Genomic DNA, 282,194 nt, shown 5'->3' on the forward strand with positions numbered 1-282,194 from the left:
CCTCCCTCCCAGGGGAGCATTTCTTCCTGATTCAAGCTGAAAGAAACTTTGAAGTGAGGCAGGAGTTGTGATAATAGCTGGTCACAACATTTGACATAATTTGCCTTTAAAAGTCTGAGGTTATTTTTGCCAGAGTACTTGAGGTGATTGTGGTGTTGCATGTAGGGGTATTTATCACCTTGATATTTTTATCACAGTGGAAAGAAGAGCAAACAAAGCTTTTGACAAAATATAAAAGACCTTAATACCCATGCTGTGGGTTTGAACAAGCCACACTTTCCATTGGAGTTATGTTCTGTAGTTGATGGGGATGAGGGAAGGAAGGAGGGGGACAAGACTGAGAAAAGCACATGTGGAGCTTGTCACAAGCCCAGGTTCAACACTGAAATCCAGAACACTACTTTTCTCTTGTGGTTAAATTGTGTGAAATGAATCCGTGGTCTCAGTGTTACTGGCAGAGAAGTTTGTCACTCTTGGAGCTGTAAAGAATGCCTTGAAGGCACGAATGACGTTTGATTGGTGCAACAATGACGCTGCAGTCAGCGAGCCACGGTCGCGGCACAGGTACAGCTCAGAGATGGGAAGAGCCCTTCAGCTGGGAGCAGCAGGAGCACGTCCTGATCACCCGGAGCTCCCGACACCTCTGCAGCCCCAGCAGTGCTTGGAGCAGGGTGAGAGCACCGCCTGTCCCACCCACCGGAGCTGCAGCGGCGCTGGGCCCGGCTCTGCTCTGCCCCTCCCGGCTCTGCTCTGCCCCTCCGTCCTGGTTCCAGGGGCTCCTATGGCCGGCTCAGGTTTCTGTTGCGGCAATCAAACCCACAAGTAGCTCTGAGCACCAGCACACATGGAGAGAATGCAAATACAGCTGTGCTCCTGTTTATGGAAACAGCACAGGGCGTATTTGTACTTGGTTTGAAGAGTTAGCACAAATAGCTGCATTAATGCTGTGAAATATGCAGTGTTCTCATTTCGGTTGCCCCAGTAGCGTCAAGACCTACTTCTGTGATTGCAGTTACAGTTCAGAGATCACCCATGGCCTCACAGAAATCTTTTGTTCCTGTGTTCATTGATTCTGGTGATCCACTCTGGGACCACCGGTCAGGAAAAGCTCTTAGCTGGGAGCTCCTGATCTGTTACTCCACGTTTGGTGTTCATTGTGTGTGTGAGCCAAGAGCAGCAAGTTACAATACAAGGACTTGAGCTAGGCAGGGCTTTGGCAGCTTCAGTCTGGATCCAGAGACGGAGACAGCTCATTCCACCTTGGCTCATCTCCAGCATCATCCCACCAATCCCAGTGACATGTCACCATTTTAACAAAGGAGAATTCTGACCACTTTGCCCTCCTGCCACTCCAGTCCATGCTGTCTTGTCCTAATCCCTCTCCTAGAAGCTGAGGTCCAGCCCTCATGGGTGCTGCTGAGATTGGAGCTTGGAGGGGTGGGGGCCACCATGTCTTATGAGCTGGCATTCCCAGAGTCTCTGTTCTTGGGTCAAGGCCTCCCCTCCTTCAGGTTGTCTGGCCATGGCAGCTACCCTGGAGAAACCTGTGTGGAGGGTGACCCTCACAGGGAACACTGGGTACCTGATCCATGAGAAGAGCTCCTCCAGTAGGTACTGTGCTGATGATGACAGAGCAGTGCTCCGTCCTCCAGTGGGGACATGGGATTGATGTGCCAGCTGCACAAACCCTCCCTGTGATTGGACACTGGAACTCTCAGACCCGAGGTGGTTCCACTCAGACCCTGCTACTCTCACTGTGACTTTTGGAGCCACCTTGAGCCAGAGTGACAAATGGGCTCTAGGCTGTTCCGTTCTTCAGAAATTCATCCTGAAGCAACTGCTTGAAAACTTCACCATTCAAAAGTTTCACTTCCCAAATAGTGCTGTGCTATAAATACCCTGTGCAGTGGGATATGACATTTACTCCCACACAAGACACAGCAGGCTTTGTAACTTGCAAACTCCTTAACCCTTGAGTGAACACAAGGTAAGGAGTTTGTGGGACAGACTCGTGCTGCAGCCTGTGAGCTGCTGTGGCCTGCTGGAAAGGAAACAGGAGGGGGATTGCACACAGAGTTACTGCACTTAGACTAGAAAAACTCACTTCTTCCAGCTGTTTGGAACATCTGTTCCAAACAACATCCAGCTGTTGTGAAACATCTTCACACCACAGAGTGAAGATGTTTCTTTAGGAATATTAGTGCTTTATTCCACTCTTATCAGCTGATCCCAGAGCACTTTCCTGTCCAAACCAAAGAAGTACTTAAGTTAGTTTGCTTTAATTTCCGATTCTGCAACTTTTTTATTATTCTTGACAAATTTCTTAGTTCCTTGGTTTCATTTCCATATAAAACAAATGGTAACTGCTTCTCTCTTGTTCTTTACATGTTGTGTATATAAATCACAGAATCATGGAATAGTCTGGGATGGAAACCCAAAATGAGATGGAAAGCCCATCCACTCCCACCCCTTGCCGTAGACAGTGACACCTTCCACTATCCCAAGGTGCTCCAGGCCTTGTCCAGCCTGGCCTTGGACACTTCCAGGGATCCAGGGGCAGCCACAGCTTCTCTGAGCATCCTGTGCCAGGCCCTTCCCACAGGGAACAATTTCTTCCTTATCATAGAATCAGAGAATGGTTTGGCTTGGAAGGGACCTTAAAGGTCATATATGAGATAGATAGATGGGATAGATAGATAGATAGATAGATAGATAGATAGATAGATAGATAGATAAAATAAAGACATATACTAGAAATTCAACCATTAGGCTCTGTCTCTGTCAGGTGCACTGACTGAAGTGATGGGGTGCTGATGTTTCATAAATATACTATAAAAATATATAAATATCCTCTCTCTCTATACATATGTCTCAATGGGCGTAGGTTTGAAATGTTTGTATCTTTCCTATTGAGAAAGAGCTGAAGTCACCTAGATGGGTAGATTTTAAAATGAGTGGGTCATCTTATCTCATCCCCTTGCATAACCTCACCTCAAGCAAGGTGTGTGTCAGGGCAAGTCAAGAGCATGATTATCAGAGCACCCCAGTGCTGCTACTGCTCCTCTGCAGGTAATGCAGCCCAAGGTTTTAAAAGTGTGTGATGTTGGCATGTGAGTGTTTGCTGCTTAAAAGACTTTGCAGAGAGGGTTAATGTGAAGCTGTGTCTGGGAGGTTTAGGTTGAGATCAGGAAAAACCTTTTCCCCTCAGAGGGTGCTGGGCATTGCCCAGGCTCCTCAGAAAATGGGCACAGCCCCAAGGCTGCCAGAGCTCCAGGAGTGTTTGGACAATGCTCCCAGGGATGCACAGGGTGGAATTTCTGGAGTGTCTGTGGAGGGCCAGGGGTTGGACTGGATGATCCTTGGTGGTCCCTTCCAACTTGGGATATTCCATGATTCTATGAGAGAATGTCTTGGGATATTCATGGCTCTATAAGAGAAGTGGATCCTAGAATTGGAAATGGGCTGCTTTCATCTCCCTGAGGTGGGGGATATGAAAACAAACAAATTCAGGTGTTTGTAGAATGGGTTTGGTTCCGATTCTAATCTCAGTTCCATGACATAGATGTGATCCCTTCCAAAGTGCTTGTGCCAGTGAATATACCTCAATGGCTTCCCAAAGTTTTTAATCAGCTCTTCTAAATGCCAAGCAGTTCCAATTAATCAGAGATTGGCCCTGCAGGGAATACGCTGCTGCACAGCTTCCTCTTGTCTTTGCCAAAACACGATCCAGCCGCTTGTATTTCTGAGCAAGTTCTGCTTTCAGCTCTCAGTGCCGGGCTATCGCCAGGAAACACACGGCAGGCAGAGCTCTCCTGCTGCGTGTCCTGTCGGGAGCAACAGCAGGCACAGGGAGCAGGGCCAGAGCTCCTCGTGGCTGCTCATTTATGGGCAGGAGGATCAAGTAAACATCAATTTTCCCTCTCTGCTGTGAGCTCAGCTGGGGATTTCAGTGCTCCTCTGACTGACTTACATGGAGCTGAGTCTTGATCACATTCTGCTGCAGAGTTACTGGCCCTTCCTTTATCAAAAAGGAAATGAGCACTGGGAAGACAAAGCTGAGATTACTAAAAGTAGCCTCTGATATTGGGTCATGGGTGCCTAGTTTAAGGAAATTTGAGCGTTCTTTTTCTTGTAGATTGCAGGATTTCTCTGATTGTGATGATTCCTTAATGGCTTTCCAAACTCAGCTCCCTAAAAATCACTTTTCTGGGAGTCACAGGTTGCACCAGAAACAGATATCACTCACCTCAGATACTTAGGAGTGTATTAGAGAATAAGGCCCAAATCTTTGTCAGAATATCACAATAGGCATTTGGTGGTTTTCTTTTTAAACCCCAATTCTGATAATTAAGCAGTAAATGAAAAATTCAAATACTGCTTTTTGAAAAGGAATTGTTAATATATAGTTTGTAGAGATCAGGTTCATGAATTGTGAGAAGCTGAGAAGTTGATATTTCTATCTGATTGAATACTTTTTTTAACTAGTGACTCTTAATCCAAAATGGGCAATACTTTCCTCCCAGGGAGCTGGTTCTAATTCAACTCTTTGTACCCATTTGTCAAAAACATGTCCCAAGTACAACCTTTACTCATTAGCACTTTGATCTATGTATACGTCCTTTTGGGAGGGAAAAGTGTGCTGGATTTTGTGACCAGCATCTCAAGGGACTTCATCTTTGCTGATGTGTAGAGCTCAGGGATGGGAAGTCAATGGAGATGCCTGTGCACAGAATTTATGGAGTTTTCATACTCCATGGAGTATTTCAGCAGCAGGAGGGGCCAGTGCTGGCATTCCCTGCAGGTTTTGCTCTGTGTACAAGGAGGACTTTGTCCCTAGATAGCTGCTCTGGTCACATCCCACTGTGGTTTCACTATGAGCAGATAAAAAGTTTGTTGTTAATGTCACACGCAGCTGAGCTGAGAAGTGCCAGGCAGGGTCCAAAAGCCACCCTGGCTTGCTGGGATTCCAAGCTGAGGTGTGCAGGTCATTCCAAAATAACCCAAGGCTTGTTGCATGCAAGACACCTGGAAAAAGGAATTTGGCTTTATGTTTCAGCTGAGCAAGCTGGTGACTGAGCTTCCACTGCAGGGTTATGGCAGCACTTCACAAAATCACAGAATCATTCATGTCAGAAAAGACCTTTAGGATCATCAAGAACAACCATCAACCCTGCACCACTACCATGGTCACCACTAAAGCATGGCATGAAGTGCCACAGCCACATGTCCTGGGCAGGCTGTGCCAAGGCTAGACAACCTTTTCTGGGAATACCTTTTCCCTAATATCCAACCTAAACCTCCCCTGGTACAACATTCCCCTTATCCCATCACTTGTTACCTGGGAGAAGAGACTGATCCTTACCTGGCTGCAGGCTCCCAGCTTTGCAGGGCTCTCGTGTTGGACAGCACTGGCTTTATTCCCTACATCTGGTTTGTTCCTTCCACAGCAGAACATGGCACTCACTGGGCAGGCTGGGTACAGGCAGGTTTTATTACAAGAATTAATCCAGATAGCAATTTTTAAAGGCCACAGGATGAGGACACAACTTGAGTGGTTTACTTGGGTTTCAAAGTCTCCTCTTCCCCAAATTGCAGTACTCTGTAAATCATAGAACCATGGAATGGTTTGTGTTGGAAGGGACTTTAAAAACCATCTCATTCCATCCCCCTGCCATGGGCAGAGACACCTCCCACTATCCCATGTTGCTGCAAGCCCTATCCAACCTTCCAGAGAACTATAATATATGAATAAATGGTCATTTATATACATGAATGGTAATTCATATATATGTCCAAATATGACCATTTATATAAATACATATGACCAATAATGACACAATGTATTAATAAATTACCATTTTCATGTCCATTTCTCTCCTTCCTCAGTCCAGAGGGAGGGCAGGAAGGTGAACAACATCACATCTGTGCTCCTGCATCTTAGACAAGACTTTGTCATCATACTGGGACTGATTCTTGCTGGACAATGAAGCTAAGGGCTGGAACACTTCTCCTGTGAGAACAGGCTGAGAGAGCTGTGGTTCAGCCTGGAGAGGAGAAGGCTCCAGGGAGACCTCAGAGCCCCTTCCAGTCCCTAAAGGGGCTCCAGGAGAGTTAGAGAGGGACTTAGGACAAGGGATGGAGGGACAGGACAAGGGGGAATGGCTTCCCACAGCCAGAGGGCAAGGATAGATGGCATATTGGGAAGGAATGCCTCCCTGTGAGGGTGGGCAGGCCCTGGACAAGGTTGCCCAGAGAAGCTGTGGCTGCTCCTGGATCCCTGGCAGTGCCCAAGGCCAGGCTGGGTGGGGCTTAGAGCCACCTGGGATAGTGGAAGGTGTCCCTGCCATGGCAGGGCATGGGACTGGGTGGCGTTTTAGGTCCCTTCCCACGTAAACCATTCTGGGATTCCGTGGTTTACAGGACCCCAGGGATAGGTGTGCAGGGCTGGCATTACCTGGAGCAAAGCCCCAGCACAGGGGCTGAGGGAGGCAGCTTTGGGCAGTGTGGGGTGACCTGGGTGTCAGACCCGGCTGCGTCTGCGGGCAGGGCCGGGGGGCTGCCCTGGGCTGGGGCTTTAGGCACTGTGACCAGAGCCCACTGTCCCTCTCACTGCTGGTCCCTTCCTGGTCAGGCTGAGCTCAGCCCTCATCCCCTGCTCACACTGTGGTGAAGCAGCAGGGCTGGCTCCAGGATAAGGTGTTGGGAACCCCTCTGCTCCCAGCACTGCAGATGTGGGCTTTGGAAGGAATCTCAGATGGACAAACAGCGTGGGACGGAGCCCACACAGCTCCAGGCATTTCAGCTCTGCAGTCGCTGTCCAGTGCCAGAATGTGGGATCTTGCTGCAAAACATCCCGAGTTCTGTGTCTGCCAGGTGTGCGGGATCCCCTGCTTGTGCACAGCCTCTCACCGTGTCGGGAAAACCTGCTCCAGCTTCCTGGAATCCTGCTAGGCTGGGATGCTCCGAGCCCTCACACAGGGTGGGCAGCAGGACACGCTCCCTGCGCATGTTCATTCATTCAATGAAAGGGATGGGATAATTCCCATTATTCCCATTAACAGCCACGGCGTAATTCCCACAATTCCCACTAGAATGAACAGTTTATTCCCATTAACAGGGATGGGGTAATTCCCACCCAGCGGAGTGGAACAAGAGCAGAGGAAATCCCGAGAGTGCCGGCACAGGCAGCCCTGCGGCGGATCAGCTGTCGGCGGCTGTTGAGCAGTTTTCCCTTCTGGAATGTCTCCTTTCATCCTAGCCTCTGGCCTCCACCTGAGCAGTCTGAAATCCTGAGCAGCTGAGCAGCTCTTTGCTCTTACAGGCATTCAGATGGTCTCAGCTGAACCCCAGCAGCTGCTGACTGTGTGAGGCACTTCTCCGCCGGTTCTGCCCAGTGCTCATCCCCTGCCTTGCGAGGAGGTTGGCACAGCTCCATGTTCCCATGTCCCCACCTCCTCCGAGCCGCTCCCGGAGCTGCTGAAGGGACATGGAACTGCCATGCTCGGTATCCTCTGAGCAGATTTCTTTACCTGGCTGCTACATCCCGTTCCCAGGTTCCTGTCCCACTCCAGGCTGCCTGAACACCTCTGCCACCACCTGGGACCTCACTGGCACTGTTTACAGTTCTAATGCCAGTCACTAATTTTCTCTGATTGGAAATATGAGATAATGTTGGAAATGCTCACAAATTTTCTCCTGTTTCTCATCTGTGGTGGGAAGGGCTAATGAGAAACAGAAAAACAGAAAAGCAAAGGCTTTTCCCTTCCTCCCACCTATAGTCCTGCTAGAGACATTCCAGCTCCAGAGGTTTAGACACTGGGTATCCTGTCTCTCTCCTGATGTCCCCAGCCTCCCACACAGCTCCTTAGTTCAGTGAAACCTCCCTTGATGCTCTCTCCCTCAACTCTGTTGATCTCCTGCTGTTAAAGTCGTAGGTCCATCCATCATCCATTCACCATCCATCCACCATCCATCCCTCCCTTTATTTCCCAGTGACTCCCCTGCCCATAGACAGAAATCCCTTACAAACCTCAGAGCTTTAACTCCCTCTTTGTGATTCATTTTTAACTTCCCAGGAGAAGGATGATCTTGGTGGAAAGAGCCCAGCTTGGCGTGGTCTTCATTCTGCTGTCATGTGCAAGAGAGATGGAGAAAAATACATCCAGAGGTCCAGAGATAGTCATGGAACACGGGCAGCATGTCCAAAGTAATCCCATCTGCAGGAGCCTACAAGAAGCCATTCCTTCTCCTGGAGCCTAAAAAGGAGAACAATTTCCTTCACCAGGTTTGACAGCAAGATGTGGGGTCACTGGGGAGATAGCCACAGATAGATCCATCAGGGCCGAAGGCAGGAGAACCACAATTAATATTAGGTTGCAAAACCTAACACCTGGACTATCTTTGCTTTTCTAATACCAAAACCGTCCCTTTGCCGAAGAGGCTGAGAGCTCACAGGCAGCATTGTCTGGGCTGAGAAATGCAGGGCCTGTGAGGCACCTTCAGCTGCTGTGACAGTAAATCCTGGTAAGAACAATTCAGCAGAAGCCTGGTCAGCCAGAGCCCAGGATGGAGCAGGGGCATGGCACAAAGTCAGTTTTACACAGACCCCTAAAGCAGCAGTTCTCCAGCAATAGCAGCTGGCTCAGCCTTGGCTACGGAAGTTTATTAAGATAAATCAGAGACTGGAATTTCTAATGAAATTAAACTAGACTGTAAAAAAAATATGTAAAAATGGAAATGGACTAAAAATTCCATCAGACATTTGATATTAATCCAACACAAAAATGCTTGTGATGCTTTAAAAGGAATTATGTAATAATCTGGTCAAAATAACAAAGCCTTTAAATGCAGATTCCACCTGGAGGTGGGATCCATAGGGAGATAAAGAGGACTTTCATCTAAATGGCAAAGGCAACATGGAGCCACCTCCCTGTGATTGCTCCTCTGGGACTGGCAGCCTACACTGGGCTCCCACAGCCCCACAGCTGGGCTCCTGCAGCACTGGCACAGGTTGCCCAGAGAAGCTGTGTCTTGGTTTGAAAAGACAGGTGTCTGCTAAGGAAGGCAACAGCCTCTCTTGAAATGGAAAATGTAAACCACCTCCCTCCAAATTAATATACTTTTGAAATTAAGAGGCTCTCGGGCAATGATATGGGAATAGGAATAACAGTTCTTTATTAGGAAAATTAAAAATAAAAATGCAATAGTACAAAAAAAGGAAACAAACCACTGCCAGAGTCAGAGCAGGCCCTGGCAGCCTGTGTGTCAGGGTGGTGGCAGCAGTGCCATTCCATGGGGGCTCAGCCCTCCTGCAGTGCCAGCTGTGCTTCTGCTGGAGCAGGATCCTGGACAAGGCTGGAGTTTTCCTCTGGAGCTCCAGGGCTGCTGGAGATGGGCCTGGGCTCCCTCTGGGAATGCAGTGGGGCAGAAAGCTGCTCCTCTGGGAATGCAGTGGGGAAGAAAGCTGCTCCTCTGGGAATGCAGTGGGGCAGAAAGCTGCTCCTCTGGGAATGCAATGGCCAAAGGCTGCTGTGCTGTTCCAAGGTTAGATTGGATCCAGGTAGGAATGCTTGGCTCCTCCCCCTGGGCAGAGCCTTTCCCCATGGGATGATGGAATTTTCTCAGCCATGCAGGGACACTGACTGGACAGCTCCTGGAGGGAGGATTGGGTCTGGAAGAGATAAAGAAAACTGCCCCACCTGGTTTTAACCAGTGGCCCAATTAACAGAAGGTAACTGCCCCACTTCTAACAGATGGCAATGGAATACACACCCTCAGCCACATCTTGCAACCTAAGACAAGCTGTGGCTGCTCCATCCCTGGAAGTATCCAAGGCCAGGCTGGACTGGGCTTGGAGCACCCTGGGATAGTGGAAAGTGTCCCTGCCCATGGCAGAGGGTGGAACTGGATGGTGTTTATGGTCCCTTCCCACCCAAACCATTCCATGATTCTGTTCTTCAATTCTCATGCAATTGAAGTTGTCCCTGCTCCTTTCAGGGGTTGGGTCCTGCCTGTGGTGGGTAGGCCCTGGCTGGACACTGGGTGTCCCTAAAGCCACTCTGTCATTCCCCTCAGCTGGACAGGAGAGAGAAAATAGAGCTAAAGGCTCATGGCCAGAGATAAGGACAGGGAGGTGTCACTCAGCAAGGACCATCATGGGCGAAACAGACTCCACTTGGGGAAATGAGATAATTTGTTACAAATCAGATCAGAAATAAAACCAAATCATAAAGCACCTTCCCACCACCTCTCCCTTCTTGGGCTCAACTTCACTCCTCAATTCTCCAACTCCTCCCCTCCAGCAGTGCAGGGGGATGAGGAATGGGGGTTACAGTCAGGTCATCACACTTTTTTTCTGCTGCTCCCTCCTCCTCAGGGGCAAGATTCCTCACACTCTTACCCTGCTTCAGTGTGAGTCCCTCCCACAGGAGACAATCCTACAGGAACTTCTTCAGCATGAGTCTTTCCCACAGGCTGCAGTTCTTCACAAACTGCTCCAATGAAGTTCCCTTTCCACAGGGTGAGTCCTTCAGGAACCAGCCGCTCCAGTGTGGGTCCCCCAAAGGTCACACGTCCTGCCAGGAAAGCTGCTCCAGTGTGGGCTCTGCTCTCCACAGGGCCCTGCCAGAGCCCTGCATGGGCTTCACACAAGGCCTTTCCTGGGCATCCCCCTGCTCCAGCCTGGGCTCCTCCAGGAGCTGCAGGTACATCTCTGCACCCCATGGCCTCAATGGGCTGCAGGGGCACAGCTGCCTCACCACAGTCTTCACCATGGGCTGCAGAGGAATCTCAGATCTGGAGCATGGAGCAATGCCTGCTTCTCCTTCTCCTCTGACCTGGGGGTCTGTCGAGCTCTTCCTCTCACTGTTCCCACTCCTCTCTAGCTGCTGTTCTGCAGGTGGATATTTTTCCCTGCTTCTTATCTCTGTTTTCCCAGAGGTGCTGCCACTGTCATTATTTGGCTCAGCCTTGGCCACGAGCAGACCTCTGGCACTGGCTGTGCTGGACATGGGGGAAGCTTCCAGCAGCTTCTCACAGAAGCCACCCCTGTAGCCCCTCACTACCAAAACCTGTCCATGCAAAGCCTGTGCCATGACCTGCAGAGGTCCCTTCCAACCCAAATCTTTCTGTGATTCCATGGCACATTTCAGCACAGTCAGTACCTGCTAAGTGGCTGTGATACCTCAGCCTTTGGAACATTTTGATTCCTCCACTTGCCCTCTGGAGCTCACATGTGACATTCTGCCACTGACAGTGGTAGCACAGATGAGAGCTGGTGGTGGGAGCAGCGTGTGTAGCTGAGAGGTGATTCCATTACCTGTCCTGCTTCCAGGGAAAGCTCAGGGCTGCGTGTGCCTGTGGAGAATCACGGAATCACAGAATGGTTTGGCTTGGAAAGGACCATAAAGGTCACCCAGTTCCATGCCCCTGATGGGTTAAAGCTGCACCATTCCTGCCCAAAATTCCAGGCCAGCCCAGCTGAGCTTTACCCAGAGTACAGCTGTTGATTTCCCACGGAACAGTCAGGTGAAGTCTCACCTTTCCCTCTGTTCCCAGCTTTGGAAAGCCGAGATGTTTGTGTTCACAGGCTGTGCTGCTCACCCGAGGAACTCAGTAGCAAGAGCAACAAAACAGTAATGGGCTGGAAAAACACAGCAAGGACCCCCGTGGTGAATCTGCTGGGTCTCCAGACAAGCAAATTCACACTCTGCAGAGGACACAGCATTGGCTCCAGGGCTAAACCAGCCCATTCCCACAGGGCTTCTGCTGTCCTAAACCCATGTCCTGCTGGTTAGACACTCCTCCCCTCCGTGGGGAGTTCTTGGTCAGAAAAATATTTCCATCTGTCATCAGGAGGTTGCCTGAATTGTTGGTAACTTAATAAATGGAGGAAAGAGTTAGCTCAGACTGAAGTCTTCAGGTGTGGAGCCAGGCTGGCAGAGCTGGGGGTGTTCAGCCTGGAGATGAGGAGGCTCCGGGGAGACCTTAGAGCCCCTTCCAGTGCTTAAAGAATCTCCAGGAGAGCTGGAGAGGGACTTCGGTCAAGGGCCTGGATTGACAGGACAAGGGAGAATGGCTTCCCACTGTCAGGGTAGATGGGATATTGGGATGAAATTAGTGGGAGGCCCTGGCACAGGGTGCCCAGAGCAACCGTGGCTGCCCCTGGATCCCTGGAATTGCTCAAGGCAGGAGTGGAAGGTGTCACTGCCCATGGTGGGGAATGGGAACAAGATGATCTTTAAGGTCCCTTCCAGCCAAACCATCCTGTGATTCTAGACTGAGCATAACTAAGAAAAGGTTAAGCAGTGACTCGATTGTGTTCTCAGAGGAGATTCTTGTGTTAGCGGACATTTATTTTAACAACAGAAACACCAGGGCCAACAGCCAGGAGGAGGAAGGAGGCAAATCCAGGCTGGCACAAAAAGCAGGAAAGGTTCATTGAATCCACTTTAACTCCATCAAAATTAAGTGTCTGTCTCAGCTTGACCATCTCCCACAGTAATTTCTGCATTAAAATAAAAGGTGCCTGCCACAACATGGAATTGCAGCACAGGATAAGCTCCCGGTTGTGTCCCCTCCCCGCCCGTGTCATGTTACACTGGCACTGGTTTGACTCAGAGGCGAACTCTCCGGTTTGGCTCATGTAACGCCAGACACAAAAAGAGCTCATTCATCAACGGGATCCCAAGATGCTCTTGCAACATCACGGGGAAAAGCTGCTGCTTTGCCAAGTTTAGACGGGGACCTGATTCTCTTCTCTGTACACTGAGCTCAGACATGTCTTAACAGATCAAAGAATTGTCATAGATAAGAGCAGACACTCTTGTATTAGATAGAAGCAGTTCCTACCTTGTGAGGTTAAGGAAAAGGTTCTTCTTTTTTAATGTAAATGCACACTTTAAAAAGTCACTTCTAAAAAAATAAGAAATCAATGTCTTTCTTAAGATAAACAGGTCTGAGGAGAATCTTTCATCCTCTCCTGCTCACAGGACACTCATTCTCCTCCTCCCCTTCCAGAGGCATTCATAGACAGCTGGGTAAGGAGCCTGGATAGGGCTGTGTCACCTGGAGCCACGTGCATTGTCCCATGTTCCTTCAGCAGGAAGCAAAATTTTGCTGCCTGTCTCACCAAAGCTGCACAGGGGATTTTCAAAAATTCAAAGATCACTTTTGCCAGTGATACCATTTTTAGGACTGTGCCCTCAGCTCCTGGGCACTGGGAACAGCATCTGTTACCAGCTCTGTATTTGTCCAGTTAAGAGTAAAGGGTCCAGCAAATACCTGCAAACAGCTGCAGCCATTGGGATGGATCCTCTTCCCACCTTCCTGCAGCTCACCCACCAGGAGGTGTTTGATTCATGAGCTGGTCTGGGAGCCTGACCCTTGAATCACCTGTGCTGTGACCATTCCAACCTGCACATGGCACATGGACTTGTCCAAGGGATACCTTCAGTTTTCCTCAAAGAACTGTAGAGGGTTCACCTTCCTGGGAAAGCATTCCAGAGAAAGGAATGGAGCTGGGGAAGGGGCTGGAGCACCAGAAGCAGCTGAAGGAGCTGGAGGGGGGGGGGGGGGGGGCTCAGACTGGAGAAAAGGAGGCTCTGCACAACTCCTGACAGGAGGGGACAGCCGGGGGGGGGTCAGGCTCTACTCCCAGGGAACAGGGACAGGACAAAAAGAAACAGCCTCAGGTTGTACCAGGGAAGGATCAGGTTGGATGTTGGGGGAAATTTAATCATGGAAAAGTTGTCCAGCCCTGCTACAGCCTGCCCAGGGCAGGGGCAGAGTCACCATGCCTGGAGTGATTTAAAAGGTGTGTGAATGTGGCATATGGGGGCAGGGGTTGGTGGTGGGCTTGGCAGTGCTGGGGGAACAGTTGGACTCAATCTTAGAGGGCTTTTCCAAATGAAATGTTTCTATGATTCTGTGATCCTTAAGGAAGATTTGGGCAGGATGGTGCTGGAAAATCTGCCGAGCTTCTGAGATTGTGTCCACCCTAGCTCTTAACCACAGGTCAGCTGGAGCTGGCAGGGCTAATTCAGCTACTGCAGGTTCATTTGGTGGCTGGATATTGAATTTCTGGATACTGCAATGGCTCTGGCTCTGGGCCAGGGAGAGGTGAAGGATGGCAGGTGGCTGTCCTGGACATGCTTCCCTGTGTCACATCTCAAGCAGGTGAGGACAAATCCATCCAATATCCTGGGAGCTGTGGGCAGAGATGGATGGGAGCTGTGCCCTCGTTCATGTTCTTTGACATTAAAATGCTAATTAATGAGGCAGCTTGAATCAGACCCATTAATGGGGTAGATCAAAGATCATCTGGCAAAGCACCTTGGCAGCAACTGGCATCAGAGCAAGGACTCCCCAGCAGAACCTTCTGGAGCTGAAGCCACTCCCTGTGGCTGCTGCCCCTGCACTGCTGCTGCCCCCATGGCAGCTCCTGGTTTGGGGACAAATGCACAGGGGGACCTCAAAGGTCCCTCTGACCCCCATGGGGGAATCCCCCAGTGGCACTGCACCCAGCAGCCCCTCTCAGCCATCTCTGCAGGAATTATTGATGTTGCAAATGAGAATTTGGATACTTGCACCCAGCAGTGCCTGGGGGAGGCTGGGCTGGTCCTGGTCGCTCATGGCCCTGCCCCACATCCGGGTGTGCCTGACAAACCAGCAAACCCAACCAGCGCCCAGGTCTCTTCCAGAAACAATTACCTCATGTTGAAGCCATCGAGCATGTGATTTCCCAGCCCGACACTGAGAGCCTCCCTCCTCCAGAGGGAGAGGAGCTGTGCAGGAGCCAGCTGGGATTCAGCAGGAAAGGCTTTATGCTCTCTCCAAGGACATGGGGTCCAAGCAGGACTCTGCCCAGGAGATGGGATGCCAAGGCACCATACAGGAAGCAGACTGCACCCTTCAGAGAAGAAAAGCCCTTAAAGCTTTGGATCTGTCTGAATTTTTAGCACCTTAAAACTTCAGATCTGCCTGGATTTTGAGCTCATATCCTGGGAAATTGGCTTATTTCTCTCAGAGTTGTTAAAATATGGATGGATATTTCCAAAGAGGGAGTTTGAATTGAGGCAGAAGGGCTACACCTGCCTGCTTTGGCACATTGAGGTGAGGGAATGTGAGGAAATCTCCCCTTGGTGAGCCCCAAACTCCAGGCAGCACCTGGCACCTGGCTCTGATGGGGACAGACAGTATGGCTGAGCTCCATGGCAGCAGGATCAGGCTCTGTTCTGCTGCCAGGTTCTCGCCAGCACCTCATTCCTTGTCCCATTTTCCCTCAGCCTCGTGATTTGCAGAGGGAAGGGGAGAGCAGCTCTGCTCAGTCATTGAGCTCCTGGCCCCGCTCAGGTCCCACGTGGATGTCTCACAAGGATCCCCTTTGATCCCAGCACAGCCAGGAGGCTCCAGGAATGAGGACAGAGGCCACGAGCACTGCAGAATAATTAATCCAAGAGAGGAAACCTACTGGGAACTGCTGTCTGAGACAAATCCCATTCTTAGGAGACTCATGTGGGCTTCTCCAGCCGGGACAGACAAGTTTGTGACTCGCAGAGCCTGGCTGGGAGCAGAGTTTCCCTGAAACCCTCAAGCTTCTCTTTCCTGAAAGCTCCTCTCTGCAGATTAGCAGATGTCTTTGTTGGAGCCCTGGGTCCCTGCCAAGGATTACTGTAAACACTTGGCGAGGTGCAGCCTCTTGGCACCCGCTCCGTGTGGGGGGAGCGCAGGTCACCTCGCGAGTGGCACTTGAGTGTTCACACTCACCAGAAGCTGTTAACTGCAAACAGCCTGGGCAGGGCCAGCACAGCTTCAGCTTGCATCCCTGAAACAACACCGATATTTTGGTTTTGCCACCTTTCTTACCAAGGAAGAGTGAAGGGGTTAAGTAGGAGATGCTGTTCCCATACCTGTGAATTCCAAGTACATGATGGCCAGCGGTGTAAAGACAAAGTCTGCTGGTGCCAGGTGTAAGAAATGTGAAAGACCACAATAGAAATTGATGTCTGATCAAGGGTCAATCCAGGTCTGAGTGGCCAAGAGCTCCCGCTCTGGCACTGGGAACTGCTCACCCTGTGTGGGATCAGGAGAGTGAGGTGAGAGATAACCTAACCTGTTGTGGGATCTCAGAGCAGTCTGAGCGGGAAGTGGGCTTAAAGCACATCCAGTGCCACCCCTGCCATGGCAGGAACACCTTCCACTGTCCCAGGCTGCTCCAAGCCCCAATGTCCAACCTGGCCTTGGGCACTGCCAGGGATACAGGGGCAGCCACAGCTGCTCTGGGCACCCTGTGCCAGGGCCTGCCCACCCTCCCAGGGAACAATTCCTTCCCAATATCCCACATAACCCTGCCCTCTGGCACAGGTCCCTCCTGTTCTTCCATCCGTTTTCCAAACTCCCTTTCCAGCTCTCCTGGAGCCCCTTTAGGCAGTGGAAGGGGCTCTAAGGACTTCCTGGATGCTTCTTTTCTCCAGGCTGGACACCCCCAGCTCTCCCAGCCTGTTATGGGGTGAGGAATTGGTTGCAACCACACAGGGACTAAGTGAGAGCTCCAGAGGATTCCCACACTTAGAGATGGAGCAAAGACCTGTGTGACCTGTTTGCCCAGAAGCCATCACTGGAGGCTTCTCAGGTGTGACACCTGCAGGACCATCATGGTCAGCTCCAGCTCCCCAGTTCCTAAGGCCACACTTCAATGCAGTGTTCCAACGCAGCTCTGATTGTGAAGAAAACATTGCAGGACAGCACTGAAATGAATCATATTTGAAGAAAAACCTCTTATAGCAAAGGCCTGGAGCCCCAGTTCTGACTGTCAGTACTGAGCCTGCCAATGCCTTAATGAGCAGCTCCAACAATTAATTACCTCCCCTGTAAAGAATGTGCTGTTTCCCAGTTCCACACATCTCTGTTGGCCAACAGCTTTGGCGTGTGTTCTTCATCTTCCCTGCCAGATGGAAGAACCCTCCCTTGTCAAACTTTTGCTCCCCCATGGGAACTGCTAGGCTTCCAGTCTTTCCTGAGTTGTGGGTGGCACCACAGGTGTGGGATCCCAGTTTTGCTCCAGGTTTCCCAAGCTGCTGACGTGAGCTCCCAGGCTGGCTGTGGTCCCTCATCCCATCCTGTTGGATTAAGCCCTTTTCTGACCCAGAGATGGGGCAACTGAGAGGTGTTTTAAAAACTTTTATTCCATTTTAAGTCTCATGTGAAGGGTGAAACAATACAAATGCTATAATTCATGCTATTACAATCAGAGACAGATTTTTATAATTTTCTACAAATGCGTTTCCCACACCATCCTAAACCAGATTTATACAGTCTCTGATCCTATACATAGGAACTGTTTGCAGTTCTGGGTCCCAGCATTTGAGAAGGATGGGAAAACCCTGGAATGTGTCCAGAAGAGGAGAACCAAGCTGGTGATGGGCTGGAAGACATGGAGAGAAGGGGGCTGAGGGTTCTGTGCAGCTTCCTGAGGAGAGGACGTGGAGACAGAGGTGCTGAGCTCTTCTCCTGGGGATCCAGGCTGAGGATGCCTGGGAATGGCTCAAAGCTGCACAGGGAGAGGGTTAGACTGGACATTGGGAAGCATCTTTACCAAGAGGGTGGTCAGGCACTGGGATGGGCTTCCTGGAGAGGTGGTCAATGCCCCAAACCTGTCAGTGTTGAAGAGGCATTTGGACGGTGCCCTTAACAAGGTACTGTAACCTCTGGTCATCCCTGAAGTGGTCAGGCAATTGCAGTAGATGGTCACTGTAGGTTCCTTCAAATGCTCTCCCTCTCCCTCTCCCTCTCCCTCTCCCTCTCAGTTTCCCTCTCAGTTTCCCTCTCAGTTTCCCTCTCCTCTCCTCTCCTCTCCTCTCCTCTCCTCTCCTCTCCTCTCCTCTCCTCTCCTCTCCTCTCCTCTCCTCTCCTCTCCTCTCCTCTCCTCTCCTCTCCTCTCCTCTCCTCTCCTCTCCTCTCCTCTCCTCTCCTCTCCTCTCCTCTCCTCTCCTCTCCTCTCCTCCATAAACATTTGTGTAACCCTCTCCAATACTTTCTTTTCATTCACATCCAGCTGCCAAAGTGACAGCAGTCGCCCTGGTCTCATGGACAACCTCTGGCTGCCTCCTAGCATGGATCCAAACACAGCCCCAGGCATCCCCATGCTGCCCTGGGCTGCAGCCCCTTCACTGGGGAGATCCCATTCCCTGATGGAGCAGCTCCATCTCGTGCCATCCTTAGCCAGGTGGCACAGCCTGAACCCAGCCCTGCCCCAGTGCTGGTGTCGGGGTGGGGTGGCCAAGCCAAGGACCCGGGTCAGACCAGAACACATCCAGCAGCTCATCCCTTCAGAAGGTCCCACTAGCCATGATTTCTATCCCTGCAGACATCACAGGTGTCAGAGCGAGCTGGTGCCAAGGAAGAGGCTCCACAAGCCTCTCCTGACTCTTTTAGTGAGGATGAAGGCCACCAGCCATGCAGGATGCTCTCCAGGCCTCCCTGAGCATGGAAGAATGTAGGGAGGGGAGAAGAGAGTGCTGTGGAGCAGTGGTGGGGGGAGGGGGGGGGGGGTCTGAGCCTTATCTGGTCGTTACTGCCTGGTGGCACCAGGAGAAAGGGGACAGGAGGAGGAAATAACCTGAGGAGAAACTTTCTGTGTGTTTGTTTTGGGAGTCAATAACTTCCTGAGCTCTTTAGGTGGCCTTGAGGTGATCAGAGCAAGCCTGTAGGACAGGGCAGTAAGCAGGGATGAAGACACCAGGAAGAAGTCACTGGTGGCAGGGCACTGCAGTGTCAGCTGCCCATCCTGTCGCTCCTGCCATCACAGCTCGCAGATCCCAGCCCTGTAACCCCAAACACGCGTGGGAGCCGCAGGGAGGCTGCAGGAGCTGCTCAGCCGCAGTAGAAGTCACCCACCAAACACTTGGGTCTGGCTTTGTCTGGGGCCCAGCAAGTCAGTACCTGCTTCTTGACTCCTTCCACCTTCAGCATTTACCTGCTGCTCTTCCCCTGTGCTTCCTGCTGCGAATATCTCCTCATGAATGATCTGGAAATGGGACGCAGCCTTAACCACTGACACAATCTCGGCTGAGCCGCAGATGGAGCAGAGGGTTGTGCTGCCATCCAGAGGGGCCCGAGGAAATGAGCTGGCAGGAACTTCGTGCAGTTCAAGGTCTCTCATTTTCCTCTGGCCCTTGGGTTCTTCTAGCTCAGACTCCCTGCCCTCGTGTCTTTTCTGTGCCACACTGTCTTTGCTTTACCTTACTCCAGCAAACTCTGGCTGTCTCATGCACACAGAGACCAGGGGAGGCTAAGCCCAGCTTCCTCTCAAACAACTGCCCTCGATCACTTCACTTTAAACCCACAGAACTCTTCTCTGCCTGAGTCCATCAAATATTTGCTGTTCATGAATTCTGGTAGAAGTAAAGTCAGACAAGTCTTGGACTCCAGGGTCCAGGACAAAACTCTTTCCTGCCAAGTTGGTTGGAAACCACTCAAGTGGACATCCAGGTCCTCTCCTTGGCTGTTCTGTTTCTTTAGAATCTCTGCTGAGCTATGCCCACAGAATCCCAAAATGGTCTGAGCTGAAAGAGACCTTAAGGATCACCAGTGCCACCCCCTGCCATGGGCAGGGACACCTTCCACTAGACCAGATCAGTCAAAGGCCTGTCCAACCTGTCTTGGGCACTTCCAGGGGTGGGGCAGCCACAGCTGCTCTGGGCACCCTGTGCCAGGGCCTCACCACCCTAGATCTTGGGTTTGTTTTCTTTTTTGGCTCTTCTGCACAGCCATTGACAGTTTTCCCAGGAAAACTGGAGCACAGAGGAACTGAAGGTTGTTGCTCACAGTCTCTGGTGCACTTGGCCATGTTCAACTCCTGTCTGGGACTGTTGTCACACAGCCAGGAGAGCCTCAGGTCCTGGCTGCTGCACTGAGGTGGTTGGGAAGAAGCTTTTTAACATTTTTAAATGACTGATCGGGAAGGTTCATGCCCTCAGAAATCCTTTTGCTTGGATAACATGGTGTTGGGTGATGAATGGATGGTTGTCACACTGAGTTCTGCTGATACAAAACAGCTGAGCTCAGGGTGCCAGTTTGTGTTAGATCCAGGGATTTTGAAGATTTTGAGATAAAGAAAATGCCTATGTAGATTTCTGACATTCTTTCGGCATTGGGAGCCCAGGTGTCTGTGAAGCACCTTCCTAAGCATTTCACTGCATCTTAGATAGCTGGAAACCTGCCCCTTAAATTAGCATTCTCACTTGGAATGGCACATCATTGCAGCTGGCCTAACCTGGGATGGGATAGAACAGAATAAAATAGAAGAGAAATAGAGAAGAGTAAAATCGAAATGAATAGAATAGAATAGAATAGAATAGAATAGAATAGAATAGGACTTCCAGAGGGGAAAAAAATCAATACAAGGAGACTGTAATTATTCTTCAAAGAATTTTTACTTGTTTCTGATAGGTAAATTAGGAGCTTTTTTTTTTTTAATGGTCAGGATAAGTAGCAGCATATCCAGGGGCCATGGTGTGGTCTGGCATCTCCTCCCTTGGCCCAGGAAGGGCAGGGAATGTGGGGGCTGCTGCAGGTGAAGGTGCTCTGTGTTATTGCTTGAGGCATCTGCAGAAGCAAGAGAACTGATGGACAAGGAAGACCCAATAAATCACCTATTTTATGAAAACCACCAAGTTCAGGATCCTTTAGGTCACATTGGTAGGGATGAGGAATTCTGATGGAGCTGGATATTTATATGATGCAATATTCTTGGTTTCTGAAGCTTGGACAAAGGTGGTTGGTCCTTCCAGAACTGCTTTGCTGCCTTTGCTTCCCATCCTGTGCTTTTGCAACCTTCACACAATGCCAGGTGAGTTTGGAATTCCTCAGTATTTCCCACAGTAGATCCCACCTCCAAGGACTGGGAGGGGAACTTGCTCCTCCCTTCTTACAACATATCCTGAAAAACCTCCCTTGTTTTGCTAGCAGTGAGGATTAAAGGAAATCTAGAAAATGTGATCTCTGAGGGAGAAGTGAAAGAATTGGGTTGTTTGTAGCAGAGGAGCAGAGCCTGGGACAGCTGGGGATGAGCTGACCTCCGGCCTCCCCTTTGCAGCTGCACTTCCTGCCCTGCTGGGATAACCCTCCTCCAATAAATAAAAGGCTGCCATGGAAAAGCAGGGAATAAACTTCTCTATGTCTGCCTGGAGAGGATGAGGAATCACAGAGTGAGGCTGCAGTGAGAGCTTCAATCAGACTTTAGGGACTGGCTGTGTAAACACAGCCCTGTAAACATAACCCTCCTCCAATAAATAAAAGGCTGCCATGGAAAAGCAGGGAATAAACTTCTCTATGTCTGCCTGGAGAGGATGAGGAATCACAGAGTGAGGCTGCAGTGAGAGCTTCAATCAGACTTTAGGGACTGGCTGAGTGTAAACACAGCCCTGGGCCAGGACAGAGCCGCTGTGCCGGGGTTCCGTCAGCGGCAGTTTTAGGAGGGAAGAGCACAAATTAAACAAACATCCATCATGAGGGGTTTAAGCTGCACTTACCCTGCATTGCATCAGGGTGAGCAGCAATTGCTCCAGGCATCCCTCCAGCTCTGCTTGCTCTGCTTCTCTGCTGCTGTTCCCAAAAGTCTCATGGCTCCAGGCAGGTGAAAACTGCCCTCGGCCTGGAACCGGGTCCTCCTCTCCGAGAAGTGGATGTTTGGAGAAGGGGTTTGCTCCCATCCCTGTGACTTTCCAGCTGCCTGGATGCAGGAGCAGCACTGCTGGGCTGCCTCAGGCCCACTGCAGGTGGGGAAGGATGAAGAACCGTGCAGGGGACAGTGAGGAGGGACCATGGAGCTGGGTGAGTGTTGTCAAAGATCTTCCCACTATAAAAACTTCCTTTTTGTTTCTTTAAGGAATTTTAATGGATTTTATGCACTGGGGTAACAACTTCTCAACGCTGTGCTGTGAAGCCAGAGTACAGGAGCCTGAGATTTCAGTGTTCAGCCTGGGCTTCCATCTCTTGTCATAGAATCCCAGAATGGTGTGGGTTGAAAGGGACCTGAAAGATGATCCAGTGCCACCACCTGGAGGGGGTGGGCAGGGACACCTTCCACTGTCCCAGGCTGCTCCAAGCCCCGTCCAACCTGGCCTTGGACACTTCCGGGGATCCAGGGGCACCACAGCTTCCCTGGACACCCTGTGCCAGGGCCTGCCCACCCTCACAGGGAACAATTTATCCCAATATCCCACCTGACCCTGCCCTCTGGCAGGGGGATGCCCTTGTCCAAAGTCCCTTTCCAGTTTTCTTGGAGCCCCCTTAGGCACTGGAAGGAGCTTCTAAGGCCTGCCTGGAGCCCTTTTCTCCTGAGCAGCCTGTTTGTGCTGGTTTGAGCTGGCCATGGCTCAGCGCCACATCTCCAGGAGAGCGGGGATGGGTTTTTATCCAGGAAGCTGCAGAATCAGACCTGGTGAACATCTCAAGATGTCTCCCTTCTGTTCAACTGAGTCTGGTGGTTTTGGCTGGATTTCCAGCCCTCTTCAGCCTGGGGAATCACAGACCTGGATGTAAATAGAAGCAGCTTTCAGTGAAGTTTTGCCGTGGGGCAATTCCTTCCCGGAGAGGAAACGAAGCTGTTGGATGCTGCTGAGGGACAGGCCAGCCCCACAACCCTTCACGCTGCCCCGGGCTCCTCCACCCTCCTCTCCCGGGAAGAAAAACATCCTCAAGAGGATTCTCAGGAACAGCTTTGAGAAAGATTTCCCCTTATGAGAAGCAAAGGCCTTGAGGACTCTGCTTCATCTGTGTTCTTTTGCAGAGTGTCTGGCTCCACACACGCTGACCTTAGAGGGGATGTTAATGTTTTCCCACTATAAATGTTCGTGTGTTTGTGCAACAGTCACATTACAGGCTTGAGAAGTCTCATTTTGGTTTTCATAAAACTTCCTGGAAAACTCCATAAAAGAAAACACCATATCCACTTTAATTACAAAAAGCCTGGGAAGTGAATATTTAGTTTGTTTACAGTTTGACATCCTCCTCCTTGGCTTGAGACCATAACAGCAATGTGTGTGTGTTGGGCTGGAAATTTTGATGTGTTGTCTAATTTTCTTTATTACTTCCCTTTTTGAAAAAATAGAGAAGAGGGAAGGGCACAGTTACCCCCTCACAAACGGTTACTGCTGGGGCAGCCCACAGAGTCATTTACCAGCCGGGGAATTGTGGAAAGGAGGAAGAGGCCCTGCCTCATGAAATATAAAAAATACCAGAGGAAGCTGAGTAAGAAGAATCAATATAAGTTACCAAAAGCAAAATTCACATTTTTAAAGAGAGACCTGGCAGATGAGCAGTTAAAGCATCAGAGAGCAACCTGATAAAATCCCAGAATGGTTTGGGGTGGAAGGGATCTTAAAGCCCATCCAGTGGGCTTTCCCACCTTCCACTGTCCCAGGTTGCCCCAAGCCCTGTCCAACCTGGCCTTGGACACTTCCAGGGCTGGGGCAGCCACAGCTGCTCTGGCCTGGCTCAACAGCCTCATGTCTCCCAGCCTGCCTCCAGAGCAGAGGAGCTCCAGCCCTCAGAGCATTTTTCAGAGAAATCGCTGTGTTTATCTGTTTTGTCCTCATTTCCATCTTTCTATCCCAGGCAGAAGCTATGTCCCAGAGATGTCTGTGCAAGCCTCGGGTGTGATCCAGAGTTGTGTTAGAGGTGCCCAGACCCAGCAGGGTGGCCCTAGTGGCTGCTGTCCTGCCTGCACTCAGGCACACCCAGGCACAGAGCTGCCATCGTGTGCCCAGCCCTGGGCAGAGCTGCAGGGCCACACTCACTCCCACCAGCCCCTGAGCCTGGTCTGGGGGGATTTCAGCCATCAGAGGTGGGGAGATGCTGGAGCCCCCAGGGCCCCTCCTTTAGGCACCACGACAATGGGGATGGGGTGCCCTGGCTGAGCCAGGCTCTGATTTCTTTTGCCTGGGTATCAGCCATGTCCTTTTTGCTGTCCTCAGTGGCCTTCTGGCTCTGTGCCACACCTGGAGCTGGCCCATGGCCAGCACACACCTCCCACACTGACCTGCTCTGGGTCCCAGAGCAAACCCAGCCCCAACCCTGCCCCCCTGTTTTTTGGGATCAGATAAAACTCAGTCCAGTAACAGCAAATCCTCTGAAGATTTGGACACCTGGCTGGTGTCCTGCCCAGGCACAGGGATGCTCCCCACAGCCCATTTTCAGTTCATCACTGGCAGCACCCCAGGGAGAGGACACCTGCTCATCCCTCCTCACCCTTGGGACAAGAAGCAGCAGCTTTTATTGGGCTTTTCTCCCATTTTGCACAAAGCAGCTCCACTACTTGTTTTCCAAAAGCTTTTAGGATCATGTACTACAAAGTCTCCAGCCAAAGCTGTAAATCCCACAGCTGTGTCCTGAAGATGAAGACTTGGTTTGGGTTTGGATCCAAGTTTTGGAAAGGCCAACACCATCTTGAGCACAGGCAACAGGAATGGCACAAGTCCACCCTTGAGGACAGTGAACTGTGAGAGCCCTGGTCCTCCTCCGGGGCTCCCAAAGGAGAGAAGTCTTTGTTGGTTGATTCTGGATCCACAGACTGATAAAAGCACCATGTTTGTGTTTAACCCTCGCATTTCCTCAGCCTATCTGGGCTTCTGTCTTTTACTATCAACCGAGCTAAAAAAGATAATCAAATAAATGAACAACACAAAAAAATCATCCTGAAAGGCTCTTTCAGGTCCAGTTGCTTGTGGGTTCATCCTCCTGCTAAAGCTGCCTTTTGGGGTGACAGATGAAAGCAGTTTTTTGAAGGGTATCCACATGGTGTGTGCAGCCTCAACAGGCACTTCCCCTCTGGGAATAAATCATGACTTTCAGTCATAAGGAATTTGTGCTCCACCAACCCCACAGCAGCAGATTTCCCTCTTCCCCCAAACTGGACTCCAGAAAATCTGTTGAGAGGTCACTCGATTCATCTTGTGCTTCAGATCCCTATTTAGCAACATTGAGGTTGCAAAAGCCCTCTGAGATCATCAGGTCCAATCCTTCTCCATGGCACTGCCAAGGCCACCACTGACCCATGTCCCCAAGTGCCACATCCACAGGGCTTCCAAATCCTCCCAAGGATGGGGAGCCCTCCGCTGCCCTGGGAACAGGATGTTTCTTACACAAGAACTCTCAATTCCAAACTCAGCAGGACTATCAGGATAAAATAAAGGGGAGAGGTAGGGGTTATGTGGGGAAGGAAAGAAGATAAACAGGAAAAAAAGACCAAATAAAGATACTGAAGAATAGATTCCAGGGAGCTGAGGGTCCACTGAGTCAGTGGTGAGGCAAAGTAAGAACAGAGATGCACCTGAGAAACCACAGAACCCCAGCAGGGCTTGGGTTGGAAGGGCCTTTAAAGCCCACCCAGTGCCACCCCCTGCTATGGGCAGGGACATCTTCCACCATCCTGGGTTACTCCAAACCCTGTCCAACCTGGCCTTGGACACTTCCAGGGCTGGGGCAGCCACAGCTGCTCTGGGCAATCTGTGCCAGCCAATATTTTGCCTCTCTAGAGCCCAGTTAAGCTACAAGTTTTTGGGTAGGAAAGGTCCATTGATAACACCAAATCTCCTGCCCTGGTGATCTGTCCCAGCATCTCCTCTGCTCCAGCTGCTTCCCCTGAGAGCTGGTGATGGCACCAGGCTCAGTTTTTCTTCCAGGCAGTGATCCCACACACAAGTACTGCAGGGGTTAAGAAGCCAGACAGCCACACTGCACAAGAGCAGCTCCACATGTCACCCTCCCAGCAGCAGCTGGGGCTCCAAATACTGAAATAAAGAGGAGAGAAGGAAGAGGGCAACAGCTCCAGGCTGTCTGCAAGGACAAGACTGAATGAATGCTCTTCTTGGCTTTTCCTTACTTTAGCACAAAAGAAAACACCAACAGGATGATGAAGCTCCCAACCAGATGTATCAGAGGGTGTGGAACCTTCCCCTTCACCTCCCCAAGCTTTTGGGGCAGGTCAAGCAGACTCCAGCCGGGAATGCTGGAGGTAAAACCAGGCTTCACAGGAGCCTGGGTGAAGCCTCAAGTTCAGCTGCAGCTCTTATTTCTACAAAGGCTAGGACTTCCCTATGGGATTTGGCCCCAAATCCATAGATTTGAGCCAATCCTGATCAACCTAAAGAGTCAGGGCTGCCAGAATAGAGACTGAGCTGAAGCTCCTCTCAGGGGGTATGACAACAGGGCAGTGCAGGCAGCAGGGACATCAAAACTCAACCCTCAGTCCTTGGGCAGGACTTGCTCCTTGAGAGCAGCTGTTATCCTGATATTTACCAGGGAAACAGCCAAAGGGCACTGGTAAGTGACAGTCCAAGCACTGTACAGGTCTTGGGTACACCCAGGAGAGCAGAGAGGGCAAACAGGAACAGCTGGGGACTCAGCCAGAGCTACCAACAGCTGCAGCCAGGAGCTGCTTCCCACCAGTGACACCCACAGTACCTGTGTGGGTGTCACTGGAGTGCCCCTGTCCCAGATGTGTCACCACATAGGCAAGCCCCCCCAAAGCCCAGTGGTGCCCACCAAGGGAGGCAGCCTGCAGGGTGGGCAGAGGTGTCACCACCTCCCTCTGAAGAAACCTTCAGCTCATGCCAGCGTTACAAGGCCCAATCCCTGTGGAAGGATCCATCCCTTTCCCAGCCTCCCGCCCATATTCCTGGGAGGGCAAGCTCAGCAGCTGGAAAGGCTGCCCCAAGGGAGGGTGTCCCAGTGCTGCCAGGAACTGTTGGCACTTCATTGGGACTGAGAACCCTCTCTGGGAAGGCAGGCAGCTGGGCACTACCACGTACCCTGCCCATGCCAGGATTTGGAGCTGAAGGCAGGAAGCTGGAGAACCCAGAGACATCCCTAGGACTGGTATCTGCAGGGGCTCCATGGAGAGCCTGGAAACAAAATGGGTCATTCAGTGCCAGGTGCTGGCACAGCATCACCAGGAATGCTGCTGCCTCCAAGACTGGCATTCCCCCAGTGCTTAGAATAACATCCACCTTTCCTCCTTCTACCTTTCTTGGCCAAATAGGGTGCAAAGATGCACCCAGCTGCCCAACATCCCCCCCCCCGCCCAGGGCAGCCTGGGCTGACAGAGCCAGGAGGCTGCCCTGTGAGGGTTTCTTGAGGCAGGTGTGTGCACCCACCCCTGTCCTGCTCCCCTTCCCTTCCTGGGGCACGCAGGTACCCAGCCCAACACCTGCTGCTCTCAGTGCTGGCAGTGCCAGCCCAGGGAGGAGGCTCCATTAAACAATGCCAAAAAAATACTTTATTTACCAAAACCACCTTAAAATACTACAAAGACTGTCCCATCCTGCCTCAGCTCATGGCTCAAGATCCTGGAGGAGGCTTGTAGAGCTCACGCAGCAGCACCAGTTTCATGGCCAGCAGAACTTCACGGTGGCCAAGGTGGCTCCTTCTGCCATAGCGGGACAGCCGGGAGGCCTCCAGGGCCACATCCCCGAGGAGCTGGGGACTGCCTAGCCAGGCCAGCATGGAAGCCACCAGGCAAGAATCCCCCGTGGAACACGTCTGTGGGAAGAGCAACCAGCAGCATCAGCACAGCAGGTACAGCCCAGCCCCAGCTTCAGTTTGGGACCATGGAATCATTCCGGTTGGAAAAACCCATAAAGATCAAAACCAAACATTCCCCCAGCACTACCAAGACCATCATTAACCCACCTCATCCACACATCTTTTAAACCCCTCCAGGGATGGCAACACCATCCCTGAGCCCTGCTCAGCCACCACCCAGCCTGGGAGACACGGATGAGCAGGTGGAACTCAGGGAGCTGGAGCCTCAGCCCAGCCCAGCCAGGACTCACCCGGTTTAGGAGCTTGCAAATATGGGCTGAATAAGCCACTTTCTTCTTCTGCCTGTGGAGGCGGAGGCAGCGGAGGCTCTGCCAGGCACATCCCTCTGCTGCCTGCAGGGGCTCAGGGAGGGCAGAAGGAGCCAAGGGGCTGTGGAGGGCAGGGGGTCCTGGCTCCATCACTGCTGCCCACACTCAGGTCTGGGGTCACACACGCTTCCTGTGGCTACAACACCTCTGCTGAGAGAGAGCCAAGCAGGGGCTGAACACACTGCTGCCCTCACCCTGTCCTTGCCAGGGTGCTAATTAACATCAGGCAAATCAGACACTTAGAATAACACCAAAGCCATACAGCCCATTGCATAAACAAGGCCAAAAACCACCCACTCTGCAAAGCTAAACACACATAAGAAAAGCAAAGTACAAATAAAGTATTTTAGGCGATTTTTCTTCACAGCTCACCCCTGAGAGCTCCTCCAGGCTTGTCCTCCCCCAGGAGCAGAGAGGGAGCTGGGATCTGCTGCCTATAACCAGGGGGGATCATTGCCTGCAGCTGGGAGGGGTGGGGAGGGGGCCCACGCAGCTGCACGGGTGGGGATGGAGATGGAGACAGGGATGGAAACAAGGACAGGGATGGCCACAAACCTCACACCTGCACCCTGTCTCCTGCACTCAAACCAGCTATTCTTTCCCAAAATTCTTTTAGGTGAGGCTGTATTTGCTCCCAGGTCCCCTGACAGCCCCATTGCCCTAATTAGTATCATTAAGGAAATTAGCCCTCGGTGTTGGATCTGGGGGGACTTTTTGTGTGGTTTATTCTGCATTAATTTGAGGGAGTTCCAGGATTTCACCAAGCACCAGGGTGAGCAGGGTCTGGGGGGCACCTGGGGATGCTGGAGGCAGGGACCCTCCACAAACACCCTACCTTCTCCCCCCTGTCCTGGCAGGGGTCTCAGTGCAGAACCCTTTTCTGTGGTGTTTGTGGCACCGGGGTGCAGCAAAGGGGGGTCAGTGTGCTCTGGATGTGGCCCCATCCTCAGGGGGATGAGTTTTTGAGGGGGGGGGATCCCTTGGGTGCAGCCCCCCACCCTGCAGGGAGTTTGTGGAGAGTTCCTAGGGTGCAGCATCTTTTCCTGCAGGATGTGGGTGGAGCTGGGTGTCCCTGCAGGGGACACCTGGGGGTCCTGGGGTGCAGGATCTGTCCTGGAGGGAAGGAAAAGGTGTCCCCTGAGTGTAAGATCCAGCCCTACTCTGGGATGGAGATTCCATAGGGTGCACATCCAGTGCAGGGCCTGCCCCTGAGCCTCTCCAGATGAAGAATGTGACCCCTTAGCAGACTGTGTGAGGGGTCTGGGGGGCTGCCCTGGGTGCAGGATACACCCCAGGAAGGAAAATTCCTCCGGGGGGGACAGCATCCTGCAGCCCCTCATCCTGGGGGTCTTTTCAAGCACAGAATGCAGCCCTTTAGCACGCTGTGCTGTGGTGGAGGGGTCTCTCAGGTGCAGGATGTGACCCTTTCCCACGCTGTGTTGGAGAGAGGAGTCTCCTAGGTTCAGGATCCTCCTCAGGAAGGAATTGTTCCCCTCTCAATCACATCCTCCCTTCCCTGGACCACCCTGCAGCCTCTCACCCTGGGGCTCTCCCATGTGTGGAGCAATGGAAGCAGTCCAAGGCTGGTTCTGGTTCTGGGGTGCCCGGGTGTTGCAAAGGGATTTATTGTGTGGTTTATTCTGCTTTAATTTGGGCGGGTTCTGCGGTTTCGGTAAACACCGGTGTGAGCAGGGTCTGGGGGTGCGCCCAGGGGGATGGGAGCAGGACTGACCCTGCTGAGTGGGGTCATGGGGTGGGGTTTCCGTTGGGTGCAGGATCTGCTTTCTCCCCCCTATCCTGGCAGGGGGTAGAAAGAACCCAATATTTGGGGTGTGAGGGGAGCTCTTCTGGGTTCAGGACACCCCAGGCAGCACAGTCCCTGCTGCAGGGCTCACATCGCCCATCGCGGAGCTCCCGGTCCCGCTGTGCTGGGGATCCCCCGGCCCGGGCAGCACAGTCCCTGCTCCAGGGCTCACATCGCCCATCGCGGAGCTCCCGGTCCCGCTGTGCTGGGGATCCCCCGGCCCGGGCAGCACAGTCCCTGCTGCAGGGCTCACATCGCCCATCGCGGAGCTCCCGGTCCCGCTGTGCTGGGGATCCCCCGGCCCGGGCAGCACAGTCCCTGCTGCAGGGCTCACATCGCCCATCGCGGAGCTCCCGGTCCCGCTGTGCTGGGGATCCCCCGGCCCGGGCAGCACAGTCGCTGCTCCAGGGCTCACATCGCTCCCGGTCTCCCGGAGCTCCCGGTGCCCTTTCCCGGGGATCCCCGCCTGCAGCGCGCGGCTCCCGCCGCCAGGGGGCGCTCCCGCCCCGCCCCGCCCCGGGAGCGCCGTGCCCTCTGCGGCCGCCAGGGGGCGCCGCGCGGAGCCGCCTCACAGCCCCGGCCCCGCCCCGCCGCAGGTGACACCCCCACACCCCCCCGCCCGGGGAGCGGCGGGAGCGATCCCGAGCCCGATCCCGTCCCGGTCCCGCTCCTAGTTCGGCCCCCGTCTCGGTCCCGGCCGTCCCAGTGGCCGCCATGGCAGAGCAGGAGAGTTTGGAGTTCGGCAAAGCCGACTTCGTGCTGATGGACGCCGTCACCATGCCCGAGTTCATGGCGAACCTCCGGCTGCGGTGAGTGAGGGGCGGGCGGCGCGGCCCCACCGCCCCGGGGCTCGGCGGGTCTTCCCCTCACACACGGCCCGCTTGGGATGGAGTGTGAGGGAGCCGAAACCCTCCCTGAGCCTCCTCCGCCTGCTGCCCGTCCCTGACGGAGCAAACCCGCACAAAAGTGTGGATTTTTCTATTTAAGTGGAAGAGCCGTGTAAAGATGAGGGTGCTCGGGGTGCACCAAGCCCTGGGGGCTGCGGCGGCTCTCAGTCCCCCCTCTGGAAAATCTCCCTCCGGAGTCACCTGCCTCAGTGCCCACCTCCCTCATGGGACCATGGAACGGTTTAGGAGCGAAGGGACCTTAAGGACTTTTAAACAGTATGCTGTTCTTCCCCCTTCACAGAAACACAGGGTGGGGTGGGTTGGGAAGGGACCTTAAAGCCCATCCAGTGTCGCCCCTGCCATGGCAGCGACACCTTCCACTATCTCAGGTGGCTCCAAGCCCCGTCCAGCCTGGCCTTGGACACTTCCAGGGATCCAGGGGCAACCACAGCTGCTCTGGGCAGTCTGTCCCCACTCCCCTCTGCTGGGTTTCTCGCCTGTGCTGACATTCTGCAAAGTTGCTTTAGAGAGAAAGAAAAAGAGCAATAAAAGTCACCAAGTCCAAGGTTGCTCCATCCCACGGGGGCATTGCAGCCGCTCGCTGGTGTAGACTTGCTGCGCTAACATTTTGTGATCTTTATGGTTTTATTTCCCTTGTAGATGTGGTGGATGCTGGAAGGATCCACATTTTCCTGCCTGTTCCCTCTCAAGCACAACTAAATCCTGGGCAGCACTGATAGAGGACAGCCGGGAGACCCTAAGTCTGTGGCTGCTTTTCACTTTCCATTATAAAAAATTCATGGGATCTCCTCCTGATAAACTCTTATGCCCCTGCTTGTGCAAGGATTTGATAATTGCCAAAGAGAAGCTTTTGGGGTAAAGATGTGACTTGCTGGCTTGTGTCCCTCCCCTGTTCTGCTCAGGTTTTCCTGCCTGTTCCTGTCCTGCCGCTTGTGTTCCGGTGGGTTTTGGAATCAGTCACTTGTGATATCCCTGGTGTTGTTGGAGGCCCCTGAGAGTGGCTGTGGCAATAGATGGGAGGTAGGCTAAGCTCCCTCAGCAGGCTTCAGACTATTGAGGAGGGAGAATATTAAGCTTTTTCAGACAATTGTGTTGCCTCTTCTGGATGAAGTCTGTAGATTTTGCGATCTGGCTGCTTCAGCCACGATGTGCTTGGGAATTTCTGTACTACACAGCTGTCCCTGTGCCCTGAGATGCTGCAGGGTGAGGGCTCAGATCCTGTGGGGTGTAATAACAACCAACATACTTTATGCTTTTTTCCTTCTATATTTTGGATTTCTACTTGGGCAAAGAGGGATTTGTGTTTGAATATAAGAAAATCATAGTGAGAATCGTTGAGCTTTGAACATGATTTCAGATTTAAATGAATTTTGCAGTGCCTCTAAAAGTTTAAATTTGTTTCTCATTTGTACACTCCATGACATTGTAATTGTATTAGAAAGGGCTTGCACGCAATATCTTTATAATTAGCAGGAAACTTGTGTGTCATGGTTTGTTCTTGGGGTTTTATTCTTTGGTTAATGTGTACTAGAAATCTAAATGAAGTATTGGAAATGGATTTATAACTTAAAAATCAACGTGGCATGTTGGTTGCCTTTAGGAATCCATTGAGAGGTGCATTTCAGGGACAGACTTTGCTAATTTTGTACGGAGGCATGAGAAGAACAAGCCAGCAGTCCTGGATCCTTACAATAAATGTGCAACTTTGTTTATTTTTTTCTCTGTGCTGTTGCTGATGGTGCCTGAGGGTGTATCCAGGACATCCCTGCTGTGTGTGATATACCTTGGAGGCCCCGTTTACCTGCAGTGCCTTGGTCCCTGGCACTAGACCTGCCCAAACCCAGGCTTATCCTCTGACAACAGTTCAGACTTGAGTTCTTCTCGCCCAGCCGTAAGCTCTGCCTGAGCTTCAAGGTCATCTGGTGTCTGTGCTGTGGGCAGAACAAGCTTTTGTCAAAAGCTGATTGATACTGTTAATTTTTCTAACCTTGGTGCTGTCATCCCCTGCCTCCAGGCCTGTCTGCACTGGGACATTTGGGAAAGCTGATGTGATTTCCCAAAAGTGTGGCTTTTCCGTGAAGCTGCTGAGCTCTGCCGGGCATTGGGCGCTGTGTGGTGGCCCTGTGCTGCTGCCCTGACCCCGCTGCCGCTGCTTTACAACACTCAGGCAACACCTGCTGCTCACATTTTACTGCTCTGGAGAGGGCGATTGACTCTTGGTGCTGACACGTAGGACACTGTGTGAGACCCAGCTCAGGACCTGCTCAAGGGTTGGCTGTGTCACTGTGGCGATGGCAGTCCCCTTTGTGCTGGGTGTGTGCTGAGCAGAGGGAAGGAGTTGCTGCTGCTCCGTCACTGAGTGCCCATGGCGGGTTTGTTCAGTTTACACTTGGATGGGCTCCACCCTATTCCATAAATCCAGCTTTCTGCCAGAGCTATTTTTGTTCGGGGTCACTGGCTGACCCAAGACGGGCTGTGCTGGATTTAGTTCCCAAGTGAGCCCAGATGTGGGTGGAATTGAAATCATACCAGTTTTGGTGCATGCAAGGATATTTCCCCAAGGATGTCTCTAGTGGGAAAAAGACGAATGGTGAAGCTGCACTTTTCATTAGTGTAGTATTTGAATTCTGTGGTGTTGACATGGGCTGGATGAGTGTGCCTGGATAGGTGGGTGGATGCAGTGTGAATTTACTACCTCATTTCCCAGCCCCAGTACTCATGCCCAGTTATTTTTAAGTTTGAGTGGTGATTCAGCAGGGATATCACTGTGTCAGTACCTTTTCGTGGCTGTGTCTTACAGCTACTTAATGAATGTTTCTTTGGACACTCAGCAGTCACTGCATGTTACACTTTATTGTAAATAAAAGTCATCCTGTCCTTGAATTCCTTAGTCTTGAGTGTGCTTCATCCCAGTGTCTGGTTGTGATTCTTAGTCATCAGAATAATTTAAAAAAAAAAAAAAAAAAAAAACAGGACTATGGGAATGGTCTGTGTGGACTCAGTAGCTTTGTTTCTTTATAGCAACCTCCAAAGTTGTAACAGACAATTGTTTCTGGAATGCTCATAGATTGGAATTATTAAAACAGCTGTATTTGAGTGGTTTGTGTCAGCAATTGCCCATTATCCCTTCAGTGAGTGCCTGCTCATCTCTGCACTGCTGCAGGAGTAACTGACAATTCCAATCCCAGGACATCGGATTAATTGAAGGACTCCTTAAAATAGGGAATCTTTTTGTGTCTAGCAACTCTCGGGTCCTGCCACTGGCAGGCAAGTATTTATCTGTGGTCAAGTGTTACCTGCTGTAAGTGATGGGAGAATGCTTTGGACTTGGTAAAACTCTCTATTTCACTGCATTTGACTTAACATGACCATGGCTATTCCATGGCAGGTGGACTGAGATGGTGCTTGTGGAAAGGAAGTGTTGGTCTGGCCAGAGCTGCTCAGCTTTTGCAGAAATTGTGGCGTAGGTGAAACTATTGAGTAAGAGAAGCAAGAAAGTGTACCACCTCATTTTCTTAATGCCATAGTGAAAATTTCAAGTAGTAAAAGTTACCATTTTTAATTTACTTCCTTGTAAGGAAGCTTATTTTTCAGAATTATGAAATATTCTGGTTTATCAGGTGATTTCTTGTATTGCACTGCAAAGACCGCTCACTGTTCTGTACAGCTTGCATTTGTCTTGACAAACAGATCAAACCTCAGAACATTAAAAATGGGATGTGTGGAATGCCAAGAAGGAGTTCTTCAATTATCTGTTGTGCAGCCTTGGCGATGCCTTTGGGAGTCACTGCAGGGCAGTTCCTCCTCCCGGGGTCTCAGGTGTGTGCCAGGACAGTCAGATGTGACCCACACACTCTGTGCCAGGCAATAGGATCCTGTGGGGGCCCAGCTGGGGGCAAACCCAGCACCCCTGAACCACTGGGAGAGGGAAACCACATGGAAATGCAGGGAAAAGCAGAGAATTACACAGGGCAGCATCAGGGCAGTGTTTGGGGTGGTCTGATGTGAGCTGTGTGCTCGTGGTGTTTGTGTTCCCACATCTGCATTGTGAGCAGGTGCTACCTGACTCATCCTCTACTGATTTCTAGGGAGTTGCTCATTTATAATAAGCATTGTGCAAATCCCCCCTGGAACACAACAGATCTGTGTCACCGTTATTAAAGAATTCAAGGATGTGTGAAAGGAAGACAGTGAGAGCACCTGGTGATGTATAATGATTGTAAAATGAATTTGGGATTGTTTTGCTCTTCTTTTAAGTACTTCCAGCATAAAACCAGCTGTGGAAGGCTGTACTTGCTACTCAGATAGTTCTTGGTCATCCCAGGCCACCTGAGCCTGGAGTGGTACAAAGATCTATGGGTTAACAGTCCTTGCATTTGTCTCCCTGTGGATGTGGTGACTTCTGGCCTCTTAAAGCACCATTTCATAAGAACACAGCTCTGTGTTCACTTAAAAACACACAAAAGTGTTTTTCTAATGTTTCTCAACTATCTCACAAACCCCAGCATTTTCAGATTAAGGCAACAGGTCTAGATCTGTATTTATTGCAGGGCCATTTGAAACATAGATAAATTTGCTATAATTATTAATAGTTTTGGCATCAAGAATCTATACTGAAAATCTGGTCCTCCTGAGAATATGCTAGAAGTATTTGGTGCTGAAGGAAGTGTTTGCTTTGCAGGCAGGGCTGAGACATGGGCTGGAGTCCTAGAAAAATGTTGGAGCAAACTGAATGGGGAATTGGGCTTTAAATGCTGCAGAGGGATATCTCAAAGGGGTTTTCTTGAGGTTGTTGTGTGGAGGTTATACCTTTTGGGCCTCTGTCAAAAAAACCCCGTTGTTTTTCTGGATGATGTGGCGAGTTGAGACCATTCTTTAGAATTCTAAAATCACAGAATAGTTTGGGTTGGAAGGACCCTAAAGTTCCACCCCCACGTCTCTTCCACTGGAGGAGGTTCTTCAAGTCCCTGGTCTAGGACACTTCCAGGGAAGTACTTTAAGTTCTGAAAGGCCAAACTCATGTTCTGCCATTCAGTGTCCCCTAGATCTGCAGACTGGATTGTTTTCCTTTCCTTTTTCTGGTCTGGAAAAGCAAGCACAAGTTCTAGTGTTGAACAAATGCTTCAGTTTGTCTCCATCTTCAGGAAACGGGTATCCCTGTGATCCATTAGGAACAATTCCTAGCCCAGCTGTGGGTCCCATTTGTTCTTGCTCGGTACCATGCCCTTTCTGTTCTTCCCTTGATGAACCTCAGTTGCAGTTTTGGAGTGTGAAGGGTGCTGTCCGTATTACACTGATGTTTTTACACTGACTTCCTTATCTTTTTGAGCACCATCTTAAACATTCATATTTGGGGTTGAAATTGCGGTGGGAGAGGTTTGGTTTCCCATGAAGTAATAAACTGTATTTAATCCCAGCAGAGGAAATATTATGTGAATGCTTAGTTTCATTTGTGCTTTTGCTAATGAAATATTCATGCTTCATAAACAAGCTTTTCATGCCTTTAAGCCATTTTAATTTCCTCATTCTAAATAGTTATGAATATTTGAATTGTTCATGTGGTGTTGGATTAAAGAGCTGCTGGGAAGAGGCTGCTTTCTCCCTGGAGAGGGGCACCTGCCTCCGGGTGCTTCAGGACACTCCTTCCTCTACGCAGGCCAGCAGCAGTTGAGTCTCATCAGCCCTTCTTGGCTTCCTCAGAGTTACTCAACCTGTAGAAGCCATCTTGTGTCACAGTTTGGAATGAATGGAATGAAAATTCCCCTTAGTCCATCAAAATTTGACTTACCAGCTTGGCCTGGGGCCAGCCTGATCTTCAGAGGTAGAAAAGGCCATCGATCTCACGTAAAAAGCAAATCTCAACCAGAGGAGTAGCAAAGGGAGAATCCAGGCCAGCTTCCCCACTCCACAGGGACTCTTCAGCCCGTGGACACCTGGAGCTGCTGCAGGTGTGCTCTGGGATTCCTGACTGGAATTCCCATGAACCAGGCTTTGAATGAGGTGGTGTCCAGCCTGGGGTTTGTTTTGCCTCCATATGTGCTGAGTTTATCTGGTTTCACTGGGCCTTCCTTAGCACATCTGCCCTCCCTGCCTGATGAAAGCCTCCTTAGAGGGAAGTTTTACAGGAGTCTTTTTATAGCAGCTGGGTGGGGGAGTGTTTAATAATTTTAGCACCTGGGTGTTGAATAATATATGAGGTCAGATTTATGAATGAGATCAGTCTTTCAGGTGCCTTGTACTTGTAAACTCTGAGGCTGCTGATGCTGTGCCCCAGACCTGCTGGTCCTGCCCCCAGCTGCCTCTGGTCCTTGCCGGAGCACAGGTAACAACATTTAGTTGTGGTAGGTGCAGCAACTTGGGGAGTGACATCCATGGCATATGGCATCAGGTGTGAAACAAACAGAAAAACCTGACAGAATCAGTGAAGTAATCAGAACTATGGGGGATTAGCTCAATAGAAAATGCTCTTTCTTGCATTTTTAAAGTCTTTTTTTCCTGCTGTTTACACAAAGTATATCTACAAAAATCAGCTGGTAATTTAGGAATTCCTCAGCAGCCTTTTGGCTTTCATCCTTACTCTGCAATAATTTTGTAGATTCTGATGAAGTGCTGTGGGTCTTGAAGCTCCTCAGAGTAGCAGTGCATCTGTTTGGGATGCTGTCAAGTGGAATCCTGTTCTGGTCTTTGACTACTCCATGTTTGAGGTGGCTTGTGTAACCTGCATAATCTTAACTGATTTGTCATCACTTGCTGATTTTCACCAGCTGAAGGTTGACTCCAAGAGCTGCTAACTTCCTACAGTAAATATTTGCTAATACTTCCAATGAGTCTCATGGCCTCCTTTAGTTAAGAGTCCTTTGCATTGACTTCTGTTCAGAAATCTGCCTCTCCAGGTGCTTTACTGATCTAACACTCACTGAGCCCTTGCATTTCTTTGCCTCTTTGCATTTCTTCTGGCTGAGCAGGCTTTGACACCACCTGAAGTGATATTTACTTGAATTCCTTTAAAGATGCAGATCTCATGAGGTATTTGGAGTTACATCATCCCTCTCTGCATCCCTGGGTCACAATTGCATCTTTTTATGGAATGAAGGAGTTCTGAGAGGGGGAGAAGGAAACACATATCTGCACATAGTTTTGCCTGTAAGTGTGAAGTAGGGGAGCTGTGTGTCCCCTGGTCGCAAATGCTCATTTCCAGTTCTCTGAAGCAAATACACAATTTCTAATTTACAATTTGTAAAGAAGATTTGTTTCTTTAAGGGCTTTTTTGGTGAGATGTGATGAGATCTCAGCTCCTGATGCTGCTGTCACATGCTGATGTTCCTGTATTAGACCAGGTGTAAAAGTGTTCAGTTGTGGCTTTCAAGTTCTGAAAGAACAGCCTGGCTGTGAGGCTGTTCTGTCATTGGGAGTGAAAAAGGGACATTAGATAGACTCAACTTTTTTGAAAATACTTCATTTTTCTTCAAATCTAAGCCATTAAACTGTTCCTGAGATAACCTCTGTCTTTGGCTAGGAATGAGGTTTTACTGGTCTCTGAGTTGTGTGTGGCAACAACACCCAGGGCAGTTCTTTGGGTGGTGGTTTAGATGGACAGCAGATACTCTCCTGTCAGGGCCCAGCTGAGGCAGGAGGAGGAGGATATCTTGGAAAGGCCTTTTAAATAAAATAGTTGTTACTGATAAGCCAGAGGACCCAACCCTCTCATCACTGATTGTCTTGCAGGGCTCAACTTCTCAGGCTCAGCAGCAGAACTGACTGCAGCATAACAAGCCTGCTCTTGCTTTAATTCTCAGTGGTATTTTCCATTCTGCCTGCCCCTAATAGTTTCTGAGCATTTTTCTGTGCACACTTCAAAATTTCTTCTTGAGCAGTGCTGGAATATTTGTTCATCAGTTCTGTCCTGTTCTGCTGAAGCATTTTGCAGCCCACGTTTCCTGGCTGCTGGGATGCTGCTGACCTTCCCTTCTGGGTTTAAAAGTTGGCAGTGACCTGTCCTATGGCTGCCACTTGCCCAGCAACACTTCTGAGAACAGTTTCTGTGTGACTGTTGGGCTGGTCTGATCAGAGCTTTATTTCCAGAAAAACATACCACTGGGTGAAAATACGGCATGAAACCAGTTCTGTGTCCCTGGGCAGCCATCTGCCACAGTGTCATTTCTCAACCTTGGATGTTTTTTGCTCAACTCCAGCATGTCAGGCATTGACTCCCACTGTCCTCCAAGAAGTGTTGTCCCACCTGACCTTCCTTTCTCCTGCTGACTTCCCATATTTCTGTAACTGCAGTACTCTCCTGGTCATCATGGGTGACTCCTCTTTCCTCTTTCAGTACCTTCAGTGTGCAGCTGAGCACCTCTGCCTAGCTTTTCCCCTTGCTGTTTATGTCCCTTCAGCTCCCCAGTGTCATCTCTGATCTTGGGCTGATCTTCCCAGCCTTGCCCTGTCTGTCAGCTGGAATTTCCTGGGGCTGGAGCAAGTGAGCTCCTCTGGAGAGCAGTTCCCTTGTTCCACCTGCACTGTTGGACTCGATCCTTTCTAGGCCTTTGCATCCCAAGTCAGGTGTTGGTATTCCCCTGTGGTGTCAGGCCCAAGCCTGAGCCATACACAGAGCCCAGTCTTGCCCAGAGTCACCTCACACTGATTTTTGTGCTCGTTTCTTCTCTTGTGCACTGACAAACCCCCTTTCCCACAGAGCTTGTTCAGAGTTATCTACAAAGATTACTTTTGCTCTCAGTTCTATCTCCTTCACCTATCTCCTTGCCTCCCTCCTGTTCTACCTCAGAACACAGCTTATCTCCTCCCTGTGTTTATCAGTTTCTCCAGCAGGACTGATCTGTGCCATGTCTGTCTGAGAACTTTCTGACCAGCGTTCCTGTGCTTTTCCTGCAGTTGCTTCTTTTGGCATGCAAGGAACACCATATAACTTCCAGCAAAGACACTGCCTCCTCCTTCATGTGTAATTTATGGAGCACACACAAAGTGTGCCATGGCAGGAGGTTTGGAGTGCTGCAATCACTGATTATCATGTTCATCTGCTCAAGTTGTTTCCTGGCTCCACGCTGGGTCCCAACCTGTTGGAGCTCTTTTTCTCTTGGGTCTGGACAGAGTCTGCCCCGATGTTATCCTGCTTGAGGTTGTTCAGGTAGAAAATTATCTCATCAGAGTATCTTGATATGTTCCTGTTTAAGGTTGATGTAACTCAACTTGAGAAGCCTGAAGGCTCATTACATATTCCTGGGAAACAAAAACTGGAGATTTGTGGCAGGACTCTGCAATATGTGGAGTGTGATGTGCTGCTGGGGCTGGATGTGCTGTTTGGGGTGATGGGTTTAACTCCATCTCCAGACACAAAGGATTTTTGCCCTTGCCCCTGCATCTTTCTTCACATCAAGCCAACTCAAACCATGTTTCACTGGAAGTTCTGGCAGCCTTGGAATAAATCCCTTTGTTCTGGGGTCCCTAACAAGAAGTTTTTTTGTCCCATTCTCATGGAGAGCAGGTGTGCATGGCTGCTCCTTAAATGAACTATGCTTTGAGGCACCAGGTGAAATTTTTAGGAAAGGTTCCCTTTCATTATCTGTCTCCCATTACAGCATCAGTGCCTTCATCATTGCCCTGGGGTTTGTTTATGGTGCCCAGGACAAACTCACAGCAGGGGAACTAAAGGGAACTCCAGCACTTCACTGCAGCATCCTGCCCAGGGAGCTCAACAGCCGAGCAGGAATGAGAACCCATCTTTCAACAGCTACTGGATGGCAGCAAAGGCTGTCTCACTGTGAATAGCAAAGAAAAACAAACTGAAACAAAAATCCCCTTTCTCACTGTAGGAACTGTAGGCTTTCTTTGGGGAGAGCTCTTCCATGGCATTTGGAGGGGTAAAAACCACGGTGGCTGTGAAAGCCTTCACACCATGGCCATCAGGGCACAATGAAGCTTTCATTCTCCACATCACATCACTGAGATGTTTACACTAAAACTTTTGCTGCTATTCAGATTGCTATGCTGCAGCTAAATAGATTAAGTTACAAGAATGAATGATAAAGTAAATTTCATCTTCAAAAGAAAACTCCAGCTATGGTTCCTTGAAGGCCTCCCCTCCCCTGCAGTGTTTATAAAGGAACTGGATATGGAGTTTATAAACTTCCGAGGTGGAAAATGGTGCCTTCCACTGCTCCTTAATACCAGCTTCTTTGTGTGTTGTTGCTTCTTGATCCCGGGTGTAAAGACCAGGGGAGCAAATGAAAACAGGCTCAAAGAGCTGTAAATACATTTTGGGCCCCAGAAGAATCCTAAAACACCAAAGCTGGAGCACTGGAGTCTTCAAGTGAACTTGCTTAGAAAAAGTTTTGCCCATGCATCATGCAGAGAATGTCCTCCCTTGTTTGCTTCTCAGACTGACAGAAGGACACTGTGCTGCTTTTCTCTGTGCTTCCAGGGACAGAAGAACCCCCAGATTCTTTTAAAGCTGGATGTAAACACCTCCTTGGAACAGTAGCTGTTAAACTTTTGTTGAAAAGTGCTTAGCAATGACAAAAAAATGTTATTTCCGAAAGGATCTCTGTAGCACTGAGGGTTTTTTTTTTTGCAAATGAAAGTCCAAATTTACCGCAAAAATGTCCCTGTAACCTCTTATAATTCAAAACATATTCCTTGCTTTTCAAAAGCACAGGCAAATTACCAGGGAGCCTTTCTAAAATAAGCCTGAGGTTGGATGTTTGACTTTGCGGACAGTGCTGCTTGATAATCAGCATTTCCTTTTTTGAGTTTGCCTGTGTCGCAGTCAGAAAGGAGCTTTGCTTTGTGTGGTTTCTGACCTGTTCCAGGTGAGGAGGACACGAACAACGCCTGTGCTGCAGTACTGGGATAGAAACAGGAGTATCCCTTTCCTGATAAATGTAGCATTTATGTCTCCAGCAAAACAAACAATGGAAATCTTGTCTTTGTTCTTGTTTTTTGGGCCATGCTGCATCCTGGCTTTCAAGGATGCAGACATTCCTGAGCTAGACCTCTCAGTGTCTGGCAGCTGGTTCTCTGACTCCGTGTTGGTTACGGAACTTGAACCCCTCTGAGGAAACGCCAGGGAAAAGCAGATCTGTGTGAAGTGTAAAGCTTCTAAACCTGGTATGAAACCCTGAGAGCTGGGCTTCGTAGGAAACTGAAGGAAAGCTAAACAATTTTGAAATGATTGGGAATATTTGGCTTCATTTTCCCAATCAGTCGATAGAAAACATGTTTTCCATTAAGGGCTTAAATTTTTTGAGACTTAAAAGGGGGGCCGTTTATTGTCAAAACAAATCTTGTTTTTCACCAAATGTCTTGGCTGCCTGGTTTGATTTTTGGTGCTCTCCCTGCAGGCAGTGTGGGGGAAGCTGGTGCCAGGCTGTCACCGGGAATGCTGGAATCATGGGTGCTGTGGGGCTTGTATCTGAGTGCTTGTGCCCTGAGGAGCAGTGCCAGGCTCCAGCTGGCTGGCAGGAGTGGGAAAGCCAGGAACGAGTGACGGGGGACACCCATCTCCTAAAAGATGCCACGTATATCGTGTCCTGCCATGCAGGAAACCTCAAATCTTTCATAAACCTAAAGAATGCCTGATTGTTTCTGTCCTGCTTTTCTGCTGGGTTTCTGGATCTTGGATGCTCTCATGGAGGAGCCAAGGTGGCACCTGCTGCTTGCTGGATGAGCCATTGGAGCAGGAAGATGTTCACTGTTCCCAGGGCTGCTGTGAGGGGATAATGTGGGTTTGGGGCTCTGCTCTCACACCACAGGCTGTGATTGGCTTCAGGGCCAGCTCAGATGTGTTGCTACTGAATTTAGGGAGAAAACTTGTGTCAATCTTGGTCTTCTCCCAAGAGTTCTGTCTGTAACTGATTGGTAATTGGCTGCTCAGCTGCTTTCCTGAGAGGCTGTTTATCAAAGCTAGTGAGCACACCCAGTGCAGATGGACAGATCCCTCGTTCTAGCGGACAAACAAAAATGTGTTGTGTTGCAAACTTTATAGCTGAATCATGGGAACTGTAAAATTGGGGCATAGTATTTCAAAATGTTCAACTCCATCTGATACATTTTAACCTTTCCCATATTGTCTTTGTACCTAGGAAAGAATAACAGAAGTTAAATGCAGTAAACTTGGTGAATTTTGAAGACATTCTGTGGCACCTTGACCAAATGAAAGGAATCATTTGCTAGAGTTACATTTATTAATGTGCACTTAAACCACAATAAATCACAGGAGGGATAAGTGAACAGGTTCTTACAGAAAGACTGGCTTGGTCAGTGTCAAGTTGATGTTGTACAGGGGATGTGGGAAGCTCAAACAGTTAAGTAGTCATAGTCAGATATTTGTTGGGGTTTTTTATTAAGACACCTTTGCTGCCTTGTTTGAAGGCTCCTCTTTACCTGTCCCTGGTTATGTGACATAAATCTTGTGCTGGCTGTAATTCCCACAGCACCTTCCCATCCTTTGTGCCCTGACAAAGGATGTTTCACCTCAAGTGCCAAATTCTCTTGTGTCTTGATGAGCAGGGTAAGCCCCAGAACCAGTCTGGGAAAGCTTTCAGGGGAAAATATCCCTACCTCCTACCTTTCATATATAGATGTACTGGCTGGCCTTGTTCAAGGCAAACAAGCAGCCTCTGTTTATCCTAATGAGGTACTTGATGTGGAAACTGATAGCTCCAATGGCCAGATCCCAAATAATTTGCTGTACAGGAAAATTGCCCAATTGTGCCCACCCATATGCTCCTCCCTGGGTGTCACATGGAGAGTGGGAGCCTTTGATTAATTCCCTAAGTAACAGAGTGCAATGAATATTTTGCAAACTGAAAGTTTCTATCTCTGAAGACAGAGATTTCTTTGTGTTTTGACCTGGGTTTTGATACTCTTTGTACCCTCCACTGCTATCAGTGCCAAATAGTTTCTTTTTTTCATCAGGGGAGAAATCAACTTAGAAAACCATCCTATCCCATATCAGCTGCAAACCATGCATTTATCCATGAGGACAGGGGAGGAGCAGCACTGGCAAGTGCAAGCATTGCCTGGTCTTCTTCTGCTCTCTGATGTTTAAATCTTTCACATATTCTGTGGTTGTTTCCAACTTCACAGTGATGAAAGCTAAAACCCCCATAATAAGGGTGAGGGTGGTTGTATTCTTTTTACTCTAACAGGGTGTGTTTTAAGAAAAAACAATAGTTATTATGATACATGTGGAATAAACCACAAGTGGTGAAATTTATTTCTCAGACTTGTTTTTCCATCCCTTCTCAGTGTTGCTGCTGCTGCCACTGTCCCCTTGGGTTGTCTGCGATTAACTTCTCCTGCCATGGAGTATTCATGCCAAGGATTTTGACTTTGAAATTGCATCTTTCACTCAGAGAGGAAAAGTGGAGTAGTTTTCAGTTTCACAGAAATTTTGAATGAACACTGAGAAAGTAATGGCAGCAGATGGATTTTTATGGAGTGGGGAACGTCAGAACTGCCTTTCACAGGAACTGTATTGTCACACAAGAACTGAGGGGTTTCAGGAGGGATGTCCCTGCCCTTAGGTGCTTTCAGGTGCTGTTGTTAATGCCTGGGAACTGATTTGGCTGGAAAAAGGATCTTTTGCTTCTCTGCTCAAGATCCCCAAGTGCCTTCCAGGGTGGGAACTGGTGGCACAAGGTGACACTGGGAGGCCTGCTGGCACAGGGTGACAGACCTTCCTCAGCATTCAATTCCCACTGATCCCCTCCCTTCTCCTACCTGTCCCATTAGGGAGCTTACAGAAGGTCTCAATGGACACCTTTTCTGAGCTGTTTTATCATGGAATGTTAAGGGGTTGGAAGGGACCATTTAGTCCCATGACGGGCAGGAACACCTCCCACTAGACCAGGTTGCCCAAGGCCTCATCCAGCCTGGCCTTGAACATTTCCAGAGTTGGGGTATCCACAACCTCCCTGAGCAACCTGTTCCAGTGTCTCATTATCCTCAAATTAAAAAATTCTTCCCAATATCTAATCTGAACTTCCCTTTTTAAAATTTGTACCCATTCTGCCTTGTCCTGTGACCACAGTTCACGACAGAGTCCCTCTCCAGCTTCCCAGTAGCCCCTTCAGACACTGGAAGGTGCTGTGAGGTCTTCACAATCTTCCTTTCCCCAGGCTATGTTAATGTTAATTGTGTTAGAGTTTCCTTTCCAGCATGATTCTCTTGGTTCAGCCTTGGAGGGCTGGAGGGCCCTGCTCTCAGCCATCTCCTCTGGGAGCCACAGAGACCCAACAGTCTTACCCCAGTGCCAGTCCTTGCTGTGCTGTTCCATTCTATAATTATGCTCAGGATTAATCATTTCTGGTGCTTCTGGATGCCTCTGCAGTGTTTGCCACTCATTTGCTTTGGGGGTTTCACATTTGCAGAGTGAAACTGGCCTCTTTTTCTTGTTAGATTTGCCTTAAATTGCATCACAGAGAAGTTAAAATAGCAATAAAAACCACTTCCTATTAAGTGGATATTATCTTGTCTCGCTATGACTTGGTTTCTTACCAAGTGTATCGTGGGATCTCATGAAAACTCATTTGTTAGATCACACTTGTGAAGATACTTTAGGCACTTTGTTCCTCTAATTCCAAATATAACCATCCTGTGATCTTAATCAACATTTGCTTTAACATTTCCCAGCTGGAAATTAACTCCCTGGCAAATTTGGCCAACGCCAGTGGCAAGGTGAAGGTGGCTTTTTTTGGTTATGAACTTAGTTCCTTGTTTTCTGTGTACAGATATGACTGTGGTAGGGGAGCACTTTGGGATTTCCTCCAAAGGTGACTCATATTTGCCAGATCCACCTATAGCAAAAAATAAGCCAGGCTATTACAGTGTGTGTTATTTAGGCTACTGAATATTGTATCCAGTAGTCAGTGAACTTTCTCTGGTAGCCTCTATGGCTTTTAGTTTGTGTTTATTCCCCCATTTGTCCACTAAAGAGCAACAAAACCCTCAATTCACGGTTTTGCTGCTCTCCTGCCCTCCATGGTTTTGTAACTGGGAGTGGAAATTGCCCAAGGTCACCTTTGGGAAAGCAACACTGTTATTGCTGAGAGTCCTCTGCCTCCTGGCTGGTTTCTGTAGATCTCCTACAGAAGACAGACTCCTGCTGGCAGCAGCCTGTGGGAGTCCTGGTGGATAATGAATGTTAATTTCCTAGATAGTGCCGGCTTATCTCCACTCAAGTGAGAGTTTCGCCTTGCAAAACCTCAGCTGCAGCACGGACCTGGTTGTGGGTGGTAAACGGATGGTAGCTGCATTTCACAGGAGCTGTGGAGCTGATGGGATGGGCCTGAGAGAACCGGGGAAAACGCTCCCAGTCTGGAATCTGTGCGGTGTGGATTCCCCAGAGAGCAGAACTGGCCTGATCAGAGGCAGACGGCTGTCCCCCAGCTAATTAGCACTGCCACCTCCTCTGACAGCAGCATCTGCTGAAGCGTCCACAGGCAGAGGGGGGCAAAGTTCCTCATGCCTTACCCAAAGCAAGTTCTTCTTGTACAAACTTAATCACGGGTGGCAGCATCTGCAGTTGGGCCTGGGGTGGCAGCTGTCAAATACTGCTGTGATGAACTTCACACAACTGGAATAGAAGTTGAAACGATTTCTAGCTGCAACTTTTTTTTTTTTTTTTTCCCAGCTAAAGACACTCTTTCCCATTCATCTCTGTTCTCCAGCATTTTGTTGCTGACATCTTTGTCACCGGCCTCTGGTCCTTTTTAAAACACTTCGTGTGGAGCCAGGAGCAATTGCTTTGCCGTGTCTGTATCACGGGTGTTTATGGAATTCCTTTTGAAATAAATGACAGGTTAAATGGAAGACAGTTGTCTCCACTTATGGATTCTGTGGGTGAAGTTAAACACTTGGATCAAAACAAAAGTGTGAGCTATGCATTGTCCTGGTTACGGTGCTTCTTTTGCTTTAAACCACCCCACCCCTAATTTACAGAGGTACTTCCTAAATATTTATAGATACTACTTCCTAAAAGGAGATTGTTATCAATGCTTTAGTGCCCCCTCAGGGTTGCAGCAACAGGGTGACCTAACTGGGTTCATTCCTCCCAATTTAAATCCCTTCTGTCGAAACAGGAATAATTCCTTGGATAGGGAAACGTTTCTAGCAGAGTCCCACCTGCCCGGCGGTGGTCCGGCTTCCCTGGATTGCGGTGGTGGTGTCCCGGGGAGGGAGGAGCTCTGCAGCCCTGGGGTTGAGCTTCACTCCACCCTTGGAAGCTCCGGCTCCAGCCGCTGCCCTTCCCTGGCGCTGGCAGGGCCGGCTCGGTTGTATAACGTCCTGCAGGGGAACCGGCTCCGAGACACAGCTCCGCGGCAGTGATTAATCGGGGAAACATCTAACAACCTTAAATGGCAGCAAATTTATTTTGGCAGGTGGAGACTGAGAAAGTCCCTGCTGCCACGGAGGGAGTGCTGCTCCGGAGCGCTCAGATCACATTTTGTTTGCCCTCACACTTACTCCAGTCTCAAACTTTTACCACTGCACTGAAATATCCTTTTTACACATCTTTGTGCTGTGATTCCCACCCAGGTCAGAATATGGGATGACATTTTTTCAGGCTCTCACTGAACAGCAGAAGTGCCATTGCTTCTTGCCCCAGAGAATGCAGCACTTGTACCTGTGGGTGAGGGATGAAGGGTCCCTCTGCAGTGACGTGGTGACAGCCACAGCTGAGTGCTCGGGTTTGTCTTTCCAAGCCTTATGAACTGGCACTGCAGACAATCCCAGATGTCCTCTGGGAGACTGGGCAGGATGAGGTCATGTACCCAGCCTGCCAGACCAAATATTTCAAATATTCTTGTTATAGTCTTTCTGAAGGTGAATAGGTAACTGGGTTCATCTGAGAGAGTTCTTTAGATTAAGATTGGGTTTTAGATTTAGTGAGACAATAACTCACCTTTAAAAGATCCTTGATAAACCAGTGATAAGGAAGAATTGATTACTCTGAAAATTTTAATAACACTCAGTATGTGCATTACATTTTATTCAAAAGCTCCAAATTCTCAGCCTTTTTTTTTCCTATATATTTTGAATTGGAATTTAGTTTTGACTTGAGGAATAGTTTGCTGTAATTTTTCTTTTTTAATCTCCCTGCTGGCCAACACGAGTTTTGTTGGTGTATCCATAAATTTCATGGAAGTTTGTTTATTTTACTGAGGCTCTGTTCAGAGCAGAAAGTACATACCCAAACGTACATTTTATATGCTCTAGAAAACTTTCAACCTCTCTTTCAGATTGCAATGGCTAGGTAGGACTAAAAATGGCTGTTTCTATCATATTGCAATTGCTTAAGATGTCTGTGTCCTGCACTGGCTGTGGTTATGGGGGTGTTCTTAATTCTTCGATTAATTCTCTCTCTACCAGCAGGAGTGGTACTGGGTGTTGTGTGCCTCCAACCCTGTGCTAAAGCAAAGGCATCAGCAGGCAGGAACTGCACACCACCGAAAACCCTGAGCTGGTGTTTGCCTTTAAAAAACTCAACAGCACAGATTTGAGACAGTCAATCTCTCTGCACACAGACGAGCTGTTAGTCTGGCAGGATGTAATTCCATTTTCTTGAGTAGTTTGATTTCCTTTTGGCCTGTCTGTGCTTCAGCTCGTCATTGCTCTTGTGCTGAATAGATGTTGATGCTAAGGTAGTTTTCTGAGTAATTCAAGCAAAGGATATTTGTGAAAAGACTGTGATTTGCTTTTATCTATAGCAAATGCAGGCTATCAAGAGAACTTATAAATGCTAAACTTCTCGTCCCATCTGTACATAATTTTCCAAGTCACATTTTATGGCTGCACATGGTGGCTGCAGCTCCTAGTGCAGAGAACCAGCTGGCAGACATTGTTCCTTGCTTTTTAATAGAGTCTGAAGGCACAACACACGTCTGACACAGCCCAGAGACTGCCATGGCTTAAGAGTTCATTCAGTTTATTTAAAATCTTAAGGCAAGTCTAATTTCAGGCATGTTGATTTCCTCAGAAAGCTTTTGTTAGTTTGGCTAGTGGCCACATTATGTAAGATATAATTATTTGGCTGAAATCAAAGTAGTGATTTCAGCAAGGGAACAGTGTAAAGCTGGTTGTGAGCTGTGTTGTGGCAGCACCATTCCAAGTAACACAGGTGAGGTGTGGCCATAAAGGCTCTGGCTCCTTGGTGCCTGTATCCTATTCCCCTCTAGGTGCCTGTGACTGTCCTCAGTGCAGCCAGGGAAATCAGAAAACAACCAGGAAAACCTTCTCTTTTCATGTTTTCTGGAGGGCTGCAGCTGGTAACTCCCATGCAATTCTTCTTCTCTGAACATGCTCCAGGAGGTGCCACAGCCAGGGCTGACTCCAGAGCAGCCCCCGGGGAATGTCTTGGGTGGCTTTGCCACCCTTTTTGTCTGGATCTGACCAGAGCTGTGTTCAGAGAAAGAATCAAGCGCTCTGGTTCTGCTGGCACAGTAGACACAGCTGAGGTGTTTTTAAATCTGTTTTCCTGATATTGAAAAGAATTGTTAGGAACCTCCTTAAATTCCCTTTAACCAGCTACTTCATTTTCCTTGGGTTTTTTTTTTTTTTTCCTTTGCCCTAGATGGAGTCAGTTGAGGCAGTCTGGAATAATGTGTGTGGAATTGACAGGCCATGTTCTGTCACACACAGCTTTCCTTTGAGATGGCCTTTAAGCCTTTTATTAGTTGCATTTCCATTTAGGGAATCCTTGAGCTATTGGATATTATTGTGTGGGGGGGAAGGCTGAGATAGAATCAGAATTTTCAGTGTTTGTTTTCTGATAGTAAATTGCCTTCTTGCGTGTCATCCAAGAGTTCACACAACCAGTACTCCAAACTGGGCTGCTCTTGGAGGTGGCAGCAGCAGCAGCAGCAGCTCTTGGGCTGAGGAGCTGTGTGGGGCAGAGCAGGGACACTCTGAGCACAGTGACAGGGGACACAGGAATGGTGCCCTGCTCACGCCCTGCTCAGGCTCTAGAGGAGGCAGGTCCCTGTTGGGTCATTCTGTCCCTCTCCCTCAGACATGGAATTCTGGGACAGCACAGCTTGGCAGGAGCTTGATTTTATCAGGAGCTTTGGCCTGTGCTTGTCAGTGCGACTCTGAGTTTCACTTCAGAGTCTAATCCTGTTTTGGAAACTCATTTCCTTTTCCTCCTCTTGTACCATTTTATGATTTAGATGCACTGTTCTCTACTGTGTTCACTACTGTGTTGAGGATAAACTGTGGTTTCCTCTGAGTTCTCCAGCGTTCACATCCATAGCAGTGATCAGGGATGGTCCTGGGGCTCAGTGTGCTCTCCCTGCAGCTCCTCTCACACAACCCTTCCTGCTCCTGCACCTTCCTCCCTGGCTCTCCTGGCAGGAGCAATCCTGGGGGATGCTCTGGCACAAAGATCCCTCTGTCCTATCAACTAAGAGCAGTCCTGCATTCCAGTTCAATACCTGTGGGAATGTTTGAAACTTCTCAGTCCTAAGACAAAGCAGGGGATTTTACCAGCAGTGCAGGAATTAAATTGCTTTAAAGTTTTTTTTTCCTGTCTAAAGCTTTTATGACTCTGGGAGGTGGCATCAGCTCTCAGCTTGGGGAAACTCAGATTAGTATTATGTGGTCTAAATACTTGTCATGTATTTACTACTGATTTGTCAGGTACTGAAGGGATGAACCAAGCCAGTGACTGCTGACAGATCACCTTGGCCAAGGTGGCTGAGGGGTTAATTTTCAAAGTCACATCCGTTTACTGAAGGTACCAGCCTGAGACTTGTTTTGCAGTGGAGGAAGGTGCAGGTCTTTCTGCTGTAGGGTTTTGTGGTCACAAGTCATTGAACCTGGTTTATAGCTATTTTTATTGTTTTCATTACTTTCAGATCTATACAGGATGCTTGTGCTCTTAACGTCCTGGTTTTTGCTGTGATTCTGTGAGTGCCAGCTGTGAGGGAGGCACCGCTGTAATTGCAGCTCTGCCTGGGAGTGCCAGCACCTTGTGTCCTGCTGCTGTGTCAGTGTCAGACCTCTCTGTTTGGAACAGGCCCTTGTTTGGATGCCTCTCTGAATGACCTGTCAATAGCTGAAATAATACCTTGATCCCAGAGCAGCGGTGCTGCCAGAAATGCCTCTTGCTGGCCTGGCCGGCCCCTGTGTCACAGCTAATAAATAAACTGTCCTGGTGCTCCCAAACTGCCCTTCCCGTGCCTTCAGAGGGCCGGTGGTTCCCTCTGCTGGGGTGGGTACAAACCATGGCTTCATGATGGGAGCACCAGCACAGACAGCTGCCCAAATTCTGCCTGACTGTGGCTAAAATCATGGCCTAGCTGGACTTCTCCTCTCTTCATTGCTGTCAGCTGTGGTGTGAAGACAGTTGTCTCTAACCATTTTCCGTTTTTTTTTTTTTGGTTTTTTTGTTTTTTTTTTTTTTTTTTTTTTTTTTTTTTGTTTTTTTTTCCTTTAATTAAGCTTGGGTACAATGTGAGGGAGAGGCAGGAACATGAGGGGGCCACGAACCAATTCAGGGTTCAAGAAGCAGCAATAAAAGTGCTATTATGAATGAGCAATGGCTTGCAAAGGGCTCCAATGTGCTAATGTAGGTTAGTGGGTTGATACCATTACTTTAATAACGGTTCTTTAGTCTGGTTAGATGTTTTGACAGACCTTTCAGCTTGACTGTGAGGCGTTGGTCCCTTGTGAATTTTGGATTATTTCTTGAGGTCACTTTTCCAGTTGCAGAACCTGTGTAATAACACTGAGCTGCAGAGCACACTGCTGTTCTGATCAAATTGGGACAATCACAGGCTCAGTAATTGCAGTGGTGCTGATGTAATTATCACCCAACAAGCTGTAATTTGAAAATGGGCCCCACTGCTTGGCCAATGTGGTGCTGTAGTTTGGAAGCTTTTAAAATACTGATCCCTTTGTTTTGTTATGCGCGGCTTATATCTGATCAGCCTGTGATGAAAACCTCCCACGTGCCCTTTGCCTTGTAATTACACATTTACAATCGATGCTGTGGGGGAAGTGCAGCAGGAGGCTGTGTTTAAATAAGCAGTCCTGCACTCAGTGCAGTTTCTGCACGTGCCCTGTGCCGTGTGCTGGCTTGTGTCTCAGCAGCTGGGCAGTGTTTTATGAAGGGCTGTCCCAGCACTGGGGGGTTTTCCCTACGGAGGCTGGTGGGAGCAGGAAGAAGAACTGTCTGATACTTTGGAGACACAAATGTTGCACAGCCAGGGCACTGTCACCTTGCTGCTCATACCAGAGCATCTAGGTACCTGTTCTCCCAGGTCTCTTTGGAAACAGGGTTCAAACAGGTGATCAGGAAGGACTTTAGGTGCAAAACAATTTGAACCCATTCAGTTAAACCAGGGGCATGAATCCTGCCCTCATTTGGAAGCAGTGATCAGTATGTGAGGAGGCAATAGCTGATCAAAAAGGATCCCAAATTCCTGCAAGTCCCCATGGTTCATGGAGGTGATGGTTTGTGTGTGCCATTACACTGTTTGAATTGAAAGGGTGCTTCACATTCTCAGTAACACCTGGGTGTCAGCATCCTCTTCTTTCCTGACTTACTGAGGAAGATGAGGGGCTTAAAACAAGATAGTCCAGCAGCAGTGAGTTAATGTTTAGTTGTAGTAATAGCTGGTTTATTTCCTGTACATTTAATCCTCAGCTGCCATGGAGAGGGTGATCTGGTTGCAGATTAACCACAGTGCTGATAAAGGTGCACATGAGCTCCATTCAGAGGCAGCTGGGTCCTGGCAGGGCACAGCAGCCCAGGTGTGGAGCTGGGAAAACGTGCCCGTGCTGCTTCCTGGTGGGGAGCTGCTTCCTCAGCCTGTGGAGCTCCAGCTTGTGAGGCTGCTGAGCTGAGGGGGCTCTGTGCGGGAAGGTTTTGGCCTTTTGCCACCATATTCCCTGAGTGGGAGCCCTAGGGAAGACACTGCAGGGATCTGTCAGGAGGTGATCTCCACTTCTGCAGTGTGGGCACCATACAGGAGTTACTGGTGTTAAAATCTCTTTATCCAGTCAGTGGAAACCTGGTCAGTGCAGTTGATGAATCAGCCCCAAAACGTCAGTTGCCTCAATGCAGGTATCCCAGGAAAGGTTTGTAGCTGGTGAGCCAGGGGCAGGGCTGGCAGCTGGGAATGCAGGGTCTTGACAGTGGTTTGGTAAACCAGCTTTGGCCTGCAGGGCTACTCAAATGGAAGAGATGTAACCTGGCCTACACAGGTACCCTGTGGGAGCAGAGTGTGGGTCTTGGAGAGCTCTGGGACTGTGAACAGAGCTCTCCAACAGATCCCTGTCCAGCACTGCTGCAGGTGCTGGGCAGCAGCTGCTGAAACCTCTGTTTGGCAGGGGCTGCTGAGGACACTGGGCTTGTGGGGAAAGCAGGAACTTCCTGCACCGATCACGAAGTTGAGGCAGCTTTTGTAAAAACAAGGTTCACAACATCAGCGGTGCCAGGCGGGGGAGGTGGTGCCCCTGCCGAAGATACTGGATCCCAGTGGATGCAACCCAATTATCCAGAACGCTGAGTCATTCATTTCCAGCTGAGTAATGGGCTGTGAATGGCAGGGTCAGGGACCAGCGCGGAGGGTGATGAGAGGACACCGCAGGAACTCTGTGACATCAGGCACCAGCTCAGGGAGCTGCATGAGGTGCCTGGATGCTGTAGGAGGAGATGCAGTCAAAAAAGTGGAGGAAGTGATGGTATGACTTCATAATGTTAAAAACGGGACCACACTCCCGGTACTAAAAGTGATTGCAACATTTATTGTAATAAAAGAAAGGCCTAAAGCAAGGGGGCCCGCGGGCTGAGCAGGAGCGTTCCCATCGGGGATGCCGCAGCGCTGGCGCTGGCTCTTCTTGAGCAGCGTTGCCCCCGATGTTCCAGGTGGAGCGGCACAGGTTCAGTGGGTCAGAAGCCCCCTTTTTATCCTGTTTTTTGTCCCTTTGGATTGGTTTCTTTTTGGATCCTTCATTTGCATGAAGGTTTAAGGCTCTTGATTGGCCCGTGGCAGTTCTGTCCAGGCTGGCTCGTGTTGCTGGGGGTGGTGCATTTTACTTAGGTGTAATATGGTAGAGTACCGTATTTCTGATAACCACCCCTTTAAACCCCTTTTACCATAACCAAACTAACAGTACATGCTTAACGACTATCAACTATTTTACAATAGTTTCTAACCTATTTTTAACAATAAGATACATGCAGGTTTTGTTATAATAACTATAAATAGGTTTGTGTCTGTGTACTTAATACAGGATAAATGAGAAGAAATGGAGATGGTTAGTGGGGTGTACAGTTACAAGTGGTTTGTGGAGGACAGTAAATCAAGTCTGAATTAATAAACTAAAAGTGGAAGCAAACTCCCAAACCTGAGCTAATGGAATTACACTGTGTCTGTTATCTCCTCTCCCCCAGCCTTCCTTTTCTCCCTACTTCTGCTCCCTTCCCATATCCCCACCAGAAAAGGGAAGGAGAAAGAATTTTAGGCCTAACACTGGTGAAGCAGCACTGGGTGGGAGAAGGGAAATAGTGAGCTCTTCTTGCTGGCTGGGGGCACAGGTGGGTTCTTTATGTGGACAGGCTGACCCTGTGTCTTGGGGCTTCCACTCGGTGCTTGCAGAGGCCATGCAGGATTCCTCCATCCTTGGCTAGTGAGGATCTGGTGTTCTTTTCTCCAGAACGGGTGAGCCACAGCCCACATGAGGTATTTCCAGAGTCCTCTACAAGTGGTGTTAAACTGTTTTGGATCCCTGGTCTGTCTTGCTTGAGGTTACATCAACAGATCTGGACTAAGGGAAGGATTTTTCTTGTCTCAGGTTACTGGACAGTTTTGGAGGGTTTTTGCATGGCCCATTTCCTGGAACTGTTGGCATTTCCACTGCTGAACTCTGATTATTTTAGGACTGAGACAGACTTTTCACTCCTCAAGCAAATACCTTCAAAAGACAACTCATGCTTGCATGAGAGAGAAGGAGAAGGGACAATTAGCTGCGTTTTACCTCCTCTGACCTGGGACTTTGAAAGAAGTGTAGATAAGATGATAGTAACTGTCCTTATCAGCATAATGACCTGTGCAGCTTATCAAAGCTGCTGATTTTCTATATGTAGGAGCATTTCCTTAACTGTCAGTGCCACTCTGTACCCAGCTAAAGGCCAAAGAATGGTGTTTAAGATGAGTGTAGATATGAAGTGCCAAATTCCTTTGTTCTCCTGCTCAAAGGATAGAGATGTGAACAGGAAATAACTGAGCTTTATTTCTCTTCCTGTAAGTCTCTCTTGAATATATTTAGGAGGAAAAGAGTCATTTCATAAATACATTCCACTCTCCTTTTGACAAAACCAGGATTTGTAGTAATTTTATTGGCACTGCATGAAAGTGCCGTGACTGAAACACTTGAACCCTGTCTTTATCTGCAAGTCCATCAGGCCATGCCATTGGATCCAAAGCTGTAGATGCATTTTCTGACTAGATTGTTTAAGTGACCATTTTATTCCTCACATTCAGTCAGAAGGCTGTGGGAAGTAGTTTTTAGGAGGACCCTTGTGTAAATGTAAATCTTTAAAGTTAATTTTACATACAAATATCAAAGATAAAGAACTGTGGAATCACAGGATGGTTTGGGCTGGAAGGGACCTTAAAGCCCATCCAGTGCCACCCCTGCCATGGGCAGGGACACTTTCCACTACCCAAGGGTGCTCCAAAACCTGTCCAGCCTGGCCTTGGCCACTCCCAGGGATCCAGGGGCAGGGATCCCAGGGATCCCACAGCTTTTCTGGGCACCCTGTGCCAGGGCCTCCCCATCCTCACAAGGGAGGAAATTCCTCCTGATATCCCATCTAATCCTGCCCTTCTTTACCTCAAGGCCATGGCTACATTAAATAAAAAGAACATGAAAATACTGTAATCCTTGAGAGAGCTGTGTATTAGTGACTGTTGCATTACATTTTATACAATATCTAAAATGCAAGTAATAAGAGTTGTGTATATTGTGGGTTCAAATTCTTCCATTCGAAGCAGAATTTCTTAAGTTCACCAAAGGCTGCTTTGGGGTCAGGGTGGCAGCTTTGCTGCTCATGGATAATCATGGATTAGCTGATGTCATAATGTGGTGCTGATATATAATGATTGACACTTGTATTCCACTGTGGATTGCCCCCTAAATGTATGGATTGTCAGTGCTTTCCCACTGAAACAGCAAAATATTCTGAGAAACCTGAAGCACTCTGTTGTTTCCAGAAGTCCTTGGAAAACTGGCAGTAGAGCCATTCCCCTCATTTGCTATTGCTTGCTGGAGGCTGACCACTGAGTGTGTGAGGAGCTGATAGTGACCACTCCTATGTTTATAGTTATTGGTAATTCAAGAATATCTTGATTATTCCAATGACACGAGTATGGGTGAGATATCCATTCATCTTTTATGCAGCAGGGATGAGTGTGAGAAGGGCAACGCAAACCATTTAATTTTTAAAAAAATATAGAAAATAACGTAGAAAATATGTTTTCCATCTAATAGATTATTTTCTCTGTTTGTAAAAGGTGTAAAGAGATTAACAGTTTGTGACTGCCAGGCTTGTTGATGCCAAGTGCTTTTTTGTGTTTCATGCTGTTCTATTGAGGGCTCAGCAGCTGATTGTTTAGGGGAGGGAAGGAAAGAGGGAGGTAGCTGTGTTTGGAGGAGGATGTGTCAGCTCTGAACTGTTGCTTAAGCAATTTCTTTAAAAAAAAATCAAAATCTAAATAAAGCTGATAGCAAAATTAATTGGAAAACCTGTACTGCTCCTCCTGGAGGTCACAGTTGTGTTCAGCTGTCACCTGAAGCTGCCTGTGCGTGTCAGAGCTTGGCAGGGGCTGTTTGAGAGCCCCGGGGGAGGGTCCAGCGCCCCTGCCCTGAGCGGGGCCGGCTGCTCCGGGGCTGTGTGAACAGGGCTGAGATCGCCCTGCACAGGAGCAGCAGCTTCACTCCGTGCTGCTCTCAGTGTGTAATTGCATCTGCCAAAGCTGAGGGTCACTTCACCACCACCCCAGGCTAAATCAGTGCTTTCACTAAATAATTAGTGGCCAAAACCATCTTTATTAAACTTTTTGATAAACTCTGGCACTGATCTGACTTTTGGAGACTGTCATTAACTTGCTTATTACATAGCAATTGATATATCACGGAAGTAGAAGCCTACCTGAATCCTTGGACTGATTTGTCCTTCAGAAGATCCTGTTTTAAATAATTTCACGGGGCTCTGAATTCCACTGGCTAGGATTAAAAATTTGATGGTGTGGTCAAAGCCAGCTTGGCTTATGGCAGATAAATTGAAGATGCTTTCAGGTTATCTGCATGTTAATTCTGATTTGTGTGGTATTTGTACTGTCTCACATTATTATTACTTGAATAGTCTTTCAGCTTCTGAGTGGGAGCTGTCTTTGACAGAAAAAAAATATGTCAAATGTAAGGGAAGTAAAAGAACCCAGTCTTTCCGGTGATAATTTAAACCGATAAACCAAGCAGCATGTAAATCAAGTAATCTGTTTTACTAATCAAACCTTTTAAGTCCTTTTCCATCTTGCTAATGTTCCCCTGGGTTATCTGTGTATAGTTGCCATTTAGGAATTCACTCCTTTTGCAGTGGATGATGAATGCATAAATAGCAGTTCTGCTGCTCAGCTGCTTTTCCATTCAAAGAATGTAAAGTGGGGTACTTCAGGCCACTGTGCAAATTCATTTGCTTATCTTGCCAGTTCTGCCCTGCAGTTCCATACCCACAAGGGTGTTTGAAGCATTCCCTGTTTTGTTCCTTCTCCTTTTCCCTTTTTGAAGTTGACTTTCAGTGAGAGGGAGAAAGATCCTGATACTACATCTTCCAGCTCAGTCACACCCATGAATTTAAGCGAACCCACTGCACTTGGTTAAAAACCCCTTTGTTTCCCACCCAAACTTTCTGTGGAATATTAGTTGCTCTTTAATTGGAAGAGCAAACCTTGTGTGTTTACTGGGCCTTTTCACACTGGCATGATCTGGTCCCTTAAAGAGCCTGAGGTTTTGTCTTCCAGGGTACCTCCTGCTCCATTCTTGGTGATGGGAGAGACTGGGAGATGGAGAAGAGGTGTTTTGGTGCAGTTCTGTTCAGATCTCCATTAGGGACATGAAGCTTTTCCAGTAAAAAACAGCAAATGCTTGACAGAAAGCCCCAGGAATAAACCTGAGCCAAATCTATATCCAAACTGGGAGGCTTTTCCTGACTAGCCATGCTTTCAAGGGAGCATGTGGAAAAGTCCTTTCAGCCTGAGCAGTTCATGGACATGTTGAAACGTATTTGCTTTGTGATTTGCAAACTTAATTTTCCCCTCCACTGCTTGTGGTTCTTTGTCCACATGCTCTGGCTGAGGCTGTTGGTGTCTGAAAGGAGTTGGTGGCAATCTGGGGGTGGCCGAGGTCGCAGCTGTCCCTCATTGTCCCCGCAGCAGACATGGCAGAAGGCAGTCTTTGACTGAGGGGCAGGATGGGCAGCTGGAGGTGGAATGTCCTCATCTGCTGCTTGGAGACTCCGTGGTTTTGTCCGCCAGAGCCCTTGGCTGGCACTGGAAGGGCTGGGACGGCCCACAGGCCAGACCACGGAGCTGAGTCACCAGCACGTGCTATGAAAGCCAGCGTGCCAGGAGAAGCCCAGTGTCACAGTCAGTGTCACAGCCCGATATCCCAGCCCAGTGTCACTCTCAGCCCAGTGTCACTCACAGCCCAGTGTCACAGCCAGGCAACACATAGGCATGTGTAAGGACTGTCACTATTTGGTTTGGGTGCCATGGTGCAGATCACTGCAACAACTCCAAAGGAAGCCCTAACGATGCAGAAACACGAGTCATTTGCATGTTTTGCATTTTTATTTTTGCCTGGTTTATGTGGCCTGTATTTGTATAAATAAAGCACCTAATTTTATTTTATATGTAACGTTATCAGATCAGGGAGCCATTCTTTTGGAGTGCTGGCAGATGGGGCTCTGTATCTTAATGCTGCAAGATGATTCTTGGGTTTTCTGAGCCCTGTCCCAAACAATGCTGCATTCAGGGGCTCCAGTAGCATCCACAGATCAGCACTGGCCACGAGCTTAACAAATCAGAATATTCCTTCCCAGCAGAACAATGAAGCAGCTGAACATCAGCAGCTCCCAGCCAGCTGACTCCTAAAGGAGTCTCCAGGCATTTCCAATGAAAACCTGTGGAATCCTGGGACTGTACCTTGGCACTTGGGCTTGTGGGGTGAGGAGAGGTGTAGTTATCACAAGGATCTGTTAATTGAACAACACTCCAAAGGCTTAAGGGACAACAGAAGGAGAGGGGGCTGAAACTGTCCAGGGCTTCATGCAGGGCCCTCCCCACCACCCAAATCCATTCCTCCTTCTCCTGCCTACCATGGCTTGTCCCTTCCTTTCTCCACAGCTTGGTCCTTCCCACACCTGAATACCTGACAGGGTTTCCCCTTCATCCCTTCTAAACCAGATAGTTTAAAAGCAAACACTCCTTCCCCAGTTCAGCCAGAGTATGGACACAGTTGGGAAAGTGTCACACTAGGTGACACTTTGACTTAAAAAATAAGGTTGCAAATCATCAATGCGGGGGCTGATACCATTTCAGGTGATGTTATTTGTGAGTGGTTGTTGTTTCCTGAGTTACTGGAGAGCTGAGAGCAAGGAACAGGGGCTCAGTCATGGGCTTTGTTTTTCTGCATGTTTCTGGATCTTTCTGCTGAGTTGAAGGATTTTGTAGCCCTTCCAGCATCCCTTACAAGAAGGTTATTTAGAAGCATCAGCTTGCCTGGACACCACTGGGACAAAGCCACAGCTGCAGAATTCACACCCCACTGAACCAAGGTGAGGAAATGAGGCACAATCTTCCTCATGGTGCAAATCTGTCCATCCACAGGCAATGCCCTGGTGTTTGCAGTTTTGTCCCCTGAAATGTCTGAAGGCAGCAAATCCTTTAACACAGGAGTGTACAATCCAATGTGCAAAGCTGAATTCCCAAAACTGAAGGCTGGGGTAATCGTGATGTGGCAGCTTACAGTTAATATGGACACGGGATTTGGAAAGAGGAGGTGAATGAAGGTGAAATGTCCTTTTTAAGTACATGAGTGCTGTAACATCAGAGTGCAAGGAACATAATGGATCGTGAAGTCAGTTGTTGGTCAGTGCAGGGAAGCCAAGTCTTCTAAATACATACATAAAACAAACTCAGCCATATCCAGCAGGACTCCCTGGTCCTTGCAGCTGCCTCTGAACTGCTCTGCAGCTTTCCCTCTTCAGCCTTGTTGGCCGGGGTCCTCCATTCCCATTTTCCCTTTGTATGGGCCTGTGTGGTGTTCTGTTTAATATTTTCTTCCAGCTGCCTGGTAGGATGATTCTCATCTTCCCAGGTATTTACAGGTGATCACTTCCACCTTTTCCTCCTCTGTAGTAGTAGTTCTGTGAGTGTCAGGCATTTAAATGAGTTCCTCTGCATGACAAATTCAGTGCCTCAGGTGGCTCGGGGTGTGATGGGAGCAGAGAGGAGAACCTACCTGACTGCTGAGCTTTCTTTTGCTTTTTATTGTCCCTTTAGAGGGTATGTGGTTATGTGCTTTTATTTGGCAGATTAAAAGTTAGAGACTGTGGGCAGATGGCAGCCTCTTGTTTGCTGTTATGCCAAGCCTATTCTGCTCTTTCCTGGTTAGATCTGGGATCCCAGGATAATGCTCCCTCGGGACTGCACTCAGGACACCATCCTGCCCCCAGCACAATGTGGTTACTGCACTCAGATTTTACCATGTCCCAGGCTGATTTTCACATGGAAGCTGGGAGTGTTTTACTGCTGCACACACAGGGAGAAAACTACTTCCCTCTACCTGTGCTGGCAGCAACTTCCTCCTGTGCGTGTTGGAATAAACATTGTGCGGAGGCTTTTCAAAGAACTTCCCTTTAACTCCTTATCTATCTCAAGTCCGCTTGTGCCTTCAGCTTGTGCCTTCTGCTGTGCTCCAGAGCTGGAAAAGGAGTGTGCAGGGCTCCCCTGCTGCAGAGAGAGCTCGGCCGGTCTGACGCAAATAGAAATGAGAGTTCAGTGACTCCTGTGTTTACTGGTTTGGCATTTTTTCAGTGCAAGGTTCGTGCTTTACATTTAAGGAGAGGGATTTTGGTATTATTCCTGTTCCTACATCTCCCAGTTTTAGACTTTATTTAGTGTTCATTAGAGCTGGTTTAGCATCCATCTCCCATATTCCTTCCCCTGACCTTACCCAGTGGGTTTGCAGAGCTGGTGGATGACTCAAGGGTCAGCTGGGTTGGAGCTGAATCAGCCCCATCAAATTACAGACAATTTGCTTAAGCCTTGGTTTGTTGAGGAAGATGTGGCAGTGGTCACTGGAGTTTGCTAATTTTATTTAGAAAAAAGTGGCATAATTACAAAGAACTCTTTTAACCTAATTTCCAAGCTGGCTGGAAGCTGTGGATGAATGGAGTATTCCTCACCCTGCCCTGTCTGCTCCCTCCATACAGGAAAGGAGTGGTGCAGAACGTGCTCCAAATGGCATTTCCTATTTTGTTCAACTGGCAGCATCTGAATACCGAGTCCATGCAGGCCAGCTGCAGGCAAAAATCTCACCTGCACCCGACATGAATTTAATTGCAGTTTTCCTGGCCCTCAGGGTGGATCAGAACCTTGTAGACATGCATATTTTGAATATTGTAGACATGCATATTCATGATCAGGACAGACTTGGATCATTTTCCTGGTGCAGGGAGGTTATACTGACTGGACAGTTTTTTGGTCTGTTTTTCCAAGAGCAGCAGGAATATTTTAGCCATAGTTCTGCCAATGCAAATCCTGTTTATCTGAGTGCTCTTGTGGGAGGCTGATTCCCTGTGAGACAGTTTTTGAACAATTTACTGAAAGGCTTGAAGTCCTGCTTGACAGCTGAATTTACTTTGGGATTTACCTAAAATAAAGTCTTTAAGCAGCACTGAACTCTCAGTAGAGAGACCTGGTATCACATAGAAAAGGCCCAAGTACCTGAGGCACAGAGTGAACTTTGCTTTAGGAAAGTCACTCACTTCCCAAAGCACGAGGAGAATGGGGTTGTTCCCTTGGGTGAGTGCAGGTTACTAATTCTTGCACTTACAAACCAGGTAAATACGATTTCACTGCCAGAAGTCTGCTTACATTCCCTTCCTTCTGAACACATCCTAAAGGCCCATCCTTGGCTGTCCATGAACATCTCCTCATGAACACGAGTTCTAATTAAATGTCTCCACGCAGGTTTGCAAAGAGAATGGACTCTCAAAGATTGCATTCATGGACTTTTAATGTATAGTACTTTTAATGTATATGTATATGTATATGACTTTTAATGTTAATATTTAATGGAAAAAATAACTGAGGCTTGTTACCTCATTTAGGAGAATAACCCAAACCACGTGGGATGTTTACAACAGGAAAAGGAATTGTCCCTTCTCCACATAGTAGAGGTGTGCAGCTCCTGGATCATTCTTCCCATGCACAGAGGAGGAAGAAAAAGCTGTATGCCCATACTCAGTGTTTCACTTTGTGCTTTGGAGTTCAGAAATAAGCTGGAAATAGAGAATAGTTTGAAACCACCAGTTTTGATTATCTTAATCTTCAGTGGGACTGGGTTTGCTACTGACTAGCACAGCTGAGGGAGCTGTAGCACTCCAGATTCTGTCCTGAATTACTTGCTTTTCTTTAACATTTCCTTTCCTTTAAGGCACTGCTGCACAGCCAAACTGAAAGGGCATCTCAGTGGGTGTCTGTGCTGTGACTGACTGAGCAGGGTCTGTCCTGGGGGACCTGTGGAGCATCAGGAAGGGCTGAGCCCAAGGAGCTTCAGGGAGCACATGCTAATGGGTGAAGCTTTGGTGTACCTGTAAAGCAGAATGGGCTGCCAGTCTGTGAGCAGTGCTGAGAACAGAGCAGTTCAGGACCAGAGAAGGGCTTTTCCCAGTAGAATATTATCCAGAATACCAATACCTGCACTTCAGCTCTCCTAAAGGAACAGCAAACCAGTGACCTGCCCTGTTTCTCCAGCAGATGCTCTGTCCCTGGGTGGTTGGACAGATGGTGGTGGGGTTGCAAAGTGTGTTGTGAGGAGCCGTTTGCCTGGTGCTCAGGGCTGGCAGTGCTCCCCCAAGGGCTCTTTGGCTTCTGGAGCAGAGGAGTTACATGTCAATGATTAACTAGGAATGCCCTGTCTGATGTGAGGGCTCCAGCTTGGTGAGGCGTCCTTGTGCAACGGTCCTGTCCTGCAGATGTTGTTTGGGAGTGTGGGTTCCAAGTCTTGCCAACTAACTTTTCTTTATTTGTGCTGAGTGCATTTGAAGTTGCATCATTTCCTCGGTAAGAACAGTTTTATTTTTGACTGGAGTGTTTGTCAGGTGGAGGAAATCCTAAATGTGAGTGCTCTCTGGTGGTGGAGATCTCTGCTTCGGTGTTCCCATTTCTGCAGTGTATTTTCCAGGAGCAACTGCATGTGAATATACCTTGTCTAGATTTAAAGATCCTTTTTTTCCAACTCCTTTCCCTAAAAATAAAAACTACAAAACAAAGTGAAAATGTATTTCTTGCCTTAGTGGACTTCTATCCTAGAGAAGAATTTCTCTCCCTTAAAATTATTTATATTCTGTGATTCACTGGTTTTTATTTTCTCATTATCAATTGATGTTTTAATGAGGTAATAAAAACTTCTCATGGAAGAGCTCATGTTCCTCCTCAAAATAACCCACATGAATTAAATACTGTGAATTGCTTTTTGGCTGCTGAGCTGCTGGAGAGAGGGGACTGAAGGGAGACTCACTGGGGCTGCAGCTCCTCCCCAGGGGGCAGCTCCGATCTCTGCTCCCTGTGACAAGGACAGGATCCGGGGAATGGCTGGAGCTGTGTCAGGGGAGTTGGGATGGATTTTAGGGAAAGGTTCTCCCCCCAGAGGTGCTGGCACTGCCCAGGCTCCCCCGGGAATGGGCACAGCCCCGAGGCTGCCGGAGCTCCAGGAGGGTTTGGACAGCGCTGCCAGGGGTGCCCAGGGTGGGATGTTGGGGTGTCCGGGCAGGGCCAGGGGTGGGACTGGATGAGCCTTGGGGATACCTTCCCACTCAGGATATTCCAGGATTCTGTGACATTGATACAGAAATGATTCAAATGGAACTATTGCAGGGAAATGTTTTGTTGTAGCACAAGCTGATGTGACTTCCATGAGATACAAAACAAGGTTTGACAGCGGGGGTGTCACCCCAGGAGTGGATCCTGGGGTTCCTTTTATTAAGGAACTTTTTTTTTATCGAGGAACTGCACTGTTGTTGCTTTGAGTAACGAAACTCCATTTCTTTACACCTCAGCACTAAAATGCCTGTGCTGCTTGTGAAAAGCACCAAATGGATTCATGGTCTTGTTTTGTGACCTTGCCCTGCAGAGGAATCATAGGTTTAACACACCTCAAAGCTCTCCATTTGCACTGCCCTCGTGGGTTGTTTTCTTAAGCTTTTCTGAGCTCTCCACGGGCAAGGCAAACCCGGCTCTCCCACTGGAGCCGTGCAGCCAGGAAAAGAGGCCCTGCTGTTCTTGGCCTGCTGCTGTGCTGAGCCATGCTCAGGGATGAAAAGGGGCTTTATCAGCAACGAGGGGCAAGGAGCTGGAGCTCCTGGTGGGAACATCTGAGCACAGCTCTGCAATTTTAACTCTGGTGCTAGGAAAGAAAGAGAAATGAACTGAGATGTAAATGGAGGCGTCACTTGTTCATAAAGTCTTTATCCCCAAAGCCAGGCTGCAGAGGTGCCTGTTTGTCAAGCCTGGAGACAGATCCTTCTTCCCCCCCCATCTCCATCTGCCTTTTGCCACAGAGCTGAAGACACAACTCAGCAGAACCCAGTAAAACCTTTTAGAACTTGGCTTGGAGGCCCAATGTGGGATCTGCTCTGAGCTGAGCTGTGGGGAAGTGGCAGGCAGGATGGGAGCCCGCTGCCTGTGCCAGCATCCCAGCTGGAACTCCTCTGGAGTGGGGGCTCTGCAGGGACAGGCTGCAGGGCCAGATCTGGAGGTTCTGCTTAGAGGCAGAGGGTGCTGGCACTGCCCAGGCTTCCCAGGGAATGGTCCTGGCCCCGAGGCTGCCAGAGCTCCAGGATCCTTAGGACACCACACACAGGGATGGGATTGCTCCCAGGGCTGGGATTGTTGAATGTCTGGGCAAGCCAGGGGTGGGACTGGATGATCCTTGGGGGTCCCTTCCCACTCAGCACATTCCCTGATTCTATGATTCACTCAGGGATGATGAACTCTCATGGGAGGAAACTTAAACTGGGCTCTGGCAATGCAAGTTTACATAATTCATTACTTAAGGAAGAGGTCAGAGTATTGGGTGCTGTGATGGTGGCTTGGCACGACACTGCAGCAGGAATGGCCTTTCTTTCTTTATTTCTCCTCAGGTAAAACAACCTCCCTCACCCTCTCTGTGGCCATGAACCCTCCAGCTGCTTGTGGGGCTTAAAACCTCATCCACGATCTGCTGGATCTTTATTTTCAGCATCAGCAGTGCCTCGAGCAGCAGTTCTGTGCTGCTGGGCAGGGACTTAGGAGAGCAGGCTTGGTGATCTCCTTTGGGTAACTCACCTTTTTTGGGTGTCCATCTCCAGGAGGTGGAATGATTCTGCTCATTGTGATGTCCTTGTAGTTTCCAGTACATATTGATGTCCCAGTGTGACTTGATCCCCTTAATACCAGCAGTGTTGTGTGGGTTTGGTTTTTCAAGTTCGCCTCCGTGTATGCAGAGTCCCTCATGGGCTCCCAGCCTGGTATCCGATCCCTTTGCACTTCTACCTGTTCAGGATCTTCCAAAAAATGAAAATTAGGGGTATTGGTATTGCTAATTATGTTGACTTTATCTTTTCTAAAACATTACTGGTACCTTTCAAACAGCATATATCTCAAAAATGTAAAATAGCTTCGCATTTTAAGCTCATTATTATTTTGGGAAATGCGTATCAGGACACCTTCAGTTAAAAGTGATGTAGGAACAAGAGGATGTTTTGCAATTCTCTGTCTTCCCAGTGCAGTGTTCCAGGAGGAAGCTGGAGTGGGAGGCACCAGCACCTCTGGAAAGTGAATGCTGGTTGCTGGATGATATTTCTTGAGTTTTATTACACCTGCTAAAAACTGACACTGCCAAGATGCTGCTGAAAATTCTCAAATGAACAATAGAAAATGTCAGGGCTGTCACCACATGGGGGTGGTAATAAATTTCAATAAAGTAATGCTGGAATTTGTGCTGGAGTCCATCAGGATTCGAGGCTCCCGGCTCTGTGGAGGGGTTCTGGTGCCATCTAATGTCCCGAGGTTTAAATACAGCTGCAGACAGGGATTGGCGCTGGAAATCCAGGGTTTGTGTGTTAATCCCTAAACCTGTTTTCCTTTCTCCTCCTGAGGAACAAATGCTTTTTGTAAACTCAGCTGTTAATCTGGAATTATTCTGAGTTCTCCTCATAGGTAACTTTCAATAAAATGGGAGTTTGTTTGGAAACATAACTTAAGCTTTTTTTTTTTTAACTAACATCAAGTTATTTTCTGTCTTGTTTGCAGAAAGAATCGAAGAACCAGGTAGGGATAGAAATGGTGTCGTTTAGGGTTGTTTGCACACGGTCTTAGAAATTTTTCCTCTCTGGTGTAGCAGCGGTGATGATACCAAAATGCCTGCCAGCAAAAAAGACTCATTGCTAGAGCTGAGAGGCTGCAATTCCCTCCTGGGCTTCTGTCTTTGTTTACTTTCAGGTGTGATTAGACCTCTCAGTGAGGGCTTCAGAACTTCTGCTCCTCTGGCCTTAGCTGGGCCATGGACAACTACAGAATATGAAAAAAGAATTTGCCTGTAAATCCCCTTTATGTAGCAGACTAAATTTGCTCCTCGCACTCATGTTCACTTCTAGTCAGTTGTAGAAACTGTAAATTCCACATCATGTATCTGGAAGTGAAGCAGAGGTAGAAATGTCCTTTGGAGGTGGTGGAACTCCAAATCAGCCCTGGGTTGTTGTCCTTGTATCCTCGGGTGTCTGCTGCTGTGCCATCCCTGCTCGGGGAGTGTCCAGAGCCAGGGTTTTATTGTCGTGTTTCCATAGGGTGGTGGATGGAAGAGTTCACCCGATGGCCCGGGCAGCCACCTGCCCTGAACCTCTGCGTTTGTCTGATTCCTGATTTTTGTCTCCTGTGGGCAGCTTCGAGAAGGGCCGGATTTACACCTTTATCGGGGAGGTGGTTGTTTCCATGAACCCTTACAAGAACCTGAACATCTACGGGCGGGACACGATCGAGCAGTACAAGGGCAGGGAGCTCTACGAGAGGCCTCCCCACCTCTTTGCCATCGCTGATGCTGCTTACAAAGCCATGAAGAGACGATCCAAAGACACCTGCATTGTCATCTCAGGTAGGCTGGGAGGGCTCTGCATGGTGATGAGCATCTGATCTGTGTGAAATTCCAGGCGGAAGGAGAATAATGGTTTGGCTAATGACAGCGTTTTATAAAAGAAACTTCATTAAGCTTAAAGCTGCTCATTTGCATTTGAATCCGTGTGTGGAGATCGGCACAATTATTTCTTATCTCATTCAAGAGCTGGTGCCAGCCAGGAGCTGGATCTGTGCCTGCAGAGGGATAATGTGAGCAGGAGCCCTGTGTCTGCTCCGGAGAGTGACCTGGGATCAGCGGAGCTGGAATCAGCAGAACTGGGCTTGTCTCTCCTCAGGAGCTGCTGATTTTTGTCGCTGCCCTTTTTGGCCACTGAGGCTCCATTGGAAAGGCCGTGGCTCCAGCAGTGGGAGCAGGGCTGGTACCAGAGTGATCCCTGTCTGGATCCTGGCACTTCGTTTCCTTGATGTCCCCGTGCTCAGGCAGCTCTGAAAGGAGAGAGCGTCGGGCTGGGGTGCTGAACAGTGGCCCCTTGTACTGCTGCAGGCCAGGCTTTCTCCTCTAACAATATTCCTTTGATCCTCTGTGTGCCAGCCCTTTTCCCGACCTGTGGAATCTCACAGAACAATTGCTCAAAGTCAGCCCAGCAGCAGCAGCAGCCAGGCAGGGTTATGGCTATGTTTAGAAAATGTCCCAAGTGCACACAAAGATTGCTTTAAAAAGAAAAAAACCAAACCGCCCCGGCAACTGTTGGGGTAGAACGGAGGTCTTCTGTCCAATGATTTGGTTTGCTTTTTTTCATCTGTTTGGTCACCGTGGTGTTTCTGCCCCCAGGTGAAAGCGGGGCTGGGAAAACTGAGGCCAGTAAATACATAATGCAGTACATAGCAGCCATCACCAACCCCGGGCAGAGGGCTGAGGTGGAGAGGTAAGGCCTGGGCTGGAAATGAAGGGAAATTCTCCTGCTTGTAGATCTCTTTCTGTGGGCTGTGTAGCACTACATTATCAGATGGTCTCTTTTACATGCTGATTTATACTTAACTTTTTCAGGTACTGCTTTTACTCTGGGGATTTTGCAGTATTAATTGCTGAAATCACATTTAAAAGTTTATTTTGAAAGTTCAAACTTTCAAAATCAAAACAGCATCTAGAAATACCATCCAGCCAATGTCAACCATCTAATGGCAGGACTCAATGATCTTAGAGGTCTTTGCCAACTGAAATGATTCTAAATCACTTTTTCTGGGGCAAATTGCCTGAAATTTGGGTGGGCTGGAACACCATGTGGAGTGCAAGAGTGTATTCCGTGACCTTCCAGGCTCATGTGATTCTGAATTGCAAAATGTCCCTCTCTGTCCTGGAGTAAAAGCTTTGGAGCAAAGAATGTGGCTTTCTGCAGAAACAGACTTAAACCTACCCTGAATGAACTTTGGAAAATGACTTGAAAAAGAGTTCAGAAAATTGGTTTCAGAATTCAAATGTGTATAGAAGCTGAATTTCTGGTGCTGATTTCAGGGTGGGGGTCTGGTCTTTGAACCAAAGAGCATTTGCTTCCTCTAAGGAGCTTTGCTGACAGCTCCCAGCTGATTTCCCATGGGATTGCTGATGTCATCCACACCTGCCCAAATCTGCCATCAAAGAGCACCACTGCTGTCATTGAATTCTTCTGGAGAAATGGCTGTGAAAAAAAAATCCCGTGGTGTGAGTGTTGAAATCTTACCCTTTTCCATCCCTCCATCCCTGCTGCAGAGTGAAGAACATCCTGCTGAAATCCAACTGTGTGTTGGAGGCCTTTGGCAATGCCAAAACAAACCGCAACGACAATTCCAGCCGGTTTGGAAAGTACATGGACATCAACTTTGATTTCAAGGGAGACCCCATAGGTGGGCACATCAATAATTACCTGCTAGAAAAGGTAAGGCACTCCCTTCCAGGGTTACAACCTTTGCTGGAGTTACTTTTGCAATCTGGGCTTTGTCAGTAGAAAGTTTTCCATTCAAACATGTACAGCAGGTGAGGTATGAGGGCACGGAAAATAAATCCAGGGCTTAAGTTTTCCTCAGGAGTCAGGAAAGCCACTGCAGTGCTGGCAGTGCCCTGTTCTTGGAGCACCATGACTTCCAGAGCTCAGCAGCAACGTGGCTGTGTTACCCAAAGGATTTTGTGTGTGTGGGTGTGTGAAGTTTAATCTCAGTTTTTCTTTTGGATACAATTTACTCTCTGCACAGCTCGTGCTTTGTAATTCCTGCACTGAGCTCTCCCTGGAGAAGGAGATCTTCAGCGCTGTAGGGAACAAGTGTGCTTGGGAAGTGTTATTTTGGAATAACACCACAGCCTTGGGTGAGCTGTTAGCAGTGTTGTTTTTATATATTCCAAGTGATCCTGAGCATAATTATTTTTCTCGTGTCATTAAGTGGTGTCTGAAAACATTGCAATATGCAAAACTGGAGAGCTCAGGCGTGAGCCGTTAACAGTTCTTGCTGTGTGAGACACGTCTGGCTTTGATTATGTGTTTGACCACATCTGCCAACACCCTTTTTTGTTTGTGTTTCTTTTTTACTTCTCCCCTTATTTCCCTGAAGTCTATTTTCAGAATAAAAACTTTATTTTAAAAAACAAAACAACAAACCCAAACATTTAACTTGGGTTACTTTGATGTAAAAAGAGGGCTGGGACTACAGCTGCAGTGACTTAAATCCTGATAATTTATTTATCCTGATTGTTTATTTCATATCCTTAACTTCTCCCAAGTTAAATTTGTTTCCATTTGAAAGCAGTGGAGGCTCTGGCCCAAATACAAGCAGTAACAGACAGTGGCTTTGCAGCAGGAAGACATCAAATAATGGAATATCCTGGGTTGGAAGAGACCTGCCAGGATCATCCAGTCCCACCCCTGGTCCTGCACAGACCCCCCAACAATTCCACCCTGGGCATCCCTGGGAGTGGTGTCCAAACACTCCTGGAGCTCTGGCAGCCTTGGGGCCGGGACCATTCCCTGGGGAGCCTGGGCAGTGCCAGCACCCTCTGGGGGAGGAACCCTTCCCTGAGATCCAACCTAAACCTCCCCAACACAGCTTTGTTCCTCATCACTCTTCATAGTTCAAATTTGTAGCAGAAAATAAGGACACATTGCTTGTTGACTGAAAGTCTGCTGCTTTTAACCCTTTTTTGTGCTGTTTTACTCTGGTCTGGCACGAGGATTCTGGAATGGAGCTATGGCTCCCTAAAACAAGGCCCTTGTGTCAGAGCAGAGCATTCCCTTGTGCAGCTGGCTGATGTGGGCAGCCTGTCCTGGGGGTGTAGGAGTGGTGACCACCAGGCCCTGAGCTTTTGTCTGTAGTCACAGAGTCCTGGTTTTCTTTTCCAGTGATTAAATAATTCTAAAACTAAAATGATGGTTTTTATTTGACTCTTCCATGAAAGCAACCCCATGGTTCCCACATGGGATTCCTGGGTGGAAGTAGGACATTGCAGCTGTTACACAAGCTGGTGCTTTTGGCTACAGATCTCAAGGTCCAGGGTCACATGTGTGTGATGGTGTTCCCAAGAGCCTGAGTGTGAGGTGGGATGGACTAGGGGTGTCCTGGTGATGTGGGTGCCTGAGGGGACACTAACACCCAGCTCTGTGCTTTGTTCCCCCAGTCCCGTGTGATCGTGCAGCAGCCCGGGGAACGAAGCTTCCACTCCTTCTACCAGGTTTGTGTTCCTTTGCTGAGCAGTGGCTTGTCCTCAGTTTCCCAGATACTTTGGGCAGAGCATTCAGGGTTTTCACCCTCATGTGTTTTGCAGAGGGTTCCCTTTTGCAGCATCTTGGGTGATCTTGGGTTCTTCAGTTCTCTGCAGGGGCCTGGGCTGGGAGGGAGCCTGGGAAGATGGATTGTTTTCTATCCTCCAGTCCCATATTAACACATTTCTAAACTTAAAAGGAGGCTGACTAAACAAATATGGTAGGACGTTGGACTTTGACTCACTGTTTTATGTGCAGTAAGCCTAATCCCTCTATTTTCTCTTGAGGCCTTTAGTCCATATGGAAGTAATTTGGTTTTTTGGATGTTCTTTAATGTCTTCCACATTGTGTGTTGGTTCCCTGTGTGTCCTTTAGGGGATATGGTCAGCCTATTAGTATAACCTTGATTCTGCACTGAGGGAAGGGGAGGTTTGTTTATTTTTTCCCCACTTTTTCAGTACTCCATGATGGCACGTTAGCACTTTCCTCACAGATGTGTCATTTCCAGAAGGAAAAGTCACTGTGTGGGGCAATGTGCTTGCCAAGGCACAGCTGTGGCATGTCACAGCTGTGAACAGGTCTGGGAGGGGTTCAGGCTGGTTTTTATACAGTTGTGACTCAAAAGGACAGACTTGTGGTGGCGCTGCACCAGTGCAGGCGCTGCATCTTGCACATTGTACTTCAGATATTGCAGCAGTATTTAATATTTTCATGATTTTGCTTGTCAAGCAGATGAATAAGAGAAAGAAAAAAGAAGGCATTTATATTTTTCATTCACTCTTTCTTAAAACTCCCTTCATGCAGCTCCTGCAGGGAGGTTCTGAGCAGCTCCTGCGTTCTCTGCACCTCCAGAAGGACACGTCAGCCTACAGCTACATCTGCCCTGGGGCACAGCTCAAGGTGAGGCCTCTGAGGGACCCAGGACAGCTTAACATTGGAAGTGCTGCTGGAAATGCTCAAAGCACTGCTGAGCTAGCAGAAGTTGAGATCAGTGGGGATGAATAGGGAAAGGTGACACTGGTGTGCTGTTTGTAATGAAGTTTCTGGTGCTACAAGAAAAAGCACGAGTGTACTTAGAATCATAGAAAATATATACCTCTATTCTTCTTAAAATATACAAATATACCTGTGCATGCTGCATGATATACAAACATATAAACAACATGATTAAAATTATAAAATGATATACAAATCATTATAAAATCATCATATAATCATTATTATTATATAATAATATAACATTATTATATGAATCATTATAAAATGATTTATTAATAAATGCGGGTGTGGATATTTGACCCATTACCAGTGGCAGACATTCCATGCTCCATAATGGGTACCTTAAACTGCCTTCTGGAGCAAAAAGCCAGAAGGACTTTTTTTTTTGCAGCAGGATCTTTGAGTTACTGAAGCACTGAGTCTTCATGTCTGACTTGTCCTCAAGGGGGAACTCTGAGCAGGAAAGAAGGGAACAAGCCCATAAAGTCTTTAGACAAGATCCTGAACATTTCAGATAAATCTGGGGCTGTCCCTAATGTTGTCCCTTTGAAGCAGGGTCCAGGCCAAAGGCTCCCTGATTTCCTAGATGTTTTTGTGAGATGCACTTTGCTACAGAAACGCAGAGACCTTCTCCCATGCCACTTGATTCTCTTTAAAAATGTGTATGCTAATCTTGAGAGAAGTGGAGAACAGAGATTTCCTGCTGGTGCTCTGCATCCTCTGCTCAGAGGGTCTGTGAGTGCACAAATTGTCCCTGTTCTTCTGGGATTTTTAATGAACTCTTTCTCAGCAAATTCCACTGGGAAGTTTATTGTGCTGTGGTGGATTTCTGGGTCTCCTGCTGCCAGAATATGTGTGTGCAATGCAGGGTTCAGTGTCCAAGCACGCAAGATAGCATTGGAATAAGCTGGGAAACCTCATGACAATGTCTTGCCTCTGAGAAACATCAAAGTGCATCTTGTTTCCCATGGGCTTGTGAAATCCTTGCTTCCTCACAGCTGACTTCCATTAAATCCCCCATCCCAAACTTCTGTCTCCCCTCAGTGTTCCATCAATGACGGGGCCGAGTTCAAGGCAGTCGCTGATGCCATGAAGGTGATTGGCTTCAAGCAGGAGGAGATTCAGACTGTCTACAAAATCGTGGCAGCCATTCTGCACCTGGTAAGCTCCCTGCCCATGGATATCCATCCCTGAACCCATCCCTGGGCTGTTCCTCAGGAGGGCTTGTACTGCCAGCAGCTCTGATTTTCCTGCTGCAGAAGCCCTTGGAAGCTCTGGTGGCTGGGAAGGTGTCCAGTTCACAGCTCCAGTGGTGAGAGAAAGTCCTTGCTGGAGCAGGGCACTGCAGTGATGATCACATGTATTCCTGTATGTTCCAGATCCCAACCCAGGCATACCACTAAGTACTGGGAGCTGTTGTATGCTCTGAAAAAGGAACTGTTGGGGTTTGGCAGTGAGGGGATAGGGAGCTTCTGTCCCTTTGTGCCCTCACACTCACCTTCACCACAGTGATCCTGCTTCACTTCATGGTGAAGGTTGAGCACAGGAAACACAGGAGTCCTCTTAATTCTTTGTGTTCTGAGACTGAGGAGATCCTTCCTTCTCGTGGATCCTTCTGGGAGCCACAGAGCCTCCTCCCCTGCACAGTGTCCCCGTAGCTCAGTTCTCCTGTTTCCTGAGGAAAGAGGTGGGCAGGAGAAGAGTGGGAAAGAGCAACTTTATTCCAGTTCATTCTCCTCCTTGAGATGACAATGCTGGGAAGGAAGGGAGGCAGAGTAGAGTGGGGCCATGCAGGCAGGCTGGGGAACAACCCTCTGCTGTGGATCACCAAGGGGTGTCACTGCTTAGTCCTGGCACAGAAGGTACCCAGGAGCAGAGATCTGTGGTGGTGGGGTATTGCCAGTCCAGTTCCACTGACACTGACCTCTCAGCTTCCCCACACCATTCCCATTCCCTCTGTGGCAGGAGCACTACCAGGGGAATTGCAGCCAGTGGTTTCGTGGCGAGCTGCAGTGAAGGCAAATGCTACATCCAGTATTTGCATACATGGTGCAATTCCCTATCCCTGGACTCTGAATCTTGGGATGGTGTTTGATTAAATTTCGGGAAGTATTTGATGCAGTTTGTCCCAAAAGCTGAGCTGAGCACTGAACAGGAATGCTTTGCTTTGAGAAAGCCCTTGCTGCTCCCACTGACATTGGAGGTTTGAGGGTGTGGATGTGCAAGATCCACTTGCCAGTGTGGCAGGAGATTTCCAGCCTGGAATAGCAGGTGGAAAATGGATGGAGTGAGGGTGTGCTGATCCCTGTTAGTAAAGGGCAGATGGAGAAATGCTGCTGATTGCAGGGGAACCTGAAGTTCTGTGTGGATGGAGACACTCCCATCATCGAGAACAGCAAGGTGGTGTCAGTCATCGCTGACCTCCTGTCCACCAAGGCCGAGCTGGTGGAGAAGGCGCTGCTGTTCCGGACAGTGGCCACGGGCAGGGACGTCATCGACAAACAGCACACGGAGCAGGAGGCCACCTATGGCAGGGACGCCTTTGCAAAGGTGAGTGCAGTCCCCTTCCTCTGCACAGGTGTGTGACACTCAACCAGACACACCTCTGCTGCCTTTGCCCGTGGGTTGAGGTGTGCAGCAAGGAATGGTGGTGCCCAAGGGGGGCATTGCTGCCAGAACTGCACATTTTTCAGTGCTCAGTCCCAGGAAGATTCCTGGGTGGGTCAGTAAGCACAGGGCTTGCTGTACATCCTGCAGATTTCTCTCTGAACCTTGGTGCTCCTGAGTTCTGTAGGAGTCTGTGGCACCTCCCCATCCCTGCCTGTCCAGCAGGGATCCAGCTCCCACAGCCAGCAGAGTCAGGCACACCGAGGAGGGGACGGGCTGCAGGCCTGGCTGGCATACAGGGAGGAATTTGCTGTGAAATGGGATCCTCAACTTCATTTTGCAGTTAAATTCAAAGAGTAGAGAGTAGAATTGTATTGTCTAGAACTCATGTTGAAAATACAATGTGGTATTTTAAAAAATATTTTTAAAGAATTGTAGAATGGTTTGGTTTGAAGGGACCTTAAAGACCATCTTGTTTCAACCCCTTGCCATGGGCAGGGACACCTTCCACAGGCAAAGTGAGTACTAATGGCAGGAGTGACAATTGTTCCTCCTCCGCTAGAAATCAAATTATAAAGGAGGAATGGATGAAGTTATGAAGGTCATTGATAATTAACTTGACTTCTTTTCCTGAGATAATGTATTTACCCAGCTTCACAGCACATTTTCAACATGAAGACTTTGAAGACACCTCTGCCTACAGAACATTATCTTTGTGAAAGGTGAACAGGATTATTTTCCTGTCATTGTGTTCAGTTGTTGGGTTTCTGTGACTGACCTCTCTCTTGGTCTTCACTATTGTTAAATAATTCTCAGGAATGGTACTTATTAGGCAGCTGAAAAGCTGACTGGAATCAAAATAGGGAACTGCTGCACCCAGTGACCTCACTGGGATTTCAACTTGGTATAAATGAGTTTTGGAAGAAAGAAAATAAATACTTCCATAGAATATTTTCCTCAGTCTGTAGCTGCTCACTTGCAGCAGAGCATGACCTGCAGCTTTGATGGAGGCCTGGAATGAGCTGTGTTGAATTTCCTGGGAAGAGCTGCGGCAGGTGCAGGCAGGACCCTCAGTCTGTGTTTGCTGCAGGCCATTTACGAGCGTCTCTTCTGCTGGATTGTGACACACATCAACGATGTCATTGAGGTGAAGAACTACGACACCACAGTGCATGGCAAGAACACAGTCATTGGGGTCCTGGATATCTATGGCTTTGAGATATTTGACAATAACAGGTGAGCCACCTTCTAAAGCCCAGTGTTGTGCCCTTGCCTTTCCCAAAACACTCATCACCTTTTCTTCTCATGTTTTTGCAGTTTTGAACAATTCTGCATTAATTACTGCAATGAAAAGCTGCAGCAGCTCTTCATTCAGCTGGTTCTAAAGCAGGAGCAGGAGGAGTACCAGCGAGAGGGAATTCCCTGGAAGCATGTGAGTGCTTTGGCAGGGGAGGGAGAGGTTGGTGTGAGGTCAGTGTACCAGCACAAGTGCCAGACCTGAAGTTACTCCACATGCAGGCTCCAGTTGATGGGACATCTGTGTCCCTGCCAGCTGTCCTGCCAGGGATCAGGCCGGGGCAGGAGCTCCCCAGTCACCTCACCATGTGTCTCCTTGGGAAAATATGGGACTCCAGGTTTGAGATGAAGCCCATTGTGGCACCTCTGTGATGCCACACATGTAACTGTGGGTTTCTGTGCTGAGTGCTTATAGATTTTTATAGTTGTTGATGGTAATATGTAAAAATCTTGACTTTTCTTGTTCAAACTCGCTTCAGAATGCTAAGGACAGGATATGCAGTGTCACTGTGGTGACTGCACACAGCTGAATTGTAAAAGACATTTTAAAGAGCATTCTGCAGCAGAGGTCTTGAGATGGTATCAGCAGGGTTTGAAAAATCACTTTCTGTGCTGTTCAATGTAAGAGAGCAGCCTACTTTATCTGGAATCAGAGATCTGCACATTCAGAGCTGATTGCTCCTTGCTGTCACACTGGCTGCTATGGCCAGCACTGGTACCCTCCCATTTCTGCAGCCAAGGTCACCAACACCCCTGTCCTTTGTTTCCTGCAGATTGATTATTTCAACAACCAGGTTATTGTGGACCTGGTGGAACAGCAGCACAAAGGGATCATTGCCATTCTGGACGATGCCTGCATGAACGTGGGGAAAGTCACAGATGAGATGTTCCTCGAGGCCCTCAACAGCAAACTGGGGAAGCACGCACACTTCTCCAGCAGGAAGGTAACCCACAGGCCTTTTGTCCTCTGCCGTCCCTTCCCCATGTTCTGTGGTGAAATGGAATGAGGAAAAGGGGTTTAGGGGTGCCTGGACTGGAATCACTGCAACTGAGTGTGAGATGAGGAACCCGGAGCGGCTCCAGCTGCAGAAGAACCCGGCAGAGGGAGCTCCAGCACATCCAGTGGCTCATCCCTTTTATTCCGGGATAAAAGGAGCCTGAGCTCGTGCCTTGACATATCATGATGTCATCTGGAACCAATCGATATGCCGGCTCGGCCCACGTGTTGTTCTTCCCAGGCTGCTCTAATACATAGTGACAGTGAAATTATTCACACTCCTGCATTATTACAGCACTGTGATTTGGGCTTTTTTCATCGTCATTGGCTGCAGAACGTGCTCGTCTCCCACTGCACCTCAGAGCACCCAGGCCCCTCGCCTGGCTTTGTCTGGGCTACAATGGGCGAATTAAAAGGCTTCATTTATTCCTCACTTGGCAGCAGATTGCAAAATGGTCACCAGCCTGATTAATTTGAGAATCTTTCACACAGACTAATCAAATAAGGGCCTTTAGTTTGATGTCTCTCTACTCAGAAACATTGTGTAAAATGTATGGCTCAGAGTGCTGGTCCCCCCTGCTCCCTCCCACCCCAGCACAATATTTTATGTAGGTCAGAAGTACCAAATTAGCCTGGTTGTGTAAGATATGTGCTAAAAGCTGCCTCCGGCAGGCCCGGGATAAACAATGGATCTGGCTGGTGCTGTCTGAGGAGAGGCCAGGATGAAAGTAAACCAAAACCACTTTTTCCTCCCAGATAATAATTTTCCTTAAATGCCCTTTTGCTGCAGCACACCTGCTGCACACTTGCCAGGTGTATCTGAGCTCAGAGAGGGGGACAGGGAGCTTGATTCCAGTGTTGACCCAGACTTCACATGCCCGAGCAGTGACATGGAACATTCTGAGAAAACCCACCTGAAAACAAGTGTGGGGCCTGGCCTGGGTTCTCATTTGAATACAAACTGCTTCCTTCAGTGGTAGTACTGGTGGGATGAAGTCTGGGATCCTCTACAGTAGGGTGCTGGGGATTGGTCCAGTTTCTGGAGCTGTCTGGTCAGTGGATGTAGAGAGAGGAGTTTGGTTTCTGTTCTGTCCTTGCTCCCACATCTGCCCAGGGGAAGGGGCTCTGCCACAGAGGGAGCAGGTGGTCCTTTAGTGCAGTGGCAGAAGGGGATGAAATTTCAGGAGGTGCTATGGGAGGCTATAAAATGAACATTTAAAAATAAAATCTGCTCAAGTCCTTGCCTTGGGGAGTCCCCTCCCAGCAAGGAGACATTAAAAGGCAGCATTGCCAGCTGCAGCATTCCTCAGCAGGAGGTGGCGTTGTCAGAAACTGCCTGCACAGAATAAGAGGGAGACAAGGAATCTTTACTATAAATAATGTTTATGGAGGGGCTGATGGATCTGCCTGGCTTGCTAATTTCTAGTTAAATCAATAGAGCCTTGAAAACATTGACCCATAAACTTCTCAGCATAATTATTATTTTTTCTCCCCGTCGCATCTCTGCAGATGTCCCAGCACCTCAGAGCTCTTCTTCAGTACCACCCAGAACTGCTGTGGAAAGCCTGAGCCTTCTGGGCCAGGCTCTTCTAACTTGGATTAAAACAAAGGACTTGATTCCATCTCATGCCCTGCCTTTTCAGACTGCAGTGGTTCCATGCAGATCCTGTAAAGTTCCACACAGATGGGAGCTGTTCCCGAAGAGTTAAAGTGCATGTGTTGGGAACAGCTCCCATCCCTCAGCCCAGTTCATGCTCCACTGCTTCCTGCAGAGCATGCTGCACACAGGCTCCATGTGGAGAAGCTCTAGGGGGCTGTGGTGCCCTAAATAGTCGTGTCCTACTTTGTGCACCCGGCTGCTCCGCGCTGCCGGCGCCCTTGTCCTGGGGAAGGCCAAACAAGCCAGGACAATGCTGGTTGACACTTCCACCAGCAGAATTTGTGGCAGAATTTTGTGTTCCTGGATCATGGGCTGTCCTCCTCGGGTTTGTCTAATGCTACTCTGGATGTGCAGATGTGCCAGCTGTTCTAGTGGCTCTTCCCAGTGTCACCATTTGTATCCTAAACCTCTCCAAGTTCCATTTATTTTCTGTTGATATTTTACTTTGGAAGGATCAAGTGCAGTGACAGTCCATGAATGCCTCAATCTTCAAATTGTGGAGAGCATCAATCTCAACAAACTGGTTGTGAAGGGAAGAGTGCCAGAAGGTCCATTCTAGTCCACATTCAACATTCTGATGTTGTGTCTCCCAAGACACTGGACAGTGGTGAATGCCCAAGTGAGAGGCCAGTATAGGATAAATGTGTACTGATAACTTGACATGCTCCCATTCTTCAGGGACCTGCAGCCCAGGAACCTCCTGGTCTTCTTAATAGGGTTTTTTGTGTAGTCTTCTTGGTTTTTAAATCAACAAAGAAGTCCACAGCTCAGATACTCAAGTGAAGAGCTCCTTCCTCCCTGTTTCCCTCCTTCATCCTTTTCCATTTTAGATTACACCTCTCACCTCCTAGTTTTAAAATGGCAAAACACAGTTCTCTTTGTCTTCCACTACATCATCTCCACTTTTTTGCCATCATCTCTGGTATTTCTTTCCTAACCTGGGAAAGCTGAATTTGTTGGCCCATCCTCCCAGGGCAGTCAGTCAGCAAGGGATGGGTTTTGCCCTTTAAGCCTCCCCCAGTTCTCTGTGTCCTTTTTGAGATGAATGAGGGCAGTTAAGATCCCTGTTGAGTCAGGAAGGGATGGTTTGGGGCCCATCAGTTCCTGTGAACTTTGCCCTTTCTCAGTGGGAATCCCTGCCCTGCTGGGGAGTTCCATTTGCTCTGCTTTGCCCTCATTTAGCTCCGGGAGTCTCCCGCAGCTCTTCCCAGCCAGCCCTCAGTGATTAAGTGCCCCCACCCAGCCCTACGACCTTCCCATTGCCCTCAGATTATGGCTCATTTCAGATGCTGTGAAAGCACAGACTCAGGGCAGGCTCCCACAGGATTCCCATCTTTCCAACACCTTTCTCCTGTCTTTACTCGCCTTTGAATGCTGTGAGCTGTCAGTGAGGAGCCACAATGGAAGGGCTCCCACGAACCCAGGCAGGTGATCTACTCTATCAATGGACTTGCTGGGTTTTTTTCACTAATTTCAACTTCTTTGTCCAGGAAACACAAAGTTTGGAGAGAATCACTCCTTTGGAAAAAGCCAAACCAGCAAATGACAAAATCCCAGTTTGCTGTGTTATGGCTCCTTCCAGCCTCTCCAGAGCTGGATGAGCTTTCAGAGGAGCTTGTGCTGTCAGCTGTGCCCTGTCTGAGCACAGACACATTTCTGTTGCCATTTGTATTTACCCCTTTTATTGACCTGTTGGTTTGAGCTGTGTGTTTGGGTGGCTGAGAAAGGCACTTCCCAGCCCCCTGCTGGGAAAAAGCTGCAGCAAGAAAAATAGCTTTGTTTTCCTGGTGTTGCCTCCTTTCTTCCTTTTCCCTGTGTTCTGCTGCACCTTGGTCATCCATGCAGCTCCTGCTGCTCCCTGCTCCTGCCATGCTGGACTTCCCACACCTCTGGGACCTCCTGGGAACCTTGGTACTCACACTCTTTGGGCTCCTCCTTCTGATTAATTTTGTGTAAAATATATTCTGTTTTTTTCATCTTTTCTTACACTTTGAGCCAATCTATTTTGTGTTCTTGGACACAGGTAAATTTTTGGAGTGTATCTCCCTGCTCCTAATCATTCCTCCTGCCCTGCATTTCAACCATGCTAATTTCCTCTTTTATTTCTCCAAGACTTTTTGTGGGTAGCAGATATCTGCTTATAGCCCTTGGTGTTGTTAAATGCTGCCTGCAAAGACTTAATTCATCTCCTGCTCCTTTTGCCTATAACAAAATCCTCATTCTTATCTCATACTCCCTTTTTAATTAAGCCAATCCTGATGGATGTTTTGGCTCCTGCTATTCCTGAAGGGACGAATGTGTTACAGCCACTGCTGCTGAACAGCTGCCACATGGGCACTGGACATCTTGTGTTGTACAGGAGGAATGGGATGGGATGGGATGGGAATTTGAGCCTGGAGCAGTGGATCTGCAGGGGGTTCCCTGTTTGAGGGGTGTCAGATGACTAGGAGGGATCTGGGACTGAGCAAGCCTTGCTGTTGCCACAGCAGTTGGCCCATTTCTCTGCAATTACAGAGGAGTTACACTGCAATTGCAAAAAAAAAACGTAAAGGAAGACTTAAAAAAAGTAATAAATTAACTCGTGGGCGCAATGTTTCTCTACAGGCATGAGTGTTCTTTTTGCATAATGGTGTTTCTGAAATAGTATCAATTTCTTTGTAAAATTATAGGCTCTTGCAGCTTCATTTGTACAAGCACATGTTCTTACAGTGCATCCATGAAACCATTTTCCAGCAGTGGCTTTCACATCTGCACATGCACATAGAAAGTGGAATTCCTGTGATTCCCAGTGCTATTTTGAAGGCAGGTTGCTCTTCCATGGAGCTTGTAAATCCAGGGCTGGTGTTTTAATATCAGTCCATAGGTGGTATTTTAATGTATATGAATTTGTTTCAGCTTTGTGCCACGGACAAAACGCTGGAGTTCGACAGAGACTTCCGGATCAAGCACTACGCTGGGGATGTGATGTGAGTTTCCTTCAGAAATAAAGTTGCACATTTTATTTTTGTCTTCCCAGCAGCTCTGAAGTGGTACAATATTCTGATTTACTGCTGCTTCTGGTGCAAGCCAGAATAGCTGTCACACACAATTACAGAGTACAGCGCTTGCTTATCAATTAAATCTTCTGCTGGTGCCTTGCTCTACAGAGTGGGAATTTGTACTTGGAGTGAAACAAAAGGAGAGTGAGGGGTGGGGGGTGAGGGGAGAGCACTGCTTCAGGGGAAGAAAAAGGGAAAAAAGGCAGCAGTGTTTATGCAAGAAAGCTACACTGAGCTAATAAAGTCTGGTTTAGACATCTGTTTGGTATGATTATATAACTCTGGCTTTAAATTCTCCAATCAGTTGGAGCAAGCAGGAAGCCCAGGGGAGAGATAAGCTGCAGGAGGGATCAGGGCAGGAGGGTTGGGAAGTGCTTGCCTGGAGCCTGCAGGAACAAGTGCAGGACGTGACAGCGGTGGGAATGGAGAGTGAGTGGAAGTGAAGGATGCACATGATAGAAAGCATTTGCTGGGAAAGCTGTTGTGTGGAATATCACTGAAGTAATTTAATGGTTTAGGATTTGTGTAACTTCCCATGTCAGAAGAAAGGGAGTTACTGAAGGAAGAATTCGTGACTTCTTTTACCTTGCTATTAATTTTGCCTTTAATTTCCAAGGACAACCAGTGTGATCAGACTGGAGCCAATATAGCACAAGCAGGTTATCTTCTGGAGTCTTTGCTGAGCAATTCCTGACAGACATCCCTGATTTCAGGGGGTTTTGGAGGAGAAAATACAAGGTGCTGTCTTAGTGGTTGAACCTTCTGAACTGCTAGTTGCTGACAAATGGTGTAAAAGAAAACTGAAATGTGGAAGGAATCACAGGTAGTTCAGGCCCAGATCTTACATGAAGCCCTAAGACTTGAGGGTGGGCAGGCCCTGGCACAGGATGCCCAGAGCAGCTGTGGCTGCCACATCGTTGGAAGTGCCCAAGGCCAGGTTGGACAGGGCTTGGAGCAAGCTGGGACAGTGGAAGGTGTCCCTGCCATGGCAGGGGGTGGCACTGGATGCCTGTTAAAAGGTCCTGTTCCGTGACTCTGTGATTTGAGGATGGCTCCATACAAGGACTTGCAGGTTGTGGGTTGATCCCAGAGTCTGTAGTTTGGGTGCAGCTGCCCAGGGTGGGATCTGGAGCTCAGGAAACATCTGCATGGGAGTCACTGAATGGGGAGACTTTGGACCTTTTCCATGAGGACAGAGCACTGCCTGCCTTGAGACTTGGAGAAGAGATGAAACCCTAGAACAGCGACTTCCTCAAGTGGTGTTCCTGTGGAAATAGAGGAAGGAAGGAAGGAATCTAAAGGGTGTGTTTCTGTGTGCTTTGATTTCCAGGGCAGCTCCCTGTCACTACTCAGAGGCTGTTCAGGAATTCACATTTTCTCTACCAAGAGAGGGACAGACTGCACAGATTGAAAAACAAACTTGAATTTCTTTAGGATTTGACACAAACACACACACTCACTTTGGAGACAGAATCCTGAGTGTAACTCCTGAATTTGGGCCGTCTGCCCCCTGCCCAAGTGCTGTGAGGTCTCTCAGGCAGCACCTGCCCAGCTCCAGGAGCTCTCTGAAGCCAGGTGTGCTGTTCCTGTGCTGGAGGTGGGAGCTGGGCCCAAGGATCCAAGTCTCACACTCTGCTCCTGCAGCCATTAAGTGATAGGCTGGAAGCAGGGCTGGATTAGCCTCTGCTGTGTCTGTGGGAGTGCAGGGATGCTGATTCCACAGTTACCAGCAGCTCACAGAAGGACTTTGCTACTTTGCAATTAACTCTGCTTTTCCTTTATTTTTTAGTTACTCTGTCACTGGATTCATTGATAAAAACAAAGACACTTTATTTCAAGACTTCAAACGCCTTATGTACAACAGGTAAGAATATTAATGAGGTGAATTTTAATCTGTCAGAATCCTTTTTTGTGGAGTAATGCTATCAGAGACTCAGGTTTTCAGTGATTCTATCTTCAGTATGTGTGAATAAAGACATTGCTTTGGGATTTGATCTTTGTCATGTCCCGTGACCCAGAAGTTATTAGTTGGATTTTTCAGGTTAAAGTCCTTATTCTCTACATGTTTCTGTTCTGATGCAGCCTTTAATTGAACAGAATTTAAAGTGTTTTTTTGAAACCAACTGATTGTGCAATCAAGACAGTGCAGAGCTTGCTTGTGCTGCCTGATTTGTCATTAACCCATTGCAGATTTATCATCACTGCTCTGTCTGTAATCAGTGCTAAAGATGCTGGGGAGCTTTGGTCAACAACAGATATCCTTAGCCCCACCTAAAACACCCTGTTTCAAAAGAAATTGGGGATATAGGTTTGAATCCTTTCATGTCTGCAGTGATGAGAGAAGTGCAAACCATGAGGTCATGTGTTGGGCAAGCAAAAGTTGCCTTGAGAAGCAGATTTGAAATCCTATCAGAATGTGGGTGGAAGTCCCCATGGAGCTGCTTTTCTTCACCTGGCATTAAACGTGTCCTTATTTTGTAATCTGCAGCTTTCAGGGGCTCTGCTCAGAGGACAGTAGGCACAAACACCCTGCAGTGGTAGGCTCTGTTTACCTGTTCAGATGTTAAATTGGTCTGCAGCCCTTTGGGTTGACTGGCTGTGCTCCCCTGAGCAGTCCCAGTGTTCCTGTTTTCAACACTTCCCATTGACCAGGAACCTTGCAAAATATTTGCTGTGTGATTTTATCAAATTTAGCCTGTTTTCTGTGAAGTCTCTGGAAAATCCTGTTCCCAAACACCACTTCTAGCACATTAAAGCTTGCGACAGATTGGCCATTAGATTGCTGTAAATGTGCTCAGTTTTTGTCTGTTCCTGAACTCTTGCTATACATCAGGGCCAGTTTACCTCACGCTGAACTCTTCAAAAATGCAAGCTAAAAGTGTATAAATTACTTTATATATCAAGAGAGGTGCAGAAATGCAGCTTGAACACAGGTGACAGGTTCTAAGGGAGGGTAGTGTGGGTCTCGCTCTCCTTTGTGTTGATTAAATTCTTTCTATTGTGCCAGTGAGGCAGCCTCTGCCTTTGATGGATCACTCTGTGGGATTTTCTCTGTTCTATTCCTGCCCATCCTGATCTGAAGGGAGAATGTGCTGTTTGTTTTTCCGGATTGTTCACTTGTAAGCTTGAACTTGCTCTTAAGAGCATGAAATGTTGTGCCCAGGAGTCTCACCCTGGCTTGGGTGATGCCCTGTGAGCTGGAAGCAGCAGTGGGTGTGGGTAGAAATGAACTGTTGGATTGTCAGTGGAGTGGAAGTGCTGGGAGACTGCAATTAAAGAGACTCTCTCGTAGCTCCAACCCTGTGTTGAAGATGATGTGGCCTGAAGGGAAACTGAGCATCACTGAGGTCACCAAGAGACCTCTGACAGCTGCTACTCTGTTCAAGAACTCCATGATTGCACTGGTGGACAACCTGACACTGAAGGTAAAGATTCCTGTTTCAAAATTGACTCTGACTTCTGATGAGAAGAGTGTGGCTTCTCCCTGGAGAGATTCCCACCTTCCCCTCACTGCCATCCCTCAGGAGCTAAGCTGATCAAAGGCAGAGTAGCCTTGTCTGTGCCAAACGAGCTTTTGGCTGGGCAGGTCTGGAGGGAGGGTCACCTCCATCCCCCATGAAGAAGGTGGATTTTTGGTTCCTCCATGACGAGTGCATCTTTCACTCCTAGGAAAGCCAGTCTGTCTTAGGGTGGTGGTGGTGGTTGTTATTGTTGTTGTTATTATTATTATTATTATTATTATTATTATTATTATTGTATCAAATCACATTTAGCAAAGCTCTTTGGGCAGAGGGCCCAGAGGATGCTGTTCATGGTGGAGAGATTCTCTCTGGCTTCCCATGCCAGTGGGAATACAATACAGACAGACCTGTGTGAGTTCCTTCTTTCCTCCTTTTTGAAGAGGGTGAGGAGGGCAAGCTTTTATTTCAGCACATATTTCAGTTTTATGGTAGAAGGCATTGCTTGCGCAAGCACCACATGGTGTGATGGAAGCTGGGGAAGGGAATGCTCTGGGAAGGGGCTGTTGGAGCGACACAGTCGAGCAAGCACTGGGAGCTGAGCTGAGATCCCTGAGGAATACTGGGGTGTTACTGGAGCTGGGTGGCCTTGCTGGACTCCTGGCACTGGGGTACAGCCCACAAGAGATGAACAGAGAGCCCAGCATGCTGGGGTGTGTTCGCATTCAGAATAATTAAGCAATAAGTGCTCTGAGTGTCTTCTCGGGAGTGTGGGAGCAAAGGAAATGAGTCAGAGCACGGCCACCCAGTGCTGGCTGTGCACAGGAAGAGAGAGCTGCCCTCACTTCTTGTATCCAGAGTTAGGACATGAAATCACACCTGATTTATAGGGTCTCCCCAGAGGGTGCTGGCACTGCCCAGGCTCTCCAGGGAATGGTCCCAGCCCCAAGGCTGCCAGAGCTCCAGGAGCAGTTGGACAATGCTCCCAGAGATGCATAGGGTGGGATTGTTGGTGTGTCTGTGCAGAGCCAGGAGTTTGACTGGGTGATCTCTGGGGGTCCTCCCAACAAAGGATATTCTGTGATTCCATGATTCTGTACTTTTGTGTTCCTGTGCTGGAGTGGGTTTGATCTGAGCTCTGCAGGGGGGTCTGGGACCCACCAAAGCTGCCAGCTGGGCCCCAGTGGGGAGTGGAACCCTGTGGCTCCCCCCAGAATGTTTTGCTTCAGGGCTCCTGAGAAGATGCCCCTGTGAGCCCAGCCCAAGGCAGCCTTGCTAAAATAGGCACCACTAGTCAAAACTAGAGAGAGTGCCTGTGTAGGCAGAGAGGAGCTTTCCTGGATGGCAAATCATGAGCTGCCAGAGCTGGGAAGGTGGCTGTGACCCCGGTGGGGATGGGGACAGATTTTAGTCTGTTTCCCAAGGAGTCAAGACTGATCTGATCTGTCCATCTTCCAAATAATCTGCTGTCTGGCCCTGACCTGAATCTGGTAGAGGTGTCAGGAGCTGCCAGGAACACAGGGAGCCGCTTTGTGTTGTGAGAGGAGCACTTGTGGAAGGAAAAGTTTCTCCTTGGTGCTGCTGGCTGTTATTGCAGGTCTGGTCCTACAGAGTGGCCATGGTCCCTTGTGCCCAGCCCAGTGTGGGGAGCCTGAGGCAGCCCAGGAGGGGGTTCAAGACAGCAAAAATCACTGGGGGTATTGTGGGGAGGGCTGTGATCAGGACACAGCAGGGAGCTGGGAGCGGGCAAGTTCAGCAGGCATCCATGGAAAACTTCCTTTCCTTGTTCATTGGAAAAATTATTCCAGGGCACTGGTAAGTGTAAAAATAGAGTAGTCCAGAGAATGCTGTACCCTGTGCTGGTTTGAACAACCCCTGCAGCTCCCAGCAGAGCATGGAGAGTTTAAATCCCACCTTATCCATCTTGAATCAGTGGGTACCAGCATTTTGCACTGAAGGCTGCTTGGCTTGGTTGGAGTTAATTTGCTTCAGTCCATTTATCATCAGTATCTCCATCATAAATACCAGCCTTTCCAGGGGTAGGCACAAGCAGGAGCTGTTTCTAAGTAAAATTCAGTGGGAGGTTCCTGTGTGAGTCTCAGTGTAGTCCTTTCCCTTTCTCTACCTATCCTAAACTTTCATTGAGAGACTTGTACTGAAGCTGTTGGTGGTTGTGATTTTATGTTGAATAGCAATGGAGAAAAGAACATTTCATTAGTATTGAGATACCAGTGCTGATAAGCATAATTTAAACTCATGGTGCTCCAAGACCAGATTTTGGAGTCACAGAATTGTTCAGGCTGGAGAAGCCCTCTGAGACTGAATCCAACTTATCCCCAGCATGGCCAAGGCCACCACTGACCCCTGTCCTCAAGAGCCACATTCACACCTTTTTTGAACACTTGCAGGGATGGGGACTCCACCACTGCTCTGGGCAGCCTGTTCCAGGCTTGGCAAACCTTTTCATGAATAAATTTTCCCAATATCAACCCTGAGCCTCCCCTGGCCAGCCTGAGGCTGTTCCCTCTTATGCTGTCCCTGTTCCCTGAGAGCAGAGCTTGACCCCACCTGGCTGCCCCTCCTGTCAGGGATCTGTGTTGGTGAGACCCACCTGCAGCCAGGCTTGTGTCACTTCAAAGGGTCTAAATTTTGGGGAGGTTCCTTAGATAAGGCCCCTGAACACAACCTTTGTGTACTTCAAGCACTAGGTCAGAGTGCAGACAGCTTCTTTCTGGCTGCTCTGCCCTGAGCATCTCTGTGAGGTGGCTTTTGGGACAGTTAATGATATGTACATGTCATTAACAAGCCAATAATTGGGTATTCAGGCCATGCCAGCAAGATGCTGGTTATGCACAAAGAACTGGATGCTCTGCCTCAGGTCACTGCCAGTCTGGACACCTGGCTCTTCCTTCTGCTGGGCTGGAGCCACTGCTGGTGAAGGCACTCTCTGTTTTGGGTACACCATCCCTGCAGTTCCAGGTGCTCTCATCCTTCCCTGGGGCTGTTACTCATTTTTCCCATGCTGAATTTGGGAATGAAGTTGCACTAATGGGGAATTAACAGTGACACTCTCTGTGTGTCTTGACTGTGGCTTGGACCCTTCAGGACTGTTTTGGGAAGCCTGTGGTTACAGCTGATTGAAAGAGCTCTGAACACAGGGTTGCACAAACTGCTGAGGTCTAGGGATGTCAGAGGAATAAGGTTCCTTAGGGGAGGTAACACCAGTTCATGTTATTCTCAGCTGTTTCTCAAAAAAACAAGTTGCAGATAGGCTTGAGTTTTGTGCAGCTTGAGCTGATGGTTTATTGACATTTCCTGGAGTGCCCGGTGCATTCAGTGCTCCTTGTCTCACCTGGGCTGTTCTGCCTCAGTGCTTCTCTGCAAACTCCTTTAGACCACATTTATATGCTCAGTTTCTGTAGTCCTCAACAGGATGGCAGCCCAAGAGCTCCTCTTTATTGATATTCCTGTTTGGCCTCCCTGGAAAGCTGCAAGGTTTTTGGCTGTAGCAAGAGTATCTTTAAATCCTCCTTTGGGGGAATAGTCTCCAAAAGTGCCAATTTGAATAACAATAATCTTGGAATTTTAGAATTGTTAAGGCCGGAAAAGACATTTAATGAAGATCACTGAGTTCAACCATCAGCCCAGCACCACCAGAATATCAAAGTCTGTGGCTGCAGTAGCTGCAGCATTAGTGGTTATTTAACTTTTCTGCTATTTAAAATAACAACCTTTAAAATTCTCTTTTGTTGCTATTCTGGTTTAAACATGAATTTTGGTGGTGAAGCAGAGCTCTGCAGTCTCTGAGAGGATGTGCAGATTACTGGGATGTGTCAGGAGCTTCTCTGGGATCAGAGCCATGGCACTGGTGTCCTTAACAGTGCAGGGGCTGTTCTCAAATCTGGTTTTAATTTCAGCTTCTGCAAACACAAGTCCATATGGAGACACTGGAAATGTGGCTGGAAATGCCACACCTCCAATCCTGGGGGCAGTTTTGGGGTTCCCATTACAAGAAAGACACTGAGGGGCTGGAGCGTGTCCAGGGCAGGAAACGGATCTGGGAAGGGGCTGGAGCCCCAGGAGTGGCTGAGGGAGATGGGAAGGGGCTCAGCCTGGAGAAAAGGAGGTTCAGGGGGGCCCTTCTGGCTCTGCACAACTCCTGACAGGAGGGGACAGCCAGGGGGGTCGGGCTGTGCTGCCAGGGAACAGGGACAGGAGGAGAGGGAACGGCCTCAGGCTGGGCCAGGGGAGGCTCAGGGTGGATACTGGGAAAATTTATTCATGGAAAAGGTGGTCAGGCATTGGCACAGTTGCCCAGGGCAGTGATGGAGTCCCCATCCCTGAGAGATTTAAAAGCCATGTGGATGTGGCACTTGGGAAAGGGGTCAGGGGTCAGTGGTGGCCTCAGCAGTGCTGGGATCTGCTGGATTTGGTGATCTCAGAGGGCTTTTCCAGCCTGAACAATTCTGTGACTCCATGAAATGTGGTTTTGGAGCACCATGAGTTTACATTATGCTTATCAGCACTGGTATCTCAATGCTGCTGAAATCCTCCAGATTTCCAGAATCTTTTAGGCAAAAACTTCCCGTAGGTAGAAAAAAGTGCTGTGTTTTTTCCAAAACCAAACAACTCAAAACAAAAACTGGCTTTTCCAGTTGCTATGTGCCATTTCTCAAGAACATGTTTTACTGCCCAAGCCCTTTTCTCTGTGGTGGATTATTTTGGGTGACTGTTTTGTAAATCTTGACATCAGAAGCCTTGTGGCTGCCCCAGCTGTGACTGACGATCTTCTCTGGGGACTCTCTGGATGTGCATTTCCTCCTTGTTTCTTTTCTTTTCTTTTCTTTTCTTTTCTTTTCTTTTCTTTTCTTTTCTTTTCTTTTCTTTTCTTTTCTTTTCTTTTCTTTTCTTTTCTTTTCTTTTCTTTTCTTTTCTTTTCTTTTCTTTTCTTTTCTTTTCTTTTCTTTTCTTTTCTTTTCTTTTCTTTTCTTTTCTTTTCTTTTCTTTTCTTTTCTTTTCTTTTCTTTTCTTTTCTTTTCTTTTCTTTTCTTTTCTTTTCTTTTCTTTTCTTTTCTTTTCTTTTCTTTTCTTTTCTTTTCTTTTCTTTTCTTTTCTTTTCTTTTCTTTTCTTTTCTTTTCTTTTCTTTTCTTTTCTTTTCTTTTCTTTTCTTTTCTTTTCTTTTCTTTTCTTTCTCTCCTCGCCTCGCCTCGCCTCGCCTCGCCCCGCCCCGCCCCTCCCCTCCCCTCCCCTCCCTTCTCTTCTCTTCTCTTCTCTTCTTTTTTCCTTTCTTTTCTTTTCCTTTCTTTTCTTTTCTTTTTTTCCTCCTCCTCCTTTGTAACTCCTTTTGTCTGACTCTTCCTTCCATCTCTCCCCTCTCCTATCCAGGCTGACAGGCTTCACCTCTGCTAAGTTATAATGTCATCACTGTGACTGATTGGACACATCCAGCACAAATTTGTCTGTCCTGTCCCATCCCTCCTCTCACGTAAGGAGCTATAAAGTACAGAAAATAAATCCCTCAAGAAAGAGCTTGTTTAGGGTGCAATGGCTTAAAACTGGTTTGGTTTCTTTTTAACACTTAAAAAATCTAAAAGTCGCTCAGCTTGATTGAAAAAAATAAAATCAGCTGCAATTAGACATCTAAAGAGCTTTCAAAGCTGGGGCCTTTGTGTCTCTGCATTTCAGTTCTTCCCTTTACAAACTGCAGTTCTCTGACAGCAAGAATGGGAAATGCATAATTATCCCCCTGAAGAGCTGGGGCTTGGGGATTTGGAAGCATGGAATAATCTACTTTAGAATTTACTCCAGGAGCTGTCGTTTCTGAGAGGCTTTAATTACACTGTAATTGCACTGATAGATGATCTCCTGTCTGTGCAGGCACTTCCCATTCCTGTTTTCCAAAGGATTTCAGCCTTTTTATATCAAATCCAGGCACAGTCACTGCCCTTTGTGCTGGATCTGAAGTCACAGATTTGAGGGGTTTGAGGGGTTTTGCATTTGTGAGTGGCAGAACTGTGCCCCCAGCCTGTGCTGGGAGATGCTGTGGCAGCACTGAGGAACAGCTGAGAAGTGGCTGCTGCTGTGTCAGCAGTGAATGAGTGACACTTCTGGAATTCATGCTCCTAATGACATGTCCAGAGAAGCTGTGTCTGCCCCATCCCTGGAGGTGTCCAGGGCCAGGTTGGAGCCACCTGGGATTGTGGAAGGTGTTCCTGCCCATGGCAGGGGTGGCTCTGGGTGATCTTCACGGTCCCTTCCAACCCAGACCATTTCATGGTGCTTTAATTTGGATGCTCTGTTCCCAAGGCATTGCTGTTCTGTGGATTGAATGTGGAATATTTGTGGTATCAACCCCCTCAAGGGATTTAGATGATTTATATTCATCCTGCCACCAGATGCAGCACAGGGCAAGTCTGGCCTGGCCTGGCACCATCTGGTGTTTGTGACCCTGTTCCTGACACAGAGAGAGGTTTGTCCCTCGTGGTGTGGATGGGGAAGTGGCCCAGGGTGAAGATCAGCAGGAGGGGAAGGGGAAAAGTGCTGCCCATCCACCTTCACAGCTCTGGGCTCTTTCCCAGCATCCAAGTCCAGGTGTAATTCAGAGTTCTCTGTCTATCCCACATTTCCCTAATCAGCTCATTCCCAGTCAAATGGGAGTCAGGTTTTAGCAGATCAGGGCAGCCACACACACAGCAAGTTTTGAGAGCTGCCAGGAGACTTCTGAGTGAATGAAGAACCTTGGAAACCTTTTCACCTTCTGTGCAGAGAGGTGAAAAGAGAAAGCCAAAAAAGTGAATATGGAATTGTACCAACTTATTATGTGTCACCTCTGTTTCCTTTAGGAAAGGAGAGCAAGTGTCATTGGGATGGGCTGAGTTGATAAAAATTATGTCTATGACTCTCTGACAGGAGGGTGCAACCAGGTGGGGGCCAAGCTCTGCTCTCAGGGAACAAGTGACAAGAGGAAAGAGCCTCAAATTGTGCCAGGAGAGGTTTAGATTGGATATCAGGAAAACTTTTACTGAAAGGGTTGTCCAGCCCAGGCAGAGCTGCCCAGGGCAGTGGTGGAGTCCCTGGAAGTGTTCAAAACCATCCCTGGAAGTGTTCAAAACCATCCCTGGAATTGTTCAAAACCATCCCTGGAAGTGTTCAAAACCATCCCTGGAATTGTTCAAAACCATCCCTGGAAGTGTTCAAAAAAGGTGGGGATGTGAGACTTGAAGACATGGTTTTGTAGTGAACTGATGGTGGTGCTGGGTCAGCAGTTGAATTTTGTGGTCTTAAAGGTCTTTTCCAACCTTAATGATTCTGTGAATCTGTGGATTGCTGTGACAGAGGAAAGTGCTCAGTGGTGGTGACCTTGGAGACAACCTTGCACAGAATTGAGCTGTTGCTCATCTGCCTGGTGTCACATCATGGAATCATCATGAATGGTTTGGGTTGGAAGGGACCTCAAAGTTCATCTCAGAATCATGGAATATCCTGAATTGGAAGGGACTCCCAAGGATCATTGATCCAACTTCTGGCCCTGCACAGACACCCCAACAATCCCCTGCTGTGTATCCTTGAGAGCATTGTCCAAATGCTCCTGGAGCTCCTTTGGCCCTGACCATTCCCTGGGGAGGTGTTGCAGTGCTGATCATCTCATTGCACCCCCTGTCCTGGGCAGGGACACCTTCACTAGACCAGGCTGCTCCAAGCCTGTCCAGCATGGCCTCGGAGGAGCCGTGTCCGTGGTGCTCCCTCCTCATGAGCCCCTGCTCTGGGAAGAGCTGGCTGAGGAGCGCTGCCCTCGGGCTCAGCTGGGAGCTGGGCTGTGCTCCCCTGTGTGCAGGGACAGGAGCCAGGCCAGGCTGGCCACAGGCAGGTCCTGACGCACTTGGGGAGCGCTGGAGTCGCTGGAGAAGGGCGATGGTGTGGGAACGGGTGCTGCCCACACATCCTCCTGTTCCTCCTGCACTCCCATCCCTGCTTGTGGGCAGTGCCAGGATACTGCCAGCTCCTTGTGGGTGCCAGGGATGCCCAGGGTGGGAGTGTTGGGGTGTCTGTGCAGGAGTTGGACTGGATGATCCTTGAGGTCTAACTCAGAATGTTTTGTGATTCTCTGATTATTAATTGCTTTTCCACACACCAACAAAGTTAGCAGCAGGATAGCAAAGGCCAGCCATGAAGAGGAAGAAATTAATGAACTCCAAAAGCCAGTGGGATAAAAGTACATAAGTTTAAAGGCTTTGTGACCACCCCTCAAGGCTAGTGCTGGTTACAGATCACACTAGCCTAAACAAAAACTACCTTTAATCTCATAAAAATGAAAGCAAACATCAAAATGCTCCAACAGACCTGTGTGTGGTTTATCTCAGGGTGCAGGAGGGCTTGCAGGGAAAGGACTATGACCCTGTGGCACTCACCTGGACATCCAGGGTCAGCCCCAGCAGCACAGGGCAGGACTTCTGCAGGATGGAGTAAAGCCACCCGTCCTCATTCCACCCTCCCTGCCCCCTGCAAGTCCCAGATGGTGCAGAAAGAAGAACTCACGTGCTGGTGGCCTGTGTTTGTTCTGAGGAAGGGGTGGGCTGGAGGCAGCTGGGTTTGGGGCTCCATCATTTCCATCATTCAGCTGTGTTGGAGCTGGGGGTGTTTGACTTGGCTCAGCACAGATAAAAGTGATGGGGTGACCAGGCTGCTTTTGGAGGTGATACAGGCAAAGCCATATCCAACAGGGCAGTGAATTCCATGAATTCCATGGGTTTGATATCTTTTCTGAGGACTGATGTTGTTATCCTCATAGTAGGGGAGGAGGGGGATGTGGTGCTGGGCAGGTGCACAGCAAAGGCCAGTGGAGCTCCAGTGGGGAACATGTGGCTCCTGTAAGGGGTCATGGCAAGGTGTGAAGGAGGGGAACATTGACTCACAGAATTACAGAATCAGCCAGGGTGGAAAAGACCTTTGAGATCATTGAGTCCTTCCCATGACCTAACACCACCTTGTCACTCAGACCACGGCACTGAGTGCCACATCCAGGCTTTCCTTAAACACCGGTATTGTCACTTCTGTTTTAACTTTCTGATTGCTGCTGAGCAGCCAGACCTCGTGGGCTGGGCTCACAGCTGCTGCAGGAAGGGTTGTGTCTGCACACAGGGTCCTCTGCCAGGGTGACACTGCTGTCCTCTGTCCCCAGGAACCCTACTACGTGCGCTGCATCAAGCCCAACGACAAGAAGTCCCCGCAGCTCTTCGACGAGGAGCGGTGCCGGCACCAGGTCGAGTACCTGGGGCTGCTGGAGAACGTGCGGGTGCGCCGGGCCGGCTTCGCCTACCGCCAGACCTACGAGAAGTTCCTGCACAGGTGAGAGGCTGCCCAGTTCCTGTGCTTGGTTTAAATCAGCTTCTGGACAGGCTGAAACAGATCCCACAGGAGCCTGGCTGCTCTGGTTCAGCTGTGACCAAGGTGCTTGTGCTGCTCAGGCTCAACTCCTTGTCTGCTGAAACTCACTGGTTGTGTTAGTCTGCAGTGGGAATGTGTAATGAGGAGCTTCCCCTGAGTACCACCCTAAAACCTGAGCTAATTAACTGGTGTTTTCTCTCTGAATTGTCTAATTGTTGCAGCGAGAGGTGGTGTGTCTGGGGGAGCACATGATGGTGCATGGTGACATTATGTGGGAAAAACCCCTGAACTTTAAAACTGAAAGTCTGAAAAGGGGGATGGTATCATGACCCCATTAAATATGGTTTTGATTCTTCTTGCCCTCTTAATTCCTACCAGACATGTGACAAATTACATGTTTTAGATTGAAATTTGTCTTAAGGCTCCACTAAATTAATGTGGGCCCTGCAAGTTCAACCTGCTCTGATGGAACAGTGAATGGAGTTTTTGTTCTGTTATTGAATCAGGTGAGAAAAGGGCTGTGAGAATAGAAAAATATTAAACTATCCAAGCAGGTGAGATGTCATGAGTTAGAAATAAAGTGCTGGTGAAAGATCTTTTTCTGTTCACAGTGGAGATTTGCCTGGATATATCATAATACCCAAGGTGGAATGAAAGGCTCTGGCTTTCTAAATCCAGTCTGCAGCACTGGGGATCAGTTTGCTGAACCATTCTGCAGTGGATAGAATGTACTTTCACCTCACATGTGGAATTCATTACAATTTGCTCTTAAGATTTGTGTAATCACTATTACTATAAGCAGCTGCTTTGTTTTTAATAAATGTTTGATGAGTTCCTGTGAGCTCCAGGCCCGCAGTGTTTGCAGCCAGGGAACCAAATCAGCACATGGCAACTGCTTCAGCTTTTGGGCTGCTGGAATAGAAGTCCTGCCCAGCCCTGGAGAGGGATTTGACATCCAGAGTGAGGGATCAGACACTGTGTGTGTGGTGCTGCTCCAAGCCTTGTCTGCAATGGCTTTTCTAATTAAAAAAGGAGAAACATAAAACCAGAAAAATAACTTCTCTTTCTGTAGGAGAAGAGTTTGTTGATATTTAGCCCTAAATCCTGTAAGGTAGGTGATATCTCCTCTCTCTCAGTAGGGAATGAAGTGAAGCACAGTTAAGACCATTATAAATGTCCTTCTCAAGCTTTCCTTGGATAAAGAAAACCTTCCTTTGAGCTCTGTGCAAGCCAGGCTGCCCTTTCCAATTTGAAGTATTTTCTGTTGGACCAGGACAAGCTGTCCCTTGCTGTGATCATGGCATCATCCAGTTGGGTGACACACATGGCACTTACACAGATGGAGTGCGTTCTCTTGGTTTAATATATAAATTACCTTAAAAAAAAAAAAGCTGATTGTGTTTCAGGAAAGGGTTTGTGAATGTAATCCAAGCCTTTCCACACAGAGGCATCCATATGCCTACCCCAGGCCATGTCAAACATAGCTTGGAATCAACATTGAGAGCTGTGAACAGCAGGCTGGTAAGGGCCAGTGAGGCCCAGCTGCAGCTACTCACCATGTAGTGGCTTCTAGAAATCTTGGTTCTTAGGAGAGCTGGACTGGGAAATGTTAACTCCAGGAGCAGCCTCATCCCTATGGGTGTTTCCATAGGGAGGTACAGAGGAGAAGGAGAAACAAAGGTATTCGGAAGGGGGTGTTCCATGTCTGAGTGACCTTGCAAGCTGTGGGGATCCGCAGGCAGGAGAGGGGCAGGGCTGTGGTGTCAGGGAGCAGGTTTATTCCAGACTCTGTCTGGCTAGAATTAGCACCAGGTCAGGATTGTGAGTGGCTGTGGCATCCAGGCCGTGCCCCGTGCTGCAGGGAAGGAGTTGGTGGCGTTGTGTGGCACGCATTGGGGACAGCGGGAACAGAGGGACAGCTGGGATATTCCACCTACTGTGCCTGGGAGGGAGGGGGGGCATTGGCACTGGGGTGTCTTTAATGCCTGGGGGAAGGAGCAGGAGGATTTAACATCTGGGGCACATTTTCAGTGCTGTGACATCCCTTCTCTCCTGAGCTCCTTGATGGGGTAGGCCTAGCTCACAGCCTGGGTCTGAACCTGATCCATATCCTGGGTCCCAGCCTGATCCATATCCTGGGTCCCAGCCTGTTTCCCAGCCTTGTGCTTTGCTCTTTTATTTTTTCTTTTTCCTAACATAATTGTCTCGAGGTGAGAGATGTTTCCCAGTGAGTGAATTATTGCAGGAACATTTTCCTGATGAGAACAGGGTAGAGAATCCAGTGTGCAGCATTGATGTCTTGTGTGTGTGAGAGCAGGAATGCTTTTGCCAGCACGTGCTAAATCTTCTCCTGGGAGTCTGAAGGGAGGTTTTTAATCCTGTTTATTTATCAGTGAGATCCCTGTAACCCCCGGGGACGGTGTTCCCCGCTTAAGCAGGGTGCACCTCCATTTCCCCCCCTTCCAAAGGCTAATTTGATGAATGAATGGGCGCTGGGATGTGTTTCCATTCAGGCTCTTTGAGGCTGTTCCGAGCCTCCTGCCGTGCCGCTCCCAGGAAAAGGGTGATTGTGAGTGTAACTGAGAGCTGAGAGTGTCTGAAGCTTTGAGATTGATGCCTGCCTTGGCTGGGGGCTTTGAAGTGTGAAGTGGCTGAGCTCGCTTAGTGCTTGTTTTATTTAGAACACGGCTGCGAGTTCCATTCCAGGGAAAACGTCTATTACAGCTCTTATTATGTCCATAAATCTTATGCAGAAAATTCACTGTTGCTTTTTGCAAACGCCTGTTCCCCTAATCGGCATTTGCTGGGCTGGTAAATCTTACAGAGCTTGGGCTGATCCCAGTACTTCGGGTTTGATTTGTAGATGTCTTAGTTCCAGTCTGCATTTCTCTATACTGGAAAATGGAGTTTGGGGAGTGAGGATGGGAGGAATGGCTGACCCACCATTACAGGCAGTGTTTGCACAGACTGGGGCAGCCAGTGAGGGGGAAGTGACACAGTTTGTTAGAAACTACTCCCAAAGTGATGCACGAGAAAAAATGATTTGCAGGTTTTCTGCCAAAGCAATTGGTTACAGGTGGCTTCTCATGCAGAATGTGAACAAAACAAAGCTTTCCTTCCTTACAAAAAAGCTCCAAACTAAAACAAACAAACAAAACCTAAGCAAACAAAAATTAAAATTGAATACTGAAGGTGTGAAAAATGGAGCTTGTTGCCTTGCATCAGTTCAGTGCTGATGAATTGAGCTCCTCCCAATATTATTTTGCAGCATCTCACAAAATCATTCCTCTTCTGTAGTAATTTTCCTTGTATTTTGAGGATCATGATTCCTACAGAGGATATCTTCAGACTCTTCCATCTATACTCAGTTTTATTACAATTTCATTGATAATTTTTTCTAAAACCAGTTGAAACTTGGCCTTCTCTAGCACCTTGGTGGCAAGTTCACGTTTGTAAATTGTACCTTTTAATTCCAGGTACAAGATGATCTCTGAATTCACTTGGCCCAACCATGACCTCCCCTCAGACAAGGAGGCTGTGAGGAAGCTCATTGAGTGCCACGGCTTCCAGCACGACGTGGCCTACGGCAAGACCAAGCTCTTCATCCGCACGCCGCGGACTCTGTTCACCCTGGAGGAGCTGCACGCCAAGATGCTCGTCAGGATCGTCCTCTTCCTGCAGAAGGTAAAGCTTCCACTGCCTCAGAAACTCAGCTCAAGTTCCTTAAACCACCCTTGCTCTCCTTTCTGGCTCTGTTGCTGCACAGATTCCAGACTTCTGCACTTTGGTCACTGCTGGATGTTTTTAGGGCTCTTTCCATGGTGGTCTCTGGGGCCTTGGTGTGGTGGGAGCTGTAGCACCTAAAAGTTGTTCATCACTGTTTAAAAACTTGCTCTTTTCTCAGTGGAAGGAGGATGCTTGGGAGCTTGAGGAACTTTTATGGCTGAAATGTGAAATCACAGAATTCCAGGCTGGTTTGGATCAGGAGGGACCTTAAAGCTCAATCCCACCACGCCCTGGCACAGGCTGCTCAGAGAAGCTGTGGCTGCCCTATCCCTGGAAGTGTCCAAGGCCAGGCTGGATGGGACCAAGTGGAGAGGTCAAGTGGAAGGTGTCCCTGCCCCTGGCAGGGGATGGGGCTGAGGGAGCTTTCAGGTTCCTTTTAACACAAACCATCTTGTGTAAGAACTTGCTGAAAACTGTGTCTGTACAAGTGAGATCTGTCTGGCAAAGAGCAGAAATGGTGGGGCTGATTTTGCCCTGCCAGGCAAAGTGGATTAGTTCAAGACTTTTAGAAACTAATTTCTTAAAATGTGTATCTTCTGTGAAATTCTTGGAACCTGCGAAAGAACAGAACCTCTGAAGCCATTCCTGTCCCTCACAAATAGAAACTGCTGACAGATGGGTGTAAAAAATTGAAGAGCAAAAGCTCTGCAGGGAACACAGGTTTGCACAAACTCTCCAAACCTGGCAGACTGAATGGGGAAGAGCCTGAAGGAGAAGTTACCCCCTGGAGGCTCTGAGTTCTGTGGATCACTCACATTTGTGGTGTCTACAGTGCATTGCATGTGATTCTCTTCCTGTAAATCCAACCAGTTTGACCAGTATGGGAGCAGAAAGCATCAAGTCTAGGGTTAGTCTCTTGGTATTTGTTGTGCTGAATGGTTTATTTTGCACATTTTGTGTGCAGTGAGTTTTTCTGGAAAGGCCAAGCTCAGACTGTGGGGGATGCAGGCCCTGCCTTCCTCTGGGCTTTGTGGTTCAGAGTTTTGTTTCCTGTTCTGAGCACATACTGCTGCTGAGCCTCCTTGGACTCTCAACATCTTCTCCTACCTTCCTTCCCTGGAAAGGGGAGCACTTTTCCAGGAGCTCCATCTGGCCTGGGCTCTTGGGCTGGCCTGGGGCTGATCTCTGGGGCTCCCATGCCCCTGGGAGGTGTTCCTGGATCCTCAGCTGTGCTTCCCCTGTGCTCACCAGGGGTTCTAGGGAGGAATTTCCTGCCTGGAGCCACTTGGATGCTTTCAGGAAGGTCACAGGACCACAGCTCTAACCAGAGTCTCTTTCTTCCCAGGAATAGGGTGAGCTAATGAACTCCTTGTGGAATAAAGCTGCAGGGGGGACTGCTTGCTCCCAGGTGACTCCAGCTCTCATATTAAACCAGGGAGCAATTGAGGGGTGACCTTTTTGGAAATTGCAAGGTGCAGCTACTGGAGAATAATTTCAGAGCCCCAGGCTGTGTTGCTGTGGGAGCAGATCATGGCTCGGTGAGCTCCAAGCTCCTCCTTCAGATAAATCCAGTGAGAGGCACAGTTTTAACAACAGCTTGTCAGTTTTGTGAGTTTGCTGCCAGCTCCAGAATTACATTGTCTGGCCTGGGATCTGGAGTGGGCTCAGCATCAAGGACAGCAGGGCTGGAAGGTAGGGCTGGAAGGTAAATAACCTGCTTAGGTGTAATGGATCAACTCCTTTGCTCCACAGAGGGTTTTGCTGCAGTGGGTTTGTGTGGCATCAGGTGTAGAATAACTGTGGGGCTTCTGGGGGTTTCCTTGTTGCCATGGTCAGCAAAAGTGATAGAAATTAAACTGCTGGTGCACATCGTCCTGTGGCTTCACAAACCCTCCCTGCCCTGTGTTCTGCTCTCCCTGGGGTGGAGAGGGACCAACATGAGTCTACGTGAGGACTGAAGCAGGACATGGAGGCATCTTTTTGTTATTTTTCTGTGAGAAGTCTTCAGGAAGTTCTAACTTACCTCATAAAGGATTTGTGGGGAAGACAAACAGTGCTCAAGGTACTGAGGACTCTGGAGAAATCTGGAAGTCCTGGAGCTCCTTCCCTGTAGCTGAACCCTCTCTGCTGTCACTCACTGGAGGCTCTCAAATGGGGCTGGCAAGGGGATGCAGAGAAGCTTTTCAGAGTTCTGGAGCTTGCAGCTAAAAAAAGAAACACTCAATGAATCACTAAATGCTTATTGACCAGCCCATCAGCTAAAGAGAAAGTGTTGAGCTGGTATCTATAGGTATGGATTAGAGATCTTGTACAGTGTTAAATCTACCTGAAAAAAGCTTGACTTTGTCTCCATTTTCAGTGTTTCTCTTGTTTGCTGTTAACTCTGCTCCCAGGCCTGGCTGGGATCCCTCCCTGGCTCTGCTGCCGGCAGATGGGGCCGGTGGAGTCGGGCAGTGCTGGAAAAGGTACAGTCAACAATCAAAAATCAAAGAGGAGGGATCTGATGAGGCCTTCTCTGAGCTCTGAAAGCATCAAGGCAATTTTGCCTGTCATTTCTGTTCTCAACTTGCTTTCAATTGTTCATTAACAGCTCAGAGGGAAATTTAATTCTTGCTCTTTTTTCCTTCTGTAGTTTTGCCTGTGAGGATCAAAGGCTGAGGGAGGCAAACTGTGAGCACATCTAGAAGGATCTGATTTTCTTTTAAATAACTGAACCTTCTGTTGCATTGGAGTTCCTCAAATTTGAATTTAGGAAAAGGGAAAGACAAGAGAAGATGAAATGTGGTGCTGTGACAATGGGCACTTGTGTGACACAAGCTGAGGCAGATGTGAGGAGCAGCCTTAGAGCAGCTGATCCCAGCCTGGGGCTCAGGGGTGTTTTCCTCTGCACAGGAATGAGTGTAAGTGAAAGAATCCACATTTAGCAGCTCTTTTTCTAATGATGTGTATTCTGTGGCTTATGGCTGTCCTGTAAATCAGGAGGCTTCCAGAAGGGATTCAGTAATTATCTGGAGAGCTTCATCATCCAGTGACCCTTAACCCTCCAAACAGTGCTGCTGCCTTTGTATAATGGTGCTTAAGAGTTTGGTTAAATTGAATTAAAACTGACTTCTAGTTTAAATAGATAATTTTACTTTTTCTTGTTCTACATCTCTGGGATGTCTTCACCTTTAGATTTATCTTTCACGACTTTTTTTTTTCCGTGGTAGAATGTCAGTGAGATTCCAGGCTGTAATTTTCCTTCTGCCCCAACGCAGTCAGTGAGCAGATGTGATGTGATTTAACCGCGGCAACTTGCTGGCTCCAGGAGAATTCAGCAAGTGAGAGCTGTGTCCAGTGTCACAAACCCCATATGGCAGCAGGGACATCACACCAAAGGGTCACTCCAGGAGCCCCAGCTGAGGTTGCTTCATGTGGTGCTTTAGTGTTTATTTGCTCTACCTGTGCTCCTGCCAGCTCTGTGATTGTCATCCTGAATGCAAATGAAACAGCTCTAATGTTAATCATGCAAATAAAAAAAAAAAAAGCTGCCATGAAGCTCTGCTGCTTTTCCTGCCCTTGGAAAGGCTCCCACAGGCTCATTAGCTGTGCAGAGCAGAGCTTTGTTCGGGGAAGAAAGCCCGGGCAGGCGGCACGTGCAGGCTGTGCAGATGATGGCTCCTGTCACTATAATTTACTGCACTATTTCGGTGTCATTTTATCAGGCCGGCACAGCTGCGTATGGAAATCACTCCCAAAATCTTCCTGCCTGGCACAGAAGCAGCAGGAATGTCCTTGAGTGCAGCCCGGCCCCTCCTGGGACGCAGCCCAGCAACCGGGGCACTGGGGCTGGGAGGGGCAGTGCCGGCCCTGGGATGTGCCCTGGGCACCCCAAGGTGTCCTTGGGCATCCCAGCGTGGCCATGGAGCCAGATGGGCTCTGCAGAGGCTCGGGAGCTGCCATCACCATGGCAACATTCCCCAACCTGCGGGGAGAGCAGCGCAGAGCCTGGCTGACGTGTCACGTTCCGTGTTTCACCTTCCCGCTCCAGCCCTGCCAGCCCTGGGAGCTCGGGACACAGAGAAGCCTCAGCCACACAGGGAAGCTCCTCCATGGACACAGGAGGTGTTTCCTGACAGGTTATGGAGGGACAGAAGCAATCCAGTGGGGGCTTGGGCCAGTGACCCAGAAGAAAGGGATATAGTGGGTTCCATCCTGAGGCAGTGTTTGTGCATGCTGGCTATCAGCAGGAGCAGGTCTATAATGACATATGGATTTGTATCCTGGACCCAGGCTTTGATCTGGAGAGGCTCTGGCAGGGAGGAGCTGTGACAGGAGATGCTGTGGCTGCTTCCCGAGGAGCAGGGGCTGGGAGCTGCCAGGACCAGGTGGAGGGAAGGAGGAAGAGCTGGCTCCATCCACTGCACTAACACTGACTGATCCCACAGCTCCTCCCATGCTGCTCCCCTTCCCTGGGCTAGGAGCATCCCTGCCTGCTTCCAGTGAAGGCACTGAAGCAAAAAATCAATCACATTTTCTTTCCCTGGGAGGGGACGTGGTCACAGCCCCAAGGCTGCCAGAGCTCCAGGAGCGTTTGGACAATGCTCCAGGGATGCACAGGGTGGGTTTATTGCGGTATCTGATCCCTGTGGACTCCTTCAGGAGATTCTGTGATTCCTGGTGTTGCTAGAGGCAGGAAATCCTGCAAGGCACAGCCAGGATTAGCGAGGTGCCCTGTCAGGCCCATGGGACACCACAAAAGGCACCCAAGGACCAGCAGCTCCACGTGGGGGGATGGATGGGAGCTTTCCCAGGGCTGGGAATCTCATCTCTCTCCCAGAGCATTGAGGGTGTTTGCTGCAGCCGTAGCTGAGCTGCAGAAGGAGCTGCAAGAGGAACCTGGAGCTGAGATGTGCTGCATCCCACACCTGGGACCTGCTGAAGCATGGCTCCCTTGGTGATTTTTATGTTCATTATTGAACACACTCTTGTTAATGCCAGCTAATTAATCTCAGAGTGGCACCTTTCTCTCTTTCCAGCCTGTGGAATATTGTTGCTATTAAGCAAAGCAATAGAATAAACATTGTTCAGCTGACTTATGTGAAAAGAGAAAACAGCTCTCAGCAAATGCAGCAGCTCTTCCCCCTCACTGCTCTCTGAGGTGATCTGGGAGAACAGGGAGCCTTTGATTTAAACCCTTTGCCTCCAACCTTTATGGGATGCACACTTACTCAAACTAGGAAAAGGCAGATCACAAAGTGGGGCTCTGAGTGAGGTCTGAGCCACTCCATCACAGCCCTGCCCTGCGAGGAGGTGCCCCTATGGAGCAGTCGGGGCTGGGGTCACTGGAGATGGGAGCGTTTCTCCGAGGCCCCGTGGCGCCGCACATGCGGCTCCTCTGCGCTGGCACGTAAATATTTAATAACCTGCCCGTGTGAGAGCCTCCAGAGCTGAGCAGGGAGCTTGTGCCTGCCTGAATTACGGGGTTAGTTTGATTCTCACCAGTTGGGCTGCCTGGAGGGCAAACCATGGGTTGGGGCAGATGGAATATTGATCATGGAGCAGTCCGGGCTGGGCCGAAGGAGGGTGGTGGGAGAAGGTGTTTGTGGTGCAGCAGGAATGGAGGAGTTTTCCAAGGTTTGTTTCCTTGCAGAACTGCTCCAAAATACAACTCTGGGGTTTAATTTAGCCGAGCTGGGTTTGTTTGCTGAATCCTGGGCATTCGTTTGCTCACTCATGTGTTTGGATTGGGAGCTGTGTGGGTTTTCTTCTGCACTCCCAGGGATTGCAGCATCTAGGTCAAATCTAGATTATCCCTTTTTCCATGGGAGATGTACAGGCAAGGCTGCATCCTAGGCCTACCCTGGCTGTTCTGCTGGCTTTCCCTGTGCTCTGCAGGGCCCATTTAATTGTTTTCCTTTCTTTCTTCCCTTTTTTCTCTTTTTTTTTTTTTTTTTTTTGATGGCACATTCAGAGCATGGAACAGCCTGCAGACAAGGCTGTAATGCATAGATGGGTTTGGAGGATTTATGTTCTGCTGAGGTGATGGATGTGATCTTGGATGTGAGGTTTCTTTAATCTTAGAAACTGTTGGAAGCTCAGTGAGGTTTTTAAACTGATTCTAAAGGTATGTTCAGATCTCCCCTGCCATTCACCTGAATTTTAATTTATTAAATTTTAATCAAAAAACAAGTGAATTAAATATTCTTTAGGAAAAAAAAATCAGTGCTTCCCTTAAGCTGGGATGTGTCTCTTGCTTTGGCTGAATGCTTTTTGTGCAAGTCCCTGATTTAGAAGCTGCTAAAGCAGCTGCTGCACTGGGAGTAGTGGGATCATCCCTTGGAATACTGCTGGGCTCACTGAAGCCAGGGCTGTGCAAGATGAGATTCCCTTGCTCTGGAGCTTTTCGTGTCCCCAGGGATCACTTCCATCTCTGGGTTGGCCTTAACTGAGGGAATAAAAAATACTGGAGGAAAGCTGTGGCTGCCCCATCTCTGGGAGTGTCCAAGGCTGGGTTGGATGGGGCTTGGAACAGCCTGGGATAGTGGAATCTGCCCATGGCAGGGGTGGGACTGGATGGCCTTTAAGGTCCCTTCCAGCTGGGGTTTGGGATTCCATGGTTGATATTTCTATGAAATATCCAATTTTAAAAACTGTGGAATTGGTAGAGGTCTCTGGAGAGTGAAGAAAGAACAGCAAGGAACTTCCTCACTGGGAGCAGCTGTATAGAAATAAATATTCTTTGTAATGGTCAGGAGTTTGAGCTGTGTTCAGACTTTGTTTTTCCAACCTTTTCCTTTCTCTCTATTCCTCTCTTAGCCTTTTAGTCCTGATTTCCATTGCCCTCTTCATTTTTTTTCCCCTGAATTTTAGGAGGACAAATCATAGAGAAGGAAAAGGTATTGAAAGAGATGAGGAGAGACCATGGGTGGGAGCTGGATGGGGGAATGTTGTTTGGTTTATGGTGCTCTTTGGGGTTTTTTTAAGCCAAAAAAACTCCTTTTCTTTCCATTTTCAAGATAGTCATCATTGCCTCTGCTCTTGTGTCCATGGTTTGCTTGTGGGCCCTTCCCTGCCTGCTCACACTGAGGAATCAGCACATGCTGCTGGTTATTCCCCTCCCCTGCTGTGTCTCCTTGGACCTTCCTCCTAGGGACAATTCCCTCCATGTCCTGTCCCTCTGCTCCTGCTCAGTCCCTGGGCTGGGTCTGATCGATGGCACCGCCGACTGCCCTGGAGGCTGCTCCAGAGGGGTCACTTGGAAAACTGCCACCAGACCGGTTCTTTGGGAGCCATGGCGTCCTCCACCCCCTCCCTCGTGCCCCACACACATTTCCACCTCCTCATCCCTCTGGGATGCTGCCAGACCCTCCTGGGCTCCTCTGCCTGTGGTGCTTGGCTGGCAGTCGGTGGCTCCGTGTCTGCTGGTTGGGATTTGGGATCTGGGGAGGCAGATGGCTCTGGAACTGGAGCTGAAGCCGTTCCAGCAATGTCACTCTGATTTCAGGCTCCTTCTGCCCTGCAGCTGATTTTTCTTGAAAGATAAAGGGACTTTGCCTCGCGGAGGCTCCTGCTCCTCTGTCAGCTTGGCTGGGAGCTGGCTCGAGATTCAGGAGCTGTCAGGGCAATCTCAGGAGGTCAGGCAGGGACAGGGTGATCTTCAGTCTCATTCCCATGGGAAATCAGGTTAACCAGCAGGGAAAGCCACAGGAGGGGGGAAAGGGAAGTATGGATTTATTCTTGCCTGTGGGAGGGATAGCACAGGGCTCTGCCATCCCAGGCTGGTTTACAGTGGCTGTAAGGATGCATGTTCTGATGCCCCCAGCTGGCTGGGATGTGGCTGAATTGAAGTGGAAATTCTGAGACCTGTGGCTGTCAGGTCTCAGAGGGATGATCTACTGGATCCCTTTGGAACTAGGCATGAAAATCCCTTGGATCTTACCTTAGGTGCAGAGGCATAAAGGGGAGAAGCAGAGACCTGGATACACAAGTCATTCTGTTGGGGTTTGGCCCTCCTTGGCCCCCAACACACAACAGAGCAGTACGTTTGCAACAGGAGAATCTGTTACAGGCTGTGTAAACTTCCTTCTGGAAATTTGATGTGTTTAATTTTGTTTTACAGGGCTCAATGTTCTCGAGTTATGAACTGGAGGTGGGGGAGAATTGAAAAGGTGCATTGAGTAGAGCTCTCCCAATAATCAAACCTGAGGAAGGTGTGAGTTGGCAGGACCACTCCAGCCTCCTGGAACTGCTTGTTCTGGAAATGCATTGGCACAGGGTGCCCAGAGAAGCGGTGGCTGCCCCTGCATCCCTGGAAGTGTCCAAGGACAGGTTGGATGGGGCTCAGAGCCACCTGGGATAGTGGAAAGTTGCCCAAGGCAACCAAGGCAGAGGGTTGGAACTGGATCATTTTTAAGGTCCCTCCAACCCAAACCATCCTGTGATTCCAGGATTCTGTGATCCTTGTTTGTCTGGTCTATGTCCTGCTGCTCACAGCTACACAAAATACCTGTTCAACAGGGAGTTCTCTGCTTTGACACCTCCTCCTGTTCCCAGGATTGACCATTCCATGTTTCTGGAAGTCTCCATGGGACCATGGGGCAGCTCAGCGTTACTGAGGGGCTTCTTTGAGCTGCAGTGAGCTCTGCAGTGAAAAAAGAAAACCACCAAGCCAGAAAAGCAGTTCATTTAAAAAATATTTGTCCCCCATTCCCTTGGAGAAGTTTGTCCTTCCGTTTGACTGTTTCCTCACCTTTGAGGCACTGCCATGGTGCCATGGAAGGTCCTCACTGGCAGGAGGTTCTCCAGTTATGACAACTTGATTTGAGAACATGCTTTTCATTAGTAGTTTGCTGTGTGTGTAGCCAGAGGCATGCCTGAGCTGGATAATTGGATTTGGGAGGCCAGTGTTTGTACAATTGTGACACCTCTTGCTGTGAAGCCAATTTCTGCAGCGATGCAGCTGATACAACATTGGGGCAATCTGTTCCAGCCTTTGTTCCAGGGATGTCTGACTGGTGGAAGAAGTAACCACAGCGAGAGACTTCCCTCAACAACATGTCTGCTTCCAGCCCAAGGAAGCAAAACCAAGACCTTATTCTGTGTCTCAAATGGTCCAGGGAACAGCTGGCAGAAGTGAGGCTCCGCAAAGTCTTGAGCAGCTTACACAGATTTACTGTGTGTGTTCTTTTCTTGAGATCCTCTGTAACACCTAAGGACTGTTTCACTGCAGCCTGGAGCCCTTTGTTCCTCATTTCTGTTCTTACTAAATTCAAAAATGAGAAATTTGCAGTAGGGTTTTGCCCAGTTGATTTTGTTTGTTGTCCATACATCCCTTACAGGTACATTTTATGCCTCTTCAGTCTATGCTTAACTATCTCAAGCAATCCAAATCTTCTTTGCTTTTCTTTAAAAAAATTTCCCCAGTATTGTTTGGATGCTCAGTTTTTAGATCCTAGCTGGTGATTCTGTCAAATTGAGAGTTTCAGAGCCTGCTCTGCTCTCAGACAGGGAAATGCCAGCTTTAATCCAGCCTTACACAGTTTGGGTAAAATCCAGGCCTTGTGCAAGCCTGGTTTAGCCAGGAAGCTTTGAGCCTTGAGCTTCCCAGCAGCTCTGAGGGCCTTTGCATGGCTGAAGCTGCACCAGATCTGAGCTAAAACCACAGTGGTAACCAAGTGTGGTAGCAGTGACTGCTGAGCACAGCACGTGTGCAGGGGGTGCTGCCTCCTCTCTGTCTAATGGCCTCAAGGAATAAATAAGAAACATGTTGTTTATTATTTCATCTGCACACAGGGATGAGATTCTCAGTCCCAGCTCCCTGGGTTTGGTTGGTGTGCTCAGTCCAGCACTGCTGGTTTCTGCTGTGGCTTTTGTGCTTCCTGCTCTTGCCTCTTCACTGTCCCATGTCCTGCCTTGCGTCCCCAGCTCTTCCTTCAGCCACTGAAACACTCTCTTTTCCCACACCCTCCCTGGAGAGCAGCCCTGGCAAGGGCTCAGGCTGATGTGGAGCTCATTGCCTTCAGTCACCACGGGTGTGTTGGGCTGTTCTCAGAATCCCAGAGTGGTTCGGGTTGGAAGGGACTGTCAAAACCCTCCAGTCCCACCCCTTGCCATTGGCAAGGACACCTTCCACTAGAAGGGATGTTCAGCCTGGAGAAGGGGAGGTTCCAGGCAGAGCTCAGAGCCCCTTCCAGGCACTAAAGGGGCTCCAGGAGAGCAGGAGAGGGACTGGGGACGAGGCCTGGAGGGACAGGACCCAGGGTATGGCTCCCACTGCCAGAGGGCAGGAATGGATGGGATATTGGGAAGGAATTGTTCCCTGGGAGGATGGAGAGGCCCTGGCACAGGGTGCCCAGAGCAGCTGTGGCTGCCCCTGGATCCCTGGCAGTGCCCAAGGCCAGGTTGGAGCAATTTGGGACAGTGGAAGGTGTCCCTGCCCATGGCAGGGGGTGGAACTGGAGGATCTTCCAGGTCTTTTCCAACCCAGATCATTCTATAATGCTGTGATTCTATGTGGGCAGGATTGTGCAGGGTCTGGGCTCTGTTCTGCTGTGTGAGAGCAGAAATCCACTGATGAGTTTGATGCTCCATAAAGTGCTGGGTGCTCAAGAGCTGTCCAGGCTCAGCCAGAGCTCTATGGGCTGTGTCTGTAGGGAATGGGAGATGTCCCCCACGGGGACAGCGAGGCCAAAGGAAAATGAGGAGAGAGAACTCTGACAGAGGTTGAAAGAAGAGAGTTGTCTGCTTTTGAAGGGTTTGGAACCCAAAATCTCTGTTTTTCTCTTTAAACTTGGGATGTCTAGAGAGGAGCAGCCCCTCACAGCTCTGCACTAGTTGCTGCATGAGCTTTTCTCGGCTGCATGGCAGGATTGTCAGTGAAGCTGCCAGGAGAGCCTCTGACATCAGCTTTACAAAGCAACTATCGTGTTGAAAACAGCCTTAGGTAGTTAATTAATCCTTCTGTAAATGGAAGGCTTGATGTGCACCAGCAGTGCTGTGGGATCTTTCTCAGAGGGAAAGAAAGTCTGTGACAGGACTGTGGTGAGCAGGGAGGCTCATTATCCTTCCAGTTAAATTCTGAAAGGAAAAAAAATACAGTCTTCTACTTGGTGGGTTGTGTTGGAGGGTGAGTACAGGTGGGGAAGGATCTCTTGGGAATGCCAGTTCCTCTGCTTACAGGATGGCAGCAGCACCTGCCTCCTTCCCCTGCCTGAGGCTGCTCCTTGGGAGCTGGTGCTGTGCACTGTCACTGTCACACCCAGGTCAGCACTGGAGCAGCCTTCCAGAATCACTTCCCAGAGCGTCCTCTGGCAGGGGGTGCCAGGAGAAGCCCAGGAGCTGCTGTGTGTTCTGTTTGTGCTGCTCTCCAGGCAAAACACAACTCACAGTGACACTGGAGAAGCTGGACCCCATCCCAGAAGTTTGGGGAATATATTTTGGTTTGCGTATTTGTTTGTTTTTCCACACATGGACAGAATAGATATTCCCCAGGCTACCTTCAGAGCAATTTTTTCTTTAATCAGAGTTTAAATTGTTTCTCAATAATTGTTCTCAATTAGCACAGAATCATGGAATGACTTGGGTTGGAAGGGACTTTAAAGCCCATCCAGTTCCACCCTCTGCCACAGGCAGGGACACCTCCCACTGTCCCAGGCTGCTCCAAGCCCTGTCCAGCCTGGCCTGGGACACTTCCAGGGATCCAGGGGCAGCCACAGCTGCTCTGGGCACCCTGTGCCAGGGCCTGCCCACCCTCCCAGGGAACAATTCCTTCCCAATATCCCATCTATCCCTGCCCTCTGGCAGTGGGAGCCATTCCCTGTGTTCTGTCCCTCCATCCCTTGTCCCCAGTCCCTCTCCTGCTCTCCTGGAGCCCCTTTAGGCTGTGGAAGGGGCTCTGAGCTCTCCCTGGAGCCTTCTCCTCTCCAGCTGAGCACTCCCAGCTCTCCCAGCCTGGCCCCAGAGCAGAGGGGAGCCAGAGCAGCAGTTTAATAATTTCCGTGGCCTCCTCTGCTCCATGCCTTTCTCATGTGGAGATCTCAGTCGTAAACACGGTATTTTTCAGCCATGTTCTACCTAAATTTGGTTGGCACTGGGAAGTCCCTTTTCTTGAAATAAAATTATAAATCCATGCAGTACAGGAAGAGTCTGGAAAGCCAACAATTCTGCCGCAGTCCCTGCTGACCCTGCCGTGTGTCCCTGGCGCAGGTGTGGAGGGGCACGCTGGCCCGGCTGCGCTACCGGCGGACGAGGGCGGCGCTGACCATCGTGCGGCACTACCGGCGCCACAAGGTGCGCGCCTACCTGCGCGAGGTCCTGCGGCGCTTCCGCGACGTGCGGCTGCTGCCCGACCGCGGCCGCGGCGTCCCCTGGCCCACCCCGCCCAAGGTGCTGCTCCGCTTCGAGGAGGCTCTGCAGGACATCTACCACAGGTACGGCCCCTGCCCCCTGTCACGCCTGCTGCTTGTCCTGCTGCCGCCGGTTTTAGCTTTTGTATTTTTCAGGTTCTGTGCTGCTTTAGTGTGTGGGTCTGGGCTTCGTATCAGGGGATGGTGAGCTCTCTGCACAGAGCAGGGAGACAAAACAATTCCTTCTCCAGCTGGGCACCAAGGACAAATGATCCAGATCTCAGGCCCAAGAGCATAAACAACAGTAGAATGAAGAGAAAGAAGCGAGGATGGGACTTCATGGGTTGGAGCTGTAACTGGACAATGAACTCCAATATGCAAATGGAGCAGAGCTTATAAAAGTGAGAGACCCCGTGACCTGTGGGGCATTTTGTGACCATTTTGGTTCACCTGGGGTGCAGCCCTGGCTGGGCTCTGGTGCTGCCCAAAGTGGATCCATTGAGGCCTCCTAATAAATCCCTACTTTATTCTTTAGCTCCTGCAGTCTCTGTTCTAGGTCAGCCTTCACAAGGCATCAATCCCAGGGACATCTGGCTGAAGGACATGATTTGAGTGTCACTGGCTTCATGCCTTTGACCAGGCAGATAATTCTGATCCAAAGATTTATTGCTGAATCACAGAACCACAGGATGGTTAAGATGTTAAAGCCCACCCAGTTCCACCCTGTGCCATGGGCAGGGGCACCTTCCACCAGACCAGGTTGTTCCATTGTGATAAACATTGTGTTTCCTTCCTTAGCCCCCTCCTGGCCTTTCTGGTTGGTTTTGAAAAGAAAGAGCATCTGCTGTTGGATGAGGGGGAGGAGAAAAAGAATCTTCTGGATTTCCTCAAGATCTCTTGTAGTAACCTAGTGTTTTTCTGCAGTAGAATGAATGATGTTCCCCTTGTCACCCATGTTCTGTGTGCAGAACAGGTGTTTGTACCTTCATTAAACCTCCCAGTATCTAAAGGCTGGTGATTTTTTTCTCTGGGAAGCTGTAGGCAAACTAGTTACAATTCCAGTTTGAGAAATGATGACTTCTGAAAGTGGCTGAATAGGAGAAATGTTGGCTGGAGGGGCTTTCAGAGACCTCCTGTCTAGCCATCAGCTTGCAGGGCGGTTCCAGCAGCTCTAGATCAAGTCAAGCTTTGTTATTTTCTCCAGCTGTCTCTTTTAGGAGAGACATCCATCCACCCACAGCCTGTCTGGGGAGAGAGTCCTGCTTTCAGAATTAGCTCAGTTATCAGAACTACAGAATTTTAGCTGCTAAAAAGCCTTTTTATAGCATTAACCCTGGAGTTCTACTGCTGCTGCTGAAGGCTGGGGTGTGATGTGGGGCAATGCATGGGCTGCCCTGCCCTGTTCCATGGTGCAGTTGGAACTGAGGGGCCAAACTCAGCCTTTGAGGAGAATGGTGCTGTAAATGAGCCCAAAAATGGACTTGCAAACACTTGATTGCAAACAGATGCACCAGTGGTTAACTTGTGGGTGTGGAATGGGGAGTGTGGCACCCAGACCTGCCAGGGTTGGAGGTGAGAAGTGACTTTAAAACATCAGCTGACCTTTGCAGCTTTAGGAATGCCTGGGCAGGACTCTGGGGGTGTCCTTGTGGTGCTGCTCTGACAGCAGGACGAGGTCCAGGCTGGGGGGCTGACCCAGACCCTGCTTTGGTGGCAGGTGGAGAGCGGCCGAGCTCATCCGGAGCGTGCCCCCCGAAGCGCTACCTCAGCTGAGGGCCAAGGTCGCTGCCATGGAGCTGCTGAAGGGCCACAGGGCTGACATTGGCCTCCAGAGAGCCTGGCAGGGGAACTACATTGCATTGGTGAGTGAAGGGGACCTGGGCTCCGGGTGCTGGAAGGGCCAAATTTGGGAATGTGAGCGTTGGTTTCTTGGGAGGAGAAGTAGTTAGAAATTTCCTGTTTATATGGGTTCAAAGCCTTGACTTCCACTGCACTAGGAGTGATTTTTGTGAATCCTGAGCAGCACCAGCAGCACTAAAACAGTGCCATCAGCTGTCTCTGCAAACGGCAGAGACAGGCTTCACTGGGAGACTAAAATGCTGGATAGAATGGAAAACAGCAGGGACTGAAAGAAATTCTCTCCAGGCAGGTTTGATTGGTTTCCTTTACTCCATCCTTCCTTGGAGCATTTTGGTGTGTCAAGGTTTGGTTTCCTGAAGCACAGAAGGGTGGAGGGAGCTGTGTCCCAGCCGTGCCATTGCCAGCCCCTCTTCCTTCAGCCCAAGGAGGGTCCTGAGCTTCTCTCTGCTCTTCCAGAAACCAGACAGCCCCCAGAGCTCAGGCTCCTTCACCCCTGTGGCCAACGAGCTGAAGCGCAAGGACAAGTACATGAACATCCTCTTCTCCTGCCATGTGCGCAAGGTAACGGGGCTGTGGGGCCTGGGTGTCCAGGGAACCAGGAGGTGACCCTGGGGATGCTGGGACAGAAGTTCAGAGCAGTTCCAAGGAGCTGCATCAGGGATTTTTGGGTGGAGCAAGGTTGGGTGGCTGCTGGGGGCCTCATCACATCAGAGGCACAAATAAATTGTTGAGTCCCTGCCCATGCAGAGTGTTGGACCTGAACGGTCTTTAAGAACCCTTCAACCCAAACCATTCCATGATTTCATGAGAAAATCACTTCATTCTGCGTAACTGGTTTGGGTCTGACATTTTTTGTAGCAGAATTGAGTTTTTTGTTAACTTGGTTGGAAGGTTTAAATAGCTAATTAAAAAACCAAACTTGCTTAATTGTTGTGGGTAGCTCCTAATGATGCTGGTTTGAAATATCTGTCAGGAAAGGATATTTTTAATTTTACAAAGCCAACAGACAAACTCAATTTTAATGGCAGACCAGCACTGTGGATGTTCAGGTGTTTTTAAGAAGCTGTATATTCTTTTTATTTGTAAATACTGTAGTTGGTCCCCACGTGCACAGTTATTCCTTATGATTCTACAGATCTAGACAATTTATTCTGCAGCACAAAATCTCACTTTATAATAAAACTTTGCAAGTGGTAGTGAGTTGTATTATTTATTCAACAGTGATTCGTGTTCATAAAAATAGAAATCTCTAATTGCTTTCCGAGCAAAAATATCTCAGTGGAGTTTGGTGTTGCTGTGACCACGTTCTCCGTGAGGACAGGGTTCACAGGATTAAAGGAGAAGCAGGCCAGTCTGAATCCAAACTTCCTCTTTACAACCTCACAGCACTTGGGGTGACCCACCCTGAGGGACAGAGAAATGCAGAATTCCCCCTGGGTTTTTTCAGGTTAGGCTGAAAACAAAATAATTCCTCTTCTGACCCATTTAATGAACTGATTCCAGTTGCAGTTTCCGGCTAAACTGGGATAACTGTAGAAAGGACAATATTCATTTGTTAGAGATGTGATGATGGGAATCGTGGGTTTGGGTGGGAATGGAATGATGGTGAGGGACTCACTGGGGGTCTGTGTGTGATGGACACAGTGTGGGAGTTTTATTTTGTTCACTGTTATGCAGCTCTCCAGCCTTTAAGTCCTCATGCTTGTCTTGCTCCTGGTTCAGCTCTCAAGGACAATCTCCTGTGCAAGCACAGGGCAAAGCAGATTCCTGAAGCACAGATCCACACTTTATCCTGTTCCCTAACTGCCAGGACAGAGCTCCTGCCTTCAGACAAGTGTCAGAGCAGCATTTGTTGGTTTTGGTGTATGGAGGAATCCCTGAGCATTTCAACAGGCCGTGTTTCTGTACTGTGACTGTGCTGGAAAAATCCAGTTTTTGTGGGTTTGTTGCACTGAGATGCCAGCACTTTAACAGTAGAAGCAGAATGGGGATGGGATAGGTGTTAACCACTATAAAGTGTATTTCTCCTGAGCCTGAAAGGCTTTCAGTGCTCTCAGTGGCAAAGCTTTAGCTGGCTGTGGGTGCATTAAAAGGGCAGCTCAGCTGAAATCACAAATATTGCAGGGTTATAGACTTGCAGCCATGTGGGTTTTAAATTATCTTGTAACTTCTTTTAACTTTTGAAAGGTTAAATTGTTGTTGCTTTCTTCTCACAGAGAGGTAGGACTTGATCCCCTACTGGCCTGCTAAGTCAGGGATTCCTGGCATGGCTTTGGAGCCATCAGTGCTTCCCATCCCTGGCAGTGCCCAAAGCCAGGCTGGACAGGGCTTGGAGCACCCTGGGACAGTGGAAAGTGTCCCTGCCCTGGGGTGGCACTGGGTGATCTCTAAGGTCCCTCCAAACACAAACCACTCATGATTCCATGGTCTCAGACTGCAGCACTGTGCCATCCTCATGGATGTGTAAGCCTGGTGATTCCAGAGCATCTCCAGGTCACAAATGCAAACCCACGCTGGGATGTGGCTCCTCCCTCAGGGAACTAACTGTTTGTCTTCTGCTTGTCCAGACAGGAAATGTCCGAGTGAGCAGAGCAGGGAACACAAACAGCGCTGAAATGTGAAGGTTAACAGGACAAGGATTTGACATTTGAGAATTTAGCATTTCCGTTTCCAAGCAAGGCACTTCCTCAGGTCATGTTTCTGGCTTAAACACTGGATCTGCAGACTAAGCACCAGTGAGAGCTGTTGGACAGGAGTGACTCCGTGCTCCGGCTGCAGGAGCACAGGCTGCGAGCAGCCTTTGCCCTTCACAGGAAACAATTTCCATCCTAAGCTGTCTAAAGTGAAGGTGTTTCTCTTGTCAGAAATACAAGTTTTGGCATCCTGCCTCTTACCCCAGAGTAAGGGCAGTCCCTGGGTGACCCTCAAGGCTGGGACAGGGGAATCTCTCCTCATTGCTGCATTCTTCCCTTTGAAGTTTTAACAAATAAATTACCAGGTTTCTTCCCTTTAGCCTTGACTTCCCCATGTCCTACCTGTTGGATTATGGTTTTTTTTTTTTTGGTTTAGAGGCGGAGTAACTGAGAGGTGTTTTAAAAATTTTTATTTTATTTTTAGTTTTATGAAGGTGTATATATATATCTGTATATATATGTATGTGTATATATATACACCTTCATATATATATAATTTATATATTATATATATTATATATTGTGTACACAATATATACATATGAAGGTGTATATATATATACACCTTCATATGTATATATAAAAAAACCCCAAATATTACCTATAAATCCATTTCCCACATTACCAAACCTTATTGGCCCAGGGTGGCCCTTGGTGCTGGCACATGCGGCCTGGCCCAGTGCTCAGGGCAGATTTGTCTCATCTCTCATGTTAAACCTGATTCCTGTGGATTTGTAGGTTGTGTTTGTTCTCTGCTGAAAATTGGCTCAGGTGAAGCTTTAACAGGGGCCTGCAGAGTGAATCTTAGAAATGAAATTGTAATTATCAGGTGATTTCATTGCTTCCCTTAAATAATTCTCCTGAACAAAGCAGCAATTCACAAAAAAGGCTGCTCAAGTTCATCCGTGCTGTGTTTTCATGATTCAGCTTATCTGAGGATTCTTGAGCAAAAACTGCTCTTCCCTGAGGCGCGAAGGTGTTAGTGGGAAGGTGTTAAAGGGCATTTTGTTGAGCTGGGCTGAATGCTTTATTTCTGAAGCAGCATCAGCCTTCCTCTGTGGCTTCCTTCAGGTATTGAGTCACCAAACCACATGTGAAGTAGTTGTTAGCTGTCAACAGCAATGTCAGGTGTCAGCTCTTGGAAATGTTCCATCTAATGCACTTCTTTCTTTGCAGAGAAAACAGATTAAAAGCAAAAATACTGGACAACTTGAGCAGACACAGGTTGAGCCCAGAGCTCACCTATTTAAATACATTTATGAGTAGAGCACACCCTGTGACCTATCAGATATTGGTTCATTAAATTCGTTGAGACAGAATTTTTTTAGCTGATGACTGACATTGATATAATGAATTCTTCAGGATCTAATTCTTCTTCTGAATTCTTCATTGATCTAATGAATTCTTCTGAATTCTAGAAGATTCTAGATCAGGAAGAACTTCTTCCTGGAAAGGGTGGTCAGGCATTAGAAGAGGCTGCCCAGGGAGTGTTGGAGTCCCCATCCCTGCAGGTGCCCAAGGAGCACCTGGCCATGGCACTCAGTGCTCTGGGCTGGTGACAAGGTGGGGATTGGGCACAGGTTGGACTCAATAGGCTGGGAGGGCTTTTCCAATCTCAATAATTTTGTGTTTCTAAGTCTAAGAAGTCAGTTTATTCCAGGAACTGCTCTCCAAATTTTGAGCTGCTGGTAAAGTTTTCTTTGCCTGTGTGGGGGCCCGATTTCAGCAGCTTGAGCTGAATAATAATGGAGTGCTCTGTTTGGAGCAGTTTTTACAGGAGGGCTGTGAAGAGGCTTTGAAGCCTCGCTGGGGGAGGGGAATAGACTGTATGGTTGCTTCCCTGCAGTAGGTACAGGTAGAAGCAGGTCATTCCTGCCTATGGAAAAATCCATCTTTTCTGAGCATTGTGGTGCTCTTCACTTTTTCAAAGGAAATTTTCAAGATTTTTGCCTTAGGAGAAACCAAATGCATATTTCATGCAAACCTCCAGATTTTGTTGGATCACCTAGGAAACAACTCTCTCTCTTTATTTTCTTTAGAATAAGGCTTTTCTTCTCACTTTTCCCTTGTCACTTGTGGCACCAAGCTCCATTGACATGATCATCTCTTTCAAAGGCCGCTGCCCTGCGGTGTCCAGAGGCCACTGACAGACACCTGAAAAACTTCCATGAAGATTTTTCAGCTCTAGGCCAGATCTTCATTTCCCCCACAGGTTTGTCAGGAAGCTAAATTAGGACTGATTCACATTTGGATCAACAAGATATAAATACAGAATGCCCAGAAGGTGCAGAGAACACAGTGCTGGGAAGGGCTGTTCTCTGGGAGGGAATGAGCTGTAGCTGAGAACAGAAGGCCTGTCCTTACTCCTACAAGCCCAGTAGTGGTATTTGCACTGGTGTGCAAGTCCCTTCTGTGCCTGCTCCCCAGTGGGACAGTTTTTACTTTAACCCACAGCAGGTATTATTTACACAAATGCACTGTAGGTGTACGAAGCACCTCAAGCCTGTTTTGCATGGAAAAAGCTGGAATGACATGAGAATTTTCTCCTCAGGTGAGATGAGCTGCTGGGCCTCTTCTTTGGTACATTTCTGTAGCTGAATTTTAATACTAAAACCAGCGGGGAGCCATGAGAAAGTAGTGGGATTCAAAACATGCCTGTAGAATGCCCACAATATTCCACTGGCTTGGAATACACTTTTGGGGCGCTGGTCAGCAGGGGCTGAAGGTGAGTCCAGGTGTGCCAGAGGCCAAGGACCCTGGCTTGGATCAGCAATAGGGTGGCAGCAGGAGCAGAGCAGTGACTGTCCCCTGAGCTGGCACTGCTGGGCATGTCCAGTCCTGGGGTCAGTTCTGGGCACCTCATGATAAGAAGGAGCTGAGGGGCTGGAGCGTGTCCAGGGCAGGGAACAGAGGTGGGGAGGGGCTGGAGCCCCAGGAGTGGCTGAGGGAGCTGGGAAGGGGCTCAGCCTGGAGAAAAGGAGGCTCAGGGGGGCCCTTCTGGCTCTGCACAACTCCTGACAGGAGGGGACAGCCAGGGGGGGGGTCGGGCTGTGCTGCCAGGGAACAGGGACAGGAGGAGAGGGAACGGCCTCAGGCTGGGCCAGGGGAGGTTTGATTGGATATTAGGGAAAATGTCTTGACAGAAAGAGTCATCAGGCATTGGCTTTTTCCAGCCTTTCTCACTGTGAAGGCTGAGTGTGCTTCCCATCTCTGCTTCCCAGGCAGCAGCCACAGGACCTCCTGCCCTGGGCTGGCTCTGGTGTCACAGCACCAGGTATCTGCTCCCTTTGTCACCAGGGGCTGGGGTGGGTGTGTCAGCAGCCAGGCAGGGTCATGGCAGTGCCCAGGGAGTGTTCACTGTGTCAGATTCGGCAAACAAATCACAGTAAATCATTGCCCCCAGCACTGATCTGAGCTCTGAAGGGCAGATCCAGCCCCAGGGACTGGACTTTGGTTCAGCTCCCAGGACCTGGAGCATGGAGAGCCCAGAGCTTCCCCAGTTCCTGGTTGAGGAACCGGTGCTGCTCTGCTCCAGCACCCAACATGTGGCACCAGGCACTCCTAACCTACTTTCTCAGGGCCATTCAGTGTTTCATAGCCTTTAGGCTTTTTTCTCCCATTCATCTGCTTCCTAAAATAATCCTGGTTACTCAGCATCTCTTCCTGTGAGACTTCCCAGGCCCTCAGTCATGTTCTTCAGCTTCTCTGAACCATCAGAGTCTCCTTCACACTCACCAGCCTGGTCCTTCACAGGCTGTTCCAGGTGAGCCCATGGCTTCCAGGACGTTATTCCCATGTTATTCCTTGCCTGTGCCAACATTCTGCTTTTTCTGAGCTGCCTCATGTCTTTGTGCCAAGATCTCTCCATAGCTGTCTGAAATCATCCTTGGTTGCTTTTTCTGAGTCAGTGCCGTTAATGTAAAGCTGTCACAGAGCTCCCTAATTTGCATTTTTTGCCTTTATCTGCTCTGAACTTTATCACTCTGCTGCCTCCTGACTGAGGGTATTTAAGTTCTCCCGTTGTCTCCTGATTTCACCCTGGAAAATCCTATTTATGTTCATCCTCCTTGTCACATCTTACCCTTGTCTCCCCTTCTCAGTTGATTAATAAATATCTCGGTGACTGTGATACACCGATGACTCTGGCTTTGCCTCGGTGAAAAACAATTTCTACTTTGTGTCCTACTTTCTTAGGCACTTCCAACAAACCTTTGCATCCTGCCTGGTGAGTGTTTAGTGCTGAGGGGCATCCAACAGCCTGGGTGAGGTGGAGCTGCTGGAGCTCTCCCAGGCTGGGAGAGCTGGGGGTGCTCACCTGGAGAGGAGAAGCTCCAGGGAGACCTCAGAGCCCCTGGCAGACCCTAAAGGGGCTCCAGGAGAGCTGGAGAGGGACTTGGGACAAGGGATGGAAGGGCAGAACCCAGACCAAGGATGGCCCAAAGCCTGAGGTCTGGACTGTGCCAACCCCTGGTGCAGCCTGGCTCTGCAGGGCAGGGATTCTCCAGGGACCTTTGGGGTGACAAAGGCTCATGATAATGTGGGGACAGCAGCCTGGGATCGGGCTCCACTTGGACAGGGCTTGAACGTGGCTGGGGAAGCATCTGGCCTTGGTTTGAATGAAGCCCTGGAATTTCCCAGGTGGATCCAGCTCTGCTGGATGACTGGGAATGTTGCTCCTCTGTCTCTGATTGTATAATGGGATTACAGGGACCATGTTCCCTTTTCAGTGGTCCAAGGTCCAAAGGAGAAAACCTGTTTAGGAGCTGTGTGAGTTTGGAGTATTTTTGTGTGAGTTTTGGCTGTTTGTGAGTTTAGGGTGTTTGTTGTGTGACTTTGGGGTATTTTTGTACAAGTTTGGGGTACTATTGTGTAAGTTTGGGACATTTTTGTGTGAGTTTGGCACTTAGCACTGCACAATTTCATTTCCTGTGTTCCTGCAGTGATCAGTGGGATTGACAAGGTGTTTCTGTGCAGGTGAATCGCTTTAACAAGGTGGAGGACAGGGCCATTTTCATCACTGACAGACACCTGTACAAGATGGACCCCATGAAGCAGTACAAGGTGATGAAGACCATCCCGCTCTACAACGTGAGTACAGCACTGGGGGTCCTCATCTGGGGCTCTTTCAGGGCAGTGTCTTTTCTCTGTAGTTCCATTTTCATATCCATAAAAATGGAAAAAGTCCTTGGGTTGCAGTTTCTAATATATTTAATGTTTTTGTAACAGTCACAGTGCAGTTACTGGAACACCAAAGCATCAGGGTGGGATTGTTGGGGTGTCCTGGGCAGGACCAGGAGCTGGACTGGATGATCCTGGTGGGTCCCTTCCAACTCAGGATATTGCATGGTTCTATGATTCTATGATCATATTCGCTTTTAATTTTGGTGCATAAAATAAAAGTTAAACCCCAAACTGCCTCTTACACTTCTCTACTCCCTCCCTGTTTGTTTGCTTTGCTGTGTGCAGGATCCTGGCCCTGGCAGGGGCTGGCATTTCACAGCAGCTTATGGCACTATTCCTGTGTCTCTGAGGGTTTGTTTGATCCTTCAGGTCGTGCTTGAATTTATTTATTTTTATTTTTTTATATTTGTTCATGCTTAATGTAAATCTTCTGAAAACTAAATTCAGAATTACGGTGAGGTCTGGCCTTGGGGGTAGCAGAGTGGAGCTGCCAGGCAGTGGATTATCAGGGATGGAAAGGGTGGGAGCACCTCAGCTTTGCTCCCCAACATCCTGGAGCAGGGATTCAGCTGAGTCTCCCCCAGCCCGAGGTGACAGTGCTCTGGTTATCTCCAGCCTCCAGAGCCTGCCTGGCTGCTGGGAAATGCCCTGCACGGATTTACTGGGACGTTTGCATTTGGAGAAATGACAAACCTGGCATTTCTGTATTGCTGGGAGGGCAGGGATGGGATTAGGGTGAGGGTGAAACCTCATCTGCAGATGTGGAGGGGATGGTTAGCTCTGGCTGCATCCATAATGTTGGGTTTAGAGTTTCCTCCTGCCCTCCTTGCTGGGCATCAGCCTCAGCTGGGCACCCAGCACAGCGTATCCATGGAGTAGCTACTCCCAGTAGGAATCCTGGCTGCAGCAGGCAGTGTCTCCATGGCAGTGCCTCTTGTTTTGAAGGGAAGGTGCCCTGAGCAGCTGTTTTCCTGGCTGCTGTGCTGTCCCAGCACTGGTGTCTCCGTGCTCTGAGGGGCTGGCAGCACATCCTGCTGTGTGCCCAGGGGCTGTGTGCCTGTGTAAACCAGGGTGCAGACACCCCCAGCCTGGTGAAAACCAGGGTGCAAACACTCCCAGCCTCCCAGCAGAGCTCAGACACCCCAACACTCACAGCCTTTTAGCAGAGGGGTTTTCCACACCTGATTTTCCAGGTGTTCCCAGACAGGTGTTTTTTGGTGATGTGGACATGGCAGGATTTTGTCCATCAGGATTTCTCACTATTGGTTTCTCTACCCTTACCTTAACCAGAGGGTCCAGGTCACTGAAATTCACTGAGTGAAGGAATAATGAGAGATAAATCTGTGTTTATCACAGGTTTAGAATAATGTCTGTTTTACCTGTGTGCCTGATGGGTGTGAAGGTGCAGATTGTACATTTACAGCAGCACAAGACCAGATAATTTGTTGGTCACCTGAACATTTCCCTCTGAAATCCTTAATGCCTTAAACATCAGAGCTAAGCAAGTCAAGTACAATTTCAGGTTACTCATAGAATATCTGCTACTAAGAAATGTCAGTAATTGTTGCTTTTTCACCAATAAAAGATGTGTCTAAAATAGAATATCCATTCCTACAGAGAGCCCTAGGGCACGCTCTATGGTGGTCCTGTGTTGGCTATTTTGGCTGTATTTTGGCTCAGTGTTGGTTGTATTTTTGGCTCTATGTTGAATTTTTGCTTGTATTCTGGCTCAATATTGGTATATTTTGGCTCTGTGTTGGTCATGTGGCTGATTTGCATTTCCTCAGGACAAGAGCAGTTAATGGTGTGTGCAAGTAGGTCTCTCTTGCTCTGAGTTCTCACATTTCTGCAGCTATAAATCAGTTTTATTGGTAGATCTGCAGTTATTCCCTTCAGTAACCTACCACAGGGAATCTTGGCCAGACAGTTTCTTTGACCTGAGCAGGAGTCCTTGAGATTCCAGGGGTCCTGGAGTGCTTGGCACAGGAGGGATGGGTCCAGGAGGTCCTCTGCTGACCCATACAGGTCGTCAAGGTAATGTTCCAGGGTGGAAATTCGATTAAACTGAGCTTTGGTAGATTCTGTGGTGTAAAAGTCCAGCTCTGTTGCCCTGTGTCCTGGGGAAGAGCCCCAGCCCTGCCTGCACTGCTCTGGGACTGGGGTGGGCACTGATCCTGCTGATGGATCCAGAGCCCCCTGAGCTGCAGGAAGAGGAGAGGAGGAGAATTTGGGGTGCCTTTGATTTATACACAGGACACAAAATATTTCATAGAATAATGGAATGGAATTTGGATTGGAAGGAATTTTAAAGACCATCCAGTGCCACCCCTGCCATGGCAGGGACACGTTCCACTCTCCCAGGCTGCTCCAAGCCCTGTCCAGCCTGGCCTTGGACACTTCCATGGTTCCAGGAGCAGCCACAGCTTCTCTGGGCACCTGTGCCAGGGCCTGCCCACCCTCACAAGAATGAATTTTTTCCTAATATCCAATCTAAACCTACTTCCTTCCAGATCATAGCCACTCCATTTGTATTTCTCTTGCCAGGATTTCTCAGATTTAACTCTGGTAAACAGTCAATCCTTTCAAGCAGTTATTTGTTCCTTGTTGTAGTTATGTTTCATATTTGTTACCTTATGTTTATATTTGTGTTGTTTTTCCACCCCTGAGTTGCCTTGCACACTCTCCCCATTTTTCTGTGCCTGATCCCTCCTCTCATGGAAGCCCTTCCACCATGTGAGGGAGGCAGTGGATGGAGCTGGTCAGTGATACAGAAATTCCTTCCTTTCTGGGACAAGAGCAATGGTTTGAAATGCTGTGAAGGTTTTTTGAGGAGCAAATGGACAATAATGACATCAGTAGTGATGTGTATCCATGGAGCCCTGTCCTGCGTTTGATGAGTGTTCTCTGGGAAGAGGGATTGTCCTTCCCATGCACAGAGGTGAACCAGACTGGAATCCTGGAATCCTCTGCCTGCTCCTCTGCTGCATCCTGTCAGCGTTTCAGAAGTGCCCTGTCAACACAGCAGCATCCTCAGGGGTGGTGTTTCCATGGAGATATCACTGGAGACAGTCAGCTGATGGCTGCTACACACACAAACTTGTTTTCAGCCCAGGAAATCGCTCCCCATGTCCCAGAGCCAGGTCTGCCTGGCCATGGGTGGAGTCTCTCCTGTCCCTGCACAGTGCCAGGCTCTGCACTGGCACAGGGGAAGGGCTGGGAACTAAACCAGGTTTGATTTGCCTTAGATAGAAGGAAGGAATTTTTTATAGTGAGGGAGGTGAGGCCCTAGCACAGGATGCCCAGAGCAGCTGTGACTGCCCCTGGATCCCTGGCAGTGCCCAAGACCGGGTTGGACAAGGCTTGGAGCAGACTGGGATGGTGGAAGGTGTCCCTGCCCATGGTAGGGGTGGCACTGTGTGATCTTTAAGGTCCCTTCCAACCCAAACCATCCCATAGCTCTGGATGAGGAATGTGCCATTCTCTACACAACCTGACAAACAACAGCTTCCCTGTCAGCCCTGCTGGTTTCTCCACGTGAAGATGCTGCTTTGGGGGATTCTCTGTGTGGATTTTTCATCTGCCAGCACTCTGGCATCACCTCAGAGTACCAATACACAGTGACCTTCTTGTTTTTACCTGAATTAAAACCAAACAGGTAATGGCTGAGAGGAATGAAAAGGCACCCAAGCAGCAGAAAGGCTCTAGCAGCCCTATCTCCCCTGCAGTGGTGAACATAATAAAGGATGTTCTGCAGAAGCTGAGGATTTTTTCCTGCTCTTCAAGCAGGGCCAATATTAGTGTTGGTAAATACTGAGATAAGCACCTTCTCTGAAATGATTTCTTTTGTGTTGCATTTATTCGCTCACGGTCTTGTGGGGAGGGGTGAAATTGGAAGATTTTGAAGGGCTCTTGGCCTCCTAACAGGGTTCTGTTGAATAATTAATGTTTAAATTACCTTTTCAAATCCACCACTGCGACTTGTTCATCTTTCACACTCGCTGCACATTTAAAACCTTGATGGCAGCAGTCCCTGTGGTGCTATTGTGCTCACGGGAGGGTATTTAAGCATGTAAATTAATTTTAAGGGACACTATAAAGCCAGGCAGCTGTCAATGCCTGTGCATGAGGTGGAGCTTGTTGGGAAAGCATTTCATAACCCCAAAATAGCCTGAACTTGGAATAAACTCCACCTGTGCTGGTGCAACTGGTAGCAGGAGGGCCCTGCCTGGGGTTTCTGGATCAGCAGCTGCTGTCCTTCATTCCTGGGGTAACAAACCAACAAAATCCCAGGGACTGGACCTTGTATGGAGTCTGATCCTGAAAACAGGGCACAGAGCACGCTGCTGTGGCTGGGCTGGGCTTTTCTGGGCTGGCTGAGGCATCCGGAGCTGCTGGAGCAGCTTCCTTGGAAATAACACGTTGTGAGTGCTGCAGCAAACCTGGGGAGCAGCCCGAACCCCTGGGGGCCCTGGGCTGCCAGGAGTTGGGAATCTCCAGCTGGACTGGGGGACACAAGAGCCTTTTCCCCTAAACAAGGGAATAATGAGGCTGTAATTTCAACAAAATGCTTTATGGGTGCCTCTCACTTGTAGGGGAATGGGGCTTCCCTCTGCAAATTCCTGGATGCAAATTCCTCCTCTCAAAGGAGCCTTTTAATGGACAGGGAAAGTCCTCTGTGTTCTCTTTGTACACATCATCCTTTCACCATTTTATTTATTTTATTTTATTTTATTTTATTTTATTTTATTTTATTTTATTTTATTTTATTTTATTTTATTTTATTTTATTTTATTTTTCACATGTATTATATTCTATGTATTTTATCCCATTTATTATATTCTATTTATTTTATTCTATTTTCTTTTCTCTGCTCTGCTGTACTTGCCTTTTGAGGCTTTTTTTTGCTTTCTTTACACATTGTTTCCCCAACACAGATCCTTTTTTTTGCTTTCTGTAATATTCTTCTGAGTAACCTGTGCCCCCAGATTGCCCCTCCTAAAAATTCCCTGGTTTTCCTTTGTGAGATGATCGCAAAGCTTTTGATGAGCCAGGTGCAATTACTTAACAGACAAGAAGAAAATGCCATAAAATAAAATACCCAAACCAAACCCTTGCACCTTTTTGTTTTGTCAGAAGAGACAGACCTTAATCCATGCCTAAACATGGGAATCACTGTGGCTTTGCAGGGTTTGTGACTCAAATTCTTCCTAAATTCTTGTTACCTGCAAATCACAGTGGCACAGAGTTGTTCAGGTTGAAAAAGACCTTTAAAATCATCAAGTCCAGCAGCAGCACCACCAAACCACATCTTCCAGTGCCACATCCACACATTTTTTGGACACTTCAGGGATGGAGACTCCACCCCTTCCCTGGGCAGCTGTGCCAGGGCTGGTCACTCCTTTCAGTGAAGAAATTCTCCCAGTATCCCACCTAACCCTCCCCTGAGGCCATCAGATACCTTTGGTTTCCCAGAGTGTGGAGGCTTGGAGAAGCTGTTGAGCAGACTCCCGATGAGTGTGGGATGCAGTGGTGTCAGCCAGGGGAGGTTTTGGGGAGAGCTTTTACCTGGGGCTGTTGGGAGAGCAGCTGGTGCCATCCTTGGTGGGTGCCCCGTGGCCCTGGGGAGGGAGAGGGACACAGCAGTGACACAGGAGCTGCTGGGAGCCATCCCAGGCTGGATGGAGACACTCTCTCACACCTCCCAGGCTGCTGAATTCCACAGAGCTGCTGTTGTTTCTGCTTGCTCAGCTGCTGGGGGAACACCCACCCACTGCCACCCCTCAGCTCCCTGGTGGCGGTTGGGAGCATCCTGGAGAGGAGAGAACCAGCCTGGCAGTGGCAAAGGCACAGGCAATCATGGAATCATGGAATGGCTTGGCTTGGAAGTACCTCAAAGCCCATTCAGTGCCACCCCTGCCATGGGCAGGGACACCTTCCACTGTCCCAGGGTGCTCCAAGCCCCGTCCAGCCTGGCCTGGGACACTTCCAGGGATCCAGAGGCATCAACATTTTTATATCAGCACAGCCAACATTGTTCTCCCTTTCTCTCCTCAGCTGGTGGGGCTGAGTGTCTCCAATGGGAAGGACCAGCTCGTGGTGTTCCACACCAAAGACAACAAGGATCTCATCGTTTGTCTCTTCAGCAATGACCCCTCCAACGACAGCAGGATCGGGGAGCTCGTGGGAGTCCTGGCCAGTCACTTCAAGAGGTCAGTGCTGGGGCTGGGGCTGCTGGACACCTATTCCAAAGTGGAGATCATCCCTGGAGTCACTGTGCTGCTGGGCTGCAGCTGGAGCTGTGGTACTTCACTGCACTCTTGGGATACCACAGTGACCTTTCTTCCTGGCGTTTTTGGGACACACTTTTTACTCTTTGTTGCCTCTTCTGCCTTCCCTGTATGTGTGTGGCAGCCACAGGTGTTTGGGGGACAAATGTCACTGAAGGTGCACTTGGGGTGTGTCACAATGGCTCCTGAGGACTTCCTACAGCCAAACTCTTCATACTTAAAATTAAGATGGAGCTTTTCTTTCAGATTGACCCCTGCCCCAGTACCATAAATCACCAGCAGGTGATTTATTGCTTGAGCAATAAATCATTGCTGTGCAATGTCACCTCTGCTCCCTGAAGTCTGTCTGTCTTGTAAATCCCTGAGCCAAAGCTGGTGATTTGGTATGGGGGTATCTGGGATTGAGCTCCTGGAGCAGCAGGAGTCACCTGGATCCCAGGAGTGAATTCCAAGCTGCCCACACCAGCACCAGGCACAGAAAGGAACTCCAGGGAGAAACAGACTATGGAGTGAGCAGATCTTTGGGTTGTTCCCTGGCTCCTCCAGAGGAGATTCCCAAGAGGAATGATGCTGCTCAGCACGTGCAGCCTTGGCTTTGCTGTTCACAAGCCCCACAGAACTGAGAGAACCTTTATAGGTAAATCTTCATACAGAGCTGTGAGTATCAGGAAAACGAGAGGGAATTTTGGTCCCTTTAGGTCCCTGGGTGTTTTTCCATGAATTCAAGAAGACCGAGCTGGTCCAGCTACTTCACACCATAGTGTGAAGTTCAGGACTGGCCCTGCTTCTTTGGGCAGAGGCTGAGTCCATTGGAAATGGATTCTCAGCATTGGCATAACTTGATTGGGGAAATTTGGTGCTGCAAAGCAACAGAAAACATTCTCTAGTTTTGGTTTTACCTAAATATTGTTTCGTGTCAAAGGCAGCTGCTCTTGAAGGCTCAGGAGATTCTGTAAAGCAATGCACTTTGTTTGGGAAGCCTGGAAGTCCCTGGAGCTCTTCCATCCAGCATCACCTTCAGGTGGCTGATGCTCCTCAGGGCTTTGCTAGATCTCTGGTGTGGGGATGGGCTGTGACACTGTTGGTGACACTCCAGCTCCTGTGTTCAGTGTCCAATTATCCAAAATTGCTTTTACTTTTGCTCAGATGGGTCCCCCAAGCACCAGCCCTTGTGTCACCTGTTCCCCACCCAGCCTCAGGCAGAGGTGCTTCATTTTAACAAAGGATGTTGTGACCATGAGCCTGAAATGTTGCACCATTCTCCTAAAGGTGGAAACTGCTGATTTCCAGTTTCTTATACTGATTTAACAGTGACATTTCTATCTTTAAAAAGAATTTGATTTAATCTAATCACTGTCTGTAGGAGAATGGCAGTTAAATACATTTATGTGCTGATCAGCTCCACTTAACACAATATTAGCATTATTTTAGTGCTTGGAATGACAAATCTCAGCACAGCTGGGTAAATGGGAGAGCTGCTGTAGAAGCCCCTTTTTCTCCAACATACAATAAAAGCTCCTGGATGAAGGGCAATGCACAGGACAACTTGCATTTTGTTTCCCAAATATATAAATGTCATGGTTTCCCTCTTCAAAGCAATATCTGTAAATCAAAACATTCAGGAATGTATTCATGTTTTCCATCACTTACCATTTTCCTAGCATCAAAAACTCCTGTCAGTGAATGGGATTAGCTGACCCTGTGCTGCAGAGGCACTGGGGGAATTCCTCATTAGCCAGGATTAGCTGCGGGTCGTGTGCCTCGGCAGGGGTCGGGTTTCTCTGCCCTGCCCGAGGAGGTGCTCGCTGTGAGCTAAGGCTGGAGCCAGCAGGAAAATCTCAAGCCTAAAAGTTCAGTTGCTTGGAAGATCCCACCCATGGTGGGGTTTAAGGGCTCTGCTCCCCCTGGGGTGTGGGAGCAGCTCCCGTGGGTTCCAGGGCTCTCTCTGAACATTAAAAGCAATTTCCAGCCATCTCAGCACACATCCTGAATCCCTGCTGGGAGGTTTTAGCAGGGCTGAGGTGTCACAGGCACCTGTGGCTGTGTGGGTGGTGGTAGGTAATGATCCTTTAACTGTGTGTGTAAAAAAATCATGTGGGTTCAGTGCCATTCTGTGGTGTAGGAAAGGGGAGGAGGAGGCTGCTGGTGTCACTTGAGCTGAGGACACCCAAACCTTCTCATTCTGATACTTTCTATCAGTTTTGTTGGGTTTTTTATTCCAAACTCTTTGAACTGGGAACATCAATGCTCACACATCTATTTGGGAATTTTGGACATTTTCAGCAAGAAATAGCTTGGACATTTTAGAGCAATTATAGAGGTGACATCTCTCAATGCTGCATTCTGCAGCTGCTTTTGGGCACAAAGGCTTCACATTTCGGAATGTTTTGCCTGAGTTCACGTTTCTTTGCATCACCTATGAAAGCTTCATGAAGCTGTGTCTTTTAAAAGTTATTCCTGGTAGGAATTGTCTTGCTTTGAGATTGTGGTTCACAAATAAGTGTTTATACAGGGGAAAACTAACATGAGGCTGCTGTGAGCTGTAACATTTTTAGTGGAGTTAGCAGGAGTTCAAGTCACGCTTCTACTGAGTCAGCTGGATTTGGGGTTTTTTTACAATGCCGCTGAATTCCCAATAGAAATTATGGGAAGCTGGATGAGGTGTTGATGTAGTGGCCACAGAAAGTTCATGTCTGCCTGCAAAGCAGTGTGTAGTGTCCATGAGCCTGAGCTCCCCTGGGAATTTCCTGGCTGTCTCCACATCAGGGATGGGCATCTCCTGCCAGAGCCCTGGAGAGCTGGGATGCAGTGAGTGCCTGGAGCAGCTGGGAGGATCCGTGGTCCCTTGCAGGAGTAGGTGTGTGAAATCTGGGTCATGTTTCTGCCCTTGGTGCCCAGCAGGAAGCAAAGTGCTGTGCAGTAGCTCAGAGTTCAGTGCCCTGGTCCTTGGTGTGCCAAGGCAGGGAGCAGCTCCTGGGAGCTCTGGGTGTGGCCACAGCCTCCCTGCCAGTGCTGGGGCTCAGGGGAAGGGACCTGAGGGGCTCTTGGAGGAGAGGGGGTGGGTGTAGAAGGGCAGGATTATATTTGCCATTTCCATTTTACATCCTCATGGCCCCTTGGGCTGTAGAAGATGTCTGGAGTCAGCAGTGCAGGGCACTGAGGACTTTCTGGGTGCCTTTCACCTGAGATGACCCAGCTGTGGTCACCTCCCTGTGCTCTCACCATGCTGTGCCTCCCACCTGTGTGGGGTCCTCCCCGTGTGGGTGGTCTGAGCCCTGGGGGTGCTCAGGTGTCCCCAGGGAAGGTGCCCAAGGCCCATCCTGTTCCCAGGGGTCATTCCCTGCCCCCTGGGAGCAGGCAGGGTTTGTTCTGTCTGGCTGCCCACGCGCTGGGATCGGGGAGTCACTGCCCTGCTCTCCAGTGCTTTCTGTTCCCTAATCCCCACGTTGGCTGAGCCACAGCCCTTGGGTTCCTTCCAGGATTCCTGGAGGGAAGGGAGAGTTAAAAGAGCAGTCAAAAGCAATCCCTGCACAACTCCAATAGAAAATCACTTGCCTGAGGATAATTTTATATTTTCCATTGCACTTTAGGACCTGTCAGCCAATTTTAATCATTAGTGTGCCCTGGATTCATCTTCCATAGTTCTGGGCCTTACCCTGGAGCGTTGGCTCCATACTGATGGAGCAGGAATTCACCCAGGGGGATCTCAGACTGCCTCAGGGGCTGGGGCTCCTGGTGGTCCTCAGGGAGATCACATTCCCCCTGTCCCTTCCTCCTGCCCTAAGTGCTGCCCTTGTGCTCCATCCCTGCATTTCACTGCATGAGTGAGGTGGCAGCAGTTTCTTTGGCTGGGGAAGTGGAGAGGTTTGGGTGTTGGATTTAGTGTCACCTGCACGTGTGTCACTGTAACACAGCAATGTGGCTGGGCAGGTGGAATTTATACATAAATTACATATGTAAATTGGGGAAAATCCATGTATATACATAGATAGGCACACATCCCAGAATCCTGGGGTGGCTTGGGTGGAAGGGACCTCAAAGCCCATCCCAGTGCCACCCCTGCCATGGGCAGGGATACCTTCCACTGTCCCAGGCTGCTCCATGCCCTGTCCAGCCTGGCCTTGGACACTTCCAGGGATCCAGGGGCAACTACAGCTGCTCTGGGCACCCTGTGCCAGTGCCCAGAATATCTGCAAGAACTGAGGAAAAATACGTTTATATTTATGTAAAATGTAGGAAATTCTGTGTATATACATCTACAGAGATGTAAAAAAAATCTGTGCCCTCAGATTTCAAACCAGGTGAAACAGGCCCAGGCTTCCCAGGCTTCAATTCCAGGCCAGACTTGCCTGGAGAAGCACATCCCAAAACACCTCTGTGGTTCCCTCAGCACATGGGGACACAACTGGGATTAAAGCTTTTTCTGCTGAATTCTGAGCAGAGCAGGAGCCTGCGAGGGGAGAAGCGAGGTCACATCTGGTGGGGTCACATCTGGTGGGGTCACAGCTGGTGGGGTCACAGCTGGTGGGGTCACAGCTGGTGGGGTCACCAGAGGCTGCTCATCCTTTGGGGTGGGTGTAGGGAAACCCAAAGCTGAGCTGGGGCTGGAGGAGACACCTCAGGGCATTCAGAAAAGCATTTTTTAGGGGGAAAAAGAGCACTTTGCTGTTTCCCTGGCATTCAAAGCTTCAGCCACAGAACTGGAACTGCTCCAATCTGGGGATGAGGCGTTGTTCCCCTGACACCCTGCACTGCAGAAGTCACTGTCAGGTAAATCCTCCCCAGAGCTGCAGCGATCTGGGAGGTTGGATCTGAGAAGAGAAGAGAACTCACAGATGTTTTTTCCTGGTGTTTGCTCTTTGCTCCAGTGGTGGCAAACAGAGCTTCTGCAAACACAGAAACGTGTGAGGATGGAACTGCTGCCATTATCTCAGAGATGCTGTTTGAGGGGAGCTGAGCAGTGATTTTGTTATTTAGTCTGAATGCAGAGGAGATGGAGACAAACACCCCATAAATACCCATTTTCAGCCCACTGTGAGAGAGCAGGAGCATTTGGTACGTTTTTGGTCCTGACTGTACACAAAGCCAGAGGAGATTCCACTTGGGGTGATTTTGATTGTTTGGGGAAAAAAAACTCAGCTCAGTAAACAGCCTGGTCTGGAACACAAATAATTTGATTAAAATAGATTCAAGATTTTTTATTTTATTTTTTTTCCACTGATGTGGAGAGACAAACCTTTGGCTCAGGCCCAGGAATCGCGTGATCAGGGGTTAAACCTTCAATTTGTTATATGAAGATGCTTTTTCCTATCAGAACTGGGCTGATTTTAATCAGTTTAAGATTGTTCCTTTCTTTTACAGCTGTTTACCTTTCTCTGGTAGAAACCTTGATTAACTACTGAGATTCAGGGAGCTAAACCAAGAGCATCTTCCATGTAGCCAGCGACAGTCGGGAGGGGACCATGGGGATATTAATGATGGGATCTGGGGACACAGGAAGGAGGAGGAGCCCAGATTGTTCAGGAGAACAGGAGCAAGGCTCCCAAAGCCTCTCCCCGAGGAAATAACCATGTCGTGGGGCAGAGCCTGCCCTCCGAGGAGGGGTGGCATCCCTGGCATCACAATCTGCCGCTTAAGCTTTGAGGAGATCCCTGAGCTGATGGGGTCTCCATCATTTTTAAGGATAATCCATTTTTAGGCAAGTTCTGCTGGGTTTTGGGGGTAGCCTGAACCCCCAGGTAGCAGCTTTTAAGCACCAAGTGCTTGACCCTGCAGAAGTGCAGTGGCAAAGGGAAAACATTTTCCTTTTACAAAATAAACGGGGAAATAAACAAACTGGAAATATTGGCCTAATTCTCTTGGCTTGTCTTTGTGACTTCAAAAAGATTTCTAGGCTTCAGCTAAGATTTCCCTTTGGTTGATGGTGTTTATAAAGTTGGACAGGGCTTGGAGCCACTGGGGACAGTGGAAGGTGTCCCTGCCCGTGGCAGGGGATGGCACTGGCTGATCCTTAAGGTCCCTTCCAACCCAGCCCATTCCATGATTCCCCAGTAATCAGCTCTGGTAATTCCTCTGTCGACCTCACAGTTGTAACTTGGGTTGAGAAATGAGTTTTCCTTGGAAAACAAATGAAAGATTTGTTGTTTTGAGTGACTCCAGGGCATGGATGGGTGGAATTACAGCACCCTGCTGAGACTGTCTCTGGTTTAATTCTTTTACATCCTGGAAAACTCTTGTTGCAACTGAGTTTTTCCAAACACTTGTCCCGTGGGAAGGGAACTCATTAAGGAACTTAGAAGAGGATTGTTCCCTTCCTTAAAACTCATCTTCCCTCTGCTGCTGCTGCTCATCCTTCATCTCTGAGTGGGTCCCTGGCCAGGGAAGCCTCCCCAGCTCACATTCCTGTGGAAAAGTACTTTTTGTTACACTTCTCAATGTGTTCCTAACATGGAAAAAAATATTTGTCTCCCTTAGGGTTGGATTAAGCCCTTTTCTGACCCAGAGATAGGGTAACTGAGAGGCATTTTCAAAACTTTTATTCTATTTTCAGTGTTACGTGAAGGGTGAGACAATAGAGATGTTATAATTTACACTATTACAATCAAAAGGTAACTATTTTAAAATTACAATACATTATAAGTGTTCCTTGGCTTATCAGCTTTTGCTACACCATGCTGTAAATGCCTTAAAGCCAATCATCTGAAATTACCCCTCATGAATCTTATTATAATGCATCTTTCATAGTTTTATTTCTCCGAAGTATCTAGTGTTATTTGCAAGGCCACCTTTTGAAACTTGTTTCTAGTTCCATTTCTCTCTCAGCAATGTCTGTCCTGTTCCATGGCATTTCTGAGCCAGCATTTCTTATCTCAAGGTTTACACACAGATACATTCTATGTAAACCTTCTATCAGACTTGAAGAATTTTCTACAGTTTCATTTCCCACACCTCAGTCTTGGATTTGTGATATTGAGAATGTAATGAGCTTGAGGGAGGGGTTTGCTCTCACCAGGCTGATGAGTTTGTGTGAATCCTTTATTTGAGTCCCAGCCTCTGCATCTAAAAGTCAATTCTTGTGTCTGATAACACAAATAGTAACAATTAATTGTGTTTCATGGTCTTTCTTTGAGTCCAGAGAGATTTATTGGTAAGTTTTCCTCCCCTGATCTGCCTGTCCCCTGTTACCATTGTATGCCAGCAGCAATTTTGTACAAAACCCTCTGGAAAGAGGAGTCAGTTTCATTCCTTTTTATCCTTTATTCCAGCAGCCCTGTGTAACTTTGGTGCTTTCCCTTCTCTGAGCAGCTCCTGGATGCCACAGCTCCATGTCCAGGGTTGTCCTGGGAGGGAGCTCTTGGTAAAACTGAAGTTCTTGGGGCTTGAGGTGCTGAAGGAGATTGATATTCCCATGGTGTCGCTTGGGGTCTCCTGGAGTTGTTTTGTGTTCAGGAAATCTTCCCCAGGGCACTTAAAAATCCTGGATTACTTCGTGAATTTGGACCCAGGTTTCTTCAGTAACTGTAATTCCTGGGAAATAGATCTCCAGTGACCCAAAAATCCTCTTCGGTGACCAGAGGTGTTCTCCAGTGGCCACAGGTGCTCTCCAGCCCACCACCCCGGTGTGATATTGTACAAATGATGGTTGTTCTCACTGAACATTTGCAGAGTTCTTTGAGTTTCCCAGTTCATTCCCTGTCTCCAGCTAAAGGATCTGCTGGGTTAAACTGGTGAATCCTTGGACAAGCTAAAGCACTAGGGTAAAGCTGGATTTTTTGTGGTCTTGGTGAAAAAACAGCATTGAGACTGTCAGAAGAGGTGAGACAGTCCTAGAGAAGAAAATTCAAAGCCATCCTCCTCCTCCTGCTCCTCCATTAGGGTTTCAGAAGCCTCAGACCCCTAAATATGAACATTTTATTTTTAGAACCCTCAGCATTTTCTGTGTCATTTTATGAGGCTCTGTCCAGCTCCCTGCTCTTCTTGAGACATTTATGATCAGAAAGCAATTAAGGTAATCACCCCTGAGGATCTGGAATTCCTGCATCTTACATCCCACAGCCACCCTTCCCAATCCAGCTTCCTTTTTGGTGCTGGGAACTGGGGATTTCCTTCAGCACAGGCACTGATGTGGGAATAGGAAGATGGAACTTTCCTATTTTTGAATTTTTCCTATATTTCCTAAATATTGGACTATTCTAAATATGGATTTTTCCTATATTTCCTAAATATTACAAACCTCTTCCTTTTCTGGCTCTGGGCTCTGTTCAGTGTACTCGTTATCACAAATTATTATTTTCAATCTTGAGCTGCAGCTCTCAGTGCTCATTCAACACTTGGAAAGTTTGACACAAATCCACACTTCTTTTTTTTCCTGGAAATGTTCAAAAACCCCGTGTGGGTGTGGCACTGGGGTGATGAACAGGGTGCTGGATTGACAGTTGGACTCGATGATCTTAAAGGTCTTTTCCACTTTAATGATTCATGATTCCATGAACCATCACCCTACCCCTGTTAAAACCTGACAGAAGCAGGAAGCATCTCCTAAGAAGTGTTGGAGCGTACAAACATAGCCCCAAATCCTCTGCTGCATCCCAAAATCACAGAATCCCAGAATGGTTTGGGTTGGAAGGGACCTTAACGCCCATTCAGTGCCACCCCTGTGCCATGGCAGGGACACCTTCCACTGTCCCAGGCTGCTCCTGCCCACCTTCCCAGGGAACAATTCCTAATTCCCAATCTCCCATCCAGCCCTGCCCTCTGGCAGTGGGAGCCATTCCCTGTGCCTGTCCCTCCATCCCCTGGAAATCCTCTCTCTCTGTGTTTCCTGTAGCTCCCTCAGGCCCTGCAAGGCCACAGTGGGGTCACCCCCTGTCTCCTCTCCAGGGGAGCACCCCCAGCTCTCCCAGCCTTTCCCCAGCAGAGCTGCTGCATCCCTGGGACCATCCTGGAGCCTCTCTGGGCTGTCTCCAGCAGCTCCAGGTCCCTCCTGCGCTGGGCCCAGGGCTGGGCAGCTCTGCAGGTGGGGTCTCACCTGAGCGGGGCAGAGGGGACAATCGCTGTCCCCTGGTGCCCAGGCTCTGGGGTCAGCCCAGGACAGGCTTTCTGGGCAGGGCTGTCACAGTTGAGATGGCCTCAATACACAGAGTGTCACCATACGATTTCAGAAAGCTCCAGCCCATACAGAGCAACACCCTGTCACATCAGAAGGCTTCAGACATCTGATTTTCTTGTTCTTTAGCCCAGTCTTTGATCCCCTCCTGTTCATGCAGTGCCCCTGTGTGCCCTCTGTCCCTGTGTGGTTGCTCAGCACACCTGGGCACTCCACGGCTCATTGCTGTCAGTGCTGCTCACCTGCTTCTCACAGCTGGACCCGTGGGGATGAGGCTGGGCCAGCCCCACTCCCAGTCACCCCAAACCGTCCCTACCCAGGGCCATGCCCAGCTGTGCCCCCGCAGCCCCGGGGCGGGTTCCGTGTGTGGCTGCACCACTGAGGGGTGTCCATGGTGCTGATCTTGCCTTGGTTCGTTCTCCCAGCCCGGCTCCGGAGCCTCTCCCTCCCTGGGCAGATGGCCCTGCCCGGGCTGCCCTGCCCGGGCTCTGTTCCAGCCTTGCCAGGCTGGCACAGCCGGGCTGCCCCAGCAGCTGCCCTGGCACACGGGCTGGGCACTGGGAGCAGCCCAAAGCTCAGCCTCAGAAAGCCTGCACCTTCTGGGTTGCCTTGGGGAGGGGATTGAGCTTCGTGCCATGTGCCCTCGTGGGAGGGCAGGGGGATGTGGAGCTGGGAGGCAGCTCCTGGAGAGGGAGAACCCCCCTGGCTACAGCCTGGGTGTGCAGCCCTGAGCTGCTGCTGTAAACAGCCCTTTGGGAGCCACAATGGACACAGATGGGTTTGGGTCAGCACAGAGCTCCCAACCTGAGCAGCTTCTGCTGAGATCAATGCTCAGCTCCTCTGCTCCCACTCTGGGATCCCAGCCCAGGCTGTTCTGTGTCCTCCCTGGGCTGTGGGAAGGGGCTGGGCTGGGCTGGCAGCACCAAGAGCTGCTCACAAAGCTTCAGGCACAGAAAATGCCTCGTGAGTGATGCTAAAACTTTACCAGGAGTTGTGCAGCCCCTTTGTTCCCAGTGACACACTTCAGGCTGGGTTTCCCACCTTGGTTTCCCACCTTGGCTCTCATTATTCCCAATAAAGTCTTGATGTGCTCCATGGGCCAGAGCCTGAGCCAAGCTTAGGAAAAGCTTTGCCTTTAACTGCACTCCTTCAGTTTGGGGAGAGCTCTCAGTATCAGTCCCAAAGAGGTTTCTGTAAAAATGAGGACAGCAATGGTTTTCAAGGCCTTAATATTTTTAGGGACATGGAAATTTAATAAAATAAAGAGGATCAGTAGGTTGGTTATGTTTGAAACAATAAGGGAAAATGCATTTTTCTCTTTAATATTTAAGAGAATATTAAATGTTGATATTGATTAATATATTAGATATTTGATCCAGCCACTTTTTACATTCTTACATAAAACAAAGTATCATGAAAATACACATTAACAAAGCTTTCCTGTTCTTTTGCTCTGTGGCATCTTCAGCAGAGCCAAAACTGCTCTTTTCAGCTTCCTTTCCTCCCATTTTCCTCTGGCTCAGCTCATTGCATCTCCTGAGCTCAGATTTGAGTTGTTCTCCAGAAGGCATTTCTGTGACTGCTCTGTCAGGAGTCACTGGGATCCCAGAAAATTATTCTATTTAATGATTTCAGTCTATTTAGTGACTCCAGTTAGTGATTTTTCACATAGCTCAAATGTTATGCTTAGAGGGGAGGTTTGGATTTGGGTTTTTTTCAGGATGTTTGGAGGATCTCACTGATAAAATCTGAATGTGCTGAAGACCCCGAGCTTGGGGCTTGGCATTTATGGAAATGTCTGAAGAGCTTTTTAATCAGATACTAAATATTTGGCAAAAATATTGGCTCCCAACAATTCCTTCTGAAGCTGAGGTCAAATAAATTAGAATTGAAACATGGCTGTATTGGAAAAACAAGGCAAAACCATTTATTACTTGATAGATTTTAGAGCTTTTATTTTGTTTTTTTTGCAACAGATACAGAACTGAATCTGTGAGCTAAAGGTTAAAGCTTGTGCTGTACAGCAGGCTGGAAAAAAAAAATCATGTTCCTGGTGTAAAACTGAAGTAGATCAACTCAATCCACTGAGTCTGCAGTGTTGCTCTCCGTACAAATCCTCCTACACCAGGTTGTCATTTTTTACCCAAATTTCTGAGTGTGTTTGGTCCATGGCTCTTTTCTTTCCCCTTTGCTCTGCCAAATTCCTAAATTAAGCTGTGTTGGGTTTTTGATGTAATATAAGAAAGATTTGCATAAGTGCATTTATGGTAATTTTGTGGTGAGTTTTAATGTGTTGGCTCCATTTCAGCCCTTCAGATCCTTAAATCACTTTTGATTAGCTGTTGCTTAAACATTGCTTTTTTCCCCCTTTTGAAAACAGAGGCACTGGGGATGAGCTGAGGCAAATTTCTTGTAAATCTGCTTTGTTGCTGGAGTCAGGCTGAGACTTTGCTCCTGCCCAGAGCTGGGTGTAATAATTTATTATACAAATTATTATCCAACAATTCGTTATTATGCTGAATTAAGTGAGAGAAAAAAAAAACAAAACAGAGGGGAGTGCTGGTGTGGAAAACCCAATTTTTTTTTCCCCAGATAAAGAAGTTTTTCACAGTGAGGGAGGTGAGGCCCTGGCACAGGTGCCCAGAGCAGCCGTGGCTGCCCCTGGGTCCCTGGCAGTGCCCAAGGCCAGGCTGGACACTGGGGCTGGAGCAGCCTAGGACAGTGAAAGGTGTTCCTGCCATGGCAGGGGTGGCACTGGGTGGGGTTTAAGGTCCCTTCCCATCCTGGGATTCTGGGATAAATCCCACTCAGAGGAGGCAGCTGGAGTTTGGGCTCCTCTCCCCACCAGATGTGGTGGCAGGATCCTGATGGTGCAACTGTCCCACTCCCAGGAAAGCTCTGGGAATTGTGTTATTCTCATTTTCTTTTCTGTGCTGGGCTCTGAGCTGTGGGATCCCTTCGAGGTGCTTAAAAAACAAAAATCCTGTGGTGGAAAATGTCACCTTAAAGGATCTGGCCTGGATAAGTGCTGAGGCACCAGGCTGAGGGCAGGGCAGGGCTGGGAGGGATCCCAGTGCCAGCCTGGGCTGCCTGAACACCAGGGGTTGGAGGCTGTGGGGATGTGAGGAGGAGAGCTCCCAGCACAGTGTGGATTTCTCTCGGGGTTCCTAGGTCAGGCTGACCCCAAGAGAGATCCTAAAGTCTTTGCTTCCCTAGCCCGAATGCAGCCAAAGAAGGAGCCTGGAATGCTTCCAATTGTGCTTTTTCAAGGTTGTTTATTTCTTCTTATCTCTATATTCTTTCTCTGAACTGCCGTGGTCCGCCTAGTACAGAAGCCATAGCAGTCTGGCCTCGAGTCCTGGGCGGCTCCCAGGACTCAAAACTACGTGTGTATGTTTACAATTTCTTCACCAATTCCCATCACCTATGTTAGACAGTGCATCTCTACCTTAAACCAATAGAAAAATGTCACCACCACACCAAGACATGGAGAACAAGACAAAGAAGAAGAAGGCCAGGACACGCCCAAATACCTCCATCTTGTACCCCCTTGAACCCCATTCTAAAAATCCCAAAATTCTACTTTTCCACCCTGTGTTAGTTCAAATATCACACTACTAAAACCCTTATGACTTGTAATTCCTCATTTCAAATTGACAGTTTTCCACGGGCTAAAATTGAAGCCACAGGTTATTTTTGACTTCATGCCAGGGTCTCCGAGCCCCCTGCCAGGGTCTCGAGCCAGCCAGGGCAGCCAGAGGGATGTGCTGGACTCCGACAGCACAGCACACCAGGCTCAGACCCGAGCTGCTGCCAGGAGGTGCCACATGCACATCACCACATGCTGGTGTTGGTGTGCCAGGAGTGGCTGCAGTGCTGATCTCCTCTCCCAGCCCCAGCCCCAGCCCCATCTCCTGCTCTGGGGCAGCTCCCTGGTGTCCTCTGGGCACACAGGAACAGCCTGCCTTTTCCTGGGGGTCCATGTGGGATTCCTGCCTTTTCCTGGGGGTCCAGGTGGGGTCCCTGCAATCAGAGAGGCTCCCAGCCTCTCCAGGATGCTCGGCCTTCAGCTCCTCCCCAGGGGAGAACAATGAGCCATTTTCTCCCTGCCACATTCACTGGGTTGATAAGTAGCTGGCAAAAGGAGCTTCTTGGGGTCACAAAATCCCAGAATATCCTGAGCTGGACCCAGGAGGATCACCAGCTCCTCAGGGTTTGCTGCCCATGCAGGCACAGGGAGGAGTTTATTTGAGGGCCCCTCACCGCCCCACAGTCTGTGGCTGGAATGGGTGTGGAGGGAGCAGCTTTCACTGCAGATTTCATCCCATTTCAATCCATCCTTTCCTTCAAGGATTTCATCTGGGAGGTGCAATGCTGAGAAACCAAAATTAGGAAAAGTCCAAAGCGCACCTATGCTTCCACATTCAGATCCATCCAACCTGGACCCTGCCTCGAAGGTGGATGAGCTTTTGTGTTGTCACTGGCCTTGTTTTCCTTCCCACTAATAGGGAATGCTGGAGTGGAAGGAGATCTGGATATGCACCAGGTGTGGAGATGTTCCAGAGAACTCCTGAAATGCCCCAGATTTCCAGCAGCATCATTTTCTCAATGTCCATCTCTGCTTGTGTCCCTGAGGGCCAGCACTGAGCTGCTCCCAGGCTCTTCCAGCCAAGGCTTGGAGGCAAAGTGCTGGTTTGGTTTTCAGGGCAGGACTGAAGGATTTAAATGTGGGTGTCAAACAGCAACATCTGACAGTGACAGCATTTCTTGGTTTGAATGGACAGGTGTCTGCTGAGGAAGGCAGGAGCCTCCCCTGAAATGGAAAATGTAAACCCCCTCCCTCTGAATTGTTATAATTGTGAATTTAAGGGGCTCTCAGGTGAAGATTCCTGAGTAGGAATAACAGTTTTTTATTAGGAAAAATACAAATGCAGTAATACAAAACAACACTCCCAGAGTCAGAGCAGGCCCTGGCACCTGTGGGTCAGGGTGGTGGCAGCAGTGCCATTCCATGGTGGCTCAGCCCTCCTGCAGTGCCAGCTGTGCTTCTGCTGGAGCAGGATCCTGGACAAGGCTGGAGTTTTCCTCTGGAGCTCCAGGGCTGCTGGAGATGGGCCTGGGCTCCCTCTGGGAATGCAGTGGGGAAGAAAGCTGCTCCTCTGGGAATGCAGTGGGCAAAGGCTGCTGTGCTGTTCCAAGGTCAGATTGGATCCAGGTAGGAATGCTTGGCTCCTCCCCTGGGCAGAGCCTCTCCCCATGGGATGATGGAATTTTCTCAGCCATGCAGGGACACTCACTGACCATGAACAGCAGAGATCTCCTGGAGGGAGGATTGGCTGTGGGAGAGATAAAGAAAACTGCCCAAAGAGCAGCAGAGAGCTGCCCCAGCTCTGACAGATGGCAATGGAATACACACCCCAGCCACATCTTGCATTTCCAACCTAAGACACAGGAGCTGGTGGCTCCTTGATATCCCTTTGTTCCCCCTTCTGTCCCCCCGAGGATCCTGCTCCAGCTGAGCTGTGTCAGTGCCATGCAGGACACTGGGGGGCTGGAGAGCAGGGACCACCCAAACGTGGGAGCAGAGCAGCTGGGGATGGGGGTTCTGCTCTGGAGCCACTGGAATCCTGTGCCAAACAGAGCATTTGACCCAGGAGTGCAGGGGGAAGGGAAGGGGCAGGGGATGGGCTTTGGGAATGGGGCATTGTCCTGCTGGGCCAGAGTGGCCGCTCAGTCTGGGGCTGTCTGTGCTGCTGGCACCCTGCTGCCCTTCACCATCCCTCCCTTGGCTTTGGCCTCCCAGCACACAAAGCCACAGGCATCCTCCCTCTCCCATCTCTGTCCCATCCCTACACAGCACACGATGGTCCCCAGAGCTTCCTTCCTTCCTTCCTTCCTTCCTTCCTTCCTTCCTTCCTTCCTTCCTTCCTTCCTTCCTTCCTTCCTTCCTTCCTTCCTTCCTTCCTTCCTTCCTTCCTTCCTTCCTTCCTTCCTTCCTTCCTTCCTTCCTTCCTTCCTTCCTTCCTTCCTTCCTGCCTTCCTGCCTTCCTGCCTTCCTGCCTTCCTTCCTGCCTTCCTTCCTTCCTTCCTCCCTTCCTCCCTTCCTCCCTTCCTTCCTCCCTCCCTCCCTCCCTCCCTCCCTTCCTCCCTCCCTTCCTTCCTCCCTTCCTCCCTTCCTCCCTCCCTCCCTTCCTTCATCCCTCCCTCCCTCCCTTCCTCCTTCCCCCTGCTTTAGGACTGGGCAGGGAGTCACTGGGGTGGGTGCTTTGAGGTTGATTTCTTCAGCACAAGTCCTGAGAGGTGGGCAAAGAAATCTGAAAGGAAAGAGGATAATGCTCTGATTCCATTAAATCCCTGAGCCTTAAAATCCCAACCTGCATTTCCCCACTGTCCTCATCCTTCCTCTGAACACCCAGTTCCATACTGGGAGCTCCGTGTGGTGCTGCTGCTGATCCCAGGAGTACACAGCTGCTTTCAGGAGGCTGCCACACATTTTCCCTGGAATTCTGCCCACCTCGCTGCTGTTCCATCAGTTCTTTCCTTCTCCAGTATTTCCCTCGGTTAAGGGCCCCCAGTGACTGACAGCAACCAAAAAACAACAACAAAAAAAGCTCCATCGTGATCATATTTACTGGTGACCTACTTAAAATGCTCTTTCCTCCTGCTTTGGTGTGTGCTGCAGTGCTGCTGGCTCGAGTCTCCAGGGAATTGCTGCTGGAATGATAATGAATGCTCAATGTGGCCCCTCGCTTGTTTAACTGGAGTCTCTCAAAGACATGGTTTATTTTTTATTGCATCATTTAGACTTCCTTTTTCTCCCCCACTTGTGATGTATTATTCCCATTTTTGGTCTCCCTGCTTCATGCTCTGACTGCAGGCAGAGCTATTGTTTGAAGTGATACCATTAAATTATGGGATGCCTTTATCTTTTGATAATTTTTCTGTTTGTTTTTCAGGAAAATTAGGCTTTTAGCTCTCTCCTGGAGAGTCTGAGCTATGTTATCAAAGGCTTGTGTTGAGCTTTTTTTTTTTTTTTTTTTTTTTTTTTTTCTTCTGGTGAAAATACACTAGCAGAGGTGATTAGTTATTTAACAAATGCTTTACACCTTTGGTACATTTTTGTAGGGCTGTTGTAAATGGGTTTGCAGTGCAGGACGGGAAGTCATCAGCATTTTGCATATTCATAGGATCATGGAATGGTTAGGGAGGAAAGGGAATTTAAAGCCCATCCATTCCCACCTCCTGCCATGGCAGGGACACCTTCCACTATCCCAGAGTGCTTCTTGGGCACTGCCAGGGATCCAGGGGCAGCCACAGCTGCTCTGGGCACCCTGTGCCAGGGCCTGCCCACCCTCCCAGGGAAAAATTCCCAATTCCCAATCTCCCATCCATCCCTGCCCTCTGGCAGTGGAAGCCATTCCCTGTGTCCTGTCCCTCCATCCCTTGTCCCCAGTCCCTCTCCAGCTCTCCTGGAGCCCCTTTAGGCTGTGGAAGGGGCTCTGAGCTCTCCCTGGAGCCTCCTCCAGGCTGAACACCCCCCAGCTCTCGCAGTGTGGCTCCAGAGCAGAGGGGCTTCAGTCCTTGGAGCATATTTGTGGTCACTCCAACTTTCTAATTGCACCTCTCAAGTCTTCCTGGTTTTTCTTTTTACCAATTCATTTAGAGGAAGGTTTGGATGTTCCTACTCACTCCCCAGTGCCCTGCACTGCTGTGGTTGGGGAGGATGGGGCTGTGTTTGCTGTAATTTGTGAATTTAGGATTGAGTGTGTCCATGGAATGCTAAATTAATCCTACCTTTGCAAAGAATATTATACCCCATCCCTGGAAGTGTCCAAGGCCAGGCTGGATGGGGCTTGGAGTGACTTGGGACAGTGGAAGGTGTCCCTGCCATGGCAGAGGATGGCACAGGGTGAGCTTTAAGGTTCCTCCCAACCCAAACTATTCCATGGTTCTGTAATTCCAGAATATCAGGATGTAGGAATCCACTGAACCCATGGATGAGGGATCACACCTGAAATGTTCTTTTCTGGTGGCTGTGAATCTTTCTGGGTTCATACCCCAGTCACACAGAGCAGGCTGTGTTTCCATGCCAGCCAGAATTCCCTGACCTCGAATCCAAACAGAATTCCTAAGCACATGGGTAAAGATGCATAAAATAAACTCTGCCTCTTGTCTTCTGCGTTTGCTGGCACCCAAGAACTGTGTTATTAGAGCAAAGCCCTAACTTAGGTGTAAATAGCTTAGGTGTAAATAACAAACTCAGGTTCTTGAAGTCCATATGATCACAGATTCAGGTTGGAAGAGCCCTCCAAGATCTGAGTCCAGCTGTTCCCCAGCACTGGCAAGGCCAGCACTGACCCCTGTCCCCAAGTGCCAAACCCACAGAGCTTTTAAACCCCTCCATGGATGGGGACTCCAGCCCTGACCTGGGCAGCCTGTTCAGATAATTCTCTAGATAATTCAGATAATTCCTGTTTTCTCAGCAAACACTCTTGCACTGGGGGTTATTTTCACAGGCTGGCCAGGGGATGAGAGGTGCTGAGGGAAGATTTGCCACCCTCTCCCAGCCAGCTCTGAGGTTACTGCCCTGTGCTCCCTTCCCAGGGCAGGACTTTGCTCTGTGCTGTCCCCACAGAGGTGACAGTAATCATGGAGGAGGCAGGACAAGAGGGAATCAGCTCGACTGTGAAACAACTCAGGATCTGTGGAAATTCAGTCTCTGGCTCCAAATGAGGCTGTAAGGAATGTTTAGTTCCCCTCTAAGTGGTGAGGAGGAGCTGGTTAGGAGCACAAACATAGGAAGAGCTCAGTGCTGCGCTGGGAGGAGGAACTCACCCCTGGTGTCCCCTCAGTCCATGGCCACGGTGTCCCTTCCAGCTGGGATAACTCCCAGGTGGTGGCTGTGCTTTGTAAAGTGACTTTGGAGCCTTTGGAGTGGGTGTTGCTGCCTCCCTAGGGAAATTGGGATGTGTGTGCTGTTCTCAGGCATGACAGTCCTCACCCCTCATCCCTCCCAAACCACAGAAAGAAACTGGGATTGACTGGAAGAGCTGCCAGAGAAGTTCTTGCCACAGAATGCGGCTCACTGGGAGGAAGTTGGGATTACAGAGAGGAATATTTTCTGTCCAGGTCTGTGTCCATGGGAGCTCATCTGGGAACAGTAAACGGAATATTTAGGACACAGAGCAAGCAGGGGAAGGAAACCACAACAGTGTTATTCTCCAGAGAATCTTTGTCACAGTCAGTGGATTTTAATGCCACCATCTCTACATGTCCCAGCTGTCCATGAGCTGCAGTGGCTGATTCCACCTCACAAAGCACCCAGAGCCTGTTCCTCAGTTTCAGACATTGATCAGGGCTTGTGTCTTACCTCCTCATCTGCTTTCATTTCAGTTCATCCACCAGAGCCCATGGTATAAATTAATATTCCCAGGCTGCAGGGTGCCTTGCATAAAGCATTTTTACATCCGAATGGCACCATACATCCTGTAACAGAGCTGTGATTCATGGGCTGTTACATGGCAAAGCTGAGGTGAAGCCAGCTGACTAATTTATACTGAGTAATTAGATTCTGAATTAAACTCACAAAAGATGATTCCTTTTTTCCCTTTGTGCTTTTCCCGGTGTGAACTCAGAGGAGCTGATACTGGTGAAGGATAGGTTGTTTTCATTCTGCATCACCCCAGCCTGGTATCTGCTGGCAGCCTGGAGGGCAGTTACGGGAGATTTGCAGGGATGGCTCCACCCTGTGCCAGCCTCCTGGGAATGTTCGTGGGCCAGGCTCCCTTCCAGAAATCCCAGTGTGCAGCCAGGCCTTGGCGACCCTTCCTTCACCCAGGACTGTGTTTGTGTCTGCAGGGATGGAGCACTCTGACAGTGCTGTTTCCTTGATGTAGAGAGCAGCCAAGCAATAAATAACCCCATCTGTGCTGATCACGGGTCAGGGAAAGTTTTGGGTGGGAGGGGACCTTAGAACCCGTCCAGTGCCACCCCTGCCATGGGCAGGGATATCTTCCACTACCCCAGGGGGCTCCAAGCCTGCTGCAATCTGGCCTTGGGCACTTCCAGGGATGGGGCAGCCACAGCTGCTCTGGGCAACCTCTCCTTAGACCCCCGCAGTCCCCCTGGCCCCAATCCCCTGGCACAGGAGTCGTTCCTTTGCTCCTGTCCTCACGGAGATGCTGATGGGCACAGATTTGCAGAAGCTGAGCTATGGATCCAGCAGGATCTGGGCTGTCACCTCCTCCATGCCATGGGGACAGGTCCCCCCAGGCTGCCTGTGACCACCCCTGCTTGTGTCCAGCTCCTGCCTGGGGGTTCCAGCCGGCCCCGGCCCCACAGAGCTGCTGGAAGCTGAGCCTGGCCAAGGGATGGGTCCCAGTCCTGCTGCATCCCCAGAGCTCTCCCTGCCCAGGAGGGTCCTTCTCCAGCCTGCAGGGTGGGACTGCAGGGATTTCCACGGGGTCCTCAGCACCGGGGTCAGCAGGGGGACATTGGGCCCCGGTGCCATCTCCAACTGCAATCTCCAAGCCCCCGGCCCAGTCTCCCCAGCCAGCCCTGCTATTTTTAGCTTGGTTTCCCAGGGAAACGGGGCTTTATGTGGCTGCTCTATCCTAAGGTTTGACAGTGAGGGAGAGAGGTAGTAAAGATTATTCTCTGTGAGATTTTTTTTGTGAAAATGGCTCATTTTGATTAAAGAGACAAGCCCTGAAATCTTCAGCCATCCAGGGGGTTTCAGCATCCACAGCCCTTGGGCAGTCACTGCCTTGCTGCTTCCTCAGCCCTCCAAGAATTATCCCACATGGAAAAGGAAAGGGTGCTGAGGGACAGGGCAGGAGTGTCAGCAGTGATTTTTTGGGGTTATTTATTTTTTGGGAAAGCACAGTGTAGTCCTTCCTCCACTCAAGAGCATCTTGTGGGATACTCTTCATGGAAGCATAAAAGATGTTTCTGTGGAGCCTCCAACCATGTGCAGGATCCAGCAGCATCTGTTGAGTGAATCCTTTGCCTTTTTTAATGTGGAAAAGAGGAAAGCAAAGCTCTTTTGGTGCTGGAACCCAGTGGCCCTGGGCTGCTGCAAACTTTCCAGCCCCACACACACACTTGGGCGTGGTGTTCACATCCAAACTCAAGTGGTGACATTTCCTTCCCAGGAACTGTTGAAGAGAATAAAATGGGTGATTAAAACATTTACTCATAAATTTGTCACCTCAAAGACCAGCACATGTTGTGTTTTGCTGTGCTCAGCATCAGCTGGAGAGTGAGACAGGAGAGGATCCTGTTTTCCAGAGCCAGGGAACATAAAGTGCATCCCACAGCAGGCATGACTAGTGTGAAGTGGGGGTTTAAATAGCCTGAACCAGGGGAGGTGATTTTTAGATCCCTTGTGGTGTGTCAGGAATCTGCCCAGGGCTGCAGGTGGGACCTGCAGGAGCTCCTGCCCCTCTGCAGTGACAGCTGGGGACAAGGGGTATCCCCAGGGTCTCTGAAATGCCACCACAGTTCTGTGTTCAGGACCTTCATTCCACCATCCACCTTCAAACCAGAGCAGGAGATGTCTCCAGCAGCTGAGCAGGTCCCACTTTGGGGCAGGTGGGATAGGGGTGCCAATTCCCAGAGCCTTCATCCCTGCCTGGGTTTGCCTGAGTTGTACATTTGCAGTGTGAGGGACGTGTTTGTCCAGCTGCTCCTCAGGGCTGGGTTTGGCTCAGGCTGGAATTAATTTGCTTTATAAGAAGGAATTCTATGAAGACTTTGGGATGTTAATAGTCCTCTTGTGCCTCACTGACAGCTCCACTAGTGCTGTATCCTGCACACTGGCCAGGAGGGTCCTGAACAAGAGAAAGGAGCAGGATGAGGATGAGCTTGGAAGGGGCAGAAAACACAGCTTGGGAGAGAGTGAGCTTTGAAGGAAGCTCAGCTGGTGCAGCCCTCACACCTGAGTGACTCAGGGAGTGCCTGGTGTGGCTCACACCCCCCTGCAGCAGGAGGTGTTGTTGGGATGTGTCACCTCACAGTGACAGTGACAGGATCTCCCACTGCTGGGAGGGACCTGAGGAGCTGCAGGGGAGGGGTCACTGCTGGTGGCTCCTCTCTAATGGGGGCTTCAGCCTGAGGGGTCTCACCACAGATCAATAAAATCATCAGGGTTGGAAAAGCCCTCTGAGATTGAGTGCAGCCATTCCCCAGCACTGCCAAGGCCACCACTGACCTCTGTCCCCAAGTGCCACATCCACACAGCTTTTAAACCCCTCCAGGGGTGAGGACTCCACCACTGCCCTGGGAAGCTGTGTCAGGGCTGGACAACCCTTTCCATGAACAAATTTTCCCCAAATCCACCCTGACCTCCCCTGGCCCAGCCTGAGGCCGTTCCCTCTCCTCCTGTCCCTGTTCCCTGGCAGCAGAGCCCGACCCCCCCCGGCTGTCCCCTCCTGTCAGGAGTTGTGCAGAGCCAGAAGGGCCCCCCTGAACCTCCTTTTCTCCAGAACAACCAACAAGGCAGCACTTCCAGCCTGAGGAGCCCCAGCAGCCAAACAGGCTTGTTTAGTGCCAGCTTAGGGAGCCCTGTGGCACACAAGAGGAGTGGTGCCAGTGGGTACCAGGTGTGACAGACCTTGGTGACACACTGAGGTGAGCAAGGCTGGCTCATCACTGTTATTCCTGTCTAGGCTGTGGTCATATTATTTACTTTGAATAAATTGGAAGGGCCTTTGTGTTCATGAAATCCGAGGCACCTGCTGTGATTGATGACTTTGAGGTTACACCCCAGACTGTTCCACCTCCTTTAGCACTGCCAGGCCTGAGCTGCCTCATCCTCCCATGGGCAAATCTCCTCCTCAGAATGACCTTGGTGCTCCTGATCCAACCCTTGCTAGGGGAGCAGCACTGGCCATGCTCAGCTGGGCTGGAGGGACTTTGGATTGACAGGACACAGGGGATGGCTTCCCCCTGCCAGAGGACAGGGATGGATGGGGTACTGGGGGGGGGGGGGGGGGGGGGAAATTCCCCTCTGTGAAGATGGTCAGGCCCTGGCACAGGTGCCCAGAGCAGCTGTGGCTGCCCCTGGATCCCTGGCAGTGCCCAAGGCCAGGCTGGATGGGGCTTGGAGGAGCCTGGGACAGTGGAAGGTGTCCCTGCCCATGGCAGGGGTGGCACTGGATGGACTTTGAGGTCCCTTCCCACCCAAACCATTCCATGATCTTGCCCACAGGATTAGAGGTGGGTTTTGTTCATATTTATGTGGAGAAAAGCAGCAAAATAAATGACTGGACACAGAGGGGTCAGTGCTGCTGGCCCAGTGTCCATAAACTCCCTGGGATTCTGGATTCCTCATGTAGGGTCATGCAAGCTTCGTGTCAGTTGTGATCACACATCTCCTGTAGCTCGTAGCAATGTTGTGTTGTGGCTGTAGCTGGAGCTAAAAATAGAGTGGGAAAGGGCAGGATGGCCACCACTGACCTAGTTCTGGGGTTTGGTGTGCTTGGCTTTCTAAAAGTCAAGGAGATAGAAGCTGCCTGTCACCTTAGTTTCCAAGGGATGCTCTGTTTGCAGGAGATTGTTCCCTGGTCAGGCAACTTCCTCCAGGTTTGGTTAAAGAATTGAACCATGTTTGGCTCAATGCAAACCTGGCTGCAGGCAGGAAGGATATCCCTGAGAGGTTTAGTGGTCTTCTGTCCTAGCCCCTATTCTGCTCTGTTGTCACTGCTGGGGAGGTCCCTGAGCCTCTCTGGGACCACAGGAATGTGCAGGGAATGTGTGGGAATGTGCAGGACCCCACAGACACCCCTGTGACCCCGAGCTGGGCACTTGGCCATCAGAGGCTGCTGATGCCAGGAGCCTTGGAAGCTTGGAAATCAATTAACTTCCAACTGCAAAGCTTATTAACCCAGAGAAAAACATCTTCAGTCCTGGGTCAGAGGTGGATTTGAGTAAGAAGAGGAAGGATTCAGATGCAAGTCTGGAAAAGGCCTGGGGCAGGTTGGGGTTAGATTTGTTTTGCTCTCCAAAAGAGCATCCCTCGCTCCCAGCAGCAGGGGATGGATGAAACCACCTTGCCTGAGGATTGGGTCATTTTCTTCTAAAAACTCTTGGCACAGCAGCTGGTTCCTCCTCCCTGCTGCCCTCCCACTGGAGCTTCCCAGGAAGAGTTGGTGCATTTGCATTCCGTGGTCAGTGCAGAGAAACTCACATGTTACAGGAGCCAGACAGAGCCACGGGCTGGGTTTGATCTGCCTTCCCCCAGAGAAGGCTTTTTTCAGGTGTCCTGGCACTGCATGTTGCATTGATTTATTTATTGATGTTCTCCCTGCCTGTGAGATTTGGGGGTGGAGTGGGGACAACAGAGGGAACCAGGCTGAAAAGCACCTTTGTTTTCAGCAGACAGAATTATATTTCTGCCTTCAGTCCCAAATATCAACCATCAGCAGAGGAAGTTTGGGGTGACAGAGGTTAAGTGTGCATCAGCTTCGTGGTTTTTACCAAGAGTTAATTTTTAACCATAAACTTTCCGGGGGAAAGTTCTTGACTTTCCTCTGCACTTAATAAAGGTCACTTCCCATACCAGGTTGTGAATCCACTGCAGAGTCCTGCTCCCAGCTGGAGCCTTCACCAGCCTGGTAGCTGCCCTTGACTTTTGGGGCAGTCTCAGGGTGAATTCCCAGGGGTTAAACTGAATTCCTGCCCATTAGTCCTCGGGTTACTGCAGTTTTCTCTGTGCTTTGAAGATCCTGTCACTCAGAGCTTATCTCCTTTTCTCAGAGCAGAGATCTGACAGGGACTGGGCCTCCAGGCTGGGATTCCAAGTGACTTAGCAGGTGTAAATGTCAGGGGAGAGGGAGGCTTGAAGCTGTGGGGTGGAGGCACCTTGCTGTGAAGAGGCCAACATCCACCCCTCCCGAGATCCATCTCTCACCCATCTCATTGTGCCCTTTATCTCTGAGGACAGGTGTTGAACCCCACATCTCGCTCCCCCTCTCCAAAAAGCTCTGCCAGAGCAGCTGGCTCTGGATAAAAGTCTTTTCTCAGCACGGCTTTGGTCCCTTTGTGCCTTTCCCACCCCTTGCTGAGAGTTCTTCCTGGGAAAGCTTGTCTTTAGTCTGAGCCTTCCTGAACTGGTGCCTCCATGGGTTTTGGTGGTTCCAGGTTTATTTAACCTGGAGTTCTTCGTGTCTAGACAGGTGCGTGGGGTGGGTTTCAGTGTGAGCACAGTGAGTGAAGGACCTGCCTGGAGCTCTGGGGTGACAGCCTCGCCCTGGCTCCTTTGAGGTGTGCCCTGCTTCACCCAGGCCCTGCTGGCAGAGCCCTCATGGGCTGGGTTCCCTCCTTTCACCTAAAGCCCTGTCATCCTTCTTGTTTTGTTTCCAGCAGACTCAGAACTGCTTTTTCAAGGTACTTGCCCAGCTGGAATATCCCTAAATATGCATCGAGTCCCAGGTCGGTCTCTGCAATCCCTGCAAGCAAAGCAGGGATTGCAGGGGGGATGTTGAAGCAGGGCCTGTATAGATTTTTAAATAGAGGTAACAAGCAAGGAAGAGGTGGCAGGTGATGAAATGAAGGTGAGGAAAGAAGCAAATGAGATCCCTGAAGTGTGAGTGCCCTTTATCCAGGTCTGAGGCACCCTTAGTGCTAATGAGCCCCGGTTGTTTCTGTGTCAGCCCAGCCCCGGTGCTGGCGTGACCCTGCTGGCTGTGAGCTCTGCTGCTGCTGCAGTGGAGGGTGGGCTCTGCTCACCCCTCAGGTGTGGGCAGGGGATTGTGCACAGCACAATCTGGTTTAGCCAAGTCATGAATTTCAAACAGGGAAATAAAGAGGAGTTTTTCTGCAGAGTGGTTGAAAGGAAAATGCCTTTATCCGGCCATGCCTTCCTGCATGCCCCCTTCCCACGGGCATCCCAGACTGGCCATTGATCATGTGGAGTGAGCCAGGCCAGCTCTCATCCTGCAGCTCCAGGGCAGGTCATGCCGAGTGACAGTTGCCCTTCTGGAAGTGTCCGAGGCCAGGCTGGACGAGGCTTGGAGCAGCCTGGTCTAGTGGAAACTGTCCCTGCTCACAGCATGGAGTAGGAATGGATGATCTTTAAGGTGCCTTTCAATCCAAACCAGTCTGGGATTCCATAATTAAATTGTCCTGGACTTGAAGACCAATCTCTGATGCTGTTTCTTTTCCCAGAATGCACGACAGTTGTGTCACCACCATGGGTTCCTGTTGGTCTGTGTTACACAGTTCAGCCCAGAGGGACACAGGGACAGTGAGACAAGGAGGAAGTTTCTGCACAATTCCTTGTGCTTTCTCTGAGGTGCAGAGAGCAGTGGGGCCAGTTCTGCAATGATTCAGAAATCACTTTTGAACAGGGTGTTGGAATGGTTTGAGTGGGAAGGGACCGTAAGGATCACCCAGTTCCACCCCCTGCCATGGGCAGGGATACCTTCCACTGTCCCAGATTTCTCCAAGCCTTGGGCACTCCCAGGTATGCAGGGGCAGCCACAGCTTCTCTGGGCACCCTGTGGCAGGGCACATCCCCATCCTCACAGGGAACAATTCCTTCCCAACATCCATGTAACCCTGTCCTCTGGCAGTAGGAGCTCATTCCCCCTTATCCTGTCTCTTCAGGCCCTTATGAAATGTTCCTCTCCAGCCTTTTTGTAGGTGAGGATACAGAATACCAATAAATCTGATTATCAAATTCACAAGCTCTTTTCCAAGGAAAGAGGAGGGGATGCAAAGGAGAGCGCCTGCAATGCAGGGATGGTGTGAGGTTTCCCATGTCAGCAGCCTCTTGGACAGACTGACAGGGATCAGCACTGCTGAAATTTTCCTCCATGTAGGCTGGGAAATTCCAACATCATCAGCTCGTCCCTCTCCAGCTCACCCAGGACTGCTCATCCCTTTTGGCGTCCCTTCGAGGTTGGTTGCCAGTGATGTGTTACTGCATCTCCTGCTTGAGTTCAAAGGAATTGGGTTAATGAGTAGAAAGTCAGCCATCAAATTACACTGACGCTTGCTTGCTGCCTCCTGGATTTCCCACTGCAGCCTCTTTGATCCCTGGTATGCAGGCAATTAAACACAGCAGCATTAAACACAAACCACCTCACACGCTGGTTCAGTCCCTTGCTTTTGTGTAACGTGGTCTTCAGATGAAGCTGAAAGAGGATGAGAGTGAGGAGGTAGGGGAGGGAGGAGAGCACAAATTAACGGAAAACCTTTTGTCTTGGGAAATAAAATTGATCTGGATATTACAGGCTGTAATATCCTAAAATCCTCATGTGCTTCAGCAGGCTGGGGAAGGGCAGCAGCCCAGCCTGGAGGAGGAGCAGCAGCTCGAGAAAGGACAGATCCATCAGGAGTGGCTGTAACTGAGGCTGGGATTCCACAGTGCTGAGGGAGATCCAGGACTGGGCTCACCCAAGGCCTAAGGAGAGGAGCAGGGGAGCAGCATCAGGCTGGAAAAGGAGCTTCTCCAGGTGGCTGCTGGCACAGGCCTTTGAGCAGGAAAGGATGCTCCCTCCATCTGTTGCTGGAAAAGCAATCACAGCAGTACAACCTGACCCAGGAATCAATCCTGGGGTTTCCAGGGGCTTAAATATTCATTTGAAGAGAGTCCTCCCCCAGGAGCTGGGAGGGAGGCACAGATCCCTCTGGGAGCTCAGGCCAGCAGCAGCATCCTCCAGCAAACAGCCCTGCAGCACTGCTGTGCTGGAAGGGGCTGGTCAGTCAGGGAGTGCCAAAATTCAGTGTGCAGAGAGAGCCAGGCTGAGGCCAGGCTGCTGCCAGCTCCTGCTCTGGGCTGGGGAAGGGCTGTCACCACCCCAGAGAGCAGCACAGTGACCCTGGGCCCTGTCACATCTCAAAATTCCCTCCTGAACAGCAACCTCTGACGAATCCTGGGGGTTGTTTTCATTTCACCTGCTGACAGCAGCCACATCCTGCTGGGTTTGCTGAGTGTTGTCAGCTGAGCTTGAGAGAGCAGGAACTGGAGGTCAAGGCCTGCCTGACAGTGAGAATTAGGGATGAGGGCATCCTAATCCTAACTCCAGATTTAATGATTCCTTTCAGCATCATTAAAAATATTCAGGGAGCTTGTGGAGTTAGGCACATCCTGTAACTGCCTGTGTTGGGGAAATATATTTTTGCAAAGAAAGGCTGTTCTGTTCTGCTGTGACTCAGGCCTGGGGATTGGGAGCCCAAATAGGAATGATCCAGGCAGGAGAGGACGTTTACGTGGTGAGGAGGATGGCAGAGGGGGCGTGCTGCAGCTCCACAGCCTCACACAGCAAAGGAAAACATTTTTAGCTCATGCAAATGTTTCACTTCCTCCTCATATGGTGACTTCACAGAGGCCGGCACCAGAGATGGTTCTGTCAGCAGCTCCTCAAATCCACTCAGCAAGATGCCAGCCTGCTCTTGAGCTCTGGGAATGATCCTGGCAGGCTCTGGAGCTCTAGCCTGGCATGGGCCTGGCTCTGCTGGTGTGTGAGGGCTGGGGATCAGCCCCTACACATGGGATTTGCTCTTTGTGTTTTGTATTGAATTGTCTCTCACAGCCTTGACTCGGCACGGAGACGGGAGCTGGGCTGGGCAGGGGCTGGGATGGAGCTGCTGCAGCCTGGCTCAGGCCCTGCCTGCCCTGCCTGTCCCTGCCTGTCCCTGCCTGTCCCTGCCTGTCCCTGCCTGCCCTGCCTGCCTATCCCTGACTGTCCCTTCCTCCCTGTGCCTGTCCTGCCTGCCCTGCCTGCCTGTGCCTGTCCTGCCCTGCCTGCAGTGGCCCTGCCTGGCCCTGCCTGGCCCTGCCTGTCCTGTCTGCCACAGAATCACAGAACAATGAGGTTGGAAGAGACCTCTAAGATCATCAAGTCCAGCCTATGCCCCAACACCTCAACAAGACTATAGCACCAAGTGCCATGTCCAGTCTTTTTTTAAACACATCCAGAGATGGTGATTCCACCACCTCCCTGGGAAGACTATTCCAGTGCTTTATTATTCTTTCGGTGAAATTTTTTTTCCTAATATCCAACCTGTACCTTCCCTGACGTAGCTTGAGGCTGTGTCCTCTTGTTCTGTCAGTGCTGCCCAGTGGAAGAGACCGACCCCACCTGTCTGCAGCCTCCCTTCAGGGAGTTGTAGAGAGCAATAAGGTCACCTCTGAGCCTCCTTTTCTCAAGGATAAACAACCCCAGCTCCTTCAAACATTGCTCACAGGGCTTGTGTTCCAAGGCCCTCACCAGCCTTGTTGCCTTCCTCTGGACATGCTCAAGCATTTCAACATCCTGAATGTGTCCTGCCTGCCTGTCCTGCCTGCCTGTCCCTGCCTGTCCTGCCTGCCTGTCCCTGCCTGTCCCTGACTGTCCCTGACTGTCCCTGCCTGCAGTGTCCCTGCCTGTCCTGCCTGCCTGTGCCTGTCCTGCCCAGCTCAGTCTCCCCTCCAGGGTAACCATTCCAGCATTTGTCCTTTCCCCTGCCCACAGGGATGTGTTGGAATGGCCACAGCATCCCAGCACAGTCCAGAGGAGCTCAGGCTGGTTGAGGTGACTGAATTAAGGGTCCCTGAATTGTAAACACAAATTCAAGTTGTGCCTGGTTGTTTGGGTTTTTTTAAGAAAAGCTGAGTATTGTGGAATATTTGAACCAGCTTTCCTACCTCTGCAGACAGAGGCGGTCAGGCCGTGCCACTTAAAGCTCAGAATGGTTTCTCCAGGTAGCCCAGTGGGTCAGGTGGCTGCTGGTGGCCTTGGGGGTGATCCTGTCACTTGGGCCAAGGGTGATGCCCTGCAGGGATCTCCTGTGACAGCCAGAGCAGCTTTTGTTTCAGCCTTTCTAGGAACCAGCTGGAGCAGAGCCAGGGAGGACGGGATGGGAGAGGGGACGGAGGGACAGCGGGGCTGGGCTACAGGTGTGCTTCTCCTGTGGCAAAGGGGAGGGGAAGTGGGATCCTTTGTGCAGCACAGTGCCTGGGGTGCCTGGGAGGGCTGGTGGGGATTTTGGGGTCCCCAGAGCAGGAACAGTCACCATGGCAACAGCAGCAGCATCGCAGGCAGTCGCTGTCACACTGGTGATTGAATTAGTTCATCTCCAAATCCTTAACAATAACAATGATAACAATAATAATATGGAAATGCTTGGTGGGCAAGGGGCTGGGGCATGGCTGCAGCCCCTTATTCCATGGGGAACCACACATGGGATTCTGAGAGCAGGGATGAGCAGCAGCAGGAGGAGGAGGAGGAGGAGGTGTGTACCCTCTGCATCCTCGTGGGTCCAAGGGAGGGCATTGTCCCTCGTTTCTAGCTCCATTGTCCCTCATTTTCAGCTCCATGTGCTCAGGACAGCCTGTGGAGAGAAACCCTGAGCGTGCAGATTGCTCAGGGCTCTGCAAACTCCCCTCAGCAGAAATGGGGGAGCAGCACCTGAAAGCCCATTTCTGACAAGTCCCAACAGTCTGGGGGGGGGTTGTGGTGTGGGATTTAACAACAAAAGTAATTTTGCTTCTCAGCCCCCTGCCAAGCTTTAGCCATGGCTCAGGCTGTGCAGCACCACAGTGGGACATTTGGGGGTGAATTTTCCATGCTGAAAATCTGATTTTTGGTACGGAAAATTTTCCATATTGAAAAAAGAAGCCTCTCTTACCATGGGGGTAAAGTATCCTTTCCAATTATTGTATTTTCTCCCCTTATCTCCTGTATTTTCTCTCCCTTACCGGCCAGAGCTACAGCAGGGGAAGCAAATTCAACTCTGCATCTATAAAGGTTGAATTTTTCATAGACAACTAAATATTTTAACACATGGAGACAATAACACTCTCCTGTTAAAAATAAGCAAGCTCCTCCGCCTTAGTTATGTGGCAGTTACCAAAAAATAACATCCACTGGAGCACTCAGCTGCAATTTAAAAGTAAAATTAAAATTTCGTGGTGTTTGTCTGGTTTGACAAGATTTATTGCACTCTCTCATTATGCGGCAGGTTCAAGGGAACCTCTCCAGAGGACACAGAACAATTTAGAAAATGAAAGCCTGAAACAGTTTATTATTAGAAGCTGGGTTGGAGTTTGTAGGGCTCCTACACGGAGTTATTTCATCTGGTACATTGGAGATATTTTTGCTGAAGCCATTAAACCCTTGGCATACAAACCTGTTATTAAAACTGATTTAGGCTAAGACAGGATAAATACTTTGAACTCTATTTAATTGACTTATTTCACTTCAGAATTCAGTCTCAGGCCTAAGACTAAAGAGAATTTAATTCAGGAATTTCCCCTTCCTGCCTGTTTGTAGGTGCCAGCTCCAGGTCCCCAGTGTCCCCTGCCACGGCCCAGACTTCACAGCAGGTTGCAGTATAGGAATATTTCTCTTTTTCAATTGGATTCTGAGCTTCAGGGTGGAAATATTTTCCTCCCTGTGTTGTTGCTGCTCCATCCCATTCGTGTGATGCCCTTGCTTGGGACACAGAGCATTCCCTGCCCTCCCCCAGGTCACAGCTCTGCCAAAGGTCTCACTCAGGAGTTCAGAGGGAGCTTTGTGTCCACGTTTGTGTTCAGCAAACACAGATCAGGAGGAAACTGCTGCTCAAAAAAAACAGAGATCAGGGAATGGTCACAGCTCCAGGGAGCTCTGGCAGGTTTGGACACTCAGGGTGGCATTGTTGGGGTGTCTGTGCAGGGCCAGGAGCTGGTCCTGATGGGTCCCTTCCAGCTCAGGATATTATGTGGTTCTGTGATATTAAAATCTGGTTTTATGTAGTCCATATTATGTTTTTATTGTCCTGGTTTTCCTCCTGCTCATGCCCCCAGCTCTCTCTACATGATTTTCATGTCTGATGACAGCTCCACCTCTGTCTCAGCCCTGGCCAAGCACTGCTTTTTCCTGGGTGTTTTTCTGTGTCCCTGCAATTACCTTGACGTGTTTGCTTGGACCTGAGGTCTGACATGAAAGCAGGCAGTGTTTGCTGGAGGGGAAGGGATGCACCTGGGATGCATCATAATTCCTGCCTGGAACACTTGGAGCTGCAAGTCTGGGCACATCCTATGTATGGGGAGACAGGGGACAGGCTGGGCTGCTGGGGCTGGGCTACCTCAGACGTGTCCACAGTGGCCCTTTGGCCAGGCCAGGGCCAGCTCTTGGTGGAAGGTCCTTCCCCAGCAGAGTGTTCCCTAAAGTTGAGCCAAGTTCTCTTTTTTGTGGTTTTTCTCCTTTTTGGGCAGTGCTCGTTCCTCACCATCACTGTGATCTCTTTGCACTTGTGCCCTGCTTTGGGTTTATTTTCTCCCAGGAAGGATTTTGGTGGGATTGTTCTTGTGTGCTCCAGCTTTGGAGCAGCTCTCCTGGCACTGCCCTGGGGTTTGTCCTTGTCCCTGGCACAGGAGGGACACTCCCCTGTGTGTGAGGAGCACCAGGAGCCACCATCGTGTTCCAGAGCAAAATGATCCTTTGAGAAACTCCCAAAATGAAGGCTTTGAGACGCCAGCTCAAACTTGTTTGGTTGCTTGCCAGGGGAGTAAGGCTTAAAAAAACACAATAAATTATTTTGGATATTTTGTTATTTGCTTAGCAGCAACTTACATGAATGTGTAAAAATGATTAAATGTCACAGAATCAGAGAATGATTTGGATTGGAAAGGACCTTAAAGCCCATCCAGTGCCCCCCTGCCATGGGCAGGGACACCTTCCACTGTCCCAGGCTGCTCAAAGCCCTGTCCAGCCTGGCCTTGGACCCTTCCAGTGACCATTTGTTGATGCCAACAGGAGCTCAGCTGCTCAAAACAGGCTCCTGAGCTTCCCAAAGAGCTCCCAGAGTGTGCTCACACTCCCACCTTGCCCAGACCCTGCACAGGGGAGTTTGGGACGTGCAGTGCCCAGAGCTGGGATTGCTCAGGCAGCTCAGAAAAGGCTGGGATTTGTTTCATATCCTCAATTCTGAATTCCTGCTGGAAACAGACCCAGGCTGTTTGCAGGGTACACAACAGTCCCAGTTTGGATTGGCAGGGTTGGCTTTGCCACGTGGCTGGGCTCAAGGTTGGAGGTTTCCTCTTCCAAAATCCCATGGGGATGGTCAGGGGTACCCTCAGGGTGACCCCACAGGGAGCTGCTGCTGGAACAACCTCAGCCCTTGGCATTGGAGGTGGTTGTTTGAGCTGAAGCAAAACATGGCAGAGAGGTTGTCTGCAGTTAATATGATAAATATTAATTAAAACAAAATAAAACAAAATGATGGGATAATAGATTCCCACTTTATAATCCCCCAGCATTAGGAGAGGCATTAGTCCAGGAAGTGGTTTCTTCTCTCCAGTATCTTCATAAATTCTAATTTCTCAGATAACTAAGTGGTATCTTTGGGAACATGGAAATTAAAATACATATATATAAAATGTATAAAATATATAACATATATAAAATATATAAAATATATAAAATATATAAAATACACAAAATCCTCCCAGGTTGGGCTGAGGGCCTGGTGAGCTGTCCCTGGTGGTGCAATCAGTGCAGAGTTTGTGGTACAGAAACTTCCCAGTAAATTAGGAGTGGAAAGGATAAAAAAATCCCAGGTGATGGGGGCTTTTTGTTTCTGTCCTGCAGCTCTTTTCAAACAAATGATAATACTCTGATATCAGACTGCTGGTGTTCCCACCACGGGTTATTGCTTCAGCATCCCAACTCTGGAAATGGATGTATTGGGGATGCTTGGGAAGCATCTGGGCTTGGAGGAGTGTTTGCTGTACATTGGAAAAACCCCTCCAGACTCCTTTGCCTTCAGAATTCCAGCAAGGCTCCTTCAGGACTGAGCTTTCACAGTTCTACTTTTCTGCCAAAATCTTTTCTCTGGAGTTTCCAAATCCTTTTTTATCAACTTTCTTCTACATAAAAATCGGGAGCAAGTGTGGAGGAGGCTCCACAGGCAGCACGAGGAAGCAGCTGAGATCATCTCCCAGGAGTCTCCCAGGCCAGAGAAGCTGCTGGGAGCGTTCACAGGTGATATCTATAGGGAAAATTGCTCCCAGGCCGTGTTCAAACCCAGACTGAGGTGGTGCTGAGGTCCCTTTGCTGCTGCCAGTTGTCCCCTGCAGCCACTGGGTTTGGCCTCTGGTGTCCCTCAGCTCGGGGTGGTTCATATCCCCTGTGTGCAGGTGACTCAGGGAGTGCAGGAACCCAGGCCCTGGGCTGGGAAACAAAAGCTTCCCATGGTTGAGGCAAAGCCCTTCCAGCTTCCTTGGCCTCTGTGAACAACCTCTGCTGAAGCTTCAGCTCCTCCTGAGGCCCAGCCAAGGCCTTCAGGAGCAGCTCCTGACTCAGGCTGATTTCATTGGACATTCTAAACCTGCCTGAGTCGGGGCCTGTGAGGGGAAACCTCTCAGGGCTGTCTGGAGGCAGCCCTGAATTGCTCTCCAGGATCACAGGAGGATGTTAAGTAGAACATCTCCTTGGAGCATGTGCTGTTTGCAAGGATAAAACCAGGGAGGTGCTGCCAACAGAGCTGGAAGAACTTAAACACATTATCCAGAGAGATCTCATCAGAGAAGGATAATTCTGGGAAGATGTGTGATTTGGGAAACCCTTGATAATCCTCAAAAAGGAAAATGGTGGCAGGTCCAAGATCTGTGATCTCTCAAACCAGCAATTCCCCATCACAGCATTGTGCCCCTGTAACTTCAGGATGCAGAAAAGAGTCTCCTGACAACATGACCAAAGAAATTCTGTGTATTTATGGGGGGGAGGATTTCGGAGTGTTTGCTCCCAAGAGCATTTCCTAGAGGATGGGACTGACTGCTGCTCTCCACAGAGGGATGTAGGAAAGGACGTGATGAAAATGCTTTCACAGAATAACAACAGAAGTTATTTAAAATGCAGAAAACCAAACCATGTTAGCACTTGATCAGGTCAGTCTGTCAGTTTATTGGTTCCTCTCAGAGCTGGGTTGGTTGTTATCTGTGACCACACAAAAACCTCCTCCCTGTTTGTCCAATATTTGTCACCATTTCTTCAGGGCCATGGTAGAAACTTTGACACAAAGTCAAGACATTTTTGTTCCCTTCCCAGTCTTCCAACCTCAAACCATCCCATATCCCGTATGTCCCACGTGTGTGCTACTGGTGTTGAGGTGGAGAAGGGCCTGGGAATGCCAGGGAATGGGGAGCCCAGGGAATGGAGAGCCCAGGGAATGGGGAGCCCAGGGAATGGAGAGCCCAGGGAATGGGGAGCCCAGGGAGTACCAGACAGCCCCAGGGCTGAGAATCGCCCCGCAGAACCTTGGGAAAAAACTCCAGCAGAATCTTCTCATTTCGTTCAGGTAAGACCTGCCTGGAGTGCTGAGGGATGGTGGCAAAGGAAGGGTCTTAGAAGTTTCCAGGGGTGCCTGGCTCTGGAGCAGGCACCAAGGGGCAGGAGGTGCTGCCTCACCAAAACCCCCCTGGGTTGTGTTGGAAACGGAGCTGTGGGGAAGAGCTGTCACTGCAGGAGAGGCAGGATGGGCAGAGCAGAAGTTGATGGAACTTCAGAGCTTTAGAGAACAGGGATAAAATTGTCCTTTTTTTCTTCCCTGGTGCCATCTGAGTGGTTCCAGAGGAGCTGAGCTGAGGGTGAATTGCTCCTGCCCAGCACCCATCAGGATGGCAGAGGGGGAGGATGTGAGGTGTAGCCCAGCCAGGTGTCCCCCTGTCCCTCTTCCCCTGCTTCCCACCACTCTCCCAGCATTTTGCTGCCTGCTGCTCTATCTCCTGCTGGCCAGCAGCCACGTTCACTCTTTTATTTTAAACCATCCCGTTTGTGAGCGTTGTGCTCGCCTGGGGCGGGCGGGAGCGCAGATGGACCTGAGCAGCACCAGGGCTTGGCCCTGTGCCTGCTTTCATTTTCACTCCATGGAGGAGCTCCTTGAGCTCCTTCAGCTGGGCTGTTAGACCATGGCCAGCACCACTTTATCACTGCCCAAAATAGATTTTGGCCGTGGTTTGGTGCTTGGGTCAGGCAGCTCCGGTCCAAGGCAGAGCCAAACACGAGCCCGTCCCTCTCACCTGTGAGGTGTCACCTGGGCCTTTGCTCACCTGGCCAAGGTTCATTTGGCTCCTGGGCAGCACCAAGGAGTTTTCCAGCAGGAAAGCAGTGGAGCAGTTAAATGTTCCTGCCCCATGGGGTGCATCCCTGGGAGCACCATCCCCTCCCAGTTCCCCCAGCAGGGTTTGGGTGAAGCCATCCCAGATCCACATGCCAAGAACCCCTCAATTCCATTGGGTTTCTGGCAGAGCAGATGGGTAGAAATTGTGCAAAGAAAAAAGCTGACAGGGAGCAGGCTCTGCTCTCCCCCTTTCTGTAGCCAGGGGATCAATCCTCGTTGCTACAGCAACTGGTTATTGACATTTATTAACAAAAAGCCCACTTGTGACTTGGAAGTGCTTATTCACAAAATCAGTTTGCACTTAAGATTATATAAGGAGGCACAGTCTGCACTGCCTGACATTATCCAAACCAAGCAACTCATTAAATTCAACCAGAGCTTGGGCAGAGCTCTGTCAGAGCCCTTTCCACTCCCAACTTGCCAAGTCCTGCTGGGGCTGCTGCCCCCAGTTTTTGGCTCTAAATACCTACTTATTAATTAATTCGATTTCTCCTGTCTACTGGCACAAGGGCACAGGGGCTGGAATAGATTGATTTTCCTGGACCAAAGGCAATTTGTTCCAGGCAATGAGCATTAAACCTTCACAGAATCACAGAGGGTGGGAAATATCTCCAAGATCATTGAGTCCAGCCATTGGTTTGGTCTCTAGAGGATATTCCCCTTATTTTGATAATTTTTCTGGTTTTCCAAAGTAAAAGCAGAAATGTTAAAAGAATGAGTTGAGGTGGGATTTCAGCGGTATTGATTCTAGGCTGAGTTCAGTTTGTAAATATAGCTCCAAAACACTAAATATAACTGCCAACATTTGTTAATTGTTCTTGTTAATACTTTGTGAGCTGACAGTGGTTTTACTAAATCAAGTTGTTGATTTAGTAATCAAAGTAATGACAGTGCTTCAAAATACTTTTAATTTGAAGTCACTTTGGATGCTGCAGAGTTAAGGAATCACGCTGGAAGCTTATTGCCAGTGGGGCTTTCTACAGACTTATCATTTTCAAACCCAGCATTTTGAGTTTGTTTTAGTGAAATGGTAGAAAAAGGCCAGTAAATCTCTATGGCAAATTGGAAATGTTATTTTGCATTTTGAGAACAATGGAAATGGGAAGTATTGACTAGGCCTATGTTTAATTTAGGTTTTAATTATCATTTTTGTGTAAGTAGTCTTTAAATCCTTCCTACAAAGCAATCAACACTCCAGAGGTAAAATTCCACCCCTAGGAATTGAGGAGGAGGCAGCTCAAAATAGCACAGCACCCTCTTCTCTCTTTTCTCAGTGTCCTTGTGCAACCAGGCAGCAGACAGCTCATCCCTGGCTTTCCTCTCCTTTGGATCCCGCAGATGAGGAGATAAAGGCAAGGAGGAGAGGCAGGAGCAGCCCTAGGCCAGAGTTCCACAGGCAGGAGGTGCCACAATCCTCTTCCAGCAGCACCACCCCATCTCCTGCAGTGCTCCTGGAGCCAGAGGCTCTACCCTGGGGTTTGGAGCCAGGGCTTCCCCCTTTGCCAGGCACCTCAGCCATTCCCTGCCCCTGCTTTTCCTGCTGGTCTTGCTTCAGGAAGAGCTCAGGGCATCAGGAATGAGCCCTGGCACATCCCTGGCTCAGCAGCAAATCCATCAACCATTTCCATTTTCCCAGTCTCTGCTTTTCCCTGTGTCCCAGGACTGGAATGTGGGAGGTGCAGCTGCCCACGCTCTGTCCCAGGTGCAGTAGGCTGTTCCTGCAGCATTTCCACATTTTGATTCCAGCATTTGTGGAGCTGTTGATGTCTGGAAGCCTCTAGGAAAATCTTAAATTCATATGAATTAGGATCAACATCTCCTTGTTCTTAAAGGCTGTGAAGTGGCACCTCACATTCAGACACAAAAGGGGAATTTTTGGAAAATCCTTCTCAAAACTGACATTCTGTTAATGGCCAAACCATCCCATCATTTGCTTTCTGGCTTTCCCTCATCAAATAAAACTGAGGAGAAAAAGCAGGTGGAGGCAGATAGAATCAGAGGCAGCAGGAGTTTTACCAGCTCACATCTGTGGTAAGTGAGAGCAATAGTGCAGTAATCACATCCATAGGGATGGGACAAGGGAATGGTTTCAAACTGAAAGAGAGCAGGGTTAGGTGGGATACTGGAAAGGAATTGTTCCCTGGGAGGGTGGGCTGGCTCTGGCACAGGGAGCCCAGAGCAGCTGTGGTGCCCCCGGATCCCTGGCAGTGCCCAAGGCCAGGCTGAATGGGGCTTGGAGCAACCTGGGACAGTGGAAGGCTTTGAGGTCCCTTCCAGCCCAAACCATCCCATGATCTTACCGTGCTCCTCCTGTACAGAAACACACCCAAAATATCCAGCTGCCTCCAGAGGCTGCAGCCTGCGAGTCCCCACAGGGCTGGATTTGGATTGTGGTTTCCTGTTTGAAGAGGACACAGAGGTGCTGCTGGAGGGGACAGGAGCTGCTCTGCAGCTTCTCCAGGTAAAGCTCTGCATTGTGGGAGGCTCCAGTTCTCCTCTCAGACTCAGCTTGATCAGCAGGAAACATTAGGGATTTTTCAGCAGCCCAGGAGAGCGATGGGGCCGGTTCTGGCTGGAGCAGGAGAGCACAGGGACCTTCCAGGCCAAGAGGAGCTCACTGCACCCCCTGCACTCCTGAGATGCTGCTGAATGTCGGTGGCAGCTGAAGGGGAGCCTGAGCTCCGTGTAGAGCCCAGGGCTGTGTGACAGTTCAGGGGCCCTCCTGCTCAGGCTGGGAATTTGAGACAGGCACCAGGATAACTCCACAGGGAAAACCTGCCTGCTTTGGGAGCTTCCCATTCCCAAAGAGCAACTGGCTGCTTTGAAATCGATAGTGCACGGAAAAAGGGGCTTTGCATAATTGAAAAATAAAACAAAACTGTTCTGCCTTCTGGGGAACAGTTGAATGGGGGCTGGGGGCTCTCAGACCTGCCTCTGGGGCAGAGAGGCTCCGAGTTAACCAGTAAGGTACCAGTGAGTTAGCTGTAAATTACCAGTAAGGTGACTTTTCTTTCTTCTGCCCATTTATTTCACTGCCTTCCACCTCCTGTCCCACGGGCCAGCAGCTGCTGTGCTCCCATCCCAGGGGATTGCAGATGGGAACGGGAGCCCGGCCTCTCCTGCTGCCCAGCCCGATTCCAGCCAGGATGCCTTTGAAATCCAAGACAACCCTTAAATCTGCTTCCTGAGCCTGCTGTTAACAGCTGCTCCAACTGTTGGGTCTGTGGGCTCCTGCTCCAGCCTGTAAATCCCGGGACACTGTGCTTGGGTTTCCATGTGGATCAGCTCCTGTCACCACTTGCTCCTTTATCTCAAGTGGGAGTTATCTCTGGAGCAGATCTGGAGGGCTCAGGGTTCAGTTGCACGTTTGTCTTTGTAAGGGGAAATGGGATAATTAGCCAGCGGTTACCCAAGGGGCAGAGCAAAATCACTGAATCCTTGAGCTTGGAAAAGTCCTTTAAAATCATCAAGTGCAACCATGAAATCCTCAGGGAGAGCCTCTTCTTCCCCTCACTTCACGTCTCTGCTTTTAAATGCTTAATCCCAGTAATGGGAAGAGTTTGGATTTGTGACTCATCCTCTTGGCACAAGAGCATCAAGTACCTGTTAGAGTTGGATGGATTTGGAGTCACAGGACAGGTTTGGTGTCACAGGACATGGTGTTTATGGAGTGAGTTGATGTAGCCCCTGCTGGGGTGAGACAGAAGTACCTGTAGACAGTGAAGTGAAAAAATCAGTGTTTGCAGTGATTGACTTAGGCTGGGGAGCTTCTCCCTGTGTGCATGGCAAATGTTAAAATAAGAACTTGGTTTTAATTTAAATATCATATTAAAAAAAAAAAAAAAAAAAAAGCCAGACAACAGCTTTTAAAGTTGTAGACATGCTTGCAGGCTGCTGAGTGTTGGCTGCAGCCTTGCTCTGTGGATCCCAACATTCTCAGGTCCTGCTCCTGCATCCCCAGGTCTTCCCCAAGGACTGAGCTCCCTCCCACCCCTGCAGCAGCACACGAGGGTCACACTTCCAGAGAGCTCAGAGGCGATGGAGGATGTGAAACATCACAGATTTATTTTGGTTGGGAATGACCCCCCCAAGATCATGGGAAGTCCTTGCAAAGGTTCCAGCACAGAACTGCAGATTTATTGTCCTTAATATCCTAATTTGCTGGCAGCAGCTCAGCTCTTGTGGAAGGGAGAGGAAGAGCCAAGAGCAGCTCCAGTGAGTGACCTCAGTGTTTGCTCTGCCCAAGGAGCTCAGAATTGCCTGTCAGCAGCTGCTTTCTCCTGGTCACCAGTGTTCACACATGGAGCCAGTAATTCCAGCTGTTCCTCTCTTGTGCTGCACGAATTCTGCAATAATTACAGGGAGCAATTTAAAGGTAGCTGGTTCTTCCCTGAGAGGAGTCATGGGAAGATGCATCCACCCAGTCAGGTGAGTGTCATCACCTTTGGGAAAGCCTGGTCCAAAACGATGCAGTGACAGGACAAGAGAGAATGTTTTCCAACTGCCAGAGGACAGGGTCAGATGGGATATTGGGAAGAAAATCTTCCATGTGAGGGTGGGCTGGCCCTGGCACAGGGTGCCCAGAGCAGCTGTGGCTGCCCCTGTATCCCTGGCAGTGCCCAAGGCCAGGTTGGAGCAATTTGGGACAGTGGAAGGTGTCCCTGCCTGTGGCAGGGGTGGCACTGGATGGGCTCTAAGGTCCCTTCCAGCCCAGTCCATTGAGGGATTCTGTGACTCTTTCCAGCATCTGCTGCAGGATGATGCTGCACCACAGGCATCACCTCCCTGTGAGGCTGCAGGGAAGTGTCTCGCCAAAGCCCAGGAGGGATTTCTAAGCTGCCATGTCATTCTCAGGTGGGTTTTTCAGAGCCTGGCTCACTGAGCAGCTCACCTGGGCTGGCAGTGATGCCACGCTGGGCTGGGCAGCAGGAGGTTTCTGTGCCCTCTGTTCCTCAGGGGTCCCAGAAGCTGTTGGCTCTCGGGGTTGGGGTGGAATTTTAGGCAGGAGAAATTTGCATGACCTGCGTGAAGGAGGGTTTTCACAGCTCTCAGGGTCTGGCAGACTCTCTCTAATCATCTGAACAAATCCTTTGCCCTGCCAAGCCATGGAGGTTCACCCAGCAAGGCAGAGAATTGCTTAATTCCCAGCTTGTGGTGTAACAGAACCTCACTCAGCATTTGGTAAGAGCAGGATCTGTGCCAAGAGAGCACACCCAGCGAGGGTCATCAAAGGGAGTGCCCTCCCTTTGATCCTCTGGCCCTTCCCACCGGGTTTTTGTTTTCCACACCCTGTGGCAAGGTCTGAGTGTGGTGTCACTGTGTCCCCATGTCCCCTGCTCTGGGATGTCAGCTCTTCTCCCATCAGTGAGTTCTGCCTTCGGAGCTGCCAAGGGGAAGAGGTCAGGTCACTGCGCTGCACACAGGAAGGGAGAGTCATGAGACTGAGAAACAGTTTCGCAAAAAGATTGGGTTTCTCTTTTTTTATATATACTGAAAACCCCATCAGCCACCTCTGTCTGCACCAAAAACCTGAGGTGTGAAAAGCTGAGATCCCGAGATGCAGTTGTGAAACTGGACTGAGGAATGTTCCATGTCTGGGATGTCAGTGGGAAGTGTTTGGAAGAGTCCTGATGGAGAGAAGACGCTCCCCATGCAGGCTGTGTGGAGCTGAAGGGTTAATTTGGCATTTGGGCCCAGCTCTGCAGCCACCTCAGCCCCAGTGGGGGCAGAGCCCTCAGGCAGCAGGGATGGTTCTTTTCCCAGAGATTATTTCACAGTGGTGGCATCTTATCTTGTCACTGCAAAGGCTCTTTAGAAAACATATAAGGAGCCTCTTGAACTGACGTGACAGCCTTGGAACAAAGAGTTCATCTGGTTCTGGGGGAAACATTTGCTCCACAACTCATTTTTCCCTGTCCACAGCTCAATTTCTCAAGTTTTCAGGAGCAGTGTGAAATATTTAACTGTGGTGAGCCTGGAGGAGGATGGAGGCTGATTAGGAACTGGGGTAGGGGGAGATATTTTGCTCAGCTGAAATGACTGCAGCAAAATAAATTAATGCTGAATGCCTGAGCTGTGGATGTTTGATTTGTTAATGGCTTTGGCTTTGTAGGCATTTGGTTGATGTAGCAAATTTCTCAGTGCCATGTGCAGAAATGCTGATTTCTCCCAGCAAAGTTTCAAAATATGGAAGCAGAAATAGTGATAATTCTGCCTGCTGAGATGGAGCTGCTGATGGTGAAGCCCCAGCATTTGGTACCTGCAGACAGGATCCAACAGAGCTCAGGATTGTTGTTACTGTCCTTGCCACAGGCCTGGGAAGTGACCAGTGTCCCTCTTGGGCTGGAAACCTTCAGGGTATCTCATGCCATGACACATTCTTAGATAAATGTATCTGTCTGTGGAGGAATTGATACAGGAGCATAAAACCCTGCACATCACCAGGTCCATTTCCTTGTAACCTTGGCAGCAGCGCCGAATCCCTGTGGGGTGTTTGTGAAAGGAGTGGGATGAATCCAGAGCAGTGAGTCCAGGGATGAATCCAGAGGGTTCATCCAGAGGGTCGTAGGTTGTCTGGGATGATGCTCATGCTGTTAGAGGTGCAGCAGTGGCACTGCCAGGAGTCACAGCCTTGGCTCTGACTCACATGGAGCAGCAGGTCCAGTGTGGGAAGGAAAGAGGGTCAAAAATGGCATTTCAGGGAAAACTTGCTCTCCCTGCAATCAGAGATAGGAAGAAGGATCAATTCTGCAGCTGAGGATGCAAACTGTGCAAAACAGTCAATAAAAGCACTTTCCTGTGCCTGGTGATGTGGCTCTGCTCTCAAGCTCCATCCCAAGCCTGCTGGGGAACTGACCCGTGGTTATCCACAGACATGGAGGCTCCAGTGGCCTCCCTGCCAGGTCACAGGCAGGCACCAGCCCTTCATTGTCCCTCTCCCTTCAGGCTGAATCCTCCTTGCACCTTGCCAAAAGCTGGATGAGATTCTCCTCAGATCATGAAAACCCTGCCTGATAGGGCAGGGATGTGGATCCAGCCTGTGATGAGATCAGCTGCCTGCTGAGCAAGCTGGGTCTGGGGCAGATCCCGTGGGACTGGCTGTGTTTCCAGGAGGGGCAGCTGCTGACAGACATGTGGGTGTTGTGTGTCCACGTTGTGTTTATGGAGCTGTTGTCCTGCAGGAACACCCCAACATGAAAATTAAAATGTTGTGCAAATGCTGAGAGCTGGGGGTGCTCAACTGGAGAGGAGAAGCTCCAGGGAGAGCTCAGAGCCCCTTGTAGGGCCCAAAGGGGCTCCAGGAGAGCTGGAGAGGGACTGGGGACAAGGGATGGAGGGACAGGACCCAGGGAATGGCTCCCACTGCCAGAGGGCAGGGATGGATGGGAGATTGGGAATTGGGAATTGCTCCCTGTGAGGGTGAGAGGCCCTGGCACAGGGAGCCCAGAGCAGCTGTGGCTGTCTCTGGATCCCTGGCAGTGCCCAAGGCCAGGTTGGACACTGGGGCTTGGAGTAGCCTGGGACAGTGGAAGGTGTCCCTGCCATGGCAGGGGTGGCACTGGATGGGCTTTAAGGTCCCTTCCCACCATTCAGTGACATTGGGAATCAGCCTGGCAATGTGCCTTTCCCCCCCAAACTCTGCATTTCTATAAGTAAGAATCTCTTTGTTTATGCACCTGTTTTTCATGCCAGCTTTGTCACAGGGAAAAGCATTTTTCACATGATCCAACACATTTTTTCAGCTATTTCTGCAAATCCAGGCTCCTCATGGAGTGAGACAAAGGAAAAATAGAAATAGGTCAGGTATTTAAATAAGATGTAGTTGTCTCTCTTCACAGCAAGTTGCCTTTTTTCCTGCCTATGTGAGTTGTGCTAATGTATCAGGGAATAAAGAGAACAAAGGGAAGCAGAAGTGCCAGCGTTTTCATTCTGGAATTGCAGCTTCAGAGCCCTTTACTTTGCAGAAGTGATACTGAGACCACGCTGGAACATCTCAGCAAATGCTCCTGAAATAATAACCCTCAAATTGTCTGCTCAACCTCTCTGAATACACAAAATCCACTTAAAACCCTGCCTGTCATTCTGCTGTCACATGAAAAATTGATTTCCCAGCTCCGAGCCTCATCCTTGGTGCCTTGCAGTGTTGTGAATGCATAATATTAAGGAAATACAGGAAAATTTTGGTGCTCTCAGGAATCATCTGGCTTGAAATGCAAACAGGCTGCCCTTAGTTGTTTGAGGTGGATTTGGATTTCTCAGCTTGGGTCTGTGTTCCAGGAGTGCCTGTGGCTGGTGCCACCCTCCTGCCAGGCCGGCTGTCACCTCAGCTTAGGCTGCTCTCACTGCTCCTGCTCTTTGGAGAGGACATTAGGAATCCACAATGAAATTCCCCTTTTTCAATAGCTGCACTAATGGCAGGACTTGGTTCCTTGACTTTAAAGTTTTGTGACGGAAGGGAAATCTTCCTTACAAAGCTGCCCCAGCCTCTGTTCCCCCCAGGCTTTGTGTTTTCAATCCCGGCTCACCCCAGTGCTCCTGAGCAGAACAGGGGTGATGTCCATCCATCGTGTCTGAAATTTGGTTAGATTCAAAGTGTGTCATTGGGGTGCTGTAATGCTGGTCCAGAGGTGATGGCAGTGCTGGTTCCCTCATGGACAGTTTTACCTGGTGGAGGAAGCAACTTTTCCCTTCATTATAGGACCAGGGACTGCTGCAGCCCAATCATTCTCACTCTTCCTTCCTGCCCTTCCTGAAATCCCCCCCCTTCCTCCTTGACCCATCCACCTCCTCATTCCCTGCTGCCCCTCTTCTCTTTTCTGCCATGGAATTCTCCTCAATGACCAGCCATCCCCATCCTTTGTGTTGGGAGAGAGGCCAGATTTCCTCAGGACTCTTTACAAACCAGCATTGTTGGGGAAGCTGGTGTAGATGAGATTCATCAGCCCCCAACACCTGTTCAGACATCATCCCTAAAACACCATCCCAGGAGCAGCCAAGCCCAAGTGCTCTGAGTCACTTCAAGATCTGGGTTCTCGTTCCTGAGACCCCTGGGCTCTGCTCAGGGATTTTTCAGTAGCACCAACCTCAGTCCAAGATGCTCCTTGGCTTTCTTCCAACCTCCTGGTGTGTTTAACCCCTTTTTAAGCCCTGCACATTTGCTGTGTCTCTTCAGGCTTCTCCGAAGGGCTCTGGGTGTGCTCCTACTCCAGGGATCAGAGGGAATCAGCAGCGGGTTCAGAACTAAACCCTGGCTGATGATGGAGCAGTGAGAGCTCTGCCCTGAGTCACCCTGACTGTGCTGCTTCCCCTTCCTGCCCGTCACCCCCAGCCTGAGCCTTCCCTGCCCCGTTCCGCAGGGCTGGGGACATGTTTTTAGCTGTCCTTGCTTTGGCAGGCCGATGTGTTTGAATGGAGCACGGAGCTGCCTGCAGCGTCCCTGCTGCCACGTCCTGCCCATCACACGGCTCCCAGGAGGGACAGCAGAAATCCCAGGGGTGGAACAATCCCTGTGTCCCAGCGATTCTCCTTCTGGCCGTGGAGAGGGGCGTTTTTAAGAGGAGGGACCTCAGCAAGGCTCCTCACCGTCAGGTTAAAAGCCTGTCATTAATTGAAGGGTGATTCAGCTTCCTCAGCTAAAGTGTCACCGTATGGATGCTGGGAGAGGAGGAGGAGGAGGAGGAGGAGGAGGAGGAGGAGGAGGAGGAGCCGCCTTCCTCGCTGGCCCCGAGCCACGAGCACCCCCTCTCTCTGCGCTCCCATTCCGCAAGAATCCATGGCTTAACAGCCAGGAATGAGCTGGGGGTGGCGGGCAGGATGGCCCTAAAGCCGTGGGGAGATGCCCGTGTGTGTCCCTGTTTGCCCGCGGAGTGTCACCCTGTCGGGGTCGCTGTGACCGAAGTCGCGCTGCTCACGGGGAGGGGGCGCGGGACGCAGCCGCTCTATGGAAAAAGCCACAGCAGCGCTCAGCACAGCGGTGGCTCTCTTCTCGTGCCGTTTCTGTGTCCTCTGAAGCTTTAGCTAATTTCTCTCTTTTTCCATTAGAAAAGGAGAAAAATCTGGGTTTTCAGATCAGCTCTGGAAATAGAGGCAGGAGCCAGCGCAGCTGTTCCAGGCCAGCGGAGGGGAGACGTGTGCCGGGCTGACAGAGCAAGGTTACCCCGGCCGCCAGAGATGCCTCCGCGGCCGAATGTGCCCTCGGGGCTGGATTAGCTCAGCACTGCTGCTGGACACGGCGGTCCAGAGGGCCGGGGAGCCGCTGGCAATCGGACATGATGTCACCGCGTCCTGCACTAAGTAGGTCACGGTGACACCCCGCCCGAAAGCGCCCGCGCAGCGCTCTGCTACTGCAGTGAGGGCCACCCCCAGGGCACGTGAAAACCCCCCCCGAGAGGGGACTTCGTGCACGATTGTGCTTATCCAGGGGTTACCCGGGTGCGAGAAGCAGCAATGGGTGGCGGTAAATTAACCCACCCCGCTGCTCTGCAGCAGCCCCGGTTGGCTGGCAGCGATGAGGCATCAGATGGGATGAGGGATATCCAGGTTGCTATAGCGACCGGGAGCTGCAGCGCTGGGAGCAGCCGCTCTCCATCATCCTTCCAGCGCCCCTCCAGCCCCCCCAGCCACTCCTTATCACCCCCGCGTCCATCACCCCCCACACCCAGCACGCATGGCCGGCACACGCTGCCCGTGTCCCTGCTCCTGGCCCTGGATGTTCCCCAGGGTGGCAGAGCCCTCCCGGCACATTCCCAGCTCCAGCTTTAACGAGCTCAGCAGGGATGTGCATGGAATATAAGGGAGCTGAGCTGTTTGCCCCGGCTCTGCACGGGAGCACAGCCACCCGTGAGCTGGCACCGAACCGGAGCTGTGGTGGGATGTGACAACCCTGCTTCCATCCCCTCTGCCTGGCCACAGCCCTGCTGCTGTTGTCCCCGTGGCTTCCAGCCCCTGGAGCCAGGCAAGCTGAGCTGGTGACTTCACCGTGGCAAATTGTCCTCTCTTATCCCAGCTGCTTCCTGGTAATTTCACTGGCACAGGTCAATCAATCAACAACAAGAAAAAACAGAGAATTTCAAAAGTGTCCATCCTATTTGTTTTCCTATCGTGATTTTGGGTGATCTCTGGGAAGCTCAGTGGCTGCTTCCCCCTTGTTGTGGCTTCAGACCTCTGCCAGGCTCTAAAAATATCTATTTAATTCACAGCCCTGGAGTGGGAAAAGCAGAGCTGCTCATCCCTCAGGATGGCTGGAGGTTTTCTTTGTACCAAAGCGAGAGCACAGCTTCTCTGTGCTGTTGTTTTCCAGTATAAAGCTTCCATCAGCTGTTCCAACCACTCCTTGCTACTCCAAAGTCATTGCCACTTGTAAATCTGAGTGGAAAACAGATGAATAATCCCACACCTTTGTCCCCTGCATCAACCCCCTGTACCTCACAGTCTTGCAGATATTGAACAAACACATCCCAGGTGCCTGAAAGGTGCTGGATTCCCTTCAAAGTATTTTTTTGGGGGGGAGAATTTCTACCTTCCTTAAACTTCAGCTGGTAGAATTTGATCAGCAGCTGCTGAACAGGCCAGGAGCATCCTTTGAGGGGGGACTTTGCAAATGTGCCCCTGTAAATGTGGGGCTGGTGAATTCATTCCCCCAGCTGGGCCATGGCAAGGACCAGCACTGGGAAGGGAATACAAGGAAAGGCTTCTGCTGTTTCTCAACCTGCCCAGGAGTTGAGTGCCTGATGTCCCAAACAGGAGGCAGCTCTGCGCTCATCCTCCTAAGTGCTCTTATTTTATTTATGTGCTGGTGCATTTCTAATGCCAGGCTCTTGGCATCACCCCCGTGTGCTGCTTTCCTCTGCTCCAGCCAAGCACTTGGAATCATATTTTTTGGCATGGTGGTTTTTATAAAATATGTAACACTCCAGCATCTTGCGGCCACGGTAGAGCCGGATGAGCTCTGACTCCCCAAAGCTTTGCCAGGCTCAGAATAGCTCTGAGACTGCATTGGAGGCTGCAGGAGAAGCTGCAGCTCATCCCTGGTGCTGAGAGCTGGGTGGGGCTGGGGAGGTGAAGGGGAGCAGCACACGGTGCTCGGCTGGGACGTGTCCCTATCATCCTCCCTGCTGTCACTGGGAGCCACAGTGCCCACGTGCCCTGGCCCAGCTCTCCCCACCCTTTTCCTTCTCTTCAAAAATTCAAATGACATTGAATTCTGAGTGAATTTAATTCACAGAATCATTTAACAGTTTGGATTGGAAGGGACCTTAAAGGTCATTGAATCCAACCCCCATTCCTGTGGTATGACAGGGATCAGGGAAGGAGCACTCTGTGGATTTTAGAGTTCCCTCCAGGGGGGCATGTGGCAGGCTGGGGGCCTCTGCCAGGGTGTTCCATCCATCATCCATCAACCCTGGCTGCCATGGGGGCTGGGAGCTGCCTCCACCTCATGGAATTGGAAATGTTTCATTTTGCCTGCTGGAGGAAATGAAATATTTAACACACTATTGGTGCTTTTTCTACTGTTTTTTAAAGCTCCTTCATTACTGCAGGTTCCCAGGTTGCCCTGTTGAGTGAGCCTGTGTTTTTCCTCCACAAAATCCCTGACCATCTTTAGGGAGTGCTCATGGGAGACAAATGGCATCAGGCACTGGAAACTGATGGCACAAGGGGTGGGAAAACCTGAGACTTCTCTCTTTGAACCACAAAGATGAATTCCCATCTCCCACAGGAGCAGAACTGAGGGAGCCTAGAGCCTCCTGTGCTGGGTGGGCAGGGAAGGGGGGAATTTATACATGGAATGGTTTGGGTTGGGAGGGACCTTGGGCAGGAGGGGCAGGAGGGACCTTGGACCTTCCACCAGACCAGGCTGCTCCAAGCCCTGTCCAGTCTGGTCTAGGATGAATTAATAGTCCCAGAGGGGTAACGAGGTCCAGGCCTGGTTTTAGCTGAGCTCAGGGCCTCCCTCCCACCCCAAAGCCCACCTTGAGCGGCTCAGGGCCAGCGCTGGCTCAGGTCTGGGGTGGGGGTTCAGCAGTGAGGGTTGGCCCTGGCTCAGCAGGAGGATGGAGCTTGGTGTGCTTGTGATCCCTCTCTTGAATGTTCCATGATAGGAACAGCGACATTCCCTGTGACATTCCCCGTGTGTTTCCACTAATCCCAGGCTGGAGGAAGGGACACACCATGCACTGACACACAGAGTGATGTCCCAAACCACTTCTGGGGCTTTCCCAGCATAAAATACTGCTTTGGGGTGCAGCCCCATGGCTGGGACCTGCCCCACTGAGCTGCCCTTGGGCTGTTTGGGTGTTTTACAGCAGCCTGGATGTCGGCCCAAGCTCCCAAGGTGGGAGAGCAGCCCTGGGAAGGGGAGGGCAGGAGCAGCCCCTGCTGCATCACCTCAGGATCCCCTGCCCAGGAGCACCTAAACTGAAGGGGTTTGTTGGAATAGACACAAATATTTCCCAGCTCGCTGGCATTCCCAGCTCTCCCTGGCTCCTGGGGAGGGATGCACAGACACCCCAGCCCCTAAATCAGTGAGGAAGGAAGTGCAGCTCACCGGCTGCTCCAGGTCCTCCCAGCCTCGGGATCAATGGGAATAAATGCACTTCAGGAATGAGAGAGCCAAATATTTAATGGACTGGGTTTGCATCTCAGCCAGAGGGGAAGGAATACACCTGGATGTGCTGCAGACATGTCATGGAAAAGGCCCAGCAGTGTTGTGGCAGCTGCTGTCGTCTCAGGAAAGTGGCTTTTATGGCTCAGACACGACTCGAAGGGACCATCTCGGTGCAGCTGGCTTGGCTCTGCCTTGCCCTGTGCCATGGGACACGCGTGGCACTTTGCACTGGGGAGAGACACATATTAACAATTCTTGTTGCTCATTAAAAGGGCAAAAGCAGCGTTGTTGTCACAGCTCAGCAGCGTGATGATGAAATACGTGTCACCCAGCAGTTCCCAAAGCCAGGCCGTGCTTTGCTCTGGTAACTCACTGGGCAAGGCTGAGCCAGAAAGGCTTGAAAGCCACTTCTTAAGTGGAGGGGTTGAGTTCTCAGGTCACAGTTTAGCCTGGTGCTTCTCCTGCACATTAAAAAATTCCTTCTGAAAAGGCACTTCTCTCAGCCTCCAAGGTGATTTGCCTGAGCAGACCACGAGGCACAAAAGAAATATAGTGTAAATATTTGCTGATTTTGAAGACGGAAAAAAAAATTCAGTGTCTCAAGTGTCGCTTGGCTGCAGATAATTGTGAAAATCACACAGTGAGGAAGGACCTGGCAGCTGTGTTCAGCTCAGTGACCTTTCCCGGCATCAAAATGCCTGGAGCAGTTGCTCTGACCTTTGACTATGGAAATTCTCCTTTTGATCCTGACTTGAGATCTCCTTGATTCGTGTCTGACTTTCTTTGTAATCTCTTTTCCATGGCTTTCATCCATCTTAATGTCTGATCTCTGGCAAGGCCACCTGGCTCTGAGGAGTTCGACAAGGCCAGAGCTCTGAAAAGCCGGTGACGCTCAAGAGAAACATCCTGTGAGCCCTGAGAGGCTTTCACAAGGCAGGTTTTGCAAAGCCCTTGTGGTTTCAGATGTTCTCATCTCCCTCATGGCACATGTGAGTCACAGGCTGCCCGTGTGTGTGTCTGTGTGTGTGTGTGCATCCCCTGCCTCCTCCAGAGGGGAGAGATCTGCACCCAAAAAGAGCTCCTGGATCGTGTCCACCTCTCCTCAGAAAGCCGTGGGGTGAAGGGAGCTGCCTGCTCTGGCTTTGGGGCTGTCCTGAAGAGAGGTGGCTGGTGCAGAGGGGTTCTCAATACAGCCCAGTAGCCAAGTCAAGAAGGAAAGAGGATGTTAAGTTGTTTCTGGATCACACAGGACAGTAAATCATTACTTTTAACCTTTTACAAGAGCCAGGGTGTTCTAACAAGACCTGGATGGGGAAGGTGTTTTCTCCCTCTGAGAAGTTTGGAGAGTGCCAAGGAGTCACAGGGATGATGCTGTCAAAATAATGTGAGTCTTACCTAGGGAAATTTAAGCTCTGAGTGTGTAAATCTCTTCTGGCAGTGGGACCTGGTGCTTTGGAGCTGCCACACTTGAGATGCGACTGCCCTGGGAGAGGCAGAGCTGAGGTGCCAGAGCTGCAGCTCTGGAACGGAATATCCACCCAGGAGTATTGACATGTGATCCCCTTTGTGTCCTGGTGCCCTGGGGACAGTGGCTTTGGGGATTCTTGTGGTCACATCAAGAGTGTCAGTCCTTCCCATGGAGAGTGGCAGCCCTTCCTGGGAGCAGCTCCCACATGCTGGGTGGTACAGGGGGGACACAAAGGGCACATGAGGTCTCAGTGCAGGTTTTGCTCCTGTACCCCTTGGGAATCCAGCTATTCCTATTTTTCTCTGCTGAAGCTGTTGTGGGAATAATTTTCTCAGTAAGTTTTCCTTTGAGCCCATTACCCTCAGTATCATTGTCCTGCAAGCTGCAGAAACCCACAAGTGCTTGGGTGAGATATATCCGGATCCCTGCCCTGCCAGGCACCCAGCCTGGGCCCTAAACCCTCTTGAGAGAACACTTATCTGTCCCCAAATGACACTTGTTGTAACTCAGATATGTCCTTGTTTATTACCCATCTTATATCCGCTGGCTTTTTAGACCCTGCTCAAGAAATTCCTCCCTGTGAGGGTGGGGAGGCCCTGGCACAGGTTATTCCATGGATGCTCCATCCCTGGCGGTGCCCAAGGCCAGGTTGGACAGGGTTTGGAGCAGCCTGGGACAGTGGAAGCTGTCCCTGCCATGGCAGGGGTGGCACTGGATGTGGTTGAAACTTGATGGTCTGGAAGGTTCCTTCCAACCCAAAGCATTCCATGATTTTATGGCTCCATGATTGTCACCTCTCTGCCACCACAGCCTGGAGTCCTCCCCAGCAGTGACACCATACATAGCCTGGAGAACTGATTTAACCTTCCCTGAAATTTTCAGTATCCCTGTTTGTCTCCTTGGCTCTTGTTAGGAAGCAGAGCCTTAAAAATTGCCTTTTTTTAGACCTCTTGAGTTTCTCTTTCCCCTCTTTCTGTGTTTTTTCTTCATGCAGAGTATAGATGCTGCTTTTTTGGGCTTTTTTCTGCAGCCTCCCTTCATCTGGGAGACTTTTAAATGTTATTTTCATGGCTGAACCCTCTCAAAGGCTGCAGCCAGGATCCAGATGAGGCTGCAGCACTGACTTCCATAAGGTGTTACCACGATGGGGTGTTCTCCATCCTGCCCCTCACAGTCCTCACATCTTGTGTGCAGCTGCAGGCTTCCTTGGAGCCAGAGAATCACAGAATATCCTGAGCTGGAAGCCAACCAGGTAGCCCACAGTGCTCCTGCCTTTCCAGAAAGAGGCCTTGGTCTAAACTGTGGAAAGGTTTGATGGTTTAAATCAATCCCCTTTGGAATCCATCCCAGTGGGTTCATTGCTGCTGAGCCCTCATTTCACACTTGGTTGCACACTTGGTTGAAATCCCTCTGGTTTGTTGTCATGAAAATCAGGCAATTATTGTGCTGGCTTTGCCATCTCTACCCAAATTCTGCTTCTGAAAAGAGCTTATTTCCCACTCTGTCCATGGGAATTTAAAAATCCTGGGAAAGCTTCACAAAGCCCTGTTCCGTTGGAGCCCTGTCAGGGATGGGGCTGCAGCTCTGGAGCTCCCCATCCCTGGCTGCTGCTGCTGTCCCCGGGATGTTCCCAGCTCCCCATCCTGCTGTGCTCCCAGTGGGGAATATCTCATCAGTGAGTCTTTGCTGTGTTCTCATGCTCGTAGCTCCTTCCAGGGCATTCCAGGTCATCTGGGCTTGTTCTTAAGCATGGAATCATGGAATGGTTTGGGCTGGAAAGGACCTTAAAGCCTGTCCAGTGTCACCCCTGCCATAGGCAGGAACACCTTCCACCATCCCAGGTTGCTCCAAGCCCCGTCCAACCTGGTATCTCCTGTATTTACATTTATTTAACAATGCATTTATTAAACTTATCAGCCTTACACCTCTTGTCCTCACCAAAACTCCCTCTGATCTTTCTCCTCTCCTTCCCTTCCCCATTTCCTTCCCACCACGTGTTGGTGCTGTGGATGTTTCTGTGCTCTGTGCAGCTCTGACAGATGTCTGTGGCCATTTCTGCGCCACTTGCCTTGTGTTTCCCCCGAGGTCCTGGATTAAATGCTCAGTCAAAACTCTCGTATTTCATGGGCCAGTGATCTGCTTCCACTCGGAGTCCTCCTTTCTCTGCTGGTTTCCCTTTTGCCAGCGTTCCCCCAGTGCCTGCTCAGCTCCTGCCGTGTCTCAGGGGCTGCTCTGGCTCTGGGATGTGTCTCCCACACACAGACCCTGCTCACGTGGGGCTCCCACCACAGCCTTTAACTCCTCCTGTGAGCCAGGAGAGCGAGGGGAGCTGGGGAAGGCTCTTTGGGTGCTGGGAAGGGCTGGGGAAGGTGGAGGAGAAGTGCCCCAGTCCTGCAGGGTTTACTGAGCCAGAGAAAGGCAAAGAGCAGCCCCAGCCTGGGATCAGCAGCTGTGGCTGGTACTGCTGAGCTGCCAGGAGAGGCTGTTTCCACCCAAAAATATTCCCTGTGTTGTATGAAGACGTGAGTTTGTAGAAAGCAGTAACACATTGGTGTTTATTATAAACAGAAATTACTCTGTGGTTCATCACATACAGACATTCCCCTGTGGTTCCCTGGCAGGATGGGAGCAGTGCTGGGTGGATCCTGACTTGCCCCAGAATCTCTTTTCCCTGTTCCATTCTGCCAGCAGCCTCAGGGGTGCTGGGGCTGGGTTCCTTCCCTGGCAGTGCTCAGCCAGCACTCACATCCTGCTGCCACTTCTGATGGAATCACTGCTAACCAGAAGGGGGGTTCATTCCCAGGAGCAGCATCCGTCACTTTGTCCTGATGGACTTGACTTCATCAGGGCTTGGTGAGGAGCTAGAGCTGCCATCAACCAGGGCTGGACTCAGCCACAGCAGTGCCTGGCACCCACTGGGAATCCCAGAGCAGTTTGGGTGGGAAGGGACCTCAAAGCCCACCCAGTGCCACCTCTGCCATGGCAGGGACACCTTCCACTGTTCAAGGCTGCTCCAGCCCCAGTGTCCAGCCTGGCCTTGGGCACTGCCAGGGATCCAGGGGCAGCCACAGCTGCTCTGGGCACCCTGTGCCAGGGCCTGCCCACCCTCCTAGGGAACAATGGGCTCTTCCCATCCATCCCTGCCCTCTGGCAGTGGGAGCCATTCCCTGTGTCCTGTCCCTCCATCCCTTGTCAAAGTCCCCAGAAGGTGGTGGGACAGGTTTATGCCATGAAAACTCCTTCTTCAGCCTAAGTTTGATTGGAAGTGGGACTTGTCTCTGCCTTTGCTGCCATGAGGGTCCTGCTGAGCATCACTGATCTCCAAAGGGTATTTCTGTTGTGTGTTGCCCTTGTCTATGAGAGACTTTGTTGTCATCCAGGATTGTTCTGTCCACCTCAGCCCCTTCCTTTGGGATCTAAATTCAGCAGGAGCTCAGGGAAGCAGCTCCCAGCCGAGCTGTTTGTAGCAGTGAGACTGGGAAGGTCTCAGTCCGCTGTCCCAGCTGCTGCAGCAGCTGTTCCCTCCCTTGGGGCCCATAAGCAAACCTGGGCACCCCAGGGCAGCCAGCAGCTGCCACCCCTGTGCCACTGCTGCTCCAGGAGCGAGGTTGCCCTGCCTGGTGGGCTGGAAACCAAAGGGCAATTTCCTCCCCTCTCCCTCGCTGGCCGTGGACCAAGCTCCGGAGCAGTGGCCAAGAGTCCCGAGGTGCCAGCAGGTCCAGCTGCTCCTGGGGCTGGTGTCGTGGGGTGCCCAGCAGGGACACCAAGGAGGGGTTTGTCATCCCTGTGCACTCACAGATCCCTGTGGATTGCTCCATCCAGGAGCTGCCCTGCTCCCCCAGCGAAAGCTTTAAGGTTGAACCCTCACATGAAGAAAAGCAACACGTGATGAGTGAAGGAGCTTTGGCAAGGTGGGATCTGGGAATGAGAGAGAGGGAGGTAAGCCTTAATTTAATGAAATTGTGACACATGGCAAAGATCAGAGCATCTTCTCTGCATCCCTCCATCCCAGGACAGCGTTAGCTTCACTCAGACCTGTGTTCAGGTGATTCTCCTCATCCCAGCAGGAGCTGAGACCCAGACTGATGCAGCTTCCTGCAGGTCCCACAGCCACAGGGCATCCAGGACCTTTGGACTCCTAGGCCCGGGTCCTGCTTGTGGTCAAAGTTCAGGTTATTGACGTTTTTCTCCCCAGAGCCTCTGCCTGGTCACCTAGAACTTGCTGTGGGAGAGGAGAAGTCCTTCACCCTTATCCCTGTTAGGATACTTGATGCTGGAGCTTTTCCCAAGGAGCAGGGATCTCTGAGAGGCTTCTCTGGGTGTGCAGCCCATTCCACTAAGACACAGCAAAAATAGCAACCTAAGCTGGGATTGCAGCCTCAGCTCACCCAGGCAGGAGTAAATAACATTAAATACCTGTAATAACATGAAATACACGAGGGCTTTGTGTGCTGGGCGCTGCCAGCCCCTTCAACCAACCAAACATTGTTATGGAACTTGTGAAAATCTGTTTTTGGGAACTGCATAAAAATGCAGCTTAAGGGATGTGACACGACCTGAAGAGTCTGTTAATGGAAATGGAGTAAAACCTGCACAAAGGACTTGGGCTGTGGCGGTGGGAATGCTGGAATGGTTCAGACAAGGCAGGACCTGGGGTCTGGGAGCCAAACACGGGGAATGGGATCCCAGCACATCCCCCTGGGGTGTTTGGAGCATCCAGAGAGGCAGCAGAGTCAATGTCAGCAATTCTAAACCACTCAGGATTAAACTAAAAATGCTGGAAATATGGGAATTTGAAATGTGGGTGAGGTCACAGGAGAGAATTCCAAAGGCCAAGTCCCTGGATAGCTCTTCCCACTGGTGGTGGCTCCTGGGGATGGATCCTGCTGCAGGATTTTCCTGTGGATCCCCTCTCCTGGGGGATCTCCGGGGGTTCTTGGCTGGTCCCAAGGGATCATGGCTGGAGCTGAGCCATCAGCTTGGCCTCAGCTCCATCCCAGCCCCTGGAGCAGCCAGGCCATCAGTGGGGCCGTGGCATTGCTGGGTTCTTCCCTTTCTTCTTGGAAAGGGCTGCTCAGTGCTGACACAGCTGCCCAGGGCACGTGGATGTGGCACTTGGGGACATGGGTCGGTGGTGGCCTTGGTAGTGCTGGGGGAACAGTTGGACTTGATGATCCCAGAGCGTTTTCCCAACCTGGATGATTCCATGATTTATGATTTCTTTGCTTATGAAGCACAAGGATCATTATTTGGGATTTAGAGCAGGGGCCTTTATGGCCTTTAGCAAAAGGGGACATTCTTGCCAGTCATCCTGGCCCTGCTGTCCTCATGTCCCCACTGGCAGTGACTCCAAGAGCCACAGGCAAATGAAGGTGGGGGGCAGAAAGTCCTGATTCACTCATGGGAATCACGTTTAGTGCCAAAACTGGGGTTCAAAAGCTGCAGGGACAGAGTTTTATCCCAGCCAGTTTGGTCTGTCTGTCTGAGAGGGAACTGGGAACAGCCACCACCCCACGTGTGGTTCCTTCCACTGTTCCAGGCTGTATTTCAGTCTCTGAGCTCAGCCCAGGGACGTCCCTGTCACTGCTGCAGGCACAGAGCTGGAAGGGGTCACTGTAGGGTCATTCAGGGGGCAGTGGCCGAGCTGGCAGCAGCCCCTGGGTCCTTTGACCTGGTCTGTGCTCTGCCCATGGAGCTGAGTCCTCCCACTGGCACCAATCCCAGTCCCAGAGTGGGACTGGGAGCCCAGAGCTGGGCTCAGCACTCAGGCCTGGCTTAACACAGAGTTTTGGGATGGCTGTGGAATGTACCTGACCTGAAAAATGCCTGTCCTATCTGTGGCCATCCCACCCCATCCCACCCCATCCCATCCCATCCCATCCCATCCCATCCCACCCTACCCCATCCCATCCCATCCCATCCCATCCCATCCCATCCCATCCCATCCCACCCCATCCCATCCCATCCCACCCCATCCCATCCCATCCCATCTCATCCCATCCCATCCCATCCCATCCCATCCCATCCCATCCCATCCCACCCCTCCTGACTCGTGTCCCTTTCCCGCAGGGAGAAGCGCGCCCTGCACGTCACTGTCACCAACCCGGTGCAGTGCAGCCTGCACGGCAGGAAATGCACCGTGTCCGTGGAGACCAAGATCAACCAATCCCAACCGGATTTCACCAAGCACCGCTCCGGCTTCGTCCTCTGCGTGCCGGGCAATTAACGGCCCCTCCCCTCGGAGCGGGGCTGGGCTCGCCCTGCCCGCCCCGGGACTCGCCGGGAGATGCTCAGCAGCGACTTGCCAGGTGCCTAAAGCAGCCTCTGAAGCTCAAGGTTTGGAAAACCCAAATTCCGGGGGTTTAGAAAAGCCAAATTCACATGGAATGAAGACCTAAAATAGCCGGTGACCTGTTCTCCATATTACAAACCAGACTGGAATATCAGGAGAGTGCTTCCTTTGGAATTAGTCTGAAAAAAAGAGTTTCTAGGTACTTCCACCCTTTCTTCCCTTTCCCACATTGATGCCTCACCCCCTCTCCAATTTTCCCTTCCATGTTCCTTTCCCTTGTGTCAGTTTTTGCAGTATGATGCAGCCTCCAGAGGAGGAACCAAAGATACCCAGCTCAGGGAGTCAGGTTCTGTAGGGCCAAATCCCCACGGAACCAGAGCCAGGCTGGGAAGGGAGGGCTGCCTTCCACACTCCACACTCCTCCAGCCCCTCCAGGCACATGAGGCTGGGAAGGTACATGGAGACACCTCCAGACCTGCTGCTTTCCCTCGGGAATTCATCAACCCATCAAGGCACCTTGGCTGGACAGGGGACTTCCTAATGCAGGGCCTGGTTTTGTTAATCCTGCGTTGCTTTTTGCCTTAATTACCCTCTCCAAGGGCCTGAAGCCGGTGGGTTCCCTCTGGGACCATGTGGCCTTGCTGAATTTTTAGATGATCCACGTGGCTTCGTGTCTGTGCCAGCGTTGGGGTTTGGGAGGGCTAAAGGGACCCACGGCAGGGGTGAGAACAGGGGGAGCTTTGGGGGGGCCAAGCTTTGCACTATTCACCATTAACCCGGCACAGCCCCAGCTGCCAGCGCCAGGCTCCTCCCTCCAAAGAGTTTTCTTGGCTCTTCCCAGCAGTGGGCTGTGGATGTTGGGGTGTTGGGCTCATCCTGCCCAGCCCAGATAACCCCGAGCTCTGTCCTGATGGAGGGACATGGATCTCCTCAGTGGTTTATTCCCACTGTGCTGGGCACTGCTGTAGTTCCTGAGCAGCCCAGGCTGTTGGGATTGTACATTGGGATTGTCCTGGCACTGCTGGTCAGGTCAGGATTCCCAGTCCTGGAGGTGGGGGAGCTGTGTGGGGACCCCACCTCGGGGTCCCAGCCCAGCCAGCAAATGGAGAGCACTTGTTAGATGGAGCATTTTGGGAATTAGAAAGCCTGGAAGAGGCTCCTCACTCACAAAAGGTTTCCTGAAGCCGTGCCATGGACATGGGGCACGGGGACAGGTCGCTGCAGCCTTGGTGTCCCACTGCCACCCCCGAGACCAGGGAGGGACAGGGATGTAGAGCATGAATGAACTGGGACAAGCCCATGCATGAGGAGGCCCCGTGCCAGAGCTCTCCCATTCCCGTTGTCCCTGGCCTTGGACCAGCCCTGGGAGCATCCCAGCACCCCCAGCCCCCAGTGCCCCTCTGAGGGTGCAGTTCTGGGATGTCTGGAGGGTCCCCTTGGGCAGGGGCTCTTCCAGACGCCACAGCCCCGAGGCACCACCAGCGCTGGGCCAGGAGGTGACACGGCAGCCCCGACCCCGCCACGCTCACACAACACCCCGGGACCACCCCGGCACCTCCACGGACCCTCCAGCGCCTCCTTTCACCCCACATCGGCTCCTCTGGAGGAGCAGCACCAATGCCAAAGCCACGGGATACCCTTGCCCTGCCAGGACGCTCCGAGGGAACGCCCGGCGTTGCTGTGCCTTTGGATTTGCACTTCTCACCTTCCGTGTCCTGGTGCAAACGTCCCCTGCCCCGAGCGGGTGCTGGGGGTGGGATCAGCACTTTTTTACCCTTGTCCCTCCAAAAGAATGGCCAGATGGAACTGGGGTGGATGGCAACAAATTGCAGGCTTGGGAAATTTCTCCTACCGTGAGATGGCAATATTGTGTGTGATGAGATGTGTCTTATAAAATGTATTATCTGTTCCTGCTCTGGTTTTATATATATATATAAATATATATATAAATATATAAAATATATATATTCCTGGTTTTCCCATAAATTAACTATTTCTGAATTGAAACTTGGATTCTCAGCCAGGGGCAATAATGCAATGAACCCTTTTTTTTTTCTTTTTTAAATAAATCGCTGATATTTTATGTGTAAAAGAGCATTAAAAACCTACTATAATGGACCTGGATTTTGTTTACATAATTCACTGTAATAAATAATAAAAGAAAGCCATTAGTTGCATCCCACCACGGTGCTGCCCATTCCTGCCGGCGCGGGGGAGATGATGCCCAGAGGGATCGGTGTCCCAATATCCCAGTTATCCCAGTTATCCCAGTATCCCGACTTTCCCCCTCCGGCCGCTGCCGGCCCCGCCGCTCTCCCGGGACGGGGTGACCCCGGCGCCGGTAACGCGATTAAAGCGGCGGCTGCGTTAAACCCTCTGTCGTCAACACAAATCCCATTCCCAGCATCCGAGGGCTGGGAGAGCATAAAAGACTCGGCCACGAGCCGCTGCCGTGTAATGGATGGTCAGTGCATTTTTATTTAATCAGCACAGTACAAAAATAAATAAAAATAAGGGGAGGGGATTAAATTACAGGCACACTGAGCCCCATGACACAGTCGGTCGGGTTATAAACCACACATACTTACAAACACACTATACACATACATACAAAATGAGACAAATATAAATTAATAAGTAACAATACCCACCAATTTGGTCAACAAAGATCTACAGAAGAGATTGCACTAAAAAAACGTACGTACACATGTATCATTAGCAGGGTCCAATGTACAGCCATGAAGAGCTTCAAGTGAAAAATCAAAAATAAAAATAAATGGCACGTTATTTCTCCCTCTTGTTCGCCAGTTTAACGCCTGATGGACCAGAACTAAACTAGAACTGAGCACATGGAGAAAAGAAAACGATAAAACCCAAAAAGAAGGTCTCAGTCCCCAGGCCTGATACGGGAATACCAGCTCGAGACTGCGGTGTCGGGGTGGTGGCGGGTCTTTGTGCATGGGTGTAATTTTACAGCCATCTCTCTTAAGGTTTTTCTTTTGATTATTATTTTTTTTATGTGTTTTTTCCTTTTTTTTTTTTTGTTTCCCGAAGACACAAAATGCTCCTGTTTGCATGCGCAATACCACTGGAAAAGCAACAATGACAGAAGAAAGAAGGGTTTTTTTCTCTTTCCCCCCCGCAGGTTTGCAGTTCGTTGGGTTTGTTCTAGAAGAATTCATATAGCAGCATGTGGCGGCTCCCCTTGCTTGCACACTCAAGTAGATCCTTTACACAATACTCATGACCAGTGCACGATGGGAACAAGACATTTCACATTGATCTCATGAACAGTAGCGGTGATTCCCGTCACCCGGACCCGCTCGGGAATTCGAGTCTCTTCAAAGAAAATAAATAAAGAGGGGGGGATGAGGGAGGAAGGGGGGTGGGGGTGTCCCCGGGCCGTGCCCGCGTCTCTATCCCGGTGCTGCCGGTGAGTCCCGACCGGGCAGGTTCAGCCGCCTGCGCTGGAGCCTTTACAGGATTTTTTTTTTCCTTAATTTTCTTTTTCCCCTACCTGGGCTCTGTCTCGGTGATGCGGTGACCGGCCCCGCGGAGCCCCGCTCCGCTCCCGGGGGATATCGGCTGGGGGGGTTCTTGGCCCCCCATCCATGAATTGCTGGGATCAATCCGGTGGCGGAGCCGCAGCATTCCGGGCCCGCGGCATGGGGAGGGGGCGGCGGCTGGAAAGCGGCGGCGCGGGAGGGAACCGGGGGTCTGCGCTCGGGTCCGGCGGCGGCCGAACCCCCCTTGTCCCCCCGGTGGGGAGGCGGCGGCTCCCGCCCTTCCTTCCCCGCCGGGCAAATCCCCCCGGGAACGGCTCCGGGCCGGGCGGGCGCGGCGTGTCCGGGGGCGCGGGGGGCGGCGGGCGCTCACCGGTCGAGGCCGATGAGCAGCCGGCCCTTCTCCTCGGAGCCGCTCTCCTTCTTCAGGTCGGCGAAGACCTGGGTGAAGTAGTGCGGGTCGGCGTTGACCTGCAGCATCTTGGGGCTCATGAGGTCGATGATGGAGAGGCAGCGGTCCCAGAAGGCCTCCTTACAGCTCTCCACCAGGAAGGGCTTCAGCGGGTAGGAGATCTCGTTGCCCATGTAGGAGTAGGAGAGGTACAGGCAGGTGAGCAGCACTGCCTGCAGTTCGTGGTCGCTGGCCACCTCGGCCGAGATGACGTCCCGGCACAGCATGTAGAGGAAGACCACGTTGGCCGGCGTGATGAAGCCCTGGTCCTGCCAGCCCTGCAGCAGCAGCGAGCGGTCCACGGAGCGCAGCCAGAGCACGGGGTCGGTGGGCGAGAGGTGCTTCAGGCGGTAGCAGCGGCGGCACAGGAACTCGCCGAGGCAGCGCAGCAGCTCGCTGGTGGACGCCTGCACCACGACCCGGCGCGGGGTGGCGGCGGCGGCGGCGGGAGCGGCCGGGGGCGCCTTCTGCGCCGAGGCGAGGGCGGCGGCGGCGGCGGCGGGGGGCGGCGGGGGGGCGAAGGTGGCGAGGTTGGCGCAGGAGAGCGACTTCTTCAGGTTCTCGTTGTTGAGGTGGGTCACGTTGCTCTGGTAGCCGCCGTTGGGCTGCACCTTCTTGGAGCTCTTCTTCTTGGCGGAGACGGCGGCGATGCGCTTCCAGGGCAGCACCGAGATCAGCGAGTGCCGCTTCAGGCCCTTCTCCTTCGCGTTCTTGCTGTTCTGCACCGCCGTGTAGTGCCCCACCGTGGCCGCCCCCTCCTCGAACAGCGGGGCCTTCCGGTAGCTCGGCGACAGCGACAGCACCGTGCCCATGGCGCCGGCCGCCCGGCGGGCGCCCGGCGGGCCCCCGCCGCCCGCCCCGGCCCCGGCCCCGGCCCCGGCCCCGGCCCGGCCCGGCCCGGCCGGCCCCGCTCTCGCTGCTCCGCCGCCGCCGCCGCCGCCGCTCAGCGCCGCGCCCGGACCCGCCCCGCGCCGCGCGCGCTCCCGCCGGCGCAGTGCGCGCGCCCGCCGCCCCGCCCCTCGCCGACACGTGCGCCCGCCGCGGCAGCCGAGGCCACGCCCCCTCCGTGACCACAGCCGCAGACGACCACGCCCCCATCACCACAGACCCCGCCCCCGCACGGCAGAAGGTGGCAGAGCCCCGCCCCTCATTGCCTTGAATGGATTTTGCCCCGCCCCCGGCAAGCCAGGCCCCGCCTTCCAGCGTTTATGAATGACGGGTGTCCCGCCCCGCCCCGCCCCGGCCCCGCCCTCCCCGGCCCGGCCCCGCTCCCCGGGCGCTGCCCGTGGTGGGGTCCCAGAGGTCGCAGACCCCGCGGTGTCACCGAGCCCCCGGCAGGGCCGAGCAGGACTAGGGGAGCTGCCGAGCCCCCGGGCAGGGGCCGGGCAGTACTTGGAGGAGAAAAGAATAAAAAGCAATGAAAATCATTTTTTTAAAAAACCCAAAATTAAGATTTAAAGCCCTTCTCCACCGGCATCCCGGAGCCGCAGCCTGGATTCGCAGCCGGGCCCCAGACTCCGCACCGCCCCCGGCCGCCCTTCGCTCCCGCTTCCCCCCGCCGGCGGTGCCTCCCCAGCTCCGGGCTGGGGGCCACCACTCGCCCCGAAGGCACCGGGGCAGTGAAATGCCCGGTACCGCGTTCTGAGACCGGGCCGGGTTTTGGGGAACGCGCCTGCAACTCCCGTACCCCCGGGTCCCATGGTTCCGCTTGGAACCACCTCCCCCGCCCAGCCCAGCGCCCCTTGCCCCGACCGGGATCCCATTCCCGCTGGCACCGGAGCGGCGCCGGCTCTGGCGGGAGGCACCGGGCAGCACCGGCCCCGCCGGGCTCTACGCGACCTGCAGCGACACTCAGAGGCCGCTCCGCCGCCAGCGGGGCTGCCGGGCCCGGCTCCGGCCGTGGAGAGCGGAGCCGTCCCCGGGGGGACCCTGCGGCCCAGGAGCTGCTGCCGGCAGCAGCAAGGAATGCTCGGGCACATCGCGGCCCTGCGCTAATGACCCAAATTCATTTCTATTCATTTATACCTACTTATGCCCTGCCCCGGATCTGCAGCTGCCAATCCCACTCCCACAGCAGAGAAATCTCAAAACCCCCCAAAAATCTCCCGTGAGAACAGACCTGTCCCAAAAGCCTGCCTGACCATCAGAACACATTCAACCCACTGTGGAGCTGGTGTCTGGGGAGTGGTCAGGGCTCTCTGCAGGACTCTCTCCTCTCAAATCCATGGGGACAGTGACAGCCCAGCCTGGGCACTGCTGTCACTAAGAATTCCTTTTGTCCATTAAAACATCCCCCAGATCCAAGCAGCAATTGTCAGCTTTTAAGTTCAGCCTTATGAAGTTTAAGCCAAAAGGGTTTAAAAACAGGCTCTACATTTTGAGAGGTTTTGGCCCTAATTTTAACATGCTTGGAGGTGCCTCAGAAAACCCTGTTGTTCCCAAGGCAATTCCAGGTACTGATGTGTCACTAAACCTCCCTGATCCCACACACAAAGCAGGTGTCACCACGGCTCTGCTGCATCATCCCTGCTCCTGGTCAGGTCCCCTCAGCCTCGAGCACAGGGACCTGCCAGCCTTGTCACATTGTCACCAGTGGGGTCAGGATCGATTCTGTCCCCACTGGGGGATGACAGCTGCAGCCAGACACGATCCCCAGCAAGGACACACAGGACAGAAGCAGAAAGATGGCAGGGGTGGATGGGAATTAGGAATTGTTCCCTGGGAGGATGGGCAGGCCCTGGCACAGGGAGCCCAGAGAAGCTGTGGCTGCCCCTGGATCTCTGGAAGTGTCCAAGACCAGGCTGGACAGGGCTTGGAGCCACCTGGGACAGTGGGAGGTGTCCCTGCCATGGCAGGGGTGGCACTGGATGCTGTTTTAGGTTCCTCCCAACCCAAGCTCTCCTGAGATCCTGTGACTCCCCATCCATTTCCACCTCAGCCCCTGCCTCTGCCCATCCCTGCTCCCATGAATGGATTTCCTCTCATTCACTCACAATTAGCATCTAATTCAGCAAATCCCTTCCAAAGACACATCCGTGGGGAAAATGCCACTTTAGGGGCATCACAGTGAACTGGACAGATGTTTGGGGAAGTATCTCAGGAACTAGAGTTAAAAAAAGGAACTATTAAAACTAGAAATGCACTTCTCTTCTGCCTGAGATGTAAGAGCAGCATGAAACCCTTCACATTTTCCTGCCTCTGAGGGCAGGTTTCCTTTCTGCACCATCTGGTGTCCCAGGAGTTTCAGATGTAAAAATTCATGTTGTAACAAAGACACCCTAAACCTCCTTCCCAGCCTCTCGAGGACTCTGGGCCTGGCCTTGTGCAGTGTGAGACTCCAACACGGCATAAGGGCGTGATCAGGAAAGGCTGGAGGGGTGAGAGGACACTTAATCCATTTTTCACCATAATAATAGTGCTAATAATAATAATAATGCTTATATATCCAGTAGCACTAGAACGTGTTTTGCCAGGAACACATCACAATCCATAAATGTTTCGTGATGCCGCCTGAAACATTCACATCTGGTGTCTCCAAAATATTGTCCCCAACGATGTTCTGGTGAGGGGATGATCCCATCCTTCCTTAGGCAAAGGGAGAAGCTGCACCTAGCCCAGGATCAGCCCTGGTGGCTGAAGACAGGAGACAGAGGTTTTTGAAAAAAAAATTCTTTATTGGAACTCATCTGAACATCAGATATACCTGGTGTTGGTTAGCAAGAACCGTTTGTACATTTGATATTGATGGTGCCAAAAACCCAAACAGCGACTGACTGGAGGAGATGGAAATTAAGAATAATAAAATAAAATAAAATAAAAGGTGAGAGAGGTCAAAATGTGAACAGAAAGGGGAAAAATCAGCCAGTCTAAGAGTCAGCATGAAGGCAAAATATTTCCTGATAAAACAGAATCCTTTTACAAAATATAAATTTTTTAAGAAAAATGAGGAGAGGGAAATAGAGACAGAGGGGAAAGGAAAAATAAAGATGAGCAGGACAGAGATGCAGAAGCTTACACTGCCCAAATGGCATTAAAACTTACTGGAAACCTCACCAGAAAATGGAACATGCTGGAATACACCATGCTCCGTCCCCCAGGACTTTGGGACCGAGGAGGAAGCTCCCACTGGGCTGGTCCAGAGGGCCAGGCTGTCCCACCTCACGTGGGGAACCAGAGCTCAGCGCTGCTGCAGCAGAGGCACAGCTGGAGTCGGCCCCGCTGGTCACCTGCTCCTCCTACCAGCACAGGTGGGGAGGGAGGAAACATTTAAAATCTAAGTCTATCTGCAAACAAGAGCATGCAAGTCAGGCTCCAGGGAAACCTGCGCCGTCCCCTTCGCCGAGAGCGGCCGGCCGGGGCCGGGGCTGCGCCGACAGCTCCAGCCCGCAGGCAAATCATCGCGGAGCTGCTTCGAGGGGGTCGGAGGCCTTGAGGATGGAAAATAAACCAGCAGTCTGTACATTTTGGGTTTGTTTGGTTCAGTACAAATGGAATCGAGTTGGCTGCTCAGACACCGCCAGCACGTCTCCGATTTCAGGGCGGAGGAGATGAAACAAACTGGTTTTGGGCACCTACTGGTAACAAAACGCTGTCCCTGCTGAACTCTGCCGTCCCTCAGGAAGTGGAAAGCACATGTTTAGGTAGTGTAAGCCTTTTTCCTTTTATTTAGAATACCCTCTTTGTTTAAACAATATTCCCCCCCCAGATACAAAGTTCGGCCAGTAAAGATTACATGGAAACTGGAACACGCATCGTCTGGAATACAAGATGCACCGGATGAGGAAGTTTAAAAACTTTCCGAGCGAAAAGTAGAACAAAGAAGAAAAAAAAAAGTCTCCTAACATTTTCCCAAAGGTTTCACTCTCCTGTCACACACACTCTCCAAATGACAGCTAGCAAATTCAACTCTGCAAAGAGAAAACAGAGCCACATCACTCGACAGGAGAGGGAACGAGGCTCAGGGACCCGGCGGGGCCCGGCGGCGACTCCGGAGCTCTGCGGGCCCCAGGGAGGCCCCACTCACCTATGTCAACTTCTTGGCTTTGTTGTAGAGCGAATCCACTACTTTGCTCATGTTCTGAATCGTCTCGAGGGCAGCCTCATAAGTTTTGTCTACGGGGGGTTCGTCGAAGATGATCAGGACGCCCTCGCCCTGGTCAAGGATTCCTGTGGGCACAAGCTGCTGTTAGCACTGGGATGCTCGATGGATCACAGCTTCCAGAAAGCAGGAATTTAGAGATCTACCCCAAGAACACCCAATCAGCTGTGCAGGGTTTGGGAAGGGTTCACATGTTGGGCTGGACTGGCTGATTTTGGTCAGGACTGGTTTAGCTTTCCCAGAAAAAAATACATCCCAGAGAAGAGCCTGAGAAGCCATCCAGGAGACGAGCTTTCCTGCCCATTGCCTACCACCTCCCTGCCTCCTCAGGCCCTGTGCTCAGCAGGATGGCTCAGCACAGCTGGTTTATCCTGCACCTGCAGCCCAGGTGCCAGGGGCTGTCCCCCCACAGCGCTCTGTGCCCAACGTGCTGCTCCCAGGCATTCCCCTGGCTCAGCTGGGGACATCCAGGGACAACAGAACCAAGAGCACAGCTGGTTCCTTGAGGGGTTATTGGGGCAGCAGCCTGCTGTGGGCCCAGCCAAGCCACAACACCCCACTGGGCCATGGGGTGCCCCACAGAACACTCCGGACACAAACAGCTGGGAAAGGTGACCACACCCCTGGGCAGCTCCAAGAGGGAGAGCCCAGCCTGGCCAGACAGCCCAGATGGGGGTCCCACACTGTCCCTGGATGCTGTCACAGCAAGAGGGACCCAACAGCATTTCTGAAATTAACCCTCGGGTTAAGGAAGGCAGAGGGAAAAGCAGGAAGAGCCTTCCTGACTGCCACTCCTGACTGTCCCCTCCAATGGAGCAGCAGGAACAGCATTCCTGTCACTCCTGACTGTCACTCCTGTCACCTGCACACCTGCTGCCTGAGCAGGACCCCCAGGTTCAGAGGAGGAAGGGGAGTCCAGCCACTGCTCGTGCAAACACGGGGCAGTCAGAGCTGAGGGATGCAGAGACTCACCATGAAACTTCTTGTCCAAGATCATCTGTGACAATTTCCTTTCTACCTCAGCCTGAAATTGAAGCAGAAAAATTAAGTCTCCCAGAACACATAAAAACACATAAATTTTACTGCTGCACACTTGACAGCCTGGTGGGACATGAGCACTGCTCAGCAGCAGCTGCTCCTCCGTGAGCAGCTTGGACACCACCACCTGCTGGAGATGCCTCAGAAAATTAGGGAGCAGCTATTAATGAGGGAGCAGCAGGATGTCCCTTGTCCCACAGGTGACACTGTATCTGTCACTTCACACAGGCTTTATCTGTGGGGGTTCTGGAACTTTCTAACTCAGTTCAGAAAGGATTTAGACAAGAGTTGGCCAAGTTCTATTTAATCCATGCAGGACCCAGCTGAGCTCCTGCCCAGCAGCTGGAAGGCCCACAGGAGGCGGCTCCTCTCTGGGCAGAGGGGGCACAGAGCAGCTCTTAGTCTGAATATAAAGGATGTGTTAAACACCACAAGCTAGTCTGGGAACAGACTGTGTGCCAGGGGAGGTTTAGGTTGGATATTAGGGAAAATTTCTTCATGGAAAGCCTTGTCCAGCCCAGGGCAGAGGTGAAATCACCAGATTTGTGGATGTGGCACTTGAGGACAAGAGTGGTTTTGGCAGTGCTGGGGGAATATCTGGACTCAATGATCTCAGAGGCCTTTTCCAACCTGAATGATTCAGTGATTCTGTAACCACAAAGGCTAAGCTCAGCTCACTTCCCAACCTCTGGCCTTAATGCCAGTACAAGACAACAGCACTGGGGCACAACTGCCTGGGATTACAGTGGATTGTCCTAAAACTGAATCTGTCTGGGATTATCTGTAAAGCAGTTACTGCATAGTCAGTGTGACAGACACATCCCTAATGCCACTGCAGGGTGATTAGCTGGATCCTGGATCTTAAGGGTCTCAGTAAGGTTCCCCTGGGAACACTCAGGGGATTAAACACAGGGCACAGGGGAAGACTGAGCTGCTCACGACATAGCAGAGGAAAATATGCCTCAAATAAAAAGCCAAGACAGGGAATAAAACCCATGGGGGAAGGGGACAGCACTGCAAAGTCTGGGGCACAGGAAGCCTCGATGCCTCCCAGGAGCTGCCTGTGTCAGAGTTTAGTTCCCAAGGGTGAGATTTGCCTGGAAATGCTATGGATCTCATCTGTCACCCTTCATTTCAGTTCCCAGTGAGAAATGCAATTTAAGTCCAACTCCTCTGCCCTCTGAAGACATGGCACTGATTTCTGGTGAGGTTCTTACCTTTGAGAGCTTGATGAGGTTGGATATGTGTTCAATCTATAAGAAAGACCAACATTTAGTTAATCTTTAGCTGCACTTTGGACACGCAACACAGAGGTTTGGGGCTCTTCATTGGAACTGCTCAAGGGCCTGGAAATGCTCTGGCCTAAATATTTCCAGTGGCTTTCTCCACTCTGCAGCTTCAGGTCCTTCAGGTTTCATGTCTGATTTTAACTAAGAGGGACTGGACCCCTAAAGCCATTTCACTCTGAAAGGTGAAATACCTCTTCTCCAAGACTATGGCACTGAGGCCTTCAATGCCAAATGCTGTCACCTTCAGGGTTAAAAGCCAGTCACCTTGCAGGATGCATGAGAGAAACAGGTGGAAAGAGCAATGACTCTGGAATGTGGCTTTCCAAAGGTCCCCTCAGCCTCCTCCTTATAGTTTAACATGATGAACCCTGAGCTCTGAAAGTGCTGAACAGCTCAGAGTAAGCAGTGTTCCATATGGGCACAATCCCCTCACCCCCAGCAGCAGGGACAGAGGCACCAGCCCGTCCAGGTGCTGCTGGAAACATTTACCTGTACTCTGGAGAAGGGTTCGATGACTCTGATCAGGTTCTGTTCCAATAAATTATCATAGAGCTTGGCCAGGTGAGTGTTGATGATGGGGTCGTCCCTGAGCTCCACCTTGTAGTCTGTCAGAGCCTGTGGGGACGTGGCAAGAGGAAATAATTCTGGTAGCAACAGCTCCTCAAGATCCTCTGAGGATGAGATCCCCTCCCAGCCCAGCCCAGTACCATGGTTAATCCAATCCCTAACTTAGCTAAAAGCCAGCAGGTCACGACAGCCCAGCAGCCTCTCCAGCATCTTTTATCTTCACCCTGTGGGAGCTCAGCAAGCCCCAGAGCATGACAGGATTGGACCCTGACATGGGAATCCTCTCCCTGAGCTCTACAGCATTCCTGCTGAAACCTGGAAAATTTTCAGGAAGATACACATCCCAGGGAACAGCATCTAAAGGAAAACTGCTTCTGATTTGGCTCTCCAAAAAAGAAAAAAAAAAGGTAAAAAGGAAAAAAACTGGGTTCAAGCAAGTTTACCCCCCACGCACTGAAAACGCAACTGGCTGATTGTTGGGGGGTATTTCTTGATGCACTGTTGCCTTTTATCAATGTTTCCATGGTTTCCTGCTGTGGGATGTAACAGCTTCTACAAGTTTCCAAACCTGGCATTTCTGACTGGTTTTTGCCCAGCCAGGCTCCATCTTCTGTGTCCCTGACTCACCTTTTCAAAATCTGCCAGCGACCGGTTCTTGCTAGCCTGTGCCACGCATTTTAGTGCTTCTGTCTGTGGGGAAAGAGAACCAGAGGTTATTTTTTTCTGGATGCTCCTCTCAGGGTGAATATGCCAACTGTGCAGTACCCTGGGAACGTGCTTAAACAGCAAACCAGGAATGTTCCTTGTCACTGCCACAGGCAGAGGGAGAGCAGCTGCTGAGGGGAGAAGAAGCCAGGCAGCTGCAGGACATGACCTGAAACATCTCCAGAGGGACAAAGCACCGGGGTCTGACAGCACCAGCTGCAGGCTGGGAGTGAGTCTGATGCCGTTTTTAAGGAAAGTGCACATTTTGGCACTTGCTTAATGAACGTGGCCATTCTGGGCCCTCCAGCACAGCTACTTCTCTGCTGAATGACAGGGGCAGGGCAGCAGCTCCTATGGACACCCCACCATGGACAGCATCAGGGATGAGTCTTCTCTACACCCTGTAACTGCTGAAATGAAGCAAAAGGCTCATTCCCAAACCAGCCCATCTACACCCCACAGTGGTAATCCCACCAGGGAGCAGAACAGAGCCTGAGGAGGGAGACAGGACAAGGACAGCCTGGTACCTCTGGTGCACAAGGCCCAGGCTTCTGCTGCCCCTCTTTTGGGACTGCCCCGAGCAGAGCCAGGAGCTGGACTCGATCCTTGTGGTTCTTTCCAGCTCAGGATATTCCAGGATTGCCCCCAGGGCTGCTCTCTCCCTGCTCCCCCAGCAGGAATTGCTGGTCAGGGCTGGCTCAAAGCACAGTGTGGGCACAGCCAGGATCCCCTGTCTGGGGAGGAGCCTCCAGCTGCCACTCAGGGCAAAGGGATGAGGCAGGATGGGGCTGGCCTTCCTGATCCAGGAGGGATATCCCCACGTCAGACCCTTCCACGCACTTTGCTCACTGAGCTCTGCTAATTCCCAATCCCCTGTGGGCAGGGGAGCAGCAGTTCCTGCGTCACAGCAAAGCCCAGGCTGAGCACAGCCCCTGAGGGCAGCAGGATCCCAGCCTGGCCCAGCCCCTGGCACGCCTGGAGGGTGGCCCTGCACCTTCTACAAGAACCCCTGAGTTTCATTTGAGGGTGGCCTTCCCAGCATGGCAGGTTCCCATGTCAGAATAAGCAGGGGATTTCACACCTCCCTGACTGCCTGGCTCCCACCTTGCAGCCAGGAATGGATTCTCAGGACTGGCTACAATGAAGTAACTCAGATTTAAACACTGCAACAGCTTGTGAGAGTAGAGACACAAGGACCTGATGGCATCAGGCAATTTGTAGCTGATGAAGAAAAGCAGGAAGGAGAAAAACAGGGAAAATGAAGCAAGCAGCCCAAATTCTCTGGTTGTGAAGATCACTGTAAAACCCTTTGAAGGCAACTGACTTCTGGCAATGGTAATTCATGGTAATTTAATCAGTTCTGGATCTCATTCAGGACACTCAGGAGTGATGGGTATTTTGGTATGAAAAGAGCAAAGTGTTTGACAACAAGAATAAGCCAGCATTGAGAAGGGTAAGAGGAAGACAGAAAGGGTTAAGTTTCTGTACCTGTCTTCCTGCATACCGCAGAGCAAGCTTCCCACTCACTAATACTTGCACATCTTCTGGGCTGCAGAGGGAAGGAGCAGAGCATTTACAGAGGAACATGGTCAGCTTAAACCCCAGAGCACCATAAAAATCCCCAACTGATAGCAAAGGACTACAACCCAAATATCACCAAATCAGGAGCATTGATCAGGTGATAAAGACATTGCTCGAGCCCATTAGTTCAGAGTCCCACAAACAAAAAGCCCTTCCCCTGGAAACACTGGAAGAGTTCTTCCCAGAACCATCTGGCACCTACCTGTTGAGCATGATTTTGCACAGCAGCATGTATTTCAGAGCAGTGATGGCTTTGGGGTTGTCAATTGAATCATTGCCCTCAAATGCCTCATAAAAATATGAATAGGCTGTTTTCCAGTCCTTCTCTTCTGCTGCATGGATAATACCTGGGAGAGGCACAAACAGATTAATTCTGAGCATGACTGAGAGAGCACAGAACAATTTGGCTGTCCAATGCTTTATCTATGACTTCAGTGAAGAGAAACCTTTCTCCTGTGCCCCCCTTGCCTCATGTCTATCAGAAGAAAATCCACACCCTCTCTTACAAGGATGTTTTTAGACAGACAAGCTTAGGGCACTTCAGGTAAGTGCCTGCAAACTGGGTCAGGAACAAAATGTAATGGGCCAGGAGCGCAGTGTGAGGCTGGAACTGCAGTACCTGGGGAGCTTACGGACCCTCCACCACGGGCAGCTTTCAAAACTGGGCTGGAAACACCAGTGTCAGGAACAATGCCACTGCAGCTGATGCCACCTGAGGCAGAACTGGTGATATCCTGAGGCCCCACCAAGCACCACTTCCCATGATTCCCTCAGAAAACACAAATATCAGACAACTGATGTGTCAGGACGAGTCCTGGGCGCTGTCCTGGTCCTGGAGGCCTCACCTGACTGCATGTCCAGCGCTGCCTGCAGCTTGGGGGGACAGTAGATGGCATTGGCCGTGGTACGGGCCGAGGTTAAGGCTGCTCTTGCTTTTGGCAGATTGCTCAGGGCATGGTAAGTCTTGCTCTCTAGGAGCTGCACTTCCACCAGCAGTGCCTTGTCATCCATCTTCTTCAACTCCCGAAGCAGCTGGGAGCCTGGCAGAGGGCAAGGACAGGACTGTGACCTGCTCTGCATCATCAGCACCCAAACAAACCACGCACAAAAGATCACACAAAGCCTCTCCTGGGGCCACCCGTCCTCCCCCAGCAGCCAGGGCTTTCAGGGAGGCACGTGAGGCTCACACAAACTGTCCTTCCAAGAAAAAGCAAGGGAGAGGGAATAACGGGGGGACAGTGCCAGGTGGGGTGTGGGCAGCACAGTGCCTGGGAGGGGCTGGGCAGTTGGGGTGGTCACTCTGGCATCCATGGCCAGGTGATTTCCCTCTCCTGCACGACTGCCCCCTTGGCATCATGGAGCATTCTCAAGAAACTCCTGAGAACGTGGGATGAGGAAGGAATGACTTTACACAGGACATCTGCAGGTCAGATTTAGGAAAAAGGAAGGGACATCCTAAGAAATGCCAGGACAAGCTCCCATATCATGGCCTTGTGAGGACAGAATGAGCCAGTCCTAGAGGAAACTTGTCTCCTTCTTTCCCCCACTGAAGAGGTAACTTAGGGTGAGCAGAGATAAAACCCTTGCTGTACTCAGGAGCTGATAACCAGAGCTGAAACTGCAGAACTGGGCAGAAACAAATGCATTCTTCCTGGAAACATCCCTGAGAGACTCTGCTTGCACCTACTCCCCACAGCCATGGCCACAGCCACCCAGGAATGCTGTGCACAACACTGACACCCTGACAGAGCATCAGAGCCTGCCCTACAGGTACAGACCTTCCCAACTCCCCAGGCTGTCCCACCACCAGCTAAGGGATTAAATTAATTAAGCACAGCTTTGGAGTATAGCCTCTGATCAGTTTAAACCTGAGTTCATTACCTATCCCAATGCAAATGAGTTGTAATTCCATCCTGAATTTCATGAACTCAGCATTCTGATGAGATACATGTCACCCACGGGATTCTGGACATGAGACAGGCTCGTGCCACCACACAGGTTAAGAAATTCTGGGTCCCAGGTGAGCAGTTCGGGCTGTGTCCATGCAGCTGCCCCTCAGCCCTGGCAGAGCAGGCTGTGCAAACACCCCTCAGACAGCTTAAACCTCACTGACAGCTTAAACCTCACTTGAACCTTAAATCACAATCACAGCTTAAGCCTCACTCACTAAGCACTTCAGTCATTTGCAAAATGAGCATTTAAAAAGCACCAGGGAAGCTGTAGGAGGTCCTGCTTTACTCTGCTTTGGGGCAGAGCAGGAGTTCATTGGTTCATTACCTTCCCTTGCGTGGTGTAGGGGCAAATTCTTAAAGCCACCCTAAGACCTTGGCTAATGACACCCACAGAGGTTTTGCCATTTCCTGGTTTTCCTGGGGCTGTGTTTGAGCAAACTGGAATAAAGCTCTTTTCTCCCTTCAGCCTCTGTGGCCACAGCAGAGTACTCCAGCAGGTTCCAGCAGGAGCCAAACCCTTCAGCTGGATACAGCTCCCAAAATTATCTGCAATGAACAAATCACAGAATCCCAGAGTGGGCTGGGTTGGGTTGGAAGGGGCCTTAAAGCTCATCTCATTCCACTCTCAAACAGGCAGGGACACCTCCCAGGTTGCTCCAAGCCTCACCCAAACTGGCCTTTGGCCCAGGTGAGATGGGTAAGGATGGTGAAACAGCAAGAACAAAGACACCTCTAAGAGCTGTTATCACCCAGCTACAGCAAAAGGTGCCAGAACTGCACAAGCACTGAGAAATTAAGACCCAAATCCTGCAAAACTTCTCAAGGAAAATGACACAGGTGATGGCTTTCCTTGCCAGGAGTAAATTAAAAGCAAAGATTTACCACCACCTAGTGGGAGCCTCACCTAGCTGCAGAGCTTCTTGGTACCTCTTGGTGTCGAAGTAGAGAGAGACCAGCCTCGCCTGGAGAACAGAAAAGGAACTGCTGTGAGGAAACCAAACAGATTTGTTTTGTAAAATGAAGCTTTGTATTCTTCTCTGCACAAACTTCACTACATTAATCTGTATTTGTCACATTGTGTGGTCCAGTTGTGCAAGGCCTACTGCACAAGGAATAAAAACCTGCATTTTAAAGGAGAATTTCAGTGGAATTAATGCCCTCCCCTGACACAGAGGAAGATCTGAACAGCACACAAGTGCTCTACTTTTACAGGTATTAAATGTGACAAGGGGATGATGCTGCTCCCCATGTTTGGGATTGGGACTTACCTCCAGAGCCTGGCGTAGGAAAGTCCTCTTCTCTGATTTGGCCCATTCAATACACTCTAAACACAGGTCAACCTTAAAGGAAGCAGAAAAGAGTCAATTCTAGACATTTTCTTTGTCAGTGCCCACCCCAAATGCCTCCCAACAACACCAGAGGTGTCAAATGGATGCGTCTGGGGTAGGCAGTAATGCTTTCCTAGAGTTTAAACCCACAGTCATGGTGCATTTTCAATAAAGAAAAATAAATTTCATGTGTTTTAGGGCCTAGATAGATCATGTAATCTGTATAAAGCAGCAGAGATGCTCGGCTCTGCTCTGGGGGCCTCATCCATCATTTCAAAGCACAGCAAAGAAACTCAGAATCTTCCCATCTTTTTCAGGCTGAGGCTCCCTTGATGGATGAAGCAGAACTGCTCCATCTCAGATATTATTGTATCTTATCTGGCCCATAATACACAGTAAGTCATCCTGTGGTGCCAGGCTCAGGAATACCTCTTCCCAAAACCTCTGGATTGCAGCTCAACACTGCAGGCCTTGTCAGCTCCTCCTCACTGCTTATTAAACGTGAACATTTTATGAAAAGTCATTATGAAGTCTCAATTTATTACAGGGTGATAGCTGGAGCATTAGGAGCTGGAGAAATCTCCAATCTCACTGCTTTACTGGGCTCCTGGGAGCATTCTGGATGTGAGCTACCCTGAGGAAGCAGACAATCCTCAGAACATTTCTGAAAGGATTTGAGATTGCTGCATCAAGGACCTCACAAGTTGATGTCATCTTTCCTTAAGGTTTTGGGGTTGGCTTCAGAATATGCTCTAAAATGACTACTTTGACTGACTTTTTATTATTTCCATCACCATTACTCCATCCTGTACCTCCTCTGCAACTGCATTTGAATATTGTCCTTCACACCAAATTACCCTGAGAAAAGCCTGTAGCTGCTCCTTTTCTCCTGACACTTTTGGGAGTTCTCCCTTCTCACCTGAACATCCTACCCCATTTCCCCTGACCTTCTCTGCTAAAGAAAGAGGGGGAACACATTCTGTCACCATTCCTCACCCACAAGCCACAAGGACTGAGCAGCAAACAAGGGACATTGGCTGGGTTACCTGCAGAGAGGATGACAGCTCTAGTTTAGCTAATTTTGTGCTAATTTGGCTAATGAGAATGTCACCTGCCCCTCAGCAGGGCAGAACCTCTCCAGCCTGCAATCTGGCACTCCTGGAGTGCAGGTTTCATGTGGGTTTTGTCCCTAACCTGCTGCTCAGACCCCTCCTGTGCCAGCACAGCCCTCTGCAGGGCAGCACAGCCTGGAAGCTCTCCCGAGGTGTTCCTGTCCTTATCCCGCTCCCAAAAAACCAACAACTGGGGGAAAAAAAGAAAAATTGAGACAACTGTATCCTATGGAGCTGATGAGAATGGAGTGAATCCTAACTGGGCACTATCTTAGACTGTCTCAGGTTTTCTGCTGGGGGAGCTCATCCACTGAAGCAGTTGACACCTGGTAGCTGCCAAGCCCTTTCCACTCCCGCTTCAGGAGTAGCTTTTGTGTCTCTGTGCAGTGAAACACCCATCACAGGGGTGTCCACCTGCAATCCTGACCAGCTCCTGGACAGCCCCTGAGCAGTGGCTCCTCCAGTTCTGTGCCATCCCACACCAGCTCCACCATTCCTGCTCCAAGGTCCCTGGGAACACATTCCCAACACTGATCACTACAAAATACTCCCAAGGCTGCACCTACAATCACTGAGGTTGGAAAAGCCCTCTGAGATCACTGAGTCAAACCATTACCCCAGCACAGCCAAGGCTACCACTGACCCATGTCCCAAGTGCCCTTTTAAATCCTCCCAGGGGCAGAGACTCCACCACTGCCCTGGGCAGCTGTGCCAGGGCTGGACAACCCATTCAGTAAAGGAATTTTCCCTAATATCCAATCTAAACCTCCCCTGGCACAACTTGAGGAAGCAACATGAATCTAAGACAAATGCCCATGGTGGGAATCACTCCTAAACTGCAGCAGGGAGAGGCTTGCAGAAAAAGATGGTTATAAATTCAATTATCTGATGTTTTATTTATAAAATACATCCAAATGCATTAAAACTCCACTTCCTGACATGAATAATTCTTCAGTGAGAAGCAAACTAGGTCAGATAATGGTGTTGCAGGCTTTTGAGGAACAGCCTGGTGCTGGGGCTGCAGCCTCACCTCCTGTCCCGTGGCTGCCTCCATGTCCAGGAAGAGGTCAAGCAGGGAGCGGACCAGGCGCGCGGCCTTGGCCTTGCTGATGGAGTTCAGGAAGGGCCGGACGTACTTCAGGAGTCCTCCCAGCTCTGCAAAAACCCCAGAACATGAGATGCAACCCCCCCAGCCAAGAGCTGCACCCAGCTGGAGCAGCCACACGTCGCATGCACCAGCAGGATTTGTCACACCAAACATTTCCCAGGTGGTTTTTCAGCATCATCCACAGAACAGAGCGACCTGCAGGGCAGCCTGGAGCAAACAGGGGACTGCACAGGGACTGGGGGCTCCAGCCTCAGCCCAGCACTGCCTGCCACTGCAGCTCCCCAGCTGTAACTGCCTCACCACTAAAATGTAAAGATCTGCTAAATGCTTTGAGATTTTTCTATAAAATGAGGGATGGAGTTTATAATTTAGTGTGTTTTCATTAACTCACAGTTTCATGCTTAAATCTGTCCCACCTAGCCAAGCCCAGGATGTTGGATCCACCTTGTGCTCCACCACTGTTGAAAATCATATTCCTTAACACTCCAACTCCACCTTTATCTGATCTCTCTTAACTACATTTCTGCTTCTAAGTCTCCTCATCAATTCACAGCTATAAAACCTGTCTTTATAAGAGGTGGAAAAAGGAAATGTCTTTTTTTTATGGAGAAACACTGAAGTGCCATAGCCAGGGAGCCGAGGAATGTGGCAGTCACAGCCCAGCAGCTCCAGCACTCGGAGCCATTAAGGAATGCTGGACGTGGTGGAACTGCAGAGCACAAGTGAGAAGTCTCCTACAACAAACACCACGTGGTTTTGGGGAGGTCCTGGACAGGGCTTCTCCCAGTTTGGGAAGATGATCCTGCAGGGGCAGGGTTCAGTGCTGACTCATCAGCACCAGGTCTGCACACTGAAATCACAGCTCTCTGCCCCAGATTTCCAAGTCTCACCCAAATATCAGGTGGATCTCACACTACTGTGTTTACAAGATTCCACAGAAAAGCAAAATCAAAACAAAGCTGGTAATGACTAATTCAGAAATCTTCTACACCAAACTGGTACTGAATCAAAACTAAAATAAGAGGTTAGTCTAATTTTATTTCAATTAGTATATGGAGGAGTATCAGGAGAATTTCAGTTTGGAAGGATTCCAATAAAAACAAATGTAAACAAGGGTTCCTCTGTATTTCATTTAGCAGTAATGCTAAAGAATGCTAATGCTAATTGTTATAACAACATCTTATTAATATCTAAAAATGATTCTTCATATTTTTGATTTTTTTAACCTATTTACTCTAAGTTTAATCAAGCCTGATACACCTAATTTATCACACCCTTAATATGCAGAACTCACTTTTTCCAATCACTCATAGTGATCATAGAATCCCAAAATGGTTTGAGTTGGGAGGGACCTCAAAGCCCACCCAGTGCCACCCCTGCCATGGCAGGGACACTTTCCACTGTCCCAGGCTGCTCCAAGCCCCAGTGTCCAGCCTGGCCTTGGGCACTGCCAGGGATCCAGGGGCAGCCACAGCTGCTCTGGGCACCCTGTGCCAGGGCCTGCCCACCCTCACAGGGAACAATTCCTAATTCCCAATATCCCACCTAACCCTGCCCTCTGGCAGTGGGAGCCATTCCCTGGGTCCTGCCCAAGTCCCTCTCCAGCTCCTGGAGGCCATTAAGGCACTGGAAGGCTTCTAAACATCCCAAAGTGCAGATTTAGAACAAACAGAACTTAACTCAAGTGGGATCCTCAGCTTTAATTCCCAAACTGCAGGGCAGGAGATCCTGACCCCAGCAAAGCACCTGGACTCAGTACAAGAACACCACAGGGTGCTCTGACTGCCACACCTGTTTCCAGAAAAGTTTGATTTTCTCTCTGCCAGAGCATAAACAGGCAGCTTTTTCTACACTTAAGGTGCAGCTACTGCCACATCTCAGATTGCAACCTGCAGGCAGTCTTCACTCCACAAGGAACCTGCTGTTCCATGACTTTTCCCACACTATCCAGTCCTGGGGTTCATTTAATCTCCAGAACAAGTCCTGGATGCAAATCCCAATCATTTTAATCCAAGGCAAATGGTCTCATACACAGCAAACAAACAAGCACAGCCAATCCAACACATCAGCTCTGCACAGAGCTCCTCTCCAGCATCCAGTGGGAGCTGGGAATGGTGGGCTCTGGATCTGTCTTATTGAGGCTCTCCAAGAACCATCAGCTCTCAAGCACTACCAGGAACCCTCCTCCTGTGCATCCCTGCCTCCCCCAGTTCCTCAGGACAGTTCAGTGCCCAACTGAACTCTTCTGCACGGGAACTGCAGAACAAAGGAGGAAAAATCCACTGGAACACACTGCACTGTTTATCATCCCATTGATGTGCTCCAGAGCTGCCCCAGAAGTTCCCAGAAAGCAGATCCCAAGTCAACAGCTGGAATGCAGCTGTGCATTCTGCAAACTCCACATTCAGCCAGGCAGGATCAAAGTTCCCACAGAAATTTCTCTCTCCTACCAATGTAACCATCAACTATTTTTAGGATTTTATTTTTCTAAAGAAAATGCAATGCCTAGTAAAAGGGTGGGATTGACAGCTCTGCAGGAGTGATGAGCAGCAGCTCTGGAAAATGAAGCCTGCAGTTCATCCTCAGGGAAGTGCTTCCACCAGCTAACACTGCACATATCCAAATTCCCAATCCCAGTTATTCCAACCCTCCAGTTCTGTGAAATGCTATAAAAATCTGGAACTGTCACAAAGAAAAGTTATCACTCTACAAGTTTATCTGCTTGATAAAGATTAAGGATTGAAGCGGGGGGTCACTTGTATTATTGTTATTTTTGTAAAAAAAAGGCTGCAGTTCAGTAGTCACAGAATCATGGGATGGTTTGGGCTAGAAGGGACCTTAAATCCACCCAGTGCCACCTCTGCCATGGCAGGGACACTTTCCACTGTCCCAGGCTGCTGCAAGTTCCAATGTCCAACCTGGCCTTGGGCACTGCCAGGGATCCAGGGGCAGCCACAGCTGCTCTGGGCACCCAGTGCCAGGGCCTGCCCACCCTCCCAGGGAACAATTCCTTCCCAATATCCCACATAACCCTGCCCTCTGGCAGTGGGAGCCATTCCCTGGGTCCTGCCCAAGTCCCTCTCCAGCTCCTGGAGCCCGTTAAGGCACTGAAAGGTTTCTAAACATCCAAAGTGCAGATTTAGAACAAAACTTAATTTATCCACTTCCAGGGACAGTGCAGCCACCACCTCTTTGAGCACTGGAACCCCTCAAACCTGTCCAAGCAGTTCCACTGGCTAAAACCAAACCATGTGCAGTGAGAGCCACAGGATGAAGTCCCAGTGTCTGCCCAGCACGAGGGGCTCTGGCAGCAGCTGTACCTGGTGATGGTGCTGCTGCCCCTGGCCTGTCACTCCTACCCAGAAAGCTGACAGGGGGACAGAGCCCTTCCCACAGCTCCAGCACCACCCTAAGTCAGGGTACCCTGCTCTTCCTCTTCCAGTTCCACAACTCCAGAAAACACCTCCAGGTCCTGCTGATCTCCCTCTGAGATGCACACACACAACTGGCTTCTGAATGGCACTAAGTCCATTTTCTTCCCTCCAGAACACACTCACTCTGCAGTTACTGGTACCTTTAATAGACCACAAATACATTCTATGTTTGCCCCCTCACAGCCCTGAGTTTGATGAGTTAACAGTGTTATTTTCAATTCCTCGGCCTTCACCTTGAAAGAAAATAAATCTATCAATTACCACCCTCTGGGAAAACCCTGGAGCTCGTTATCCGTGTGCCAAACTTCAGCTTAAACTCAACACTGCCCCAAGCTCTGCAGAGCTGAGGAGGCCACAAGAACTCTGCCCTCAGTTCTGCTCAGCAGCAGCACATCCACACTGACCTGAAGAGACTCTGATTTCCCCTTTCTTACCCAAACACACACATCTCCCCTGCTACAGGGCCCAGGCACGTTTGGTGATCTCTGGTGAGCAAACACCAGGGTGCAAAGGGCACTGGCACAGCACAGACACCCACACTGAGCTCCTGACTTCAGCCAGGAAAGGGGCACTTGCACAGCAGCTTCCTCTGTCCTGCAGAAGCAGGAAAACACTGTTCTGGAGGGGTTTATTTTTCCCCAGGGACCCTAAAAGCAGCCCCAGCAGGAATAAGAGGTGGACACCTGAGTGAGGTGACAAGAACAGCACCTCTCAGGACCAGTCACCCACTGGCCCCAGCCCTGTCCAAGTGCCATCCACAGTGGGATCAGGGCAGGAATGCTCATTCCAGCAGAGGGCAGTGACATGGCCCAGCCCAGCAGGAGCTTTCCAAGCCCAGTGGGACACCAAGGGACATTCACAACAGAGACAAACTGTGACCTGGAGCTGTGGCTGAACAGTCAGGAACTTTCCATGAGCTATTCTGAAGTCAGGCCTGGTGTCCCTTCCAGTGGGATTGAACCTGCTGCTGGGTGCTTTCCCCACCCTGTGCCAGACTTGCAAGTAAACATTTCCACTGTCCAGGGCTGCAGCCCAAGCACAGAACACTCTGGGCATGGACACAGACATGCTCCAGGGGAAAGGCACAGCCCTAGACTGCAAAACAACCAACTGCTGCCTTGAGCTCTCCAGGAAACAGGAGACAGGAACAGACTCAAAATCATCACTGAACAGAGAACTCCACTCCATCCCTGTCCCCTCACACACTCACAATAGAGGGACTGTCCCCTGCAGAGCTGGACAGGGGCTGCTGATGTAATGGCCAGCAGATAAATCAATTGATTGTGAGAGAAGCTGCTGGTGAGAGAGTATTTTATGGGACAAACTTTCCTGTTTGAAACCAACCAGGACACACCTCTCATCTCAAACAGAAGAACTGAGCAAAAGTTTAGTCACCCATACTGAAACAGCCCCACATCAAAGGGCCACAGACTGAACCGTGCATTGTTTGGAACACTGGGCCAAGCAACACCAGATTAATATTTATGTTCTTTATTTGATTTTTAGTTTCTGCCCTGTCTCTGAGAGAACATTTCCTGCCAAAAGCTGTCTTTCCAGCTATCCCGCTATGTAGGGAGACTAAATGCATTGGCTGCAGGATCTCCTGCCTGTTACCTCAATTCCTGATTTCAGGCTCACCTTCTGCCTGCCCAGTCTTGGCCAGCAGTGACCCCAGCTCCAGGATGCTCTGCTCTTTGACTTGCACTGCTTCCTCATCATTTTCCTGGACATCACGTTTCACTGGGAAGAAAAAGAGCAGGTAAGTTGCCTTTAGTGGTGTTTCAGGTGGAAAACCATCCCTGCTGCTCAGCTTCTGGAGAGGTGCCCAGAGCAGGACCTGCTCCAACAGGCACCAGGGAGTTCAGCCTGGCCCAAGAAGTCTGGGAAGTTTAAATCCAGTACAGGGAAGTTTGCAGTGCTTTGTCTGTGCTCCACAGGGGCTTTATCAGCCCACAGACCCCCCGCTCCTGCTCACTCCAGCTCCAGGTTTGAACAATCTCAGCTTGTCCAGCTATGCAAGCATCACTTAGAACCAGCACCACACACCAGAGTACACTGGAGCCACAGAACCAAATAAGAGACATTTAACAGCATTTCTGGGGTTGGACACGCCACTCTGGGATTGCTGATGTTGCTGCTTTGTGTATTAAGCTGAGATACCGTGGACAAAGTGCAGCACAAGCAAAGTGAGGTGGGTACACCACCTCTCCCCACTCTGGTGTCTCACCTGCTGCCAGTGCCACCGCCCTCTGCTCCAGGGAGTGACTCTGCTCTGAGGCAGATAAAGGGACAAGCGACAGCCAGCAGCACAACCCGAGTGTGCACAGCACCAGCTCCATGCGAGTTATCCACCACACATGCCCTTCCCTCCCTGCCACCACCCCCAGCACAGGCAGCTGCTCCAGCTTCCACACAAACAGAGCCAAAATCCCGGCTCTAGGGAACTGCAACTGTGGCTCTCATCCCCTGCAACTCCCTACCAAAAGCGAGGGAGCTTTGATCTCAAGGAGAGAAGCATCACAGCAACATTGTCTGGGCGCTCCTGATGCTCCCCACCCACACCAGGGGCTGTGAGTCCTGACTGAGCCCGACCCCTGAGAGCGGCACCTCCTGCTCAACAACGAGCAAAACGCTGCGGGACAAACAGCTCTGAGAGCCCTGGCAGCACCTCCGGGGCTAACGGGGACACTCGGAGAACTTCTCCCGACACAGCAGGGTGACAGCAGGGTGACAGCAGGGCACAGCATCTCTGCGGAGCCCAGCGCACAGCACCAGAACCAAAAACTTCTGCTTTCCGCACCAGTTCCGAGGGCCGCACGCCCCAGCCCACCCGGGGTGCCCACACGGCCTCCAAACCACCGCCCCCTCCCCGGCAGCGCAGCCCGAAGGGCCCGGGCTGGGACACGGAGAAGCGAACCCGAGGGAACTCCCCCGGCGAGGAGCAGAGCCCGGCCGCGGCACCGGGAAACCTCCCCGGCTCCGTGCGGAACGGCAGCGCTGCGGGAGGAAACATCGCTGCCGCCGGCGGAGCGGTCCCGGCCTGGGCCCGGCCGGACCCGGCCGTGACACCGCGCCCCAAGCCCGCCGCGAACCGCCCCGACACCCCGCGCTACCGGCATCGCCACGGCTCCGCACACGCCGATCGGGGATCCCGGGCCGGCAGGTTCATTCCAGCCGGACGGGGAGGAGCGGCCGGCCCGGCTCCGGGGCCGCTCTGAGCGGCTCCGCGGACACGCACCGGGCACCGGCCCCGCCGCCGGGCTCCCGGAGCGCGGCCCCCGCTCCGCCCCGCACCGACAGCTCCTGCCGCCCGTGCCCCCACGTGCGGGGGCCGCCGCCGGTGCCGTCCCGGCGCGGTGCAGCGCCGCGGGGCCGGGCCCAGGCCGCGCTCCCGCCGGGCGCGCACGGTGAGTCAGCAGCGGCGGCGGCGCGGGGCTCCGCGTGACGCGGGCGGCGGCGGGGCGCGGGCGGCGCGGGCGGCGGGCCGGCGCTCACCGATGGAGTGCAGGATGCCGATGGAGGCCTCGCGGTCGGTGGAGAGCAGGGACTGCGCGCGCTGCAGCTCCAGCACCGCCGCCGCCGCCATCTTGCCGCTCCTCCGCCTCGCCGCCAGCACGGAAGCGGCGCCGCGGCCACGCCCCTTCCGCGCGCGCGGCATGGTGGGAACGGCAGTCCCGGCGCGCGGGCGGTGGACGGGGCGGGGACTGCGGAGGGGGCGGGGTCTGCTGAACGACGCCTGCGCCGCGGAAAGGGGCGTGGTCCCGGTTGAGGGCGGGGCGCGGGGTAGGGGCGTGGCCCGATGAGCTGTTTCGGTGCGTGGATGGGCGTGGCCTGTGCGGGGGCGTGGCGTGGAAGGGGCGGGGGAGGGAGAGAGGGGAACGGGCGGTGACCGGTGGAGGGGCGGGGCTTTGGGCGGGGCTTTGGGCGGGGTCTGCACCGGGCACATCGAGGCGACGGGGGCGTGGTCTGGGGTGGGGACGTGTCTTTGGCCAGGGGGCGTGGCAGGGAAATGGCGCGAGGGCCATGGGAATGGGCGTGGTCCCGAGAAGGGGCGGGGCCTTTAAATAGGCGGGAAGACGCCGGGGACGTGGGCGTGGTCTATGGAAAGCGTGTCGTCATTTGTGGGCGTGACTGATGGATGGGCGTGGTCAGTGGGCGTGTCCGGGGTCTCGCTGTGTCGCTCGGGGGGCCCGCGGGGGACAGCGGGTCCAGGGGCCCCGAGCGGGGCCTGTGCGGGGTCCGGGGCACCGGGAAAGCCGCTGTGGCTGGGAGCGGGCGTGGGGGGTCCCACCCGGAACATCCCCCAGCCGTGGGTCCGGTGCTGGAGGGGGCCACGTCCTGCTGGGGGGTCCCCGAGGATCCACATCCCCACGGCTCCCTCAGCGCTCCGGACCGCCTCGGGAAGGGAGGAGAGCCCAGCGGGGCCATGGCACCTGCGGGGGAGTCTGTCCCTGTGTCCCCGAGGAGGATCCTGTCCTGACGGGGCTCACCCCCAGATTGGGGTGACCCCGGGAGGTGGTAAAGTCTCTCCTCCAACCCGGGCCTTCAAAGAAAGACTCAGTAGTCTTCAGTCGTCCGGTCTCAAGGTAGTTTATTGTATGTTATCTCAAGGCACACACACTCCCTGACATTGTCCCTGACTCCTTCTCCCTCTGCGTCTCTCCGTCTCTCTTCGTCTCTGTCTCTGTCTCTGTCTCTCTGTCTCTCCCGCCCAAGGGCTGGTGCCATCTTTTATATCATACATTATGTGTTAAATGTTTATAGTTTTTCCCCAATGCCTATCACCTATATTGAACAGTGGCTTTCTACTCTAAACCAATCTGTGAGTGCCAACACCACCAAGAACATGGGGAATAGGAAGAAGAAAGAAGGAGGACAGGGCACGCCCAAATCTCTCCATCTTAGAACTTCTGACCTCATGTACAAAACTCAGACCCCTCTGTACAAGGCCTAAAGCCCCCCTGTACAGCACTCAAAAATCCTACCTTTCACTTTGTGACTACTTCTATTATAATATCTAAAGTTTTGTGATTTCTTGTTCTTCCTGCAAGGATGGTAAATTGTTCCATGGATCAGATTCAAAACCACAGGGGTTTCCAGCTGCCTGCCAGGGTCTCAGATGCTTCTGACCTGGTCCCGGAACATCCAAGAGTGTCTGGGGGGCACCTTGGGTTCCGACACTGTCCCTGTGTCCCCGAGGAGGATCCTGTCCCTGACCCCACAAGGAGGACGCTGTCCCCCTCCCATGCCCGACCCACCCCCACGGGCCACACTTGGTGGGACAGGTCCTTCCCCTTGTGTTCCCCGGTGCTGACCCCTCCCCTCCCGGCCCCTTTTCCTGCTCCAGGAGCGCTGCTGGCAGCAGGGGCTGGGCTGGGGGGAAGCCCGGCCCTGCACCCTCTGCTGGTCAGAAAACAGCTCCCAAATCAGCACTGAGCTCCCCAAACCCACCCACGGCCAAGCCCGTCCTGCTGTGTCCCCAGCACGCCAGGACAAGTAGCCCTTAGACCGGCCCCTTTCTGCCACTGGAAAAGCCAATTTAATGCCTGAAAGAGTCAGTTTTATATTAAATGGGAAATAAAACCAAAACCTTGCCCCGGCTCCTCCTGGGAAGTCATGTCACTGTAGGATCCCAAAGTCACTGTGGGATCCCCCAGGATGGATCCCAATGTCACAGTGGGATCCCAAAGTCACTGTGGGATCCCCCAGGATGGATCACTGTGGGATCCCAATGTCACAGTGGGATCCCAAAGTCACTGTAGGATCCCAAAGTCACTGTGGGATCCCCCAGGACAGATCACTGTGGGATCCCAATGTCACAGTGGGATCCCAAAGTCACTGTAGGATCCCAAAGTCACTGTGGGATCCCCCAGGACAGATCACTGTGGGATCCCAATGTCACTGTGGGATGCCCCAGCAGGTGCCAGCCCTGGGGACAGGCACGGGGAGGTGGCTCTGAGGCAGTGACCGATGCCCCCTTCAGCAGCCATGTTTTAGTGCCCAGCAGATGGTGTTTAATGGGTCAGGGGTGTCTCTGTGGAACTGGGGGGCTGAGGGGGATGGTCAACCTCCTCCTCTGCCTCCCTGCAGTGGGAAAAGCCAGGAGAGCAGCCATTGGGATCCCTGGCACTGAGACCTGACCCACCCACCCCCAGCTCATCACACGGATGGCAGCCAGATCCTGCAGCACCGGGATGGACCCAGCCCTGTGCTCCTCCAAATACCACGTAAGAAAACTCTCAAAAATGGAGGGATGACACCTAAAAGCCCCAAAAGGAGGGTTCAGGCAGGTAATAGAGCAGGGATTTTGATGAAGGAAAAGCCAGGGACCTGTAGGTGAACCGTGGGGTCCATGAGCAGGAGCCTGTGTGCACCAGTCAAATCCTGGCATTTTGGAGAGTCTGCCCATCCCGGCACTGAACTTAATTTACACTGGATTTAATGAACCCACTCCAAAACAGAACATTAAACAGGTTTTGAACCCCACATTCACCCCTGAAACCCAGTGGGCACAGGAGGAGTGTGGTGGCAGAGTGTGCTGCAGGCAGAGACCCAGTCTGTCTGTCTGTCCATCCATCCATCCATCCATCCATCCATCCATCCATCCATCATCCATCATCCATCCATCCACCCACACATCGCTCCCTTCCCAGAGGAGGCAGACAAAGGCAAGCAGGTCCTTTGCCATGCTGGGGGGTGATTTCTTTCCCTTTTTTAATAATAATGACAACAACTAATAAAAATAATGAATAATGGATAACAAGTGGGAGATTAGGCCAAGGGAATAATTTGTCCAACCTGAACCAGCTGTTTTGGGGTAAAAGCAATGGAAACAGGGAGTGGGACCAGGCAGTGTCATGGTCCTGGCACTGCAGGTGTTAAACCCTGATGGGGGAGTTCTGGGTTTGGGGTGTCCTCTGATGGGTGGCCCCAGGTGCCATGGGGGAGTACCCCAATTTTCTGTTCTGAGGACATCCCCCCCTTCCCCTGTCACTGGTTTCTCCCTGTTCCATTTCCAGAGGGGCAATCAGAGCTGGATATGGGGGGCCGAGCTGGGCATGGATGAGGGGGCACCCCCAAGGTCCCTGCAGTGGTGGCTCCTTCACCCATCCAGACAGGGCAGGGACAATCAGCAGGACCGCCATGCCCCCGAGTGTGGCTGCACCCCCCGAGAGCCTTCAGGGCATCAACAGGGACCGGGGTGAGCACAGGAACCGGAGCTGCCCACTTGGACTGAGCTGGGGCCGGGCTGGGGATCTCCAGTGTGGGGGGAGTGACCCCGCAGCCCCTGAGGGGCACCCACAGCTCGAGGGTGTGAACGCGTGTCCCTGGCGTGTCCCTGGCATGTCCCTGGTGTGTCCCCAGCGTGTGGGGTTTGCGCTCACGTCTGGGGTGGGGGCACACACGGGGTGCCTGTGACAGGACAGGTCGGAGTGGGTGGCACCCCGCGTGGGCACGGGGTGCCTAGGGACCCTCCACACACGCTCCACACAGATGGGGAGCCCCCTGCACACACGCTCTGCTCTCCCGGCACATCCCTCTCCCCCTTGCACGACCCCCTCGCCCCCCCTCCCCCCTCCCGCTCCCGCCCCATAATCGGCTCCAGCTGCACAAACATTCCCGCACCCGGAGCTGCCGCCGCCTCCGGAGCCGCCCCCGCGCCCGCCCAGACCCTCCCCGAACCCCCTCTGGGCCCCCTGGCCAGCCCCTCCCCCAGAGCCTCCTGGGCCCCCGGCCGGACCCTTCCCCAGCCAAGGGGCAGCCCCGGGCAAAGCCCTGCAGGATAGGGCAGGGAGGGGTCCTGGGGGGCTGGGGGGGACCATGTCCATCCATCCTGTTTGTGTCCATCCATCCCATCTGTGTCCACCCATCCTGTGCCTACTCATTCCATCTGTGTCCATCCACTCCCTGTCCATCCACCTCACATACACCCCTTCCACACATGTGCATCCATTCATGTCCATCCATCCAATATCATCCATCAATCCAATATCCATCCATCCGTCCCTCCATCCATCCATCCCTCCATCCATCCATCCCTCCATCCAGCATCCATCCATCCATCCATCTGTCATCCATCCGTCCATCATCCATCCCTCCATGCATCCATCCATCCATCCATCCATCCATCATCCATCCATCATCCATCCATCCATCATCCATCCATCCATCATCCATCCATCATCCATCCATCCATCCATCCATCCACCCATCCATCCATCATCCATCCATCCATCCATCATCCATCCATCCATCCATCCATCCATCCATCCATCATCCATCCATCATCCATCCATCCATCATCCATCCATCCATCCATCATCCATCCATCATCCATCCATCCATCATCCATCCATCCATCATCCATCCATCATCCATCCATCCATCCATCATCCATCCATCCATCCATCATCCATCCATCCATCATCCATCCATCCATCCATCATCCATCCATCATCCATCCATCCATCATCCATCCATCCATCATCCATCCATCATCCATCCATCCATCCATCATCCATCCATCCATCATCCATCCATCCATCCATCATCCATCCATCCATCATCCATCCCTCCATGCATCCATCCATCCATCCATCCATACATCATCCATCCATCATCCATCCATCCATCCATCCATCCATCATCCATCCATCCATCCATCCATCCATCATCCATCCCTCCATGCATCCATCCATCCATCCATCCATACATCATCCATCCATCATCCATCCATCCATCCATCCACCCATCATCCATCCATCCATCATCCATCCCTCCATGCATCCATCATCCATCCATCCATCCATCCATCCATCCATCCATCCATCCACCCATCATCCATCCATCCCTCATCCATCCATCCATCCATCCATCATCCATCCATCCATCCATCCATCCATCCATCCATCATCCATCCATCATCCATCCATCCATCATCCATCCATCCATCCATCATCCATCCATCCATCCATCCATCCATCATCCATCCATCCATCCATCCATCCATCATCCATCCATCCCTCCATCCATCCATCCATCCATCCATCATCCATCCATCCATCCATCCATCCATCCATCCATCATCCATCCATCCATCCATCATCCATCCATCCATTCATCTGCTCATTCCATGTCCACCCATCACATCTGTGTCCACCCACCGTGTGTGCATCCATCCACCCATCCATGCCCATCCATTCCTTGTCTATTCACCCTACGCTCTCTGGATGTTGGTGGCGTCCCGCATTCACCCATCCCAGCTTCTCCAGGAGGTGCACCAGAATGGAGATGGGAGCCTGAGCTCACCCACCCTGTGTCCATCCACCCCAGGTTCTCCAGGAGTTACCCAGGATGGAGATTGGGTCCATCCAGCTGTCCATCCATGCCCTACCCTGCAGAAGGGGTGCCGGGATGGAGCCAGGGCACCACACTCCTGTGTCCAGGGGAGGGGAGGACACTGTGAATGGCACGGCTCATGACACCCACTGACCCCAAGCTCTCCAGGACAATGCTGGGATGTGGAGGCAGCCCCACCTTCCCCACTCCCCGACCCTTCAGGTGTGTCCCTGCACACAGCCAGGATCCCACACGGCTCCGGGGACAGTGACGGGGAAGGATCCCACCCCCACCGCACACACCTGGCCAGGATGGTGGCGTGGGGACAGGATTCTGCGCCTGCCTTGGCAGACCTTCCCCGCCAGGGCCCCCCGAGGTCCCGTCCCGCAGGTCCATCCCGGCAGCGCCCCGGCAGCTCCTTCTCCTTTAAGAGCGGCGCGGCCGGAGCCGAATTCAGCCGCCGGCCGCCTGTCCCCGCTGGCGTCCGGCCAGGGCTCGGCCTCGGCCGCGGCCAGATCCCGCTCCAGCGCCCGCCCGGCGGGGACAACCGCCCCGGGGGGGCCGGGGACACCCGGGGCCCCGCTGGCACCATTGGGTGCTGGTCCTTTGGGTCACTGCTGGCTTTGTCCCCGTGGGGGTGAAGGCACACGGATCCAGAAGGTGGAGACAGTCAGAGATGTCCCCACAAAGTCTCAGGATCTGTCATACCAAGTGATCATGGAGACACGTGAAGTGTAGCAAAGAGATGTCTCTTGTCACATTCCCTGCGCCCTGTCACCTCCCTCTGCCACCTCCGTGTCACTGCTGGAGACCAGTAGGAGGGAGGCAGTGGCAGGGGAGGGGACAGGGGAGATGGATCCCACTGCCCTGAGGAAATTATGACCCGGGGCTGAAAAAGGGACAGTCTGGGGACAGGGGAACCTGGGGGCCATGGAGACAGGGGACAGAACAGCCGCAGGAGACAGAACAGCCTCCATGTGGGACAGGGGAGAGGAAAGCCTCTGGCCAAGACCGCCCATGGTCCAGGGGACAGGACAGCCAGCAGCAGGGGACAGCAGTGACCACGGCCTGGGTCCGAGGAGCACTGGGACAACCAGTGCTGGGGACACCACATGACCCAGGGCCCTTCTCTCCCTTGCCTGCAGTGGTTTCACTGCCGGGGCTGTCCCTGTGCTGGGACAGTCCAGTGCTGTCACTCACGGCTGAGCTGAGCCCTGTCCCCATCCCCAGGAGTACGAGCCCAGCGAGCACTGGTGGCACTGGTGGCACTGGTGTGATGAGTTGCGGGTGCTCTGGGGCCGGCCCGGGTTTGGGCGTTAATTGACTCCCGCGGCGGTGGCAGCTGTGAAAACAGAGCGGGGCTCATTAGGGGACATCAAAGGACCCCCCCCTCCCACCCCCGCACGGCCGGGCGGGGACATGGCCGGACCCGCTGGCGTTTGCTCCCTCTTCACTTGGCTTAAAAGGGCAAGAGGAGGATGGGAGTCACCGGCCTGGGGACAGCCGTGCTCAGCGAGGCGGTTCCTGTCCCCTGTCCCCGTCCCTGGGATTAGTGGCAGCTGGGGGCACCCATTCTTTGGGTGACATCCCCGAGGTTACTTGGACATGGGGTTAGGTGGATTTGGGGTGATCTCTCCTCATTCACCTGCTTCTGGGGTGACCCATCCCCCAGGGTGACCTTTACCCAGGGTTAGTTGTCCCTCGGGTGACCCATTCCCACAGAGATCCATCTCTGGGGTGACCTGTCCCTGGTGTTTCCCAGGGTGCCCCATCCCTGGGGTGACAGAGCAGGGGACAGAGGGGACATGCACTGACTGCTGCTTGCAGACACCCTCCAGCTCCTCCTGCTCAGACTGCAAACAGCCCTGAGAGCCAAAACCTCCAAAACCCCCTAAAAATTGCTTGGAAAGGGCACAGACCTGGCCCAGTTCCTCCTATTCCCACCCCATCACAGGAGCCTGTGGGGCCAGGAAGTGGGGCCAGGGACCCCCAGTGGGTCCCAGAACCCCCAGGTCCCTTGGCACCCCCAGAGTACAGGAGCAGCCCCAGCGATCCCAGATCCCAGCTCTGTTTTCCAAAGCCAGGACATGAAGCCTTTTAAAAAAATCTCCTCTCGGAGCTCCTGCATTCCTGGGTGGAGAGTTTACATTCCCCCGTCCCCCGTGATCTGTGCTTCGCCTCCGGAAAACAAAGCAGCCTTGGGGGCAAGCTGCTTTTTGGGGACCCTCCAGCCGGAGCCAGGGCCCCGAGGGCAGCGCCCCAAAGCCAAAGCACCCAGAGCCAGGGCTGGATGCGGCCCGGGACCCCCTTGGCAAGGGGGACCCCCTGAAGGGCCACCCTTGGGGCGGGAGTTGAGGGGTGCAGGGAGGGGTTCCCTGATGCCTTGGCGAGGCTCAGCCTGCCCATGCCACCACCAGAACAGACTGCAGCAACCCCCCTGCCTGAATTCCCGCTTCCAGAGGCTCCCAAGGCAGGGGCTGGGGTAACAGGGGATGCTGGGGTGTCCTGGGGGGGTGCCGTGGGTGCCAAGGGGGTGCTGGGGGGGTCCCGACCAGCCCAGCCCGACCCCCAAACTGCTTCTCCAAACCACAGAGAAGGGGGAAAAGAAGCCCTGGATAAGTTTCTCCCCCTCTTCTCTCCCCCTTCCAAGTCATCGCTGGAAAATTAAACCGGATCCAAAGAGTTTTTCCTTTCCAAAATGTGCTGGAGAGGCGCTGCCTTAACCCCTTCAGCTCCCGCCTCGCCCTCTTCGCGGGACTGAGATTTTTAAGGGGGTTTGAGGAGTTTCCCGGGCTTTGCTGGGGGAAGGGGAATGGCGCAATGCCCCGGCAATCCCTCTTTGTGCTCCAGGGATCCCCAAATCCCCTGGAACGAGGGCGACAAAAAATGCTGAGACGCTCCAGGTCTGGTTTTGGGGCACCCCTAGGGCCAGTGCTTCATGGCCAGGTCTCCCTCTCCATTTTGGGAAGAGTATTTTTTTTTTCTTTCCAATTAAATCCAGCTGATTAAATCAATCCTTTCAGCCCCCCTCCCTGCCCTGAGTTGTCCTCCTCCAGCTGAAACTGTCCTACATCCCCCCTCCAGCATCCCCCAAATCCCAATAGATCGAACCACAGTTGGGACCCGCTTCTCTCCAGAGCCTCGGGATGGGGGGCCCACCCCAGCCAAACCCCTAATCCCAGAGAAAATGTGAGCTATTTCCTCCCGGGGGGGCACAGGACAGCCTCCCCCCGCCACTGCACACTGAAAGTTCCTCATTTTTGAGTTAAAAATCTCTTTTTTCCCCCCTTTCAAAGTGCTTTGTTCCAGCTGGAGGGAGGCACTGGCTCATCCCCATGGTGCGGTGGAAGTGGGGGGCCCGGCAGAATCCAGGGGAACCCCCACAATTTAATTACTGGGGGGTTTTGGGGAAAAAAAAAGCCCTTGGGAATAATCTGGCATTTTTTTGACTCGTTTGTATTTGCGAAGGATTGTTCAAAAAGGGATTTGGGAGGAAAAGTCATCAGCCAAGTAGGGGGGCCCAGGGAGAGCCCCCGGGGGGCAGCAGCCCCAGCCCAGGGTCTCGCGGGAGCAAAGGGGTGGGGAAGAAAAAATCCACTTTCTTGGGGAGTTTTGAAAGGAGAGTGAGAAAAATTGGCTTGTTATTGGGGTTTTTTGCCTTTTTTCACCCTTTTTTCCAGGGGCCAGCAGAGCAGTGGTGGGACGGAGCCGGGACGGAGCGGGAAGGGGGAAGCAGGGGACCGATGGTTCTCTCCCAGGCTTGCCAGTGTTTTTCCCCTTTTTCTCCTCTTATTTCTCCTTTTCCCACCTCTTTCTCTTTTTTCCTGATCCTTTTTCTCTCCTCGTTTTTTTAATCGCCTTTTCCTCTTTTCCCCTCCTTTTTTATATTTTTCTATTTTCTCTCCTTCTCCTATTTTTTCTCTCTATCCTTTTTTTTCTCCTTTTTCTCATTTTTCTTCCCTTTTCTCCTTTTTTCCACCCTTTTCTGTTTTTCTCCCTTTTCTCCTGTTTTCCTCCCCTTTCTGACACTTTTTTCCTCCCTTTCCTCCTTTTTCTCTCATTTTCCCCTTTCTTCCTCGCTTTTCTCCTTTTTTCACCCTTTGCTGCTCATTTTTCCTTCATCTCCTCCTTTTTTCCTTCTCTTTTCTCTCCCTTCCCCCTTTTTTCCTCCCTTTTCCACTGTTTTTTCCCTTTTCATCCTTTTTACTCCCCTCTTCTCCTTTCCTTTTTCTCCTATTTCTCCCTCCCTCTCCTCCTATGTTCTCCCTCTCTTTTTTCACATTTTAAAATAGAAATATATACTTAAATTTACAAATGCTATTTACAGGTTTAATTACAAAAAAAAAATCAAAGAGAAAGAGAGACACCCCTTAGATGTTAATAAATCTAAAAATAAAAAATATATAATAACTCCTCCCCCCCACCCCCAAAAAAATATTTTAGGCCGAAGGGCGGCGGGGCCGGGGGGTCACACCGTGGTCTCGCCCTGCTTGCTGTTGGTGAGCCGAGTGTAGAACTTCCTCCAGGAGTGTAGGGTTTTGCCCGACCATATCCAGAACCCAGAGGTGATGCCCACGATCAGAGTCATGAGATACTTGATCATGTAGACGGTGAAGTCGGGGGTCATGCGGGGGGTGAAGTGCAGCGGGCAGGGGATGGCCAAGCTCTTGCAGTTCTGGCTGATCCAGCTGCGCTCCCAGTGCTCGCGGAACGCCTGCTCGTAGAAGTAGCAGGCGATGACAATGGTGGCCGGGACGGTGTAGAGGACGCTGAAGACCCCGATGCGAACCATGAGCCGCTCCAGCTTCTCCGTCTTGGTGCCGCCGTGCTTCATGATGGTGCGGATGCGGAAGAGGGAGACGAAGCCAGCCAGGAGGAAGGAGGTGCCGATGAAGAGGTAGACGAAGAGCGGGGCCAACACGAAGCCTCGCAGAGGGTCGATGTTGTTGAGGCCCACGAAGCAGACGCCGCTCAGCAGGTCCCCGTCGATCTGCCCCATGGCCAGGATGGTGATGGTCTTGACTGCTGGCACTGCCCAGGCGGCCAAGTGGAAGTACTGGGAGTTGGCCTCAATGGCCTCGTGGCCCCACTTCATGCCGGCGGCCAGGAACCATGTGAGGGAGAGGATGACCCACCAGATGGAGCTGGCCATGCTGAAGAAGTAGAGCATCATGAAGAGGATGGTGCAGCCCTCCTTCTTGGTGCCCTGCACCACGGTGCGGTAGCCGTCCTCCTGGAAGCGCTCGTTGCAGACCACCCTCTCCTCCAGCACAAAGCCGGCGATGTAGGCCACCGACACCATGGTGTAGCACCCTGAGAGGAAGATGATGGGTCGCTCGGGGTAGCGGAAGCGCTGCATGTCCACCAGGTAGGTGGTGACGGTGAAGAAGGTGGAGGCACAGCACAGGACAGACCAGATGAGGATCCAGATGCGGGCGAAGCGGATCTCGTCCTCGTTGAAGAACATGTGGCCGTCGGGACGGGTGGGCTCGCAGGGCGCCGCGCAGTCCTTCTCCCCCAGGAACTTGTAGTTGAGGTAGCTGGGCACCTTCAGCGCCCGCGGGCAGTGGAAGGGGTGGTCGAGGGTGGCGTAGCGAGGGGCGCCGGGGGTGCCCTGGCCGGCCAGTGGCGTGGCACTGGTCAGCAGTGCTGGGGAGCTGCCGTCCTCTGAGTGGTTCTGCCCCACACAAATCTGCTCGGCGCCGTGCCGGGGGAAGTTCTCACATCGCAACCGCTCTGGCCACTGGAACCCGAATTTGTTCATGAGGGCCTCACAGCCCTGGCGTGCCCGCTCACAGATGGAGCGGCATGGCGGGATGGCCTGCTCCAGCACTGTGCACACCGGCGCATACATGGAGCACAGGAAGAACTTCAGCTCCAGCGAGCACTGCACCTTCACCAGCGGGTAGAACTGGTGGACCTCCAGCCCCGCATCCTCCTGGTTGGTGTGACCCAGCAGGTTGGGCATGATGGTCTGGTTGTAGGCGATGTCGGTGCACAGCGGGATGGAGATGGGCTGGCAGAAGCCGTGGTCGGGGATGGAGATACCCTTCTCGCCATGCAGCTGGGCCCGGCTCGGCACCGGCACGCTCAGCCACGCCAGCAGCCAGGCCAGGGCGGGCAGCACGCCGGGGGGGCCCATGGTGCCCCGAGCCGCGCGCCCCGATTTACCGTGCCCAGTGCCCAGCCGGACGGCCAATCCTCCCGTCCGGGGCTGCCGTGCCCGGTGCTGCCTGGACGACTCCCGGTGACTGGATACTCTCTGGTCCCGCCTGGATGACTTCGGGTGGCCTGATCTGCCGTGCCCGATGTTGACTCGGCGGCTCCCAGGGATCAACGCTGCCGTGGCCGGTGCTGGCTGGACGATCCCCGGTGACTGGATACTCTCAGCTCCTGCCTGGACGGCTCCCAGTGCCCGGATCCCCGGCACCCGGCGCTGCCCGGACGGTTCCCGCTGCCCGCTGTGCGCCTACCCCGTACCCGGCGGGACGGCTCCCGGTGTCTCGATCTACTGTGCGTGGCGGGACGGCTCGCGGTGCTCGGACGTGGCGCTCCCGGTGCTCCGCGGCGCTGCTCCCGCTGCCCGAACTTGGCGCTCCTGCTGCTCCTGACGCCGCGGGCGGGCGGTGGCGCCGGGAGGGGGGTGCCGGGGGGTGCCGGGGGGGTGCCGGGGTCCCGGGGCAGGGGAACGGAGCGGCCGCACCGGACGCTCCCGCCGCCTTTGTGCGGGGCAGCGCCGCGTCCCCGCCGGGCGGGGCCAGGGCCCCCCGCCCCACCCCCCGCCCCGCCCGCTCCGCCAATCACATTCAAACGGTGCGCTCGCCACGCCCATTTCGCGATCGAACACGCCCACCCGCCACGCCCCCGCCCCGGGGGTCACCGCCCCCCCCCCCCCGCAAAGTTTTTCCGAGCCGTGCGAACTCCCCCCGCGGGTGGGGTCGGGCCGGGGCCGCGGGGAACGGCCCTGCCGTGTGCCCCGTGTCCCCAAACCGCACTGTGGCCTCTGCCGCCCGTGTCCCCTGTGTCCTCCCGTGTCCCCTTGTCCCCTGCTCTATGTGCCCTGCTGTCCTGTGCCCCCCGTGTCCCCTTGGCCCCCATTCTGTGTGCCCTGCTGTCCTGTGTCTTCCCGTGTCCCCTTGGCCCCCATTCTGTGTGCCCTGCTGTCCTGTGCCCCCCGTGTCCCCTTGGCCCCCATTCTGTGTGCCCTGCTGTCCTGTGCCCCCCGTGTCCCCTGTGTCCTCCCGTGTCCCCTTGGTCCCCGCTCTGTGTGTGCCCTGCTGTCCTGTGTCCCCTACTTCTCCGCTCTGTCTCCTGACAACCACCGTGGTCACTGTACCTCTGTCCTGTGGCCCTCCCCTGTCCCTGTGCCTCCCATGTACCCTGCGCCCCCCAAGTGCTCTGCACCCCCCCCCGTGTCCATTGCCCTCTGTGTCCCCTGCATCCCCCGCTGTGTTCCCTAGCCTGCTGTGGCCTCTGCACTCCCTCCATGTCCTCTGCCCCCTCTGTCTCCTGTGCCCCCCTTGTGTCCTCTGCACTGCTCATGTCCCCTAAACCCCCACCTTGACCCACATCCCCTCTGACATGCTGCAAGGGGTCCCCCACTATCCCCAGGCCCCACTTCAGGGTGCAGTGGAGCAGGATTAGGTCCCATGCCCCACTGGAGACCTCCAAAGCAGGGTGTTTTGGCCCCAACATCCCTTGTCCCCATGCGTCAGCCAGGCAGTGACACCACCCCATGGGTTGTCCATGGCCACCCTGCGGTGCTGCACCCCCAAAAGGCCACTGCACAGACAGGAGTGCCCCAAAGTCAGTGGGGGGTGGTGGGAAACGTCCTGCACCCTGCCTCTCCCCCCCCCAACAATCCCACACATCCCATCCCAGCTGGGGTTCTGGTGAAGGGAACCTCTGTCCCTAAAAACAGGGCAGTGGGAGAGGCCAGTGGGGGGACTGGGACACACTGTGGGGAACTGGGACACATTTTGGGACTGGGAAGGGGGGACTACAACACACTGGGGAAACAGTGGAACACACTGGGGAGGGACACTGGGACACAGCAGGGGGATCCAGGATGTGCTGGGGCCATCCAAGACACATTGAGAGTGTAAGACACATTGAGAGTGTTGGGACACAGGGAGGTCAAGCACAGGGGGGTCATGGGACACCCCCGGGAGTCAAGCACACACTGAGGGGCACCGGCACACACTGGGGAGACTTAGACACACTGGGAGAGACTGGGACCCACTGGAGTTCCCTTTTCTAGGGAATGAAACTGTAGGTGATCACCCCAAATTTCGGCACTAGAATGGGGGGCTGCTTTTCCCAAGGCAAGGGGCTGCCTTCCCCCCCCTTTCCCTGGGGGGGCTGTAGTGGGGAGCCCCTGCCCCTGTCCCCTCTGTTTTGGGGGGCTGGGGGATGAAGGGCAGCCGTGGGGGGCTGTGGTGGGGAGAAGCCTGCCCCCGTCCGCTCCATTTTGGGGGGCTGGGGGGCTTCTGGCAGCCCCCTTCCCTCCCTCCCTCCCTCCCTCCGCGTCCTCCCTCCCTTTCTCTCCCTTTCCTGTAACTTAAGCTTTTGTTGTGAGCAGGAGACCCGGGCTGTCGTGAAAAGAGGGGGCCCCACCGCCTTTCACAGCGTAATTGAAACCATTGCGGCTCCTGGCCGAGGGGGAAGGGCAGGGGGGGCTCCAAAATCAAAGCCTGGGGGGGAAAGACGGGACACACGATGCTGCCGGCCCCCCCTCTCCGCCAGCCTCCCCGGCCCGGACGTGCCGGGTGTCCCGGCGGGGCTGGCGGGGGCTCTCCCCGCTCCCGGGGATGGCGGAGGCTCCGGGGGTGCTGTGGGGTGAGGCGCTGAGATGGGAGCCAGGGCCGGCTGTCCCCGATGGGGCACCACGGGGTGCTGCCTCTGGGGCCCGCCGTGGTCGGTGGGTGTCCGGTGGTCCCGGGCGGGAGGCGGTGGAGAGAGGCTGGCACGGCGCCGGCGGCGGGGACGGGAGCCCGGAGCCCGGCCAGCGAAGCCTCGGGCCCGTTCCCGCTCCCATTCCCGCTCCCTGACTGCAGTGGGAATGCGAGGCGGCTGCTCCAGATGCAATTCCTCGGCCCTGTGGCAGCAGTGTCCGGTTGGGGGACCCCCACCGTGTCCCCCAGGCCCACAGCGACAGGGACGGAGGGGTACAAGGGTTTCTGCACAGCCATGTGGATCTTGGCTTCCTAAACACTTCAGATTTTTGGATTCTTTCTGGAGATGTGGGGGTTTCACTTCCAGAAGGGGTTGCAGAGGTTGTCCCTGTGCTCCCTGTCCTCCTGGGTGCTGGTGGCTCAGGACAAGGGTCCCCAGAGCCTCCAGGGACACACTGGGACATGGTTCCACCCAGAGTGGGTGCCAAGCCCTCCTGGGAGGGTAAAACCCAGAGCAGACCCACCAATCAGCCTGAGAGGAACCCCTGTGTAGACTGGGAGTGTCAGGGGACACCCCAGGGAAGCAGCCAGTGAGGCCCTGCCTGCTCAGCGGTGTCCCCTCACAGGGACATTCAGGGTGGCCAGGGGATCTTGTTGCTATCCCTTGTCCCTGTTACCAGGTTCCCAGCTCCATGCCCAGGCCCTGCCAGGGCATGAGGGGTGATAGAAGGTGCTGCCTTCTCCCCAAAACTTCCCAGGAGGGTCTGGGGTTGGCATCCTGGGTGGAGAGGACACTATGAAGACAAGGACCAACCCTTGCACCCAGTGGGAGAGAGTGGGTGCTGCCCAGACTGGGCTTTACTGGGAATATGAGGCCAAACCCAGCTCTTCCCCCCTGCTCCCCTTCGTGTTCTCACAGAGCTGCTCAGGGTGAGGGGCACCCAGGAGTCCCAATCTTCCCACTGCTCCACTTTCACTTCATCCCAGTATAGCACTGGGGGATGCTGGTGGGCACCCAGTGTTGCCAGTCCCCTGCTCCCAGCACCCAAGGGTCCCCTAGGAGGAGGCCTATGGGTACTGCCACCTCTAAAAGTCTGGTGGCTCCTGTGTCCCTTATGGAGCAGGACATGGTGCCCATGTAGCCCCCCTTCCTGGGATTCCTCCAGCACCATGAGGTGCCAGGATGTCTGTGGGGTCCTCCCTTCACCCATCAAAGCCAGGGATGGAGGACAGCTGGGAACACCCATATAACCCCCAGCAGCACCCTAGCCCAGCCACAGGCTGGTGACCTCTTTCTGAGCCTCCTCCCTAGGGACAGGTATCCTGGGGGTGGCACTGCATCTGGCACAGGCCCTGTGCATGGCCCCATGCAGGGCTGGTGGCCAGCACCACTCTGAAGGGCAGTACTTCCAGGGGGCACTGGAAGCACCAGTTTGCAGTAAGTGTCCCTTAGGGAGGGGCACAGAGGATGGCAAAGCAGAAGTGGGAATGGAGGGGCTGTGGCAGGCGATGCCAGGCAGGATGGGGACCTCGGGGGTCCCCCAGGAGCGTAGAGGAAGAGAAGGGCCCCCGGCCCTGCCCTTGGCTTTGTTTCACACTTAAGAGCCTCTAATTAAAACCAGGCACAAAGGCCCTGGCTGGTGGCAGGCTGAGGTGCCAGCAGAGGACGGGGTCTGTCACCAAGGGAACAGGAGTGACACAGGGTCCTGGGCATGGGCCCCTGCACGCCTGGGCATGAGCGGGTACATGAGTGCCCACACACACAGAGATACACACACAGACGTGCTCCCTACCATGTGGGATAGGGAGAGTAGTGCTCAGGCCTGGTTTGTACTGGTTTGGACTGGTCTGATGGTCTGCAGTGGCTCCGTGTATGGGAGGGGTCTGTGAGCAGCACTGCCCAGGGGGGCCTGGGGGCAGAGATGAGCCTGGGCTGCGTGTAGGGTGGGCCACGCCCAGGGGTGCCCCCACCCTGTGGGCAGCCTGGTTGGCAGCGGGCGTAGCTTTAGCCAAGGACCACAGAGGGTCCCCAGCTGGGATCTGGGGGCTGGTGGGTGACCCCAAGACTGGCTGTGATGAGCTGGGGGATAAACCCCCCCTACAATATGGCTCTGGTTGCCTGGACCCCTCGGGGTGGTGAGACCCCAAATCTGCACTGTCCCCCAAAGCCATCCCCAGTGCCGGTGGGGCACGAAGCCCACCGGGGCGGGCGCGGGGAAAGTGGCTTAAGCACACCTTGACCTTGCTGGCGGGGGAGGATCCCCTCAGCTTGTCCGACACATCTCCTGCCAGCGCTGGCATTGAGAGCGCGCGAGCCCGCGCGCGGAGGAGCCGGCATGAAAAGGCAGCTTAGGCATCTCCTGCTGCGAGAGATGGATTAGGGGCTTCGGGGAGGCCGGGGACAGCCAGCGCCACAGCCACTGTGCCGCGACGGCCGCGTGCCGGCAGCCAGGCTGTGGGGCCAGGGTGGGCACAATGGGCACGCAGCCACTGCCCCATGGCACAGTCTCGCTGGGACACCGGGGCAGCAGGGTGGGACCCTGAGGTTCCCCAAAATGGAGAGAAGTGTGTGTATGGAAAGCGCCAAGGGCTGTCCTGGTAGGGAGGGGACACCCGGGGCTGGCAGCCCCGGCCCCGCTGTGGGCCCCCCTGGCCCGGCTGCAGCTGTCACTGTCAGGGCTCAGGTATTTTTAGAGCTGCCCTAGACCACAGTGACCATTTCTGCCCACAGAGTGCATGGGATCAGGGCGGGGAGGGGAGAAATGGGCACAAATTTCCCTTTTTGCTCTGCTTTGGGGTTCGAAGTGTCCTTTAAGTCCCCGGGAAACACCTGGAGCTGGCAATGGGTCCGCATGGGGCACGGGGACCCCATATTGGTGGGGTGGGCATGGTCCAACCATCTCAGTTCTGTCCCTGTGCTGTGTTAGGGTCTGTGTTCCCTAGGCAGTGACGGTGATGTCCCCACAGGGACAGCCAGGACCCCTGGATGTCTGCCAGGAACTGTTCCAGGTCTGTGAGGTGATCCCTGTAGTGGAAGTGCAGGAGGGATGGGGTGCCCCTCTGGCCATCCCTCCCTCTCCCAGGAACAGCTGTGCCCCCAGCCGGGGGCAGGGCACCTGCCAGCACTGGGCATGTGACAGGAGGTGATAGAGCTGCTATTTATACCCTCCTGTGTCAGGGTTGGGTGTGGGGACATCAGTGAGCCCATGCCACTGGCCCGTGGTGACTCTCAGGGTCCCCTGAGTGCTCATCTGTCCCCCAGCACCAACCAAACGCCCCCTGTAGGGAGAGGGGGGGCTCAGTACGACCAGAAGTGTCACACTCCATGGTGTCACACAGCCATTCCAACTGCCCCCAGCCCACTGGGGACACAGAGTCACCTCTGTGCCCCGTGGGGGCACACAGCTGACACAGAGACACTGAGCTGTCCCCATGCCCAATGGGGACAGAGTTGTCCCCATTGTGGACACTGAGCTGTCCCTGTGTCTGACAGCGCATGAAGTTGTTCCCAACAAGGACACTGAGTTGTCCCTGTGCCCAGTGGGACACAGAGCTGTCACTGTGCCAGTCCCTCCAAGCTAAAGGGTACCAGAGGGGGGCAGATGTGTCCCCCAAGCGCCCCAAGTCCTGGAGAGCACACGTCCCCAGCAGCAGAGGCCCTTGGCACAGGGAGATGCCAAGTGGGGAGGAATTAATTCCCAGCCTTCCTCCTGCTCCTGTGGCAGCAGGGCTGGGGAGCATAGGCCATAGAGGGCCCCCCAGAGAAGAGGGGCTCCCCAGAGAAGAGGGACCCTGGTGAATGCAGCACCAGCTCCTGGTCCTGCAGGGAGGGGCCTCTACCCATGCTGGGCTCTGGGGTCCCCTGGCCTGGGGACACTGTGCCCCTTGAGCACTTCAGGCAGAGAAGCCCAGGGACTGTTCCACCTCACCCCTTTGGCACCAAGTGACACAGGCAGGGCTGAGAGGCCTTGGGCAGCACTGTGGGCACCCAGCCCCAGGACACCCCTGCTGTGAGCTCAGCACCCCTGGAGTGCCAGGTTCCCAAAGCCAGGCAGGCAGGGCTGGCTTCCCCCCAGCCATGGGTGATGATGAGCACCAGTTTTGTGCACTCAGTGGCGTGGGGGGATGTTGAGAAGGGGCAAAGGACATCAGCACAGCTGGGTCCTGCCAGGGGAGCTGCCACCCTCCCCAGGGATCCCCAAATTCCCTGTTCCAGGTTCATCCCACCTGGCTTGACACAGTCCCATCTCCTTGCAGGACCTTGTCTGGCTCAGCACCCCATGGTGGGTGGGGGTTCAGGGGGTGACTGGGGGTCCCAGTGACCACCTGGGTGGGTCAGGAGCTCCCTGTTGTGGGCACAGCCCCTGCACTGGGACCCACGGGTGGGCTGGGCTGCAGGACATTTGACTGAGGCACCCACAGGGGTGTTCCACATGGTCAGGGTCCCTCAGCAGGGGTCCCAGGCCCAATCCTGCCCATGTAGACCCACCTGGGTGCTTTGGGTGGACAAGGAGGGGACCACATGACATGGGACAGTGGGGGTTTTGTGAGGAGTAAAGCAGACAGGCAGAGTATCAACAGGATGGTCTCGGGGCCATGAGGAGCAAATTGGAACATGTTTCTGCCCAGCAAGAAACGGACACAAACACAGCCACTCTGCACTACAGAAGTCCCAGCTCACAGCCACCAAGCCCTCCTCAGCACACAGGACTGGCTGGTCCCAAGAGAGAGCCAAGATTAGAATCATAGGATATTAGGGGTAGGGATGGACCTCAAAGACCATCTAGTCCCACGCCCAAGTTGCTCAAGGCCTGAGCCAACCCAGCTTTGAACACTGCCAAAGTTGGGGCATCCAGCACCTCCCTTTCCTGGGAAGTTTTTATTTCCAGGATATGCCGGGGGAATTCCTGCAGGGCTGCTGTGGTGGTGCCTCCTAGCAAGTGAGAGGCACATGTTCCACACAGGAGTTCTGGCAGCACAAGCTAGCCTGGCTCAGCAGAGGAACAAATCGGGTCTAGAGCTACCCCGTGGAGCACAAAGCACAACCAGTGCTTCAGGACTTACTGCACAGGGCACAGGTGTCCCCTCAAGGACAGGTCTGGTGGCACATGGAGGCTCAGAGAACCCAGTGCAGACAGCCCGATCCCGAACTCCTCTCTCTCACCCGGCCCTGACAGGCAGCAGAGGGCAGCAGGGCCCGGGCAGAGAGGCTGCTGCAGAGAGAGGGAAAGCAATGAATGAATGGAGAGACAGATGGGATCCGTTTTTCCTGCTGTCAGGGCAGGCGGAGAGCTGGCAACACACAGCACGGTGCTCAGGGACAGCTGGTGACAGCTGTGCTGGGGGATGGCGAAGCAGAGACTTCTGCAGACCCGGACCCAAACCCTAACCCAGACCTCAAACCTAGACCCAGACCCCAGACTCAGACTCCAAATGCAATCCTTGCCCACAAATCCAGACCCAGACCTAGACCCCATCCCCTGATGCCAAACCCAGCCAAGGCCCCCAAATCCATCCCACAGCCCCAAGTACCCAGCCGTGGCCCCCAAATCCAGACCCAGATCTAGATCCTAGACCCGACCCTGATCCCAAAATCAGACCCAGACTCCAGGCCCTGACCTAGCACCCCCCCCAGCCCCCCGGTATTGTGCACGGTATTGTTGCTGTGCCACTGCAGAGGGCAGGGCTGTGGCTGCACGAGCCGGGCACACACTTCCCACGCAGGGGCGAGGAGAAGCCCTCGCAGCCCAGCCAGAGGGCTGGAGCAGCAGCCGGGGATACGAGCACGGGGCCCTGGGCTGCACCGCGGGGCTGGCTCTGAGCATCGCGATGCGGCTCAGGATTTGTGCTGGGCACCGCCTCAGGGCTGGGCCCGATTTCTGTAATTGCCGCCAGGGCTCACCGGGCCCGGGCCCTTCCCAGCGCCGAGGGGCTCCGGGCCGCCCTCAGCCACCCCCCGCGCGGACCCCGCCGAGCTGGCTCTGCGCATGCGCCGCCCGAGCAGGGGCACGGCCCGCACACCGGGTGCGGTGGCGAGACCGCGCTCCCATTGGCTCACACGACCATCACTCAAGCGACCGGAGCAGTTCCCATTGGCTAGGGCTGGGAGGGCGGGAAGACTGAAGCAGAGCTCGCGCTCTCCGCGTCGAGCCCCCTCCGTGTGACGCCTTTACACATGCGCGTCGCAGGGGGCGGGAAAGGGCGCCCAGCGCTGCGCAGTACCTCGTGCCCTAATTGGCTGCTAGGCACGCGCGTGCGCTATTCGCGCCCTCATTGGTTGTTCAGCGCGCGCGTGCCGTCGCCCGCGCCCCCATTGGCCGCCGGGGCGTGCATGCGCACTGCCATCTGCAGTCAGACGCGCAGCGAGGCTCGGCGGGACGTGACCTGTCGCGGCGGAGCCCTGAGGGCGCGGCCGGCCGTGCGAGCCGGTTCCGCCCCCTTGGTGTGCCGACCGCCGGCGTGCCGCTGTCTCCGGGCCGGTCCTGCCGCCGCCGCCCTGCTGGATCCCGCTGCAGCAGCCGCTCCACTCCGCGCGTGGGCGCTGCCGTGAGGGACCCCCGTCGTTGCCGATCACGTGACCCACGTTGCTGCGCACGTGACCTGTGGGGCGGCGCATGCGCGGTGCGGGCGGGGGCGGTGCAAGCGGGCGGCGCTGAGGGCGGAGGCGGCGGCGGCCGGAGCGGGGCCGGGCCGAGCTGGGCCGGCGTGAAATGGCGGACAGGTTCTCCCGCTTCAACGAGGACAGGGACTTCCAGGTACTTCCCTCGCGCCCCCCGCGTGGCCACGGCCCCACGGGCTGGGCTCCGCCGCCTTCTCCCCACCCCGCCACCGGGGCTTTGTGTGCGGGCCCGGCGCTGCGCTGCGGCGGGGAGCGGCACAGGGGGGAACCTGGGGGGCCGGGGCCGGCTGTCAAGATCAACCGCGGCTGGGGTGAGCTGCCTGGGCACGGGGGGCAGCGGGCGGCGTGTTGTGATGGCGGTGGCGAGGGGCGGACCCCGCGGAGGGGCCGGCAGGGGAGGACGGTGAGGGGATCAACCCTCCAGCAGTGATAGAACCGACCACCCCCCGTGAGCGGTTGGGCCCCTCGCCGGAGAGGGAAGCAGCCCCCCGATGAGGGGAATCACCCACCCCACGGTGAAGGCTCGGATCAGTCCCACCGAGACCCGCACTGCGCCGTCCGAACATCTGCCAGCGACCCCCTTCTCTGTGGAAAAAACGCCTCTTCCTTCTCACACTCGGCCCCCTCGCCAAAACATCAGTATTTCAACGTAATGATGCTATTTGAAAGGGGGTTTAAATAAACAATAGGGAAATTAAGGTTGACTCATTAAGCTTGAACAATGACATGTTGTTCTCTGACTTCAGCCCGAGAGAGTCTCGGGGTTAGAAGGGAAAACAAAAGGAGCGAGGATAACGCTGCTCGAGGAGAGTCGTGGATGAGCTGTTCTGTGGGTCCTTGTTTCGGGAGCCTGGCGTTGGAATGGTGCTTTTCATCCTCACTCGGGCCTTTCACCCAAAGACCTGGGAGGGTTTTTTTAATGTGGAGCTTGCATAATTCTACTTCTTCTGGCATTAAGTTACTGTCTTGGAAGCAGTCAGGACATCCAGGAGTGACTAATTTATGTTGTTTTTGGATGTTATAAGGCGTATACACTTCAAAAATTGTTACTAAACTGTGCTAGAAGCACACGAGAAAATAAATACCAGCGTGGTTGTGTGCACTGTTGGCACTGCCTGCTTTGAGGATGGAGGTTTTGGCTCCTGCCACAGCCCCAAATGTGGGCTTGTTTGCATCCTTCATTTCCTTCAACGAAGAAATGAGCCATAATTAACACTGGAATAGTCTGATTTGGCTTTGAAGTTTGTGTTTCAGGAAGTGAAGCAAGCCAGATCTTGGGCTTGAAAACACATTTATTGTAATCCTTTGTTAAGGGAGAGATGGGGAGCCTAGACCAAGTTGGGTACTGTGGCTGTGCCCAGGGAACAGGTGCGCTCTGCAGTTGTGTCCACATTTGCCTTTGGGTGGCCTTGTTCCTGTCCCTTTGTGGGGAAACCCCATGGCAAGAAAAATAATTGTAGTGGCAAAACCTGTTACTGTGTCGTGGCTCTGGACATGCAGGGGCAACATGTGGTGATGTCAGGGAGGAAACTCAGCTCCATTACCTGCTCCCAAGATCTTGGAAGCTGCTGAGTGTACCTGGGGACAATGACTGAAGTCACAACCCAGTGTCCCCTTGACTTTAAAAAAGGGCACTGTTCTAAATTGGGATTTATCTGTGCTAAATACCGGGCTTTCCTTGTCCTTCCCGTAGACCAGAGTGAAAAATAAAATGATAGGCTTTGGTTTCATGGAGGGGTCACTGCTCTGTTCTTCCCTGCCTGAAAATATGCCAGGGAGAAGAGAGACATTTTATTTTGTGTTAAAGCTTCCTGTGAGGGAAAAGTGGAATCAGTCCCCTGGGAGAAGCAGTTTGGAGCTGGTTGAGGCTGCAGAGGACTGAAGGTGAAAACGGTGAGCTGTGGAAGAGATGATCCGAGGGGGACTGGGACAAGGTCATGCTGAATTTTGGGAGCTCAGGGGCCTGTGCACCTACCCCTGACAGTTGGGCAATCTAACAGTTTTTCCAAAGTATATTGATGGAGGAAAGCTTTTTGCTGAAGAAGGAGGAAAAATAATGTTCAAAGTCACTTTCAGAGAAGACTTTGGAGTTTTCTTCTCTGTATTGAGACAGAGATGGCTTGAGCTGTAACCTGGGTGTGGAATGCAGGAAATGCTTGCTGTGTTGGGTATTTGCAGGGCTGTTGTGCCCCTAAGTAAAAATACACCTGTCTGTGCCTCTAGAAAATCCTGGTCTGCAAATATAGCAAAAATTTGAGTGTTTCTGTTGGTGTTAGGGATGCCCTTTTCACACATTTGTAGTTCTTTGGCAGGTGAAATTTCTGTCCTTGGAGCCGGTGTGACTCTAGATTTGATCCCATGCCCCTGCCAGGCTGGTGAGTTCCAGGGAGCATGGCCAGAGGGAGACAGGCTCTAAAATTACACAGCTTGATCAGGGATGGATGCAGTGTGGGGAGGGAGGCTGCAGAGAGCTCTTGGGTTTTGTTCTGGGATGATCTACTTGCGATCTCCTCAAAGTGAAAGGATGCGTAGCAGTTTGGAGAGAGGGAGAGAAACAAAAGGTTGGGAGTAGAGTATAGGTCAAAGGAACCTTTTAGCTATTTGGAAGAAAGACAGATCTCTTGGGATTAGTGATGTGCCTAATGAAAAAGTCACTGGATGAAAAAAAGAAGCATTTCAGAGTTCTCATTATTATCAGCTGCCTTTCTGGGGAGAAGCTGGAAAGAGTCTGGGTTGGGAGGATCAGTTTGGCAAGAGTGCAAGTTGAGTACTGTAGGCAGGGGAGAGCTGGCAGTGCAGGGTTAGCAGAGGTGATCCTTGGGTTTCTGAGCTTCTGATACGCTGGAGAAAAGTGGATTAGAGGTGAGAGCTGCTGGGAGCTGTTCTTCCCTCCCCTCTGCCTGACTGAAGAAAGATCAGTGCTATCAGGGAGGCAGGAATGGAAACATACAGCACTGCAGGAAAATCAGGAAGGAAGGAACTAAATCAGCTGAGAAAGAGAAGGTGCCCATGGTCTGAAGTATATGGAAAGGTGCTGAGGGGAGAAGGGGGAGAAGGGTTGTTGGGTAGAGAACTGGAGAGATAAGAGGAGTGAGGGATCTTCCCACAGCTGCAGCCACAGTGATGTGGTGGGCATGAAGAGAGCTGCAGAGGGAATGATGCTCCTCCCAGGGAGTTACAGGGAGCCCTGTGGAAAAGAGTGATAAGAAAGTCATATATCCCTAAGGATGAAGGTCATGGTGTGGAGGGAGAGGAGAAAGATTGTATAGGTGGAATTGTAGCGACTCCTCTCTGTGTTGGGTGGAAGGACCTTGAAGCTGAAGGTGATTTGGAAATTGAAATTGCCCAAGGAGCAGGAATGGCACTGGAGGATATCACTGCAGTGAGCTGATTAGGCAGCCCTTGGGTTTTTCCTCACAGGATTGTTGTGCTGTTGCTGTGCTCTGTAGCTTTAGAAGCCATACTAAAGTCTTAGATCCTTTTCCCTTTTTGCTTTGAGCTCTAAAACCTTAGAGAAACTTGGAAAGCCCCTGGTTTTGAGTGTATTTTGCAGGTGCTGAACTGAGGGCAGCTCCATAGAAAAGGCCTTGAGCTGTGCTCTGCCTGTCCTGGAGATTTTTCCCTTCCCAGGCCAGCACAGGGCTTCATTTGGGACCCTTGGACAGGGAAGTGGATCAGTGGAGGAGAAGGGATATTCCTGACCTTCCTTCTCTTGCCTCTCTTCTAGGCTCTGCAATGGCAAGTGAAGTCTTGGGTGGCTCATCCAAATAAATTCCAACCTTTTTCCATTTTCCATCCAAGAGAGGTTATTTTTGGGGTTCTGACAAGCTTAGTTCTTGGGGTGAAGGACTGGGGAACTTGTCTGTCACAGGCTCTTGTCACTTCTCTGTGCCACTGTCCCCTGGACTGACAGCTTCCCTGGCAGAGACAAATGGGAACCACCATAACTTGGAGGAATTCTGAACAATAGCTGTAGATGATGCTAACAGAATATTGTAGGAGCATTAATGAAAGCTGTATGAACATATGAAACTGCTGCAATAAGTAAATATATATTTTTTGTGTTATTTTAAAAGCATTTGCAATGATTTTATTCTTCAGATCAGGTATGCAATCTCAAATAATAAATACCATGGATATCTCTCTCACTGAAATCCAGTGGAGCTCCCACTTACTCCCAGATGTTGAGAAAATGTTTTCTTGCTGCATTTTTCTCCTTTTCATTGTTGAAGCAGAAATATTACCAGCCATATGTGTCTATGTGTACAGTAATTTCCTCTTCCTACGTACATTGCACTTACTGGCATCATTAGCCAGACGGAACACAGGCTGTTCTGTCTCTTGTTTTTTTTTGGTGTTGTGTAGTCTGTGCAATGGAATAACACTTCCACCCAGCAGGAGGAACCATGCCTGGTTTTCCCTGCTGGGTGGAAGTGTGACCAGGCTGAATCTCAGCTCGGGTATTCCTGCTAATTCCAAGAATATAGGTGTTTTGTTTTCTTACCCTCCAGAACGGATTTGAAGAGCTAAGCCAGCACATCGCTGTGCTTCTGGCCCTGCCCGCTTCCAGCAGCTTGAGCTGAGCGCTGCTGGCAGGGGGATTTTATGCTTTTTAATTGGCACAATGTCAGGGATAAGTTCTGTTCCCAAGCAGCTTAGGCAGCGCTTTACTGGACAGCTGGGCCAGCAGCGAGGAGGTTTAGAATCCATCCTTAATGAGTGTGGCCATGGCTGCAGCTTTACTTCACTTCCCAGGTGCTGCCTAAGGGAAGTGCATTTGGTTTTCATGTCCTTCAGCAGGACCAGCTGCTCGGGGTGATGTGGCACTGGGAGCTGATGCCTGCGCTCTGTGCTGCAGAGAGATAAAGAGGGTCGTTTTCTCTGCCTGCCTTTACTAATTGGGAAAAGAAAACCTTAATGTGGGGGAATGAGGATTGGAATCTCTGCAAAATCTGTTATGCTGAGCTTTCAACTGATCCAGGATCCTGGGGTGTGAGTTTGCCTTTGGCAGGAGTAGCTGCAAGCAGTCAGGAGGCAGCCTGTGCCTTTTCCATTGAGTGTTTTCTAACTGAAGAATTAATCTGAGATTTTAGAAGATCTATTAGAATTGTTTAGGGATCTTAATTTATCATTTGATTCAGGTTATATTTCTGGTGTGGGCCCAGCACAGGAAGAATACAGCTCTTACCTCCTTGGCAGGATGTTCTGACCTCTTAGTTGAGCAAAGCAGGAGCAGGACAACTGTGACTGTTTTTTTTTTTTAACCTCCCTGTGTGAGCGAGGATGGGGGGAGAAGCCTGGGGGAAAATGTGTTCTAAAGTAGATCAAGTAGTATTGGTTCCAGTTTTAGAACATCACAGTAGGGTCTGAACTTCAGTGTGGATTTCTGGCATTCACGTGGTGAGGTAATTTTATATAGACCTTTCCTGTCTTGGTTGTGCCTTCCCCCAGTCTGTGTTGTCACTTCTCTCCTATAGTGATGTTCTCCATTGCTGAGGCCGAGTGCATGGGAAAGGAAGCACTTTATCCTACAGTCCCACAAGCCATGCTGAGCCACCTCAGCTTCTTCTGAGTCACCTTCTCTAAGACAAAACCCACCCCTCTACCCAGGCTCCTGCCACCCGCTGTGTGGGAATGTGGAGCTCATCTGATAAAAAACACTGCTGCAGTTCTAGGGCAGCACTTCCTCAATTGACAGAAGCTTTTCTCCTACCACATGGTTTTAAACCTGTAGTAATTAGTGCTATTTTCTCCCTTCAGGCAGCTCTGTGGGCAGTTAATTTGAGATTTTGGCCATTCACAGCTTTAAAGCCAGAAGTTAATATTAGGATGCTGGCTTTAAATATCCAGGTATCACTTAAGTTTCAATTCCCATTTTGACCCAGTTCTGAGTCTAGGAGTTTGTTTGGCTGCAGTATCTCTCCCTTGAAGACAACTGGTGATGGGGAACATTTTCCTTTGTAGATTGTTGTGGTAGTTTAGCCATTGAAAGCTGCATTTTCTTAATTTTTCTTCTAGATTTTCCTTTATATTTAGCTTTTCGCTGAGCTTTATGTCCTTTTCTGCTGTGCCAAAGCACACATTACTACTCTTTATCCTCTTATGTGAAGGCATATGCAGCATTTCTGCTCAGTTTTAGCTTCTGAGAGCCTTAATGGCTCTGAATTCTGTTGCTGTTCTCCCTTTGTGTTGTTGCAGCTTTCTGCATCCTAAATTGTCCACACTTGTGATTAGAAAACTTGCTCAGAGGAGTCTAGAACAGACTCTTTCTTACCTGGTATAACATACTGAGATGAACATCTTTTTTACTGAGAGATAAACATCTATTTACTGCTTTTTTTCATGTTTGCTGTTCCTTTGTTGCACACCCTTGAACTGTATTTTTATCCTTTCTGCTACCATGTTGCGTGAGGAGGTTTTAACTGGGATTTCTCAGCCTGCTGGGTGCAGCCCTGTGCTGTAGCTGTGTTTGTACAGGGCTCTGTGAAAGCAGATGTGGTGTTAGGGAGTTCACGGGTCAGGTTGCTCTGTACAAACACATCCTCACTGTTGCTCCCTCTTTGTTGGGCTGCCTGATCTGCAAACTGAGCAGGCAGGTGCTCTGTTTCCTCTGGTCATTGATAACAATATTGAATGGAGTTTGAATCCTGTTAACGTGCTCCCGAGGGAGATTTTCTGTGAGATTTTGGTTTAGAAATGATTCTTTATCAAGTCAGACACCGTAGTAAGAAAAAAAAAAGGCAGATAATATTATGGAAGCTTGGACGTTCATAGTGGTAAATAGATTACACCTTGAATATTACATGATTGGCACCCTGTTCCACCAGGGTGGTTTGTCTTTGCCTTGTACTGTCTGCTGTGGTTACCCACGGGAGGGAAGAGGTGCCATCCAGAGGACCTGGACAGGCTGGAGAGGTTGGTCTGTGTGAACCTCATGGAGTTCAGTAAGGGCAAGTGCACAGTCCTGCACCTGGATCAGGTCAGTTCCAAGCACAAATCCAGGCTGGGGGAGAATGGATTGAAAGCGGCTCTGAGGAGAAGGATAAGGAGAATTGTTTGATGAGAAGTTCAGTGATTCAGCCATGTGTGATGGCAGCCCAGGAGCCAACTGCGGGTAGCAGGTGAGGGGGGAATTCTGCCCTGCTCAGGTGAGACCCCACCTGCAGAGCTGCCTCCAGCCGGGAGGTCCCCAACACAGGAAGGACGTGGAGCTGCTGGAGTGAGTCCAGAGGAGGCCATGGAGCTGCTCTGGGGGCTGGAACCCCTCTGCTCTGGAGCCAGGCTGGGACTCCTGGGGGCGTTCACCTGGAGAAGAGAACGATCCAACGAGACCTCAGAGCCCCTTGCAGAGCCTAAAGGGACTCCAGAAGATCTGGAGAGGGACTTGGGGCAGAGGGACAGGAGAAGGGGAAATGTCTTTCCACTGACAAAGAGCAGGGTTAGATGGGATGTTGGGAAGGAATTCCTCCCTGTGAGGCTCTGGCACAGGTTACCCAGGGAAGCTGAGGCTGCCCCATCCCTGGAAGTGTCCAAGGCCAGGTGGAGCAGCCTGGGATAATGGAAGACTATCCCTTGCAGGGGATGGAACAAGATCATCTTGAAGGTTCTTCCCCACCCAACTCCTCCCATGATTCTTTGGTTGTTTGAAGGTCCTGGTTAGCCATGGGTGGGTGCTGGAAGCTGCAGCAGGAGGGAGGAGCAGTTTGGAGCTGGTTGAGGCTGCAGAGGACTGAAGGTGAAAACAGTGAGCTGTGGAAGAGATGATCCGAGGGGGACTGGGACAAGGTCATGCTGAATTTTGGGAGCTCAGGGGCCTGTCCATCTACCCCTGACAGTTGGGCAATCTAACAGTTTTTCCAAAGTATATTGATGGAGGAAAGCTTTTTGCTGAAGAAGGAGGAAAAATAATGTTCGAAGTCACTTTCAGAGAAGACTTTGGAGTTTTCTTCTCTGTATTGAGACAGAGATGGCTTGAGCTGTAACCTGGGTGTGCCTTCTGCATCAAGGCACATTAAAAATGACAAAGAGAAAATTGGGTGAGTGAGGCCACTGCTGGCTCTTGGGTAAAGCTTGCTGAAGGACTGCAGAGCATCCCTCGTGTGCTGGAACAGATCCACAGCTGGTGTTGGTGCAGCAGAAGGAATCTGAAAGACATGAAATTGTTCTTGTTTGGTGCCAAAGTATGCAAAGCAGAGACCTGCCTCTGGCTCCCACTCCTTGTGTGGTACAAGCTGTTTATCTCTGAACTGTAGAACATGTTTTTGTTTGGACAGCTCTAAGTGGGTATTTATATGCACGTTTTCCTGGTTTAAACCTCTTTACCTGTGACTAGTCTTAAATGTGTTCTGCTGAGTGGGTTTTCAGTGTTTTTGGACTTAGCAGGAAGAATTTTGTCAAAATTAATTTTTAGTTTGGTAAACAAAAGGTGCCATCAACTTCTCAATGTGCAATTCCAAGGTGCTGCTTTCAAACCGTGCCAATTTAAATTCATCTCCGAGTCTCAAGTGATTGCTTTTGTTGTATTGACTTGAGAGGATTTTCCTGTTAAGTACTCTCAGAATAATTGATGTGTGTTTCTGCTGAAAATGAGGTTTTGCTGCAGCTTTCACAAGATGTTGACTGTAAATATTCAGCTGTTTCTGGGGGTGTGCAGATGTGCCATGTCCATACTTCCCAGTTGTATTCCAGGGAAAGGTCTGGGAAAGCAATTCCTAATGTGTGGAGGGCAGTGAGAATGTGTTGTTTGGGAATGCTTCACCTCTGTGTTGCTAGGAAAGAATTGTGATTTTTTTTTTTTTTTTTTTTTTTGTGTCTTTAAAGACACTGCAGGGAACAACAGGAAAAAGGATGATTTTGTTCTGGGAAGCATTAACAAAGGCTTTTCAGGTGCCAATACAAAGTTGCTTTTGTATTGCTTTTTATAGCTTTGAGAATCCATGTGGCCTTTATAATTATGCAAGAGAGTTTCCAGGATTGGATGGAGCCATCTCCTAGGTGCATGTTGGTCTTAAAAATGTATTTTTTTCTCTGTGCATAATGAATATTCAAAAAATGCTGTAAGCCACACTTTCCTGGAGTTGTTTTTGAGTTCTTTGGATGGATTTCTAAACACCAACACGGTTGTCTGCATCAATTACGTTTTGGAGTCCTTCCATGGTATAGAGTCATCAGGCCCTGCCGAGCTGCAAAGGGCAGCATGAATTACTACTGTGATCTGCAGTCAGCCTGCGTAGGGAGGTGTGGATCTTGCAGAGGTATTAGAAACCTGTTATATTTTGATTGTGTGTAATAAACACAACAATCAGTCATGGGGAGCTGCATTTGGGTTTAAACACCTTCCTTCCCCCACTGGTCTTGGCTGAAACTCACTGTGAGGTCAATGGTGATGTTGGTGATAGAGCCCCACAAATAAATAAGAGCACTGGCAGACCTTGGCACTTGTACCTCTCCTATCTCATCCGTGCCTGGAATGAGTTTTTATCCTGCCTGTCCCACATGTGCCACTGCAGCTGCAGGTGGTGGGTGTCTCACCCTCAGGCCACGTGCAGAGAAGTGAAACCAGCACGGCTGGAAACAGCTGTCCCTGGAGAGATTTGTCAAAAGACAGCTAAATACAACATGAGATGACTGTCAATGGTGGTTTGCTGCAATTCCTGGTCTTTGGGTCAGGCAAGAGGCTGGTGCTCCATCAGGGCTTAGCAGAGCAATTCCTGAGCCTTTTGGCCACTGTGCTGGACAGGCAGCATTCACCCAGGTGTCCTGGATGTGGGATGTTGGCAAGAGTGCTGAGAGCCAGTTTTGGGAAAAGTGGATGGATCTGAGGGTGCCTTATCCATCTAAAGATTTTGTAACTGCTCCATCTCCTTCAAAAGAGAAAATTTCAATTTTAACAGGATGTTTGCTTCTGGAATCAGAGGGTTTTTTCCCTTGCTCCGTGGGGGTGCTGTGTGCATGCAGAGAGGGAGAATTTGGCAAGATGGCATTTGCTCCCTTGTGCTCAGATGCTGCTCCAGTTCCCTGTGCTCAGACCTTGCATCTGTGCTGACTCGTCCCGGGAGGGCAGCAGGAAATGTCAGCTGTGCTTCCCAGCCTCGGGAGCAAAACATTCTGGGATCTGCAGCTCACATGCTTGCCCTGGCTATGTCCACACTAGAAAATGGCCTTTTTTTGGGGGGGACTCATTTATCTTTTTGGGTATTCCTGTGTCTCAGCTGCTGTTCTGAGCCTAATGCCTGCAGGGCTTTTGGGACTGGGGAGTGGGCTTGGTTAAATGCTTTCAAGTGATACTTGTGGGTAACAACCCTGAATTTTATGGCTTGATGTAACATTTTTGGAGTTTAAGATTTATTGGTTGAATTGATGGATAAATAGAATATGAAAAAGTGGTGCTGATTTGCTTTAGTGTTTTAAAATTCCATTTTCTAAGGTAAATTCAATATAAATGTGATTTTTTAAAAGTCTTTTTCTGATACTCTCCTAGCATAAAACTAAATTTCGAATATCTTAAGGAGCACACTGCACTCTTTTCAAGTGCAGTTAAGCAGGCATAATCATGCTGTGCTCTTTTCCAGTGCATTTAAGAAATAATAACAGTGAGTATAGTAAGGCTTTTCTGTAAAATTGCTTTCTTTAGATTGTTGTTGGCGTGGTCTCACGAAGCAGCGTTTCTGAGTGCCTGTCTGAGCCAGTCCTGCAATCCAGTAGGGACGTAAATAGATTGTTTCTGCTGTGACGCCTCAGCAGCTGCATTCTGCCCATTCCCTCCCTGGCTATCCCTGCTTTAATGCTCCCAGGCAGAGCCACAGGGTTTTATGCCAGAATCTTTTCCTATTTCACTGCATTCACAGCGTTGAAGGTGTTGTCCCTTGTGGTTGGAGCAGGCAGTGTTTTTCAGTCCTAGGCTCTTGCTAGCTGACTTGTGTTGGGCTTATAACTCACCTTTTCCTGTCTGCTGTTAATAACGCCAGGCTGGTGTGATGGGGCTCTGCTGGAGCCCAAGGACAGCTGAGTGGAGGCGTCCTGAATGTATCCCCCACGCTCCCACATCCACTGTCCCGCTCCCGACCTCGTGGGAGCTCCGTGTCCCCGGCTCCAGCCTGGCTGCTGGTCTGGGGACTGCCACATTTTCTTTGGGAATAATACATGGATAACTTAGGGCTGTTCATCAAAGAAACCACTCATTCCCATCAGGAATGGGCACTATATGGAGTGCTTTCTGCATGCTGACATCTTAATACGCTTTGTGCTCAGATAGATTGCACAGAGCAGTCCGGTAATTAATATCCAGGGAGGTCTAATGGGCCTGAAGCAGCTGGAGTGACTAATCTTTATTTTGTCATTGTGTTGGTGGTGCTTTAGGTGACTTAGAAATGCAGGCAGTGCTCATGACCCAGCTCTGGTTTTGGATACACCCTTTGGGGTATGAGAGGGGGAGGAGAAAGTATTTTCTTCTGCTTGTCATTGTGAAGATTTTAAAGTGATTTTCTCAGTGATTTCTGTGTGGCTTTGTGGTAACCCACCTTCCTGAAGAGGTGCTTCATAGAGAGGAGAGAGTGAATTCTGTGGTGCTAAACTGTGATAAATGGGCTTTAATCAACAATTCATTTCACTTGCATTGAGTGATTTATTGGCAACAGTTCTTGCCACTAAGGATTTTGGGATGAAAGTGTAATTAAGGTTCTTAGATTTTTTTTTTTATGGTGCTGACTCGGTTTAATTTCACTGCCACAATATTTGGGACCTTGTAAGTAGGAAAGAAGCAGCAATGCTCTTCCCCATAACTATTAAGTTGAATTGTCCCAGGAAATGCAGTAAATCCACTGGGTATGATCTGGGACAAAATGACATTTGTTGAGCCAGGGCTCCAAAGTATTTACAGTCCAAAAAAGGGAGAACAAGAGTTGAAATTCTGCATGGAGGCAGCTTTTGTTGGTTGATTTTTCAAATGCCATATTCAGTGTGTGAGGGCTCTAAGGAGGTTTGGCCAAGAGCTTCGAGCAAAGATCAAACAATGGGAAAGTGGAGGAGAGAACATGTGACTGTGAGTAACCAGAGTGCGTAGAGAGCCAAAGTTCAGATGATATTACACAAAAATTACAGGGCACAAACATGTTGGCTCCTGGAGAAGAATGCACAAAGAAGCCAAGTGGTGTGTGTGGTGTGTAATGAGGAGTGTTTGCATGCTGGAGGCTTGTCCTTGCTTCTCATGAAGTAGGAAAATATATTGAATTTCAGTGTGGTTATAGGGAAGCACCGGTGTCGGAGCACTGGATGTAGCACAAAGTGAGAGCAATAAATGGTGCTTAAGTGGAAGCCTCTCATCTTACTTGCTCTGCTGTTCCAGCGTGGATGGAGAAGTGTCTGTGAGAAAGGGACAGTGCAACACATCTTGTTTCACAAAGCAGAAGTGAGAGACCTTGATCCAAGGAACTGTGAAATGGAGGGGCAGAGGATGAGTGGGAGGAGGGTGCTGCAGTCACCCCCAAAATCTTTGTCCACAGGAGCACGTGGAAGCTTTGCCTTTAGTTCCCAGGGCTGGGAATTTACTGTATCTCTGTAATAGTCATAGAGGAAGAAGGTTTGGGAATAGGTTTTGAGTAGCGCTGGGTTTAATGCAGCTGTTATTTCATGTCCTAGTATCCATGGGGTTGAATCCTTTTCACATAAAGGTTTCCTCTGAAGTGGGAAGCATCTCTCAAGTCTGCAGAAGACACACTTCAAAATCATACTGAAACGTGGTCAGTGCTTGGGTTTTGTGTTTGTCAGAAATGTATTCTCAACAGATCCAGCATTTAGGGTTTAATTAATTGTTGGATTTAAGTGTTAAAGTGTTTTGTGTTCTTGTGATTCATTGTCTTAAGGTACAGCAAAACAGAAATGTTTTATGGATACATTCGATGCACCAGCTTGTAGGATTGGAAAAGAGGGAAACAGATGGAATTCCCCCAACTTGCTTCCTAGCCAGTTCCAGGGATGAAGAAGCAAAGGGACAGACTCTGCTGCCTCCAGCTCCAAAAGGCCTGGCATCCCCATGAAGGCAAGCAGCATTGTTGTGGCCATAGCCATGGAACCATTTTTCTCTTACCTGATTAAACATCACTGACCTGAACCCTCATAAATCCAACCTCACAATAACCATTGGATTGTCTGCTTGCCTTTTTCCAGGATGACCTGCTTTATGATGGAAAGGAATTTTCCCCTTATCATTTATTCTAAATATTGATAAATAAAGAGCAGTCTCTGTGATGAGTATTAATTTCAGCTCTGTTTGGGCACTCTGTTACTTTGAAGCCTTGAATTTCCAAGTCTGGAACACCCTCCTGACCTGGGAGCAGGCTGGCAGCATTCCCACGGGGCCCGTTCCCTGTGCTCCATAGCTTTTTTATGCCCAGGACTCACAGAGACAGGCAGCACCTGCCTCTCTGGAAAGCTCCAGTCTTAGTATTGCAGCTGTTTGGACCAGGAACAAGTAGAGATCAAGTACATCATAAACCCCAAAGAATATGAATATATAAAATAACCCCCAAAATACATGGGGTGGGTAGTGGTGGGATCACCAGAACTTGGAGGTACAGGCTTTGTTTGCTCTCTGATTCTCTGGCTGTGGCACAGGGAGTGCTCAGCCTTTTGCATAGTTTCAGGGAGGAGATGTTGTTTTAAGCACCGAAGAAGTGACTTGTGAAGCCTCAGAGCAGCAAGGCGTGCTGCCCTCGAACTGGGATTGACCCTTGCCTCGGTAAAAACAGCCTTCAGTGCCTTGGCTGGCAGCCCACCAGAGGAGCTGGGGAGTCGGCAGGAATATTTAACTATTCCAGATAATATAGTGCTGTGTGCTGAGCTACCTGCAGGCAGCAGGTGAAAGGAGGCGCAGGGACGTGTCTGGGTTCGTTCTGAGAGGGTTTCAGCTGTTGGTTAAGTGAACGTTATGTGAGTTTAATGTTTTAATAGATGAAGTTTAGCAATGTGTTTTTGCCAGTGTTGGCAGCATGTGCACTCCTGACTGTTCTGGTTCTTTTGTGCGCCATATTTTGGGAGGCTGTGGTGTCCCCCAACCACTGAGGCAGGTTTCTGGTGTGTTTTGGTGTGGGCTGCTGGACTCCCCACACACAAAGTCTGTGCATCCACACCACGCTGTCTCTGAGTGTTGTTAGCCTTCCAAAGTAGCTCAACGACTGCTTGTGCATAGTAAGTTTGCCTTGAGCTTGCTCCTTGAAGGCTGTCCAAGAAAAAAAAGAGTGGGAGTGGATTGCTGCTTGCAGATTAAACCCCAGATTTGCTCTGGAGAGGCCATGGGAGTGACAGTCCCTGGGAGCAGAGCATGGCCAGGGTGAATTTACCACCAGGGCCTGCAGATGATGGATGGGCTGGAAGTTGGGGCAGCAGCATCAAAGCACCTTCTCTTGGCACCAGGTTTTAGTCAAGATGTTCCCTTGCAGATTTGCATTGCTGCATAGGAACACTCTTCCCAGAGGATTTTTGGAGGCTGGTGCCTGGCTTGTAGTATTCCAACCGTCAGTCTGTTACAACTGCAGTTTGCTCTTTCGCATGCTGGCTTCCATGAAAATTCTTGCAGGAGGAAAAGTTGGTATGGGTGGAAGGAGGAGGGTGACAACACGTTTCACTTGGCAGCAGTGTCGCGTGTTCCTGCTCCAAGGGATTGTGGAGCTGAGATGCAAATAGAACCTGCCAGGGGTTTGGTGTGCACAGAGCAGCCAGAGGTTCCAGTGGTACTGCAGAGCCTGAGGGGAGAGTGGGGGGTGGCAGCCAAGGCTTGACACCTCCTGGAGTTCCTGTGACACTGAGCGGGGCCTGGGAATGTCGGAGAGCCCACTGAAACCACTCCCTTCAGTGGCTTTTGGTCTCATCCCAGCTGCTGGAATCTCACTTCTTTTGCTTCCAAGTTTGCAGCTGGAAAGTCTGACTGTTTCCTTTCCAGATCTGTGCCAGTGATGGTGGATGTGTTGCATCATGGACCTATTGAACAGCCAAAAATGGTTCACCATATTTGAGATCTCAGGAATTTGAAGTTTCAGTTATGGTAGAGCTGCAGTGGAGGTGTTTGCTTTTCCTGAAATGGCCCTTCACTGTTGTGTTCCAGCACCAACATTTGTTCTGGAGATCAAAAATTGCCATTGCTGTCTTAGCTCAGGAGCCTACATGCTCAGTATTCACCCCAAAACGTGGGAAGATGCAATTTTTCCGAGGGGGATGATGGTCAGCTGGCAGGGGGGCTGCTTCATGTCGGGAATAAGACTGTGTGGTGTATTGGGGGATCACTTCCACAGACAGATCACTGTTCAGATTTGTAGGAAGGGCTGTTCCACACCATGAACCAACACTCTGGGCACGGGGACAGGTTTCCTTTGGTACTACTGTGGGGTTTTGTTGGCTTAAGGTTTATGAAATAACATGTATCCCTCAAGCAAATTCCTGGTGCAGGGAAAGCCTTCTAGTGATGGGGACATCCATTCCTGCTGTTCCTTGTCACATGTGGTTTCCATGCTGGCAGTGGTGCTTGTGCTCAGTGTTTTCATAGGCTAAGGAAAAAAATCCTGAAGTATTGTCATTGTAAATGTTTGGTATTTTGCCAAATAGTTCATGATTGTCATCAAATTGACTTAGTTTTTAGGGGTTTTTTTTTTGTCCTTATAGCTGATACACTGAATTGAGCCTGTATTTAATAAGTTCATTTGTTAGCAAAATTATATGAAATGTAACACTTTAACCAAACCTGTCTGGACACTAAATTGTTGGAAGTGTGTGCTGTGCTGTGGAGCTGACCCTGGTTTTCTCTTGCAGGGCAATCACTTTGATCAGTATGAAGAGGGGCACCTGGAGATAGAGCAGGCGTCTCTAGACAAGCCCATCGAATCGGTAAGGCCCCCCCCGATCAGCATCGTTCCCCCCGGAATTAGGCCATGTTGGATGGTCCTTGATGTGAATGCAGTCAAATCTGAAGCAGTGGGCACCTTGTTGGCAGTGAGGGATAATTGTGGTAAACTGCATGCTGACCTTAAGTGGGCCTGGGATTTAATCTCAAAGTAGTCCTAAAACTAAAACCTGAAATTTGAGTTCAACGTGATATTTAAGGAATTACTTAAAATAATACATTCATTCATAGATATTTATTTTAAGGTTTTGTACTTTTCTTTGAAGAATCAGTTTAATTTAAATGTGAACCTGGCGGAATAGTATAGTGAAATACATTTTGATGCTTTTTAGCTTATATTTTTGGAACAGTACCGGTGTGTTTAAAGTGTTAGAATGACACCTGGCGGTATGGAGACAGGGATCAGTGTTAGGCCTGCAGTCCTTCACCATGGAACTGAAGCTGCCCTGAGCCTTTCTCTAAAATTTCTTTACCTTAAGTTAGGTGTGAAGACTCCTGCTGTAAGATGGGGAAAATATAGGTTTTATTTAGTTTTAATTTTTAAATCTTTTTGGAGCTTTTTAATTTTTCTCTTTGCAAAGCACCTTCTGCTGGTTTTAGGCACAGCAGCTTGTTCAGCCTAAACTGGACCCACATTTGGCATTTAGCTTTAGCTAAGTTTCATTTGCAGTTTCCTTCAGAAACAAGAAAACTTGTAGTGAATAATCAAGGGGCACTTAGTGGTGTTCTGATTAAGTCTAGATTTTTGTTAAGAAAGTACTTTGCAGGTGTTTTTTTTTGCCTATTAATTGAAGTTGTGTTAAAGTTTCTCCACGTTAGTCAGCCCCTAGAAGAGCCAGTGTTAGCTGAAGCCCACTATATATTTTTATTGGTGTGTAGGTCGGTGTTGTGTGTGTTTGTGTGCGTGTTAGATGTTTACCAAAAATTTACACAACTTGGGGTGTTCGACGTTTTTCTTCCGCAGCAGTTGGCCCATATTAGCTAAGCAGCCATGATCTGGTTTGTATTGCACGGTCTGCCTTTTTTAATTTCTTCTCTAGGGTTTCCTTTCCCCTTCTTATTTCTGTTCTTCTGGTCCAGTGAACACTGCATATAGTACCTACTGTCTTAATGTGCTGGCATGATGCTAGATTTAGGCATGGCAGTAATTGATGACGCATGAGATAATGCTGCAGAGATGGGAATTGGTATTCACTCTTCTCCTGAATACTTCAGTCTTACCTTGGGACATGGGGATTTGAATTAAAATGCCAAGCTGGATGGAAATATAATGGGAAATACGTGTTGGTAGCCTACTCTGGGCCACACTGGAAATTAGCATTTCAAAATAATTCAAATGCTGCTTACAGACTAGACTGGTTACCTGATTTCCAAAAGTGCTTTCCCAAAGAGAGGAGAAGAAGAGATCACAGATTACATCTCTGGTGTTCCAGAGGGAACGATGCCTATGGAAGTGTATAAAGCATGAGCAGGTACCCTGGGCCCACGTGGGCTCACTGTGCAGATCCTCCACAGGAGTAATGCTTCGTGCAGTTTGATTAATGCTGAACTGCAGCAGAAAAAATAAATTAAATTATGGCTTTAATATTTTATTCTTGTCTCTCACCATCCAAATGTCAAGACATTTTTAATCTTTACAACTCCTTCGTAGGTACAATTCAACCTAATTGAAAACAGTTGGATGAAGAGGACAAGAGAATGGCTTGTTTTGTGAGGAGAAAGAGTTAAAACCTCAAATTGTTTTTCAAAATCAAGTTTGTTCCACTCTTCTTTTGTCTGAAATAAGAGAATCACAGAATCATTAAGGTTGGAAAAGCCCTCTAAGCTCATTGAGTCCAGCCAATCCCACAGCACTGCCAAGGCCACCCCTAACCCATGTCCCCAAATGCCACATCTCCATTGCCTGTGAACCTTTCCAAGGATGGTTGGCAAGCACTTGCCAGGGCAGCTGTGCCAGTGTCCATCCCAGGATTTCAAAGCTGTGGCTGCTGCGCCGGGTGGGGGTTTTTGGCCTGCACAAGGGTGGTGTCAGAAACTGCAGTCAGAAACAAACTGGTCACTGCTGAGGTTTCACATGGTCTTTGTAAAAATACATTGTTGATACCTTAATTCCCCATCTGGGTAGCAAGAATTACTTTGTGTTTCCTGACACCTGTGGAGGTGATTCTGCTTCCACACTATTAATGATCAGTGTGCTCTTTGAATTGGCAAATTACACACATTACCAGAAGGGACAGTTTCCTTGGCAGAATTCAGTGGGGTGCCTCTCCTGCAGGATATTTCACCAGGAAAGGAGTGTTCATTCTGCTCTTTCGGCTTTTTTTTTCATTCTATTTTATGCTGTTTGCTCACCCAGAACCAAAATCGAGAGGGAAGGAGGGAAGGCAAATCTATGTTTTAGAACTACCACATGTCTAAGTATTTTCAACATTAACAAATTGGATTTTAATCCTTAACAAGTTCTCTGTTAGCAATCTAACTGGCCTTTTCCAATGAATCTGCTCAGAGCAATGAGTGAGCCTGTGCTTCATGGTATGGAAGCAGTTTGGGTGATGAACACCCTGTGCTTATGACCGTGGCAGATCAAAGTGCTTCCCAGTTAAAATGTCATTCTTCAGAACGAAGAGTGGATTCAGTATATTCTCATAAAGGTGTTCCTTGCAGCTTCCCACATCTTAGTGACAGGAAGGTGCTCCAAAGCCTGCAGGTGTTTGGAGATGGGGGAGTGTTTCCTGTGCCATGTCCCTGTGACAGTCCCCACTGATGTGACATCCATCTCTGCAGCATTATCTGTTGAGAGGTGCTGACTGTACTGCTACAGCATGCAACTCAAAGGTGGCTGGAAAAATAGGTTTGGGAGTCTACAGATCATTACAATGTTGAAAGATGTCCTCAATTAGCCTACTGGTGGTGTTGTTCCTGTGGAAATCCTGCTGTGTGCAGCTCGTTTAGAACAAAGATGTCTGCACTGAAACATGCAACTCTAACCAGAGTACATTTATGGAAAACAGAGCTGCCAGGAGCTAGGGATGGACGTGGCCTGAACGAGTGCCAGCTGTTTTCCATTACTAAATTGAAGAAAATATTTCATATCAATGGACTATTCAGAGCTACAAATACTGATTTTTTCCCCCGCCCCTACAAGTAACATTTTTTTCTTGTTGTGCTTTGAAATATGCTGCACTTACACTGACTGTTCATGTCAGTGCAATACTGACGTGTCCTTGAAAAATCAGAGCACTTCACCCTTTTTTGTAAACTCAAGAAGCTGCATGCATTTGTTTTGGGGCATTTTGAGTGCACTGAGTTCAGGTACTTGAATGGGAAGTCACAAATTATTGCAGCTTTAGTAGAATCCAGATTTTCTCCACATTAATTCCTTAACTCTACCTGTTTATTGAGTCTCTTTGCTGTGAATTCCTGGTTTTCCTCATCCCAGCAGTGCAGATGGAGTAGGAGACAGCGATAGACCCTTAGAGCCCCCAAGAAGCAGCCCTGGCCCCATGCAGGCGGTGTCAGGGGTGGACCCACGCCGTCACCGCTGCAGGTTGGAGGCCAGACTGGGAATCACCCACTTATCCTGGAGCTTGTTAGTTTGTCCTTGTCCTAACTAACAAATGTCCTTTCTCCTGTCTCTAATGCTGCTCGGTGCCATGAGGGCCGCGTTGAGCCCCCGTGTCAGGCTGCAGTCGGTGGTGCTTGGACACCAGGGGCTGTCGCAGCCTGGCCGAGCCGGAGCCGGGTTGTGGCACTGGAAATCTGTACAGATCTGTGGACTCCACTAGTTCCAAAGTGTCATTTGATGAGGCTGCTGATTTGACATTTAGCAGCAGCCATATGTGGACAGCGCTATAAATAATGTGCTTCTGGAAGCTGAATGGTGTAGCATTACTATTTGGCTTTTCTCTCTGGTCTTCATTGTGTCATCTGTAGTGAGCTCTAGGTTTTGTTTTGGGAATCTTTTCAACCTCTTGTTTGCATGGGTTCACCCAGTAGCATCTGATCCTTGCTTATAGATTCCTCCATACACAGTCAGCACAGCTTACAATCCACTCAAGAGAGGAATGGTTCCTGCCCGAGCTGGGATGAGCGATGGGATTGTGGGGATCTCATGGAAAACCTGTGCTAGGCAAAACTGCTGGTGTGGGTTATGTCCCACAGGCATCATCAAAACCTTTCTCAGAAATTTGTACTGGGGATGTTCTGCTCAGGGATCACTGATCCACATGGAAAGCAAGCAAGGGCATCTTGTCAGGGCACAGGATGGGGAACTGGGGAGGCCAGTTAGAGCTGCTGGAGCCCAGTCACTTTGGATGAGGTTTTTCCAAAGCAGCTTACCCACTCTGTGAAGGTCTGGTAGACCCAAGGCCTTGCATTTCCTACACCTTTGGAGAAGTTTCTGCTTTGTCATTAGAGCAGAGCTCTCCATCAGTGCTGCCCAGCTCCAGAGCTGGTGTTGTCCCACCCAGAGCTGCTGAGCCCTTCTCCCTGCATGGAGCATCCCACAGCCTGTGCCCACATGGTCCAGGAGAGCTCCCTTGCTCACCTAAACACCTTTTGGGAGATTTATTTTGGCTGCCTCAATAATTTTTATTGTGGCTGTAATACAAGGAGCTCCCAAATGGCAGAGGAAGAAAGTGAGGAGACTCATGCCAGCCCTCTGCTGAGAAATGAGGGGTGTCCTCCTAGGGCTGTGGTGTTGCTGTGGATCACTGCAGCTCTTCTGTAGGAAAACTGCTGCAGTGTGAGGATAGTCTGTCCAAAAGGAATGACAGCTCTTGACATGGGCAGGAAGCTTGCTGTGAAAAGCCCCATCTCTTCTATGTGAAAGTAGCTGTACTTTACAGAACTTCCACTTAAAACTGCACTTTAAAAAAGAGCTGTCAGCTGTTGCAACATTTGTTGTCCCATGTCACGTTTTGGTCCCAATATCCCTAGATACTCCCTAGAGAGCAGACAGGCTCTCATGTGGGATCCAGCAGGCCTGGCCTTCCATTATTTAATTTTTAGCGCAGGATTTGCACTGAAGAGCAGTTCTGTCAGCCTGCCTCCATCAGAGGTCTGGGTTAGCTATTGGAAAAGGAGGGAGGAGCTGAACGTGGCCAGAAAGGAGCAAAGTGATGGCCAGGTCTCAACTCAAATGTTAATTTTAAATTATTAGAGTTGTTCTCCTTATTCAGTGCAACAGAAGATGCTCCATTTCAATTGAGTAGGATCTAAAATTAGAGAGTAGTTCCACTGCATAAACAAACAAATGAAAAAGTTGGGGGGGGGGGGAACAACCCCTTCCTGGGAACTGAGACAGAGCAGTGTTCAGACATAATTCCAATTTATGTCAAACAACTCGGGACCATCCTCTTGAGTGGGTCTGTAAAAGTGGTGCTAATGTGTATAACCTTTCTAAATTTTTCTTTTTCCCTTTAACATTTGTTTCCCCCTTCACTGTCAGTCACAACACACCGCTCTTGAATCTCCCAGCTGGTCTTGACTTGTTGAATTTATTTTATGCTTTCACTCTTCTTTAATAAATACATTACTTGCAAGCAGTGAATTGAAAACAAAGCAAAAGAAAAAACTACCATTAGTGATTGGACAGTTTCTTACTTTGTGTTACATTTAACTGTTCTTTTGACAGCCCAGTTTTTAAAGCCAGGTTCGTATGGAAATGCTTTCACTCCACTTGCACTGCTTTTGGAATAGCGTTCTGCTTCATCTGTCTTTATTTTAGTGCATTCATAACACACACAGTCAGCACAATGTCTCATCTCCCCTTGGCCAAGACTGCAAAGTACTCCTTGTCCTTTGAATTATTTTGTTTTTTCTTTTTTTTCCTTTTTTTTTCCTTTTGGAAAACGCAGCCATTTTTGTCAGCACCGACTTTGAGATGCAATGATCCTTTGTCAGAGTAGGGCAATTAGTGCCTTATCCCAAACATACCCCAAGCTGCAGCCCCTCTGTGCCAGGACAGAGCACTCTGTGGCTGTTGGGATTGGCCTGCCCAGGTGTGCCTGCAGGTAAGTGTTCATGTCTTCCCAACAGACAGCTTTCTCCATGGTGCTTGTGGTGGGGATCTCTCCTTGGGGGTTTTTTTGTTTGTTTTTGTTTTTGTTTTTTGGTTTGGTTTTATTTTTGGTGGGGTTTTTTTTTGTTTGTTTGTTTGTTTGTTTTTTTTTTTGTTGGTTTTTTTGTTTTGTTTTGTTTTGTTTTTGCATTTAACCTTTTATCCCCAGAAGTTTCCTTATGTCTCCTGGTTTCAATTTTTTTTTTTCCATGTAGCCCTAATTATGTCCTGGGGCAGAGCCGGTAGTGTGGCAAAAATCAACATTATTCCTTGGGAAATACAGGAATACAAAATGTCTGACTTTACTTGGATATCAGAAAAAAAATCCAAAATTTGTACTTGATAGCATCTTTTTGAGGAAAAATGTATCCATGCAGCCAATATCTTTGGGAAGGTTGTACCTTTCAAGCTGATTCACCAAAGTTGTGCAAACCCTGTGGTCATTTTCTTCGCTGTGGCGTGACAAAACCTACTCTGGTTTCTGTTGATGACTGTTATTTAATTAAAGAAACCTGCAGCATATAGATATAATTATATTTTTAGGATTCCATGTACCATTCAGTGTTCTGGAGTCACATCCTGTTATCATTCAGGATGTTTCGGTGATACCTTGGGTTGTGGTTTGCCTGATGATAATTAATAATCAACAAGTTCATATCTGATTTTTATTTTTATTTTTTGCAATTGGAAGGTGAACATGGTCCCAGCCATGGGTCCTTCTCTGACGAGCTGGTCACTGCTTGTAACTGGGTAAACTGGTCACTGAGATGAGATGGTTCGAGGGTGCTGTGAGTGCTCTGCCCTTTGTCTGGGGGCAGAAACCTTGCATAAAACACAACAATTTCCACATTAAGCCCTGCTCAGCCCCATTGCCAAAAGCTGACACTTAATTGCTGCATCAGTACTTTTCCAGTTTTTCCAAAATAGCTTTTTTTTTAGGAAGATGAGACATTATGCTTATTGTTTCCCCTACATGCACTAATGGTTCCTTGCTGTTAACTTATTGCTAGGCCTGTTTCATTCTAACATCTTAGTATTTTTGTTAGTTTACATGTGAAATGCATCACCCAGTCTGTGCTTGAGCTCATTTTATTTAATTGATTTTATTTTTTTTTTGTTTTACTAACCTCACTGTTTTTTCAGTTTAATATTGGCTGCATGCTAGTTTATATATATATACATATATAAAAAAAACCCAATCAAGTCTAGCCTGGATTTTGCTCTGATTGTGTTTTGGTTTCTAGTGGTGGGGCAGTCTTGCACTTACAACTTACTCAGTATTATAAAAGCCTGACACACAAACAAAATGACTAAACACATCGTAGATTTTCTTTACAAAAAAAATCTTAAGTGGTGCTGTCTAGGTGATGGATATGATTGTATAAATAGCTTGATTTTATGCTTTTTACTGTCAATTTTTATTGGTACACTTTATTTTCTTCCACATTGCTTTTTATTTTTATTATTTTTTTATTTATTTTAAACGTGATGCACAAAAGTTGCCCAGCACACCATCAGAAAGTGACCGTCCCCAATACCCATCCCCCTGGAAAAATTCTAGCCAGCAATTTTTGACATTTGTCTTTCCCTTTATTGGGCATATATTGCCTTTTCAGTAGCATTTTTTGCATGCATATATGTAGAAAAATCTCTTGCTCATCACATGTTTAAATGTCAGTGGGAAGGGAAGAATATATTATTGGAATATTTTTGGTTTGTTTTCTCTGTTCTGTCTGTCAGGATAATATTGGACATCGCTTACTCCAGAAACATGGGTGGAAGCTGGGCCAGGGATTGGGAAAGTCACTGCAGGGTAAGTCCAGTCCCTTGTGTCTGAAACCTTCAACTCCAGCCTTGGTCTTTAACAAAATTATTTCTGCTTTTTGTTCCTAGATTAGATTTTCTTTCCATTATTAATATATCCAAACAAATACACTGTTGAGTTTCGTATTTGGCAGTTTGCAAGTGGAAGCTGCTGCCTCACTTGTTGGTGCAGGTTAGAGCTGCGTGTGTGGTGGATGTGTGAGAGTCAGCGTGGAGGAAAGAGGATTCACCTTCCACACTGACAGGGAATGGTGCAGCTTCCAACTGCGCTGATGTTTTGGCGTTGAAAGAATTGAAGATTTGAGGTAGTTCCCATGATCTGTCAGCGCTCACCGGGGTCAGAAGCCATTAGAAGGCCAGGAAAGTGGTGGCAGAGAATCTCTGGTTGAGAGAGGCTCACTCCTGGTTTCTCCACAGGACTGTCACAGGTTGGACTTATTCCTGCTCCCAGCAGTTTGTCAGAAATTAGTAAATCTCACTGGGACACCAAAATGCTGGTTAGCCAGCACACACCAGACCTTGCTGTCTTGAGCCTGAATTCTTCTTGTGACACTAAACCCCATTTCTGTAGAAACCTGTGGAAGCATTTGAAGCTCAGTTGTGCCCTGAGCCCCTCAGTAACTCACTCATGTTCACGTGCCCGTAGTCTGAAGACCTGGGAGCTTGTAATCCGTGTTCCATGAATGAGCCCGTTAGAGATGAGGGTGTCTGTGCTGTGGAGGACTGTGCAGAGGTAATGAGTTCTCTAAACTTTGGGAATGCTTATTAATCCCTGGACTAAGCCTAACCTCTCAGGCAGGACTGCCTTGCAGATTAATGCTTCTGGCTTCCTCTAATGTGGTTTCAGTGGAGTTCTCTGGTTGATGCATGGCACTCTCCAGTCCTCTCATGTCTCTTCTGGGGCCAGACCTCAGGTGGGGTTGTAGCTGTGACCTCTGGGCCTTTCCTTTGGGGTGTGGGATGTGCATCACAGGGTGGAACTCGGTGTGGTGTCTCTTTTGGGTGCCCTGTACTGCTCTGTGTGTCACCGTGTGGAAACACAGAGACTTGAAAAAAGGAAAAGCCTTGTCCCAGCCCCAGGTAGATCCCAAAGCACAGCCCAAGAGCCTGGGGTGCTGCAGGCTCAGGTGTGATGGAGTGAGCATGGATTATGGGACTAGGTCTGGAGTCGGGGCGGGAGGTGGTGGTGTCACCATGTTCCATGGGCCTAGCAGGAATTTGCACTTTGAGTCTTGTCCAGATTTAGATGTTCCCCCTGTGCCTCTCTCTGTGCTGGAGCTGTTCTGGATGTCTCACATATCGTTGGAGCTCTGCTGATTGTGTGGAAGCTACAGGCAAATTGTGGATGTGGGCTCTGAGGGCTTTCCAGTGCCTCCTGCATGCTCACAGGAGTGAAAATAACCCACCAGTTTAACCCAGTTCAGTGCTGAAGCCTTCCTAATGTAGGTTTTGGAGCATGTGCAGCAATTTCAGCCCTTTTGGAAGGGAGTCCCTGTTCACCTGCCAGCCAACTTCTCCACAGGTCTGGGCAGGTAGAGGATGTGGAAGGGAGGCTGCTGCTGCTGCAGCTTTTCTCCTCTGAGTTCTCAGCAGCCAGAGCCTATGCCTGTGGCATTGGCGATGATTGTGTTGGGAGTGTTTAATTCATTATCCAGTGACCTTTCTACATGAACCTTAGATTGGCCCAAAAATCCAAATATAAAATGTCAGGAAGGAAACATTTGCATCCAATTTTAAGCTTATTCTAAGAGTTTGAAGAGTGAAGTAATTTGATGTGCAGTGAGAAGGGAGGAGCAGAACAGAAGTTCTTCCCATCTTCTACACTCCCTTGTTCAGTAAAGACCAGGAGAGGTTTCTAAAGAGATGTAGGTGTGTTCTTGTTAACCTCTTGCTTGACACTGCTTGGGCCAGAATCTTACACAGCTTGTGATGAGGAGGTGCGGCAGAAACAGAACCCCTTCAAGCAGCCTTGAGCTGTGGCTGTGGTGTCTGACCTCCTGCAGAAAGTCCTTACATCAAACTCTCAAAGATTTTGGGTTGCGTGCATGGAATTGATACCACATTCAGCTATTTTCTGTGCACTTAAAAGGAAGTGGATGAGTTCAGTGTGCTGAGTTTTGTGATGTTGCTTTTAATTCTAGATCTTCATCTGAGCTGGGGCTCCCTCTTTAGTTCTGTTGAATCTCAAAGTGAGGCTGTGTTACATCTGCCAAGCAGAAAAGTTTCTTTCTTGTAGTCTTGTGGTGTTGTTCAGCAAGAACCTCCCTGCAGGACTTTACCCTGTGATGGTTCCTTCATCCTGACCCACATCCTTCATCCATCACCCACTGAGAGATGGAATCCAGTGGTGAGAGTGCTGAGCTGTCTCTGGGTGGCACCTGCAACAGCCTAAAACCTACACTTGCCAATTGCTGGTGGTAAAATTTTGCTGGTGTGGTACACTGTGGCTCATTCTCAGGAAAATTCCAGAGGTGGAGGCATTTTGTACCCCTTGGGACAGCTGCCTTGTGGTGTAAGTCTTGTTACTGAGAAAAGCTGAGCTCTTGGGCAGGGAAGCACAGAGCCCATGCCCTGAGTGATGTGGCTGTCACCAGCTGTGTTCTGGCTGAAACGTCTGCATCTTTCACTGAATCTGGGCTGTGTGCTGAGTGGAGCATCAGGCAGGGACAGTGCTGTCAACTCTGACCATGCCAGTGCTGGAGTCCTGCTTCAGAGAATTCATAAGGAATTCAGCAGAGTCATCCTTCAGCTCATCTCTTTTCCTGGTGTTTTTCATCATTTTTTCCCACAAATAACTTGTGTTATATTTGGAAATGGTGCTTCAGCTTGCTAACAGCCAGTGAATATGAATAAGCAGGAGAGGGGATTGTCAGTTGACAGGGATCTTTTTTAATTTGGAAAATATGATTAGGGAGCCGCTTTTCCATAGAGATATGTGCTGGTTGTGCTCTGACAAGTGAGAAAATGGTGCTTGTTGCCTGTTTTATCTTTGGGGGAATGCCTGTAGTTGGTAATCCAGAATTTTGTGGTCTCCCGAAGAAATGAAACTAGCAAAAGATCAGTTAAAAGTATTGCTTGACCTTCGTGTGAAGTCCTGTGCTAAATGAGCCCAAGGATTGTGAATAAATTAGGAGTTATATAAGTCAGGAGGGGAATGAGAGGGCTGAGGGAAATCTGAATTCAACCACACTCTAATGATTTCTCTTGGAATGAGTATTTCCCGTTAAGTTAAAGTAGTATTATGAAAAGCCAGGAGACTGACGTGCAGAAGTGGGATAATTTGAATCGTACATTTGAAAATATTTTTATAAGCTCTTTGCCTTTTCCCTGTCAATTTTTTTGACAAGTCTTGTTTGAAAAAAAAAATTGTGCTGAAAACTTCTGGATTTTTTTTTTTCCTTCTGGACTTGTGCGTTTAATATGAAGTAATAGTACTCTAGAGGTATATCTGCAAGACTGAAACCAGTAGTTTAATCTCATTTAATTAGACCAGGGGAAACTGAATAGGTTGTCCTGCTGCTTCCTGGGTCATAGCAGGGCCTGGGGAGGGTGGGCAGCTCTGCAGGGAGGGTTTGGAGAGGGCAGGAAGAAGGTTTGATGTTTACTGGCCATATGGAGGGGACTTTGAGGAAGGATTGACCATCTCTGGTGGACAGGTCCAGCCCATCCTTAGCCAGCGTGGGTAACAACTGTATTCAACACAGATTTGCCTCTCTCAAGTTCTCTATTGTAAACATTCTTGCCTGATTGCAGCCTTGACCCTTTAAAAACAGCCCCACCACCTGTATAGAAGCAGTTACCTGTGTCCTGTATGATTAATTTGATACGTTTTAAGGCATTGATTTATTGCACATTCCCACAGTATTCCCAAGACCAAGATTATCCTGATCTTTTGTGGTATCTCTGAGAGGTGAATCCCAACGCGGTACTTTGCTGTGGCAACAGAAATACACAATTTGTCATGGCAGAGCTGCTCCTCAGTGTCTCAGCTGTGAATCAAACAGCTCAGGTAATTTGGGGGCTCAGTGTAGCTCTGGAATTCCTGTGTTTGCTTCTCAAGGGCTGAGGCAGCTCATTCAGTACTTGGTTATTGTCATGAAAATGCTCAGAGCGAAACCAAAAGGAGTTTCAAGGTGGGTGGTTGCTGGTCTGTGCTGGGACTTAGATTATCTCCAGTACTCGGGAAACAGAAGCAGCAGGTGGTTCTGTTTAGGGCAGGGATGTCCCTTTTGGGGCAGGTCCTTGCAGTGGCAGGAACTTTCCCTGTAGCCTTTCATCCTGAAGAAATACCTTCTGTCCCCTGCTTCCTCTGCCTATTTAGTAATAACTTCATGTTTGCTTATGTTTTTAGCCAAGTTTTGGCATCATTTCAGTGTAACTGTTCTGGAAGAGCTGCTTCCATCTCCCTGGGGAGCAGCTCTGTTGATGTAACACTGGGAGGAGAGGGCAGGGCCGTGCCTGTGTCTCGGGAGCTCTTGGCAGTGCCATGCAGGGCTGGGAACCCTTCCTGCATCTTTGTTCCCTTCCGCTCAGGCTGAAAGCAATAAACCTGCACAGACTGTCAGGGCAGTGCTGTTCCTATTGACCAAGGTGTGCCCCACACTGATTGTATAAATCATCCTGGTGTTACAGGGAGCAGCAGTTAATAGAAAGTGCTTTGGGTTTATTTTATTTTTTCACGAGTACATCCAGCTAGGTAGCAAAGTCAGGTATAGCAAATTTGTTAGCAAATACTAAAATCCAGTTCCTCCATTAAGTTGTATTTTTGTTGCATGGTTTTCAATTAAAAGAAAAAGCACAAGTGGATTTGTGCTCTGACTTGCAAATTCTGTGAGGATAAATATAGTCAGCACTTCCCCCCTCAGCATCACTATGGTGCAGTTCTTCTTTGGCACATTCCTCTCCAAATCTGTTCAGAAAAGGGAAAACATTCTCTCTTGGTCCAAGGGCTGAGCAGGGTGAAGAGCAGAAGTCTGACAAGTGCTGGAAGCTGCTCAGAGCTGCAGGTGAAGCCGAGATCCCTCGGCTCAGGCAGGAAATGTCCTCTCCTGGCAGCCCCTGGGGTGATCCCCAGCTGTGGGATGGAGCCGGATCCGAGTACCCGTTTCAAGGCGTTGCCAGGTGGCTGCAGGCATGGCCTTTGCTGGATGTTCCTCAGGCTGTGGGGAGCAATAAACAGAGCTTTGACCACTTGAGCAACTGAGATCAGTCACAAATGTGATCACTTGGCAGCTGCAGCTTGGAGAAATGAGCTCAGGGTTTGAATTCCAAAGTCTCGAATCCTGGTGCTGTCACCTGCTCACCAAATGGCTTCAGCTCAGATATTAATGTGTTTTCCATTTGTTGGCTCCTCTGATCTTGTGGAGGCAGACGGTGGCTGTATGTCAGGACTGTGAACGTGGAACAGTGAGCATCTGAGGGACTGAGGGGTGTCAGATTTCTTTCTGGGTTTTGGAGCTTTGTAATAAATACAGGAAAACACAGGAGAGGCAGATAAAAATGCTTAACAGTGCCTTTATTCATTACATATGGGTTGGTTTGGCAGTCTTACCCAAGAAATAGCTGTGATCACTCTCTTATCTTCTTGTATCTTCACATGTCCTCACAGGAACCGCAATCCTGGCATGGAGGAGCATTTCCATGCTTTTGTTTGCAACACAAATCATGCCAGTGGTTTTAAGAGTGATGTTTTCATCTGAACTTAGCTTGAGAAACCTGGCCTGCTGTGGCTGCTGTCATCATGCCCATCTTCACTGCTGTGTTAAAACCCAGCAGACCACAGACCAAAAAGGAAGTTTGCTCAGTGCCTCAGTGTCATTTGGGGGAAGCAGTTGCCCCCTTGTTTGCTTTTGGAGGTGCAAGATCTTTCCCTTGATTACAGGTGGTGAGTTTGTGTTGCTTGAGTGGGTGTAGCCAGTGAAATCTGAAATTATTGTGCTTTCAGTGCCACGTGTTTGTTGTGACAGACAGCCTTCGCCTGGCTTGGCACGAGGCCTTCTGGCCCTTTGTGCTGGTGCAATGGAAGAGTAGTTTTATTAAACTGGGAGAGAGGAGTGTGGGGCAGGGAGAGGCCGTGCCCATGCACAGCCTGCCTCACTCCTCAGTGCAGCCCTGAATCAGAGCAGACCCTTCAGCCTTGTCCACTTACCAAGATGAACGTAGACAGCACTTTTACCTTGAATTCCTATCCTGAATCAACCAGGAATTGTGTTTTTGCTCCAACACCTTATTTGTTGCTCTTTAATCCATTGCCCAGCATTTGGGGTAGGGATGTTTTTTGAACCAGACTCCACTAAGTTTCTTCCCCTGTAAAAGTTCAAGGAGCTCTTCTTGGTGCCTCAGTGTCAAACCTCAGCATGGTTTTCTGCAAGTGGCACCCTTGGTTTGTGTGTCTGTGAAGTTTTGAGCTCTCACTGGAAGTTTTCCATGTGATTGGGATGTTTACAACTTGACTTTCTCTCATCATTTCTCCCCAGCTTAGTAAGGATTAAATTCACAGGGCAGTTTCTGTGTTCTTGGAAAACACTTTCTCCTCTCTGGAACTTTGTTTGCTACCAAGGATGATGGACCTTTGTTTGAATCTCTTGATTGTTTTGACCCCTTCCAGAAATCTGACATAAACAGGATGAGCTCACAAATCTAATTCCTAAAGGGGACCGGGATTAAAGCTTGCCCTTGTTTGTTCATTTGCTTCTTGCAGCAGTTGGGATGAGTTTGATAACATGTCATTTTTAGCCAGTGAGGAGTACCCCAGGCTTGTGCATCAGTGAAAATGAATGGATTTTCTCCCCTCTCCCTTTTTGATGTACTGAATGAGGAGTCTGAATTTTCAACAGGACAGCTCTTGGTTTCTCATAGACTCTTAGGGAGCCCCGTGCTGCCAAGGCCACCACTAACCCCTGTCCCCAGGTCCCGTATCTGCACAGTTTTTAAATCCCTCCAGGGATGGGGACTACACCACTGCTCTAGGCAGGTTCTGCCTAGGCTGGACAACCCCTCCCATGAAGAAATTTCCCCAATGTCCAACCTAAACCTTTCCTGGCGCAATTTGAGGCTGTTCCCTCTTGTCCTGTCACTTGTTCCCTGGAAGCAGAGCCCAGCCCCTTGTGCTGTATCGAAACAGTCCCAGCAGTGTTGAGTGTTGCAAAATCCTCATCTTTAAAATGCAGCTCATTCATGAGTACAGGGACTCCTCCCTATTTCCCTCTTCCCAGATAGTGCAGCTGAAGGTGAGCCCTGTCCCTGGGGATCCATTCCTGCAGATGTTGGTTGCTGACTTCAGGCACCTGTTTCCATTCCAGAGCCTGCAGTGGGGTTTGTACTGACTGAACAAACCAACCCTTATCCACCAGAGCAACCCTGTGCTGTGGTCATGAACCTGCCCTGCACACAGCTGAGTGAGAGTCCCTTTCCAGGAGCAGCTGAAAGTCCCTGGAAGGTTGTGTCTTACTGTGGGTTTCAGTTGCAGCATAAAGATAACAAATAAGGAGAAATCCTCCATGTCCAACAAGATCAGATGCTGTTGTCTGTGTCCTCTGGAGATGCTGAGTTTCTGAAATTATCCTCCAGTGACAAGTGTGATACCAATCAGTCCTCTAGGATTGGATCCTACAAAGCTTGTATCTGGGGGGAATTTCTATGAAGATGTCAACAAAACAAGCAGGATTACAGTTCTTGTGTTACATCTGTGGTGCTCACACACTGTGCACAAGGGACACACTGGAAGAGATTTTATTGAATTATGTTAGCATAGAATTTTTGGGCTACTTTTTTTCATCCTCTTATATCTGAATGCCCCTTTAATGGAGAAATTTACCTGTTGGGATAGGACAAGAAGTAGATGTTATAAATTAAGTAAAGGTTCAATTTACATTAGGTATTGGGAGGAAACTCTTCCCTGTGAGTGTGATGGGGCCCTGGCACAGGGTACTCAGAGCAGCTGTGGCAGCCCCTGCATCCCTGGAAGTGTCCCAGGCCAGGTTGGATGGCGCTTGGAGCAACCTGGGTTAGTGGAAGGTGTCCCTGTTCCATGGAGGAACTGGTTTTTATGTTCCCTCCCAACCCAGGCCATTCTGGGATTCTGTTGCCATGATGCTGTTTTTGGAGGGAGGAGTTCCTCTGAATCTACAAATCTGATGAAAACTGTTTTCTGTTTTGATTTGTTAAAAAAAGGATAAAACATGGGCTGGTGTTGACAATGCTGGCATTTCCAGGCAGGCTCAGATGGCAACTCCAGCTGGGATATTCCCATTCCAGGGGGCAGAGCAGCATCCGCACCGTGTCCAGAGCCAGAGCATGGCACTGAACCCACAGTCCTCCATATGCAGCGTGACCTGTGTCTGATAGCAAAGCCCTGAAGCCTTAGGATTAATTTTCCCAAGATTTATTCATTTATAGCACGGGGGGGGGGGGGAAGTATTTGCTCGTATCCAATAGCTTTATGCATTTAAAAAGAAGGGAATCTGGAGAAGCCTGCCTGGCCACGTGCTCCCTGCTCCACTGCAGGGCTCTGGGAAGGGATGGCTGTCAGGGTTTGTTTGGGTCCGAGCGGTTTTTCACAAGCTGGGAGAAAGGTTTTCCCATTTCTTGGGGAAAGGAAAGCAAAACAGGTACAGCAGGTCAGTTTGGGAATCTTATTTCATTTCTAAGTGCAGGGAATCATTACTAACCTAATTTCCTTTGAGATTGGGTTTTCTAAGGTGTGACTCTTGTGTGAGCTGTTTATTTTTTCCATCCTGCTGGAGGTTCCTGCTCTGTCCTCTCCATGAGATTTTCCCTGTGTGTGGAAGTGTTTTATGCAATAACCCTCTCTGCTTCGGGGTCTGCAACCTATGCAGTTACCAGTCTGTGAAGGAGTTTGCGTTTTGCCTCAAAAAGAAAACAAATGTTGCAAGGTGCAGGGGGCTGGGACAGGGACACAGCAGGATTTGCCCTGGGAATTAGCCCTCCATGTGGCACTGCTTGCAGCCCTGCTGAGTGGCAGGAAGTGTGGGAATGCTGGGCCTTGGAAGCTCATGTTCCCTTCAAAGCATGCTGGTGTACAGGAAAGCTCAGCAGGGACCCCAAACCTTGGAGACTCCGACGTCCAAGCCACATTTACCTGCTGGGAAAGATCCCATTGTCATGGCCAGCAGTAGGATAAATTTTCCTCGAGGAAGTTCCTTCAAAGGAGAAGTTATGAGCTGAGCTTGGGGAGTCCCGTTTCTCCCTTTGGCTGTTCCCCATGTCCCACCTGGCAGCCAGCGGGCAAGGGTGGCCCTGAACCTGTCCCTGTCCCTTCACCATTGTGGCTTTCCTTGGACAAGGAGCAAGGCCACCCCAGTGCCCAGCAGCATGTCCTGCTGCCCCAGCTGGCTCCAGGCGCATCCATGTGAGGTTGGCACTGCTGACACAGCTGTGCTACATGCCTGGATATGCCACTTGTCACCTGGATGTCACACATGAGGTTCCATTCATAATGAAATCATGGTTCCGCTTAAAATAGAGGCATCGCTTTTCGCATGGAATATTAGCCTCTTACCTGCAAGCAGGGTTCCTTTTGGCCCAGAATATTTGCTACTTCCTTAAGATCTGATTTGTTTCCTTTTTAAATTGCCTGCTTACATGTGCCTCAGTGCCTCCTCGGAGCGGGGCAGTCACCAGGAGTTCTCCCAACACCCAGCAGGAGTCAGAGCTGCCCCAATGGCTCCCTGGTTCTGCAGGGCACATCACGGTCATGGGGTGGAGGGGTGAGCAAGAAGCCTCCTGTTATTTTTTTTTTTACCCATCCTCCCTGCCAAACGGCCTATTTTCTGCCCCTAATGGTTTTTGCCTAACAAATGGTGTTTCTTTTTTACAGCGTTATGATCCTGGACTTGTTGTGGTGATGGTAAACTTAGCAGTGGTAATTTTTAATTTTCAGACTGAATTACTCCTTTGTCATCAGTGCACCAATGTTAGGCTTACTTTCTCTGTTGTAGCCATCATCCTTCTGCTTGGTCTTTCATTTTCCTTTCCTTTCCTTTCTTTATGCACACTTGTCTGATCCTTGTTCATGAAAGGGTATTGCTAAGAAGGGATGTTTCTGTTTGTGTTAGAACTGCCAAAATCGGTTTAAACATAAATTTTTAATACTGTCCAAACTTGATTTTTTTTTTCTCCCAACACAATGGGCACTAGCACTTGCTACTGCAATTTCCAAATAGATTTTGAATTTTAAAAAACCAACCTAAAAAACTTTGACTGCCTTAGAAGGCAAAAGTACTGATGCATTGTTTGTATGCAGGGGTTTACCAGGCCAATGAGGCTGCATCGAAAGATCTCAATTGCTGGAGAAACAAAACAAAAACGAACCAAAAATAACCAAACCAAAACAAAAAAGAAAAAGCTTGAAAAAAATTTGAATAATAAATTGTTGGCACTTGGTGCCAGCCATTCCATTTGGGTTCACCACTTACCAGTAAATCCCTGACTGAGACGTTATGAAAGTGATATTGCACCTAGGAAGTCATTTTTATAACCTGTCTTTAATTTGGTCCTTTTGCTAAAAATTGCAGTCACTGCTTACTGTATTATACCATTGGGCATAAGAGAAACCTTGTCAAAGATGAGCATTAAATATCCAAAAATCCAGACTATTTCAATGGTCAATGTGATCACTACTTTTGGACCTGATGGATACCTGTCTGCCAAATTCCCAGGCATATCAACAAAACCATAAAGCAATTAATTAAATGGATTTATTTCAGAATAAAACCACATGTCAGTACTTCAAGGTTCAAAAGCCCCTCTAGGGCTGTGTTTTTGGCAGGAATTATGGCTGATGCTGGCAAAGAGTTCACACCTATCCAGGTTTTCTGAGGCAGTTTTAAAGACTTTTGCACATGTGGATGGCAGTGGAATATTTCGGCATGACTCCAACATGTCAATCTTTTAGCCCAAAGGTATAATACCTGTGTATGTGTGTATAACAAAAGAGTTGTTTACACCAAACAAGAGCAATAATAAGGGAAGTAAACATTCTGTTTTTTCACTCAAGGTTTGCACTGGAGAAGGTAAGTACTTTGTCAGTGGGTTACATCACAACCACCAGTGCCAGTTGTGATGTAAAAATCAAAATAATAATAATTAAAAAAAAAAAAAAAAAGCTGTGGTAGTAAAGTGCTTGTCTGCCCCATTTTGCTTTGTTTGGCTGGTTATGAGTGGATTAAAGATATGTTTTTTTAAAAAAATAAATCTCCAGCATAGTTTGATTAGTTCAAAGTCAATTTTCTTCGCAACCAGTCCTTTTCACAGCTTACAGGTGACACGGCAGGGCCAGAGCATCGCTCAGGGGCTGGGGGAGCAGGGACCCACCCCTGGCCTAGACTGGGTGGTTGGGATGGAGGAAGTTTGGCTTCTGTGCCATTATTCTCCTCAGCATTTCTTACTCCTGGGGAGGGCAAAAGCTGATGGGAGAGAGGCTTCCACATCTCTTACAGTGAAGTTCTAATCAATTATTCATGAGCTGCAACAGTGAAATGTGATTAGCAGCTTCTTCAGTCTTATCGGGAAGATGAGGAGCCTGATGTGGAAGCCTTGAGAAGGCTCAAGTCCTGACATATCAGCCCTGCCCCAGGGCTTGTCATAGGGGAACATTAACCACAAGAAGCTTTTACATGAGCAGTTAATGTTCAGAAAAATGCATTTATCATCCTGGGTGCCATTCGGAGCTGGGCACAGGGTTGGCTGTAAGCTGTGAGAATGGCTTGTGTTTGGTTCACTGTAGCTTTCTGGTCTCTGCACTCCAAGGCAAGATCTCTAACCACCCAAACCCAATGTGTACAGTGAGCTGTGGTGCTGGGCTGCTGCTGACCCCTCTCTGTGTGTTCCTCTTCCAGGGAGGACAGATCCCATCCCTATCGTTGTCAAGTATGATGTCATGGGCATGGGCCGGATGGAGATGGAGGTGAGCTCCCCTCACCCCTGCAGGGCTTCTGGGGAGTGGGTGGGAAAGACATTTCAGGTGAGAGTTTGTGCATCCAAGGCAAAGAACAGCTTGCTCTGGAATCAGCGCAGTAAGAAAACACTTATCTGCAAAATGCATCCTCTGTTTATCCCTGTGAGCCTGAGTTCTGGGGTCTGGATGCTCCCCAAAATCCCTGGGCTCTGAGATTTCCCCTCCCCAAAGCTGTCATGGGCCTGCCAGGGCCCTCCGCATCAGGGGGATTAATGACCTGTTTTACACTTGGGGTGACAAAGCAGGGAAAGCAAAGTACAACTTGCAGATTCTGTTTCAGCTAAAGTTGTTAAGTTGTGCTATCTGGTAGATCTGATAGTGCAATGTATTTATGGACCAAATTGCATCTCTTCTCTATTTTTTTTTTAAACAGCTCGACTACGCCGAGGATGCCACGGAGCGGAGGCGAGTGCTGGAGGTGGAGAAGGAAGACACCGAGGAGCTGAGGCAGAAATACAAGGTACAAAGAGAGGGTCATCAACATCAGTGTCTGTGGGCTGGTTGGGCGAAGACCTGTTCTGATGGGGCTGAGTTCTCCTGGTTCTGCTGCAGTGATGGTGGTAGAAATTCACTGCTCTTGGGTTTGGTCATTGTGAAGATGATTTATATTTTAACACACCAGTTATTCACTTCCTGGCATCAACCTTCCTGTTTGTTTAGCTGCTGAAGAGCCCCAGGACAGCAGCAGGGCTTTCTCCGTGTACTTTGCTCCTGTTCTGGAAGGAACAGTCCTGGAGTGAGAAGGGTGAGAAGGACATTTCCTTCCCTACACCCAGGGCTGCCAGATTTTTAGAGTGAGCCTGCCATGTCAGGACAAAACCTGCAGGTGGTAGAGGGGCAGTTACCAGCTGGGGGGGGAGGAGCTCTTGTGTTGTACTGAGTGAGGAGTGAGCAGAACATTTGTGATGTTATTGCATAAATCCTGCTTGTTTTGGAAAGGTAGGACATGGCTCCAGCTTGGAGAAATTGATGGGCTGGAGCTCTTTGGAAGAATTGTTCAGGCAGCATTAAAAAAAGACAAATTCTGTATTTCTATGGGATTTACAAAACCTGTGGGGTTATTCTGTAAGCCAAGGGCTGATAAAAATGAGCTGTGGTGTTGGGATTGAACGTGACATGCAGGAGCATTCTTGGATTAGCTGTAACCAGGTTCTCTGTGGAGACATGGTCTCTGCTCATCCTTTAATCCACTCTTCCGCTCCCAGCCCTACAGTCCATCAGCTCTGAGGAAAGCCTGCTTGTTCAATTGTCCAGAGATTTGGGGAGTACCAGGGTTGAGGAAGAGACCAAGACATCCAAATGAAGTGTCAGTCTTGCATAAATTTTAATTATTTCAGAAATAATGGGAAAGTAGTTTCAATGCCATTAAAATTAAACATAACCTTGGCAAATCTAAAATTCCATTTCCCCAGTTGAACAGTTAATTCTTCAGGCAGTTTATTCAGCTATGAAAATTTATAGCCTCCTCTCCTCTTTTTTTTTTTTTTTTTTTTTTTTTTCTTTTTTCCTTGAGATCTTGACTTGCTTGGTAAGTGAGCTGCAGGTGTTCAGGTACCAAGGGGGCTGTGGACTCCCTGTCCCTGGAAAGGTTGAATGGGGCTTGAAGCAACCTGGTCTACTGGGAGGTGTCCCTGCCCAATGCAGGGAGTGGGACTGGGTGAGCTTTAAGGTCCCTCCCAAGCAAAACCATTTTGTGATCCTGGAGTTCTTGGTGTTTACAGTTATCTTTCCAAACATAGCCCAACCTCTGTTGCTCTGAGATTCTTTACTCTTCCTGCCCTCATCCAGCACAGGTTTTTTTCAGGAGCTCTGGAGCAGTGGCAGTCTCTCCTGGGTCCAGTGGGTTTTTATTAGCTCAGTTCATCCTTAGCCCCTTGCATTTTGGTATTAATCTGTGAAAAATCTCTGCAGCCGTTACTTTTTGCTGCTCCACAGGAGTCCATTATGTAACTGCCGATGGTGGTGTGTCCTCATCAGCCATTCAGGGAGCCTCAGAGAATTTCAGATCACTCTGCAGCCAAGAAATGTGTTTTAATTCCCTTCTTTTGTATAAATTCTGATCACTCAAATGTCTGGGGTTCATTGTTTAGCCACAGGATGCTTGCTCAAAAAAACCTACACATGGCACAGGAAGCTTGTCTGGGATTCAGAGGAACTTTAAACATCCATGTTCTGTGGAGCTCACGCTGCTCTGTTTTCCTTTCTTGTCTTCCTGGGGACCTGCCTCAGGCTCCAAACTCAAGATTTGTTGATTTTTTTTTTTTTTTTTTTCCTTGACAAGGGCATCTGGTAATAGATGGAAGCAGGAAGTTGCTTCCTTTTTTATGTAGAAGTGAACAGTGCTTGAAATTGAAAACAATCCCAAACATGAGCACTAAAATTTTTTTAGATTTTTTTTTTCCTCTCCTCAGGTGTTGAAATTTTTTATATACATTTTCTATCATATAAAACATGCTCAGTAATGTTATTTTAATGCCATTTTGATGTGGTAACTAAGAGATAAACCATATTGCCTTGAACAAGATCTGAAATTCAAAGGAAAAACCTTTCAAAGTTTTCTGTCTTAAACGTTTGAGGCCTCCTCTTGCTGAGGAAGGAAGCTTCCCATAGGAGGTTTGTATTGAAGATGGAAAAAAAGATCCTTAAGTGCTTTTTCTTTAATGTTAGGCTGTTTTTTTATATAATTTCTCTTTATTCCAGTTGAAATGCCTATGGTCAATGATTATATGGGGAGTGCTGCAATGAGTACAGTTGGCTTTGTGATGCAGCATTTGTAGCTGATTTTGAGTAAAAACTTCCACCTCCTCAGGGTAAACCTCCCCCAGAGAGCTCGTGAAGAGTGGCGATGTTTTATTAATTCCGCTGGTGGGCTTGTAATTGACACAGTCTGGCAAGAGGGAACAGCTGCTTAGCCCTGAGGTTGCTGTGTCCCAGCATCAGGTGTGTCTTGGAGCCCCCAAGATGTGCAGCAGCCCTGGGGGTAGCACAGGCTCCTTCCATACCTGGATTTCCAGCCAGTGCAGCCACCTGAGGGACTGGGATTTCCCTAGTCCCAGAGCTCAGTGCATATTCAAAACCTGTAGCAAAAGAGGGAAGGATGTAGCTGTTGCCAGGTGAGGCATCTCATCTCTGCCTGAGGTTTGGTTTTCCACCTATGCAAAAGTTCAGTTGTAGAAGGGGAGAGATCCTGGTTCTGTTCCCAAGGCAGGGGTCCTCCTAGATTTGATGCCAGTATGTCTCTGGGTCAGCTTGAGGCTTTGAGCCACGCCTTGGAGCACAGACCATCCAGGAATCCCCTGAGGCCGAGCTGCCTTGTCCCATCAGCACTGCAGGCCTTGTTTGAAGCAGTCTTCTTTTAGTGGTACTTCTGCTATGACCAGGGGAGGTTCAGTCCTTGTGGATCCCTTCCAGCACAGAATATTTTGAGATTCTGGCTAACAAATAGCACCAAGGTCGGCAGCATTGCAAAGTTCTGGAATCCCTCCTGTGAATTTACAAAGGCTGCTCAGCTTAGTAAGCTGGGTTCAGTAAGGCCAAGTGCTGGGACCTGCATTTGAGTCGCAGCAGCCCCGTGGGAGGTTCCAGGTGGGGGCAAAATGACTGGAAAGCTGGACAGAACCTGGAGGTGCTGGTCAGCAGCAGCTGGACATGAGCCCAGGGGGGCAAGAGGCCAATGGCACCTGTCCCAGGACTGGGGTGGCAGCAGGACCAGGGCAGTGACTGTCCCCTGAGCTGGTGTTGCTGAGGGACCTCAAGTAGTTGTGTCCAGTCCTGGGCACTGCATGATAAGAAGGAACTGAGGGGCTGGAGAGTGCCCAGAGAAGGGAACGAAGCTGGGAAGGGGCTGGAGCCCCAGGAGAGGCTGAGGGAGATGGGAAGGGGCTCAGCCTGGAGAAAAGGAGGCTCAGGGGGGCCCTTCTGGCTCTGCACAACTCCTGACAGGAGGGGACAGCCGGGGCGGTCGGGCTCTGCTGCCAGGGAACAGGGACAGGAGGAGAGGGAACGGCCTCAGGCTGGGCCAGGGGAGGTCAGGGTGGACAGCAGCAGGAATTTCCCCATGGAAAGGGTGGTCAGGCCTTGGAAGATATGGCCCAGAGAGGTTTGGAGTGTCTCTCCCTGGAGGTGTCCAGGGAAGGCCTGGATGTGGCACTCAGTCTCTGGGCTGGGGACAAGGTGGGCATTGGGCATGGGTTGGACCCAGTGATCCTGGAGGTGTTTTCTAACCTCAGTGATCTTGTAATAAATATAGTCAATGTACACTAAGTTTTTATTAAGCAGTATTTTTCCTTAAAGGACTAACCCAACATCTTCCAGGCTGTTCTACAGGACACTTAACAGATGCAATTTTTTGTTAATTTTTCAGGATTATGTTGATAAAGAAAAGGCCATTGCCAAAGCTTTGGAAGACCTCAGAGCAAACTTCTACTGTGAACTCTGTGACAAGCAGTATCAGAAGCACCAGGAGTTTGACAACCACATAAACTCTTACGACCATGCTCACAAGCAGGTAACCAGTTGTAGACAGCACAGTTCATCTGTTGGATGTTCATCGTGGTGGTCTTGTTTGTGGTTAATACTTGGAGTTTCCCTGGTGTATCTGTTTTCCTTACTGGTCCAGGAATAGGTGTTTTGTGTCGCTGGATAAGATTTTTATGCCCATCGTTCATTTAAAAACACAAAACAACAGAAGAACCCCAAGCCCCACTCCATGGTTGGCATCAAGGAACCCCACTTCTGAAAGACCCACGGGCAGGGATGTGCTGGTGTAAAACTGAGGAGAGTACACGTGGAGGTGGATGGCTCCCAGCTTGCTTTTAGCATTAGTACAGCTTTGGGGAGTGATGATTCCCCACATGTGAGCATTTTACTACCTGAGTCTGTGTTCAGTGGAGTTACTGAAAACAGACTAGGAAATAATGGGCTGTGTCAAAGGAATCCTCAGAGAGAAGCACTTCCCAAATTCTGTAATTCTCAAGAGAAGGTGGGTTCAGAGTCTCTGTGGAACTGGCTTTTTCCCAAGGTAGGGATGTACTGTAGTGTCTGCAGGGTGCTTCATACTGCACAGTAAGTAATGGGAGTTCTTGTGTTAGCCTAATCTCTTTGACCGTTTAAGCTGCTAAATGAGATGTAACTGCACAGCAGATAGCAGTGTTGGGCTCCTCCAGGGCTGGAAGGGCTCAGAGGAAGGGTTTGATGTTCCTAGTCATAAATTCTAACAACACAATCATCAAAATGCTGGTAACTTGAGGAGGATGTGCTGTAGAGCTTGCAAAATAGCAGTGAAAACAGCTTGAAAACAAGAATGTGGCTTTAGAGTATGATTTTTGTTTGTGTGTATTAAGTGTAGAATATGACAGAGAATCTGCTTTGAGCTAAGGGAGTCTTGTCAGGAATTCTCATGGCAGGGCAGTTGGGCTCTGTGAAGAGGAGTGGTTTGGTAGAATCAAGAGCAGAAATTCATTTATTTCCTTGGTTATTGGCAAAGGGGTGTTTTGGCCAAGCTCAGTCATGACATCTGAGAGCAGAGAACTTCCTTGGAAGGCCTCCATCAATTTGGCTGAAACCTGAGTGTAGTGACCTGCATTTATCTGGGAGGTGGCAGGACCTGTTTGTGTCACATTCTTGGTGTGCTGATGCCATGGGATTCCGTGAACTGCTCCAGCCCTCGGTGACTGATGGGGCACTGATGCGAGCCTGGCCAGGCTCAGAGCTCTTCCAGCAGCTGGAGATGCTGTGGAGGAGGAAACTAACCTGTGGAAAGCAATAAAAGGAGTCATCAGCAGGAGTGGCTTGAGAGAAAAATGTCTTGTGTGCACACAGGGTGGGGTCATCTCATCAGGAGAAAGAATTTGGAGGTTGCTTGGTACTGCTGATTATTTTGAGAGGAATTTGGAAATATTCTTGGATAATTCTGTTCATTGCACTCACTTCAGGCAGGCTTTGGAGAAAATGAGCCTCCAAACTCTGGCTGCATCACCCAGCATTAATTTCTAGTTACAGAGGGATTTAAACAAAGAAGCAATCATGCTTTGCTTAGGGAAAAAATTGCTTGTCCAGCTTTGTCGGGCTGAAATGTGTGTGACCCTGCTGGGTCAGCGTTCAGGGAGTGAACTTGAAACCCCCGAGACAGAATGCCAGTGAATTTGCATAAGGAACATTATCTCTCTGCTGTGCTCCCTCCTGCTCCAGGGAGGCTCATACCCAGCAGTCCAGTCTAAATTTTAAAAGAGTTTTTTAAAAAAGCTGTGCTTTTGATCTGTTGCACGTTGATGTTTTATAGTTTGTCTCTTTGGACAAGAGGGTGAAGTTGCAGAAAGGTGAGCCTAAAGTTTTTGAGGAAAAACATGAAGTTTTCCCAAAGTAGGCCATCAGTTGGCTTTCTTGGAAAGAAAGGCCATTACAGTATCTTAGTTATAGCAACCCAGCTTGGTATACATCATCTGCAAGATTTTGTTGTCTCAGTGGTAATTTTTGAGGCAACAGAGCTTGTTTTTGCTTTTTTCTTGGCTCAGTTTCCACAGCATTTTTGCTTTTAAGTATTTTTAGTTCCACGTCCCGCTGACGTTGAAGTGTTTGGTTATCCCTCTGTGGCTCTGCGAGCATTAGGCTGTCCCTGTAAATAGATGTTCCATCCTCAGATCCCTTTCCACTCCCGAGTTATAAAGACGCTGTCTTGTATTCCAGGAAGGAACTCGGGATTATTGCCCAACAGGGATGATAGGTAAGTGTTTTGATCCCAACCGGATGAATTTTGGACCCACCAAAATTGTGTCACCACCAAACAATTAAAGGGGAGGTTTATTCTCTTTACTTCCTGCCTGTCCTGGTTTCATAGACCATTTGGCTACATCTGAATCAACCTCAACACCAAGTTTCTCCAAAAGGCAGCATTTCCTTACCTGGGAAAAGATCCTTGCATTTATTCTCCCAAACCACTGGCATGTTTTAGCCATTGTGTTGGAAGTGTGCAGTGTTGTTCTGGAGCTGGTTTTAATTAGGTTGATAGTTGATGAGAAGTGCAGCTGTTTTAAGGACCAGTCAGCACATAGCCTGTCCCTCTCAGGGGACTGCAAGCAGCTGGAGTGGGTGCAGGTGGCCCTGCAGGAGGGGCAATAAGCTCAGTTCTCTCACACACCCTGCAGTGAGCAGCTGGAAAGGCTGCATCTCATAACTTTTTGTACTGCTGCTGATGTCTTCAGTGGTGGGTTTTTTTAGCTGTAGGATTTTGATCTTGAAGGCCTGGTAGGTTATGAAGGGCCCCGCTCCTCATGATGCCCAGTCCTGACAGTCAACAGAGCAATAATTAATAATAATTAACAGACAGAAGGTGGCAAATGTAGAAAGAAAACTTCTGCAGCTAAGAAGGATCTTGGGTGGTGAAGATGGACCATGCATGGGTGGACCATGGGTGGAAGTGTTCAGGGCCAGGTTGGACAGGACTTGGATCAACCTGGGATAGTTCAGGGTGTCCCTGCCCATGGCAGGGGGTGAAACAAGGTCATCTTTAGGATCTTTTCTAAGCCAAACAGGTCTGTGATTCTGTGATTTTTTTTTTTGCTGCTTTCCTGCAGATCCACAATGTCCTGATCCTTGGGAGCTCCCACAGTCCTAGAACACTCTGGTCTCAGTGGGAATGTGTCCTTAAGGCATTACACCTGTGAGGGCTCCTTATTTGGTTTGGGGTTTTGACATTAAGATGAAGACCTCGCGTTAGATTTGTGTGAAGATGACTGTGAGCCCCTTGTCTGGGTTGTGCCCAGTCTCTGTGTTCCTATCAAATAAAGGTGGATGTGCAGAGCCCAGCACCTGAAGCAGCCTGCAAGAGTTATGGTTGGAATTACCTTGTGTGTCAGTTAGGTAGCATTTACAGTCAGCTTTTACTATGGGGGATTTTTAACAATCCAAGAACTTGGAGAATCTTCCACCATCACCTCATTCTGCTCATATGCCTGCTGAGGCTTGAGCTGTTTACTGAGTCACTGACCCAACAGAATCAAAACATTCCCCTTCTGCATTGCCTGTGAAAAACAAACGTGTTCCTGAGTGAACCTGTGCCAGGTTCCCTGGGAGAACACAAACCAGCATTGAAATGCAGATTTTATGTAGCTGTTTTTTTCCCCTAAGTATGTGGTGTTTTGGAGGTGTAGGTGATTAATTCTGCCTGGATTCTCTTTGTAAAAGGGCGAAGGGAGTGTATTCCATAAAGAAGTTCTTTGGGAAAGAGGGTGGAACTCAGAACTGAAAGTATAGATGTGCAGTTCTCTTTGTGCCCTAATTAGCTGCATCTTTGCTTCTCATGCTGAGGGGGAGGGATCTGTTCAAGCACAGTAAAATTACCAAGACAGTCACTGCTGGGGTTGAGGAGTACTCTGAATGCAACCGCTGGACTTTGTGTTTTGGGGAGACTTGAGATTTCCAAAACCTTGGGCCTCCAAGCACGGCTTGAATGGAGAAGACTGAGGAGGGAATCTCTGAGGTACTTGTGTTACACGGGAGGTTCTTCTGCTCCAGAAATGCTTTGCCCTCAGAAGACCCACCAGTTAACAATGAAGGGGCTCCAAGAGAACTGGAGAGGGACTTCGGACAAGGGCATGGAGTGATAAAACAAAAGGGAATGGATTTAACTGAAAAGGGAGTAGGTTTGGGTTAGAGATGATGAGGAAATTCTCCCCAGTGAGTGTGGGCAGGCCCTGGCACAGGGTGCCCAGAGCAGCTGTGGCTGCCTCTGGATCCCTGGAAGTGTCCAAGGCCAGGTTGGACACTGGGGCTTGGAGCAGCCTGGAATACTGGAAGGTGTCCCTGCCCATGCCAGGGGGTGGCGCTGGGTGAGCTTTAAGGTCCCTTCCAACCCAACCCATTCTATATTTTTCTTAACCCAGCTGAGAAAAATATTGATTCCTTCCAGGGAGGAAATTAAGATGAAATAAAACAGCATTTGCAGGCCATTTCTCCTCTGTTCTTTTCACTTCATTTATAAGCATGCAAAGAATGTTGATGACCAAAGATAAACCAGGCTTGTGTTCTCGCTTCAGTAAAATGATCAAGGTTGCCATCCTTTGAGCTTGTGTTTCATGGTATCGTTCTCTCCCAAAAGCTTTTGGGGCAAAGAGTCAAGCAGACATCAAAAGTTCAGAAAGCAAGAAATCTGCTGGCACAGAATGAAAAGCACATTATTATTATTTTATTTTATGTGGGTTGGCAGAGAGACATGAGAACAATGGCAAGGGAGGAGGGGGCTCTGATGTCATGGGTGCTGCCTCCTGCCTTGAGCCCCAGAGGTGGATCTGCTTTGACCCATCTCAATATGAGGCTTGGCATGAAAGTCTCACATCTTCAGGTCTGGTGACAGTGTGACAATGCTTTTGTCTTGTGAGAATAACAGGGGCTCTTTCTGCTCTGCACTTTTAGGCAGAGAAAGTCTCTCAGTGGGCCTCAGTTCAATGATGCTGTGTGGCTTTGTCAGCTTAAACAGAGAAAATCTATCTACTGCTGGTCCTGAGCCTGTAAAGCTGTGCACCCCAGCTGGGTACTGGGGAAGGCTTACCTGGTACCATCTCATTAGCAAAATCTGGGCTGTGCAGAGTTTTTTCATGGCCCTGAGGCTGCCAGAGTTCCACGAGCGCTTGGACAGTGCTCCCAGGGGTGGGGTGCATGGGGTGGGATTGTTGGGGTGTCTGCAGGGCCAGGGGTAGGACTGGATGATCCTTGGGGGTTCCTTCCTTCTTAGGACGTTCTGTAATGATCTAGTGATTTTCCTGTTGCAACAGTTCCTGACTCCTGCTCGCTCCCCTGGATTTCCCTCCTTTGCTGTGCCTGGGATGGGCTCTCAGGAGCTTTTCAGCAGCGCCTTGGTGCAGCTGGTTTAAGCTGATTTGTGAGAATTGGAAGGTGCTGGCAGTGTTTGCCAGTTTGGCCCTGCCCGAGCCGTGCAGGGATTGGGAGATAATCCAGCACTGTGGCCTCTCTGTGCTGCAGTCCAGAGGCAGCTGCAGATTTGATACCAAACTCGCTCTTTAGGAACTCAATTTGCACTCCTGTGGAAATGCAGAGACGAGTTTGGAATTTTGTTAGAAACAAGGCTGGAAACTTAAAATACAATTCTTTGTTCCAAAGCTGAGGGGGGTGGAACTATTAATAGACCCCAGGAAGGCTGGAGGTAGTGAACTACTGCCTACAGCATGTGGAAATCTGGAGAAATTTTATGTAAGTGCTGGTGATTTGTGTCACTGCTGGTCACTGCAGTGTAGTCCTTCTGACAGCTGAAGTAATAAACCAGCAGAATATTCCTTGGCTTTATGGTCCCCATGATCCTGCAGTTTGAAAGGATCTTGCTGCTTCGATAAACTGCTGCTTCCTCAGAAAACACACTGCCCAGGGAGAAAAAAAATGCCCCTTAATTTTGAAATCTTGTAATAGCATGAAGCATGTGTTTGATTTAATGCAGGTTTGGTGGCTCTAATCCTGTTGAAAAAATCATTGTCTTGCTCAGCACAATGGGAATACTTTAAAAGGGAGGATTCACCCCAAAAGTAGGACTCCTTGCGGAGGGGAGAAGTTCCCTGAGGATGGTTGAGTGGCTGTGTTAAGGCTTTATTAGAATTTCTCCATGATGCTGGGGAAGGGGCAGTTCCATGCACCTCCATCCTCACTCACACCTACACATATGGTGTGGTGCCAAAAGTCATTTAGAGGTTTTTGGGGGATTAGAATTAACACTCTTCTCAGGATTAGATGGAAATTTCTTTAGTGTAAGCTGAGCTTAAATACCTGTTTAGTTCAAATGATTTCCTGGCCAGGCTGAGACCTGGAAATGTGTGAGCAGCATTTCAGTGCTCCACATGCTCCCTTCAGCCAATGAAATTCTCTTTGGATTCCCCCTTCCCAGTCAGGACTGGGGAGCAGGGTGGGCATGGCTGTAGTGAACTGGTTATCCACTCTGAGGGGATGAATCACTGGATTCAGTGACATATTTGAAACAGTGAGGGGAGAGTTACAGATTATTTTGAATAGTTCTGGGTATTTTTCATTCCTGCAGCAGGTTGTCCTTACAGATGAGCAATATGAGCTCCTTTTTCCCCCCTTTTCCCTCCCCCAGGATGCATTTAGGGAAGGTAATGCAGTCCAGCCAGGTCTCTTGCACCTGGGGTCATTTCTGATGATAGGTCTGTTGGTTTAGGTCAGTCTAAGAAGCTGAGCTATGTTCTGTTCAGTATTTTGCATTTCCAAGGAGCTGGCATGGTGCATTTGTGAGCTTTTCTATCCTGTACTTCCCCAGCAAGACTCTTTTTCCTCCTGACTCCTGTGTGACAAAAAGAAACTCAGACTTGAGATCTCTTGGTCCTTTGAAAACCAGACCAACTCTTCCCCAATTTTGGAAGTACCAAATTCTCAGCAGTCTTGACATGAGAGCCAGTGGTTTGTCAGCCTAAGGGGCCCAGGTTTGGGTGCACATGGGAGTTGCTGTGGTGCATATTCTGGATTACAGTGCTTTGGGGTAGTTAATTTGCTTCACACCTCTAAATTTTAAGTGTTGAGAGTGGGAGGTTTGAGGGAGCAGAGACACAGAAAGGTCAGCATTTAATAATGGGCATTTAATTCTGTCTGCATTCAAATTGCCATGTAATGGAGGCAGGAGAGCCTGGGGGCAGCTGCATGTTCCAAACAGCTCTGAGCTCAGTTTGTGTCCTGGGGGATGGTCAGGACCATGCCTGGGGGCACAGCGGGCTCTGAGTGCACCATTGCACCTTCCTCTTGAGAGGAAAAGGTCACAGTTCATGTCTGGTGTAAATAGCTGGGTCATACTTTTTTCCAAATGGGTGAGTGATCTCGAGACTTGGCATCAGCCCCCATTAAACAGTTTTGTCAGCTGTTGGTGGCTGTAACTTCCCAGGGCGTTTCAGACTCACTTTCAAAATCAGCATGAAAAAGCTGATAGCATTCCTCAGTCCATCTATTTTTTTTTTCCCCTTCCTCTTGGAAAAAAATTTACTCCTCAACATTTAACATACACCACGAAACCCTTGAGCCCTTTACTTGTCCTGGTGAAAGTAGCTCTGCTGTTCCAGGTGGGATCATGGCTGTGTCCGTGCGTGTCCGTTGTGTCCCCTGCTCCAGACCCCAGCTCGCTCCCGTGGCGTGGCTCCGCTCCTGCTCCGTAGACTAGCTGGCACACTCCCCCACAGCTCTCTAGTAATGCTTGCTTGGTTTTGTTTTTATTTTTTTTTTCTCTCTTCCACTCCTGTTATATTTTTACTTTCTTTTTTTCTTTGTGATGTGACGTTTTCAGCTGATGTATTGAAAGCAAACCCTTCTAATTTGGGAGTCCAGATCACAAGAGTGAGTTTCTTTCTACTGGTGTCTGTAGTTGTATCTTTTTTTGTGTGTCCTCCCCTCTGATTTTGGTAATAATCAACCACATTTAGTAAATACAATTAGGTAAGAGAATCCTCTGTCTTGTCCCTTTTTCACAAAGCAATGTTCTCTTTACATTGGGCCAGCTTAATTCTTCTAATTTGAGCTTTGGTTTGGTTTCCAGATCCACTCTTTCTGTGTGTGGCAGTCTGACTCTGCTCCAGGAAAGAGGCAGAGTCAGGCAGCCAGAAGTATTTAGAATTCACAAGTGATTTGTACATCCTGTACAAGAATTGTTCCAAAGTGACTCCTGCTCTGAGTCCCGTTAGTCTCCCAGGCCCTGCATGAAATGCCTGAAAAACATGAAACTTTTTTCCAAAAGCTGAGTACAGGATGCATTTTGGAACTGGGCCCTTTGAAAGGGTTTTGAATTGTGCACTAAAAAAGAACAGTGAGTCTCTTTAGGGTGGTAGAGGTCTGTCTTTGTTGCTTTCTGTTACTTAAACTTCTGTAGAGCACTCTAAAAAAATGTTGTGAATATCCACATATATTCCAAGAAAAACCAGCAGCCTCTTCTCCTAGTACTCTGAGACAAGGACTTTCCAAAATGTTCTGAAGTCTTGGATGTTTATTTTCTATTAGAATTGGCTACTTAGACTTCCTCAGTATATTAGGATGTTTGAAATTCCTTGGGATTGGGTTTGCTCCCTCATTATAAGATTTCTGGGGAACTTGGTGCTTCTGCCCCCACCAAATATTCAACCCCAAGAGACCCTCTTGCCTTTAGAGCAGTTTATTTCTTGACCCTCTCAGAACTACTGTCAGGAAATCAAGTAGCTGGTTGTGGTGTATGTTGTACTCTGGATTTGCTTATGAAATCATTTGCATGGGATTTTTGGCTCCTTCTCCAATGTAATGGTACATTGCTTTTGTAAAATGTCATTCCTGGGTAGCTCTGGCACCAGCTAATCCCTCCTGTCCTTTGGCCCATGCTTTTGACTCGTGTCATGCACTGTTTGTCAAGTACATCTGCACGCTGCAAGAGCAGCAAAGTAAACAATCCTTCTTTTCCCCTTTTCCTTCCAGAATTTGCTTGTTGCTTCAAAATCAGCTTTGTTGTCCATGCTAAAGAAAACCAGTAGTGTGATTGGAAAGGGGTGTACACAGAACTTGAAGTCATAGCTAAAAGTGACCACCAATTGTCTTCTCCTTCAGCTACTGGGAGGATGGCAGTGTGCTCCGTGGGGTTTGTTGAGCTAAGATGCTATTGCTCCATCCTGGCTCAATAAATGTCCCTGGGGAGGGGCTTGACACCGCTATTTCCAGTGCTACAGCAAAGAGCTGCTCTTGGACAAACCACAAACAGCTTTGATCTGATCCGTCCCTGCTTTCTTTTGCCTCAGAGGTTGAAAGATCTCAAGCAGAGGGAATTTGCTCGCAATGTCTCGTCGAGATCCCGGAAAGATGAGAGGAAGCAGGAGAAAGCCCTGCGGCGCCTGCACGAGCTGGCTGAGCAGAGGAGGCAGCCTGAGTGGTGAGTCTGGGTGGTCCCCAGCACCCCTGGAGCCTGGGGGCTGCACCCCTGGGCTGGGCTGGCACTCCTGTTTTGGGATACTGCACAGGCTTTGAAGGCAAAGCTTCACACTGGTGTTGGGGCTCATGCTGTGGTTTTGGTAGGAGTGAGTTCACTAAACTGATCATGCAGAGCATCCCCAAATTGCTTTAACCAGCAATACATTTTCTTCAGTTATTTAATATTATGAAAAACTTTGAGTGGCTGTATAATTATATTTTAATGCATGTGTCTGGGAGCAGGAGCACTTGAGCTGTGTAAGATTGTCTCCACTGAGGGATGAATCCTCCTGGAGAGGGACAGGGACACCAGTAAGCTGTGTTTTCTCTCTCCCCTGTTGCAGTGCTCCTGGAAGTGGGCCCATGTTCAGGACCACCACGGTGGCTGTGGACGAGGAAGGTGGAGACGACGATGATTCCGCAGCCAACAGCAGCTCCTTCGTCCAGACGAGCTCCGGCCAGGCCACAGAGATGAGCACGGACAGAGGCTTCCTGAACACTGGACAAGGCAGTGTGATGCCAGGCCAGATGTCTGCCCAGGGGTCACAGGCCATCAGCTTTGGCATTAAGAGCTCTCTGGGAACTCCACTACAGAAGATCGGGGTGTCCTTTTCCTTTGCCAAGAAGACCCCAGTGAAGCTGGAGACCATCGCTTCCGTTTTCAAGGACCACGTGGACGAGTCCAGTTCTGCAGATGGGGCAAAAGGTGACGAGAGGGGATCCTCGGAGGCTGGCAGCCTGCAGAAGTCTGGGGAGGGTGAAGGCACCAATAATTCTGATGGCAAGGCGGAGGACGATGACCAGCACGACAAGGACAGTGGGGCTCTGGCCAGCACCTTATCCAAACTGAAGAAGATGAGGCGAGAAGATGGACCAACAGCCGTGGAACCAGAATATTACCACTACATCCCCCCGGCCCACTGTAAAGTAAAGCCCAACTTTCAATTCCTGCTTTTCATGAAGGCTACTGAGCAAACAGAAGCTGAAAATGTGAACAAAAAAAATGCGCACGAAGTGAAAAAGGGGAGTTCCCCCAAACCCAAACCGAGCAAGCACACAGAAAAGGCTGCTGAGAGCACAGGACAGCAGAAGGAGCAGAGTACTACTGAAACTGCAGCTCAGCAGGGCAAAACAGAACGAAAAGACATCCCAGAGAATGAAAATACACAGGAGAGCAAGCACCTTCCAGAGAGCAATCCCCCTGAGCCAGACACTGCTAAAGAAGCTCCTCCTCCTGCCTCAGGCTGCAGAGATGGCTCTGAGGGACCAAAGCACCCCACGGGACCTTTTTTCCCAGTTCTGAGTAAGGATGAGAGCACAACACTGCAGTGGCCTTCAGAGCTGCTCATCTTCACCAAAGCTGAGCCCTCTGTGTCCTACAGCTGCAACCCCCTGTACTTCGACTTCAAGCTCTCCCGTAACAAGGATGCAAAAGGGAAAGGGACAGAGAAATCCAAGGATCCAGGGGGGCTTTGTAAAGACAACACTCAGAGCACAGAACCTGGTGAGGTGAGCAAAGCCAAGGAGGCTGAAAGTGTAGGAAACAGTTCTGCTCAGAAAATGGAAAACAAATCCCAGAGCAAGCAGGAGTCTGGTCTGGGAAGCGTCGGTAAGGGAGAGGGGGAGGACAGCAGTAAGAGTATAACTGGTAAGAGTAAA

The 282,194-nt window shown here is 50.2% G+C and overlaps 5 protein-coding genes and 1 long non-coding RNA gene across 10 annotated transcripts in view; 2 read left to right on the forward strand and 4 right to left on the reverse strand.

The window, feature by feature from the left end:
- The first annotated feature begins 30,328 nt into the window (after positions 1-30,328).
- On the forward strand, positions 30,329-185,025 carry MYO1D (myosin ID). 2 transcript variants are annotated; one of them, XM_054000238.1, is made up of 22 exons: positions 30,329-30,524; positions 66,853-67,061; positions 67,875-67,968; positions 68,790-68,955; positions 70,683-70,736; positions 71,572-71,667; positions 72,811-72,927; positions 74,113-74,316; positions 75,464-75,609; positions 75,691-75,805; positions 76,443-76,613; positions 81,222-81,292; positions 83,154-83,228; positions 84,657-84,789; positions 94,002-94,168; positions 97,684-97,891; positions 110,120-110,343; positions 111,977-112,121; positions 112,576-112,680; positions 119,787-119,900; positions 126,048-126,202; positions 182,621-185,025. In XM_054000238.1, the coding sequence occupies exons 1-22, from the start codon at positions 30,430-30,432 to the stop codon at positions 182,775-182,777; spliced, it is 3,021 nt and encodes a 1,006-aa protein (XP_053856213.1). In that variant the 5' UTR covers positions 30,329-30,429; the 3' UTR covers positions 182,778-185,025. The 2 variants fall into 2 exon arrangements, with proteins under 2 accessions (XP_053856213.1, XP_053856214.1); XM_054000239.1 differs by lacking the exon at positions 182,621-185,025 and adding an exon at positions 137,363-137,441.
- A 266-nt stretch (positions 185,026-185,291) lies between these two features.
- Positions 185,292-187,658, reverse strand: CDK5R1 (cyclin dependent kinase 5 regulatory subunit 1). The gene has a single exon (XM_054000242.1). It carries the CDS (start codon positions 187,607-187,609, stop codon positions 186,716-186,718), a length of 894 nt encoding a protein of 297 aa, XP_053856217.1. The 5' UTR covers positions 187,610-187,658; the 3' UTR covers positions 185,292-186,715.
- A 3,780-nt stretch (positions 187,659-191,438) lies between these two features.
- Positions 191,439-209,685, reverse strand: PSMD11 (proteasome 26S subunit, non-ATPase 11). The gene is made up of 14 exons (XM_054000241.1): positions 209,505-209,685; positions 207,648-207,749; positions 202,498-202,622; positions 200,296-200,367; positions 199,932-199,989; positions 197,921-198,115; positions 197,278-197,422; positions 196,983-197,043; positions 195,417-195,479; positions 194,712-194,837; positions 194,151-194,186; positions 192,868-192,919; positions 191,821-191,963; positions 191,439-191,704 (listed from the first exon to the last, which is right to left on the reverse strand). Exons 1-13 carry the CDS (start codon positions 209,665-209,667, stop codon positions 191,821-191,823), a joined length of 1,341 nt encoding a protein of 446 aa, XP_053856216.1. The 5' UTR covers positions 209,668-209,685; the 3' UTR covers positions 191,439-191,704.
- A 9,978-nt stretch (positions 209,686-219,663) lies between these two features.
- Positions 219,664-222,075, reverse strand: FZD2 (frizzled class receptor 2). Its single transcript, XM_054000240.1, has one exon. It carries the CDS (start codon positions 221,488-221,490, stop codon positions 219,817-219,819), a length of 1,674 nt encoding a protein of 557 aa, XP_053856215.1. The 5' UTR covers positions 221,491-222,075; the 3' UTR covers positions 219,664-219,816.
- Positions 222,076-228,809: 6,734 nt separating this feature from the next.
- LOC128819854 (uncharacterized) lies at positions 228,810-230,202 on the reverse strand. Its single transcript, XR_008440768.1, has 2 exons — positions 230,145-230,202; positions 228,810-229,455 (listed from the first exon to the last, which is right to left on the reverse strand). It is a non-coding gene; the product is annotated as an uncharacterized LOC128819854 (long non-coding RNA).
- Positions 230,203-230,484: 282 nt separating this feature from the next.
- The window catches only part of GPATCH8 (G-patch domain containing 8), a 56,329-nt gene continuing 4,619 nt past the window's right edge, over positions 230,485-282,194 (forward strand). The window contains exons 1-8 of one of the 4 annotated variants that reach the window (XM_054000234.1): positions 230,485-230,997; positions 246,660-246,734; positions 254,552-254,624; positions 266,494-266,561; positions 266,986-267,072; positions 270,976-271,119; positions 280,367-280,497; positions 280,880-282,194. The exon at positions 280,880-282,194 is cut by the window's right edge and continues 4,619 nt beyond it. In XM_054000234.1, the coding sequence (XP_053856209.1) occupies positions 230,953-230,997; positions 246,660-246,734; positions 254,552-254,624; positions 266,494-266,561; positions 266,986-267,072; positions 270,976-271,119; positions 280,367-280,497; positions 280,880-282,194 (1,938 nt within the window). In that variant the 5' untranslated portion in view covers positions 230,485-230,952. Of the gene's footprint in view, positions 230,998-246,658; positions 246,735-252,385; positions 252,404-254,551; positions 254,625-264,473; positions 264,519-266,493; positions 266,562-266,985; positions 267,073-270,975; positions 271,120-280,366; positions 280,498-280,879 lie in introns of those variants that run through there. The other 3 variants (XM_054000235.1, XM_054000237.1, XM_054000236.1) reach the window with 3 other exon arrangements.

Source organism: Vidua macroura, chromosome 27 (genome assembly GCF_024509145.1).
Source record: "Vidua macroura isolate BioBank_ID:100142 chromosome 27, ASM2450914v1, whole genome shotgun sequence".
Classification (NCBI taxonomy): domain Eukaryota; kingdom Metazoa; phylum Chordata; class Aves; order Passeriformes; family Viduidae; genus Vidua; species Vidua macroura.

Excerpts from the sequence above, each read along its gene's own strand:
- CDK5R1 (XM_054000242.1), bottom strand. The coding sequence starts at position 187,609 with ATGGGCACGGTGCTGTCGCTGTCGCCGAGCTACCGGAAGGCCCCGCTG.
- PSMD11 (XM_054000241.1), bottom strand. The coding sequence starts at position 209,667 with ATGCCGCGCGCGCGGAAGGGGCGTGGCCGCGGCGCCGCTTCCGTGCTG. Across the intron at positions 207,750-209,504 it reads CGGCATCCTGCACTCCATCG|TGAAACGTGATGTCCAGGAA; the intron begins GTGAGCGCCGGC and ends TTTTCTTCCCAG. Across the intron at positions 197,423-197,920 it reads AGCGCTGGACATGCAGTCAG|GTATTATCCATGCAGCAGAA; the intron begins GTGAGGCCTCCA and ends TGCCTCTCCCAG.
- MYO1D (XM_054000238.1), top strand. The coding sequence starts at position 30,430 with ATGGCAGAGCAGGAGAGTTTGGAGTTCGGCAAAGCCGACTTCGTGCTG. Across the intron at positions 70,737-71,571 it reads GCTTCCACTCCTTCTACCAG|CTCCTGCAGGGAGGTTCTGA; the intron begins GTTTGTGTTCCT and ends CCCTTCATGCAG. Across the intron at positions 75,806-76,442 it reads AGGGAATTCCCTGGAAGCAT|ATTGATTATTTCAACAACCA; the intron begins GTGAGTGCTTTG and ends TGTTTCCTGCAG.
- FZD2 (XM_054000240.1), bottom strand. The coding sequence starts at position 221,490 with ATGGGCCCCCCCGGCGTGCTGCCCGCCCTGGCCTGGCTGCTGGCGTGG.